Genomic DNA, 288,358 nt, shown 5'->3' on the forward strand with positions numbered 1-288,358 from the left:
TTGCTTTTCTTATGCAGCTGCTAACGCAAGCAGAGTTAAAGCACTGAAGCATCCCTGAACTGGGTTAGGACACAGGGTCAGATAGGAAGATATTTTGTCAACAGCAGCTTTTAGAAGTTGACTACAGGGGGTGTAATACCAGGGCAGCTGTGCACTGATACCTCCCTTGTTGTATGCTGACATGTTTTTACTGCTTCTCATAACCTTCTCTTGACCCAAGTTTCTTTCCAATTTGACTGCTTCTTCTCTACTTCCTTCCTCACCTGTCTTGTGGTATGCCCATCTTGTCCTCCTATTTTCCTCTGTTCTCCACTCCTCTTGGTTGAGGAGTAGGAGAGGTTGGATGCAAGAAGTTCAAAGGGCTCAAAGGAGTGAGAAAAACCTGTGGATAGATGAGAAGAGGGAGAGAAGGGGAGAGTGTGGAGAAAGGTAGTGGGTAAAGTATGGGAGGCACAGATGCAGAAATAGGATCTGGATCCAGAGGGCAAGAAGTGCTGAGAATGGGAAAGGTGGAGGAATGAGTTGAGTAGGAGGCACAGGGAAATGGATACTTTGAGGGGCAGTAGGAAATGGGGCTGCAGCAAATGGGGAGGGGGCAGATGCCTGCACAGTCCTGTAGGTCAGCAGCATGGCTTCTGTGAACTGTCTTGAGAGGCGCTTTTAAAACCAGGAGCTGGGAATCTCTTGGAACACAATTGACCTTGTTTGCCTTTTCTTATCTCAAACAAGATCTCGGTGTTTTGCCTCTTCACAGCCAAAGCTCTGAACTCTGCTTGGCTGTCTGTGTCAGCCAGAGGGTGAGTTGGCCCTTCCTCCAGCCCTGCCTCCCCTGAGGTGAGGTGGCCGCAGCTCCTGCTGTGGCTCCCTGCGGGACTCTCCGGGCGCTGCTGACGCAGAGGAGGGCGGCTCCTCCTTCTTGTGTGGCTTTGGTGGTGACAGAGGTCTGGCCTCGTGATGGAGGCACCAGTGGGATGCAGAAGAGGATGTAGCCCCTCTGGCTGGTATCTCTCCCCTTCTGGAAAGCCTTGTGGAAGGGGACAAAAAGTGCTAAAATACTGTTTTGTTTTGCACTGCCTTGCTGCATTTTAAAAACATTGAAATTTTGCCAGTCTCCTTTTTTTCTGGGAGTTTTTAATAGTTTGGCATCCATGCTGCATAAAGGTAGCTGGTACTAACTTTTTAATGTGAATGACAACAATAATTTCTCTATTATCAAAGTCCCCTGGGCTCTCTCATAGGTTTTTATTATGCAAGTAGTAAAGTACTTAGGAAAGTTGTATTGCATTTGTTTTGCTAGCTGTATGTTTATACTGTGTTTATAATCCCAAGCTATTAGTTTAGAATTCTATTAAAAAGAGTAGATCAGCTGTTGTTCTGCAAAAGCTGCATCTATTTCATTTAAAGAAAACTGATATATTTTCTTCAAAGAATTACATAAGATTTATTTTTTTCTATCAGAAGAAACTAAGTATGAACAAAGAAAGACCATTTTCACTTGGTAGTTCTAAACTTACTGTACTTTACTGATTTCTGAATTCTACTAAAAGCACTACACAACTGCATAAATAAAATAATTTTTTTAATTATTTTTAGCAGATGTTGTTTTTAGGAGTTAGTTTCATGTTACATTTTAGGAGTGAAAAACAAGTCTGAAGCAAACACAGAAATGAGGTTCATGACTCTTTAATAAACTTTGGATATTTTCTGCACTGCTGATTTTTCACCTGTGCTTTTTTTTTCTTCTGGTAATAAATGCCTTTCTTGTGGTAAAGGAGCCATGTGAAACAGGGGTATTTGCTTGCCTTTTCAGACAGACAAAACTGTGCATACATAACACAGGTCCTGAAATAATCTTCCCTGTTGTGAAAATTTGTAGTCTGGCTTTGTCTAATAAAAATATTTGGTTTATATAAAATATTTGTTTAAAAACACCCAAGCCCCCAAAACCATGGTCAGTGCTGAGAAGAGCAGAAGTAAATTGAAGAAATATGTTTTGGCAGCTGTTTCATTATTTTACAGATTTTCTTGGAGAGCGTTTGAATTCCACTGACAGCTTGGTATAGCCTTAACTGAGCAGACGAAAGACATGATAAAAAATTCTTTAAGTAGTTTTTTACTTAAAATGATATGATTATATATTATAAATAATATACTCCCAGTGTCAGGGAAATTGTGGCTTGCCTTGCCTTTCTCCCAGTGGTGACATTCAGAGCTGTTCCATCACTTCCTGTCATAACTTTGGTTTTTAATGCTTCCTGCATGCATGTGCTATTGTAGCTCTGTAGCTGTAATTGTGCTGCAGGAGCTTGTGATCACTGCTCCAACTTCCTCAAAAGCTGTAAATTAAGCTTTCTCATGCAGATTTTCAGTAGAGAGGGTTTTTTAGATTTTTCCTGTTTTCAGAGCTGGAGATCTGTGACTCAGCCAGAGGGAGTGATGTGTTTTGAAAGTGAGAGGTCTTCTGCTTTTTGCAAAGAATGCTGGTGTTTTTTTGGAATATAGGTCATCAAATATAACCACAGTTAGAAACTTTTGTTTTGCTTCTTTATTTGTTGATGAGAGCCATCCCTTTTAAATACTTGTGAAAGGTGGTAATGTTATAATTTTAATTAATCACATGAACCTAAAGAATTGATCAGGACCCTTAAAAATATGATGGGTTTAGGACTCATTATAGTGCTGCAAAAGATGTCTTTTAGAATGAACTATGTACCCTAAGTAGTGCCTGATGCATTTTAATGTTCAAGTAACACTGAAACTGTTCACACAGAGAAAATTTGAAAGCTCACTTCAGTGACCTTTCCTATAAGTCACAAGACCTGCATGGATATTACATTAGTGAAGCTCCTGCGGCTCTTTATTTCCCCCCCTCACAGCCAGGATAATAAAAGGAAGAAACCTTGCACTTAGTGTCCTGCTTAGCAAATGCACTAAGCAGTATTTAATGGAGCTGCCAATCCTTGCTGCACGGTTGCTTCTTGATACTCTGTTGAGGCAAAGCAAAATGCCTCTGTGCTTCTTAAAAAGAAGAGTTTCATGCACCATTGGGTGGTGTGAGTAAGTACTGTCAAGGTAACAACAGAACACCTTGCCTGGCAGATATGTGTAAGAGGGATTGGTTTTGCTCTCTGTTGCCACAGGTAAGGCTCTGTAGTTAGTGGTGTGTTAACTGAGCCTGCTGTGCAACTGGGAGTCCTTGAAAGGAGTGGAGAGAGAAAAGAAAGTGCTTCCCTCCCCTTGTGTGATGCTGTAAGTGCTTCAGTTGTTGGTGTTCATTCAGGAGAGTTAGAGCAAAGGCTTCTTGTGTACTTTCTCTCAGCTTGTTAGTGACATCCTTTCTTTGGCTTCAGAGTTAGTGAGGAGCTTTAGCCCCCAACTGCATTATTGGACGTTTTTGTTAATTGCTCTGTGTGTCTCTCTATGTACACACTAGCACGTGCCATTATGTAGATTTAATTTTATCAAATTGCAAAGATGGATTCAATGATTCACCTGAATTTTCATGTTTTATTAGCTACTGGTGTTGAGAGTAGAAAGCAGCTACCTATGGTGAGAGAAGAAAGAATAATTCATATAAGTGTGTGTTAATGTCACAGATTTGGGAAGTACTTCAATAGCTATTTTTTGTTGTATCCCAGCACTGCAATCAGCTCAGGTGAAGAGAAAACCTGATTTAACAGACTTTCTAATGCTAACTGTGAGACTTGCTCCTGCTTCCCTATGTTCATAGCCTGAATAAACCAGGCAGAGGGCAGGGGAAAGAGAGAAAGAGGAAGCAGAAGGGAAGTGGCCTGCCCAATTTCATATGACACGTTGAGAGATGCAGGTCCTGCTCCCCCAGGCCAGTGCTCTTCTCTCAGAGATGCTCTGCAAGCATTAGGGAGAGGTTCATTGCACTTGGATTAGTTGCAGATAAAAGGGATGCTTTCTGCAGTAAAATCTGTAATAACAATAATTGGCTAAAATAATTGGTCTCCTTTGAAACCAAGAAACATATTATTAAAGAATAGGAGATATTCGAATAAAGGTTCTAAAACTGATTCTAAAATCGTCATTTTGATCTTCAGGCAAATACCATTCAGCTCAGCACTTTGTTTATCTGTTCAGGCAAAATGTCAGCCTCTGGATTGCTGAATAGAATTTACAGCATTTGTATAAACTTGCAATGCAGATTTCTAATTTACATATTTTTCCTTTTTTTCCCATTGTTGATGTTCAACTGTTAGGATGCTTCAAAATCCTTCACTGCCATGTGGAAGGAAGCTTCATTACTTGTAAGCTACCTTTCTACTTTGTGTGTATATCCAAAAGCTTGGATTAAGCCTGTTTAGTTCTTAAAACCAGGACTTTTTTATTTACAGTACCAGACTTTTAAATCGCTGCACAAACATTGAAATATTGCTTTGTATTTACATATGTAGTGTGTCACCAACCGTGATTAAATCTGTGGTAGTGGAGCCAACTCTCTAAAGAATTTGCATCATTAAGTCTGTAATAACTAAATGTAGAGGAGTAGAGAGCAGGAGAATTAAGTGATACTTTCCTTGACGTATTTTTGGAGATTGATTATGTGCTTGCCTAATATGCTGGGATAATGTTAAAAGCAGTATAGGTCCACTGTTCACATGGACTTGGCTACATCCATGCAAATGAGATAAAAGCACCCTGCAGCTCTTGACGTGGTTGTTTTAGCTTGTTGTTCTTTCTAACAGGTGCAATCAAGTTCTTATATCTAGAGTAAACAGAAAAATAAGGACTTCAATATGCTTTAGTGAATGTTGGGGAGGGATCTATGTGGAGAATAACTTAAAAACAGGAACAGTATTTACAATACAAACCAGAAGCGAACTGTGCGATTTGACTGTGTACTGGAGTGTCTTGGTTTCCTTACAGTTGGGATGCACATTAAAAAAAGATGCAGCAGCTCAGGAATTGCAGAGTGGTTGTGTCATTGTTGTAATAACTCTCAATTGCATTCTGTTTAGTTTTGTTTCTCACAATTATGTTCTGTCAGCTTCCATATCTGTTCTAGTGGTTATATGTGCTCAGTTATCTCCCTCATGATGAGTGTCTTCTCTGTGAAATACTTGACAGGCTAAATTTTGTGCTTTGAGTCTCTGAGCTGTATTGTGGGTTTTTTTACAAAATTCTTAACTAATCTCAGAATTTGGGAGGGATAGCCTCTTTACAAGGATGCACATGAGGATGTTTATGCAGAGTGCATGTTCTTCATCTGAGAGGTACCCTGGAAAAAAGAAAGCATGTGTATTGGCCCTCACGCTTTCAGTTTGCACACAGCCTTGCTAGGTCTGTCCAACAAGTGCGAGCAGCAGAGATGACTTTATCTTTGGGTCAGATCTGGTTGTTGGCACCCACCTGTCTTCTTGATTTGGCAGGGACTTCCCTGTGGGTTCCCCCCATCAGTGGTGATGACACTTCTGGGATTTTGGCTCTACTGAAATTTTTACCCTGATGAGAAAGTTTGTCCAAATCACAGGAACTATTTTACTTCAACTTGTTGTGTTTGTGTACAGAGTTTGCTTTCTCAAATCTAAATCTTGCAAGTAAATCTATATAGAAATGTCAAACTCCTGCTGATAGCCTTGCTGTTAACTGGGCAGCAGTTGCTGACAGATTCTGTTGCAACAGCTGTAAGATACTATAAAGAGAAATTGCCCCTCTGAAGATCATTACCTCCTACGTCTACATTTCAAGAAATTTCTAGTACATATTTCATATGAGTATCTCAGTCTGCCAACTGTTTGTCAGACAGAAATTGGAGCAGTGTCAGGGGGAATCTGCCTGCAATCCTCCACTGAAAGGTGGAACTGGACTGTGTTGTGGATTAGTACAAAAAAAGATCTTCTTGTGCCCTAGACTGAGGGTTGAAATGTAGCTCTGGGTTTCATTTATTTCAGATAGGTTCTGTATGATAGAGCTTGGTTCTTACATTTTGATGCCAGAAAGATGCTGTCACCTGTCTTGAAGAATGTTTAAATTGAGTTACTTTCATTTTCAGTCAGAAAAAAAAAAAAAAGTACTCAGCTCCTAAATCTTTCCAGTTGAAATTGGGATGCTGTCTTGGCAGTGCCACATAAATCCAGGGAAATGAATGGAAGCACTTGGCTTCAGCTTATTTTAAAAACAGAGGTCTGAAGTGGGGCAATAACAGAAGCATCAGCATCAAGTACTCGGGGAGAAAGGGAGGTCCAGGTTGTGCTTAATAGCACCCAATGAGAGAAGCAGCAGTGAATAGCACCAATGATACCTTGGCCATCAAGCCAGGACTAGAGCATGCTGTAAATGGTGCTGATGACACCATGGTGCTGGGCTCCATCACTGTATGGGCCATTCATTTAAGAGCTGGACTCAGTCCTTGTGGGTCCCTTCCACCTCAGAATTATCTGTGTCTGTCATTTTAGATTAGCTACATAAGACCTGGTAGTTGTTCTCTCTTGCATGCAGTGTTTGTATTTGGTTCCCACTTTTTATTGATGCTGTTCTTGAGAATGTATTTATTTTCCATTCAGTTTCCAAACACAATTTATGCCACTCTGCAATCAAGTGCCTTTGTGGAATCCGAGGCAGGCCCAATATACTGACTTGTCAAGTTTATTTCATGTGTTAGCAGAAAGACTGGGACCACATCTCAGCTATGAAGTATTTTTACATCAGTGAAAAGGTTCTTTTCTTTTGAAAATTGTATTGCTTGATGCAAGGATGCCTCTTCTGAAAGAGGATTGCCACTTATCCTCCTTAATGGCTGTAGTCAATTTGGCAAAGAGCAGGCACAATGCAAGTTTTATTCACTGTGTTTAGTAGAAAGCAAATTTTTTTGGTATTTTAATCATGGAAAAGATAATTGATGTTATGAGAGTAAATGTTGCAGCTATTAGTATAATTCTGCTAGAATTACATTAAAAATCCAAAGATTTCTGGAGGATGGCATGTGTGTGCAGTGCTTTCAGGTTTCCCTGACACAGGGAGCTGTTTAATTAAACATTTTTTAAATTATAGCTAAATGTATAGGGATATATTAAGAAGGGAGAAAAGCCATCATATGAAACAGAGAATTGGTATCTAGCAAAGAAACTCATTTAAAAATAATGCTTGAGCAATAAGGAGGACATTTAAACAAGATATAAAACCAATTCCAAGTCCAGAGAAAAATTGTGGAAGACTTGAAGCTCAATACTTTACTTACTGAACCTAAATGTAAAAGTTGTTTTTTATAGGTTAATTTCATAGAAGGAAACATGCAGGAACTGTGGTTTGTTTTGTAAAGAAGGGCAAAACAATAACTTCTGTTAATTTGCTTTAAATTGTGAGGAAAAGTGCTATTTAACAGTGAATTGTTGAAACAGCTAATGCAATTGGTGAGTTTTAAATTTCCTGGTGTGTTTGGACCAAGACAGACTTTTACATTCTATTTTATCTTAGCTAGACATGTTTTAGTCAAAATTATGGGGAAGTCAAACAAATGCTCTCAGTTCAGTGTCAGAAGGAACAATTTGCACGTTCAGCCTGGTCTTTAAAAACTGAAAAAGTGCAGGAGGATGATATCACTTGTTTCTACTCAGAGCCTTGCTGTACTTGGTACTTGTGAGAACTGATTTTAGTATCTGCAGGGGAAGTTAGGAAGCTCCTCAAATGTTACTGCATGTAAGAGCAGGGGGTGTGGGCTGTATGAGGGAAATCACTGCTGCCATGCCAGGGGAAGGGCTGAATCCTGCAGCCTTTCCTCTGGCCAAACTTCTATTTAAAAAAAGGAGAAAGGTGAAAACTTTTCTGTTCTGCCCATCCAACTGGGATTTCCCCTAGGATGAATGCTTCATTGTAGGGGAGAAACCAAACTCAAATGGTGTGTGCCATGTGTGTGATGCTCTGAGCTGGAAGAGGCTGCTTGCAGTGCTCTGTACCAGTAGTGGGGAACTGAGGGAGCTGCTGTGCTGGGCTCAGGTGGAGGATGTTTAGGAACGCGTTAATCACATTCTCCTGGTGAATGACAAACTAATGAATAAATTGTTGGAATGAGGACAACAGCATTGTTTGTTAAGTTTCTTATTAAACTGGGTATAATAATTCACTCACTGGGTTACAAGTTAGTGTGGGGCATGGGGGGAATGCTTTTTCTTTTCATATACTTTGAAAAGCATCTTGAAAGTAAGGCATGCTGGAGGAGTTGTGGGGGATGAGCACCCACGTCCTGGATGCTCTTGCTTGATGCTCTTGCTGTGAGGGAGCTGAAGAGCAGCTGGGTGCCACTGACAGCTGCTGCCCCCACGTTCCAGCATGGTGGGGTTCTGCTTCTGCTCTGTGCTGGGCTGTGGGTGGTGGGGGATTGTGGCTTGAGACTTTGTTAAGTCTGTAGTAGTGACCAGAATTTGGATTCAGTTGTTTTAAAAAGAAATATGAAACAGCAAATGCAGCATTGACTGCTGAAGTCATAAAGCAGATGGTGTTATGAGCCACAGGAGGGTTAAACAGTTGAACAATATCGACTGTTGCACTCATAAATGATAATTAAAACATCCTTTTTATTACTGATTCAATTTCTGCTGCTAGCTTGGACTTTTGTGTTGCTGCAGTGAAGTTTGTCTGTTCTGAAAAAGGCCATAGTTTGCTCAAGAGCCACTGCCACCAGAAAACTCCTGCAAGAAGAGGATGGGAAGGAGCAGCTGAGGAGACAAGGTGTAAAGAACACAAACCTTCAGCCATTGGCAGAAAATCCCCCTCCAGCCATGTTTCAGAAACCTCTGATAGAAAGGAATAGAAACAGAATGATGGATTTTAAGAAGCTGTACCCGCCTCCCTCCCTCCAATTACTGCTTGCATTTACAGAGTAGAATTAATGAAGTTAATTACATCTACACAAAATATCTTGGTTGAGTGAATTACTTAGATCTTTTAAAGTAGAGACATAATATTCTGCAAGGTTCACAGGCTGTTTTTCAAGCTTGGTTGGTTACTTTGGTTTATAGTCCCCATGATGCATGGTTGCTATCTTAAGCACTCTGGGGTGCACCTTTTAGAGTAATACAAGATGTCAAATTCAATGTAACAACAACTGCAGCATTCAAAACAAAAATACTGAAATAAATAAAAAGACTGGTTTCTATCAAAGATGAAAAAGTTAAACTATAAAGCAAAATAACAGGGTGAGGTGCTTAAAGGGTGAAACCATATTGTGTAATTAGCAAAGAAAATGTCTAATATGCTGCTTGTCTGACAGTCTTTTGTTCACTTTGGTGTCATAATTTTCAACATGCAGCATTAACCAAATGAGTTTTCAGGGGTGTGTTTACATGTTAAGGTGGAAAAAGAAAAAAAGGGCAAAGAATAAACTGGGCTATCAAAACATTTTAAAGGTATACCTTACAGTAAATAGTGATCAAGATTAGTACTTCAAAGAATGAAGAGATCAGGTGTATATGATTGTGAAGCTTTAACAGATAATTTTGCTTTAAAATTATCAGGCATATGTGATTGACATTAAAGATACGCCTGAATTTAAAGCTGGAGGCAAACTTCAGCTTCTAATTAATTTTTACCAAATTGCATGTTAGGGTTTTTTTAAGGAAAATTTTGTGCACGCAATTTAAAACTTTCTTCATTTGTATATATTTTGGTTTAGGGATTTTCTTAAAAATTAGAAATCAAGTAGGAGTTTTTCCTATGGAAACACTCATTTTTATGTCTTGTGATGATTTAAATTTACATTTTTGTTTCTCATTTACAGCTGTGTCCTGGGCTTGCCCCTGGCTTGCACTTCAAGCAGGGCCCCATGAGCAGCACCCTCCATGCTGTCCTTGTCCTTGTGTCTCTTGAAAGGCAGAACGCACCATGTTTTGTGAAATGTAGTTCAAGAGGAGCCTAGTTTACATAGAAAATAAGGTGGTGTGTACACCACTAGAGCTTCCCTGTAAAATTTCTATAGCATTTCCTAATGGAAAGCTTCAGATTTTTCAGATAAAAGATTTGTATTTCAATTTTCCATCAATAAAATTCCTTGTTGTATAGAAATTTTCATTATACACAAAAGCAGTGCTAAAAAAGATTAATTTCCAAGAAGAAAAGGCAGAAGCACCATGTATGCAATGCAGATACACATAATTGCCCCAGCACAGCACAGGCAGTATGGCAGTGGGGAGTTAAATGTCGCATGAAGACTCGTGGTGGCCCAGCAAACACAGGAACGTGAAGGTTTTAAACAGCCTTATTAAAGGGGCATTTATTTAGGGCTCTCTGAACACACTTGAAAAACCAGTTTAACAGCAGCATTTGCTGGTTGAGCATAGTCAAGCAACTAAGTTATGGGAGGCATTGGGAAATCCTACCAGGAAAGAAATATTTTTGGTTGATGATGCTTCTTCAGGGCATCAGGGATGTGAAGTGTCCTTTGGAGTCACATCACTGCAGGCGGCATTCCTTGTGTTAACGACTGGGCCTTACCAAAGGAAGTCTCACTTCCATTTCAGAAAACCTGCAACTTAACTTACTGACTTAGTTTTGCTTGGGTTGTCTTGGGCTATGCTGGTTGATAGAGAAACTTGTCTTTGGTTTGGTTTGTGCAGTGTCCAGCACCAGGAGCTGCATACCCATGAGTGAGGTTCATTAAGAACTGTCACAACATGAACAAAATTATGTCACACCCAGTAAAATCACGTTTTAGTAAAATACATGGAGACAAAATATTTAATGCAACTCTTGCTTGAATTGTACTGATTACAGGAGTCACTAACAGAGGGAACACTGTTCTGAAGATGGGTAGCTTTAGAAATAATCAAAGTAGTTTTTTTGATAGGTGACTTATCATAGGACAGGTTCTTTTGCCATCTGTACTTTGGGTAATTACTAGTTTTACCTAAATGTTAGAGGTATCACATGTTTTTCATCATTAATAATTTTTATTATATTCTACTAAGAACATAGAAGCCGTTTATTTTCTATTTGTTGCTGTGAAATTGTTTTGAAATTTACAACTTCACCGATGCAGACTCTCTCTGTGGTTTTTAATTGTGAGTATTTATGACTTTGGTGTTTTGCAAGATTCTGGAGTTTAAACCCCTCAGCTGTCACTGTTCTCTGCTGCTGATGGAAACACCTTAACAGCAGCAAACAAACTGCTGGCAAAAGGAATTGCAGCAAGAAGATAAGGTTGTTCCTAATCTAAGCACTTCTCGGTTGAAAATCACGCGAGGAAAAAACATATTCAAGGAATCAGTCAATTATGGCTTTTTTCTAATGTACGATATTTACAACCTCTGACAATTGGAGCTGAGAGCAGCAAAAATCTGCCCTAATTGCAAGGACTGCAAAAAAATACTTGCACTTTTTTTCCCCTGAATAAATGGTTGTTTCTTTGGGATGAAATGCATATCTGCATTATGAAAGAAAACAATAACAGTGCTCTGTCTGTGCTCGTTAAATTGTTGGAGAAGAATGAACAAGTCCAGATTTTTCTTTGCGTCTGCCTAGATTTCAGATAACACTGTAGAGCATGTTCCCCAACGCCTCTAATTCCAAAGGGAATATTGTACATTTTGATGATACTTTTATTATTACTTTTCACTTTCAAGAATGTCTGTAAAGATTTTGGATACACTCCTGTGTGTTACTATGCCAAGAGTAAGCATTTGTAATTCTGGAGTGTAAGCGTAGAAAATAACTCAGGATTTCAAAATGTGTCTGGAATTTATATCAGCACCAAAGTGCTTATGATTTGAAAGAAATGTGTTATTTCTGTGAAACTGCATGTAAATATATATATAAAAGCAATGTTTCTTTTGCAACATTACTGGTTTAACTTGTAAAATACTGTTATTTTTTAATCTTAGGTCTGAGGGTAACAGTGTTACTGACATCATCCCTCATGGTATTGGGAGCTGGCCTGAGATGTGTTCCAGTTTCAGACCTAGAAATTAGGAAGAAGTAAGTGAATTAATTATTTATAATATACGTATTTTATTCTTTCTGCTAATATACTTTTTGCTGCTACTACAAAGAAATGTTAGTACAAATTTTCTGTATGAAGTTGATATACCAAGTGTTTGTTGTGTAGCTATGGGTTTACATGCTTCCTTGCTTCTTAAATGGATTTTTCTAGTCCTTCTTCTCCATAGTATCTGAAGATCAGAAAACCCTTTACAAGCTTGAGTTAATTTAATCTCACCCCATCCTGCATAACTAATATTAATCTGCTTTTCAAATAAGGAACTAGAGATTTAGCTAGGTTCAGAAACTGGCCCAAGATCACACAGGGAGCCATGCCTCAACCCCTAAAAAGAAGTAGTTTGTATGCAAATGTTAAATAATTAGTAATTTTCTCATAGTGAATGTATGGGATCATGAGACAGATGAATTTGTGCAAAATGGCTTTTTTTACGTAGTCTCTTCTAGCCCATGTTTCAAAGTAGCTTTATACTTTTTGCTGCAGTGAAGTGATTTTCTGCTGTACACATGCCCTTTACGAATTTGTGATAGAAACAGATTTCTTCTTAAAAATCCCACAAACCAAACAATTTAATTGTTCCATCAACATATCCTGAGTCTAGGAATCATTAGTAAGTACAGCAGCACTGCTTATTTTGTACAGCCAGGGAACATGGATCACTTGTTCACTTAATTTTCTTTTGCCTCTTAGTGTAAAGGAGGTGAGAGTATGCAGGCACTACTACTCTTTCCTGCTACTTTGAAAAAGCAGCAGCACTGGTTCTTTGCTCGTTATGCTTGCATAATATGTAAACACTAAGGAAAGATCTTACAAATAAAATGTTTTATGTGGGTTGGGTTTTTTTCCCCTTGAATTCTAGTCAGCTTGAATTCTACCACGCAGTCTTGGTATTACTTCATAGTCAGCTTGAATTCTGCCATGCAGTCTTGGTATTACTTCAGCAAGTTATTTGGGTTTGGGGTTTTTTGGTTTGGTTTTTTGTTTTTGGTTTTTTTTTTTTTTCCCCTTAGTATTGTTTAACCTGAAAATCAGCTTGGGCACATTTTTAGCTGAGAAGGAAAATGTTCCGTGTGAAGTTGACAGCTGATGTCTGGGTACCATGGATAAAACAAAGAAGGAGGTTCAGAGAGAGAACTGAGAATGTAAAAATCACATGAATTGTAAAACTAGCTGTGATAAGTACACTAAGAGCAGAGTGTTAGGTGAGGGGATGCACTTTCAGTTCTTAGGTGCTTAGTGAGCATATAAGGAAGCTCTCAAGGTGCTCCTGATGTTGGTTGTCTAGTGTTGCCCATTTTGACAGGGTCTTCAAGGATTCTGTGAGCAGGGCAGGCTGAACTAACCACATTGTGCTACCCTTCACAGTCACCCTGTTGAGGAAAATGTACTGTTTGGGTGGCCAGGAGGAACTGTCCATATTTTACCCTTGGTTTACATTTTCTTAAAATGTCAAGGAGTGCTCGACATTCATCAGTCTTGGCTTAAATATCAATAGCTTTTAAATGGGACACATGGCTTAAATGCAATGAAATATGGTGTTTTATGTAACTTTTCGTTTATGATGTATGCCAGAAAACATGTGCTGCCCTAGGCTTTACCAAAACAAGGATGGAGACTGTAAATACCTGAGAAGATGAAAATTCCCAGGTGAGATTTAGATGTAGATATCAGCTGGGGAGTGGGAAGGAGAGTTTCCACCTTTAAATAAGGCTTTGCAGTGTAGCTGCAGAAAGCAAGCCTAGGAAAACAATTAAATACATAACTAAGGAGAAATATTCAAGGAACAAAGAAAGGCTTTGGACTCTATAGAGTTTGATGAGTGAGATGTATAAAATGTGATGTTAAAATTTATTGAAAACTATATAGGGGAAAAAAAGAGTATGAGCAGAATACTGATGGAAAAGGTTAACAATTTCATATATTCATGCTGTGAAAATATGTATCATCTCCAGCTGAAACTGATACATTTGCCTACTTATCCTACTCCCAAAAAAGAAATTTTCCAGAATTGTAGCTCTACATGAGGAAGTAACTTGATCTTTCATAGTTTGATTTAAAAATCTACCAAGAATTAATTATGGCCAACTGTGGGAAGCAAAAGAATGGTTTTCAGTGAAGTTTCTTGAGACTTTGTAAGCAATTGTACAGACTGTGTGATGCTATACTATGTAACTTCTGTTGTTTTGTGGTTTAAGGCTTAAGGCCAGTTTTCATCCATTATTTGAAGTGTGATACCAAATAAAATAATTTTTTTTTGAGATGAGCATTATTGCTTGATGCATTAGCCACAACTGGCTGAGCACCAAATTATGAATTTATTCTGAATGTGTATGTGGATTAATACAACAATTTGAATGTTACAGAGCCTGTCAGAGGGACAAGATCACATGCAAGCTAATTGGAAGCGTTTCAGAAGCCAGTGTAACCGGAATTTCTTTAAGTGCTTGTGTGTGTTTTGCAGTGTGTTCCTTCAGTCTGAGAGTAATCTGTGAGAATATGCTGAAGATTTCCATGGGACAATTCTGTCTGAGTTAATATACATAAAATTATAAGAATGTTCATGAGGTTTGTAAGGCTTAGATTGGGGGTTTTGTACTTTGTAGCAGTCTCTGCTCCCTAAGCTCTTGTGATTAACATTAAGGAGAGCTACTAAAGCCCACCACCTATCAGAGCAGTCATAGACGTAAGGAAATCACTGTTAAGATTGGCATTTAATCCTGGCTGCTTTATGCTCCTTATCTCAAACAGACCTGTAATATCCAAGTGTATTCTTAATCCCTTTTCTAGTCCATAATTATTCTTTTGGTTGTAGTGTGTAATATCAGACTAAGACCATGCCCAGTCCTCTGAGTCGTGTTTTAAGTCTTGTTTTAACCTCTCTTTTCAGTACATATGATGCCTATGAGTATGAGGGAAAATTCAAGTTGCACATTTCATTGTGTCTCTTGAAGCAGCTGTGAATTTTCTATGGTGAATTTTTGTTCTCTGCCAGTGTGTGACCTAAAATTGTACTGGAAATCCATGCCAGAACTGTATAAATTCAGTGCAGGCAAAGTGGGAGTGAATGGTGAAAATGTTAAAGTGTGAACTTGCGTGTCAGATGGAGGATCCATCCTTTACATGGACTAATAAAGTCCCTCTCATGTACTTTTACCTGTTTTCCTCCCCAGTCTAGTAACCTGTGAGGTTAATGAGTCTATCAAACAAGCACATTAAAAAGAATTTTTCTTATGTACCTTGTGCTTCTGGGTTTGTCAAATGTGCCAGACATATGACAGTAAATTTGATCCCAAATTTATTATTCCTTTTTAAATGTTACCAAAACTTTGTTTTCACACCTGTTTATTTAGTTCACAGTTAATATACATTATATAGAACATTAAGGAAAAAAAGATGTTACCAAATTGTACCTTTACTGAATCTTCTTCCCTTCCCTGGAGGTTACCAGAACATCACTAATGCTTTTTTGCCTGCTTTTTGTCCAGTCCTTTCCTTTCTGACACCTGCTTGTCACTGAATAAATGTTTTCATTGGACTCTTTTAGGATTTGATTATTTTATCCTGAACATTAACATTACTCAGAGGCCATTTTTTTATAGACTAAATCAGAGTTGTTTTTTCCCCTCCACACAGCACTTCACATTACCTTGTATTCTGTGTTTAGGAATAGATTTACATACATCTTAGGTCTTAAATCTAGGCAAAAAGCTGTATGAGCTGAAACGTGTAAAAGAAGGAAATAAAATTAAGAAATCAGCTCACAGCCATAAAACTTTGGCTTTTAACACTGATTGTGTGATGTAAGACTTCTTAAAATGTTTTGAAAGGCAGGATAATTAAAGACATGGAAGCAAAGGGTGTAACATAATTTGTCATTTGTATTGAACACATTAATTAAGCAATTTATTAGAACTTCTTATGCTGTGGGCTGGTAGTGTTTGTCCTTCACATTAGATTTCACAACAGAGAAGTAGTTATTGAGGACCTTGAATCATGGCAGTGAGAGAATGCTCCTTGGCAGTAAGAACTATTAAAATGTTTTTTGGGAATCCAGCAAAATAGCACGGAAAATTACAGTGGAAACAGAGTGGTTGTTTACACAGTCATTTATAGGAGACACACCAACACCTGGTAAATCCTGTAAACAGGTCTTTTTGTTAATATTACCAGTTCTTAGGATTTTGAATAGTTCTCTTTTATATATATTGTTGTGAACTCTTTCCTTTACTATATTTGAAGAATTTGAAGAATATTCATCTTTGGTATGTTTTGGTTCTATTACCTAGTTGCAACCTAGTTTGTATTTTACTCTTGTTAGACTGACCCTTTAATAATTCCACATTTTCCCCTTTTCTGTTGCTTAAAGCCTAAAGAATTAATGGGATCATCTAATTATTCTAATCCTAAGGCTGCCATAAGCCACCATTCTTATGCATGAAAAATGCAAAGAAGCATCTCAGAAGAGGTTATTTCAGTAAAGGAAAGACATACTAGGATTGCTGTATTCTCTGGTAATACTGAAAACACTTGTGTGCTCAAAAAACCCCAAACAATCCAAATTGGAGCATATGTGGAGAAGAGGAATTAAAGTGTTCTAGGGAATGAGAAGAGCCTGTTAGGGGAGGAAGGTAGACAAATCAGCCTGTGAGGACTAAAGACAGAATGTGCTGAGTGTTTTGTGCTCCCTACCTCACTGGGGAAGAGAAATGAAAAAAGGATTTAATCTAAAGTGAGGGTCTGGGAGTAGGAAGATGAATAAACATACCTGTTTGTGTGCTGTAGCTCAGTAAGCGGAGGGGGAAAACATTAAAATTGAGCACTTGCCTGTTGCTTGTGGTGCTGGTTTGTGCTGCAGTGCTGGGGGAAGGCTGAGCTGGGTTAATCCATGGCATCAGAAAAATAGGAAAGGGGGGAATAAAGGAAACAGGTCATTCATGAGTAGGTTCACATGGGGGATACTTATTTTTTATGCCTCTGTAATGTAACAGTTTATCTTGTTTTTATTACTTCTACCAGCTTCATCTTGTACACAGGGTTTATTTTTTAACCTCTGTTCCTAAGCATTTGTTTTAGATTAGAGGTCCTGTGTTAAGTGGTTATGATTTTTTCCAGCTTTGCTTATCTGTTGATGGTAGTGGGGGGCTGATTTAGTGTCCCTCTGGCTGCCCAGTGGTCCTGCCTGCCACTGCTTGACCACGTGTCCTGTGATGCTCCAGCAGCTCCTGATCAGCTTGGGAGGCATTGGGAGCCAAATTGGCTTCTCCTTAAGCTGGATCAGCCCTAGTGGAAAAATGAGATGACTTGACAGCCCTGGTCATAAATGCTCTTTTTCTTTTGCTCCTCTCCTGGACTTTGGCCATGGCACTCTGGGTGTCATCCACCTGCAACCAACGTGCCTGCTGAATTAGCAATTTACAGACCCTGTGTAAATTCTTGGAGTACCTTAAAAGAAACTCAGAAAGGGCTTGGTACTGCAGCAGTATTTAATGGGCAGCACTTCTACAAGGCCTCAGTTAGTGCAAGCCTGTCCTGGAAGGGAAGAGAATTTATATTCTCTCTGGGATATTTAGCTTCATCTCATATAATTGCAGGTGGTATCCTTAACTGTAGAATGCTTTTAATTTTTTAATCATACTGAGCTCTTTGCCTTAGTTTGTGACTCATATTATGGTGGCTAATTTCTGTCCTTAAAGAATTCATATTAATCAAATTTATATTGAAGTTGCTGCATTGTAATCAAAACACCCTCTTGCTCTTTCACTCGCTTAAGAAAAATTATTCAGGAATATTTAAATAGGTCTTGTTTATCCCATTCCTTAATTTGCTGCTGTATACTCCTACTCTTTTACTAAAAAATCCTACTTAGGACCTCTTTTGTACTAAGTAATCTTAATCAGGTTTTTCCCACAGCAGCCAAAATAGCAGCCAGTCCTGGTGCACTTCCTTGATAATTTTTTTCAGTCGGTTTTGCCTCATTAGCCCATAATATAATTGCCTACTTCGTGTTTACAATGTTGTGTACTTTGGGTCTGTTCGTATTTGATGAGCATGTCCTCTATTAGTGTTGCTTTAAATATTTCTTCTTTTAGTAATAGGTTTGTGGACTTGGTTAGTTTTAAAAGAAAAACAAGAAAACAGAACTTAATAAAAAACCCCTCAGCTTTGACTTTATGTGCCCTTATCTTTCAAACCTGGATAAAGTGAAGAACCACCCCCCCACAGGTGTGTGGCAGGTTTGATGGCTGCACAATAACAAAGTCTGAGGATGCAAGGGCATTTGTCACCACAGTGCCAGGGGGTCTCACTGTACACCCACCTCATCCCTTTCCTCTGTCAGGATGTGTGATGGACACCTCAGGCTCTTTGCCTGAGATTGCTGCTTCCTCTCTTTGCAAATACTTGTCTCTCTCAGCAGGCTCTCAGTTATAAGTTTTGGAGTAACTCTGGTTTTCTGGTCTTTTAAACTGAATCCCAAAACTCACTAGCTTTTAGACCATTGTAGATGTTTGCTATTTTCTTTAAGTGTGGGAGAAGAGACATGAGGCTGGGATGCCTGGGATGGAGATGCTGTGGTCCCTTCCAAGTCCACTCCCATAATGGTCTGACTGACTGTGCTGAGGCCATGGCTCATTCAGGGGTAAAACATGAGCCTAATTCCTGATGAAAATGGCTAAATGTGCATTTCTAAGTTTTTGTCTTTTCTTTTTCATTCTATTTCTGGAGATAATGTACCCAACAATGACTCAGGCTTTTTGCTTGTAATAATATTTCTTACTGATGGGGAAAAAACAGCTTTAAATTATTCCACATATCAATGGTCGTATGAATCAAAAAAAAGCTAAAAATGCTAATGGCCTCAATCCATGAATATCCAGAAGGCAGAAAGCTTTTGTAGTATAAATGTATCATTTAATGAAAATATCGAAAGGAAGTGCATTTCCATGAAATTCATCTGTAGAATGTTATTTTTAAAAGATTAATTCATTGCTTTACCCAGAGGTATTTTTCTTTCCAGTCTTTTTCCAGACATAGAGCCTTGCTGTTCTCTCTTTGGGGTATAAACAAAACATCATTTGCATTTGCCATACTCTGTAGCAGTGAATTGCAGCAAAGCATGAATTTGACCTCCCTAATTCTCTTTGCCCTAAAAGTGCCTGAAAAAGTTCTCTTATTAGGGGGTTCTTTTGTTATATTTACTTTTTTGAGTTTAAAGGAAAAGCTCTGTCCACTTCTAGTAGCTTGATTGTGAAAAATCAGAAGGTTCTTGACAAAACTAATGTTGGTTCCCTCTGAGGTATAATCAGTCTCCTAATATATAATGTGGCTAAGTCCATGGCTTTTCATGTGCCTTTTTCTGGGCAAGCAGTTTGCATCACACGTCAGTTTAGGCACTCTAGAGTAGGAGGTATTTGCTTGCATTGTTGCCATGTAGTGACACTAAGTTCAATAGCACTTCAAAAGTTCTCTGAAGTCCTCCAGTGGAAGGGTCTCTTTCATTTGCTTCCAGGAGCTCCCACAATGAGCTAATCACTACATAAACCTATTTGTCTTCTAGATTAGCAGGAGCTGAACAATCCACTTGTTTCAGTGAATGAAATTGTCAGGCATGTGAAAGAAATATTAGCCATCCATTTCTATAAAACATCAACTTCTTTATCCAGAATTGCTTTTTGTGTTGTTAGAATCGGCAGTTCATGTACTAACCTTTTCCATAGCAAGTGGCACACTGTAGCCCTGTCTTCCTGCAGAATAAGCACTCTCCATGACTTCATTGCTCCTCACTCTTTGTCCAACAGTGGCAAATCTGAATTGCAATTTATTTCTGTTGTATTTGCATAGAACTTTCAAAAGTGACTAAGTGGTCAATTCTCATGGCAGCGAGTGGGAAAAGCATGGTAGAAGTTTCACAAACAAAACCTGCACCAGAATCTCCTCTTCTCAGGGCTCTTGAAACAAGCTCTACTTCCTCCTAGGATGCAAAGGAGCTGAATTTTCCAGTCGGGCTAGGATCATTTGTTTAGAGAGTCAGAGCAACACCCTGGGGTTGGCAGCCCTGCTCGACACTGTGTTTGTTGTCTGCCAAAGAAAAGGTGAAAATGCTTTTTCCACACTGTGAATCAGTTAAAATACTGATCCAACTTCTCCAGTCTTAGCCTTTCCAGAAAAAGTTCACTTAATATATCTTAGAACTAAACTTTGGATACGTATTTTAGTGTTGTGGGTTTTAAATCCATCGTATCAAAAGTAATTTTTTTGAGTAAGTAGTTCTCCTTCCAGTGTTGCCTTTTTTCCCCATCTGAGAACAGAAACTAAAGAGATTTTCTTTCATTTAAAATTCCCCTAATTCCAGGCATTAGACACACAGTGGTAGGAACACTAAATGTCTGGATTTTTTACCTAGAAAAACCACTTATGTAACACACAGCTTTTAAATAGCTTAACAAATCCAGTACCTGATGTGACTGTGACCATGCATGTAAAGTTTCAACTTGTACTAGGAGAAAAAGAAAAATAAAGCTGACTGTAAATGGAAGTGCTTTCCCATCTTAACTGTATGGTATTTTCATCAGTCACTAGAACCTTTTTCCAGTGTAATCTCACTTTTTTCATACCCAGTTTGCTCAGATATATTGTAATTCCAGCATTTATAGCCTTACCTGATTTTCTTTGTTGCTGCCTGTTAGGATATTTCAACAGTGACTGCAAGAAGTGAATAAGGCAGGTACAGCCAGGTTAGGCCCTGATACTAGTATTAAGTCTTCTCAGGGAAGTGGTGAAAACTGCATAATTAAAGTTATTTATAATGTGACTTGATAAAAAAATTAGAAAAGAGGTGACAGTATAGTTTTTCTTCTCTAATTTCTATTGATGTATTTGAGCTGTCCTTTGTACTATATTTTTGCAGTTCAGAGGTCAGTTAGGAACAGAAGTGATCTTTATTTTGTGCAAAAGTGTTTGTGTGTGTCCATATGTGTATTTTCTTAGATAGATACATAATGTAAATATGTAAGTTACTCATTACTGTGATGTTCTGCCATGTGATATTTCACACTATCATTTACCATCAGTCCTCAACTATGTATTTTTTTTTCTTAAAAGAGCTCATAAAGGGCTTATGTTCAATTGCAAATTACAAGTTTGGCAGAGCACATCAATTCATTAGCAGGGAGGTCGGATGTGCAAAAACCTTGACATATCAAAATGAGTCCTGACCTGGTCACTGAGACAGTCGGAAACAAAGTATCTTAGATAGATGTTTACTTCCCCAATTTTGCTTTAAGCTACAGTCATCAATTATTTTGTAAGTCGAGAATGAATTTCTGGTGTAACTTTTTTCCAATTTTCTCTTTCATGATTGTGATTAAAAAGCCTTCTGCTCATGTTATTTTCTGTCATTTGACCTCAATAGCTTTCTACTTTTTGATACATGAAAATAATTAAATGATGATTGGATAAATAACACATCTGAAAACAGCACTGGGAAAATAACAGATGAACATTACACTTGATAGTGCAATGAGACTGAGAAATGTTTTTCCATCTGGGTAAGATCCTGAGCTAAAGTTATCTTTTCATCCCTTTCCTCAGGAAAGAGAAAACTTGTTGTGCAGAATGAAATTGGAATAGTGATGGGGAAAGGGCAGTTCCTTTTTGCACCTTTTCAGTAGCAGAAACAAGAAGAAAATCAGGGGATAACAGAAACAAACCTCTCTTGGTCTTGGAGCAATTTTTAGCACTGATGGTGTGCGAGAGGAGACTCACAGGCTGTGAGACCAAAATCTAGTGCAGTGCTGATAAGATGTTGTAACAAACAGCAAAAAGCCACCAATACTGTTATGTTCATATTTCTCTGTCAGGTGGAGCAGCTGCTACATACATCTCCCAGAGCAGGAGCTTAGTAAATGCACTGAATTGCATTTTGAATCTCTCACCCCTGCCTCTCTGGGGAAATGAGTTAAAGATGTGCCAAAGAACCATGCAAATAATCTTTTTCTCAGGAAAAAGTAGCTTAATTCAAGTCAGTATTGAAAAAGAGATAAAATAGGGTTTAAGCTGTTATCATATGCAGAGATATTTGAGGTAGTAGTCTGTATATGGCAATTTAGTCTGATGGCAATTTAGTCTGAAAATAGTGTTTATTAACTCAAATATGTTGGACTTGAGAAATTAAACAATATGAAGATAAGAGATGCTCTACTCTGGATGATAATGTCAGGCTTTGTAAATGCCAAAAATGCAAATCTGTGAACAGAGCACACCAGCCAGGACAAGGCTGGAGAGAGTGCAGCCAGGAAAACACCAACAGAAGACACCTTGAGAGAGGCAAAATTGGCTCACACTGTGAAAAAAAAAAACAAAAAAACAAACCAACAAACCCAAAACAATAAAGACAAAAAGCTAATATAGAATTTAAATTCTGCATTAAGTTGCTACTTTCTCCCTTGGATCTTCAAAGTAAAATTAACATTTGTTGCTCCCTTTGAGTATAAAATTGGTTACAGAGCATTATTCAGATGATTGAGTTTGACAGACATAATCTAAATCTGAAATACATGGTAAGAATATGAGTGTGTAATCTTCATAATATATAATTTGGGGGGTTTTGTTTTATGGTTTATTTAGGGTTTTTTTACAAAACTTTTCTTCTTCTGTCAGATGAAGTGCCTACATGGCCACAGATGCTGCAGAACTATTGTACTCTTTTCTGATTTTCCTGAGTTTTATTTGCCTTTAGGATGACTACAGAGGAGGCATATTTGAATTAAAACAATAATAACAGAGTGGTGTCAGTGAACAGAAGTGGTAGTACACCTAAAGCTATAAAGGTTATTTTGTGGTAGCACATTTTTCCAAACATAGAGTAACAAGAACATAATTTAAGCATTAAATTCACTTCGGAGCAGGAGGAAATACTAAAATAAAATCATTATATGTTGCAGTACTTGCCTCACTTGCTACTGAAATGCCGTTTTTTCTGGAAATGTGCCGTAGCTCTGCAAATACCCTGGAACATTTTAGAAGTTTGAGAATAACTGCAGTGAGATAAGTAGAGTGAAAATACTAAAGTGCACAAGGATACTTTGGTTTATCCCAAGTATACTGGAGAGTAACCATAGGGGATTGATGTAATGTGTCCTTCGGAAAAATACCAGAACATTGTTTATATAGTACTTTTTCTTTATTTAAAACTGTTTCATCTTGGTTTAGCATGTGTGAGAGTTTAACAAGCATTGACAAGGCTTGACCATGCCTTGGTGATGTCCATCTGAAGCACAATATCAACACCAGTAATGAAATCTGTCATTTCTCTGTGAGGATTAAAAAACCTCCAAAACCAGTAAATTGCTTATAAATAAGAGTGGATATTATTTCTGTCCCAGCTCAGAAAGAGTTTCCTTCGGATGATATATAACAGTGCTTCTTTTTTTGTATATTTTTTATAGATTTTGTTTAAAAATTTAATTTCCAATCCACTGAGAATCGGTAGCGTAGATTCCTTTCCATTGCAATCTATCTTGTTAATTCTATAAAGAGTCTGTAGGCATTTCTTTTGCATATTGTGTTCCTTTGAGTGCTTAAAAAAACTCCTGCTACCCTGTATATTATTCAGCCATTTGTGGCTTGAAACACTGCCTAAATGCTGGCTTATGTTTCCCCATTTTCAAGCCGTAGCTTTTTATGTCTCACAACTCAAGTCTTGCAGCAATAACACTGAGTTCCTGCTATGGTTAAGAAAACACCACCCATTTGAAAATATCATCTGCCACCACTTTATTGCACAATGAATAGATTTACTTTAGAGGGTTGCAATATCTCATGTGACTCTCTAGCTGTTTTTTAGAAATGAAGTTTTTATATAAATTCTGAAATAAGTTTTGCATTCTATGGCTGATTACTTTTTGGAAAAGTCGAAGTGGAAGATTTCTGACTGAATTCCACGTGTAGGAGAGCCTTCAAAAAGTCCTTTCTGTATTTGTTCATTGTACTAATATTAAGCCAAACTTTGCAGAGACTTCACTGCTTGGAAGTACTATCTCTGTTCTGTCACCAGCCTTATCTGTTAAATCCCAATGAGTGTGAAAAACGAGAAAAATCTGGGTTTACTTGGCTGTTTCAGCAGTATGTTGAGAATGGCCAGATTGCTGGAGAAGACGACTCTCTTGGAAACCCTAACAGCCCGGCCTTCTCATCTGTAGGCACATAGAGCTCATCTGAGTGTGTAAATAAAAATAAATAATGCAGTGAAAAAATATGCAGAGTATTTTGCTGAAGTGTTTCAAATTTTGGATTTGCCGTAACTTAATTTAAATCTTCGGTTGGGATTTATGCAGGCAGGAGGGTCAGGTTTCCAATGCTGGATGTATGCAGGCAGGAGGGTCAGGTTTCCAATGCTGGGATGTATGCAGGCAGGAGGGTCAGGTTTCCAACGCTGGGATGTATGCAGGCAGGAGGGTCAGGTTTCCAATACTGGATGTATGCAGGCAGGAGGGTCAGGTTTCCAATGCTGGATGTATGCAGGCAGGAGGGTCAGGTTTCCAACGCTGGGATGTATGCAGGCAGGAGGGTCAGGTTTCCAATGCTGGATGTATGCAGGCAGGAGGGTCAGGTTTCCAACGCTGGGATGTATGCAGGCAGGAGGGTCAGGTTTCCAATACTGGATGTATGCAGGCAGGAGGGTCAGGTTTCCAATGCTGGATGTATGCAGGCAGGAGGGTCAGGTTTCCAGTGTTGGGATGTATGCAGGCAGGAGGGTCAGGTTTCCAGTGTTGGGATGTATGCAGGCAGGAGGGTCAGGTTTCCAGTGTTGGGATGTATGCAGGCAGGAGGGTCAGGTTTCCAATGCTGGATGTATGCAGGCAGGAGGGTCAGGTTTCCAATGCTGGGATGTATGCAGGCAGGAGGGTCAGATTTCCAGTGTTGTAATTTAACGCTTTTCTGCTACTACACCTTTTCTACTTTTATATCCTGTCACGATATCTTTTTGCTGCGTAGAAAGTCCCTTTTATTCCCTTTTCCTTTTCTGCTTTGAAGAGAACATTTGCTTCTCCTTTTATACGAGGTAATGAGATCAGAGTAGCTCCGTATTCTTTAAATCAATCTAATTTGGCTTCTTTTGGTGTATAGAATATCCTTCTTTTGCGCAGTGCTTTCATTTCTTTGTGCAGCAGCTCCATCTCCATCCCTCGCTACCTCACGTGCCTTTTAAATTAACAAAACGCAGCGGGCAGTTCTCACCCAAAGGGCCGCGCTCTGTTCTGTCTTGCAGGCTGATCCACGGCGGGCAGCTGCTGAACGGGCTGGCGGGGCCCACGGTGATGAACGCGGCTCCCTTCCTCTCCACCACCTGGTTCTCCCCGGACGAGCGCGCCACGGCCACGGCCATCGCCTCGCTGCTCAACTACCTGGGCTCGGCCGCCGCCTTCCTGGTGGGGCCGCTGGTGGTGCCGCCGCCCAACGGCACGGCGCAGCTGGCGGCGCCCGGCAGCGCCCCGCGCATCAAGGACCGCATCGAGGCCGTGCTCTACGCAGGTGCGGGCAGCGCCTGCAGCCGCGGAATGGTCCCGCTCTCCCCCCCGTGCTTGGTGCTTGAGAGCCGCCACCCTCTAGTGGTTGGTTTGCACGGGGTCTGGTCTGTGGCTGGGGGAAAAATTAGTCATGAGGATTTATTTTTTTAATAGCCTTTCGTACTGACTTGAAGTGGTGCAGTTGTTTGTGTCGGCTGATCTTGGGAGGAGTGTCTTCTTAGAGCTTCCCCGAGCTTCAAAACTGGGTTTTGCTTATTGAATTTTCATTAAAAATATGTTTCCGTGACAAGTTGGGTTTTTTCTGCTGTTTCTGTAGGAATGGAAATTCAATAGTCTTTTAGCATGAAATTCTATTCTGCATTAACTGAGCCTTAATTTATGACCTGCATGTGCCTTTCAAATGTGATTAGATAATTAGTATTTCAGAATCTACAGAATCAGAAACATTGAAATTAAAATGCGATAGATTTTGTTTTTAGCTAAAACCACATAATTCTTACTGGTGAGCAATTTCAATAAAGTGACAACAGTTTAGTGGAAAAAATCACTGATACAAAACTCACTTGATAAAACTTGGATTTTATATCCTTGCTCTTTTTATTGCAGTAGCTTCTATGCCTCTTCCTGTCTTAGAAAAATTAGCAACAAACTTTAAGGAAACAGAATTGGTTAAGTGGTTAAAGTGTCTACATTCTACTTTTTAGTGAATATAAATTGGTACAGCATTAGGAGTTGCACATCTGATAGGGGTTTTCCCCTCTTATAATTGCATCCTCTGAAATCCAGCCAGGAGTAAGTGTTCCAGAAGTCCTAACATGTATATACTGTGTAGTTTATGTGGAGTTTTAGTGGATTGAGTTAGCTGTGATCATTTATTCCTGGACGTTATCCTTATGGAAATTTGTCAAGTTAATATTCCTGTTGGGTGAGGGCCACTTTAATGTTTGTTTTAAGAAAGTGTAATAGAATTTGGATCATGACTTCAGCAAGTATTTTTGAGTAAGCTGCTTTTTACTGGACTCAAATGGAACAATAAGGAAATTCAGGTTTGTCTAAGCCTTTTTCACATGTAGATATGGTGTTAGGCTCTGAAAATCTCGTGGCAGATGAACATGTCTGGTATGAAAGAAGGAAAAACGAAAGCAAGTCAGGTTTTGTCCTGAGGAGCAGTAGATAAGGGGAGGAGAACCCTAGCAATTTGAAAAGTGCTTTAGCTCTCCCTTCGCAGATTTTCCATGGAGAGGGAAGAATTCATCTGCCTAAGGAAATACTGTGTTGTGCTTGAAACCGCTGTTTTGACTCTGGTAGCAGTAGAAATGTCTTCAGCAGTGCATTAGATTCCCTTTCTCTTCTGTTCTCTTTTGGGAGGTTTTCCTAAGTGTTTTCCTCAGAAACAAGGATGGATTGTTGCCACCAAGGTTCAGGTCTTGCCTGGCTCACATCTCAGCATGGCTCTTTCTGTCTTTCTGAGCTGGCAAGGGTGAGGGAACACTCTTGTAGACCTGTTTGGGATCACTGGTCCCAGCAAGCAGTGATCCTACAGCAGCTCTTCAGCTTCCTAGGAATTGTGTTTTGTGGGGCATCTGTATTTCTCACTTAGTATTTGAAAGTGCTTTGAACAGAGATAGTTTCTTTGTGCTGGTGTTTGTGTCCTATAGGATGTATATTTTCAGGAGCTGCAAACTCTATAGCTGTTCAGACAATGACAGAGAGCTGCTTTGTGAACATTGCTGGCCTGCAGTGAATCACAGTAGTGATGGAAAACCTCCAACTGGTCTAAAATTGCAAAGAACTGTCAAAGAGGAGTTTGCTTTGAATCGCTCATAGGATTTGCTCTATCTCAGCTTAGCCCTGTTTCCCTGGAGAGCTGAAGGCACAAGGTTCCTTCTGACTGCTTCACTGTGCTCTCTTGTGTCCTGTGGGATCCAGAGGTGGAAGGACAGCTGCTTCATGGTGGGTAATAGTGAACAGACAGCTCTGTTCACCTGTGAGACAAAAATACCTGGTAGGTGTGGTAGGGTACTATTTGTCCCCTTAAACAGCTGCGCAGAAAACTAGACTCCAATTGACTTCACAGATTAGTAGTAAAGGTTTTGCAGAATGTAGAAGAAAAAGAAGCTGGACCCAAATGTCCCACTTGCCCACTTCTTCAGCAAGTGTGGTCAGGTTTGCTATGACTTGTTCTTTCAGATACTATGGGAAAGCCAGTTTCACAGGGTAAGCACTCTGCATTTCTAATGAGCTTGTTGCTTTTGTGTGAGCTAGCATTAAATAAGCAGCCTCCAAAAGTTAGATATGTCTTTTAAAAGACAGTAACGATGTGAATTGTTAACTTGGAATCAGTAGTGTGCCAACAGTGTACAAATTTTCCAAGGACTTAAGCTCAAACATGATTACGAAGCAATTGCTTATAAACCCATTCTGAAATTGCTCTGTTAGCTCCAGTCTCTTCTGTGTTTTAATAAATTGCTGTTCCTTTATCTCAAACACTGACTCAGAGCTCAGCTGAATTGCCACAGCCTCTTTCTGTGTCTGTGTTGCTGCACATTCTGGTTCACAGCTCAAGTAGTACTGATGTAGCAAATCAGGATTGAATTGTATTACCTGAATAGTGTAAAGAAACACAAATTATTCTGGACTGCAGCCAGAGCTTTTAGCCTTGTGCTTTCCTAAATATCAATATAAAATTATTATTTGTTAAAAAAAAAAACAAACAAACAAACAAACAAAAAAAAAAACCACAAAAAAAAACCCCCACGTGTGTGTAAGGGGCCCTCATGCGCCCTGGAATATTCCCACTGAACAAGGTGGGAAGGAGGGGGGTTTCTGGGATTGAAAAAGTTTTTGTGTTGTGAGTAGCCTGTCTGAAGGAAAAATACTTGCTTATCAAGGAGGCTTGTGGCTCTGTGAATCTGCTTTCTTTCTTTTTTTTTGGCCTGTTTGCACAAGCATCAGGGTGCCTGCTTCCTAGGCTAAGATGTGGGCATCTCTCACGGCACAAGTCACTATGGTACCCAGCTTTTGTGAAGCATTCCTGTTTCACTCCTCAACAAGTACACAGATATGTACATGTCTGTGTGTCTGCACACCGATTTATGAGTTGCCCCATGTCATGTGCTTTGCTCTGTTTGAGAGCATCCATTGCATTTTTGAGAAGCTGGCAGCTTCTAAAGGAGAGCCTCTCCTGTGACTGCAGCTCCCTCACTCTCAGCATTGACCTATTTCTTGCCGTCTCGATTTTGCTTACTTTCACTCACTACTTACTTACCTGACCAGGAAAAATTTTAGATTGTATTCCTCTTCCTCTACTCTGGTAAATTAAATTATGGAAATAAGAGTGTGGGTTTCCTACTGAGGAAGGATTTCAATATGTAAAAAATCAGATGTGTTTGGCAGTACCTGGACTTTTGATAGAGGTGTAAGTATTGCATACTAAGCTAAGCTAAGATGGCACTAAAAACTCATATTCTTCAACAGAGGGAGGTGCTTTTGTTTCCACAGTGAATTCGTCACTTTTCATTTGTGCATAGAGCAGAGCTATCTAGGCAAATTTGTTAGCCTGCAAAGTATAATACTGGGAGACATTAAAGAGTTGCAAGAAGGTACTACAAGGACAGCATGCTGAACTTAGTAGTTTTTGTTTTTTTTTAAATAAAGGGGGTTACTGTACTGCTCCTACTACAGCAATTTGACTGGTAGAAATCTTGAGGCAGTGCACAGATGAGACCCCAGAAGGGCACCTGTTAGGAAATATATCTGTTATTTAAATATTTCTGTGATTCTGCAGAATAAAACATGGCCTTTCCCCTTATAGCATTGCAGTATAACGAAGTTAAATAATGAGTACCTTGGACAAAATTTATGGGGTTGTGTGATTACATTCTTGGTTGGCTATACCTGTCTGCAGTCTTAAATCTGCCTTTAATGTGTGATTAAAATGTGTGTAATATGTATGTCTGTAAACCTATATGTAGAATAGAGGCAGGAGGCAGGGGGATAAACAGCTTTGACTAAAGAGCTGTGTAGAATCATCCTGTAGTGACAGAGCATCTCATCCTTTCTTAGGTCTGGGATGATCAGTTACTGCCAGTTCTTTATTCACCACTCATGGTCTCCAAAACAATGTGCACAAAGATAGAAATTAATCTATTTTCTGAAGAGCAGAGGAGTGAGAGGGTCTAGTTTAAGTGTCCTTGGCCCTTGAAACGTGCAGTTACACCACAGCAGGAAAAGGGACACCACGTAATTCAAAATAAGTCCTTTAGTATTTGATGATGAAAAATGGCATTGTCACACTCCCGATATGCCTTTTCTCCCATATGCCAAATAGAAGCATTCATTTCCCTTCTCCATCTCCAGCTGATCCATTTAGACTCTGAGTGTTATTTACTTTTCAGTTTCCTGAATTTATTTTCTTCTAGTTTAGCAGAAGACCTGGTGAAGTGCCATGTTCATATTGATTTATTAAAAAAGAGAAGAAAAAAAAGAAAATTCAGGCAATTGAGTATCCAGCTCTGCTGGAATTTATTTGTGCTGTCAGTGAACATTTCTTTGTTACAAGATCACAAGTTCTTTTAAGATAACACACTTCAGCTATACATTTTTCTCTCTATCAGAAAAGAATCTTGTTTTCAAAGGCAATAGGAGAAATGCTGGGATTGAGGACTGTGGAGAACATGATATACATTGTAAAAGGCCTGTAAAACAAATTAATTAGAGTGACTGTGGGTAGAGTTGTTTCTCTTCAGAGTGTCTGCTCATGGGACTTACTGGTTTCTGTGAAGTGCTCATCACTTTTCAAGCTCAGGTCCAAACTTCTGCTATAAAATTTTTCAAATATTTGGAATTCCTGCTGCTAAACAAGCAGAGCATCCACAAACAGCTGTATTCTTTCTTTTTCCCCCTCTTACCTGTAGTTTTTCTATCATGAGCCATGGCTGCTTCTGCACTTTGCTCTTTATATTCTGTTGCCATGTAGTACTGTTTGTGTTGGAACTGCTGCCTTGTCTTACCTTTTGTTTGCCTTCATCATCTTGTGCAATGAATAATTGTTATTCCATGCCCTGGGGCTTCCCCAGTCCCATCTGTTTCAAGTCTCTAGCATGCTGTTACCTGCACTGAGTTGCTTCCATCGAAAGGAAACGTGGCCAAATCCTCATATTGCAGTTCTCTCTGAAGAGAAAAAGCAAAAGCTTTCCTTTTGCTTCATTGAGTTCCCTGTGTGTGAGCCTTGTTCTCTGCAGCACCTATTATTGGAATGGACTGCCAGTCTCATTGATTCTCTATCTCAATTTGAAATCTTGTTTGGGGAAGGAGAAAGAAATTCCTCCTTCAAGTTACGGAATTCTGTTGTCAGGAGCAGTCGAGCACTTGTGATGAGAGTTAGGTCTCAGAGGCTGGCTGATAACAGCACTGCAGTGAAATAAGTCTTTCAATGCTAACACCTGTTCTTGGTTTTGTTTTTCTTTGCCCTCTTGTTTAGAATTTGGAATGGTTTCCCTGATATTTTCTGCAGCGTTGGCCTACTTCCCCTCGCGCCCTCCATTCCCCCCCAGCGTGGCTGCAGCGAGCCAGCGGCTCAGCTACAGGAGAAGTTTTTGCAGACTCTTAAGGTAGGACCTCATTGGGTTTCCACTTCAAAGCAGATCAGTGCCTAAGTAAATAAAAACAAGTGTGCTTTAATCTTCTCATTGAGCAAACAAGTTGGTTTGTAGTACTTTTAAACAAAATAAAATTAAATATTAATGTCAAGACATAAAAGGATGCTAACTGCTAAAGAGCAGACATTAAATTTTAAACCACTGTGTATATTTCCACTCTTCATGCCAGTCCTTCAGCACCAGCAGTGCTTAAGTCATCCTGTTAGCATGGCTTTTCTTATGCAATGCTTCTGTTACATCGGGTTTTACAAGATTGTTAAAAGTGAGCCATGAGAAAAAAGTGAAAACCACTGGGCAAAACTAACTTCTAAGTCGGTTTTTTCTATGCTTATTGGAATGAATTTGGGGTTTACTTTGCTTTTGGAGGATTATTCAGCTGCTTTCATTCAGCCATAGAAGCAATGAATGAACTATCTAGAACTGTTATATGATCTATTAAATCTCATTAGTTGTATGTTAAAGTACGAAGTGGGAATAGGAAAAATGTCTCCAGGTGTGTTTCTGGATAGGCTCAAAGGTGAGCTAGCTTGCTTTGAATTTTCAGGTTAAATAAAAAGAGGTTATAAAGAAAGTGATGGTATTGCAACTCCTCCCTCTTGGTTTCTTCTGGTAAGACACAGTTCCACTTCCCCCAGTGTTTGTTCAGTGTCTTGTGTAATGCAGATATGATCTCAGAGGAGCAGCTAAAGCAACTGTAATATTAAGGGTGAATAATTGTGAAAGCCCATGCCCTGTAGATGATACTGCACAGAGGAACTTTCTGGGGCAAAGAAGAGCTGCTCCCCTGGTACAGAATATGACTGACTTCACTGGGAAGCTTCTGACTCTTGCTGTAGTTGTTTGCTGAGTGATGTAGGAGCTGAATCTGCATATAAAGGGTTGCTTCAAGCTCGATAATTGTGCAGCTTTAGACATTTAGTTAGTACAGACCTAATGTGGGCTGTACTTTCAATAATTGTATTTAGAGGCAGCTGAAACAATTCATCCCTTGTCACTGGGTTTTCTTCTCTTTTGTTTTTAAAGGCTTTTTTTTTTTCTTTTGGGTGAGTAAATAGTTGGCAAGATGCTTAATCCTGTGTGTTCATCCTGGAGCAGGCTGGCACCCAGGAGGTGTGAGTACAGCTGGGTGGTTAGTCTGCTAAGTGACCTATTCAGGGTATTAAAAAATAGCAGTTCTCTTAAGGACAGTTATCATACACAAGAATGCTGTTCTGCACCCAAGCTGATGTGCTGTTAGACCCTGCCTGAGGGCTGTGTTGTAAAAATGTTGCTGTTGAACGGAAATCCAAACAGCCACTGGCTTTGCAGGTAAAATATAAAATTTTAGTTGACAGTGCTTCATTTGGGACTTTTATAACCATTAGATTCCGTGTGCAAAGTGTTGTAAACAGTGTACCTGAGATACTGGTAAGGTCTGGATGTAAATAGCAAAGCTGGCTTACTGTTAACAATAACCAATGAAACTTAAGAAAACAAACTGGACTTTTCAATAATGAGTATAGTTTACAGTGTCTCCAAGAACCAAAAGGGCTTTTTTAAAATGTGGACAGGTAGATAATTATATCTCTCTTCCCTTGGGTTTTGCATTCTTCCATGCTACCCTTTATCAAAGGCACTTCTTCATTCCTCTGTACATGAAATAATCAACAGTTCATCATTAAACCCACTTATCTCGGGGAGCTGTTCAGTAACAATCTGTCATGCAAGGGAGTTTTATAAAAGAAAATGGTATCTGCCATGCTTCAAGAGAAATCCATCATCTGGTTCATTAGGCTTCTAAGTTCTGTTGCCTACCTAATCTAGGCTTCATCTTGGCTTAGAGAGCCTTTCATGAGACTTGGTGGTGTAGACTGAAGGTTACCAGCAGATGAGTAGCAGGAAATCATGATTTCCTTTTGTTGTGTGTGAGGCATTCAGGATGTGTGTGAGCTGGTGGGCTGACCCAGCAGTGCACCAGATACACTCATGAGAACTGAGATGTTCATAATTTCTCTGTCTTCTCCACCAGGCTGCAGTTTTATTAATTTGAAATAATGCAACATAGCATAACTTTACCATTTAAGTTACTGACCTTTTCTCCTTGGACACAAGGGGATCTATCATATCCTTGCAACTCCCACACTCCTTTGAGCCTTCTGGTCCTTTGGCAGTCTTCTGCATGAGCTGCTTCTTGCAGAGTTATTACACCATCAACAGAGGTCAGCCATCCCCTGTGGGCCCTTTTTGGGGGATGTTCTTAGGAACTTGATTCTTCCTTCTGATTTGGAGGGTTCCTCCTGACAGATTGTACCAATTAGTTGATGTCTGATTATCTCCTGATACCAGCTTTCTCAGCCTGTAGTGGGAGACAACAGATTGGTCATGGTTTGGGAGCTAAGCCCAAATCTTTCAACAGTCTATCACACACTGTGACAAGTGCAGTTTGAATTTCTATTAGAAAATGTGTGGTGCCCTATCTCAGTTTCTTGGGTGAAGCAAATATGACTTGTTTTTATTTCCCCAGTTCAGGATATTCCACAAACTTCAATGGAAAAAAAAAATTCTGATACAAGTAAATGGTTAGTGAGTCTGAAAAGCTGCATTAAAAAAAATGTGTTGTGATTTTTGTTTTGAAGTAATAAGATGCTTTTAGCCAGTTACATGGCTTTTATATTTTCTAGGGACTATGTAAGCAATTTTGAAATTTTGTATCAGGGGTTTTATGCATCATTGTTGCTTTAATGACACTTTCATCAATAACACCATCCAGTAATGGAAGCTGCTCAGAATGTGCCTGATGTTAATAGGCACTGTCAAAGTTACTCTGAAAACGATGACTGACTTTGATGGGGCTCCCCTCTGAACCAGCCTGTCTTACAGATTCTAGTGGCGTTTGGTTTCTGAAAAAAAACAGAGGAAAAATCAATTCATATTCCAGCAGAATGGCTTAACAGGGAGGCTAATTCTGATATCCTGTCATTGCTGATAGGATGGAAAACAGTGTGGGTTCAACAGCTGATGGTGTGACAGACAGCACATTTTTTTACTTTCAGTGGAGCAATTGCAAAATTGCAAAAGCTGTGCACAAGTGACTGGAGCCATGAAAAGTGGAGCTGCTACTGAAGATGTGTGTTTGGAATGGCTTTAGCCAGCATGAGGTATTGCTGGGCAAGGGGGCAGAATGACACCTGGTGATCAGTATCTCTGTCACTGCCAGGCTCCCTTTCTCCTGGTCATCTTCCTTGTTGTGGAGACTAGGCAGGGGAGCAGGCTCTGTCCCTGGAGATGGTCATCATGCAGAGCTGTTACTGTAGGATTGGTACTAGGGGTTGGATGTGGCACAGAGCAGCTATCCACATCACAGTCTGTATTGTTGCTTGAGTTATAGAACAAATACAGCACAGAAACACTGATCAAGTAAAGGACATAGTTCTCCCTCAAAAGTAGCTCTTTAATGAAGTTGAGGTCCAGGTAGCCAAAGATTTGGAATATTCAGCAAGTGTTATTTCAGAACACTGCATTCAGACTTGTTTCCTCTTAGCAATATGGCTCTATAAGGTCCATGCAAAATTCCCTTTTATTTTATTTGACAAATGTTGAAATGTTTTTCACATGGATAGTATTAAATAGCATCAAATGCCAAGGTGATACAAGATAAGCTAGGATAAGAGTATGGCATTTTTAAAAAAGGAAAAAAGTTGTCAGGAAGACAGTAGCATTCAGAGCTACTAATGTATAGAAGAGCTGAAAGTTTGAGTGTTGTTTTTCTTTGCATTAAAAGATAAATCTGACACAAATGATATTGAAAGCGGAGGATATGTTCATGGGATAGAAACATGTTATTCAAGAAGAGGATGTGTGAAAAAGAACAGTGCAAAAAGCACTGGCTGCTGCGTTGTGTGTGGAGCATCCAAGGGAGTAAAACAGCATAAGCTGCAAACTTACAAATGTTTTGGAGAGTAATTGAATCTCTCTCTCCCTCTTGGCTTTTGTAACTGTGTGCTATCAAATTGCCACTGCTTGCCAAGGTACTGGTACTGATCAGGATCAATTTTATGTAAATTGTTTGAGACCATAGGGAGCCATGTTTCGGGTTACGCAGATATCCCATGGGATAACTGACCTTGGAATCACCATAAAATCTCTTCAGTTTAAAATATCGCAGTTTCAGATTCCAAAGTGTATTTTCTTTCCCATTTGAAACATTTTTGATGAAAACTTGGATGTCTTAGCAAGGATTTCACATTTGCTTTCAGTTATGGTGAGTGGGGGAAATTGTTGGTTAAATTCCTGTTTAGCTCTGTACATTGAAGATGATGATACAGCTTGGCTGTTTCACCTTCACTGAATACTAAAGGTTGAGTAATTGGGTAAAGCAAATATGTTGACTATTTAGAGTATTATATCTGTCTCTGGTTTTTGCCAGTTCAAATTGTCAAAATTTTTCACTCTTGGAACTGTATCTGTCTCATTCCCAGAGCTTTCCTTGCCTTTCACCAAAATAAAGAGAATTAAAACAGGCTTGGTGGTTTTTTTTTGATCTTTTAAGTGCAGTTCAAGAGGGATGAATCTCTGATTTTATTTTTGAAATAAGCTTTTAATCTTTTATAATAATAAATAATAAGCACAAGGCTTATTATTCCTAACATACACTTAGGCTAAGTAGGTTGCCCATGCCAATGCATGGAAGAATTGCTTGCAGAAATGAGAAACATATGAGCCCAGCATGTTACAAAGATCTTTGAACTATGTGGAGAGAGTGGCTTTTCCTATTATCACTGTGCTAAGGTGGCAACATATCAGCCACTAGGAATTCACTGGCATGGCTGGATACCTTTCTTGATTTCCCTGGCTCACTCCTCCTTCAGACCATTGCTGATTTTCTTGATAGGCAGAATATAGAATCAAGGGTGTGATTTACTCTCCTGGCTAATCTTGGTGCAATTTCTAATAGAAGCTGAGGCTAATGGCATTCTTTTATCTTCACAGCAATTTCCGATTCTTGATGATTGCTTTGGCCTATGCGATACCACTGGGTGTTTTCTCTGGCTGGTCTGGTGTTCTGGATTTGATATTAACACCCATTCATGTAAGCCAGGTAAGTATCTCTTGACTGATAATCAGCAGCTATTTTATAAGTGGTATGTTTTTATTTTTCACTAGCATGCAGTTTTATCAGATTTTTATGTTTAACATGCTGTTAATACATATGGACCACTTTACTCCCTGAAATTTTAAACAAAATGAGCTGTAGCTTTGGCATCCCAAACTGTCAAAACTCTCCCTGCAGACTCTCCATCAGTGGTGAGTGTTTTCAGAACTGTACATGCCTTTTAACAAAAAGGAAGAAGTAGGTAAAAAAGTGGGAGTATTGTTAGCTGCTGCATCTCTAGTGAAAAAAATACTGCATGCGTGGTGAAAAAGATGAAGTGCGGAGAGGATGATTTCTAAGCTTTTGATAGAGTATTATAGAAAAACAGAGGACATTACTCAGATTCCATAAAGAGAGGTCACATTTAGGGCATAGACTACTTAGTCATACTTTCTTCTGGTGAATTTATTTCCTTTCCCAGAAAAAGCCTTGCACTTCAGATTATTGTAGAGAACTGTTGTTAGCAGTTTGGAGCTCCTGCACAGCATTTGTTTTGAAAGTAACATCATCTTATTTTCTGCGCTTTAACACATTTCTTTATGTTTTTGTTTTGTTTTGTTTTTTTCCCTGTCAGGTGGATGCAGGCTGGATTGGATTTTGGTCTATAGTTGGAGGTTGTGTTGTTGGCATAGCAATGGCAAGGTAGGAATAATTACAGGTCCTTCTCCATTTCTTCAATTGTGATTGTCATTTAGTTTATCCTCTTAAGAACAGAACTTGTTTTCTCTCATCTTTCAGAAACTTGAAGTGGAGAATTCCTTTTGGGGTTATAATGTGTTTCTAGTAAAGCCATAATTTGTACCACGTTGGTGTTGCCGGGGATTGAGAACTCCACATGCATGTACCTGAATTTGGAAGTCAGATTCTTGTTCCTGACAATGGCTTCCTGTATGCTGCTTTTAAAGACAGCTCTGGTGAATTCAGCTGCCTGGTATGAGGGACAACCTCATTGTAGCACATTTGGAAAGCATTGAAGAAATTATTTTCTGTCTCCTTCCATTAACACTTTTGGGCATATTGTTTCCCAGAGGGATATAGGGAATGTAGCACAGGCAGCCTACCCACAATAACATTATGTTCTTCCACAGAGAAAACAGCCTGGGCCCATTTTGGGCAGGTTGCTGGATTCCTGCATAGCCTAACTATTTTCTGCTGTATCCTATGGGCTACGGTATGGGTATCTGTATGCTTTTTGTAATTCCAGACACAGCTGTCTCTGGCCATCATGAGCTGATGACATGGGGAGTAGAACAGCAAGAAATGGATTGCCCTTCCAAAAGGCTGCTGTTTCTCATTCATTGAGGTCCCCTTTAGGAAAAGGGATGGTGGGAGGGAGAAAATATCTTTTAGGATGTACCTGAGCAGTGAGTTTATTGTGTGATTAAAATCAATCACATGTTCCCCTTGCTTTGGGATATCTGAGCTTCTCTGTGTCCACTCTTTAGACTCTGTGTCCAGGTATCTGCAATTGTTTCATCATCATGGTGTTGTGGATGGAGAGAGTGATCTTTTCAGTACTCTGTTTTTGAAACTCTCTTTTTTTCACTTGCTGTGCTTCATCAGAGTACACAATGCATAAAGAAATGTGAGGTTTCACATCCTGACATTTTGCAGGCTGCCTAGCAACTGCAACAGGGAGAGGAAAAAACTCCTGACCTAGGGAAAAGAAACAAGTGCTTCTCTCCCATCCACTCCAGATGCAGGCCAAAGGACTTCATCTAGCCAAACAAAGTTCATGCCCTGATTTCTTCTAAAAAGAGTTGCTTTTGATTAGCCAAGCTGAGATACAATGTTTTCTCTGTAAGAGAATAGATGGTTAAAAGCAACTGGTGCAAATGACACAGATGCCACAGGTTGCATGTTGAAGCAAGTAGACTGCCGTTTTTCATCATGAGTTAATCTCTAGTATGTTTGCAACATTTCAATAGTGGAGCTTAGAAGCTCACTTAACTTTACTAGGAGAGAATCTGCAAACTCTATGTCAACATGCAAATCTCAGTCTTTATGGTAGATTAATTTATTTAATATACTGCTTGGGTTTAGCTTCAGGAAATGCAAGCAGTCTCTTTAACTGCTTCAAAATTGATTTCAAGCCTTGTTGAATACCTGTATTTTGTAGCATTTAGTAAATTTAAGAAATACCAACAGTCTGTCTCCAAATATGTCTTTCTAACTTGGGTGATGCACAGTTCAGATGGGAGGGTTTGCATACAGAAAGGGAGGGAGAAGGTGATTTGTCACTTCTGATGGATGGCTCTCCCTCCTAGGCCTATTCAGCATTTATCTGTGTAGGGTTGAATCAATGATGAGTCTGACTGTAATCTGCTGAAAGTTGTAATTAGGAAAATTAAGTAATGATTCTTGTCAAAGCTGACAAGTTGATATATTTCAGTGTCAGAACTGTGATTTGCCAAGCAAGCAGCTCTCTCCCTTAACCACCTCTCAAGAAGCTGTTAGTTTTGGGGTGGGTTTTTTTTTCCTTTTTTTCTTCTGCTAATTTGTTAAAGCAAAATTAGTGCATCTCAAGAATTTGCTGCTTCCATTTTTGTCAATGCAGATTCTATAATTTAGAATTTTTAACAACCTGAGCCTTGCCCTGGAGCATTAGGTCCTGTACATCACAGTAGGTGTTAAATCATCTGATTTTAAAGTAATGCCCAGTTTGGAAATTTGTTTATCTATCTAGTTTTCAAAATGCTGCAAGTTTCTCTCAGCATTATACATAAATCCTTCTACTCTCCACCCACTGCTGTCCTGATAGCCATGAACTTACATGTTTAGCTAATGTGTTTGATGCATTTTTATCATTGAAAAGCCTGGCCTATTTTGGGCAGCTGGTAGGTGCTGTACTCTTTGCTGGCAGCTTTCAAATGCTACTAGTTTGAAGAAAAGCAGTGTCAAAGAGCAGCATTCATATAATTGCATGGAAACATGAATCTATTCCCTTTTCTCAGATTTTTAATTTTTTTTCCCACATTTGCCAAGGATCAGAGATATTTCTGAGGTTTCGTCCTCTGCAGCTCAGTTTCAGTTCCTGCTTCTAACCTGCAATCTAGTCAAAATGCTGAAACTTTGTGGCATGGTGGTAATTTCCTTAGCAACAGACAGTGTTGTCAGCAGTGCAGGTTTGTGATTTTAACTGCAGGATACAACCTAGGGCTGGATCTGCTGGGAGGCTGGAGACTCTACCCACAGCAGGCTCAGAGGTGTGTGTCTGGCAAAGTATACACCTTCTCTGCTGTTGTGCCTAGTTTTTTAGCAGTTGCAGGCAATTCCTTACATGCTAGATGACATAGAAGGATTTATGCAGAACAGAGGTTTGAAATCAGGTACAGGGTCTGAGGATAAAAGTAATTTCTCATATTTTTTGATTGAAGCAAGTATTATGAAGAGTAGACTAGGTTTAGAGTCTTCTTTATTCTCCTGTAACCAGACAAGAAACAGAAGTCCTTCAATTACTAAGTTCAGGCTAGGTTATTATGTAATTTTTTTTCTATTATTTCTATTGCTGGCTGAATCCAATAGCTGAATAAACCTTTACTTTGGGATACATTTGACCCTTTCGAAGTTCTGTGATATCTGAGAGCTCTTTGGAGCACACTGCTACCCAAACTGGGATCTTTGTGTCAGGAAGAGTTGCAGCTGCTTGGTAAAGGTAGGTATTTTCTCCACTTAGCTGTCATGAATGGATTAGATGCATACCAGCCTCCCATCCCCACATATCTTTGGTGGTGGGATAGACACCAAGGATCCTCTAGACATCACCCCCAGACCTGTAGTCCCTCCTAGAAGGCTGATATTTCTCACATTGTTTCATTAGACAGGATCTACATTGCTGCCCTTGCCTGTAAGGACAGTGATGTTGTCTGCCTGCAGGCAAAGCTGGAGTCTCTGTGGAATAAGCTGGAAGTTTACACTTCGAGATCCTTCTGCAAAGCTTTTAAAATTGCTGATTTTGACCCTAGTGATCCCAAAGAATAATTAAAGAAACTCACTGGCAAACCAGTGAGGCGATCCTGACTCCTGGATCGGATTGTTAGAAAAAAATCCACCAGCAGCAGCTGACCTCTGGCTATTGGAGATGAATGCATAAGCCACTTGAACACTGCAGTCATAAACTTCTCAGATTATATGCAGCATTGATCTCCCACTACTGCTTATTGAATTCCTCACTGCTAAATTCAATGTGGAATTCAGGCATGGGGAGAATCAAAATACCAGGAAAGAGGTTGGTTTGGGGGAGCAGAGAGTGTTTGAGTGCACTACTCCTACATCTCTTACGCTGTATTTGGAAATTCTCAAAATTTTGGCAGCATTTCATGTTTTATCAAGTAAACTATAAGGTATCTGCTTATAGAGTAATCTTTGTCAGGGCAGAGAAGGCAGTAAGCTGGTAGACAGGCAAATTTCATCTTGGATGAATCTGGGTGGATTATGCTGCCATTGGCCTAATCAAGGTAGGAGCCTGTCAAGGGGGCAGAAGATATGCTTTAGAAATACATACCTAACCTGTCCATTCCAAAATTAAATTTCCTAAGCAGGAGATTATAGAAAATTACTCATGAATAAATAACATTGCCTTTTCCAGTATATCTTTCCCAGTAGTTAGGTTGCCATCCCCTTTGAAAAGAGCAGTTGCACTGATAATTATGCCACATGAGCACTGCTCATTCTGTCTCCTTGAAAGAAAAAGGGGAAAAAAAAGACGAAAAAAGCAGTTGTACCATCAGGTGGTATAAATACCATAATTCCCTCTATATAACAGCCAGACTGCCCAAGGACTTGTGGGGCTATCCTCTCCCAGTCTGTCAGCAGGGTCTGTGTAGAAGAGGAGTAGCACCAAGCTTGTGGTTTCTGGAACTTTTCAACCCAAAACAGCCTCTGGCAGAGTTGACCCCATGTGTAAGGAGTTCCTTCCTTGCCTAAGCCACCACGAGCTTCTTCACCAATGCATCCAAGGGTTCAGAAGCTGTTCCTTGTCATCTTCAACTAGGGATTCTTTGGACTCTTTTGGAGTTTTTCCATTTCCCACAGGAATGAATCTTGACACTTAACTATGTCTTGAATGAAACGCGGCAGCCTCCTCTTATGCTAATGGAGCTCTGTGTCTGCCAAGGGAGGCTGGCAAATGCTGACAAAACAGCGATGGAAGTAGTGGTGAGATGCTGTGTCCAACAAATGCAGAAGAGAAAAAACCTCTCCTCCAGTGTTTTCATTTGATGCCTTGAGAATTGCTTGAGAATTGTTCTGGTTTGGTTGTTTGTGACAGCTAAAAAATCCATGGCTCTTCAGCTTGACAGCTAGAAATATCACTATTCTATAAAAATACCTTTTTTCTATTTCTGAAAATTAGAAATTACTTTTAAATTGTTTCTATAGTCTCCAGAATGTTTAATGACAATATACTGAATTAATTGTCAAGTATCCCATTTAAATAATATGAAAATCAGCATTTGTACTGCTCTGTTTTTATTTTAGATTTGCAGATTTTATCAGGGGCATGCTGAAGTTCATACTGCTGCTGCTTTTATCTGGAGCAACGTTAGCATCAACCTGGTTCACTCTCACCTGTCTAACTACTGTCACTCATCTGCCTTTAACCACAGGTACTGACAATGATTTTAATTCCTGTTTTTTATAATTGATATTGCAGTCAAATATTTGCAGTCTTCAATATCTTATAACATGGTTTGGTATCTTCAGTAATATAGTAGTTTTACTGAGAAGAAAAAAAAAACAAACAAAAACCAAACGTTTAGAAAGTCTGTTGAACCTGAAATATCTTCACTGCTTTGAGTAACTCAATAAAAAGATTAAAAACTTGAAAAATCCAATAACAGGAACCCTGAATACACATTTAAATTTTATTTGGGGACTAAGTGTTTTTCTGTTTTGAGTCCTTTGGAATAACTGAAGTGAGAAATAAATCAAGAAAAATCAGATGAATGAGAGTAGTGTTGCATATAAGAAACAGTGACATGTCTGGGTATTTAGGGGTTTGAAACTTGCATTAGTTATTAGAATCTCATGGTGCATTTCAAACCAAGGTGACCCATAGTGTTTTCAGCCATCTAAATCTGTCCCTGCACGGTGCTGTCCTCTTTTTTTGCACCTGCATGCAGGTTCAGGGAACTCTTCCAGCCCAAAATTAACTCAGCCTCTGCCTCAAAAAGACAGGAAAAAAAGCTGTTGGCAGGAGTGGGGGAAAAGCTCAGAGGTCTAGTTGGGCTGCCAGCGAGCTGTACCCTTCGTTGAAAGCTAGTGCTGCTTAGTTCTTAAAAATCTGTCCTTCACTTTATTATATGCACCAAAGGACTGATCCACCTGTGATTCCAAGACATTCAACAGACTAGCAAGTTACAGTACAACCTAAGTCATCAATATTAAAAAATATGTTTATTTAGTAAAGAATTCCATAAATCCATTTTAAATGAAGGGCCATCTCTGTTATAAGCAGTTTATGCATTCTAGGAGATATGAAAACTTTTTTGCCCATTTTTAATAAAAGAGTTTGGTGGGGAGAGTAGTATATAGAGTAGTGTTTTACTCAAATTAAGTTTGAGTTTCAGTAAGTGTCCTTGGTGCAGTGCAAATGTCACAACTATAAACTAAAGTGGGTACAGCAAATTGAAATACATGATCAATTCAGGAGCAACACCATCTGGATGGATAGGTCAAATTTGTGCTTTATCTTGAAATTTCAATGCTTTCAAAAATTCTGCTTAAATAAAACATAATTTAATCAATAAACAAATCAAATTTCATGATGGCTGTTGTCATACTAAATGACTACACATTTCCATCAAATCTAAAATAAAAGCAATAAAAGCTTTTTTTCTCATGCTTGCCTGCTTCATCACTACAAGCCTGCAGTAATGTAAATTTTTACAGTAACTCTATCCTCTGAATTGATGCAACAAACCAAACACATAAATGACCCTTCAAGTCTATGCATAAGAATGAAGGAGAAACCTTTCAAGAGGGGAAAGTCATTATGTATGTACTCACCAGTGTTCCAAAACAAAACTGATGGAGCTCTCTCTGACTTTATTTTATTGGCTTTTTGGTAAAGAATTCGGCATGCAGCATAGGTTCTATAAGAATTCTTATTTTTATGGCATGTAGTTGCATTGTGCTGGGTTTTTTTTTGAAAGGTCATCCAATGTCAGGACATAAAAGTAGGGTAGGGTATTTGAGGTTTGATATATAGTGTCCTAAACTAGCATCCCTTGCTTCAAATGCAGGGATTGGGTTGTACTTCTCATGCAATTACCATTTCTCTTAAAATGGATGATTCCTTAGGTTAAGTTGTAATTATAGATGAGATTTTTCTGTCAGTGCTTTTCTTACATATGCCACTGTAAATACTGAACCCTTTTCTTTAAAACAGAAGGTTGTTTTGGATAGAAGTGTCAGGAATGTGGTGCATTCCTCAAAAAAAAAAAAAAAAAAAGGCAGTCTAAAGCTTCAGACTCTAACGTGCAGCCAGAAAATAAGATCTCTTTTTTCTTCTGTTTAAATTTCATAGATATGCGGTGGGGGAAGGTTCTTATCAGGCTTTTCTCATTAAAGTTCTTAAAAAAATAGATGTAATGTGCCTGTTCAATTTAGTTCCTTGTACACAGAAAAGCAGTGCTATATCTTTATGAAATATGCTGTTATGGATGAAAACACACAAGCTATTTAAGCTAATTTATAGGACTTCATGCTAGATTATTCCTCAGTGTAATGATGCAACATGATGATGACCTCTGCATTCACAGTAATTGGGAGAAACGGTACATTTGAATTGATTTGGATGAACTTCTTTTTATTCTTCTCCTTTTAATTAAAAGTTTCAGATGTAGAGAGTATTGGAGTACAAATCGAGGAGGTCAAATGCAGGCTGTGGGCTGGCAGCTTTTGGAAGTGATTAGTTGTAGCTGGTACAGGTGGAAGTCACTCTGCATATCAGTGGGCAGGTGTTGACAGTGGACTGCCAAGTAGTTATTCTCTATGTGTTTTGTAGAGCTTGAAGATGTGCAGAACAAAAGCAGATATCATTGTGGGCCTTTTCCCTCATTCATAGTTTTTTAAATTTTTTGGTTGATTTGTTTTTTTCATCTAGTGTTCTCTTTTTTTCCTTCTTTTCTTTTCTTTTCTTTTCTTTTCTTTTCTTTTCTTTTCTTTTCTTTTCTTTTCTTTTCTTTTCTTTTCTTTTCTCTTTTCTTTCTCTTTTCTTTCTCTTTTTTATTTTCTTTTCTTTTTTTTTTTCCAGGAAAGGTCCATAAAATACTTTTCATTCTAGAGTCACTTTGCAGGTGACACTGGACACTGCTGTAAAGGAGAGGTTGTGTTATTCAAGGCAGGTTTTGATGTTGACCGAAGGTTCTCAGGCTCCTCCACTTCCTCCTGTCCTGTGGCAGAGAGCACAGGTGTTGGGCTTGGCAGTGCTACAGAGCCAGTGATGGATCTCAGTCCACACTTTCAGCTTTATTCAAGTACTGAGGCAGAGCAAGCGGGGTTCAAAACTGACATGGAAGTTTGTGGGGGTGTACATTTGATCTCCCAAAGAGGTTTTTCCTTCCAACCATGTAGCTCCCGTTTTGGGAGGGACTTCCCCCTCCTCTCTTGGCCTGCCTCCAGTGTTGTTCTCTTGAACAAGTCAGGCTTTGCCCTACAAAGCCACAAGTGTTCAGCAATACCTGGGAACTGCTGAAATATCCACATGATCTGAAGGATTGCTGGTACAGTTAAAAGGCAGCTCTTCCACAGGAGGACAGGACTGTCATTTTGGGGAGGAGACAAGACACCTTGTGGGAGCCTTTGTACTGGCCCAGGTGTTGAGGCAGGCTTCACCACAGAGATGAAGGCTGCTTAGATGGCATCATCATTGGCTGCTGTATCTCACCTAACAGCTGCTTGATCCATTAATAAAGTTTGCATCTACAGGCAGACCCTGACAGTGGTTTCCCCAGGTCCAAACCCAGTCTTTTCCTTTAGCATGTGGATAAGCTCACCTCCCTCTTCTGAAAACCCTCTGCTTGTCTCCCACCTGGGCTCAGAGCAAGCAGTAGGTGGATGTGTTTTTATGGAAGCATAAAAAAAGATAAGAGAGTTTGGCCCATTATTCACCCTAAAAGAAAAGGAAAAAAATCTCTAAATATTTGTTTTTAAAATACAAGCAAACCAAACCCCTCTTTTAATTGGTGTTCTTTGTGGCAGTTTTAGTTATGTCTGGTTTAAATATTGGGCAGGGAAGGTATTTGAAAAAATGGTCACAGCAAAATATATTTTCCTCACCTTGTTTGTATAATATTCTCCTAATTCCTTTTAAATAGGAACAACATCATTTAAAGATATTTCCTACAAGACGTAATTACGTAAAATGGAGACCTTTAATGCAGTTATTAAAAATCAATGACTGCATTTGTGGTTTTAAATTATACTGTTTAGGATTGTTTTTATTGAGTAATGGCTGCATTGCTTCATATTTGCATAATACGCTCCATTTTTCCTCCTCCCATGGAGGAAGACAAGTTTTGTGTCATTTGCTGACTTCTTAATGTAACTCCAAAAGACTTTATAAAAAGTGTATTTAGAGTTGTATATAGGAACTATAACAGCCAGTGTGGGCAAAAAAGAAAGCAAGGCAATAGTGATACAGTGCCAGCTACTATATCATCTGTCTAAAACACCTCTCATCAGCTAATCACAGCTCTCCAAAAACCTTGATTCTGGAATTGGTTTATATTTTAAGCAAGCTTGAATTTTATTTTAAGAAATTTTGATGTATATTGTTTGCATTTCAGTTTCAAAGACAATTTTATGTACACATTGAGCATTAAAATAGTTTTCTCCATTGAATTCTCAGTGCAGCTGCTGATCTATTTCTCTTTGCCAAGTTCATTGTTAGTTTGCTTTGTACTGAACTTCATTATGTGAATTTATGTACAATGGGATACTTCGACCCAAAATAATTGCGTAAGGCATTGTATTGCCAGTTTCAGTATCTTGCCACTTTGTATTGCTGGTAGGATCTCTGGATACAAATACTAGCATTTTCCAAAAATTGATATGCAACACTAGTTGCTTGCAGCTCAGATTTAATGTTTTCAGTGTAGCATATCAATAATATTCTAATATTTATGAGCACATTCGGCAGAAGTTTGCTTTACAAAATCTTTTCTAGTACTGCATGGCAGACACTGAATATGGTGGCAACTCCATAAGCTGATGACTATATTTAGGTTAAGCAGCCCACACTTTTATTTTCAGGTTCAACAGATTGAACATTGTAAACACATCTGTCTCTCTGTCCTCATCTACAAAGCACAGAAGAAGAGAGGTTTTAATAATATAATACTGATTGGTTTATTGTTTCAGTTTAGTTTCTGAGATGTGCTTGGTAAATGTAAGGCAGGGGAACCCAGAGGATAAAACAGTGGCCTGAAAACATTAACCTCCTTAGGGCTTTGGGCAAATCATTACCCCAAATCCTGCTGTGCTTTTCCCACTCATAAGATGGGAATAATGAACTTTGTTTTGCTGGCAGCTTCTTTAACTTCACAAATAGAAGAGTGCTTAAAGAAGTAATTTAGGGGGTTATTTTCTTTCAAAAAACACTGTTTAATTGTATACAGTGCTTGAAATTTGGGAAGAGCCTTTCAGGGATCAATATCTATGAATCTGGGCACTTTAAATATCCATCAATAGTAAAACTCAAATATTGTGTAATTTCCAGCCCTCTCCTCTTTAATTTCTTGAGGCTTACTCAGTAATTTTTCCACTTCTTAGTTCTCAAAACTGAATGCTCTGCTTTCTAAGCAAGTTCCACTTGCTTTTCTCATGAGAAGAATGTAGAACAAATAAAATTTGATCAGATTTTTGGTTACTTTCAAAACTATATCATGAGATAGCAATTTGCTCAGTGCATGCTGGAATGGAAATGCAGGCAATGGAACATATTGATGTTATAAATGTGCACTACAGAGACATCTTTCTTCTATTGTGTTTTTTCATTCCCATAAGTGAATTACAGTAAAATTTATTGTTTTACCTTAAGGGAGTCACATTTCTCATTGAAAAATTAAGGGTTACTTCTTCCATGACTTTTCTTACTATGGCCAGTAGCAAGAGTTAGATTATAGGGAGGTTTCATTCTACTTTAATGGACTTTAGATTTTGGCAGGAACTAACTTGAATTGTTCAGATTGGTCATGGGGATACTGAAGCACTGAAGTCAACAAAGCCTGCATCCACATGAGGCATTATCCTTTCACTTTGATGTTTGGAATACAGTTATAATGGGCACTGACAAAGTGCCCTAGATCTCCATAGGTTTTGCTTTAAATTGTGTGCTGCTTCCCAGAAAATATCTTCCATTGTATTTACTCTCCTGTTTATCTCTATAAAATTTGTGTGAGTTTTGGCTGAGTGTGTCTCAGAAGAGAACTGTTACAAAATGCACAGAATTCAAGAGATTTTGGCAGAGGACTTTGGAAGGAGATACTGTACCACTTGCTTGCACGTGATACAGCATTTCCTGTGTAAATTTATCTGAAAGCTTTTTTTTTTTTTTTTAAGAAATGGTAATATTTCATATTCTTTGTTAAAAATCAGCCAAGATATGTGTGCCAGTGGCTGATAAGAACTAGTCACATCAATTGAGGTCCTTCCATCAATTTCATTTGGTTTTGGATCAGGCTCTGTAGTTATACATTCAGTGATGGAATAATGAAACATGTTGCAGAATGTCCTGGAAAATTCTGGGAAATTGTTTGTATGTCAGAGATAGTTGAGTCTGCTTCTGCTGGATTGCAAGCTCATCTGAGGAAACCAAGTGAAGGCTGTAATTTAAATCACTTCCCTGTTTGAATTCCTAGCTTCCCCCCCACCATTTTATTTTAATTGGTAGAAAGCTTTTGCCACAGCTTGTGGCTGGGAGAAGAGAAAGTCTTTTTCTGGGATGTGGGCATGTATTTGCCATCCAGTAGCTCAAGGCCTGTAGGAGATAAGCCAGTCAGGAACCTTCCTTCTTGCCACTTTCTCTCCTCTTTCTGCTAAGCTACTGTATCACCATCAGTCCCAAGTCATCTAACTGGTAACATCTCTAGTGCTATTATCAAGGCACATTTTATTCCTTGCTTCCTTCCTGGCCAGCAGAATGAGGGCTGAGGGAATAGCAAGGGTTAGCTCATACCTCAAGCATGAATATGACATGATGAAACATGGCTCGAGCCTCCTGCTGCAGCAGCTCCTGCCAGTTCTCTGAAACAGCTGTGCTGTGGATGGGTTTTCTGCTTTTGCTGATCTTTTTGCAGTGGTCAACCTGAGAAATAGCTGCTTAATGCACACAAACATCTTTTAAACTATTTCAATTAATATCATGTTTTAAGAAACCTAGTCCAGTTCCATTGTTGATGTCCATAGCTGCTGTTGTCTTGGATATAAACTTTGCACATAACTTCATAGGCAAGTAATTAATTCCTTTTCCTGAGAAAAAGTGATTTTTTTAATAGTAGCAGCATGACACACTTCTCCAGTATATGCCTATCCAAGTTAGTTGTTATTGTTTAGGACATAATGTTAGCTTCTTGGTGAATCATCTCTTTTTTTTTCTTTTGTCAGTGCTTTCAGATCCTTATATTCATTTCCAAGGACTGTCATTAAGATTGTCTTAATTGAAAGAACATTTGCTGTAACTTGAGCAGCTGTTCCTCTGCAGTATAAAATCGTGGTAATTGTTTGTGTTCGTTCAGCACAAGGTCTCTGTGATGGAAAGGAAATGGTCCCTGTTAATAGGTGGTATCTCCCTGCTGTCCTGTCACCCACGACTTGGAATATGAGATACACTGTTTAGTGTGTGAAATAAAAAACAAAAACCACTTCTGAACTCTGATTTTACTTGTTTCTGGAACTTACTTTTCTAGAACTGTGTATCTTATCTTCAAGTTCCTGTCTAGTTGACCGATTGGATTTGTGACTCAGTTGCACAGTTGTGGTCTCTTCATCTTAATACCTTGCAGTGAGTGGTCAGCAATGATGTAATTCAACTGGCATATTTTAAACTAGAAAATCTAGTTTGAAGGTTTCTTCTCATTTTATGGAAACCTTGGCACCTACTGTATGAAACAAAATCTGAAGTCTTTAAATGGCTGCTAATTCTTGCTTTCATCTCAGTGACTCTATGTTTCTGGAAATTATATGTCTAGACATTGTCTCTGTTCAGAGGTATGATTTTCCTTTCCTGGCTGCTGCTCCTTCTGGAAGATGTTTCAGCCCTCTTGCCGAGGTGTTGCTTCTGACAGCCTTCTCAATGCTCCACTTTCAATGGCGCTGTTGTGGCTTTCAGCAGCTTCTCAACTATTTCTGCTCTTTGAGTTTCTGATACAGAATTACAGCTGGGTGCCACCTTCTCTTCTTTGGGGGAGGTTCTGAAAATGTTCTCTAGAAGTTACAAGTCTATCTATGGACATCTTCAACTGAGTGTAGTAATAAGGGGCAAATGTTCATTTGTCTTAAGAAATTTTTCTATTTCATTTATGTGTTGGTCTCCCAAGCCAATACAAAAATTGCAAACCACTGAGCGTGATTGGATATTCTGGCTACACCTGACAGCAGTTAGAGAGATTTAGAGCAATATGCAGCAGTGTTTGAGGTAAAAGGGAGTTCAAAGAGTGGCTCATGAAACTTTAAATACTGGTGAGAACTTGCAGCAAAAATCTATGGATCTTGTAACTAGGGAATCAGGTCTTCAGTGTTAGCTAGAGGAGCGCATTAGGAAGAACATCCTAACACGGTATGGGGTTTTTTCTTTCCTCTCTGACAACTCCTGGACATATCTTGCATCAATTTCTTTGATTTATTCTGCAGTTTATGACAGGAGAATTCAAGAATAGGAAAAGCTACCATGGTTTTTTTGAGGGGGTTGCTTTTGTTTGGTGTTGCATGTGTTTGTTTTTCTTAACAGCTCAGAGTACTGGGGTATGCTCAAAAAAGTGGGGCCAGCTCTCCCTCCTTTTTCCTGTCTCAACAAGTCCTCTTTTGAAAAAGAAATGTCCTTGTGCCTTGGAAGCAAACCACATGAAATAGAGGATGTAATAGATAGCCCTTTCTGCTTCTCAATCTGTTTATTTGATTTCCCTGATTTTTTTATATTTTAAAAAGCTAATTTTAAATTTTTTTAAGCTGAATATTTACTGCTTCCCAGCAGTTTCTCAGTTGAAAGCTTGAGCAGTGCTTAACAAAAGATGAAGCAGAGCTGTTTCTGTTCTCCTCTTTCTAAGACAAAAGAGTGTAAATTAAACTGAAATATGTACACATATATATATTTCTATGAATTTCTAAACAGATACTAAATGTTTGTGAAGTTTTGTGGTTTGGTTGTTTGGGGTTTCTTTTTTGTTTGTTTGGTTGGTTTTTTTAGTCCAGAAATAGCTATAATAAGTTTATTAAATGATAATATAAGTATATTAAGCTTCTGTATTAAGTACTGTGAAGTATTTGGCAGAAATCATAGAACAAAATAGCTGAGGTTGCTGAAGAAATGTCACATTTTTCTGTTGGTTTGTACAAGAAAAACAATTTGTTGTACAGCAGCAAATAATCTGCATTATCAAATCTGTCCCATTCCTGTCAGGAGCTGGGTGCCCTTCATTTCCTTTTGAAGCCAGAAGGGATTCAACATGTTGCAGCTCAGGCTGTGCTGAATACTAATGTCTTGATAGCTGGTAGATCATTAGTATTTATTTGTAAAATGGAAGCAAAATTAGTTTTGACCTTTAGATCTAAGTCAAAAGGTTAATCTATGTCCATTTCCAATTTGGTGCATTAATTGCTCCCTGTCCTAATTGTTTGTAGGACAATATTTTCTGTTTGTTTCAGAGGTAAATTAAACTGTAGGTGATGCTTTGCATTCACAATTTTGTTGTTTGTTTTACTTACAAGTGAAGTCCAAATCACTGAATGTATCTTCATGGATTCTGTTTAAATAAATAGATAAATAAATCAATCATTATTTCTGACTTTTTTTTTCACAAATCAATGCATGCATTCTTCCTAAAGCTAGTGGGATGTGATGTTCTTTTTGCTACACAGAGGATAAAAATAAGATTATGCATTTTTTGGTTATTCAAATATTAGTATTCTTGGCAGCTCTGAATAGGAGGGGAAAACACCAGCATGAAATTAATAACTGTTTTTGTTTCTGTCATAGCTACACTGTACACATCCTGCATTTTGCTGGGCATATTCCTCAACAGCAGTGTACCAATATTCTTTGAGCTCTTTGTGGAGACAGTCTACCCTGTTCCAGAAGGAATCAGCTGTGGAGTTGTCACCTTTTTGAGTAATGTGTTCATGGGAGTGCTTTTGTTTTTCCTCACATTTTACCATACAGGTAAGTAATATAAGCCACTTGAAAAATTGAGTACTCCTTAAGGACATACCTTTGTCAGTAAAAGGAAGGATTTGCACGTACAATTTCTGTTAATAACCAAATGTTTGAATCCAATCAAGGGCAGCAAGGAAGGAGAATTTTAATTATTCTTTTCTATATGCACGCTTATAAAAATGAAATTTCTTAGATGAAAGACAATTCTACTTGAATCTGCTGTAGCCAGAAACCACCAAGGTGTACACACTGTCATCATATTTTATAAAGGCCAGGGTAATGTGACCATTAATAATGTTTGTACCTGTGGGTGTTGAGAACCACAGTAAAGCTGACCCAATCTCCTGCTCCTGGGTGGGCTGTATTGCCCAGGAGGGGCAGAGCAGAAATGCCCCATTTAAAGCCAGCTCTGTTCAGTGGGTCAGAGGTGTCCCGCTGCCTAAAGACGGAGCAGGCATTCCTTTGGGTAATCCCATGGTCTGTTCCAGCTCAACAGGATTTCACTTCAGGCTTTTGCAATTCATTCAGACTTTCTCGTCTCTCAAGTATTATTTGCTTCCTCCTAACTCATAATCATAACTTAAAACTTGCTGTTTAGTAGACTATAGTACATATTATTACTCTAAGCTGTAAAATAAGAACCCAGCTTGCTTTCAGAGGGAAGTGGTCTTTATTAATGGTATTCAAAGACGCAGATTTTTTCTTTGTATTTTGTCATTATGGTAAACATTTGCTTCACGGTGTAGTATTTGTAAACCATTAGAAAATGTGAGCTTTTATGTATTATTATTATTACTTAAGATGTTGTATTTTATAACTAAGAGAAGAGTGACAAATTTCAGATTGAATTCTGCTATAAATTATCAAGGTTTCAACCTGGGGCAAATTTTCAGCATGGTTTGTCTTTCTGCCAGGAAATTGCAAGCAGGATGACAACCTTGTTCCAAATTGTGGTCTGTGAACAGGAACGGAGAGAAATTATTTAATTTTTTAATACTGATGCTGAACTGTATCATTGTAAAATCTGAATGCCATCTGGACTAGCCTTGGGTGGTGTCAGAGCTAGTCTTTACATTTTAAAGTATACTTTTGATATTAATTGGTGTGAACTCTGTTCACACATACTACTGTTTCTGACATCTGTACCTGAGCTGGAAAGATAATAGAATGTTCAGAGAATTTTTTCAGTGTTTGGAATTACATAATAAATGAGGAGGGGGATATGGTGTCTCACTTCTGATGTAAGGATTACAGTAAAATGGACTCATTCCCCCATAAATGGGGTATTAGGGACCATTTTTTGTCTCTCATATTTCTTTCCCTATGAGATACCAGTAAATGCAGGTTAGGATAAACCTGAAATTGGTATACCCATACACTTAAAATATTTTCCCTATTTCTTCAAAAGGAAAGAAAAGAAAGTAATTTGTGCTTAGGACAATCCATTCTTTGATGAAAAGTATGAGAGAGTGTGTGGTCACTGGGGGAGATCAGTGCCGGGGTGCTATTGGCTCCTCTGATTAAAAAAATCCGTTAGAAGGTAGATAATGATCTTAATAATTTGCTTTCATTTGGTTCAAATACATCCTGTAATGGCATTTAAGAAGCTTACAGATAAACCAGAACTCAGTCAAATTCATCTTGTTCCCTTGGTCTTTCGTTTTAGGCCAAACAATCTTTCTGTAGTTTTCATTCAAATTTCTCTTTTTCTCCTTGTACTGATATTGCAAATGCTGTCAAGGACCCAAACCCTGGAAGCTTTCCAGTGCACTGAAGATTTTGGTTCAGCTAGCAGAGTGGGGATGTAAACCTTCCTAAAGCTCAGCCTTGCTGCTGGTGCTGTGCCCCAAAGCTGCAGCCTCTGGATGAGGTTTTACCTTTTCTGCAGGGATTTCCAAGGGAAAAACAAAAGGAAAATGACCTTTGGCTTCACATGATTGATGTGTTCCCTGCTTTGCCAGTGCTGGCACAAATTCTAGATCAAAAAAGACACAAAGAATTCCCAAGTTAAATTTTGTCTTTTGGGATATTTGAGTTAAAATCTGTTTAATCCAATTAAGGCGGAATGTTGTAAGGAAAATAATAGCAAAGCATTTGCCTGTTGACTCCTGGCATCACATAAGTCTTCTCCAAGCCTAGGAAATTTTTTCTATGGTTTTAATAATAATACTGCCTAAACAAATCCATAAGGGTGTTTGGTGGATCAGGGAGAATGTTGTTGAAAGTTACTGGTTTTGGAAAGTTGATTTTTCATGCTTTCTGACTGTTGTCCTTCGCCTTGTTTAAAATAAATCATGCTTTTTCTTTCAGCAATACAAATTGCAGATTTAAGAAAGTAGCAGTGATGAAGTCTTGGTTTTGATTAACTCAGATCTGGAGGGAGAGTCTAGATTCTGTAAAATTAAGTAATAATAATAGTAATAATAATAATGAAAAATGATAAAAATGAGTAAAACACTATCCAGTTAAATGAATGTTTCTTTAGTAAATTGACACATGTAGGAAAAAAAATTGTTCTACTTGTTTGAAAAAAATGTTAATCAAGCTGCTAATTATTAGTCAAATATCAGATGGTAGGATTTCTTGAGTACAGAACACAGACTTTTAAGAGCAGTACGTTATGTCGAACAGCTGAAAAGAGGCTTCCAAGGACCCGCTTTCTGCAATGACTTTTAAATTGAATTGATCTCATTATGCTCAAGTTTCTTCTGAGGAATTGGTTTTCCCTCCTTGCACAATGGGGTTTGATTCAAAATCAAACCCAGTTTCTTCCTATGCTTTTAATTTTAGTTCTCGATCCATAGAAATCAAGGGACTAATGAGCAGAGTCTTTGGAAGTGGTTTCTTCTCCATTAGCAATGATAGATTTTTTATTTTTTTCCCTCATTCTCTTCATTGGCAGGTTGAATAAGGAGGATTTACGTTAGCTGAAGGTATTGGTTATAAATATATATAACTTAAGGTGTCCATGGAGAAGGCTCACAGACAAGTTAAGATCAGGAGCCGTCAGGATTTTGTCAGAACACAGTGATTTCCTTCAGACCTGCCATCAATCCAAGTTTTGGTCACTTCAAACACAGAAAATATTTGATAACTGAGGCTGGGTCTCTGTTCTGCTTTGCAGAGTTTTCCTGGTTCAACTGGTGCCTGCCAGGGTCGTGTCTGCTCAGCCTGCTCCTCATCCTGTGCTTCCGCGAGTCCTACGACAGACTCTATCTCGACGTCGTCGTCTCCGTGTGATCACCCCACACTGGTGAGGGCTTGGAAGAGACTGGAAGTCGGCTTTGCAGTCTGCACATCTGCCTGGATTTGCACAGCTGAACAGCAGAAAAACAAAGAAATTTCAAGACTTAATCGTGGCTTTATTTAGAGAGGGTGAGGGATGGGTCGTTCTTACGTTCAAGCCCATCTTGATTTGCCATAAATGTGGAACTGGAGCGGTGATGGTGACACCCAAATGCACAAAGAGAATCTCTCTGCTGTCCAGGTCCCTGTGCAGGGCTGGGGCTCTCTGTTGAAGAGGCTGTTGATGTAGCAGTGAGGTGTATGTTGTGTGTGTGCCTGTGTGCTGACTCACGGTTATACGCACCAGGGTACCAGTAATCTTCAGTCTTTTATCAGAATGAAAATAGGGAATAATCTTAACAAAAGGAAAAAAAAATTAAATTAAGAAAAGAAAACAAAAATCTTTTCAAGATCTCTTTAAAATCACTAGTCATTTATATATTGAATGTTCATTAAACATTTAAGCTAAAATTATTTGGTGCTTGTACACTACATTTACATTCTAATAAAGTGGGTTCTGATATAAGACGCTGGTACCAGGGTTTTTAGCCATACTAAATATCCCAAATAATCCTTGCAGTGTTATTAGAGGCGTTTGTTACCACCCTGGAGCACAAGTAAACAATAGCTTTAGCTGCCACTGAATCCCATCCTGCACCCACAGCCATCTCTGAAATGCCACCACGGTTCCGAATCTCCTGAATATGGAGCATCTGTGGTGTACTGGAGTGTCACTCTAGGTAAATGTTGCTGTTCTAAAGGCCACCACTGTGTCACCTTTCCATCCTCCATCTCCAGTACTGCCTTTTTTACTGTTTGTGCCACTGAATACTGTGGGTGTGGATGTCTAAATCCTGCTAGTTCTCTCCTGATACTCTAAGGTGTGTGTGGTTTTTAGGATTAGTTTATGACTGAGGGTGCCTAAACAATATTGCTTGTAACCCAAGTCTGGAAAAATCACTGTTTCCTAAAAAAACCTTTCTAGTTGAGGAGGTGCATTGATGGCGAAGTGACAATGAGTTTGACAATGAGTAACTCACGAGTTCTGGCATAATATGGGAAATTAATGCCAGCTCTTTTTATCAGTACTAATCTGTGGTCGTTCTGGCCCTTACTTGAACATAAATATTAAAGACACTTTGAATAGTTTTTTAACTCAATTTTTAAACCTGCTAATTTCTTAATTATATTCTTAGATTTCAGTTCAGCATCATTTAAAATATTTCTGTATGTGTGTGTGCGTGTGTTCTGTGCTTTGTGTTACAGGGGTGTGTTTGTGTGTATGGGGGCGTGCATATTTATATCAATGTATACACAAATAAAACTTATATATATAAGAGATACCTATATATATATATATATAAGTTGTGCAAGGGTGTGTGTTTCCCTAGGTTTACTCCAGGTGATCCTGTCTGGGGAAGGTGATGTGCCCTTGTGGTAACCAAGCCAGTCACTGCCGTGAGTGGGGCTGCGTTGTGCCCCGTCTGCCACAGGGATTCTTTTCAGGGGTGAACGATTCCCTGTCGTGGCACTTCTGTGGCAGGGGGTGGGTGCACGTGTTGGAGGAGCCTCTGCATCTCTAGAAGTGAATCAAGCACCCTCTGCTCCTGTGTGGGGCTCTTCTTTGCCCCTGGGGCAACACCAACGTGGTAAGCTCACTCAAATAAACCCAAAACTACCTTTCAGACATGGATCTGTTCCTTCTGCCTGCTCTCCTTTTGCAGAGAGAATACACCTCTAAGACTTAACTCAGGAGTGTATCTGTGCAGTAAAATAAAACAAGCTGTTCCCTGCTTTTATGTTTTCAGAGCAATTGATGTATTTACTGTAGTAACTGAAAATGGATTTACATACATTGCCTGTATCAGCTCTAAATGGTCTTTCCTGTCTTGAAGCAGGTTCTTTGTGGTAGAGGAGCTAACCTGCACAGAGAAAATGAAATCAGTCCAACCAGCACATTCAGATCCACTGGCATCATCCCTTACTTTTTAGATAAGTGGTGTTAACTGTCCATCTTCTTTTTACTACGTTTTAGTGCCTGGCTTGGTTTCAGTATCCAGTAGCTGCTGCTACCTATTGTCTTCTGAAACCAGGGATCGTTTGCCAAGAGTCTGGAGTTGCATTGTCATGGCAGAACTGCAAGCTGGGATGGCTCTTCAGAGCTCTGGTACTGCAATTTACTGTAGCTATATAAAGATTAAAATTGCTCAGCTCAGGCACTGTCCTGAGTGACAGAGATTGCTAGTCTTTTCACTGTCATGAAGAAGCATTTTACACAATATTCAGACTATAATCTATTCTTCTTCTCTTCCAGAAGGCATCAAACAATTCAAAATATTTGTCAGTGCTTCCAGATGCAGGCTCTCTGTAGTCAGGGGAGAAGAGTGAACCTCTTGTTTTAAACCCTGTTGATTGTTTTTCTGAGTCAGTGTGAATGGCTCACTGTGACTCTGATGCTTTGGTAGCTGTTTCTGTGTGATGGGTTGATTGTGGGTGGACACCACGTGCCCACCAAAGCCACTCCTGTCATTGCCCTCCTCAGCTGGGCAGGGGAGAGAAAATAGAATGGAAAGCTCATGAGCTGAGGTTAAGAACAGGGAGAGGTCACTCACCAGTGACCATCATGGGCAAGACAGACTCAACTTGGGGAAACTAGTTTAGTTTACTAGCAATCATATCACAGTAGGATAAAGAGAAATAAAACCTAATATTGAAAACACCTTCCCCCCATCCCTCCCTTCTTTCCAAGATTAACTTTAACTTTTCTCTCCCCGCTCCCCTCAGCAGCACAGGGGTACAGGGAATGGGGCTGTGGTCAGACCATCACATCTCATCCCCTGAGGACTCCTCACATTCTTCCCCTGCTCCAGCATGGGGTCCCTCCCAGGGGAGACAATTCTCCACGAATTTCTCCAGTGTGGGCAGAGACCTTTGGGAACAATCCTGCTCCAGCCTGGGCTCCTCTCTCCATCGTGCACAGGTCCTGCCGTGAGTGTGCTCCAGCAGGCTGCCCACAGCCTCCTTTGGGTGTGCACTGTGTGGCAGGGGGCTCTCCACAGGCTGCGGGGGAATCTCTGCTCTGGTGCCTGGAGCAGCACCTGGCTCTCCCCCTGCACTGACCTGGGTACCTGCAGAGCTACTCCTCTCTCCAGCTGTGCAGTGACTTCCTTTCCCTTGATCTGCTATCCAGAGGTGTTGCCACCATGGTAACACCTCATGGGTTCAGCCTTGGCCAGTGCCAGAGCTCCCTTTGGAGCCTGGCTGGTGTTGGCTCTGGCCCTCCTGGGGAAGCTCCCAGCTGCTTCTCACGGACACCACCCCTGCAGCCAGCGCTGCCGGAGCCTTGCCTTGCAGAGCCCTGCCCTGTGCCTGCCTGGCCCTGCAGCATGGTCTGAGTTACAGCCAGCAGTGCCTCTGCACTACAGCAGGAGCCTTCTCCAGGGCTGGAAACCTGCATGGGGTTCACAGGCACCGCTGCAGTCACGGCTCAGCCCGAGTTCCCAGCAGCTCTGATGGAAATCTGCCCATGTGAAAGTCAAAGGATTGCTCCCAAATTACTTGAAGTTGTGCAGGACATGGCTGCGTTCCACACAGACAGTGTTCAAGTTTAGGATTTTATTAGATTAGCAAGTCTGGCTTAGGATGGAAGTGAGGATTTTAAATGTGCTTGCTGAGATCTCTGAAAAATACTTTATCCCCATCTGTACTCCACAGCAGCATCCTTCTGTGGGGGAACAGTCCATTTCATGTCAGTAACACAACTCAACCCATAGAAATATTTTTTGGATAAGCATTACCACTTGGTCCACACTTGTTTGGATCTAGCAAGAGTCCAAGCTGCCAGGCTACCTGCACTTCTTTGGAAGTTTGAGTCTGAAGCACAGGGAGAGCCCTTAGAGTGCAGATGCAATTAGCAGCAGTGCAGAATAGGCTCAATCCAGTTAATGCTTTTCTTAATAATGAAAGTTTGAAGTCTCTCTAACTGGGACCAGGCACAGCATTGGCTGCTGCGTGGCCTGTGACTTGCCAGCAGAGGAAGGTGCCCTGAGAAGCCCTGGAATATTCTCATTGTGGCCTGTAAGTTCACAGCCCTGCAGAACCTCTTCCCCAGCAGTGCTGAGCCCCTTAACACAGGTAATGGTGTTGTGGTTTGTATTGGGAATGCTGGGAAGGGTTCTCCATGGTGACCACTCTCTCCTAGTGGTTCATTGTAGACATTTGCTTGGCTCAGTGACACTCTTGGTTCAGCTTGCAGTGCTGCTGGCTCTCCTTCTCCTGAGCTCTGGGGCTGTGCAAGCTCCCCTGCTGATCACAGGGAGGCTCAGGATTACAAAATGCAGGCTGCACTTGCAGCTCTGGTTCCTGTCTCTGGTCACTGCTGTTACCCATTAACTTGCCCTCCCTTGGGGCTGCCTGCTCCCCTGAGCTGGAGGTGTGGAGAAGAGCTTCCTTGCTTCCAGAGCAATTTTACAAGGAAAGGAGGTTGGCTGACCATGTACTTAATGTATATAAAAATAGGGATTTTTTTTTTTTTTTTTTTTTTTTTTTTTTTTAGAAAATCATGCCAGTTGGAATAAAGTGCAGACCCAAAGGATTCTGCACATATTATGAACAGATAATCTGTTACAAACAGACTGTAATTTACCTGAAAACTATGATTTTAGCTCCCACACCTGGAGAGGCCGAGCAGATGGATACTGTGTGTGTCAGGTATTCAGGCTCACAGCACCACAGTCATTCCCAACCATCTGACAGAGCTGAAAGGAGTGGGAGTGGGATGTCTTGAATCTTGGAGTGGGTTGGAAGACCCCAGACTCTGTCAGTGTTTGTAGTGGTAACCTGGGGAAAGCAACAGGTTGGATTGAGTAACAAGAAGTGCCCAGTTCCAAGGGGCATTTCAGCACCAAAATATTCCCTTGGACTGATGAAGTCCATGTGCAATTTGAAATTTTGTGGTGACAGGGATGTTAATGCTGGGCTTGTTCTACAGTAAACTGAGCAAGTGACTGCGTGGCCTTGCACTGCAGCATAAACAAGCTGCACTGATTGATGTGCATGTATTGGCTGTTACAAGAAAGGGAAATGTGATTTAATTGTCAGGAGTGACTGAAATATGAATAGGAATTACACAGTTTGCACAGTGGATATAACTGCTCTGTAATGGTGTGACAGCAGGGCTCTAATTGTTCATTTCTTTTGTTGGGTCACTTGCAAATTAAGTAAGTATCTCTGACAAAGGCATTTTTCTGTTTCATTAATTTTGAGGAGGTTCCTTTTATACTAAGTACAGACCATTGTAATAACTTGGCAAGACAACTGCTACGCTGTGTGGAAACCTACACCAGTTCTGGGTATTGATTTGGTATTGGATGTTTGTGCTGCCATTCTCAGGGTTGTTAAAGCACCACGTGGGAAGGGCAGGGATGTGGGGTGTGCAAGGAGCTGTGTGTGTGGATGCACAGTTGAGCAAGGACAGATGCCAACTCTGCCAAAACACACGATAACTTTGTCACCTCCCAGGGTGTGGGGGGAAGAGATGCTGCCTTGTGGCTGCTGCCTCCTTTCCATCAGAGAGAGCCAGGCAGCCTCCAGGCTCCCTGCTTCACGTGAGGGGATCATCACCATCAGCACAGAGTCCATCTCACTTCCCTGCAGCCGTGACTGTGGTTGTGGGTGGCACAGGAATTCCTGCCTTGCTTCCTCCAGGAGTGTCACTTCAGCTGGCAGAGAATTGCCCCAGAGCAGGCACAGCCACAGTGAAGATAGAAGAAGATGACAATCTGCTCACAATTTTTGCAGTTTGCGTTTCAAGACAGATGAAACTAATAAATAAAGGAAGAAATGTAACTCTGTCCAAAGTTTTGACAAGCAAAAGCAAATATTTGCACAGATGTGCTGGCTGCTGCCAATTACTTGGGGTTGCAATGCTTTTGGATCAATTCATGCCCCCCACAGCCCCAGCACTGCTTCTTCACTGCTCAGGCCCAGCAGCACCGTGGGAAGCTTCAAGCCCTGGAGGAGGGCAGGGACTGCAGCACAGAGGGAGAAGGGAAGGGCCGAGCCAGGATGCCCAGGAGGGGGGATGCTGGGCACCTGGCTTATCTGCACAGGAGGGATGTCTGCTTCAGCCCAGTTGTTTCAGAGCCTCATTTTGTCCTTCCTCAAGGATGAGTTTTTGACTTTAATTTTCTGTTTATGATGGGAATTGTGTGACAGGAGCAGGGACAGCTCCGGTGGAGGCACACGATGTAGAGGTGCTGGTTTTCCAAGGTGCAGCAGGGAGGGCAGGTGGGGCTTGCTCTCTGCAATAGCTGCTTTTCTCTGCACGCTCTCTCTCCCCAGTGGCTTCCTCCATGTGATTTATCCTCCTGTTGCATCTGGACAGACTCACTGCACTCACTTTGCATTGCTACATGAAGACAATACCAGCAGCAAAACCTCTTTTCTTTGTGGGAAGATTTTCCCTCCAGCCATAGTCCACGTGTTTGTCAAAGCCACAAGAAGCCCAAGCTCGTGTTTTTCTTCACAGGGGGCGTGTGCAGGTTTGTGTGGGGCAAGCCTGGCTTTGGGGAAGGGCTGCCTGGGGCTTGGGGTGCCCCATGCCAGGGGAGGGGGATGCTCCGTGTCCCTCCCCAGCAGGGACACCCTGAATGTGCAGTGTAAGCTAGGGCTTTGTTCCCTGCCCACAGCTCCTCTGTGTGCTCTGACCTTTCTGCTTCACCCGGGCTGAGCCAGCCCAGCGGAGCTGCAGGGTGTCCCCACGGGCAGCCTGCCATCGCTCCTGCTCCCGTGGGACAATGGCACATTTTCCAGACAGATCTCTTTTCTCTGCCTATGATATCTGCTAGATTAAAATCTATTTTTCCCCTACCATGTTTAATGTCTTCCACTGTGCATTTTAGAAAGAAGTACTTGAAAAAGTCATAAAAACAGCTTTTAATTATGGGACACACCTAACAGTTGGGGTTTTTTGAACTGCATGAACATACGGAGAAGGAAGAGGGTTTTACATGTTGGAGAGCATCTTTGTAACTATCCTCGACTTGTAAGACTGTTCAGTTTTACTGGAGTTTGTATGCGTTTTACTTTTGTAATTTTTTAAGTGATTTGATAGAATTTTATTTTAGGGCAAATTCTACATTTTGTATGCGATATTCCGATGTGGTGTATTTTTATTTTTGGGAAAATGATGTTGAAACCACTATATACTTGTCAATGTAACATATCCACTGTGTAATTTCTATTTAAAACTGGATTCTGACCATGAAGTGCGTGTTATTTTGCGTACTGGCTGTTGCACATTAAAGAGGTTGCTCACTTTGCTGCCATCACTGTTCATCACTTCCAAGAAAGCACAAGGGAGTAGTTTATTTCTGCCATAATGCTGCCAAAACCCACTGCAGATACTGCTACGAAATGGGGCTTGTTTAGTCTAAATGAATGTAGCCTCATCCAATCTCCCAGGCCAGCCAATGAAAGGTTTCCATGGCTTTTCCTGAGGTTTTGGGGGGCAGTCTGGCACTGCAGGGAGGGGACTGAGGGAGGGGAAGGGCTGGCAGGGGTGGCAGCCTTCACCACATCACCACATCCCTGATTTCACATCCTGATTCCGCAGGGCTCAGGATGCTGCAGGCCAGTTCATTCTGCTGGCTGCCATCATCACTGTCTCTGTTGGGGCTTTTAGAAAGGAGACCCTTCATAGGAACCTTCCTTGTGTTTATCCTGCGTTTAATTGAAGTGGACCCAACCCAGCATCTCTTGATCCATGTTTATTTTCTAGGACCAGCTCTTCAAGAATGGCCTGACTACTTATCAGGGCAAATTTAAAATAGCCTCACATCCTATTAGTGCTGGGAAGAAATCTGTCAACTCTCATGTCGTGGAATATCTGGGCCCCACTATTCTTAGCAACAGTCTCTTTCCAGGCTATATATGGGAGCCTAAAGCGCCTCTAATGATACAGTTCCCAGTTGTATTTATCTTTACAGTGTTACAGAAATCTCCATCCTGAGGGGTCTGAGAACTGAGGATCTGTCTCAGAGCCCTGATGTAGTTCTGTGTGTTGGTGAAGTCCCTGTGCTCCTTCTTTCTCAGGTTTTATTCCTATTTTCTGTTTTATCTTAGCTGTTGTTGAAGTCTGCTCTTTCCCTGGCACATAAATTACATTTATTCTGTCTTTCCTGAGGGAGTGCTGGGTGCTGGCACCTCCCTCTCTGACTGTGCTGCAGTTGCACACGGGGGAGCAGCTGGGCTGGGGCCAGCTGGTTGAAAGCTCTTGGTGCTGTGCCCAGATGTGCCCAGATGTGGGTGGGCTCTCACAGATACCTTGTGTCTAATGGCCGTGGGACCAGCAGAGGCTGGGGGAAAGGTTGGGGCTGCTTGTAAATGCTGGGTCTGTGTGTTCTGGCATCTTTGGGCTGCAGCCAAACACCCAGGATGCTGATACTGGGAAACATGAGCAGCATGCAAGGGAACCTGCCTTCACCCTCCAGTTGTGGGTCAGAGCTGAGCAGCTGCAGGGCTTTACCTGCTCCAGGAGCATGATTTGGGCTCACATCAGGGACTTGGGACCCACGGCATTCACCTTTACCCTGCACACACCGCTGATGCTACTCTGCACCCACCACCATGTGAACACAAATTTGCAACCAGAGATTTTATTTAATCTTATTTTTTTTAACAGAACTTGAGTTGAGCCGACAGAGGGGAATGTCCAGAGTGTGCACCATGCCAGGATTCCTCATGCCAGCTGCCAGGAGCAGCACATTCTCCCAGTGCAGGTCAGCGACCCACTGAAGTCATCCTCAGCTAGAGGCTGCAAAAAACCCCGTAACTCCTCAGGAGTCAAACAAGCATGGGAGCAGCCCCACAGCCCGGGAGGCTTTGCAGGTCCCATGGCCACAGTGAGGTTTCTCTTTGGGAGCTTTCTTGCTTTGCTCCATTTCTTTGCTCTGTATCTGCAGGCAGGTCCCAGGGCTGGGGAAGCTCTGCCAGTGGCACAGGATGGGCTGGACACCTTCCATCCCTCTGTCTGTCCATCCATCTGCTCAGCCAACAGAGCGACAGCCACGGTAAGCCCCGGGCTCGGGCACTACAAGGAGTGGGCAGGGGACGCAGGACACAACCTCCCCATGGGAGCACAGTGGGGTGGGGCTCAGGCCAGCACGGGCAGAGGAAATGCCAGCAGCCAAGGAACTGCCCCTGCCGTGCTCTGAACCTGGAACTCCTCCTGGGGCTCCCCTAAACCTGCCCTTGATTGCAGAGCCGAGGGTCAGGATTGTGGCTGCGGCTTCACAGCTGAGTTTTGGTGCTGGAAGAGCAAAGGGTGATGGTGGGCAAGGAAAAGGTGGCTCTGAAGGGTTTGTGGTGAGTGGATGAGCAGCAGAAGTGTGAACTACATCAGCACAGCTCACACAGAAATGCCTTCACTGCCTCTGATGTGCAGAAAAAACTGTTTTGAGAGAGATTTACAGCATAGGCCTGAGCCTATGGCCAGCACTGCAGCTTGTCCCACCTTGCACTCAGTGTGTTAGAGATGGCTTGGGCTGGGCTGGGCGCTGGGGGTCTGGCTGGCGTGCAGCAGTGATGCTCAGAGTACAAGTTTGTACCTGTACACTCCAGACCCTCCTGGGCTCCAGCAGCTCCTGGCACGGTGGGACCTGCCAGGGACTGAGCTGCTCCCCAGGACAGGCAGCTCTGCCAGGCAGGAGGTTCATCTCCTCCAGCGCCAAAGGAGTGATGGATCAGCAGAAGGCAGCAGTAATTGCCAGGAGGCTTTCAGGCAGAAAGCAAGGCTCTCGCTCGAGGACAGGCTGATGTAAGTCAGCATGTAAATTGGGGACAACATGAAAATAATTCCAGCCAAGCTCCTAGGAAGAAACCTATGAACGAAAAAATGTTGTTGCTAAGAAATGTGAAAACAGAAAACAATAATGTGGCTGCTGGCAGGGTAATAAAAGTGTATCAGCGTTGTGCCTGCTCTCCCGTACAGATCGCTTGCTCGTGACAGTAAATTAAGTACTGCCAAAATGGGAACGGTTTTCTCTGTGGCCATTGATGCTTCACATCATGGAAATATCAAATGTTTCTGATGGCTGTTCATTACCCTGTGCTTGAGAGGGGAGCAATCCTTTGCTGGCTCCATTATTTCCATGACAGCAAGGAAATGACTACGGGAGGTTTGAAAACGAAGGAATGCAGCAAGGTTAGATGGATGGAACCTCAACAGCCTGTTGCTGTTCACTGTGCTTGATGCTCACCCTGACTCTGGGAGACACCTCACTGTCTCCAGAGTGATGGAAAGCCAGGACTGCTTTTCGCTTCCAGCTAGTTGCCAGTTCACAAACTGTGAAGTTTGACCTTGAAAATCTTCAGAGATGTTATTTTGAAGGGTGACAGTGCTGCAGCCCAGCTGCTCGCCCAGAAGACACTTTCCACAGCTCCCCCACAGCCAGGAGGAGCTTTAAGTGGTTGCTGGATTCCAGATCTGCCTCAGCTGGTACGAGGGCCCAGAGAGTTGCACCTTCCATACTCTGTAGACATCCACACCATGGAGCTGACAGATGGATGTGGCTGGTGTGCAGCACAACAACATTTCCTTGTCATCTTAGTAGTTTTAAAATGAAAACCAGCTGACCTTACACACGTTTGAGTTGCTGTGAGGGGTCAACATAAGGCCAGCTGTAACAAAAAAAGGATGATAAAACTGCTGGGTCACAAAATAAACCTGGACTGTGATCACACCGGGGCAAGCAGCAAAAGGTGAGAGTCTACCCAGCTGCCAAGAGCCAGCTTTACATTTCTGTCACAGCACCAAATCACCTTCACCCAGTTCAGTCCTTACCCTAGAGGAGAATGATTTGGTTTGGAGATATTGTCAGCAGATTGAAGGGTTGAAATCTCACCAAAGACAGGGGATGCGTGCATGTGGTTGGGTTTTTTCCTTTTGGAACAGCTGAACTCTGTCACCTTCTTGATTAATTTGAATCTCAGGTTTTTTTTTTAAACAGAAAGTGCAATGATGACTCTGTCAGAGGTTGGTTTTTGTTTTTTTGTTTTTTTTTGTTTTTTTTTTTTTTTTTTTTTTTTTTTTTTTTCCTCAGGTTTTTTTTTAACCAGAAAGTGCAATGATGACTCTGTCAGTGGTTGGTTTTGGTTTTTTTTTTTTGGTTTTTTTTTTTTTTTTTTTATGAATGGACAAAACAAACCATGTAAAAATGCATTTCAGCTGTTAGCAAAACAGTTTGTGATGAGTCACCAAAGCTTTTGGTAACTGAGTGTGTGGTCCCTTGGCTGTACCCTCGAGGGGAAGCACACACGGGGTACCATGGGGAGCAGAGCTTTTGCAGCTGAGGGTTGACTCTCACACGCTGGGGTGCTTGCTCTGTGCTGATTCACAGGGAATGTTGCTGAGCTTGGGGACTGTCCCCCTGCCTGGTCACAGCAGCTCTGAGCACGTGGGCTCTCAGAGAGGAGGGAAATGATTGTGTGGGCAGAGGGAAATTCAGGAGTGAGAGCCAGGCCATGTGATCACATTGTGACGGGGGGACTGGGGGCACTGGTGCCTATGGGGGCACTGGTGGGGGTGCTGGGCACCCAGAAGTGCTGGGTGTGGAAGTAGGGGATTCACTTGAGACCTTTTTTACTGCTGCAGCCTGCCTACTTTCCAAGGAGTGTGTCTGCACTGTGTTCTGCCTAGCCACTGCTCCTGGCAGCATATGAGGCTGAGGTATGAGAGAGTCAGCAGCCTTGCTAAAATCAGGCTGCAGGATATTTCTTATTTCCAAGCTATGTGCACGATGTGGTGCCTGTTCAGAGGAGGAAATTAACTCGCTCTGGATCATGCCTGGGTGCCCAAACACATCTGCTCAGCTGCTCTGTGGTGGTTACAGCTCGTTCATCCGAGTCCCTGCTCCAGCGTTTTCAGGAGCACGGGTGTTACCTGGGCTGGGCTGCAGTTCCCTGCCCCTCCTCACCTCCACAGCACCGAGTGTTGGCAGTGCCCTTGCCCAGGCAAGTGCCCCACCAGCCATGGATATTGCCATCCCTTACTAGAGAAGAAAACACCAGCAAATGGGCTTCATGTGGAGGGACAGGGCTGGGACTGGTTTGTCACCGCAGCATCTGGCTCAGCACGTCCCCAAAGCCCCTCTTGCAGGGAGCTGGGAGGAAACAGAGAGACCAGACTCGAGCCATGAGGAAACTTCTGCTTTTTTCTTGTCCTGCATTTTTCACACTGAACCTCCAAGCACTACCAAAGGCAGGTTGGAGGGGTCTGTGGGGCTGCAGCTGTTGCTGTGGTTCCCCCAGACAGCTCCACAGCCTGGCCTGGGTCCCTGCTTTGCCCAGGCTGCTGGAGGTGCTCCCACAGGTCATGGGGAACCCATAATATAATGAAACTTTTTCTGTTTTCCACACAATTAAGAATTAAAGAGAGAAAAGGGAACAGTCGGGATGCACAGTGAAGGTGAGAGAACAAAATTTACTGACGCTACAAGTGAAGCTGTTATGTTAATGAGTCAAATTAGCAACTAGAAAAAAAATGTGGTGGTAGACAGGTTTAAGGGAAATTGGAAATTTGTTCCAATGTAATACTTTGCTCTAATTCTATGCAGAGGGGTCTTGACGCAAAACAAAACTGTTCAAAAATGACCTCCCTGTGTTATAGTGCAAACTAACTGGGAAAAAAAAAATCCATCTTATTCACAGCAAGTTTGTTTTTACTGTTCTTGTGCCTCTCAATTACTTTTTAATGGTCTGCATTGAAAAGAAATTCCTGTATGCACACTTGAGAATATGAAAACACCCAAATGATAGCTTATGATTTAGTAGGATTAAAGTATTATGTATGCAGGTGTAGCACGTTTCAGGTTATTAGCAATCCAATCTATTTTTTATGACATTATGGTGTAATTTTCTGTATGGAACTTCAATATAAGTCTTAAGCTGTATCGGAACATAAACTAAAATGTTCCTGACTCTGTCACTTTTCATGGTCTTTACTTTGATTAATAAATGCAACAAGAGCTATAACGTTCTTCAACACGAGGCTACGATCATCCTTCAATCAAAATATGTCCCTCAGCTTTTCATAACTTTTTGCATCAATATGTAGGGCTTGAGCAGCAGCAGCAGCGACAGGATTTCATTGCAGCTGAGCACACACAGCTGAAAGGCTCTGCAGAGGGTGAATGGTTTTTTGCTGGCTTGTCTCAGAGAGCAGTTGTGCCCTTGGGGGCTCGGTGTCACCTGCAGAGAGCTGAGGAGCACAAGGGAGATGCTTACTGCAGATCCGGACAAGGATTTGGCACCCTGAATTTCGTATTCAATCTTACCTCAGTGGGCACCCCACTCTGAAATACCTTTTTTGAAAGGTACCCCATGTTTGGTGCGGAGCTTTTGATGGGGGGAAGGGAGCCTTACATCCAGTAACACAACTTAGTGTCCACAGAGACTACAACTCACGACAAATATAATCCAGACCTGGGCCTCAGGATGCGGCCAAAGTGCAGACAGGGAGGAAGGATGGCAGCTGCAATTCCCCATCCTCACTCAGGCAGCTGAGTGGATGTTGCATGGCCATTGGCCACAAAGGTCAGGAGGAAACTCCTCCTCATTCCTGCCGGCCCATCCTGCCAGCGCTGTCAGGAGCCCCAGATCCGCCGCGCGTTGGCCATGCAGGAGGAATAACTCACAGGCTTGTCAGGTTGGTCTGTTTTATTTCTGAATTATTCTTTACATTGTACAATATATAAAAATACAGAGTACCCAAAAAAAATTCACAGTGTCTAAAGGCAGTGATAATAGTCTAGGTCACCTTTATGCTAAAGTACCATCAAGTTCGATTGCATAGGAAAGGTGATGTGCCTTCACAACAGAGTCCAATAATACTCTCCAGGTTTTATTGTTTTGGGGCAAGCATTCTGTGTTCACATAATTGTTTCCCATGTATCCAAGATCCAATATTTCATCTGTCACTCTCCCACCTCAACCACAAGCTAAAGCCTATCATTTCCATCTCACATGCTATGCATCCTCCCTAAAGCTTCCTCTGTGGGAATGCTCCTAATTAAGCGCATGGCTTTTAGGTATGGGCAGGTCTGGATGCTGTCTAAGGAGGGGTGTGGAAAGAAAGCACACTGCTGTGCAGCTGGCTGGCTTTTACATTGTTTGACATTTTGGTACTAATAACATTTTTGCTCCAGTTATTAATGGCCCATCCACGCCGACCTCTGCTTGACTCCGTGGCCTGAGAATCAGCAGCGTCCTGCTGACAGAGGCATCAGAACCAGAGTGCAGTGTTAATACTTTTCATGACCAGATTTGTTTAAAACCAAATCATGGCTGGGGCCTGCAGAAAGCCCAATGCTGCTCGTATAGCACTGAATCCTCTTGGATAGCAGGGGTGAGTCTGCAGCTGAGGCTGGAGGCAGAATGGAAAAAGTAACAGGTTCAAGACCCAAACTTACACTTAGTGCTATTGAGCACTTATGTTTGTGGCTATGTAAATAGTGGGTAGCTGGTTTTGCTCCTCCAGCCAGGATTAATGCATTAATTTTGCTCAAAGGTTCTAAAGAAGGAATTTCCAGGCAGAACAGCTGAGACTGGGTAAGTACCACAAGGACCCAGCTCCAGAGGGGTTTCTGCCCAGCTTTGAAGGCTCTGGCAACCAAGAAAAACAAAGTTGGACAGAAAGCTCTCTCACCTACCCCCAAACTGCTCTTGAAGCCACCTGAAGCTTCCTTCTAAAAAGCTTAAGGGAAAAGATTCATCTGTTGGGAGTTTAGGCTTTGGTCATGAGGGCATTTAAGGGATTTGTTGGAGAAGAATGAATCCCTCCGACCTGATTGACTGGGTATTTTTCTACCATGACAGACAGCTCGGAGGGTGCCGTGCCCTGCCGTGTGTGGGGCTGCCTCAGGGGCAGGGGGAGGCGTGGGGCAGAGCCTTGGCCACTGACACAGAAAGCTCCAGAGACACCCATGGCACCAGGTGCCTCCATGGCCTGGTGGGTTTTTTGGACCCTTCTGAAAAACAAAAGCCATGGGACCACAGGGCTTCTTTTCCTACGTTTCAGATAAAACCTCCTGGTGAGACTGTAAGGCAAAGTTTGCAAAGATGATCAATAACTCAGAAGGCAGTTATTGACTTCTTTAACATGGAAAACGACATTTTCCCCATTCTAAGAGATGATGTCTTTTGCTCTAATGGTATAAGACTTGTTACTCCTACCTGCTATTTTAATTTTCTTTGCACAATTACTCCCTACTTATAATTACAAGAACAATAGCGTGATACACACGAGAAATTTAGGAGGCTTATTATGAAAATATAAACAGTATCAAGTATCTCTTTCTTAATAATTCTTAACCAGAACGATTTGGGGGAGAATCAGCATTTCTAACTAGAAAAATCAATTTATTTTTCAATTAAAAAATTATATTTCATTTACCTCAAAAGTGTGTTCTTAAACCTAACGGAAAGGGTAGTGGATTTTTATAGGGTTTTTTTCTTCAGTTTGTCCCTGTGGAATTTGAATACCAGCACTGCCTTTCTTATTCTAAGTTTCCTCTGCAGGCATTTTGCTAAATATATATATTGCATGTGTATATATTATAAATATATACCATATCTATCCACTGATAGATGTATACACTGTTACAAAAAGAAGAGTAAGTTGTTACAGAAACTTTACATTTACATTTTTATATATATATTTATAGATATTTATATATATATATATAAAACTCTCCCCCGCTACATTTGGTACAAAGAATAAATCAATCTCAATGGACAGCAGTTTTCTCTCCAGGTGGGCTGAACAGCAGATTATCACCGGAGGCATCAAATTGTCTGCGCGAGACACGGGCTCCATTCCTGCTCTCTGTTGATTTCAAAGCAAACACTGCATTTTCTGAACATAAGGCAGTAGGAACAGTGGTGGTTAGACAATAAATGTTATTCTCCTATAGTATCTGTGCAGGTCATACATTTAAGAACAGCCCTGGCTCATATGCTGAACATTCAAGTGCACCTTTACAGCAACAGCACGTCTTACATAAGGGTTTGATCCTCAAGTGGTTTGTCTGTCAGTGAGCTGTGGGTTACTGGCAATGCTCAAGGAAAACCTGACAGCAAGGGCACAACATCCCTGGATAACAGCAGCAGGCACATCCCCTCAGCTGGGAGAAAGGCAGCCATTTCCATGGAAAAAGAGAGAATGGCCTAATTACAGATGTTTCCACTACATACTTGGCTGTAAGATTTCCATCATATTTCACGTCCTGTACACCTGAATCCTATCCAAAGGGTTTGCAGAGACACAGTGTCTCCAGACCTACAGAGGAACCACCCAGGGTTCCTTTTCTCTGCCTTAGAAGTAAAGGAAAAAAAAAATATATATATATATAGCATAATGAACTTTCTGGAAAGCAATGCTCCCAAAGGAAAAGCATTTCCACTCCAGTTAAAGATGGTGTTAGGAATAGGAAATTTTAGCAAGTTTAACATTCAGCTGCAGGAGCAACTCAGACTTCTACAGATATTACAGACCTGATGCTCAAGGTGCCAAATTACCTGGACTGCAAGAACATCCCTGCACATCACGTTGTTAACCTGACACACATTGGAGAGCTCATAAAAAATGCAACTCTCACACAGCATTAGCATCGTCCTTACAGAACTGCACTCCCCTGCAAACATTAATTGAGTAATACAGTGTTCTGATTTCTTTTTTTCACTCTCTCCTGGATTCTGCTTTCTGCTCGAATGGAGACTACAGCCCCTTGCTGTGATTGCCAATTATATGAAAAAGGGCTGAATCCATTTGGATGGCTGATAAGGAATGTCTTGATGAAACTATAACCACATGCACCACCCTCATAGCATCTGCCCTCCAATAGCCTACAAAATATCCACCTCCTGAGCACAATGGCAATAATCACCCATCTTGGTGACTTGAACATTTAAATGATTTCATATGGTACTCTGCAAAAAAGAAATCAGTTTACATCATGTTATTCTGTGAAGCCAAAAATGGAAAAAAAATTAAAGCGGGAGAGGGGAAAAGAGAAAGGAAAAAAAGGAAAAATAGAAGATTGGAGATAATTGCAAGGTTTGACTTGCTTGCATTCCCTCAAACTCCAGCTGCAATCTTGCCACGTGCATGGTAATTGCAGAGTGTGTTAATACAGGGAATCTTCTGATGGGGAAGCTCAGAGATGGCTTTGATTTTACAGTGGCTGAAATGATCTTCGGAGCCAGTGTTTTCTCCTGAATCACATAAATTAAAGCTGGGAAATCCCATCCTGATAGTCTAATGTAATAATTTCCAACCCTTGGGCTACATACTTGTTAGAACTACATTAAGTCAGGATTTTAAATATTGCTGAGGGGCATGTGAAAATTCAGTGAGACAGGGTGAACTCGTTATGGCATGAGGCACAAAGTCATCACTCCTCAAATGGGATTGAGGGCCTGGGAAGAACCTCCCTGAAGGCTGCCTGCCACCAGGGCTATCCTGCTTCCCTGGTGATCCTGCTCCAGCTGCTCCTGCCTGGCTGTGCTGCTGAGGGTTCAGGGCTGCTGTGCCAACTTGGAGAGTTGCAGCAGGTGCTTTAGACAGTCTTCTAGCTCTGCATCGCTCCTGACTCCACTGCTTAAAATCTGTTTAAGGGCATCTCTCTCTCCCTCTGCCCCATCTATTTCACCTGAGCAGAAACAGGGTGGGCTGCTAAATAAGAAAAGCAGCTGCTGAAAATGGTGGGCACCACTGAGCCCAGGGTGTCCTTGTGGCAGTGCTAATAACTCCACTTTATTACAAATATCCCTACAGCTTTCAATCACTGCAAACTGAAGTCAAACAAAGTAATTTAAAAATGGGAGGCTATTGTATACTTGCCCTCTGGTCAAACCACCATAACACACAGGCTTGCAGAGTCACGTTAGCTTTTCCTCGCAGGAAAAGCAATATAATTGTCACAAGTAGCACAGGCTTTCTTCATTTCCTACCAGCTGCCTACGTGAAAGAGCTGAGTACACGGCCCACGCTGGGCTTCCAAACAAGCAACTGCAAAGGAACAGCACTGAGAAACAACCGATGTCGGCTCACAGCGAAATCCGAAACCAAGCGGGCACAGACGGGACTGCTGGGAACGGAGCGAGCCCGGGCACTGGCACGGCACTGCTCGGGGAAGGTGCAGACAACAAAGCCAAGCTCAGGACCACGTGGAGCTCATGCGTATTTCGGGGTGTACTTTTATCTCATGCTCAGTATTGCGACATTCTAAAATACTTAGCATCAGGAGTTCGTCATAAATATTTAGAAACACTGAATGGTAACAGCGGTGAACTTGTTCACGTTGCTAACACACTGGATGTAGTTGTACATTAAGCACCAGCAATAAGTTTCCTTTTTGCCAAACAATTATGTCAGACAAACATCTGGTTGTAGACAACATGGCTTCTGCATCAGACTAATACAGTTCTTATAGACACAGTCACACACATACACAAAATTACATTTCAAGGCTGGATATACTGTTTAATAATGCTACCACTCCAATTTACTTCAATAGCTGCAGCAGCATTTGTTTGTTGGGTTGTTTTTTCTCAGAAAAATTAAAGAGATAGTGGCAAACAACGCACTTTACTCAGTTGTGTTATTATTTCGTAGAGTACTGAGTGGAAGATGCTGTAAGAATGTGCAGCAGACTTTCTGGGTTGTGTCAGACTATGGGAACATTCCTTAAAAAAATACCTTCCCCCTGCAAAGTCAGAATAACTCATTTTTTGAAAGTATATGAACTAAAACCCAGTAATAAAACAAGAGGAAATATTAGCCCAAAGCATGGTGATTTCCCACAAGAAGAGCATGGCCTCTAAGATTGCCTTTCCTGGCAGACACAATCAGGATCAAAGCTAGAACAAAAAGAGTTAATACTGTCTCGGAAAAAAAGAAAAAGGAAGAAAGAAAAAAAGCCCATGGCTCTCGTGCGGCAATCATCACATCTCTTTTTCCAGTGATATAAACATCTTTGTTTGTTAGGCACTCCAAGTTCATGTCTCCAATGTTATTCCAACATTTACTTTTCTCAGTGTCTCACTGCCTGTATAATTTTCTTTTAATTAAGACTGGAAACATTCTGGAAAGCTTCTTTGGATAATGCACTTCATTTGTGTGTTGTTTCTCATCAGCTGAACTGCATATTACCAAAGAAGGCTGCAGAGAGTATTTCCTGTAATATGAAAAGATTCTGTTGAAGATATAGGGAGCACTGCCCTAGAAAGTTACTACTTTTTTTTTTTTCCCCCAGAAAAATAAAAAAAAAAAAAAAAAAAAAAAAAAAAAAAAAAAGAAAAGGAAAAAGAAAATGTTCTTCAAGCTGTTGGCGTGATGAGTCCTGTTTGGCCTGTTCCATGAGCTGTATGTCATCCAGCACACCATTGTTGTCCTGGCTCAGGAATGATGCATCCAGCCCTGCTCCAGGAGGCCACCTCTTGCCTTCCTGGAGTGCTCCCACGTGTTGTGTGTGGCTGCTCAAGCCCAGCACACAGCCCCTTCCTCAACAACCTCAGCCTTGGACAGCACGCTGACCTTCCAGCCATAAACAGTTGTAGTAGAAGAGCTATCTCCAGACAAATATCCACAGAAGCTCTGCAGAATGGTCCATTTGAATTCTTGTCCTTGTAAGGAGATGTGCTGTTTACAAGAAACACAATTAATCAAAGGAAAAAAAAAAAGACCCTACTGTACAATATTTACATCTAGAAGCTGGCCCAGTATTTGGTCCATAAAATCAATTTTAAAAAAAATCATATAGGAAGTTATCCAGTCCCATAGGATCTGTCCATCATCAGCTGTTGGTAAAGGTCCTTCCAGGGGAGGCCTCAGGCCTGTAATCATATTTATTCAGTGTACTGGGATAATAGGTTGTTGTGTACACATTGGTTTGCTGCAGCGGATAGAAGTTGGTTCTGTCGTCCGGTATCAAGTTGTTCTTGTTAAGTGTCTGTAAAAGAGAAGAGGAGATGACAGGCATGGCCACAGTGCCCCACAATTACTCTTTTCTACCTGCAGGCACCTCCCTCTCACCTGCCTTCTCCAGCACGGACTCTGCTGCGGCCACCACCACCTTCCCTCCGGCTGGGAGAGCCAGCTGGCACCTCGCGCTCGCTACGGCTGGGCTTGGGGACCACAGCTCCTGCCAGGTCTCCCTCAGTGGCCCTGCGCTCAGCTACTGCTGGGGATGGACCAGAGCCTTCTCCAGGGACACGGAGTCTCCTGGTGGATGGCGTGTTGTCTGAACACCATTGTCACACAAAGCCATGCTGGGCCTACATGAAGGCTGGCGATTAACGGCAGCGCTCAGCTCTAACCTCATCCAAAATGCTCATGGTGCAGCCTGTGGCTCCCTCTCAAACCAGGTGCCAAACGGCAGCTTTTCCTCTTTGGAAGAGCAGGTGTGCATTTACCTGATCTCCATCTCCATTGGTAGATATCCAGGTTTGGACCCCCCGATATTAAGTGTGTCACTTCTGTAAGCTACAGTATAAGTAACAAATCATGGTCACTTTTGGAAAATCTAAAATTACTTTAAAAAATTTAACAACCACGTAACAATTGTCGGAAACAATAACATAAAAAATTAGAACAACAAATGCCCGTTTTACCAGAGAAATTTAGAAATGTTTTTTTTTGTCCCTCCCCTCTTCCCACCAACAAGCAGATGTCCCCCTCTTCCCAGATTAAAGACCACTGCTATGCCAGCTGTTACCTATGAACAAGGATAAAATTACACCTTGTGTGTATGTGTGCAGTAATTCTATGGAACTTTCTCCTTCCTCACAGTCATCTAATTTCTGTGAATTTGTCTGAGATACTTTTATCACAGTTTTTTCACCTAAACCCTGGCTTAAATTTCTTATGCCTATCTCTGGTCTATGTCACTCCAAAGTGCACCTTTAATGGCTGTTGTGCAGGGAACTCACGCCTTTGATCTGGGAGTCAACACTAGGCATGCTGCTACAGCATCCTTATCTTCAGGGAACATTTAATTAACAGCACATTTAAAGAGAGCATGAGCATCTCTCCCATCAGGAGCAGAGATGGAGAGGTCTAATGAGCCAGCTAGTCCTGGGCCCTAATGGTTGTTCTGGCATGATCTGATGCTGCTTTAGTGAGGAACCACTTCACCTCAGTTCCCCCTTGAGACAAACCCCTCATGCCAGACCCAGCTCAGGGCAAGGTGAGAACTGATTAACTATGCTCGAGTCCACGAACTACCCAGCTCCTTCAGCTTTACTTGACCTACTGAACTCCAGGCAAAGTGGCTCCCTCAGCAAGGTGAGAAATCTTTGCCCTGCCTGAGGGCAGGTGCAGATGGAAGTTTCTGGGGAAGGCTCTGTCCCCCCCAGCAGCAGCAGGGTGACCTGACAGCAGTGGGCTCCCTAGAGATGGGGAGCAGGGTCTCACCCTGTGCATGTGCCCACTGCACAGTCAGGGTTCATCCACATCCCAGCTGTGACCACTGAAAGGATCAGCTACCCTGGGCTCAAAGGGTACATTTATCTCCCTATTTCTTTGTAATCAAATAATTTTACTGCATGGGGAGCGGGAGAGGAGGAGGAAGAAAAGAAAATGTTTTCTTCTAATCAGCAGACTGACAGCTACAGCTACCCTGGGAGTTGTAAGCTCATACAATTTCATACAAGATGTTAGAAAGAAAAGCTTTCCTGTGCCAAAGCTACCCTGGCAAAGAAATATCCCAATTGCTGAACCACCAAATAAGTTTTTCAGAAATAAGCACTGCCTGAAACATCTCATACATGAAAACTGGAGGAGACCCAGCCCCCTCCTGGTCTGACTGCAATCTCCCCCTGCCTGGAGTCCCTAAATTGATCCCATAGCCCAACACTTGTAGGAGCCAAGGACAAATATTTTCAAGAAATGAGAATTTGTGCCCTTCAATATGTAAAAAAGGAAGTGTCATGCTTGCTCCCAGTCACCCAAAGAAATACTAAAGTAGTGAGGCCAACAGTCTGCTGCTTTGTGCTGGAGGCTGGGAAACAAGGAAGCCAGCCTCAGTCCTCCAGTGCTTGCTATGCTTCCTTGGGAAATCCAATTAACTGCTCTGCGCTTCTGTGTCTTCTGGCCCAGCTTGAGAAAAACAAAGTTTGAAATTCCCTGTAAAAAGGCACTTTTCTAAGTACTACCACCAAGTATTTGGGGGAGTTGCTGTCTGGTGAGACCCACATGTGTTCACACTGGCTGTACATGATGGCTGCTGTTTCCTACTGATGTTCCTAGTTGGGATACCCACTGCTGGCACCGTAACTCCATGGCCACAGCAGGAAGGAAGATGAAGAGGCTGAGTCCCACTGCCACAGTTTCTCTGGACTCTCTTGAAGCTGGTCCAGCATTCAGGCCATGTCTGGGTTGGTTAAGATTCATCACATGACAGGATTACCACCTCTGAAACTTAGTGAGATGAAAATCCTGACCTGAAATAGCTCAGGACCATCTTGATATGAGAACAAAGACCTCAGGACTCAAGTTCTTTGGCTTTGAGATGGAAAATCTGTATGAGTTTTAACATATTTCACAGTATTAAAAACTAGCCCATCACAACAGACTTAGCAATTAACATGATTTGCATTTTTCCTTCTCTCTTTTCTTATGTTCATATAATATTTACTTAAGAAAAACCCCACAACTGGTCATTTGGTCTTTTTGATTTTATTTTTGATGGAGGGCTTATATCTTAGGGAAATGCCTCATAAAATGGTTTAGTGGAATTTATAATGCAATTAGCCACAAAGAATTTGTCTCTGGAAATGCTGCAATGGCAGTACTGTTCTAAATCAGCATGATCAATGTGCACTGCCTTAACATTTCCCCCCACAAACTTATTGTCTGTCTCATTTTAATAAACAGATGATTAGGTTTCTTGGCACTAGAAATTGGTTGATATTTTGTAGAAGTGAAATTAGGCAGCAGTGAAATTTAGAGATGTACACAGACACACTCATGCATTCACTGCAGGAGAAGAGGCTGCAGTTAAATTTCTCTGGGTTGATTCCTGTGCTGCTTTACTCAGAGTTTTAACCCCTGCTCTCATCCCGCAGCTCTTCACAGTGACAGCACAGAGATGGCCAACCACGTTCCCTTTGGAAGGCATTTCCCATCACTGTGTGGGTTATGCCATTGAGGCCAGAGCCTCGTGACAGCCTGAACTCACTGCAGTTCCTGTGGGATGGGAACAGCCTGCTGCACCCACGGATGCCCCCAGCAATACTGATCAGTCCCAACAGGAAAGGCGAGAGTTGTCACCAAAGTTGTCACCAGCCCATCACAAAAACCAACACTGACCAGACCCTGGCTCCCAGCCCAACTCCTGCCAGTGTCTCATCCCCTCAGCCCCCCTAAGCCAGGTCCCCAGTACGACCAGGGCCAAGAAGTGTTTCCTGAAGACAACACCCAGCAAGTCCTCCTAGGAGGGACAGTCCTTTGGTGCTTTTGCAGGGGCTTGTCAGTGGCTGCAGCAGCTAAGCTGACTGAAGCAGCCCAGCCAGCACTAGAGCTCACCAGAGGTTTCAGGGAAGGAAAAGAGACTTGCCTTTGCAACCTGAGCCCTCCTGCACCACTGTCCTGCACCCTCCAGGGCAGTAGACATGTCAGTCATCTGAGCACCTCCAGACCCTTCCAATGACACTTTTCCTGACACTCAACCAGTACCTTCCTCTTATTGTCTACTTCCTCCCATATCAAACACTACTGACTGCCCTGGCCAGCAACTACAACCTTTTACAACTCTATGCACAGTAAGCAGAAAGAACCAAAACCCTGATCAATGCTTACTGCTGCAAATTAGTTGTGGCAAAATCTCCATGCCATACACATGATGTATTCCAAACACCAAGGAAAATGCATTTCAGGTCATCATTTTGGTCCTATCCTGCCTTGAGAAGAAAGAAGCTTCTGGTATTTATGCAAGCATAATATTCCACATAAAAAGTGAGGCCAGACTGAGCTAATATGAAAACCTGTGGAATGCACTTAGGAAAAGTACTCCATTCCACTAACAATTATTTTTTTTACCTGCTTCCTCCCTTACAGTATGAGCCATGACATCCTGACATAGCTGATATAATTTGTTTCTTTTGGTCTGTTCACCACAGTTGAAGGGCCTGTTAGCAGAAGGAAAGCCACCAGCATGTTCTAACACAGCCAAGTGGATCACACAAAAGTAAGCCCAACTTCAACTGCTTTCTTTAAATGACACCTTACACAGTCTTTAGGCTGCATTGGCAAATGACTAATATAGTTTGAAAAAATCTCTGACCCAGGAACTGTGCTTTGTCAAGCAGGAATGTTTTCAGATGGACTACGATGGTTATGGCTTTAATAGACTGTAAAAGAGCAGCAGCTTGCTGCCTTATATGTGATCTCTCAACTAACCAAGAGATCCGATCTCGTTGTCGGTGCATTGCATGTCCATGCCAAGCACAACAGAATCCTGAGTATTTCAATATTTATGGGATTATATGAACAATCTGATCACTCATGCAAGTGTGCAGTTAGAAATGGAGGAGTCAGAGGAAGGGTCACATCGCAGGCAGAGCACTCACATGCACTCACAGGCTGCTTCTCCCAGTTACAGCCCAGTGCTGGGTGTGTTAAACATGACTCTATTGTACCATATGCACACATTTAACTTTGTTCAGCTTTCTCCATTGATATTTTTAGCCTAAGTCATCATTCAGATTTTCCATTTGTTCATTTTTCTCTAGCAAGACCTTGCTACTACTTCCCCAAATTCTGCCTCTGATCCAAATCATTAAGTCATTATCCACTGACCTACTTGCTTACATTCTCCCAGATGTATCAAAACATCTTTACATATAACAGTATGGGACTTCCAGTACTACTCCAAACTCATTCCACAGCTGCAAGTATAAGCTGTGTAAACATTTCTTACACACATAAACAGATCAAATGTTTCAATTTCCAATATGCAGTCATGAAAATTTCAAAACTTGTTTTAAGAAGTAGATGGGCATTTCCCCACTCCCAATTAAAAAGAAGTCCATATATTTTTGAGAAGCAATGATACTTCTAAAAGCATGTGATACTTGTACAACTAATACCAAAATTAGGGCCATAATGTAGTTCCCACAGGGTAACATATGATGGCAAGATTTCCTTAATCTGCTCGTGTAGAAAGCACTCAGGCTTTTCAGAGCTCAGCAATCTCTCTAAGCTCCAGATATTTCTATTTTGGGGGTTGTGGAGGAAGAGTCAGCAAGTTTCCCAGGCGTTTTGTAGGTTAATCTTCACCAGCTATGCAGCACCAGAATCCCAGTGAAGTCAGTGAGCAAGGACAATATCCCCCAGCCTCACAGCTCTTCCACTATTTCTCTGTGAACAGGTATAATTTCACTTCTTCTACCTCCTACCCATGACACTTTCCTCTTTAGAAAGGTAAAAAACAAAAAAGTTCCTGGGCAGCTTCAAACAATTTTTTTCAGTGTTTATGGTTACCACCACTTCAGCTTCTGAAGAAGCTGAACAATGCAGTGCACACGTTTCCATGGCTCATCAGAGACATGCTGCACGTGCCAGGGCTGCACAGCTTTAGGTTTCCACCTTGCAATTTTGTTTGTAATGTTGAATATCCCAGTGTACTGCAAAGAAAAACTTCCCCTTTCCTTCACCAGAGGATGAGTGCAGGCATGAAGGAACCAGGGGTAACAACTTCAATCATTGCTAACCCTGGTCATCCACTGTGAGCACAGCAGAAGGTCTAAAATCAGGGTCCAGGGAGCAGACAGCAACTTTGTAGCCAACCCATTCCTATTAGTAAATCCAAATGAAGCCCATGTGCATCCCTCATCCTTCCGCTGCAGAAATCAAGGACAACACTCCTGCTGAACTCAGTCACACAAATATTCCTAAAAGAATTGAGGCAGCCTTTCCAACTTTCCTTGTAACAGCATCCAACAGACCTCCTGTAGCAACAGTGGGATGGCCATTACGCCCCCTCATTCCCCAGGAAAATGGAGGGATAAGGGAATTGTGCAATGATGTAATGAAACCAAGATCCAACATTTAGCTTCTTTTGTGCTCCTTTTAAACCATTTGCTTCTTGCAATGAAATCAGATTGAGCAAAATGCCTTTTTGATGCAGATCAGCTGTTTCATGGAGCTAGACATGCCTTCTTGTTAAAGGATGTTACTTTTTGCTTTGTTGGAACATTAGCCAAATGACTCAGGGCTGTGGAAATATATTAATATTATGAAACATTTCCCAAAACTTGTACATCTCTGCAAGTACCAGGGCAGAGATCTCGGAATTATAATTAATCAGTAAATTTGGGAATAATTAGCATAATAATTATATTTCAACAAAATAAACCATACAACTAAAATAACCTCTTTTGGCAATAACTGACACCGAGAAAATACATGACGTCTGGCCCACCCACATGCTCCCTTTCTCCTGATCAACTGGATGCCACAACACTGCTGTGCCTCTTGAGCTAAGAATTACAAATAACCCTGGAAAGATGGAAAGTTGCCAGAAAGACCTTATGAGACCCATGTATTTACTCTAAGCTAGGAGTGATTTTTAAGACTTGAATGATTCCTCTTTCTGTTTTTTCTTTAAAATTTGCTTAGTGTCTTATGCCAAGCAAACTATCTCACCTGATGCTTTTATAAAACCTCTTAAGCTCTGCCTACATGGAGTCAAAGGAAGCAGTGGCCAGGGTTTATGTATTGAGCTTTTTCGTGATGAATTCAATAAGGCTGTTTGCAGGATTTACAGTGAAGTGTAGATGTACAGATGAGGAACCTATTTTCTATATAAGAAGGTTATACATCTCAAAAAGAGATACAAAAAAATCCCACTGGGACACTAAACTTATGATTGCATTTTCTTTTTGGATGGAAGCTTACCATATTTTTAGACTGGAGATTCTTTATTCACTGTTATTGGTAAATAAATTAAACAACCCCCAAATGATGGCAGCATCTGTAGATGTGCTCAGGTTGACAATAGAACTAACATCCAATTATCAGAAAATGAATAGCTAAAGTTATTTATAGCTGTTTGAAAATGGCTATTTTATCCTTGCACTTAGGAGGGAGTGAAGTTATATTACTGCCATTGTAAACTTATAAAACCCTTCAGAACTGGCAACATAAAGGACCATTGTCAGAAGGATGCTTTGGCACATCTCTGACTTCAAGCACATGAGTAAGATGGCAAAACAAACTGCATGTAATAGTAAGGCAAACTGAAGTGTTTTTCTGAACTGGAAACTGAAGTCTGAGGAGGTCATGGAAATCTTCCCACTGGCAAGTGCAGGTGTCTAGCTTAAAGCTTGCAATTTAGCCCCAGCTTGCCTATGATTTGAGGGTGGCAACACCCATGACGTGGTGTCCAGACACAAAAGAGGAATTCAAGGCTGCCCCAACTGCTTCCCAATATAGCTGGTGCACAGGATATAGCAGACATGATCTCAGCTGTGTGGGAAGGTGTAAACTGTCTCCTCGCTGCACTCCTGTGCCTTGGTGAATGCCCTTCCTGGGTGCCCCACGCACACAAGAGTGTTACTAGAGAGGCTCAGCAGGCTCCAGTACTCAGACAAATTCACCAGAGGCATAATCACGGCCCTTTAAAACTGACATTAATCGCTCTGCGTGCAGATGATGGTTTGGAGCACTGGGCTGTACAGGGCTGATGGTAATTAGTCTGGGGCTGTCTGGGGGCACAGCTCTCACTGCCCCACTGCTCTCATACTGGAGCAAACAGCCTTGAGGTTTTGGATGGCCTCAGAGCTCCTTGTTCCGATGAATTGCCAGCACAAGTCATGCAGCCTCGTGCCAGCCCACAGTGCTGCATTTAAACTGAGAATTGCAAAGGTGTAACTGCAGTGGTGAAAAAAGAAGTAATAAAAATAAAAGTAAAAACTGGGCCCAATTTGCCATCTGCTAACTCCATTCAGTGTCTTACAGTCTTTCTGCTTTCCAAATTCTCCCACCCTCTAAATAGCTGCTTTTTGATTATTTTCCTCAGGATTGCTTTATTTTCTCCCCATGTTGCCTCTCACCTTGTTATTTCCTCTCTACATTTGTAACCTCCTCAGGTCATTTTACATTAGCCCTATACCAGTGGCTGTTTTTTTGACACACCTCCCAGTTTAATATCTTCTGCTCATTTAATTAACACACTGACTGCACTCTCTCCAAGGTCATTAATGAAGATATTAAATAAAGCCAAACCTTGCATTACTGCTTGCAGTGTCCCAAACAACTCCTCCCCATAGCCCTGTTTGTTCCCATCAACAATTGCCTGATGTTCACAGTCCATTAGCCAGGTTTCAATCTCTACAGCAGCCTTCCTGTCCAAGCCAATTTCTATTTACACATCACAAGATTATTTAAGACACCAATACCACCCTCTTTTCTTTAGATGTAGGGACGAGTGAAGCTGCATTTTTAACCAGCTAAGAATCTGCAGCTTGAACTCTGTGCAAAAAGTGATTATGTTTGATTTCTCCCTGCTCAGCATTAGGTCTTGGCTCAGCTGTCAGCTCAGCTGAACTACCTTTCATTTCATCAGGGTATGTGATATGCTGCCTCTCAAATATTAATTCAGATCTTCCTACATATTAATACTGACACAGATTTGTTTCAATGAGTTTCCATTGCTGTAACTGAAAGCACAGTCGAGTCAATCCCATTTGTTTCTCCGGGTTTCACTCTCTAGCAGGGCCCTGACTGCCAAATTTTACAGACAGAGCAGGATTTAACACCCCATTGATGTGCTTGGTTGAATGGGGAAGGTCCAGGCGTTCTCCAGCGACTGTGGGCCTGTATGCTCACAGATGTTCTGTCTTATCCCCAAATCCAACTGACGTTTCCCACACAGATTTATTCAAGCTACTTGTGTGACTTCAGTGCATTGGACTTATGTAGCTTAACAGTGACTCAATTAGGAGGGCAGAAATGAGCCTGCTTTCTCACTAACACTTTTGTATTACCTTTGCAATTCATGGCATTGGGGGTTTGCCTAAGGTCCCTGATATTTATAAAGGTAATTGGAGTTGTTCATCAGCTGGTTCTCAGAGACTATGGGATACAGTCCATCTAGATTCCTTCACCCACAGATTTTCAGTTCTTTCCTTTATTCACATGCTTTGTGCTAAATCTCAGGATGATATTAGAGCTGACTTAATGAGGATTCCCCCAGCTCTATGGGAGTGCAGGCAGAGTTACTCCTGCTTCCCCTATGCCAAACCTCTCCTGTATATATAAATGATGCACCAGGGAAAGTGGCTGTGGTTGTAGTGTTGCCCCAACCTGTGCAGCTCATGCTGTGGCAGCAGCCAGTGCATCCTGAGCAGCCCTGAGCTCTCAATGATTCTTCAGGACTGAATGGTCATGGTCCAGAAAAAAAAAGCTCAAGTATTCATCTGTCCTCACTCAGAGCTGCCAAACACTCTGGAAACTGAGCTCTAGTCCTGAATACTGACACAGATATATTTATTTTATATGCATGTAGCTCAATTTCTTTATAACTCTACTTAAGAATCCATTAATTGCAAGTGGCACTGTTCAAGAAGAACAACAAGGCAGCTCATCTCCAAGTGTAGCACAAAGGTTATATGTTTTCTGATATTAATTATTTGTCTAATATTAGCCTCTTTGCTTTAGCTCCCTGCCTCTTTCATGGCTCCCTTTAAAGTCTTCTGCAAACACATAATTAATTCCTCCCGCACATACTGGTGGCACTGAGGATTTCCTGGTCCAGCTAATACACATAATACTTCTAGCCAGAGATTCGAGGTGGCAAAGAGGAGAGAATCACCCCAAGCTTTTGGACCAAGGGAGAACCATTAACTTCTAGCTAATGAGGAAAGGGCATATTTGAAATATTCCGCTGCTGACCGGTAGGGGGAAGTCATGTAAGTAAGAGCAGCAAGTCCAGTGCAATTTTGTTGTGCCCATTCCTGTAGTTCTTCAATTAATTATTCTTCCAGCACAGCTGGGTGGGTGCAGGCTTGTACATGTCAACCTCAGAGAAATTAGGAAAGGGGAAAATTGCAAGAAAAAGGTAATATCAGTCATTAGATAAATTAGTGTAGCCGGAAAAATCAGATAAGCTTTAGAACACATCTGTCTGTCTTCAGCTCTGACACAGCAGCTCACATGTTCAAAAACCTGCCAGATTTTCCAGCTACACTCATTGATCTAATTAAAAACAAACCAAAACTTGTCTGCCTACAAATAGATTATCACAGCTGCAGTAATACTACTCCAAAGAAAGGCTTATGTGAGCATCCATGATGATCTAGCCTGTGAGAAGGCAGAGCATGGACCATATCTCTAACCTGGCTGTAGAGGAGATATACCTGGTTGTAAAGAGGGAGCAGAGAACACCGAGTTAATAAACAGGAAGATGTGACAGGATACTATGAAGCATCTACCCACAGTGTCAAAACTTAATATGGCTTAAAAACAGAAAATCATCTCGAAAGCCAGACTCTCTTAAAAATGGTAGGGAAAAGGGACCAGTGAGGATTCCCACCCTATAGGGAGCAGCAACACCCTGTGAAGCAGCAAGGGTTTGCATGAAAAACAGATGGAGCAGGGACTCAATTCCCATCGGGGGACTGCTGTGAGCAGCTGCTTAGTATCCCAGAGGGAGCAGAAGCAAGGTAACACTCCGATCTGAAGTGGCAGTCTCCCCTACTCTTAAATACTTTATCTACACGAGTGCGCTATCTGTGACTCACACACAGCAACCCGCTGAGCCCCTGCCGCCAGGGGGTGGGGGCAGCGCCAGGAGAGGCACATCCCTCCCTGGGCACAATCATCCCAGGACAGCCACACCTCCAGGCATGCTTGACTGCTCAATTTGACTCGAGCCAATGATATAAAGGGAGAAAAGACACTAATAGATTTTGACTGAGACGCACCACTTAATCCCTTTTTCCCCATCAGTAAGCTCTCTTGCTTTCCCTTCATAGTAGGCATTATGCAAATCAGGAGTCCCCTGAAGTGATATTTGCAACTGCAGGATCATACAAGAAAGGGCACAATGCTTCTTTGCCAATTCAACCCCCTGCCCCTACTATTCTATTTCAAATAATACTATACTCACGGTGAGTACTAAAAATATGTACTCTACCATTCAAGCACTTAATGTTCTTAAATGCCACTTTGTTCAAGGGAAATGGCCTTTGTTAAACATGCAATTCACTGGGAACAGAATTTATATTTCAATCTGATTTACTATATCTAAACATATATATATGGCTTTTTTCCCCCAGCTGATTACATCAGCTAACACCATGCAGCTAAAGCAAATACTTCAGGGACACTGTTGATAACTTCTTGAGAACACTGGGTATCATCAACTACTGCTTTATATGTGAACTTTACAGCCACTTCCTGTGGCTTGAACGATGCAGTGAAAGGGTCACTGGGAAAAGAAAAAAGCTTATATCACAGTGCTATCAATGTATGTGCTGTGATCACCAAAAATAAATGGGTTAGCCAATTTTAGTTGAAGTAACAACACATCAAATTAAGTGGCAGGACACTGAAACACAAAGTTTTCCACGGAGAAGCAAACATCCTCAGAGACCAAGGCTGACTTTGACAAATATTCTTCTAGGGCACTTGACAGCAGTTTAAATAGCTTTAACTTAAACCACTGGCTGCCTCGTCTCTATAAAAAAGGTGTGATTTTCAGCAGCAATGAAAATGACCATCACCAAGAAAGAGACATTTAAAATCCATACAGAGATTCTCTTTCCTATATCCTGAATGCTACTTTTTTTCCCACAGAATAAAATCACTGAATTGGAAGAGACCCACAAGGATCATCCTGTCCATCTCTCAAGAGAATGGCCCATACAGAATAACCTTGGCATTATTAGCACCATGCTCGAACTCATTGAACTAATCTTCTTTTTGCTAATTTTTGCACACCAAACACCCAGCATGTTATTTTATTCAGAAGGATTCATCTTCCCAAGACAGAATTGGTTTCTGTGTCTCAGCTCTCCATGTTAGTATTTTATTGCCATGAATTATTTGGGATTAGTAATGAAGTGTGGATCACAGGGCCCGGAGTCCTTCGCAGGGGGTGTCTGCTTTGCACTCTGTCATTTGTTTCCCAACAGCATTGTTCTCACTTCATTAGAAAATATTCGTTGCAGCTTCTAATTTATACAGTCCAAGTGATCTACTGATTATTCACCCCATTTTCTGGTAACTGCATCTATATTTGCTGTATAATTTTAGGCAAGTGCAGGACTCACAGTGCTACTAAAGTTAATGTGTATTGTTCTAATGCCCTAGAAAATTCAGTTACCAAGCAATACATCAAACACTTAGTTTCCCTCTTTCATTGCCATATCCTGCAATCTCACCTCATCTTTTCCCACAATAAATTTAATCCTTGACATAAATGACTGTTTTGTTTCAGTGTTTGGCCCTTAGGTCCTGCAGCAGCAGTGCTGATGCCAGAGAAGATGCAATGCTCAGGTGCTTCCTCAGCTTATTTGAGGCATCAGTACAGAGAGTTTTACTGTGTGACTCATGACTAAAGCTCTGTGGAAGGAAGGAAGGACAGAGGGAGGTCTGTCCAGCACAATCGCAAAGAAAATCTGCAGAATCATCATCAAAACCATCCTGCAACTTACATTTCTCACTGATCCCATCTGGCCTGATCCAAAGGCCATTGGATTTTGGACTTGGACCAATATGCAGACGCCTTTGTCCAAATCCCTTGTAGAATAAAATGTTGGCTCTCTTTATTGGCAGAGGATTTAGCAATAGGAAGAAGTTCAGTCCAAACCCTTTCTCCATGTGTGGCTGTTCCAAGAGATCCTAATTCACAAGGGCTCAATCTTGACCCTACATCCTCCTGCTTCTACTGCAGGATCATCTGGCTTTCCATCAGCACAGCTGTGGTAAGTAACTCACACAAGGCATGGAGCAGCTGAAGCAAGATGTTAAAAAGAGGATCTCCTCACTGCTTTGATAGTCAGTTATTATTTAATTGGCGTGGCAGTACTGGGAAGGTTGTAGGTGGTTCTGTAACCCGTCATGCCAAAATGTGAAGAGCAGATAATTTTTATTTCATTATGCTTTTGTTCTGCACAGTCTTCAATATTGTCAGAGTGTTGTTTGAACTTCAAGCAATTAATGAAACATGAACTGCTTATTAGGTGACCCAAAAGGTCTCTCCCCTACGATCTGTGAATACCAAATCAAAATCAACGTGTTGCTGGTAAATGCATATGCATGAAATCTTTCAAGACATCCTGGCTAAAATAGCTAATAATAAACCTCACATCATTCTTGAGAAAGCAGAACAGAAAGGGAAAAGGAGCCAACAAAAATAAAACATGCTTCTGCAAAACACTGCCTATGCAAGTTAGCATCAGCTACATGATCAATAGGTCAACCATTATGTATGGTATTTACATCTGATCTGCATTACTGCACTGCTGTGCTGAAATGACCAACAAGGCTCATATCAGCTAGCACTTCCTTCATTAAAATTTGCCTTCATATAAAATTTACCTTGATTTATGAGTTTGCATTCAGTGCTGTACATTTGAATGTAATACTGCCAAAATTTCTACAGGGTTCACCTGCTGGTTGTAGAGCAGAGATATTTCAAGATGAAAACAAACTAAAAATGGTTGCAGAAGGCTTATTATTATCAAAGAATGGAAAATAATAAACTTGTGCATATGGGCAGCCTTCTGCTACCACCATGTCACTGTGTATTATCATTTCTTGTTACTGAAAAGTAGTCTCCACACCCTCTATTTCCTTAATCCTGGATTTATTAACTCTTTCACACAGATATATACACACACATACAAACCTACAATTATTCTTTTGCTTTCATTAAAAAATATTGAGGGTGGTTTCCTTGGTATCTGCTGAAGAGAAACTTATTTGGGTTTAGAATATGGAATCTCAGGTGCTTCCACTTTCTTTCACATGTACACATTTTAAATTCAGATAGGCCCATATCCAAGCTCAGTCCAACCCTCCTCATCAGGAAGGCGAATTTTAGCTTCTCCATCATTTTAATGTTTATTCTGTGGCATCACAATAAAAACACACGTGCTCTTTGAGGGCATGAAAAATCTCCCTCCTAACCCTTAAAAAAATCTGTCAGTTATTCCTAAATATAAACCTGGCTAATAACAAGTTCCATAAGTAATTACACAGCACAGAGCACACAGAGCCTTTCCTCTTACTTCATTAATGCTATATGCTTCAAGGGAACACTGAGGAGTGACAGATTTGTAGTATGAAATTAGAAATTTTCAGCCAAGAGCTTAGGAAAGGAAGTGCAATAGAGAAGGTGAGCAGAAGGAAATACTCAACAGGAATGGAGAAAAGGGGGCTTCACTTGACAAATAGATTTTACCCTTTCTGTAAATCTCTTTGCCTCATTCACCACTCTGAAGTGTATGACTCTGAGTCCTTCTCAGCAAGTAGCCCCTTGCTCCTAAACATTTAGCTTTGGTCTGTCCAATGACTGCAGATTTATGCACTTGAACTATTTCACTTCCTAACATTCTGTAAATAAGCCCCATCTGGTCTATCTCTCCTTGAGTCCAAGTCCCTTCTCCCCGAACGTAAGTCATACAGTCTCAGTTAGCTAATGCCTTCCTTTAAATAAATCAGACTTTTCAAACCTTGATCTAATGCCTAAGCTCTTTTTGTCCCTCGAAAGAAGACTCTAACAGCTGCTCACTGTTACTATGCACTAGATCAAGTATTCAGAGATGGATCTATCAAAGAGGTCAACTCCCTCCTGACACCACATTAACTAATCTGCTGCTATTTTAAACTTTGCTTAGCTTTGTTATTACTTCTACTTCACTGCACCACTTGACATAGACATAGTGCATTTCATAACCCATTTACCCAATTGATCAAGATCGTTCTGTGAACAACCTCATCCTTCTAAATTTTAACCATTCTGCCTGTTTTAGCAGCATCTGATAACACATGATAGCACAGTATAAATAATGAAGAAAATGTTAACACAAACCCAGCCCTCTAACAACCTGCTTTTGGCCACAAAAATAAATTTGTCTCTTTTCTATATTGCTGCTATATAAGAAACAAGGGAACACTCTTGCTCATTTCTTTATTTCTGCAAGCCTTTTAAATCTGGGTCTTCCTATTGACTTTACCACAGCAACTCCCATAACTGAAAGGATTACTTGGAAGTTTGATGCTTCCAAGATCAAGTCCCTGCTCTTTACTGTCTTAATAATTTATTACTGAACCTGTATATGCAGAGTGTGTAGAATAATGCATCCCGTGAAACTTTGTTAAAAGTCTCTGAAAATCCCGATATGTCTGCTGCTTTCCTCCTATCTAGATCAATATTTATTTAATTTAAAAAAGGAATCCAATTTGCCTGACATGATTTACTTTCCACAAATCTATGCTGACTTGCATTATGATGCCGGACTCTTATTAAACTTTATGCAACTGTAGCCTTAAGCTTGCTAGCAAATGTGTTTTTGAGACTGCATTTATAAGAGAGGCTGTAATGCCCAAGAAGCATTTCACCACATTCTTATTACCACACAGGTCAGTTATTTTCCAGCTCAAACTGTTTTCTTTAAAACAGCAAAACAACACTGACCCTTCTCAAATTATTTGATGCAAACTCTTATTTCTGATGTGCATTCACACTGCAAATCATAGCCATGTATCAGGAGTCATATTGTGCCCAGCATTACACAATTCCCACTTAGAAACAGTCCTCAACACCCAGGGAGTTTAGACTGTGGCAACAGTCCCACCACTGATCTTATTGTTGGGTCTCAGTGAGAAGCTGGGCCAGACCAGCAGAGGCAGACAATCAAAATGTCAACAGCACGTAGCTGTACGAAGGAACAAGCAGCTGCAGGGCTTCCTTCTGGCTTGTGTTCCTGTCCCAAATAATGCTCCACACTGTTCAAGTGACCCTAGGTAGGCTGTTCCTCCTGTGGTGACATGAAGCCCCTCCACCCTTGCCACTGCTCAGTGCTCTGATCCCACGCTTCACCAGGAGGCTGATGCTCAAATCCAGTCTCAGGGTATTGTCTGCAGCACCCTGGGTCCTATCTGCTCTGATAATGGGCCACGCTCACTTTAGCAAGCGACATGCCAACAACACATGCCACTTCAGCACTCATCTCCTACAGGCTTCAGCTCCCCACTCTGCCACTATCACTGAATTCTGCACAGCTGCCTGGGGTAAGTTTCTGTCCAGTACTGATAGAGAGGGGCAAAACCCTCTCTGCTTTCTCATTCACTCCAATTTGGCAGTCACCAAAGAATTTCCAAAATCTCATCCTACCAATGCACATTTTCCCAGCTATTTGTGCAATGAAGTTTCCATTTTTATTCTTCCTCCCCTCCATTTCCTCTTACCATGCACTAACAATGCACTGAACTGAGCTCTTACTGATTTTTTCAGAGGACAATTTGTATACATTCAATAGTCAGAATGGGCTGGAGTATCTTGGTATGTACTTGCCAGACTGGCATTCATCAGGACTGTGAAACAGAACAAAATCCCACTGCAGTAATGAGGCTTTTTAACCCCTTTGTGACAGCACAGCTAAATGCCCTTTCAACCCCATGTATAATGCCATCAGCTGGGCACAGAAACACAGACCTACCCAGTTCCAAACGTGACATGAATACAGAATTTATTCAGGCAGTATCAAGCTGTTTGTGGTATTTCTTCTCAAGTACCCTACCTTGAACTCCATAGGGGTGTACTTCTCATTCTTGGGGGTTGTGTTGCCCTTGTAATGGAGATGGTTGGGAGTGGTTGGGTGGATAACAGTGGACTCCTGGGACTGCCTCTGGCAGCGCTGGCAATACACGTAAATCACAAACGTTAACAGGCTGGAGCCGAAGAAACAGGAGACCCCAGTGGCAATCAGATGGATGAGACTAAAACCTGCAAGGGAAATGACAAGAGATGCTATTTTTAAAGAACAGTCCTTTTCCCTACCCTGACAAGACCACAGGTGCAAATCAGAGCAGTGACATCTCGGGATCAACATTAATAAGCTGTTGAAGCCAGAGTCTTACGTTCTAACATAAACTGACATAATCTCCCTGCAAATCGGTCTCCCCATTGCAGCTCTGCCTTGTGCAGTTTAACAGGTTCATGCATTGTTTTCTCAAAGCTCCCTCCCTGTCTCTCTTCTCTCCCCTCTATTGATATTGAAACTAAACATTATGTTAAGCTGACAGCTAAAGAAATGAGCCATACAAACAATGCACATTAATGGATTCCAAAGCATGTGCGTGTCATGGAAATAAGGGGATAAAAATGCTCAGTGTTTCTCTGAAGGGGAAGGAAGGGAGGGAAAAGCACTTTTTGTCGGCTGTCCAAAATGCCTATGGGACTGTGTGGGGTGGAGGAGATACACATTCCTCCCCCTTGTAATCCAAGTGTGCTCAGCATTCTTGCTTATTCATGGGATGGCACTGCCTTGGTTGTGTCTGGGCTACCTCTGAGGTGTATTTGTAGTGCTAACAGTGAAATAGGGCTCCTCTGGAGAACAGGAAAGATAAAGTGGACAAAGGAAAGGGGGACAGTGCTTGAAAAACACTTCTTTGTTGGCTTTCTTGGCAAATTGCAGAGATAGGAAATCAGTTGCAGGCAGGTGCCGGCAGGGTAGCTACAGTGCAAATACTTGAAAAGCTCTTGGACTATAAAAGTCTCCTGCAGAGATCTCTCCATGTGGGATTGCAACAGCACCCTTCAAGGCCAGCACTGACCTCTGGAAGGAGCTGTAGCTGGGCATCCCACATACTGGCAAGTACCTGACTCACAGCTCTGACTGGTGGGGGAAGTCAAACTCATTCCCCCCTCACCTCACTGAGTCTCACACCCCACAGTAAAACCCACCACCACCACCACATCTCTGACAACAGAACCAACAGTAACGACCATTAGAGCCCCCAAGTTATCAAAGCAACCAGAGGCATTATGGGATGGCAAAACCTTATGACCCTGTTGTATTTTGCTATGTGCAGGGGGGACTATACAGAAAAGAATCAGCTATTTGACTCCAAATGCTTCTGCCTTTCCTCTGCCATCTTTCAAACAGGAATGACAGAGGCCCTAGAGCCCGAGGGGACCCCCTGACTGCTGGCCCCAGGGCAGCTGTCCCCGGGGTCAGTCACATCGCCTCAGTGGCGACTGCAGTGGTAAATTTCCTGTAACACTTAAAAAGCCAATTCATTTGGACAGACTGCTGTGTTGACTTGACTGTGTGCAGAGAAATGGGGCTGCTCAGAGAGTGGCTTTAAATGAGGCTCATTCTTAGTCTGATCACGGTGTGCAGATTTTTTGGTGCCATCTTACATTTTAAGTGTAAATGCTTTTCAAATAGCAGATTCTGCCATTAGTCAGTGGCTCTTGTCTAATCTCTAGTTAAAAAATATCCTTCTGATTTTAAAAAGAACAAAACCAATAGAGTTCTACAGCAAAGTAATGCACTTCAATCATAATTACAATACGGACCATACAGAATTTATTAGACTGATGAGCTACATTTATTTTTCAAACCATATTATAAAATTCCATTGCAAGATTACCATTTTCTATTGTTTTGTATGATGGTCCAAAAAACCCCAGCAGAAATATAATTTCCTACTAAATGTCACAAGACTTTTTCAAAAATAAATTTTCTTTCTAAAAACCGCTGCCTGTTTTGCATCACTCACGAGACCTAAAACATAGAATATGCAACTGTGTTCAGTAAAGCCACATGACATGCTGCCACATTCTCCTCCTGCCCAGCTTTGCTTATATTGCAGCGAATGTTTCATTTCACTGCCACATTTGCAAGTCACAACATAAAGCTCTCTCCTATTTCACTCTCACCTTTGAAACACCCGTCTGATTTTTCAAATGAGTTTTGGCTGTATCTTAGGGGGAAAAAAATAATATTATTTTGTTTGCAGCATGTGAGTCCCCAGGGGAAAGCTTTCTGGTTCATCACTTTGAAAATATAGATTTTCTGAAATGCATCAACAGAATTTCTATTGATTGGCTTCTTTGCCAAATATTGTAGAACACTACATTAATAAATAATATTAACTATGGCAAAATGTAGATAGCAACAGCAAATACAGTGGTGGTGGAAAAAGAAGGAAATGTGGGTACAGTGCATAACAGTAGAGTGCAAGCTATAGCAAGGGGTCCTGGAATCAAAGCAGAACCATTGCACCCTCTGAGGGAGAAGGCGTGATCCAGGAAGCCAAATGTTACATTGCAGGGGCTTAAATCTGAATTCCATTGATTGCCCTCAGCTGCAAACTGAGAAGCCACATTTCCATGCCACAGGTGGCGTGCCTGTTTTTGCCATGATCTCTACAGGGAGAAGAGATTTTGGCAGCCTGGAGATCATCTAGATTTCAGGAAAGCAGGGATGTGACACTAGCAGGAATTGGCATAGCCATTAGTGTGAAACCAGCATTTTAAAATGTTAAAGGAACCTGCCATTTTCTTCAGTCTGCATTTTTATCATAGGGGCTCCCAGGGCAGTGAGTGACACTAATGGCTGGACCTTTCCAAGTTACATGCAGAAAGGAGACACAGTTTCTGTGAGAGGTGAGAACTTGAATGAAAAGAAGTGCTTGGAGGACAAGTATAAACCTCTAATCTCATCCTCTATCAGCAAAGGATCTCTCTAAGAGACCCTTTCACTGAAATCTTTATAGGTTATTTAAAAACACCTGCCTCCAAACAGCTGGAGGCTTACAGTGGTGAATAGGGAATAACCCTTTCTTCCACCCAAACCATTTACCCTGGAGGTAGAGAGACACAAGCAATTGCTCTCTGGTAATTAATGACCCTCAGTGGCCAACCCAAACTTCCAAATAAATAAAAGTCTTGGACCTGACAAGTGGACATGAGATACATTCCTCCAGTCTGACTCAGACAGCAAGACTCCAGTGGAATTAAGGCTATCAGTGGGATATGAGCTGAATAGATTAATGGTTTGGTTGATACTGCACAGGGAGAAAAGAAGTCAGGTTAAGATAAAAATAAGATATATAGTTAGTGGTAACCTACCTCCACAGTTCGTGCTCTCGACCATGCTGGAGGCTGGCAGGATCACTAAACAAAAAGAAGATTGGAGAAAGTTATCATTTTGCCATCCCTTTACTTCTTCAAGTAATTAAACCCTTTGTGTTTCAGACACAAGAAGGTGCTCTGCAGCAATATGGTCTGCAGCAAGATGAGAGTCTCTCTAAATTGAATTATAAGCTCATGGTTTGAAACACATGCAGCAAAACCTCTCCAAAGATCTTATAATTTCAGTACTGTTACCTGATCACTCCTTAGCTTCTTCAATTTAGGGAAAAGATGTTAGCTGAAAAAACCATGAAAAAGAATACCATTGCCTAGAGATCTCAGATTTTTAAGTCAGTGTGCTGTAATCCAAAAAGAAGAACACATGGAAAGGCATTATTCAGTCTAGACCCATATCAGATATTTACCTGAGAGATTCAATTTCCAGAAAGCACAGGGTGGAATATGCTGATGACCATCTGTCCATCAACAGTGTTTCTCTGTTAGACCCTGGATTAATCTCCCACCTTCATACCCCAATTTTCTGCATCTGCCTCACCTTAATTCTTATCTCTTTTGGGATGCTTTTTGGATACCTGATGTCAACCACCTTCTGTTGCCCATATGCATATTGAGAACACAGACAATTTTTATAGCCCAGCATAAGACAAACCATACAAGTTTAAAAGCTTCAGCTGAGGTGAAGCAATACTAGTTATTCGTTACAGATCAAGGTAATTCTGTTTAAAAGAAACGTTAAGCTGCTTAAGGGAAAGCCATTTATCCTGTGCCTGCCACAAGGGAATTTATAACGTTTATCTATTTCCTTGTTTTTCTAGAAGCATCCAAGCCCAATTTTTAATAGAGAAAATCTCAGCCTAATTTGACAGTCCGGGCATGAGCTGCTTTCCCGAACTGGCCCACCCTGTCCTCCTGGATGACACGGTACATACCAGGAATTTCATTGTACAGGCACTCCTGGTACTGAGTGCTGTTTCCGACGCACTGGGAAGAGTCCGGGCTGTGCACCTCGCAGTAGCGGCTGCGGTACTGGATGCCCTCTTCATTGCACAGGCTCCACTCTGACCACTCTGACCAGCCACCTGAAATCCAGGGTCAGGAAAACACACACACAGCGTCACCAAGAAGGAAAAGGATGCTTTGTAGATACCAGACTTCTCCCATGCTGAAGGATCCTAGATCCTGGCCTGAGCCTCTCTCACACATCTATTCCATAGGTCCTTAGTAGATTTAATTTTCTCAGTGCAAGCATCACAGCCTACTTGTCAGGCTGTAGTTCTCTTAATGTGGACTAAACTAACCCTTGGTGGAGCATTGCACAGAACAAAGTTGTCTTAAAAGCATATCAGTTCTCTGATATATATCCTTGTATGTCTTTGAGTGGGGTGGGGCAACGTTGCACCCAGACCTCCAAGCTTTGATGTGTCCTCTCAAAGATACCTCAAGCAGCCAGCACAAAGTGGAGCACTCACAGAGTTTTGCTGAGGTTCCTAAGGACAGGAGTCAGCCTACACTGGATCAGAAATACACAACGGTAGTTCAAAACCAGCACAAATCTAAACCCTGTCCTCTGAGTTGTAGCACATGCTGATCTATTGCCTGTGAAACAAAAAGGAAAGATTGTCCTTCAGCAGCTGTACAGATTGCTGCCTCATGACACCTTTTGTTTGTCAGGTCAACTTCCACATTGAAGAACCAAGCGTCTGCTTTTTCTGTTACTTGAAAGGGATCAACCATTAGCAAAATTCTGCTTGACCTGCACCAGAATACCTGAGCAAGAGCCAGTGAACATGCAAAGAGGAAGGGGTTTCACTGCAGTTAATGCTGGGATGTCTCCTTATCCCCTGGCTCAACAGACATCGAATACATGACAAAAAAACTTGTAACTGGTGGTGTTTCTGATTTGTATTGTAAACATTTTGCAGCTGTGCCTTGCTCCCACCAGCCTGGAAGCCAGCTGGAGCGGGGATGAGGAGCAGCTACCTTGGCAGGGGTGCGTGTTGCAGAGGGCCTCCTCCGTGTGCAGCCCGATGCAGATGTCCTCCCCGCTGGACGGAGCTGGGTTGGTGCAGGTCCGTGTGCGCTGGTAGTGCCCACCCCCACAGGTGGCTGAGCAGTGAGACCAGGGAGTCCAGCAAGACCATGAGCCTTTCACTGGAGGATATTGAAAAGCAAGCACAGACAGGTAGAGGCCATTGGTTACTCCTCTTACTGTGACAAAGCTGGAGATCCCCAGTGTCTCACCTCGCACATCCACCCTGCCCACACTAGCTAGCAGTTTCCTGCACCCCAGGACATTTGGGCCTGACAACAAGAACTTCACATCAAGAGAGGGTACAAATCCACTACACTCTGTGGATGCAGAATGAAATCTATGCAGAAAAAGACTCTGCATCATAAAGTGCCAAAACTAGAAACTATTCTTTGTTGTAGTCATTAATATTCACTGAAATATTCTACTCCATTCTATTGCTTTCCTTTTTATAAAACAGCATTGTTGCTATTATTATTGTTATTATTATTATTACTACTACTACTATTACTACTACTACTGCTCCCTCTACTACTACAGTGACTGCTACATTGTCTCCTGAAACTTCATAGCAACAGCTGATTTACTTGGGAAAAAAGCGCTGTAGCACCGAAGTTGAGCTTATATGGCACCTTTCTGTGGGAGGCCCAAGTCCTCTAGTTCCAGCCTTCAGGAAACAGCGGCTCAGAGGTTTTATTTATTTACCCCGCTCATTGCAGGGACATTGAACTAGGTGACCTTTAAAGGTCCCTTCCAACCCAAACTACTCTATGATCTAAGCATAACCCCATAAGGGGTTAATAATAGAACTAGGGAGGGACGTAAGATCCTTGACTCCCCCACCCCCCACCCACTAAACTGCCTGGTTTGCAGGTCCACATGCCATTAATTCAGAAGATAATAACCTGATGACTTAGAGCAAAATAAACCCAGGATTTGTGTATACACATTGAGTGAGGCAGGGAAGGAGGGAGACACAGAGAAATAGTAATCATGCACTCAGAACAGATTGTAAAACATCAGAGTGTCCAAGGGGAGAAAACAGCACAGAAAAAAGGCACAAACATTAGTGAAAAAGCCACTGAGAGCTTCCAAAATAGTACTAATAGCTGCCTTTATAGTGCTAGAGTTATTTCCTTTTTATAGGCCATAGAGTGCAATATTTGACACTCCTGTTGTACTCTTGCTGCACATTCTGATCATATCTGCATTTGAATTTTATCTTTGTATTGAATTTTAGAATCATAATAGTACTACTATAATAGAGCATTTTCAAGTGTAGGCCACAAACTATATTGCCAGAGGTAGATAATTGCTGGAGCTGCAAAGAGGCAAGGTAATTTGTGTAAGATCACTTAAATTTACTTTAGAAAGTTATTACAGAGCAAGGAAAATGATAAGTGAGAGAGAATACAGTAGTCAATGGTCTATTACTACTATTCTGGACCAGGAGTGCAACATAAACATGAGGACAAACTCGAAAACCAGGAAACCAGGCAAGAATACTCCCTGCTGGCTGTGCAGGAAATGGTAACTGATGTCAAGAGTAGATGCCCATCGCAAGAACAATACGAAAGCAGGAGAGGGGGAAGAAATAAGTGTTCACAAGTAGAACCGCCACATCAAGCATCTCTATACAGTATTAAGCCACATTTATTAAGCCTGCCTTCTCTTCATGGAGCAGATGCACCATGATGCCCTCCACTGGATGGAGCATCAAACCTTCCTGAAGCAAAGGATTGCTACAAGCCACCATACTACTTCCTCTAGAGGATGTGGCTGTGTTACCCTCTGAGCCGAGGTGAAACCTAAGTCAGCACTAAAGATAACATACGTGGGTCATTAAATAGCTTTAAAAAACATAAGGCAAAATCCCCCAAATTAAAAAAAAAAAAAGGAAAAGAAAAAAAAGGCAGCTTAGAAATACTGATTTTGTGGTTGTGGTTGTTGCTCTACCATTAAGATTTAGGAAAACACCTCTGAATTTCATGCAGGAAGATGATCATGTTTACCTGGGCAGGGGTGAGGATTGCAGTCTTGGTACTCCATCGCTGACCCCACACAGGGCAAGCCACCATTTTTAGGTTCAGGGTTTGTGCATGTTCTCTTCCTGATCCTAAAGCCCAGCTCACAATCCCTGGAGCAGGAAGACCAGGCCCCCCAAAAGGACCAGCCCCCATTGATAATCCGTGCAGAGGTCTTACCAGTCTTGAGGAGGTCATCAACAAGAGCTTCAAGGAAAACAAACAAAATGCCATAAGATCACAAATTAATCATTTGTTGGGTGTTTAAAAAGGTGTTCAGCTCATGAATAAAATCAGGATCTATATGCCCTGCAGAACAGTTTCTGCTGAAAGCCCTTGGCAAGAGTTTTTTTTTTTTTCCCAGAGCGACAGCTAAACTAGACAGAAAAAGAAATTTGTACACATACAAACTGAGTCTGCTGGTAACCTTGACAAATCACCTCCCTGGGCAGCACATTGTGGCAGTCCAGGCTGTGCCCTCAAGATGCTGCCTTGCATCACAGCAGTCCTGCAGGGAACAACCTGAGAGACAGCGCGCAAGGGCAGAAAGAAAAGACACACTGTCCTGAGAACAGCTCTTCTCTTCTTTAGACCCCCATTACTCGCCTGCTATCTTTGGGGCAGCCTAGCAGGAGCAATAACACATCTATACACTGCCATAAGCACAGAGCTCACGACTGTGTATCTGTGTCATGGGGCTCTCCCCATCCCTGCCACTCAGCAGTGACACCAGCCGTACATGTTGCCACTACTGCAGCCACAGTCAAGGGCTTGTTCCGAGACATCCCCCTTCCACCACCCCACCTAGGCCTGCCCCAGGGTCCCTCCGAGCTGGCAGGACGTACAGTCAGTGTCACACACTGCGGAGCCATCGTTGGGGCAGAAGCGACTCTCAGTTTTCTTCCTCCCGAACTGCAGCTCGTGGGGGTCTGACAGCTGGGCCCGGCACGTGTAGCGGAAGCGCTGCTCCTGGCGCGCGCCGTTCTGGGTGATGTTGACAGGCATCCACGGGGTCCAGGGTGTGTTCCTGCGCACCTCTGGGCAGCTCTCTGGGTTGCATGTCTTGTATTCCTGCCACGAAGGAAAACCACTCCCTCCTTACTTATTAAACAGCAGCAGCCTAACTGGCAGAGGCTTACTTACACTTCAGAAAACAACGAGAGTACTCTCTAGATCTCAAACAACCCCCACCCACCTTATCTGACCTCACAGGAACAAGTCAGTGCTGGGCACAGCACAAAATGTGGTGATTATACAGGCAGTGTGCTACATAGGTGGACCTCAAGGGTAAACTGTGCTTGCTATTTTTATGTCTCCCTCAGGTTTGCGTTTCTTTGCTGACTCAAAGTCCTGTGGGGCTTCAACAGCTTGGTTCATTATCGGCAGGAGAATAATTCAGGCAAGAGATAATAATAACAACAAACAAGTTTTCTGCTCTGACCCTGAGATACTCTTCTCAGGTCAGTCTAGAGAAGCCTCAAGAGGACAAAATGTCAGCAAGGTTCATTCCTTGAAAGTTTATAATTTCATTTTTAATAGTAGGGTTTAGAGTAGATCTTTTTACAGCTATTTTTGTTTGGTTGGCTTTTCAAACTCTCTCGTGAAGGTTATGAACCATTTGCCATCCTTGGTCTAGAGCAGCCATTGAGCATAGACAGTATTCTGGCTGGCTGGGAATGGGGGGATTTGAGGGTTTTACAATTCTCATCACTAATGGGAGTAATTCCAGTGACAAACATTTGTGTTCTTGATTTAAATAAACTAAATAAAAAACTCTCTTCTGGCAGAGGGGAAGAAATGTAATGCTTCAGGACTTCATGATTCTAGTGTAAATGCCAAATATCTTGGTAAGAAATCTGAGGTTCCAGAGCAAATCTGCTTACACTGAAATGAAGCCCCACACAACCAATTAAAATGGTTGCAGGAAACAGCTGCTGGAACAGCAGTGGGAAAGTAAAGAGAGCAAATGGGGTGCTGGACCTTTTGTTTACTCAAGTGTGACAGTGCAACTCATTTTTGATGTGTGTGGCCTCCTTGACTCAACAGGATCATCCCTGGGAGTGGGACAGAAGAAGAGAACATGTCCAGAGCTTTCAGGTAAAGGACTTGATATCAGCCTACAGAGGCCTAAGGAAGAACTCTGTACACCAGTCTGTCCCTAAATCTGTCACCCCTCTGTTTCCGAGTTCATTTCAGCATCCTCTGCAGCAAAAACTGAGGATAGCATTTTCTTCTTGCTTGAGAAATAAAACCACAATGGAGAGAGAAGCTAAATACCCCATTCCTCAATGCTACTGTCAATAGGTACCCCTCATGCAATGTCAATAAATAATACATACCACAGCACAGCCTGGACATGTGTTTCCATTTTCACAGGACCTCTGCCTTGAATGAATCCCTCCACCACAATTCACGCTACATTTATTCCAGGGTCCCCATGAAGACCAAAAAATCGGTAATGGACATGGACTGTTCTCATTACAGAACCTGAAAGAAGAAAGTGCTTAAAAAACTCCATGTCAGCACATCCAAGGGAGGAAACGGTGTGGGACGCAAGACTGCACACTGCATTTGGGCACAACTGATGCATGCACAGAGAGTCAGCAGTGGCTGACACAACATCAGATTAGCAATATTCCTGTCCATGGAGAGAAATGTAGCCTTCGTACCAAATGGGTGTGATTAATCAGGCTGAGCTCAGTGACATGGTTGGAGTAAATTGTCAGGATCAGGTTTTCTGAAGTGCTCTGTCTCAGAACTTTTCCACAAACACTGAGTCCACAAAAGAGCTCATAAACTGATGCCCAAATGTCACAAAGAAAGAGTGGATAGCAAATATTCTAAATGGGATGACTGGTGGGAGGACAACTCAACACTGATCTGTCACTACCGGCAGGTACTAAATACCTCACAATGTTCTTTTCACACAATCTGGCTTTTACTGCTGCCTCAGCCCTAAAAAGCTAGAGTTTGCAACTGGATCCTATATACATCTAAAAGCAGGGGAATGCTATTTCATGTTGTGTGTCAAAAGTAACTGTGATTTTGTTCATCTTTTAAATCAATATTGTTCTCAAATTTAATCACACAGAACTACAACTGACTCAGAGGTAGTCTTTAAACCCAAAAAGGAACATTGTGAATGGACACAAATCCAACCAAACATTAAAATGTCTTGAAATATGGAAGTTAAATGACTTGCTCTTTTTATTCTGAGAAATGCAGAGACATATATCTTAGTGACCACTCAAGGGACAAGCAACAGTCTATTGCCAAGTAGAGGTGGCCTTTAATGAAATGTCAGGCCTGGAAGGAAGTTGGGGTGCCTTGAAGCATGTATTTCATGAGGGGCCAAGCTTGAAGAAGGGCTATAGTTCAGATGGCTCTGTAGGTTCAGAAAGCATTAGGTTTTTAGTAATTTTGTGTGAAATTTTCATAGTTTAGAGGGAGGAAAAGGTGTTTTTCTGATAACATACCCTGCAAAAACTCAAGCCTGAATCTGTGAGTTAAGCTGTATTTTGCCTTGAACTGCTTTTGGAGCATCAGCACAAGTAATAGAGACTTGGAAATGGTGCAACTGGCAGTGAAAGCTGCACATATTCAGCTGCCACTCTAGGGATGAATCAGAAAGGAGTAACTGTGTCCATAAACTCTACAGTGCCAACAACAGGCACAGCTTCTCCCTTCGGGGAGGAGGTCAGCCCTCTGTGTGGGACAAGAATACTTGCAGAGGTCTGAAGGGTCCTGCTTGGGAGTGAGGGCAGCTGTGAAGTGTCTGATGTTCACAGGCTCACTGAAAGAGGGTGTCCATGCACAAACACAGCCGCATCCCTCCCAGGCTCCAGGACTGCTTCCGCTCTGCACGTTGAGCCCACAGCCTCAATCTGCCTTCCCAGCCACCACTTCCAGCTGCCAACACTGCAGCCACAGGAATGAGCACACACCATCATGAACTCTTACCTTTCCTCCCTGCTCTGTCCAACGCAGACCCTGCCCCCATACCGTGGCGCGGGATTGCTGCAGGAGCGCTGCCGGACCTGGAAGCCGATCCCACAGGAGGTGCTGCATGGGGCCCAGGAAGACCACGGTGTCCAAGCACCATTTCTAGCAAAAAGGGTGAGAGAGAACAGAGTATGGGAGAAGTGTTGAACTCAGGGGAGAATAGATCATTCATTTCAACCAGTCTTTGTATTGGGGGAGTTTTTTAAAAGGGAGTTTCAAAAGTGCTTAGCAGTGGCCTAACTGTCTTCCCTTTGAAGTCTCTAAGAATTGAAAAGGAAGACAACTAAGGCAATGCTGAATGATTTTGAAAATGTCTCCTAGAATTTACTAGGCAATAGTGTGGTTAGTGTAATTTTCAGTGACTATTCTCCATCATCTTCCCCATGTATCATAACCCTGCTCTTCTGACCCAATGGCTGATCCCAAAATTGTATGTCCTGAACTCTTCTGCACAGGAGTTCTGGTTTTGAGGATCATGAATGTCAGTTGTGCTGAAGGATGTAAAAAAACCTACCCTCTGCTAATTCAGTAGATACTTATGCTTTGAATCTTTTACAGCAACACCACTGCCAGCTCCCATGTTTTCATCACAAACCTCATAATATTTTGTGCTTTCCTAAAGCCTTCAGCATTGAATCATATTAAATGGAAATCTCAAATTTCATTAAAAATAACAATAATTGCTTATAGCTTTCATGGCCGCTTGCAGACGTCACTGCAGTGTGACCTTAAATCTGTAGAAACCAGAGGCAATTAAGAGCTCAGAGGCAGGATCGAGTTTCATGGTTTAATGAGTGATCACATCTCTGCTGAACAGTGGTAACACAGCCTGAAGCCAGTGTGATGTAAAACTGCCTAGTTCACACCTCAGCGCTGGAAACACTGGCAAAGCTCCTGTGAGAGGCTGAGCATGTGCAGGTGCCTAAACATGTGCTTACACAGAAGCCAACATTTTAATCTTTAAAATCTTGCATCTATTAAAGCTCACCTTCCTCTGATTTGGCAGCACTGGACCTTGAAGCAGGAGAGGAGGAACCATATCTCATCCTTTCTGTGCTGCAGGTTTCATTTCATATGGAGCCAGTGGTAATGCTCTGTCTTATAAAACTGCCTAATCTTGACATTTCAGTGCCTTAAGCCAAAAAATATCTTTCCTGGGGTGTGTTTTTTCAAAAAAGAAAAACCTTTCTAAAAAGTATAGTCAAAAAACAACTCAGGTGCTCTCTGACTCTTGAAAGCTAAGCTTGAAAACAGATGTTAATTTTCAAAGCATTTACTGAACTAATAACACTGCTGGCAAGAAGTATTTTCTGGCATAGCACCAATCAGGGCAGAGGATGAAAGTTAAAACCCACATTGCCCTTCACAGTTTTTGTATTTTTTATCAACTCTTGCCTGTTCTTGGCAGCTTTATTTCAGAACCCTGTTAGATCTTTCCCCCCTCTTCTTGTTCTCTTATCCTTCTCCCTCTCCCTCTCTTCCTTCCCTTCTCCCACCCCAAACAAGGTCAAAGAACAAGAAATCCACTCATATAAAAAAACCTACTATTCCATATTATTCTGCTATGTTTTAAACTACCTACTACCTCCCTTCTTTAACTTAAAAGAATAATAATATGTAAAATCATAAAAAAAAAATCAAATGGAAGGTTGCTGTTACTGCTGCAAAAAGGGCAAGTAATTTCTACTAAAGAAATCCTCAAAACCCCAACAATTCTCGACATCTATTTGTGTTTCAGGATTTTTAACAAAAATAAAGACAACTTCCACTTTCAGATCTCCAGCTTTTTAATAGAACTCATCTTTAAACATCCTACTCCCTCTTTGCAGAAAGAAATCTCAGTGCCATATGAAGTCAATTAAAGGAAATTTGAGGGCTGAAGCGGATGTAAGATGACCAGATGTCCCTATTTTTCAAACCATGCTGTTTTCGTATGTCTTAAGATTGAATAATCTGTTTTTCATCCCTTTCTTAGAAGCTGTTCCTGCCTCTTTTGCCATCAGAGCAGTGCTGAGAAATCCATCCCACTGGCATGTTTTCCATTTGTCACTGACAGAAAAAGCCTGCCTGGGAAAGGCTTTTGCTCAGCCCATGGTGGCAGCACAGGGGCAGGAATGACTGCACACCTTTTGGGCAACACGACCCATAACTGGAAGGAGAGATGCCAATTAAAACATGAGTATTGCTGAATTTTTGGTGCCAAGGCCAGCACTGATCTCCAGGGATGAGTCAAGAGGCAGCTGTCCTTAATGGAATGAATGTTTATGGAGAAGATAAAGTACATAAAAACTATATTGACCCAATATTTACCAAAATCCTGGCTGCCCCCACCCTGATTAAATAGTGCTTACACTACTGCATCATCTTCCCTTGAGTCATGACATGATGTGGTCTGAGGTGGTGGGGCACCACGGACACAAACACCATGGCTATGTTTGGGCACCCTACAGGAGGACATTTAGCTTCCATACTGCCAAAGCTGAGCTTCAGGCTCCCGTGGGCAGGCAGTGCTTTGGCCCCAGCTGAGCTCTGTGTGTTGTTCCAGCGCCGTCCCGGCAGCCGCCTCCCGCACCCTCCTGCTGGCTGCCAGAGGATGAGCCTGAGGATGACGAGCTGCTCTCACCTGTGCAGCAGACAGGCTGTGCTGCAGACAGGTCACAGACTCCAGAACAAGGCAAACAAGCCTTGCCTGGAGCTAGGCTCAGCCCTGTCCTTACAAGTGTTGCTCTGAAGGAGCTCTGCTTGGTTTTGGCAAAGTGGCCTTGGAACCCAAGCCCTGAAAAATTATGAGCTTATTGATTTTTTTAGTCTGCTGTTCAGCTGGCTGACAACTACCTCTGCCTTACTCACCTCCTCCTGGTGGGTGACTACTCACTGTACAGCTGAGGGAAACCAAGGCACAGTTTGGTGTACAGTAATTTGGGGTGCTCATCTTCCAAGAGCCTTGGCTGAGGGCCCTTTGCTCAGAGCCTTAGGTTTCTTCATTTTACACAGACTTCAAGCTGAACCTCACACACCTCACATTGGCTGGGATACAATGACATGCTCACAAGGAAGGAGCTAAGCTGTCGACACACACAACTCTTGCTCCCTTGAGAAGCACAAAGACGCTGAGGTACCTTGAACAATTTGCAACTTCAATCCTGGCCCCTTCACAGCTGCGACCTCCACAGCGAGGACGAGGGCTGTCACATGAACGTGACCTACACATACAGGAGCCTGTGCTGTCCCCATCTGAATGCTCACACAGTTGCCATGGGGACCAAGGCCCCAATCTTCCATTTGTCGTCAGGTTTTTCACCTAATTTTATGAGGAAAAAAAAAAGTCATTAATAGCAAGTTTACATTTCTGGAGACAGGCCCACAATAGAAATGCCAAAGAAAGCTGCCGGGGGGATTAGGATGCATCTTAGATGGGAGCTGTCTGTGCTTGCGAGCAAGATTCAAAACAGAGGGTTGTTTTCAGACAATGCCACATCAATATTTACCCTCCAAATTCCACGCTGCATACCTAACATGTGCACACAGGCACTGAGCCGACCCAGCCAGCACCACACCAGGAGCAACAACCATCTGCCACACCACACAACCACCATGCTCCCTGTTCCACACTGCACAGATTCAGCCTTTCAAGCAACACCATGGCCAGTACTGACTGACCCCACTCCATCATATTCCAGCCTCTGCAGGGCTTCCTGCAGAGTATTTTCCAAGTTAGTGTTCATATAACCATAGTGACCAGTTGAGGCTGGGGACTCACTGAGTTTGGCCCTGCCCAAACCTGCAGTAAAAATTATTTCCCTTTCTAAACTGAGGTGTAGCCTAAATGGTCATGTGGATGAAGAACAAAAAGTGACGAACATGACGGTGACTAGCATTAATGTTGAGGATCACATAGTCACCTAAAGAGTAAGGATTCATCTCAAGACAATTTATAGACCAGACCACACTGCTATCTGTTCCCTCTGCCCTTTGCTTCATGCCTGCACAGCCTTGAACAGGCTGGGACTTGACAGCTTCCTGCATACTGTAGTGAAGGAAAAATACAGTAGTCCTGGCAGACCAAGAGCATGAGAAACAGAACTGTTTCAGGGCTGGTGACAACCCTCCAGTAGACAGAGTGTCAGAGCTTGCTCTCCTGTGCCCTGTTTTAACCAGTGCTTCTAGAGGAGCCCTAAGCCGTGGGCTGGGAGACAAGGCTGCTAGGGCCCTTGCCCCCAAAGGCTGTCTGGAGAGGATGTGCTACTTGCTTCTCCTGGAATCGCTCCTGGCCACTACTGCCTTCTTGTGCCCACTCCACCACTACTGCAAAGTCCTGCAGACCAAGACTAGGTCTTGAAAGCTTCCCTGAACACCCCTGTCCTGGCATCCCTTCTGCTATTGGCTTGAGAAACGCCATGCAGAAAGGGATTGGTGCTGGCCCTGCCTGCGTACAGCTACTCCCCTGTAAAAGCACAGCACCATGATGAACTTCTGCTCCCCGCCCCATGCCCCCATCCCGAAGTGCCAGGCCTTGCAGGCAGATGGCACAGATGGCGGCTGCCTGCAAGCAGCTCATGCCTGTGGGGTGACCCATGTGGTGGTGGGGTGCTCAGCAGCTTTGGTAAAGCTGCTGGCAAAGGCAACACTGCATTTGGCCTCAGTGATGCACACAACCAAGGGTGAAGGCAGGAGGAGGCTGGGCCCCTGGCAAGCAGCCCTGGCCCCAGATCTGAGCCAGCTACCCTGACAAACCCCACAGTGCCATGCTCCAGTGAGCTCTGCTGCCAGCAGGATCCGTCCCCTGGGCTGCCCCAGAGGGGGAATGATTGTCCCTGCTTTACAGACAAGTAAACCGAGGCACGGAGGGGCTGTGAGCCTGCTCAGCAGTCATGCAAGAGCCAACCACAGCCTTGGGAAGAGTGCTTTCCAGCATTCATCCTCTGAAACATGCTGCTCTGTGCTTATTCTCCAAGACTGGCACTACGTTAAACACTCTGAATGTACCTCTGGTGGGTTGTCATCTTCCCCTCTCAACCATCTAGAGCAGCATCAAAAATATGCAGCAGTGGCATGGAAGCAATTTAGATCTGATACTCAACTCCTCAGGCTGCAGCTGGGGGTTTCAGGCATCTGCTGTAAGCCTTTGTTTGCAATAGATTATCATGTAGTTGTAAAAATTTGCTCTGGGCGGAAGGTTACAAGGCAAGATGCCCACAGAGGAGATCATTGAGCTTTGTTGTTGTTGTTGAATTTGCTGTTTTAAACACTGTTTAAAAATCAATACAGTTGGGTTTCTAGAAGTTGGAAGGGGGGAATCAAAATAAGTACTTTGAGATATTTAACACTAGATTTTTATCTCATTTTTCCTCTTGCCTTAGAAGTATTGGATCATTTCTATTCATTTTTGAGCCAGAAAGCCTTGCTGATTCCAGCAGGGAGTTCTGTTCTGAAATCAATGGGATGATATGGCCCGTGGCATCAATTAAAAAAAATAAAAAACTAGCAAATAATCATTGGCTCGTAAGTGATACTGGGAAACAACCCAAAAATTAAACAAATAAGCAACTATAACCAAATGCTGAGATTTATAAACATGTCACACTGTGAGTGTGGGAAGATTTATACTTAAGAAATTTCATATGGATTATCATTCCATCTTTAAATCCACAAAAATATCTTCAAAAGAGTAAACTTAGGAAGTGGGATAAAAACACATATGCACTGATCTTTTTCAGGAATACCTTTACAAGGCAAATCCTTTGAAGCCTACACAGTGCCTATCAGACAGAGAGGACATCTTTAAAAACACATCTGATCAAATGCCCTTCTCTCACCTGCCAGTATTGCCATTTCTGGAATTCTTGCCTTTTATAAACTGCCATACTCACACCAAAGGCCTCATTTTTTTTCTTCCATGTAGAATCTAAAAAGCTCAAGTGCAGCATCTAAAAATTCAGACTGACCACTTCTAATCTCTGCTACCAGGATATTTTCCATGTTTATTCTGATATTACAGGTAAGATTGGAAGCATTCCTTGTTCTTTCAATTAATCTGTTCTTTATCTTGGGATTCAGATATGAACTGCTTATAATTTTGCCAAGCTTTAATTACTTAATCTGGAAGTTTCCATGTTAGCTGTTTGATGAAAGCTGAAAGTTCTTGCAAAGTTTCAGTCAAACTACTTAAACCGTTCATAAAATCAAATCTAGAGGAAAAGACTCTCCATAAGTAGCAATATTTTCCTTGAAACAAACTAGTGTTCAGAGCAAAGAGGTGAACTTTATGTCCTTGTAACACATTTTGCAATTCCCGTGAAACCATTCAAAACTGTCCAGCGTATAAAATCACTGGGACATCAGAAAAATTAAGTTTTCAGAGATTCATAGATTTTAATCCCATCACCCAAAGACTCTTCTGTGCACTGGAGATGCTTCAGTGTGGGCCAGAGCAGGATCACCCTGGGCACTGCAGCTCTGAGCAGCTGAGTCCACACGAATTGATAGCAGGGTACAAGACACCCAAAAACAGAGTGGGGAAACTGCCACGGTAGCATGGAACAGATGCAATATGAGTAAGATAGTGAGGGGTTTGTTGGAAACACAAAGTAGGACTGGGTTGAACACCTGGAAGGAAGATCATTGTTTGGCTCAGGATAAGGAGGACAGTACACTTTACTGGGAATACTCAATTCCTGACTTGCCCACCATCCTCAACAGTGACAACATGAGCTTGGCTAATAGTTTATTAGTTAAAGCTAAAGTTCCTTTCCTACTGGTGGCTCATGTTGGCATCAGTAAGATACCACAAAATAGGATGCATCTGTTTTTCTAAAATCAAAGGGCACCTCACTCCCTTCTCCCAAGAAAGCTCGTGCAATCTGTATCAGAGCTCCCTGGTAAAGTAAGGGCACATACATGGAAGAGCAGCTTAGTTTGTGGAATTTGTGTGCTACCATTTCTTAATGTTACAATGGTTGAGAATGCAACCTCAGTAGCCCCTAGGAAATTCTGCATGTTATCTAGTAATACTATATACTGACCATTACACCATGTATTATGTTTACACTGCATGATTAAGCCTCTATCTAAAGTCCCTTCATATTAAAGCTGGAGAGTGGGGATCTGTGGCACAATGTAGTGCTGTACAAAGATGTTCAGACTAGCTCTGAACAAGCCTGTTTGCACAAGAGCAGCAGTCGTGTTAGTGTTGTGGTTGACTCACACAAATGCCTGGCCCATGTAGGATATAATTCAATAATATGCCAGTTCTGGCTTTAAAAGTTGCTGAATGCCAGTCTCTCAGCTGTGCCAGGACATCTGTTTGTGGGCTAGGCTGCAGAAGAACTCACTGACATTAGCTGGGTTAGGAAAAGTTTATTTGGGAGGGGTGCTTTTAATCTACACCATTTTACACTTGACTGTGATCTCACATACAGCTGTACCAGCACAGCTGAGTGCCTGGTGCTCAGCCCAGAAAAGCAGGGTGGGAAAAGCCAGGACTTCTTATGAGAGTAACTCATCCAGCTAAACTCACAGACAGGTCTTTTGCAGGAATGAAGTTTGGCATTGGGTCATTACATTCCCCTTCCCTTTCAGTGCTCATCTGCACATGCTGTTCTAGACTCTTGCTTCTGTTGACCATGACTTTTGTCCTGCACTGAATACAAGGAAATACTTGGATATTGCTGATGCAGGTGTTTAAATGAGCCATCCCACTCCATGTCAGTATGAATTTGTTCCAGTGAGTGGCAGGGGTTAAAGAAAAAGGAAGTACTTGCATGTGGATTTTAAACAGCTTGGCAGCCTGTCAGTCAAAGAGCACAAGGCTGACATATGTAACAGAATAGAGCATCTACACAGAAAATAATCTACAATGGAATGTTAAAACAAATGTAAAATGTACCCAAGAACAGCCAAAACTCCTGAATATTCTGTGCTGGATTTTTATGACCTTGAAACAATGACCTGGAGTAGTTTGTTCCCTAGCATGCACCACAGCAGACATGCTCAAACTAGAGGATTAACACCTCACACACCTATCAACAGACACAGGCATTAAGCAGGATGAGATAACAGCATGGGCAATCAAGAAGGACTGCATCCCAGTTCAGCACAGGAGGGTTATAAACACACAAGCCTCTGAATCCAGCAGTGAAAAACTCAAGCCTGCCAAGCTGAGGATGGATTGAAGTAATGACTAATATTTCCTGGGAAAATATCTTTGGAGTAAGGAAGATAAGGGGAATAAACACCCCAGCACCTCCAGACAGAAATAACGTACTGAAGATATAACCCATCCAGTCCTCTCTCCCTATCTACTGGACTTAACAGTATTACCATGCTAATTGACATTAGATAATAACAATGAGCATTAATGACAATTTCTCCTCCACCCTCAATTTATTTAACAAGACTGCTTTTTCATTCCCAGCCATCTTGGAGGTACAGTTCAAGCGGCAGGAATTATAGTCAGCCAGCCAGCTTCTGGGGATCACAGCCAGGAACTGGATATTGTCATCAGAGAAGGGTGGGTGGCTGGCAAGGGAGCTGGAGAGTCAGTCTGATTCAAGAAGAGACACTTATTTTCTATATGCATCTCTTGGTGACCAGAACCAGGAAAAAAGACCATCTCTTTGCAATATCATATAAATTTGGTCTCAGGTCTGCTGGAGTCAGATTAGAACAGCCAGACCTCTTCAGGCTGCCATACACCCTGCTTCCCTTCTCCCTTTACACATACACACATCAATCAGTATATATAAAACGTTTCCACTGCTTCCACTTACTGGGCACTCAGTAATATTTTGGGTCCAGAGGCTCATGTTGGAGCTGTCCTCAATGGTAGTGCATCGCTTCTGTTTGCTATCCCAGCCACAGTAAGGGTCTCTGGCTCCCAGGCACTCCCTGCATGTGTAAAGACAAAAGATTAAAGCCCTTTAAGACTGTCTAGCTCTAAAGACACGTATTCAAGTATAGTCCTTGTGTGTGACAGCTGTCAGCCGCACCAAGGCTCAGCAGAAGAAACAATTTCTTTAAGCGGAGGTTTACCTGCTTGGAAGGGGGAAAAAATGAATAGGAGGGTGATAGGACACAAAGCAAATATCACTCATAGAAACTGTAGATTAAAAATCACTTCACTCTTCTCCAAGGCCTAGGGAAAGAAAATGACTTTACAAATTTTAGTCAAAGAGCACTTGTCATTGAGATATCTTTGAGCCCCCATGTAATCACACAGCAGGCCAAATCTCACACAAAGCGACCTCTGTGACTATGTTTTCTGACACTGTGTCCATCCGAAGGGGTTAGACAAGCAGAATTAGCCAATGGACTTCTAATAAAGGCTTTCTATTAGTCTTGGTCTTTGCTGGAACAATGGTTTCATTTATAATCCCAGCATCAAGATGTCAGTTTGGAAAAGTCACAGCAGAACATTATTTCTAAGCTTTTGGCTGCTTTGAACACTGCTGTATTCATTTTCCTTCTGAATCCATATTTACAGGCTAAGTGTGTGTTCCCAACATGTGAGCTGCTAAACAAAAATATCTAGGGCTATTACTGCCACTAAACAGTGAAGATCAGTCACAGAAGTAGTCTGTACTAATAAAATTCAGCTGTATTGGTTGTTCCCATGAGTTGCTTTCAAATTGCTAATTTTCATTAAGAAAATATAGAGGTACAAGCCACATCATGCATGTAAAGACAAAGAGAGGACTAAACCTAAAATGAGTCACAACACTATTTTTAATCCCTATGATCCATTCTCATCTATCACACAAAAGGCTGATAAGATCTTTCAAAAAATCTCAAATGACTTGAAAACTGCCAATTAGCAGCAAGGGACCGAGGGGAAAGATTCAGTTCCAGAAGCTAAACAGGAGAGTAATAAAATGTATTCTAAGGCAAAGTATCAGTATGATTAATGAAACATCAAACCCCCCCACAAATGCAATGAGATGTGAACTGTTCCCTCCAAGAAATCTTTGAAATCCTATTAGCCTGTAATCAGCTGCAAATGAAAAAGCAAGTCCCTCACACACAGCTGAGAACACTCTATTAGTCTGTACTGACTCCACAGTGATTGGTCCCAAAGCAAACCCCAGATTGCTTTGATGTCTGGTACCCATTGCTTATATATATATCTATACACAGACACATTTATATTTTAATGACGTTTCCAGTTTGCTACACTCCTGCATTTCCTCTGCTAAAGATTTCATGCACAAAGTTGTACGGAACAAAACTTCTTTTTCATGCTTTAGAAAGGTAGTTACAATGGCTGTCTCTACTGTATTTTTCCTTCAATTGCTTCAGCACACCCAAGGAAAAGGCAAAGATGATTTTACCCCAGCCCCAGGCAACAGAACATCAAATATTTACCCAGAAAATGACTTGGGATCCTCAGTCCAAGGACACAGAAGGGACATGTGCTGCTTTGCTCATTACTTTGGCTAAAGACCCCTGTCCTGCTGTTTTGGCAACCTGCACCACCCTCACCCATGAAGTGGGGCTGCTGCCACATCCAGAGCTGCCTTTGCTTGCAGCAGCCCCTCAGCAAGGGCAGCGCCCAGTTCAGTACAGAGCAGACCCTTGGCACCTCAGGAGGAAACTGGACAGTTTCTAAAAGGTAGAAAAAGAGAAGAAGTGGAGAGGGGGGTGGGGGGGGGAAGGCCATGCTTTTCTTCAGAGAGCCTTTTGGTCAGGCTTTCAGACCCTGACACCACATACACTATTGTTTCCAATTGCATGAAGCCATTTCACTGGGCACTTAGTGAGTTAAAAGAGGTCATTGTAATTCATAACGGGGAAGGCTGTTGTGAGCATCACCCTATTATGATACACATTTTCTCTGAATTTAATTTATAGGAAAACACGTGCTGCATAAATTCAGGAAATAATCTCCATATGTTATGTGCTGCAGCCCTCAGCCACTCCGCAGGCTGCAGCATAGCCCAGCTAGGCACTGACCACTCTGCTGGCACTGCCATAATGTATGTCATGGAGCTAATGGGCTGCTCCTGGCTGGGAGCAGCCGGCTCTGGATCCCTCACAGAGCACTCACTGAATCACAGCCCACGCTCCCCTGCCACTGCTGTGACCCCCAGCTGACGGGCCATCAGCAATCGAGCTGCATGGATGCCAGGGGCCCTGGGGATGGGCACTGGGAAATGCTGCCAGGGGCCCTGGGGATGGGGGGCACTGGGAAATGCTGGCATGGCGGGCCCTGGGGATGGGCACTGGGAAACGCCTGGCACAGCAGCTGTTGTCTGGGCGCTGCAGCCAGCCTTGCACACTGCATGCCGGGTGTAAGGAGCTCCTACCCAGCCCGGGCTCTGCCAGGCTGTCAGAACACGCGCTCTGTAATTTAGCAACCATCACAGCCCAGGACTTCTCATCTCATGGCAAGCCCTCAAAACCATTTGAAATCTAAAAAACAAAATAGCTATGCTGTCTGCCTCCCTTCAGGACTCAGAGCAACTCATCTGCCTCAACTCTGGTGAGAAATCTGTTATATCAGCTGACAGCGATACACTTAGGGGTGAGGAGAAACATATTTACTTACACAAAATTTAGCCTATTTTTCCTTTTTTTTAAGCAGGAAAAGCATTACAATGTACATAACGCGAGAAAATGACATTTCTGGCAAATAATTCCAGTGTACACTTCAAAAGTCAGCCTAATTTATATCCTTACAGTATCTTTAGAATATATTTTTCCCTGTTTATGTCATTAAAAGATAAAACCACATCAGCAAATATATACCAAAAGACAAATACATGCAAGCACACGTGCATACCCAAATCAAAATGTTTCAGAAGTACACTGTCATTCTTAGTAGATCAGGCACCATGGTGTGGAAAACGCAAAGATATCACAGTATTTCCCTGTGCTTGTAACACAAAATAAATTGAAATGTTTACATGTAAATATTATTTTGTATTATGATACTGCTGAAAAACCTCATGGAGGCCACAGGGCCTGCAGTCTTGCAGGGCAGTATGTAAATACTGTGAAATAAGATACAAGGAGTTTACATACAACAATGAAATTCTGGTGTTTCAAAGGCAATAGGATTTCTGCCACTGGCTCAGTTGCCCAGGTTTTATATTGTACATAAAGGGAACATTTCACTTAAATCTCCTCAGCAGCAGGCTGGGAATGACTCAAGGAACTAATGAGACATTATTCTGTTGTCTCCCACCACAATTCCCAGGGGTAGAGGGAACCCATTATCCCAGAAGACTACCTGAGCATAGCAGGTTAACACTGACTCTCTTACTGCTAATGACTTAGTTAATGAAATCCTACAAAGTGGGATGCTTGTGAAAGTAAGATGATGATGACACCACATGGCCCATGCCCTGCTTCCCTCTGACCAAGTCCTCACATTCAGTGAGGACCTGGACCCTCCTGACAGATATCTAAGAGGTTGGATTTATTTTGATAGGGCATTACTATCAATAGTGATTCATTTTAATTCATTGCCTCACAATAAATGCCTTGTGTGAGGCATAAAGGCATACACTGAAAAGTTCAATTGAAAAACAATTCCATTTGTGTCTCCTATTCATAGTGTTTTTTTTCCTCCAGTTCCTCATTCTCACTTACAAAGGTCATTTGCATGAAAATAAGATCTTGCTGGTAAGAGCTCACCTGCTGCCTGCTGTTTGGGAGCTATAAGCCTCCCTGTTGTTGGCTGTTGCAATCATTTCTACAGCAGTGATCTGGGATAACGCAAGGATTAAGGCTCTGCAAGAGGGACACTATCCACAGCCCACTAAAGTCACTGGATACTCTTACCTATGACTCAAAAGAGTTTTTATATGGTCTTTGATACCCAGTGTGCTGAGCCTTCACTAATGGTAGGTGCTGTAAAAAGGCTTGTGCTTCCAGTATGCTGATGCTGCCCAAGATCCATTTTTTTGTAATGTCCTGAATGACATCTTCTTTCAGAATCTTCATTAAAGCTTAAGTATCTGTATTTAAAAAGTTTTTCATTCCCACTTTAATTTGCTCTGGGTCTAGACAACCTCATCTTTTGGTCATTTTTCCTTGAAAGTTAAAACTTTAGACTGAAAATGAATCATCAAATCAATGGAACCAGACTCAAGAGGTTAGGCTTAGACAGACCAAAGGAAAGAAAGAATTACTATAGCTTCTTCCCATTCTTACTACCAGACAGAAGACATATAAAAATGCCATTTTTTACCAAGAGCCACAAAACTCATTCAAAATGTTCACAACTAACAACTCTGCTCCTTTCATCTGCCAGGTTGTGCTTACTCCCCCAGTTTTCATCTCCTCTCTTTCATTTAACTTTTTATCACTCCTTTTTTATGACTAATAGCAAACAGGAATGGAATGGCAGGACATGATGATGTGCAGAGGCAGGACTCTAGACCCAAAGGCTGAGAAGTTCCTTCCCAAACTGCTCACAAAACCATCACTGCACCAGGAGATAGTTCTGTGTTTTCGCTCATGAGCTTGGAACTTGCAATGAAGGTTCCGTTTGTCAGGGAGACACAAGAACTGTCTCTGTGCCTGGCTCTTTAGACTCCATGGACAACACCAGTCAGTCCATCAGAGGCACATCCACTGATGCAGTGCAAACATTTATAACTCTGATCCTGCAAGGCACTGAGCAAGCTTCATCCATGCTCAGCATCTCAGGAGCACGGGCAGCACAGGAGTGCCCCTTGCTCTTTTGGGGAATAAGACCTCAGAATTCCAATTCTGCACTGGTTTGTTGCACTCTTGGAATGGTTACCTGTGAGGGAACAGCCCTTTGCAAGCAATAAAGGGGTTGTAGCTGAGTTGGTTGTAAGCATGAGGCTGTGTTTGGCAGACAGGCATTTCCTGACAAGGTTAGCTTACTGTCCCATTACTAGCAACCTGCAGAGGGGATGAATGAAACAAATAACCATATTAGCTTCCAGCCAACTGAATCATTATTTCTGACAACCTCAATAGCCTGTGCAAGGGGACAGGCTATTGAGTGGACCTCTGTCTTCCCTAAAGCCAGATGGCATGAAAATAGAAGAACGAGAATCAAAAGGATGATTGTGGTTCAAGAAAATAAGATTATAAAGGGAAAAAAAAGCACCAGACATTCTAACAATCCCTCTAATTTTGATACCTTTAAAAATTCAAACTGCAGAAATGAGTTAGTGACCTGTACAAATTCATTATCTTTCCCCATGAGAAAAGAAGCCAATTGGAACTGAGCTGCTTTAGTCAGATGTTGGTCTAGTAGCAGCTTCATTTCTCAGTCGGTGAATATAACATATTCCATGCCAGATGCTACGGCCCTTTCCTCAAGACCAGTAGCCACATACTACATAAGGAATTCACAGGACTATTTGTGGAGCAGGGCCCTGCTTGGGAAGAGCATACTTCAGCTCACAGGTACCACCACTGTGAGGGGTGCAATTGATGTTAATCTGGACAGACAAGGTTTGGTATTTTGGCATGTGATACTGGATGCAGAGGCAGAGAAGCTGAAATGTGTCTGTGTCATTTATCACCCACAAATGCTTAGCATCACTGATTGCTGCTCTGCACATGATTTGTTTTGAATGCATAAATTAAAGCCACGGTGTAAAGCAACCTCCAAAACTGAAGTCCATTTATAAGTCAAACACGTTATTTATTAAAAAAAAAACCCAGTGCACATACAGAGGATTTTCAGGCAGTTTCATCTCATTTTCTTTTCTACATCAGGGAAACTCTTGCTAGAGTTCACCTTCTGGCCTACCATTTTCAATATCACTTTAATCGATTGAGGTTTATAGATTATGGCCTCGCACAAGCTACACAACTATTCAATTTCTTACTTTCTGACATCCCATTCCATCATCTTCTAGCAACAGTGACTTCTTTATTGGATAGGAATTTATTTTTATTTTTAAAGCTGTGAAATAAAACAACATTCCATTTATTCAAACATGAAGATTAATGCCATCTCTGATTAAATCTGGATTTATGTTTACATTAGTAAAGCAGATTAGTAAAAAAATAAAAAGGAGTGTTCCTTCACGAACACTTTTAGAAACTCTTGTCACTGTGCCAAGCAAAACTGACCTCTAATAAAAACAAAAGTACAGAGGGTCTCTGACTACCAGTGACAGGATCATTCATCCACAAGAAAACTCAGATACTATTGAAGTCCTAATGAAAGGAATAGCCAGAAGGAATTCCTGAATGCAGGCCATGTTTGTCGGGGGTGCAGAGCACCACCGTTTCCAAGCCTCAGCAGGCTTTTGAGCCTTAAGAAAACATGCTCTCCAGGGCTGCCATATGGGAAGAGGCAGAGGGGACCAGGCATCCTTTTGGAAAGGCAGCTTGGGCAGATCAGTGCACTCAAGTGTTACTCCCTGTCTGCCCTGTGTCAGTCAGTGTCTGGAGGCAGCTGTCACATTGAGACGTGCTCGGCTCCTGTGCTTCTGTTCTGTGGCTGCAGATCCGAGACCCCTGTGTGCAAATTGCTGTAGTTTGGTGGTGTGGGTGGAGACAGGCAAAGGGTGGCTTAGGCAAGAGCAAATCCACTGCATGAGACGCAGACAGTGCTTTATGTAGCCTCTGCAAGACGCTGCTGATTTAAGAACACAAGTTACACTAAAATGGGAACTTAGGATGGGAAAGAAAAATGCAAAGGCAGAAAACTTAGAAAGCAGTGTGAACGATGATAAAGAGACCTGAAAATAGCTTACAGTTGTCACCTAGGCTGCACAAAGCAATCCATATTCAAGCAGCTCCTTGTGAAAGTTGGATTTTGTTAAGATCTGGGTAATTATTTTCTGCTCAACAAGATGCAGATTAAACTGGATAGAGCCTTTGTAGATTAATGTATCTTGGGAAAGTCAAATAAATATTAGACCATCCATTACAGCCTGAGGATCAAACATATCTCCTTTCTAATGCAGGGATATTTTAACACTGTGTAAGGGGCAAAATGGTCCTGCTACATATTCTCCAGTGCTTCTTCCCATGTAATTATAATAACACCATCAAACAATGTTCATTCCTCTTTTTAACAAGAGAACATCACTTAAGTAAATGGATATTCTTGAAATCCAGCTTTATCTCTTGCAGACTGAAGTGTTCCCATAGCACTACAGTACTTGGTATTTTGATAGAAGATACCAGACTGTACAATATTACATTTTTCTATAACCCATACATATTTTATGTATTTATATGTACTTCAATTTGAAACTTGAACCAGCAAAACCCAATTTGCTCTGACTCCAGATACTTTCCCTTCCCCAAACAGGTAAAACAGCACATCTCCTGATAAAAAGTTAATGATGCATCTGTAGCAACATATTAATTCAGTATTAACATTGGACACATTTGTGTTTTACCCAGCAAATTCTGTCTGAATCTTGAGACAAGAAGAAAACCAGCCACAGCAGCAGTAAGACTGCAGACCCTTTCATCAGGAGCCACATTACTGAATGTGACCATTGCCTAGAATACAAATCTTATGACATAATAGTAGCAAATGGCAAGAATCGACAGATGCAATGGATATCTGCCCTGGGGCTTGCTGGTAGCTTTAGTTATTAATCTTGTTTGTATAACAATAGCATTGATGTCATCCTAACATAACATATTCCAAGAAAACGACATGCTTTCCTGTCAGTTGCCACTGTGTTGAAAGTAATTTCACACAGCCCACCTAGCAGGCATCAGATGGTAATGACTTTTAGACAGCATTGATCTGAGCTGGCCTGCAGCCAACCTCCTAGAGGTAAAAGGATCCATACACTCAACTGTTCCTAAGTCCTGTAGGCAGGATGCTTTAAAAATAGGGAGCAAACAAAATCCTTGGCATGTTCAACCTGTGTCCTCCCTCCTGGCAAACCCAAAACGAATTGGCAACCTAGTCATGATAGGAAGGAGACAAAAGGAAGTGAGTCCTGAAATCAGCTGATTTTGTTTTGCTTCTTCTGAAGTGACCTTTGTCTAATTCAGCAATTGTATTACTCTGGACTCCAGCTTCTGCTAAATTCCCCTTCTGTTCACTCAGGGTTATTTCCAGACTTCAGAACTAAAAGTGGGAGCCTAAAAGTATAAAGGTTGCTTAATATTAATATATTACATGCCATTGGTTTGAGCATTTAATAGAAATGAGAAAAACTGTAAGATGAATTAGCGCCTTCCTATTTTGTATACTGTCTCTTTTTCAGCAACACATGCATCAGAAATCTCAGCACAGGCTTATTCCTCAAACTCAGCCTCTTGCTGCTTTCCCTGCTGGCCCTGCACTGCATTTCTCTCCTCACTGTTATTTGTGATTCCTTCATAGTTAAATGCCATCTACAAAGTATGCTATTTTCTTTCTTCCATGCCATTAAAGATAATGTCAAATAAGATGAAACTGAAAACCAATCTCTCTGGCATCTTACAGGAAACATGCCCCAGCTCACTACCTCACTGCTTATCCTTGTCTGCTTTTTATTTCCAATTTCAGACACATCCCTTTCCCAGACCATTCAAGTGAAGCTCTTTGACTGCTATTCTGAAAGCCACGTTCCTTAGACCTTACCATCCCTTCAAACCTTAGAGGTCCATATCCTGCAAATAGAATGGATGCACTTAATTTTACATATATAAACAGCTACATTAAAGAAAATGGGAGTAATTGCCTGCTACAGCAGATGCAAATATGTTGTCAGGATAGAGAAAATGCTATAATTTTGTACTTCTATTTAAAGAACACAGATCCATTTCATCTACAAACTTCATTCTTTCCAAGAGCTTTAGTGATCATGGTTCTGTTTGATGTCTTCCTTCTCTGTCAGTGGGAGTCTCGCTATTTTCTTAAATGCAACCAGAATGTCAAACCAGATGTTTAGTGATTTATTCTGATGTATTATTGGATACTGTGGATGACAAAACATTGGGCTGAGCACTCTCCTTTCTGCCTATGAAGTCTTCCAAAGCTTTTCAGCATTATTGGTGATACAATAATTAGCTAATTCCCTTAATTGTGGAGAGGCCATATCAGCCAGAACAGATGGAAATTAATGATTAAGCTTTATCACAACATTTTTATAGTCTGTTACCTTTCCTTTTGCCTCTATTTTTAAATGGATATTCAATGTGCTGAATATTTTTTTATACTCTCAGGCAGAAGATCTTCAAAACAAAATCTGGGCCAGATTTTCAACAGCTTTAGCTAAGAAAAAGGTGTTGGATTTTCAAGAACTTTGATGAACAATCTGGCTGTCAGTGTCACCTCAGCGATCTGCTGGATGCTGGGCTCCACTGAACAAGTGTCCCTGTTGTTCTCTCCCCTACCTTTTTAAACATTTTTCTTGTTACGCAACAATAGTTCATTGTTTGTCCTTCAAGGAACTATCATCATTCAGATGAAGAAATCAGAGGATTTCCAGCCTGTATTCAATTAAATCCTTCCCCCAAACAGGAAAATTTTTATTCCTCTTCCCAGACTATATTATTTCTCCAAACAAATTCCCCAATAGCTTTAGTCCTGAAATATGGTAATCCTGTAATTCAGGTTTTAGAATCCTACATTTAAGTGCTTCACTCCTTTGTTACAGAGGATTTTGCATCATATAAGGCTTAAAAAAAAAAAAAACAACAAAAAACCAAAAAAACCATAACATTAAACTCCAAAGCAATCCTCCATGTGATATCTCAAACCCCTCAAAGGTGGAAGTGGTACAGTGATTGTGCTTGGAGCTACAGTTCCACTTTCGAGAGAGTCAGAGGGCAGAAAACTCTCTGCTTCTTTAGTGTAGCTGCTGACCCTTTTCTTCCAAAAACTCCCTGGAGCCATTTCAGGAGTTACTCACCTATATGTACTTAGTTTGTCTGATTACTGGCCCAGAGCTATTTAGAGGTGTGCCATGCTTCTCTCACAGATATCATGTCAGCAAATAAGAGTCCTTGTCAGCTGAGTCATTTCTGCCAGCTTTGCATTAAGTACCATAGCTGGAGGGGATGTTCAGAAGAATTTAGGCCAAGTAAGAGGGCAAAACCTCATCATCACTCAAGAGCAAATTCCTGCAATCAGGTCAAAAAGCAGGCAAGGGTTCAGGTAAGAGCATGTCATAGCTGCATGCAATAGGACCTGGCTCTGGAAGCAGGAGGTTCCACACTGGCATGAAGGTAACCTGAGGTGGCACTGACACAACCTGGGACATGCCCACAGCATGGCAGGGAGAGCACAGGCAAGCCAAACTATCCCCAGAACCACACTGTACATCCAAGACTGCAACCTGCATCATGTTAACTGCAAGCTTTATGCAGAAAAAAATTACGGAAGGAGAAAGAAGAAGGAATAAATATCAAAATAAAGTGCATTAAAATAAACTGTTCAGGACAGGGAGAGGAGAAGGGGTGGGTATTCAAGAGACTGTCTGGTCTTATTTCCAAACATTTTCTTTTCCTCATTTAAATGTGCAATCAAAATCCTTGGCCCACCTCAAGGTTTCCGTGTGCTCAGAGGCCCATGGTTCTGATGGTGCAAAGAGTCAACAGAAAGATCATAAACTACTCCTTGTAACAACCAGCTTCATTTTCCTGTTTGATTGCAATTCTAAAAATGCATAACTGCACCTCAGCCTTTGAAAAAATTACTAAACTATGCCTTACAGATACATCCCACCTGAAAAAACTGCTGCAGATCTGAGGTCCTCAGCTCTGAAATTCAGATTTGGGATTTTGTTCAGGCACATTCTAAAGATATAGTGGTGTCAGTGATAAGGTTGCAGTACTGGTTCTTCAAATATTCCTCACCAAAGCTTGGGGGCAACTTGAAGTAAAAAAAATTGAAGCTCATTTGAAAATTGCAGGGAAATTACAAAGATTCAAAGCCATGCAAAATTCAACAGCAAGCACAGCCAAACTACCACCCAGCAAATCAACCTTCAAAACATTCTGCATATACAAGTGCTTGTACGTTTTGCTCATGTTGGACATCTTCCTAAGAGTCTCCAGTGAGTTGGGAACGGCAGCACTCAAGAGAGCAGGAAAGACAAACACCAGGAACACACAGGCACAAGGGAAGGTCCCTGCAGCCAAGTCCAGCCTGTAAATTTGGGCAGCTGACATTACAGATGTCTTCCCCTTGCCCTGTTGCTAAGAGTGGCTGTTCTGAAAAGACAGACTGAGATGGGTCAGTGGGCACGCACAAAACACTGCTCAGACACCCACCACCACATCAAGACATGTGGCTGAGTTACTGGTCACCATTTAAGAGATTAAATTGGTGCCGTGTCAATAAACAAACAGTAAAGGAGATGGCAGAAATCCTTATCCCTTTCCATCTCTTCCGTTTGCTGCTGTTTTTCCTCTGCCCCAATTCTGAGCCTCGATAGCAAGCCCCGAGGTTTTAAAGCAGCAGAGCAGCAAAGATCACTGGCCGGGATCAATGCTAGGGTCCATTTTCTCTCGATACAGTTGCCTGTTCCAGGGAGGAGGAGGAGGAGGAGGAAGGCAGATTGAAGGCAACAGCTCTGTATCAGCAATCATAAACCCACATCAGCCCCCAGGGTCTAAAAGGCTGAAAAGTTTCCTGATAAGAGAAGGCAGAGCCTACAACAAACAATGTGGTATTCCTGCCTGGGAGGCACAAATTCTCTCCATCACCTCAGAGCTTCCAGAGCCGCCCCACCAAAACAATTACATTATAAAAGCTGCTGAAACCAGAGCTTTTCAAGGAGGCCAGTCACGAAATCAGAGCACAACAAAAAAGTAAGCAGGGAGTGTTGTAGGGGCGGGAGCCCTTCTTCCCATAGTGGCTGAATATTGGCATGTATTAAATATAGACACAACAATAAGCAATAAATCACAGCCCAGGAGAAGTGCCAGGTGGAATGCACTGGAGGAAATTAAAATATCCTTCTTGATACTGTTCAGGATTGAAAGAAATACAAAGAAGGTCAAATTGACTTATCACCTACATAGCCAGGATGCTAAGGGGAGGAAGGGTTCCAATACTTGCAGCTGAAAAAATTGCAGTTGAAAATTTCTAGACAAAAAAAAAAACAAACAAACAAAAAAAAACAAACAACAAAAAAAAAACCCACACAAAAAACCAGACCCAAAAACAAAAAAACCCACCACATCTCAGTCTAAAATGTAATAATAATACTGCAAACATTCTCTCAAATAAATAAATAATGGAATTTCTTGGCTTTCCTACATTTGCTTATTTTTTTCTTCCTTTTTCCAAATGCACAATCCTTCCACAAGACTCACCAACAAAGCAAAGGATGGTTTGCAACGTACATAGGAACACTAAATGGTCAGCACCAAATTCAGCAAATTCTGGCCTCCCACATCACACCTCACCATGCCATCACGAGACCCTATCTCATGTACCTTGCTATTGCCCAGTGGCTGAGTTTGGCTGATTTCTATCATGAAACTAGTCACTGGAGGCAAAATTTGAGTCTCCCAACCCTGAAGAACTGGTCTGTTTTCTCATTTCTCTCAAAATTGCCTCCAGGAAGTTTGTTTTAGGAAAAAACAAAAAAAAAAAACCAACCAAAAACAGCACTGGTACACAAACTTCCCAGTAATTTCAGCCAGGACTCAGTGTCATACAGTGCATAAAACTGAGACTGCTTTTGGTCACCAGCAGGCAAGGGAGCTCAGTGAGGACAGGTTTTTGTTTTGCTGGGATAAGCTTATACAAAGCTGCTCTGCAGCCTCCAGGACCTAAATATGGTGGTCCTTGAGATAGCCCACCTGTCTGCTCTCCAGTCACTTCTTTTCTCTTGCTTGCCCCATTTCAAGGCAATTCAGCAAACCTCCAACATTTGAATTTTAATGGAAGTGTCATACAAAGTACTTGGGCAGGCTGAAAATAGGACAGCATCTATAAATTACTGGAAAGCTGAACTCAAGATTAGGAAAGGAAAGGAAGAACCATTTCTCTTGAAACTGGATCGTATATATGTATACACACATAAATATTCTCCGACTGAGACTACAGGACAGCCTGAAAAGGACAGCTATTATGTTCTACCTTTCAAAATCTCTGCTTTTAAGGGCTGAGGACAGGATGGCTTTTTCCAGTTGTGGTTTTCTCTTACTAAACACTTTTTTGTCCGTCTGTTTTAGACACGTGGATTTAGACAAGCTGATAGATAAACTCTACTTGTTGAAAATAAAGTTATGGTGACATTTTCTATATCAGTTTTTTTGGCAGGAGAACAGGGACATCTTGCAGTAGGCCATGGAAGAGGGAATCTGTTTAAATGTTGCTAACAAAATCCTTCCTCCTGTCTAGCACAGAGGACATCAGTTTCACACAAAACTCTCACAGAGAGAAGCAAGGCTGAAGCATGAGAGGAGAAGGAAAAGTATTTTCAAGAGATGTAAACAAGTAAATGCCCACAGCACCCAGTGAGATTATTTGAGCATCTGTTTCAAACAGCTGCTATCACATTTTCACCTGCTTAAATGGAGAGGCACTATTTGCATTCTACAGTCCTGTGTGGAAGACTGCTCTGGAGCCAAGGCAGACAATTAGAAAAAGTCATTTTTCCTACTCCCTTTATAAGGTACAATCAAGGCACAGAATCTGTCCAGGTGTAAGAGGTATCACACATAGTTGAGATGAACTATTGATTTCCAGAAGCAATAACAAGTAGCCACACAGCCCAGCCCTGCCTAATCCTGTGTTTGAGAGGTGATCACTCCGATAAGCAAGGAAAGGCTGGCTGCAACCCAAATTCAAAAACCCTCAGCCATACTGCCAATAAGAACCACCAGGAAAACACATGGACTTAATAAAAGCAACACTATAATATGATGTTTAAAAAACCCCCAAAAAACAAAAAACAAAACCAGAAGTAAATATTGTAAACCCTTACTTGGTAAACATATGATTAATTTCTGAAGAGGACTAATTAACATTTAAAAAAAAAAAATAAATTGCTTATCCTCATTGCTCCGGTTATGCATGTATCTGTCAAGAGAAGCACTCCAGCAGGGATATATTAGAGCTGTAAATTTACTTACCCTTCTGTTCTGTACATGGAGCATCTCTCCAAAGGAATCTTTAGCACTCCATTATTTAGACCCACAAAGAGTGACCTGTCACTGTGTAGGATTTGGAGACTCTTGATTGCTTCTTGTTGTCCATCAGGGAGGATCTGCATTTCCTCTAAATAACAACTCCTCAGACTCCTGTTAGTGGTAGAAAGGGCCTTCAAGATGGTGCCATACTCTAATAGAACAAGAAACAAGGCACAAGTAAATCTTGGAGGCAGCGACTTCATTTCATACCTGCCTAAAGAGGGAAATACTAATGTCATCTTTACAGAGCTGGTTTAACCTAGTTCTGGGTCACCTGCTGCCCATGGTAGAGAGCTCCAGCTACATCATTACAATCCTCAGCAGAGACCACCTGAGAATGTACTTAAATGGGAATTCAGAAAGATGAGAACCATCTGGACAGTGAGTACCTGGCAGTTTTTCCCAGTAGGAGCACTGAGGCAGAGGAGTCTGGTCCATTACCAGAGAGTTACAGAGCAAGGTGACCCAGGATGGCAAGAATCATTTCTGGTGCCTTGAGTCTGTATTTCTATTGGTTTATGGAGCAGATCAGTGTGATTTCGTGTCATGACAAATGACAAGAGATGCAGCAGCCCTGCTGGAAATCTCTGAGGCCTCCATAATGACTGCATGGGTCACAGACCTAATTGATTCTCTTCCTGGAAGAAGCCAGCTTGACAAGGGATTGTTATGGCAGGAGGAGTACATACACAGAAACATACATGTTTGTGCTCAGAGAGCTCTTACCTAAACAATTTAAAGATCTGCTAAGCTGTGGGAGATTAATGCACACCACTTTTCATTGAAACCCCCAAGAGGTCTGTCAGCTGGATGGTTCATGAAACTTAATCTTTCTGTTCCAGTAACTTCTGCACTGGTGCCAGAGCTCAGCAATTTATAATGTTGGGGTTGGCCACCATGTGAAGTTTCCCACATGTGGAACAAGACGGAAGTTTGGGCTCAGTCTCAGGACTGAGTTTGTGCTCAGGGCTGCCTCTACTGAAGAATTTCACAGGTTTAAACATTTTCAGCAGATCTTACTCTTCAGCCACCACTAACCAGGGCAAACATGAGTAAGTAGTTAAGGTTATGGCATTGGATCTTTCCACACTAATGATACAAGGAAGGAAGTATTCCAACTTTCTGTAAGGCTTTGTAGCTTGGACTCCTCACTTTAAATATCAAGATATCATATTGGCAGAACCATGTTGTATTTCCATTTAAGTAAAATCTTCTCATCATAATCAATGTTCATGGAGTTCCCATACTGGGAGTGTTGCTACAACATATAAATAATAAACCAAGATGATCACTTTTGAAATAAGTGGTGGTAAAAGTTAGATAAATTAGGACAGAGTCCTGAAGGTCCCTTCTCCTAAACATGAGAATAAGGCAATGACTCTGCATTCAGATGTGAGATTAAACGAACACTTATGGAAGCAATCCATCTTATTCTAAAGTCAAAGCTTCTGCTATAGAGGATAACAACATTATACCCATGAGGCTGGCCATATGCTCTGATTAATCAAACTGTTTAATTTAACCTCTATCATTAGTATTACTATGGGCTAAGACAACCATTTGTAACACTTTGTCCTTCTTCAGCATTTTCACTTATCCAATATACCTGTGCTTTTCAGAAGAGGCAACATGTTCTGCTAATTACTGGTTGGAAGTCAAACTGGCTTGCTATACTCCCACAAAACAAGCACTCAGCTTCCCTATCTGCCTTAACCTTCAGTGCATGCCCATTCCCAAAAGCACTGGGAGCCATACACCAGTAGGACCATGAAAGTGCAAAGAAAGACACAATTAAATCCCTGGGCAAGCCTGCAGGTTATGCATTATTACTGCTTATTCAGAGACAGGTCTGTCACAGCACTGAGAGGGAACTGACATGCATGAAACCACATGAGCATTCCAGCCACCTCTGCTCGTCCCCACTGTTATTTATTAGCCTGATTAGTTGAAAAATGTTTTTATAAGAGGGAGAAAAATGTTATTGTTCTTTTTAAGCACAATGGAGATTTATAGTCTGATCACTTGGGACTCTGCCTCAAGTCCTCCATCCTGCTTTTAATTTACTCAGGCAAACAACTTCCATGTGGTTTTGTACCAAAATCATATTGAATGACAACTGTGTAAGGACTTCACAACTGGGCTCCCAGGGCTGCTAGGTCTACAAGCAAGCAGGAGGAATTGTTTGAAGCCCTCACACTCTTACCTGTTCCAATATACATGACATGGTAAAGAGTATCCTTCCCCTGAACAATGTCAACCACCAGTTTGGAAAATCGAATGCTGTCCTGAGTCACATAGGGATCCACAGTCACTGGCTGCACCACGTCATTCATCAGGAAGAGGCGCTGTGCATCCTGCAGGACTCTCTCTGTCAGGTTCTCATTAGGGCTGTCATCATTCAGTGTCCCACACTAAATACAGAAGATTAATTTCAGAAAGTGTATCTTCTACCCAGCCCAGCATGGAAACTCATGTTCTGTTGATTTCCTGGGGAGGTGGGTCTGTATGAACGTCACAGGATCAGGCATGTAGCCTGATCATAGGTCTTTAGCCTGGATTTGGCCTGTAGCCCACTCTGTGGAAACTTTTCTCCTGGGGGGTCCAATAACCAGCAATGTGGAGTTTCATTCCTTTGTGATACCCTCAACCAGTACAGCAGAAGGGCAAAAGCCTTCAACAAACCATGGAGAAAAAGAAAGAAATAAAACAAACTGTAGAAATATTTAGAGGTAGTGGAGAGAAAGTTTTTGTGGTGATAAATCCTTGAAACATTTCAGACAATCTTCGGACACTACCTAGCATCTCAGTCTAACAAAACCTGGAGTTTAAAAAACCTAAAAATGGACTGGTTTTCCATCAAAGAACCAAACTTGCCACATTGCTTTTCTTTGATGTGCTCCCCTCTGGACAAGGGATGAGCTTCCCCTTCTGCCATCTGAAGCAAGGCAGATTAACGACAAGCTCCCCCCCCATACCCTTCTCGCCTGACAGCAAATGGCAGACCAAGCCATGACTACCCATCCTCCAGCACCCAGGGAGGCACTGAAACAGGACTCAAGTCCCTTGTACAGCAAGAACCGGGGAGAAAAAGAGCTCATCTTGTGTCTTTTAAACAGCGTAAATCCTACCAGGTGGATAATGCATTTTAAGGCCCGAGTTTCCATCTTAGATTAATTTCTAGAACTTAGTATTTTCAAAAGCCAGTGCTAGTTTTTTTGGTCCAGGTCAGTTGCTGGGGCTGGATGTCACTCCTCCCCACAACATCATGCATGGAGGGCAGAAAATGTATCACTCCAAAAGGCAGCAGGGTGACTGGTTATTTATGTACCCAAGACCGTGGAAGACAGTGGTACAACTGAATCCTGCCAAGTCCTATACTCAGTCTATGAACAACTTCACTAGTCACTAAATGAAACTCACACCTGAGCAATTTCACTAGAAATAAAATCCCACACATTTCTTTTTCTTCATTTTGGATCCACGTGTTCAGGCTTTCCTTGAAGAAAAGACAGAATACTGAGAATGATGATGCTGATTTACAGCAGTTGAGCTGCAGTGTACAAATTTCCCATGTGCACACTCTTCATACACATCACAGCAACTCTTGGTGGTATCGCTGCCATTCCTGGGTGCACCACACAGCCCTTCTCCTACTACGTGCTAAATGAGTTGTCAAGGATTTAACACACATTCACACAGTAAATATGGATTCCAACGGCTGGTGTACTAAGCTTGACAATAATATAGATGTTGTGTAAACTAGGAGAACAGTTATGTTAATTCTCATAACCTATTAACACGGTCTCTTTCTAATCAATTTGAACATCTTCCTCAATAGCTGGACTAAGGAAACATCAGTGGGTTTTTTATGTGCCCTCAGGTGGGTTTTAATGCTTTTTTCTATTGCAATGGTATTTTTTTAGTTCATGACTCATCTCACATTCTAAAGAGTTCTTAGATCTCTCTCTTTTGTTGTATCCTATGCTCCTTCTGGTTCACACCACTGTCTTTCTTTGGACACTTTTCTCCCCATTCATTTTCCCTTTTAGAGCATCACCTAAAAGGAGTCCCAGTGGAGGAATGTCATTGTTGGTTTTGTTTTCTGTTCTCAGCAAGTCACAGATAATTCTTTTGGTCTATTGGCAGCTCATGTGCTGACACAGCATCCTTCTGGTTTGGTTTAATGTTGTTTTGTTCTAATTTCCTGATTATCTGTACTGTCCTGGTCCTCTGCATCCTTCAGTATTTCTCCTTCCTCTCTGCAAGAAAAAAAATTCTGGCATGCTTCCCTCATCTTTCTTTGTGAACACTGAGGCACAAAAATTAATTTAATGTTTTTGCAATATCTGCCTCTTCTGTCACTAAATTACCCTTGTCATCTCCTTAAGGCTCCTCACTGACCTCTTGTTCCTTCTGTACTTGAAAAACATCTTAATCTCTTCTTGCAATCTTCCTTTTGTCTACCACATACCTCTTTTTCCTTTCCTTATTTTCCTTTGACTCTTTTCTTTCATCTTGCCGCTGCAATCTTTACACTCCACATTTTATCTGATACTTCTCTCAAGGGACAGAAAGTTCTCGATTCTCACCTTGCCTTAATATTCCTTTTAAATAATAAAAAAAAAAAAAAAAAAAAACAAAAAAAAAAACAAGCCAAAACCAAGAACACCAACAAATCAATGGCTATGTTTGGCATGGCTGGACCTTCAGCAGGGCTTTGTTTCTTGGTTTTGAGTGCACCAAGCTGAGAGGGTGATCAAGAGGCCAGGCCTGTCCCACCTCGTATGGGCAGGAGCCTTCAGTCAGGTGCCAAGAGGGAATTTAGGAGAAGAAATCAGGTTTCTCAGCAGGACGACAAGGCTGTCCCTGCCTGCAGCAGAGACCTGTCTCCCATCTGCTCTTGCTGTGATTTCAGGCGACTGTAGAGTTCTTTTTGGAAGGTCCTTGACACACCAGTTTGAAGGCAGATGGCACTTGCAGGCAGCCTCAGCACATTTGCCATAATAAAGGAGAGCCAGATTCAGAAAATCGGGCTGAAAGGATTTGCCATGGGGAAGCAAGGACATGAAGACAAGTCCATCCTCCCCAGGATTCCCCTGCTGGGAAGGAGCTGAGCTGTAGAATGGGCTCATGCTCCAGAAGACTCAGGGTTGTCAGGGCTGTCATACTCTGCCTCACACTGACTGGATCTGCTGAAAAAGCAACTGAAGCTGGTTTATAATTCTCAAAATTGCTATAACCGATAATCCTGGAAAGTTGCTCATTCATAAACTCAAAGGTTTTTAAAAAGAGAAGGAACCCCTGTGACAATTCTCATGTGTCCCCTTCCACCAGTTACTGTGGCAACATGTCCATAGCTTCTGGCTGAGCTACCATGTGTTAGAAAGTCATTCATCTTCCACTGAAGCACTGGTAGCCTTAGGGGCCCTATCAAGTGATGGAAAATTCATCACTTCCTTGCAGAGTCACAGTGGTTAATTACCTTTCTTGTTTAAAAAATATAGATTGTCTCCATTCTAGTTTGACTTTGTCCAGCTTCAGCTTTCAGTCCTTCCCAGTTCTAGTAGGGACATGCCTTATGTCCTCTTGTGAGAATCACATCCTCAGAGCATACGTGTCAGTGACAAGTGCAACACAGATTTAAATCATTCATTATTATAAAAACCCCAGAACATTCTTATTATTCCTTAAGCCATTCAATTTTTGCCATGAATTCTGTGGCAAGGAGTTCCACAGATTAAAACACTCATAAATATGGAGAAATATAATTTATCTGTACTGTGGGTCTACCTGGAAAAATGAGTCAGGCAAAAAAAAAAAAAAAATCATCAACCCACTGAAGTGACAGAACATCAAAGGGACTGCAGCAAACTGCAGGGCAACAGCAGTACCTGGAAATTTGGGATGGGGTTTAACGTTGGCAGCCAGGCTGATCTTGGGTTTTCTTGGTAGCGGAAGGGGCCATTAAATGCCTGAGTAATGGCACTCAGATTGAAGGCACACACTGCTGAGGCAGCTATGCTGTTTCTGGAAAAGGGGAGGGGGAAAAAAAATCAATTTAATCATTAGAACATTGACATTTTCATCATAACAGACATCAAACTCTACTCAAATAAAATACATGTAAATTGCTAGGTAGATGTACAGCGATGCCAATCTCACAGGGAGTAAAAATAAATAAATAAACTGTAAAATGTAGATGACTTGCATGACAATTTTGAGAATGAATTTCAAGTTTGGTTTTAAAATGTCAGATATTAAGGACCATGGAAGCAGTTCTGGCAAGAAAGGTGAATACAGTTTAATTTGCATGGATTATTTTTGTCTGGTTTTACTTCTATTTTTTTTTAACAACCCATCTACCTTTACTGATTACAAACAAGCATATTTTTAATCTCTTGTTTCTCAAGGTGAAATTCTGTTTCTACAGGTTCCTGAAATCTTCAGCTATAAAATATATCACCTAGTATTATATGTATATATATGCAGTGGAAGGGAAAAGGTGACAGTGACAAACCAGCTGGTTATGACAGCAGCTCAGCATGGAGAAAGGTCTTGCTAATTCTTGAAAACCTCTGTTTTCAATGAGCACAGTTCTCTCCTGTGTGTTCCCAGCTGGGAACAGGATCTGACTGTTCAAGCACACTCAGCCAGGGAGGCACAGCACGGGAGGGAAATGCTGCTGTGGGAAGGACTCTTTGGAAAGGAGTGTATTTTAGGGATTCTGGGCTGCCCAGTCACACTGCACACAGATCAGTTGGCCTTTGCTGTTCCACTTCAGTCCAGGAGGACTCATTTCTGCAGGGTCCTGAGCCAGCTCATCTCCTCCTGCCACAAGAGGGTTGGAGGGCACTTCCTAGATGGTGATCTCAACAAAACTGACTCAGAGGGACATTTGATAAGTGATGACCTGAAATTCAAACCTGCTCCAGTTCTTCCCTCCTCCCCCTCCTTTTTTTTTTTTTTAAGGAAAACTACAAGGTTTAAAGAAAAACTATCAAAATAAAACTAAAAATAGGGCCAGCATGAGAGACTGATTCATCACAGTGCCTTTTAAATAACCCAAGCCCTGCTGTATGAATCTTTTTGCTAATTAAGGCAATTTGAATTCTCTGAAAAGAGCCCTTTTTTGTGGGTTTTTTTTGGTTGTTTTTTTTTTTTTTTTTTTTAACTAAACCAATATTTACACTCTCTTGCACACACAAAAAAAAGCCTTTCTTCACCATTCCAGGCTGGAAAGCAGAAGAACAGATTCTTTCACAGCATATTTCTTCCTAGCAATACAACATCAGGAAGAACTTCCTGCTTTGCCTTCCCATTCTCTGCTCCCCCCTACCCCTTGCATCCCCAGAATGATGGAGTAGCTCACTTTGAACATGTCAAAGCAATGCCAGCCAAACCTTTCTCCACTTTTGTCTGAACACTGCTGATGCAGTGCATGCTCACAGACAGCAGCTTTTAAGACAAACCTAATGATGGATGACAAGTAAATGCCTTGAGGCGCACACAGGAAAAAAAAGACAATGAGGGAGAAAATGAAAAAGGAAAAGAAAGAATAAAATTCCACTAGTCTAATGAAAATACTTAAAAGAAAGGAAAGAAAAAGAATATTTTTAGGGCCCTGCTAAGGACTTTATCGTTTAGCCTTTTCTCTTTGCTGGAAAGGAGAAAGGAAAGAGGTTTCCCATTAAATCTGTGGACCATTTTCTTTTCCATCTGTGGCCTGGCATATTTCCCATCCCTCGTTATGAAAAGTTTGAGCCCAGTCTCAAGCCAGTGACATCAACTGGTGCAGCTGGCCCCTGTGTTTTGGTGTGAAGTGCAACTTCCTTTATTCCCACCTCCTACCTCCTGTGACTAACTAGCTGGTTTAAAGAATGGGTTAAGTTCAAAGAGGTTTTAACATTGTCTCTATTACCTCCCAGAAAATTTTAATAAAAAACATCTTAAATATTTCAGCAGCAGCTTTCCCCAAAGCTCTCTTTCCCACTGATTCAGCTGGGTATAACATGAAGCAATAAATCTATATGTGGGCGTTGCCACAACCACTAATTCACCTTTGTTATAAGATGACCCTAAATTCATTAAACATGAACCTTCCAAAGTAAAAAATACCTGTAAACAACAACAACAACAAAAAAAATAATAGTTTTGTGTTGCATTGGCATTTTATCACAAAGAAACTCAGACTGGTGCATAAATTAACCCTCTTTTGTATGCAGAGCTCATGTAGCATGATATAAGTCCCAGTGAAAGTTAAAAGAATAATTACCATTATTTCTCTAGCTGGATGACAAATTGGAACATTTTCTCTTTGAACTTTTAAAAGAACACTATGTTGTAGACCCAAAATGCTATTTGATCTAACTTCAGCTGTTATCAATTACTAATTTCTTCAATTACACAAATGTTGCATATTATATTCAGAAGATAAAAGAGAGATCCTCTATCCCTGATGTACAAAGAATGCTCAAGTGTACCCTGAGGAGACAGGTAACACTCATCACACCTCATGTTAAACTTGGGAGATGGACACAGCAGAAGAGAACTGTCCCAGCCAAAGCTAGTCTATGTCGCCCCATGATTGTCCAAAAACATCAACAATTTGATAAATAAAATACAGTTATTAATAGTTTTCTCATTTCCAACTTCCATTCTTGGCTGGATGAATGGACAAATGGATAGATAAAAAATTATCACTATGAGCACAGAAGTCCTCTCCAACTGAAAAAAAAAAAGGGGGGGGGGGGGGGGAGGGTCAGCTCAAGTGCCCAAAGAAGTAGCCAGATTTCCTTTTTAATGTTCAGGAAGTTTGGCAAATATTCTCTAAATGTTTTTAAAGAATGACTCATCTGCCTTTCAGTCTGAGGACAGATCTTCCCCTAGCCTACAGTCAAGGTGCAGTGCTCAGTCATGTTTATTTTTTCTAGTTGCTTCTCTGCTGGCCCACTTTTGACTGACACTGGCAATGGTGGAACAGAAACAGAACATGGAAGACGGATGAGGGTGGCCAAACACTTACCTATTTCTTGGAATTTACAGAGGGGCAGGCTCTGTTGACTCACAGTGAGGCTCCCAACAGCGCTTTAGCTCAAGAAGTTGGGGCTGATGCTTTGTGACTTCAAGGACTGAAGTTCAAGCCCTGTCACATCAGCATGTGACACATTAAAAGAGGAGGGTTTGTACTTCAGCAGGGCTTCACTGCTTTGGTTTTCTGTGGGTTCCCTGGGAATGGGCCCTTATTCATATTGGACAGCACTGCACACAAAAACCCCAAGCAAGTTGGCTGCCCAGCACAAGGAAGGCACTTTGAGCATTTGCCATATGGAGTAGCTACTCAGATTTTCATTCTCTAGTTTACACGTCAGGCTAACACCCCCCTGGAGAACACCTATTATTGAAACTCAATACCATGCAGACTGGTTATAGCTTGAAACTTATCATCCTAGCCTTAGGCATCAGAGAAAAAGTTATTTGAGTTTTCCTGACTTAAAAATATACATTATGAGTTTTTTAATATATTTTTTAATTAACTTCTCTTCTCCTTTCTGCTTTCACAGCTACACTAAATCATTTCAATTACAAGTTTTTTCAATATCAAGCCAAGAAGAGGTGATTATGAAGTATCAGAAATCATACCTTCCTCTCAGAGTTCCATGGCTGCTTTTGATTTGTGGACCTCAAACAGTCTGGCAGCGGTAAAGCCCCCCCTATCCTGCCTTGGAAATGCTAAATGCCTTGTGGCCCTCATGACCTTGCTGTTACAGTGTTGTTCAACTGCAAGAGATGTTTTCAGTCTAGGCTGTTGTGATCCCATGTGCCTCATTCTTCTCCTTCCAGCCCTTCTCTCCCAAGTGTGTGCACCTGTCCATCTCACGGGCCGGCTCCAGTGTTCACACAAATATGTCAGATTGTCCAGGCAATTAGCCTGGCTGGAAATTAATGTGTTTCTGTTGGGTCATTTTTAGATCATCTCTCTAAACTACACAAGTTGGACTGTCCCTACAAAAAGTCTGAAGTCCGTCAATGACCAGTTTTGTATCAAATTAAGTTACCCTAAAACTGCACAGTCACCTTTTATGGACTCTGGGAATCTGTGAACCATGGATTAAAAACACTGTCCTAAGGCTGTGTTGTCATGATGGATAACACAGATCTATCTATTCTTTCACGTTTACCAAACGATCTTTCAAAAATGATTGCTCAGACTGCCTGAAAAATCAATACATTGTCAGACTCAGACTGCTGGGGATAGAGGAAGGGCAGTAAAGCCAGTGCAACTTACACATTAGTAGTGAAGACACCATAGATCAGATCTTGCTCAGGAAGGTAGAAGGTGCTTTGCAATTCATTGTAATAGAAAGGGATTTCTCCAGCACGCGAGCAGTTCAGCCTGGCCTTCATGAAAGTTGTCCATGTATCCTCCAGCAGAAACCTCCCTCCGATGTCATTTTTGCACACCCTTGCCACCCGAGAGTACACTGTTTTCCCACAGTCATGTTCCACCGCGTTCTCACGGAAGAAGAAGTAGGTGAACAAGCCGATGTCATAGGCAGCAATAAAGTTAGGCTCTGAAAAACAAACATTTGAAGAGATTTATATAGGTTAGAAATCAATCCATGCTCACTGAGTTGCTCAATGCATTGCACTGCCAGCTCCATTTATGCAGCCTGTCAAAGCTGTGACCACAGGGAGTTTGGAGTCAGCAGAGGACATAAAAACAGTAGATGGGAATAATGATATATGAGGATATAGCTCTAGTACCTTTTTTCAGATCTTGGAAAGGCCCCATTGTTTCTCCACTTTATTGGCAAAGCTGCTACTGATTTCAGTGAAAGCAGAGTTCAATACTTTGCATATGCATGACTATTCTCTGTACCTATACTCATTTTACAAGATAAAGCCTTCCCACTGGGCTGCTTCACCTATTCACTTTTGAAGTGGACCTTATGATGTGTTAAATATGCTGTGTGCATCCGCCCGATTCCCCAGACAGCTGCACTGAAACATTCAAGCTACTCTCCCAGCACTGTCACATCTGGCTTTTATCATCAAACCTTTCCAGTTTCTAGGCACAAAAGATTATCTTATGTCCATAAAACAAAACCATGCTAGAGACTGACAGTAGTGAAATGTGCTCCCCCTAATGCTTTTTCTCCTAAAATTTTCAGTATTATTTTCACAAGAATTGAAAAGAACTTTGAATTTAGTAGGTTTAGTAATAAATATTTCAATTGGGGATATAACAAAGCTTTAAAGTGTAAAGTCTTTTATCCTGAAAGTTTCTTTGGTAAAAGGAAAAGTTTGGCCAATGAATAATATTTGACCACACAAACAAACCTTCCCCAAACCTGTTGGTTTAATAGGGTGTTTTTACAATATTCATTTCTGAGTAGTGCTCAAAGGAAGAAGAATAAAGGAAAGGACAGGATTCCTTTAAAGCTGCAGCCCAGGACTGAAAGGAGAACAGAGAAAGGCAGCCCACTGCTGCTGCAAGGTAAGTTTGGGAGGCAGATGATGGTCCAGAGGGGAGGGCATTGCAAATCATCTCCTGTCAAACTTTCTCCTTCAAACTAACCATGAACCTTAAAGGGACCATTGTGATCCCCAATCTGACCTTCTGTCTAACACAAGCCAGAGGATTTCACCCTGTAATTCCACCATCAGATCCTGTAACTAACAGGAGAATTAGACCACATCTTTCGAAGGAGATCTGATATTAGTGGACAATGTCACCTGGCTTTACATCCATCACTTTCCTCAGTGACTTGTTCAAATCACTAAAGACTGACCCAGCTGCAACCTGTACTTCTTTTCCCATTTGACATTATCTGGTTTCAGCTTCCAATCACAGGTTCTTGTCATGGCTTGTCTGCTAGATTAGAGAACTTTATCCTTTCCAAAATCTTCTCTTGATGTAAGTACTTCCATATCATGAACAAAACACCTTTTATCTCTTTTCAGAAAGATAAATAAATTGAGCTCCTTAAGGCTCTTACTGTGAGGCAGGCTTTCCAAGTTTCAAATCACTGAATGGCTCTTCTCTGAATCACCTTCAGGTTTTCTGTTTCTTGTTGAAAAGTGGCCAGAACAGGAGAAAATTACTCCAATGTCACCAATGCTGCACAATGTTATAAATCCAAGAGTCACATTAGTTTTTCCAGTCACATACTAGAACTCCAGTTACTGTTTGTCTTCCTTAAACTCCCCAATTCCAATGTGGCTTCCTTCTGAATCTTGCATTCATGCACAGACAAGAGGAACGTGTTTCCAATGAGTGTATATGGGCTATGATGCTTGTTGGTCCTAATTCATAGTCTTTCCTGATGACATCCTTTTTCTTGCACTCCAGGTCTCCATACTGACTTTAGGATGTCTGCAGAAGCCTAGTTCAATCTTATTAAGCTCCAGAGAGTCCCACTGCTCTTATCTTGAATTGAAAGGTCCTGAAATCTAATAGAAATATTTCAAGTATCTGGTCAGTTTACCTGAGTAAAAGGAGATAAGGGGAATATTGGGGTCTCCATCACTACAGTCTGCTCAGACTAAAGTGCTTTGCCCCAGCTGGAAGGTGTGGACTCAAAGCAGGTACTGATGGTTGAAATTCTATAGCTTGTTTGATGCAGGGTATTATCACACTAGGGTAAGAGCTGCTTTTAATAACTATAAATCCACATCAGCATGGACTCACATGGAACATAACGTGCTGTGAAATTTCTCATTTTTGGAGTGATCTTGCACTGAAACCAGGCATCTTCAGCTGAGTCAGGGGAATTAAAGAGTGCCTATCACTCTGCAGAACTGGGTCAACAATATGATGCTTAAAGTTGATTTTGATCTTCAAATCTTTGAGTGGTTTTCTTGTTAAAATGATGTATTTGGTCATCTCACAAGATAGAGACCCATATATATGTTAAATAGTCTATAAGACCCACTTTCTATATTCTAAATCAACTTTTCTGAAATAATTCCAGGCTCTTTTAAAATGTCTTCTAAGCTGCACTGATTATTGCTCCGGAAGCCCTTCCCCATCATAACTCTGGATCTCAATATGAAAAGAGAGAGAAAGATTTACAAGCCTGTCAAGCTGACTTTAATACATCTCTTGCTCAGATGTGACCCACATGACTTTACCATTGAGCCATTTGGAGTTGTATTGTGCTGTCCTAAGTGGAGGAACATTTCCAAGGCTGCGGTAAATAGCAGGATCCCGTCCAGAAAAATCAATCACAGTTGCAGCATAGAGTTCTCCTCGTGATGTAATCACAGCTGTCGAGTTATGCCGAGGGTCATATGGGCACCGAGCCACTCCATTAATTCTGTCAATGATTTTGCTGAGATTTCCTACCTGTATTTAAAAGGAGAGAGAAGAAAATTTAAAGAGCATCTGACTTTCTTAATGGTATAAAGAATTTGGTTTGCCCATGAGTACCTATGAGTAAATCCCTGATTTTTAAAAATCAGGTAGCTAGGAGAATGTAATCCTAGTGATGACTGAAAATTGATCTTTACAACCAACATTTGCTAATGTAAGAAGTTGTGTCTGAATCTCACTGATCCTATTGCTTTGTACAAAGGGTTATTCCCCAGTCAACAGAGCCCAAACCCACTTGGTGTAATCAGGTGCTCCTCGTGCAAGTGCAGGTTTTTAATCTTCCATTGACACCTCCTGAATACATATTGGCCTTAAACAAACATACAAATAAACATTTCTCTGGACCTGCTCCTGCCTCCTGTGAACCCAAAGGGAGTTTTGCCCTTTATTTTAAAGAAACTTTAAAGTGTTTAGCTCAGAAGGTACTCACAGTTAAGCCTGTCTATATTGCCCATTTTCAGTGCCATACCCAAGGTTTACATGAGCAGCACTTTCTCCAGAACAAACTCACCCATAACAGGAATGTTTTGTTCCCCAACTGCAGATACAGTCATTGCCCCAAAGCAGCCCAAAGAAGAAAACCAACATAATTTCAGTCAGCTACATTTAGAATATATTTTGTGCAGCCATGATAACCTGCCCAATGACTGTCCTTCCCCAGAGCATGTATCCAACCCTCTCCATCACTGCAAAAGAGGCAGAACAGACCTGTCGACTGGAACACACTGGTGAAAAGGCGTTGGTACCACAAGTAAAGACCTTCTTGCCATAAACAATCAGCACTCGGACATAGTTCTGGCACTCTTCCTATAAGAACACAAGACAGAGACAAAGGATTTTTGAAAATATTATTACATTAAAAATACCTGTATTGCAGCAGGAATGCACCTTCCTTAGCTCTAACTTGGGCTGAGGTTTGTTGCCTCAAGCAGCGCACAGCTGTAGGGAGCCAGCAGTCTAGGAGAGCAAGCCCAATTTGCTGGTTATTTCTCTAACCATAGCCCTGCACAGTCCTGGGGTAGGATGTTAGCCATCAGGTCAATTTTGTCACAGCTACAAGTGCCTCTTTCTGTGCTCTGCTCAGATTGGAGGAGAAATTTTCCCTCTTTCCACGATGATACTTCTGACCTATTTTCCCAGTAATGCTGCAGCTTTGAAAACATTACCCAGACACCAACTCCACTGAAGGACAGCAGGTCTGTCTGCACTATAATTCAAACCAGTGCCAGCAGGAAAACAGCAGGAACTTCTCTTTAATAGACCAGGCTGGTCAAAGAATCTTGTGCTTGAACAGGCTGTTACTTCCTGCCTCCCAGAGGATTGTGTGCTCAGGATTTTCCGTGGTAGAAGGAGTTTCTCTTTCAGGCCAGGCCAGTGAGAAATAGCAAGTTCCCAGTCTCAGTTGCTTGACCACTTGCTGGTACCAATAGGCAACTCCCTCCACATGCCAGTCCCCAAGGGTGTGGGGGTCCTGCTGTGGGGGTGGCAGCACAAGGCTGCAGTTGCCTTTTTGTTCAGAAAATCACCTTCATGTTGTTAGAGAGAGCCATGGTCTTTCTTTCTACCTACAGCCAGAGACCTGTGGAGTGCAAATGAGGCTAACTGAGCATCTCCTGGAGTTAAGATGTGGGGGTGGAGGAGGCCACATAACGCAGGAACTTCCTAACAATACACACAGGAAAAGTGAGGTAAAAGCTAGCATGCAATTCCCAGAGGCAGTGCAAGAGGCTGCAGAGCCACTTGCCCCAAGGATCACCCAAAGAGCCCCAGTGAGCCATGTGCACCAGCCTGCCTGCCCCATGCCCCCAGAGGAGAGGATATGAGCAATGACTGGCACACACTGGGCTCCAGGGGAAGAAAGTCTATTATGTTATACCATAGACAGAAAAGGAAACTTGTTAAAAAATAGCAACCTCAGCTGGGTTACCCGGGCTGCTTTGCTTTCTTCTCACCAATAGATCATCATTTGCCACTAAGTTGAGCCTACAGCTGCAGACACCACTTCTCCCTCCTGTAAGCAGCAATCATTCAGCAAGCTCCCGTCTCACAGCACTCCATGCTGTTGATCATTTCCCTGAAGACTTCATTTGCAAGACTCAGCAGTGTAAAAACACTCCCTATCATCTGGAAAGGAAGGGGCTTGCTTAGCTGGATTACACACTATCTTATTTCATTTGCTGTACAGAAAGGATCCAACAGGAAAGCTACCAGTGTTAGCCACAGATGGCAACTGCATGGACATGATCCTTGCTTTTGAATGGCACAGACTCCACTCCAGAGCCAGCCCAGGAGCACTTGCTCAGTCTGGAAAGAGGCTACTGAGTGCCACAGAGCACATGCTGCCAGTCTTGAGGGGCAGCAGGAATTAGATACCCAATGCCCGTCACCCAAAAATGAGAGCTTAGATTCATAGCTCAGTCAACTCTTTTTATTTCAGAAGCAGATCAGTCATGGTGACTGTGCATCAGTCTATCAAACAGGACCTTGAGAAGCTTTGTCCCACCAGCTGCGTGTTGAGAATAGTCGTCTCATTGCTTCTTTTAACAAGACAAAGGGCTTGCCATCTTCTCTGCCCTCTCTTGTCATTGCTGCATGGTGCTGGGAGCCCTGTCAGTTCCTTCCTGCCCTAGAGATGTCTGCATTTCATGACTGGGTTAAGTAATTCCTCTTTCTGTAGAGTACAGTTATTCAATCCCACATAATTTCAGGACCACTATATATTTGACTGCAAAGTACTAAAAAATCTTGAACAAACGCTGTTAAAAAAAAGTATTAGGTCATCTCCCAACAGAGTGTTGTTTTCAGAATATGATTGATTTGCCATCTAACCTAGAATGCAGTTCTGTACTCAAATTTCACACAAGAGAGTACCCACCTGCCCCCCCTCCACTGCCACCATTCTCTGCTTTGTGCAAGGTCTGAGCAGAGCTTCTGACCTAAAACAGCTAAGACCAGTTATGTTGCTGGACCCTTTCTTGCCTAGATACTACAATGTATTCCTAACTAAAGCCCTGCCCAGCAAAAATATAAAATCCTAAAAATATAAAATATAAATTTGCAGAATTCCCTTTACTTGCACAGAGCTGAATTACAGATTAACAAACTTCAATTTCTAGAAAAACTTTCCAGCTGAGAAGATAGCACACAAAAAGAATTTCTGTGAAACATCATGTGCTGCAGACTTCTGGCAGTGATTAATCTGTTGCACACTTTTACTCCATTTTTACTGCTTAAAAACAATGCTGCTAGATGTGGGCCATCTGTAGTTGTTTCTCTGAGTTAACCAAGCAGGCATTTTCCCTAGACCTGCCTTACTGATGATGGTAGCAGCACTCTGTGCTCCTGGAGGAAGAGCAGTGATAATATGCTCATTTCATGCACTGGTCTCAAAGCAATTTAGACACTTAAGGTAATGTTCTGAAACAGATGCACATTGTCTGCCCTGCTCTCTCAGCTGGGGGAATGGAAACAATGCAGGTGCTAACCTCGCTGTGGTGACACACTGGGTTAGGTGACACACACAAAGGTCCAACTACCAGACCACATCTCCCCAGCCTGCCTGGCCCAAAGCAGAACACAGTGCTCACCTCGTGTTTCTTATTGCTGTGCCCATGGCCAGTCACATCAGTCTATGAGGCCTCCAACAAAAGCAAAGAAACAAAACCACTTAAATGTTCCAGCTTGCAGGATTTTTCTCAATACAGTGTCTATGAGATTTAATTCCATCCTCCTGCTTCCCCATTCTCAAAATAAATAGCAAGGAACAGCCTCCTCTCTGTGTTCTTTAAACCAGCCTCGATTTGCTCTGAAAAGTCATTCAATAAAGTGCTCTCTGCAACAAGTCATAGCTGAGGCAACTGGTTAGTAAAATGATCTCACAAACCCCTACAGAAAATAGGAGCTATTTAATGCAGTTTCTTCTATGTGGTTGGAAAACTCTAGGCACACAGGAAGCAAAAATCAGATGGGCTGTAATATAAGCAGAAAATTTGGCAAGTTTGAACCCACCTCTGTCCAGACAAGACAATATTTGGATCCTGCTCTCACATTATGGAGCAGACAGTTAAATCTGTGTACGATCAGTCTGCAAATCTCATCACCAGAAGATATTACAGGGATCAAGAGATTAAGGTTTTAAATAAAGGGGGAAGACTGCATATTTATATGGTTAATAAGAATAACTTAGTTATATTAGTTAGGATTATTATTAAATATATGGCAGAGCTGATAAAAACCTGTGGCTCACTGCCAAAGAATTAAGCATATTTCTGATTTTCTTATGAATTGCATATTACATACTTTGAAGTTCTTGCTTCTTCCCCAAAATTACCTGGTACTCCTCCCTTCATTGAGATAGGGCCATAAATTCAGAAGGTATCACTTTTCTCCAGCCTAATGACCCTTGTTTTCCTAGAAAGGAAGAGGTCATGATTGCTAATGCTCAACACTACAGGCCACAGGATCTCAGAACAAACTGCCCTGAAGCCCCTTCCTGCTACCTCCTCAGTTTAGGTCTACTCTCATTTATTTAATCTTTTTCTAGTATTTAGAATTACTGTTCATGCACTGTCTGTGAATGCTGTATGTCCATGACTGTGGACAGGACCAGGTCTCTTTCTAGCTCACAGAGACATCAGGTTGCTTTGAGAGCACAATTCACACCTGAGAAGAAAGAGTGGTGCCCTGTTACTGCCTTCACTCACGTGGACAGTTCAGCAAATGGAGGGGCTGACCTCCTGCAGCTTCCATTTGAGGTAAAACTCAACAAGTTTCAGGTTGCTGCAAATAAATCAGCTGTAGATGCTTCTTAGTTGTTTATTCTGTCATCTCTTAACACTAGAGTTCTAAAATGTTATAAACCCTGATCTCATTGTACAGATGCATTTTTCTTTGTAAGCATAGCTATTTATAGGCATTACTTTAATGGCTTTCAAGTTTAAATTAACTACCCAAGCCCTGTTGTCAGAGATCTCCTTTTTAATTATTGGTTAACACTATTTCATCACATACTGATATATTTTACAGTTATACACTGTATGAGAAAAATAGCTGTTGCAGACAGTCTGCCATGCTCAGTAGAGACACACAGACTCCTGGAGCACAACCTGGAGTTCAGAGAATCAGCCAGATTGATTAGAACTCCAAGTTACCCCTTCAGTGACATTTTAGAGTGCAGCAAACATTTAATTTATCTGCTGCAGTTTATCCCAATTTATTAAAAAATAATCAAGACCCAACTTGGTTCTTGAGCCCTGCTATTGGTACACTCTCAGATATCTGTATTTACTTCTTTGGACAAGCAAGTCTGTTACCCAGTTTAAGCCAAAGCCCCAGCCAAACTACCCTTCTCCTCTGAATGGAACAGACAGCAAAGAGAATTTCTAATGATTTTTCTAGCCAAATGTTCTTTAATAGATTTCCTAATCAAATTTATTTGGGGGCTGATTCTGCACTGACAGCAGAAGTAATAGAAATGTAGGTTCAGGTCTCTAGGAACAGTTACAAAGGGGATAAAAATAGTTGATGGCCTCCCAGCTATTTCTGTTTCCCCTGGGATTTCTATGGTGCCTCTCCTACCTGGATGCCTATTATTCTTAAATGGTGTGGAGTTTCCCAGTTCCACCAGATAAGCAGATAAGCATCCTCTATGTGACACATAGCCACTGGAAGCCCTGAAATAGCTCAATCCTCCTTTAGCTCAGCAATTTCTATGCACCAATCCCATTCCACTGGGCTGAAGCCTTGGCTAGGATTTCCCTGCAACCTTGTGCATCCACAGCACAAGAAAAAGGAAGAAGCTGGATGTCCCACAGGCAATGCAGTGGGACAACCCAGCTGGATGCCTATCAGATATTAATCTCACTTCTTTCTTGCTCCAGAAATGTTATTAGTGCATCATGGCTACACAAAGCTCTTAGGGCAGAATGTAAGAGCTGCCATTTTTCACTGTTGTTTTCACAAATGGTTTCTTTACACAGTTTAAGATGATGGTGTGCTGCTTTTGGAACATTAACAAATAATTTGGTGCTTAGACAAAAGAAAGACCAAAGTTCTAATGTTGAAAAAGCCACAATTTTCCATGTTAGGCAAAATTCCTTAGATGTGGTGGATGGTGACTGTTTATGCAGAGACAAACCAATTACAAACTAGGAACTGAGCAACTCCTAATGAAATTAAATACATCTCTTCCCCTTCTGCTCTATCCATCACTCATTTTAACTACAACCTCTGGATGATTTCATTTGGAAGACACAAAGAAAGGCAACATAACACTGACTTTGTTCTCTGCACTGTCTCAGTAATGTGGATGTTTTCCAGGGGACAGTTTAAAGTGATTGATCATGCTACACTTTATAAATGCTGCAAAAAAAGAGAATGATTACTTGTGGAAGCCAGCATGGCTCTCCAGAGACATGGCAAGCCAAGCATGTACACTTCTTAGAGGAAACCACAAGTTTTAGTTGATAAAAATAACATCAATGAAAGAGACTTTTCTGAGGTGTTTGCTTTAGTACTGCATGATATATTGCAGAGAGTTAATTTTAAAATCGCGTTCAGGAACTTATACATTAAGTGATTAAAATCTGATAAATTACTGTGATTAAAAAAAATCCTCAAAGTGAAATCACTCATAAACTTGCTGTCCTAGTGGAGCCCCAGCTGGGGTGGTACCAGCTCAGTATCAACATTTTTCTTAACAAACATTTAACCTAAAGATGGCAAAAGCTGCAACTATCAGTGAGGCAAACGCCCCATTTTATAAAGATACTATGCATTAAAGAAAGAGGAACAAAAGGGCTTTATGTATAAACATGGAGATTTCATCCCAAGAGTAGTAACTGTGAAAGGACTTAGTGGCCACAGTGGCCAGGCAATTCTGCATGATCTCCTGTGGCAGAGGAGCTTACAAAACTGCCATGTATATGAACTGAGGAGGGTGGAAGGCTGTTTTAATCACATTTAGGCATTAGAGAGATTGACAAGGGAATACAGGTGAAAAATTGGAGTGTGCAGAGAACAAACAAAAAGCATTCAAGGGCAGTAAAAAAATGACTTAGAGAAAAAGACTTGGAGAACTTATCTTTTTACTTTATCAAAAAGCCAAAGTACTGCACTGAAAAGAGCATATAAGTGCCTCTGTAAAAAATAAATACTGATAACTAAAGGGCTCTTTAATCTAGCAGAGAAGGGCAAAATGAAACCAGATCCAAATTAAAAAAAAAAGCATGCATTACCAGGGAAGGTAATCTGCCATTAGAACAATCCAGCACATTTGCTTCAGGCCCTCAATGCAACACTTTGCATCTTTTTCAAAAAGGTACAGCAGACAGACATGGGCACTGAGCTCAGTTTAGGAATAAGCAAGTGAAATTCATGGCCAGAGGTGTCAGAAAAAAGGGACCTTCTAACCTTTTATCTGAGACCCAGATTTTTCATCTGCCTCTTCTCTAGACAATAGGTGCTCAAATGGGAAGTAACTATTATATCATAATAATTACACTTCTGTGATATGCATTTTGTAGCTCTTATGCTTCTTATTTTTCTTAGGGTACAGCTCTGTGCATTTTAGGAAGAGAATTTCTAAGCAGCATGAAGAATCTTATTATCTTATACTTATCAGGCACAATAAAAAAGGCATTTTAATACATGAGCCAGTTTTGAAAGCTTCACCTAAAATACATACATTATTAAATGGGCAAGGAAAATGTACCAGTCATATAACTTAGACAAACCACAATGTGAATTAATGTATAATCCAAAGGTTCTCCTTATTTCTGGCCTCTATCACCACATATCTAAGTGTCTAACAATCCATAACACATTTATCATCAAATCATCTGTACTGGGTAGAAACCTGCCATTAGTCAAGTTTTGACAAAGCAGAGCTGAGGCAGATAGAGCTCTGCACCTCGTACCATCATTGCACAGCAGAACCAGAAGTGTTCACAATGGTGCTGCCCTCACCTGCTGCATTTACCCAGCCAAGGGCAGAGATCCTGGGTCAGATCTGGACTTAGCTGGAGTAGAGCACTTCATCAGCTGCTTAGACTGAACTTGGTCTTTTTCAGCTGGTGCTGAGTCATTTCTCTGCAGTATAACTAACAATGAATGTATAGGGGACTCAGCTGTGGACACACAGGGTAGTGCAGATACAGACCTGGGAGATCAGTGTTTACTTAGCTACTGCAGAATCCTTCTGCCTCTGTAGTTTCCTGTCTTCTTGTCAGAGTCTTAGTCAACACCTTTGTTTGCCATTAATTGTATGTCAAGGAGTGCCTAACAACCTGCTTGACTACCATTCCTCCAAGCTTCACTCACGATCACTGCATCCACCAAATGATTTCAAACTCTGTGTCACAATCAACATAAACTCAGCAGTTCAGAGCATTATGCTCATGACATTTTTTTGCAAATCCTTTGCAGTGTGAGAAGGCAGCAGTGAAGATACTCAGACTGTTGCTTACTTTTGGCATAACAGTAGCAAAGAGAGATTGAAATTACCCTAGAATTGTTCAGTCACATGTATGGCTTTATCCAGGGGTTGACAAAATATTTCTAGGTTATAAATAGAAATTCTTCATAAACAGCAGGACACAACTGAAATCTCACAGACTTTACAACAGAAGAAATGAGGAAAACCTTTCTTTGCACATCTAAAGTGCAAATACCACAAATTTCAAAATTCTTCATGTCTTGGATTTTGGTGTTTTTCAATTCTGTCCTAATCCTCATTGCTGGCCATGTTTGCCCATCCCAACCCATTTTGCCTCTGTGTTGATTTCCTGCATAATGTAGTTTCTACTTGAAACTCTAACAGATGTTCTAGGATTCCCATTCTCCTGTTCTCCACAGCTATATGAAGCAAATTGTTGCCCATCTGGCAAAACTCAAGCTTTTTTTTTTTTGTGTGTACATACAAGTTTATACAGTAATCACATTAACTTTATTATATAAAAATAAAATTGTCAATGGATCAGGTAATCCTGTGTTTAAAGCAGCAAACTGGAATGTGGCAGATTCCAGCATTTTGGGCCAGCCATACAGTCTCTGCTTGATTGCCTGTATCTAAGCAAAGATTGTGCTTATTCTGTCTTATCTTTTGCCCAGCTCCTCTGGTTTGGACTGAAAGCTCTTTGCAGAGTTGTATTAAAGACAATGGACACCCTCTCAGCTGAGGAGTGAAGATTTTTGAAGTGCATGAGTATCACATTTGAAAAATAAAACAATTTCCTGCTTTTACATAGATGCCTTCATTTTTGCTTCTCAGAAGAAGGGTGGAAAGGCCCTGTGGCTGGATCAGAAATGCCTGCAAAGTCTGAACTTCTGGGACAGCATGTGCAAGTTCAAGCAATTCCTACTTTAAAATGCAGTTTAACAGAGTGCACCTGCCTCCCAAGCAGCTCTGTGATATTCAACCTGAACAGATTGCAGTGTGTGAGCAGATTCAATTCTCACTTTCCAGGGAATTATACAACTACGAACTCCAACTGCAAGCAAACATTGGAATCCCACGTGGCTGAACACCAGTGGCTCGTTGCTGAGGACCTGAGCTAAGCCAGCCTGCCTGGCTTCACACCCCTCCGCAGGATGCTACCCCTGGCTTGCCACCACTCCACTCCCTGATGTGTCACAAATTGTGTCCTCTCCAGCAGTGAAATCACCTTTAAATTTCATGCAGAGCAAGTGTAATAACTGGGACAGGGGGCCTTTGAAGTGGCTTGCTTGGTGGTGCTTTTACCCATGTGGCAATACAGCTAAACTGCTGCAAATTTGCAAGCTCGAACTGGTGTCAGACATCCTCTGTGTGGATTTCACATGTTGCAAATGTATTTACCCATAACATCATTGTAACAAAGCAAAACTTACCTCTGTTTTCCCTTTACTTTGACAGGACCTCCTGGTGTCTTCATCTGAACCCCATGCTGTTGCCTGAAAAACCAAAGTGCACAAGTCACACAAGAATGCCACCAACCACCATGTCTAGAGACTCCCAAAACAAAAGCAAGCATCTCCAGCCAATTTACACAGCCCAATTTAAAAGCAGCATTGTGACAGTAAACATGTATCTAACTCCCACTGTGCTCACAGTGCACACAAATGATAAATAGATGAGAAGTTCAGAGGCGGTGGCAACTGGAATGTTCACAGAGGACAAACTTTAATTTACATGTAAATATAACTTCTGATCATCATTCAGCTGGAAGGTCCAAGGCATAAGCCCCACACACCAAGTCATCACATTCTTTTATCCTCTTTTAAAGAGGATAGCACTGTATAAACCCCCAGCTTCCATTGCCAAAAAGAAAAATTCCCTACAGTGAAGTCCAGCAGTTCTGCACAAATCTGTTGGTCTTCTTAAATTTACCCCCAAGATTATCACCTTCTAAATAACCCTGCAGTGAATCAAGCTGGATCAAAACTGGGAGCTGACAGGTAAAACCCAGAGAGATGGGAAGAAGGGAGAAAGACTGATGGTGATTTGTGATGCCAGACAAGTGGGGTCAGGTCCTGAGGTAGAGTAAAACACATTAGGACTGAGGGCACTATTGACTGGAGGCTGAGAGCATGTGGGGTCCCCAGTGACCTCTGACTGCTTCAGAATGAAGAGGCCCCTTCCTCCACAAGAAAAGTCAAGAAAAGCTGCATTAGAGAGAACTTTTAAATGTAAAATATTTAGCAACATATGCAACTATTCAGTACCCTCCCCAATTTTCCTCCCTTCAGCACTTTTTAAAAATAGTCCTAACAAATTCAAGCAGGTATTGTTAGCTGGAGGTGAAAATACATATAAATATCCATACTATACATAATACATCATTCTGAGTACCAGAAAAACAGCTCTGCTACATAGGGAAAGGTCAGGCTCACAAAGTACAGATAAAGATCCAGAGCTCCCTTAACAGAGCCAAATTTTCTTTATTTTTATTTTCCTCAGTCCATTACCAACATAGGAAATAACTTCAAAGTTCGGTCCGGATCTGAACTCTTCTTGAACTTCTCACTGCAGCCAATATGTTTTTTAAAACCTAGGCTGCCATAGAAATTGTCCTCTTGACACATGATAAATCCATTTTTTTTCAGGAGAAAGTTGGGAAACCACTAAAAAGAGAAGATGAATTTTCCAACTCCCAGCTCAGGTCCATGAAGACACTCATTCACATCTACAAGAAATGCAACCAGCCAGGAAATGCATTTATATACAACATTAGTGGAAGGGATAGTTCTAGCTCATACAAAACCTAAAAAAATCAAAAAACCAACGAACCAACCAACCAAAAAAAACCCCCAAAAAACCTCCCACCCCATCTCTCCATTGGCTGAGCAGTCCATTCAATTTGACTTGAAATAAAAACTTCATGAGCACAGGCAAAGATCTGATGAGAGAAGGGAAGAGCACAGGTGTTTCCTTGGAAGCCACTTGGGAAATATCTCCCATATACTGCAGTCCAATGCAGGGTGGAGGCCAAAACCTTGTGCCTCAGAAGTGTTTTTGTGAGAGCTGGGATAAGTCCTTGCTGAAAAGGATCATTCAGTCATATCCTGAGAGGGAATGACACTGAATGACAGAGCTTACATTGTAAGCCATCACAGGAGAGCAAGGAATTTTGCCTGCTGACTACCAGCAGCCATTGACATCAGCAAAGCAACTGCACAGTAGGATTATGATCTGTAATCCCTCTAGAGCATGGCTCTAGCCCATGCTCATTAAAACACAGTGTCTTTGCACCTTCAAGTTTTGACAATTTTAATTTTAAAAAAAGAAAAAGAAAAAAGATACTCAGAAAAGAGATCACATTTTGTGAGGCCATTCTTCCCATTTTAAAACCAGAGACAGAGAACTTTCCATTATACAGCTCAGTTTACTTTAACAGTGCTTGACAGGAGAAAATGAAAACAAAAATTGTTGGTTGCTTCAGCAATCGATGCTGCTTCTCTGCAAATACTCTGGGTCATCTGGGATTGCAGCAGTGCAACACAGAAGAATTTGGCCTCCCAGGGGTCACCCAACTCTTCCTGCCAAACACCTGCACCACAGAACTTCAAGGCATGTTGCACACATAGCTCTAGTCAGAGCACTGCTCTCCTCCAGCGATGTTCTAATGTGCCAAAATGTTTTCTTTTATTAGGCACATTGCCCTTCAGCCTTCTGAAGCACTACCTTGATGAGTAGTGATAAAAAAGATCTTAGTGATGACCCAAATTATAGCAACATGTTGTTTGTGACTACACCATTAGTCAGGGTGCATCTCATTAGAGCTAAGAGGATAATTAAGCAATATGGCAAGCCAGAGCGTGTTTTACAAGTCCCACACATGTCTTTGGCAGCACAGGGGGGAGCTAGCTTGAGGGCTGAGTAACTCCAATGACCTCTGGTGACTCAAAGAAAATATTCATGACCCTGCAAAACAGAACATCCTGAAAATAATAAAACTATAATTGCAAAGCCAAGCAGCTAATGTGCACTTAAATATTTGTACTGCAAGGTCCACTGACCTGCAGACTAGACCAGGCCTTGTGCTGGACTTCCAGGAGCCCACACACATCTGTGGTCATGGCCTGTGGCTTGGACCTGGCTAGGCTCAGACCTCTGAGTCTGGGGCTTTCACATGAGCTCTCCAGCACTGTTCAGTTTCTTTACTTGACTGATCAGCTGTCTTTTCAAGTCAAAATGTCCCATCCCTGTCACCTTTGTTGCCTTGGGCTACTCTGTACAAACTCCCTGTGGGATGCTGGTGTTCTCTGTCCTCTCACTGGTGTATCCAACCCAAGCCCTTCCTCCACAGATGAACATAAATTCTTCCTCTGCCTTAGATCCATTTTGCCCCAGGTTCAAACTACTGGACATTTGACAGAGCAATTTTCAGAAAGATCTCTCTCTCTGGGGGGCATCTGTGCGTACCCATGTATTTATCCGAGAGGCACAGACCTACTTAACACTTGCATAACACCACAGCACTGTAAGAGATGCTTTGTACTTCAGCTTCCTTACCTGATCATAATGCTTCTCAAAAGCCAGGTTCTTGAACAATGGCTTAGGTGCCTCCCCTCCCTTTCCTCATATCCCTCAATAAAAGAAATTATTATTTTTTGGGGTTTTTTTACTGCTTTAACTTACTCTGCACACTTGGATGAGATACAAACTGTATCCACCAGATGTTTTCGGTCACTCTGTTGGGATATCATCCTGAATTTATGATTAATTTTCTCACTTGTTTGAGACATTTCAGTTTCCCAGCCCCAGAAAACACATCTGGGATTATTTTTATACCTCCTGCTACATGTGTCAGTCAAAAGCAGTACACATCTCTGACCCATATGCAATAAAACAATTTTCATGGCATGGGTTGTGGAAGACAGTCTGGATGAAGACGTGACAAACCTGGGAGCAGGGCTATATGCAAATACAGGACAGTATGTACTAGCCATGAGCTTAAGCAACCAAGCAAACAGCTTTTTAGGCTGTCAGGGTGTCAGCAATTCCTCCCATGACATCCTTATAGAGAGCACTCCAGCTTCTCATGCTACCCCCTTACAAACTTGTATTTCTTCCCTCAAGCATTTCCAGAATAAATGCAATTTCTAACAGGGTTTCCAGCCACTTTGAGGACCTCCTCTATAACCACATGGCCTGTTTGCAGGATGGGGGTACCCAGATCCATGTGCCATGTGAAGGGAACAGCTCAGCGCTGCAGCTGCTCTGCAAGAAGGGCCATGCAGACCATGGGCAGGACTGCCCAGCCACCCGTGCAAACAGACACCAGAGGACAAGCAACTTTGTCCCTGAACTGAAAATGCAAATAAATGTGCCCTGCTTCAGAAGATTTACAAAGACAGCTGGTCCTTCACATCTCTGTTTCTTGAGTTCTATGCAAGCATACTTTCTCAAATTTTTTTTTTTTTAAAATTGCATGTTTGTGTATTATTTCTGTATTTTTAGAAGTCCCATGAAGGAGACAATCACAGAGAAGCATTTGTGTGTACAACCACATGCACCCAGTGTGACATTGCCCAAAAAGAAATTAACAGAAGGGGCCACAATAGCTAAACCTATTCAGTGCATATCTGAATATTCAGAGGTCACATCCGGACACAGAAAGAAAGAGTTAATGTCTCTGCCAATAAATTATAAGCATCCCAGTTTGCTACCAGCTCTGACTGCAGATCAGCAGTGCTCTAGAATTCTAGCTCATCATGTGCTGTCACATCAGTTATTCAGCACGCACTGCTGAGAGAAGCTTTCTAGATACATTTATTTAATTACCTGCACATCCCAGCATTGGCTTCCAAAGTACCTGCCTGTCACTAGCAAGTCCTGTTATCACTAGTTATGTGCATCCTCAACTGTTAATGTTAGACTTCTATGGACCAGCTTTTACACTCAGGTCAGCAATTTATACTTCAACACCACAATATGAATTTATAGATTAAGTATACACTAGTCCCTGCAGTTTACTTGCACAATAGAGGCTGCAGATTTTCATGCAAAACCAAAACACTGCTTTAAAACTGGAAAGTTAAGATTGGAGGAGAATATGTTACATCCATATTTATCACTCAAACACATTGTTAAACACATCTAAGGTGTTCTATTACAAACCTATCCATCTGTTACCAACCTCACTTCCATGAAACAACTGCTGCATGCAAACCACTTACATGCCTGAAGACAGACCCACAACCATGTTGTTCTGCCCTATTAGGGGAAAAATATGTAATACCAGAATGCACATTGTATATGTCTGAAAGGAAACAAAAAATCCCTCAAGTACAAGCTTACTAGAAAAAAATAACAAACTCAACAAACAAAACCACCATGAAACAAACAAGCAAGAGCCCCTCAGATCAGGTATTGATTCTGTGGATGCCAGCTTTTTCTAGAAGGTGCTGTGTTCCTCAGGTTTCTGCTACTGTCAGCAGATGCAGAAGCAAAAGCAGCACCTTGCGTCCCAGGCTCGGGTGTGCAGGGATTGCTGACACAGGAGTTTCCATTTCCATCAACCCTCTGCAGTGCCCACAGGAGATTTCTCCGCCTGCCCACGGAATGTGAGGTGATTTTGGTTCTCTGCTTGTGCTGCGAGGGCACCCCGAGCAGAGCCTGCCAGTCACATCACCTTTTTGCTGAGTTATGCATGAGGAAGGAGGGCAGGAGGTGCTGTGCTGTGACAGCTACTGTGCACCAGAGACCTGAGCTGGCAGACTTATTCCTTTCCCAGTGTATTTATTTACATCTTCTTTTCCAGTAATTGTACAAGGCACTAGTATGTTCAGAAAAATGTACCTCTTGAAAAAAACCCAAAAACTTGCTTCCTAGATTCCATATACAGGCCAAAAATATCTTTATCTCTTATTTACATTGATAAATTGTTTTTGGATCAGCTCATTTTACAGTATGGTATGGAAGATTTTCTTCAAGTCTTTGGAGAGAATAACATGGAGGGACTATGTTTCCACCCTGCATTTAGAATCTGCCAACTTCAGTGTAAATAAAGCACATATTTACACACCCTACTGGGCCAGTTTAGCTTAATCACATTCTTAGGGACTTTGCTAAATTGGGATGCAGAGTCATTCCCTCAGTTGCTCAGAGGCTGGTTCATTCCCTTACAAGATGCCAGCCTCAATATTCCCATCCATACTGATGAACAGATTTCTGACCTCTAAAATATCACCCATAGATTCTTGCTGATAATGAAAAATCAATTTCACAAGTGTTTCCCTCTGTTTGGATATACTTTGTAGTGTCTACATAACATAGCAGCAGTGTAGATCTACTCTTCTCTGGGCAAATGCTGCAGCATTTAAAAGGAATTTATAAATGCTGGGTCTTACAACACTTAGAAGAAAGAAAAATCTTTCAAAGAAGTCCTATAGCCTGAATGCAGAAAATCCATGAAGAGGTTCTTCCATTTCTATGATGTTTACAGTGAAAACATTCATACAACACTTCAGCTATTTCTTCCCTATTTAATCCTCCAGAACTTCTCCATAAATATTTGGTGTTTTAGTCTAAAAGTGGAAAGTTAAATTCCCTTTTTGAAGCACTGCTTTTTGTCTCTTGAGGACAAGGAACATTTACAGTGCTCCATAAATAATAACTTTTTTTAAATCTAACTCACTTATAATAAGCACAGTAGCTTAATGCCCTAGAGGCCGTTTCTGAAGTTTCAACACTGGTAATTTATTAAAACTGTGATAAGCATGTCTGATAAAAGGATAACTAATACCAAAAGAACAGAATGCCAAACTTCAGTAATTAGTTCTGCTCCACACTGCAGTATACGAATTGCAGATCACTGCTGCGTGCAATGACAGGTATGAGGAATGATCATGAAATTCAGTCAATTCATTGCAGGGAGAGGAGGGGGTTTGGATGAAGGGAATTGCATTGTGTGTTATCAGATTATTAATTGATTTCCCTTAAGTGATCTCAGATCCTTCAAGATGTGGTAAATTCAAGCTGTTTGCTCCATTTAAACCCATACTGCCTAACAACAGACCGGCCCAGACACGGCTCTTCTGGAGTGGCTGGACAGTAACTCAATTATAACACTTAGAAGATGGAGGTTCACAAACAAACAAACAAGTGAAAAAATCCATTACTGGGTTTCAGTTCCTGTAACCTTAATCTCTGAATCAGACCCTCTTTCTACAAACAAATGTCAGCATCTCACTGTACAGGGACCACTCTTGGCCTGGCATTTATTGGCTGCTAAACACAACTGCTCACTCTGTTCATGCCAGAGAAGTGGATGCTTCATACTGGCATAGTAAGGATGGAATAATCCATCAAAAGAAGGACATACTCATTTTAAGAATGGATATTTCACTTAGTTCTGAATAATACCATCTTTGGATATTCATGATTCTCATGGACTGTTACCACATCCTTGCAAAGGGAAATGCAACATTCTGAAGTGCATTCCTCTGCCCTGGTTCACCTATTGCACAAATCAGCATTTGATCAGTAAACAGGGAGGAGCATTTTCAGAAGACTGACTTTGGGTTTTTTTTTGTTTAATTCTTAAGCCTTTTTGATTTAGAGAGTCTATCCCCTCACTTTATGTTTCCAGGCACAACTGGACAGACACCTCTCTAACACCTGGCAGAACAGGGCACCAGACTCCAGATAAGGGAGCTCTTGCTTTTTGGATCAAGTTATCTCAGCCCAAATGAGGTCCTGTACCTCAGCTGAGCCATGGTCACTCACCCTGTTCATGTCCTCCTGTATCTCACATGCAAGGTAAAATGCTTCACAGTTTTCCTCCTGTGCACAGCGCTGCAGCAACCGGGTAAGCTCCTGTACCACAGCTGGTGTCTGTGCCTAAAGGCACAATCTGCTCTCAACAGCAAATGTTATTCTTTCAGAGAGTTCTTAGCTGCTGTGAATTCTTCTTTGGTGGTCAATGCTACTGATTTTCTCTCTTTCACAGCTTCAAAATCCCTTGTTATTTACTTATATTATAGAAGCACGTAGAGGAGTGAACTGAGATTGTGACCCCATATTTCTAGGCAATATACAAACATGCTGTGGGAGAGAATTTCTGCCTGAGAGCACTTACAACCTAAACAGAAAACACAGGCACATGGGAGGAAGGGAAAACCAGATGCACAGAGAGGTCAACTGACTAGGAAAAGCCACCGAGCATGTCAGAGGCAGAGATGAGCACTGACCTTTGCTCTCTTGTGGACTAAAAACTTTCCTGTCTAGCACAAATGAGTTCTTAGACAGCCTCTTTTTTTTGTTAGTGTCACAAAATACATCCACTGAATCAGTGGTGTGTGAGGGAGTGGGGTTAGAGATTAGAACAAGACTCCATGCATCCTGTCCTCCTCTTTCTGACATCTTGGGGCTTGGCCACAGTCTCATCTACAAAAAGAAATTTGAGGTTTTGTGCCTTCAACTTCCATTTGTCCTGCAGGAGATTCCATTAAACAACATAAGGCCTGTAAATCTGGTACTCCCCCTTCTCTGCAGTGTCAGGTAGGAATTTACAACTCCAGACTATGCATTCCCTTATCTGAAAGGAGCATTGTGTGAGGCTTAACAGATCATGGTTTCTACAGTGTACCCAAATGGAAGCACTGTACAAATCCAAGGTCTTATTTTTAAAGACGATTGTCTAAAGATTTAGTAAAGAATATCTGATACCAAATACTAAAACTAAAATGGTGTTTTCTAAGATAAACAACAGTCATGTACAGGTTACAGCTTTTTCCAGCTCTTCAGGAATTTTAGTGTACAAAGAACATGTTACAATGAAGCAGCCGGCTCAGTCTTAGGTGCTGTCAAATTAAAATTCATATCTGAAGCAAGCAGATTGTCTTGCCACTGCTTTAAGTGTATTTTCAGTAACTCTTCTGTAGAGCATTTGTAACTTGATGCTGAATCCCATACAGAGGAGAATTTGAGCTTTTTAACATAATGGAATTTTGTCATCCCAATTTGCAGCTTTCAAAGGACCTGTGAGCCTCCACTGCAGTCCAGGACTCCCCGTGCAAGCCTGTGTAGGTACGGCCTTGTCAAAATGCATTATAAGTGCAATAATAAATGGGGCATCAGGTAGCAGTGGACAGCAGAGTGCTGAGAGACAACAGAGCACAACCATACAAAAGGGAAAGGTCACAGCTCACCAGCCACATAACTCATTGTGAGGTTTTCATAACCAGAAGTGTTGTATTATATCAGCAATGGGATTCTTCTGGGACCCAAAGGGGACACGTGGGAAAAAGCAATAGGAGAATGCACATTAACTAAAGGCAAGAGAGGTGCCAGATTAATGGGCTGATTCAGAGTGGGTTAAACTTCTCACTGTCACTGATAAGAAGGTTTGTGGAAGACCCTTACAGTTAACACAAGCACTAACACAGTGCCACAAGGATAGGTCCAAAGAGAGGGGAATCAGTGTAGGGGTACAAAGATGCTGGGATGCAGAGCTGTCCATAATGATAAAGAAAGGAGGGCACACTCTGCTCTCCTGTGTGCTGAGCTTTGACAGTTCCAAAGTTACACAGCAATGTTAGATGAACACATCAACATGAAGCTTTGGAAGGAAGATACAGTTCTGAAGAAGAGAGATAAAGATGGCACTGCATTTCTGTTTCCACTATCTAGTGTTTGTATTTTTATCATTCTATGTAAAGAAAAATGTCAGTCTGTGCCAATTATTTCATTTAGCTGGTGATCTACTTCCTTTTGCTTGAAAGTGCTTAACAGTGCAATGATTTAGTTGCAAGTTCTATATGGGAATGCTTATCTTTTTTTGAAAGCTATTGCTTTTAAGCATGAAAAAGCATGGACGGGGCCAAATATAAATTGACAGACTCAGTAAACTGGGATGATAGTGAAAAAAGACCTTGAAGGTCTCACCTATAGCCAGTTTAGAGTGAATGACAACATCTGGAACTGGAAAATAGCAGAGGGGATGTTGGGGAAAGATGACAATGTTTTTCCTATTAGTGAAGATTGAAAGCATACAGAAACTGAGATGAGACTTTCAGCACGCTGGGTAATTAACTGCCACAGTAGAATTTGGTTTCTTGCCATGTCACATTCAGTTTACAGCTTAGGATAACAAACATTTACAAAATGTACTGGAGATTACAGAGACATAAGATTATATGTTAAATCAATAAAATCACTAAATAAAGAGGTTAAAATATACTGAGGGGAAAATAATTAAAGAAAAAATTCATTGCAGTCAAGCACAGGTCAGAAATATAAGTACAGCTGATGCACAGGCAGGTGCAGCTGTCACTGGCCAGGTGGGTATCACATAGAACTATTTCTCATAGCACCAGCACTGTTTATTCTGTAAAGAGCAGGCTTTGTTTTGGGGTTTCTTTTCTTCAGTTGATACAAACAAGGTACAACAAGCTATTTCTAAGAAGAGAGCCAACAAATGTAGGCACAGCAATGGTTTCCCTTGATATAGTGGAGGCAATTCTTCTTTCAAGGCTCCTCTACCGCCAAAAGATGTCCATCTCCACCCCTTTATGTTCTTTGGCAGAGTCGCCATTCAGAACCAAATCCCTCCTCCTTCTTTGTGGCCTCTGCTGACAGATGTGACAAGACTTCTAAGCAGCCTCCTCTTACTGTTTTGCACAATGATTTCTGGAGTAGGAGGTTCAAAACCCCATCCAATGGACCAGCCCATATTCAGTACAAAATCAATTTACCATGGCTATAGTGTCCTTTGTATTTCTGCTTCAAGCAAAGCGATTTTGTTCTCCTTCACTTTTCTGCTCTGGATTTCCTTGCCATTGTAACTCTTTGAAGCTCACTGCTTATGGAGACATGTTAAGGGTTCTCCACTATACATTTTTTGCATTCCCTCCCCCTCTGCTTATGGGCAAATCCTACACAGTCAACTGAGTGCAATTTTGTGCACCTGCATTAAGGGTTCAGCTATAAAATGCAATCTTTCCATATAAGCTTAAAACCAACAATGTAATCACTGAAGCACATGTGAAATGCCTGTGTATTTCCAGCTTTCTGAAGGGGGGAAGTCTTGCATTCTTTATTCCTCTCCAGGTTGCACCATTGAATATACTTGTTCAGCATTTATTTGTTTGTTTTGAGAAGAAGCTAAAATAAGTTTGAGGAACTGTCCAATTTGGATTTGATTCTTACAACAATTAGGCTAAGATTCAGGAATCAAAATCAGCACTTCCTGCAGTATTAAAGAGACTAATGTAGAACTAAGATGACATTTTCACTGTTCTGTGCCTCCTGTTTTTCTTTAGGGAAATCACATCTATTGCATTTGGGGGGTGCTAATACTCTTTCAGATGACAAACACTGCAATATATTCTCATTAAAATTGTGCAAGAGGTTGAACATGGTTTGAGTCTTGTCTTGAAAAAAATAAAGAGGGCAGTGAACAATTAAATAAATAAATGTGCATGTGATTTATTTTATCCTACCAAAATTCTTTTCTGGTTGTGCACTTATGCTTGGTGTAGTACAACCAAAAGGGGGAAAAAAAGGCACTGGAAATCTTTAATTAAGTGAAAGCTGCATTATTGAGACCAAACGAAAGGTCTGAGACTCCTTTAATGAGCCAAGGCTAGCATTGTGCAAGCCAGAGAGATTGAGAAAGTTTTGCAAGGCAGGCTGAAAACAGAGATCCTTCCTGAACCACAGGAACTTAAGTGAAACCAGACTCTCCCACTTGCTCTTCCCCAATTTAAAGTAATTGTTTTTGAGCTTCAATAATATGGGTAGAAAATTCTAAACCCTAAACTAAAAAGAAGTCTTTGTACTTTCCCCATTCAGTTCAGCAGATGTATGTGAGAATTTCCATTTGTTTTCTAGCACACCTAGGAAAAAGATCCAGACCCTGTTCCTACTATGATTTTGACATGAACTGCAGAAGCACATGGACTACTCAACTGCATACTTCTCGGCATTTCTGTTGGAAATAAAAAGGCAATTCTGCTCAGTGGGCCTAAATCAGAGGTAGAGGTGAAACCCAACATATGGCTGGAAAAACAGGCAGAAAGTAGGAGAAGGACCAGTGAGACAACAGATATTCGCCATCAGAGAGTTCACATGGTGCACAGGCAAGTGTGGTGTAAGCTTCCCAGGATGGTTTGTTGACAATACACATAGATTTTGACCTTTAGACTCTTTGGTTTCTGTGGGGTTTGGTGCTCAGCATCATAAACTGTCAAGAAAATGCAAATTTTTATAAATCACTAGTAACCAAGAATAAGTAGGACCTTCCAGAAATTACCAGGCAGGGCTGGAAGAGAAAGTCAGCAATGAAAAGTCCTCAATGTTTCATTAAAGAGATTTCAGTATTTTTTATTGTTCTATAGCTACATTGTGCATTACATCTCTGCTTTCCTCCACCAGGTGCCTAACGCTCTTGATAAGCTAATTGCAGCCTTCTGCTTATTTCATGTCAAGCTTAACTCCCAGTCTGAGCCTAGCCTGCAGTTCTGGCATGTATTCTCCTTAATCTAAGACCATCTGTGCTCCATCAGAAAGGAACACTTAAATACAGAGAAAGTGAAGAACCAAAAGTGCAGAATTCCCTGTATCCTGCCTCCACCTCCTCTCCCCAGCATTTCCAATGAAGTGTGAAGCCAACATCCATCCAGTCCTAAATACTCTGGAAGGCTCTGATGCAGCAATACTTTTCAGCGGTCAGGGGGGAAATGACAAGCCAAAAAGGACCTGAATCTCTCAGTTTCTTCATATCAAGAGCTTAATAATTCAAATACCACCACGTCCCCAGCAACATATGCAGTGGTTGAGTCCAGCACTTGATTAGTGTAAATCAAATACTTGTCTCGAGAAGAACAAGGAGTTGGTTTGGGGGAAAAAAGCAATGGGGTTGAGTTATCAAGAATCCAACTGATATTTCTCAAGTCTATTTTTTATTGGAAATGCACTATGATTTAAATCAAAACCGAACTGCAGTGTTAGGGACAATGGCTCTCTGCCACTCCTGTCCCACCACCAAAATTTCAAGTGTTTCTAAGCCCTACTGTTCCCTTGCTGCCCAGCCGGACACAGCCCCCGCCTGCTGCTACTGCCAGAACCTGACCAGTGTGCACAGCATTGATCCACCCCTCTTCCTCCCAAGGCTGGGAAACAGATGCCTTCAGACTCCCTGCTTGGTCTGTCACAGTTTGCCTTGCTTCTGCCTCCTCTTTTCCAACACCAGACGTCAGCACCTGATGCTGTAGTAAGCTCTGCCAAGCTTCATCTCAACAAGGAATGTATTTGCTCCTTCTCCTGCAAAGATGGCTCTGGTGCAGTGTCTTTTACTCCTTCCTCCCAGATCCTCCGTTCTGTTCTCCACTCTGCACTCTCCTGCCAACCCAGGATTTATTTTTCAATTTCCTTCAGTTTGAGTCCTGCCCTTACCTTCCCACTTCCACCTGGCTCTTCCCTCACCTCCCTTCCAGCACATTTGCATTTGACCTCTATGAAGGTCAAAGATTCCATAACTGAGTTCTGAGAATATGCCTTATAATTGAGATGAAGGAATACAAAATGATTCTACAACAGGATTAATGCAGCATACTTCTTTGTGTTTCTTCCTAACTCATTTCTGGTGGTTTTCAAAGCTTTCACATTTATCTTCTATCAAAAAAAAAATTTCTTTTTTTGCCTTGTTATTAAATCCTCAATAACTGATCTCACAGCAAAAGCTACTAAATTTGTAACAATTATATTAGCCACATACATTTTTTTTCTCCTGTCACTGTGTTTACCACTATTATATTTATGAACCATTGATCATTCCTTTCTACCCTATGCATCAAAATTCTCTCCTCTTAGGCAATTGCAGTTTGTCTCTTAATATTCCCAGGCTAAGTTAGGATTTTTTTTTTCCCACATTCTTAATAAAGCTTAAATCACTTCTCTCTGGGCAACCTTGCAGCCTATTCAAATGGCTGCAGTCCTGTTAACTCCTTTTCCTTACTTATAAGGAAGTAAAATACTTTTTTCTAAAACCTCAAAACCTTGCTTTGTCTCCTGTCTGAGGTAAATAATCAATAATTAGTGTATAGAATTCTTGACAGAAAAGTGTTTCTGATTAAAACATATTTTTATTAACCCTCCCCCACATTCCTTCCAAGCTGTTCTTTTTTTTACATAAATTTGCAGGTTTATTATATTCTAAGTATTTTTATCTGAAGGGATACATTTGTATAGCATTCTTCCCCTAGCAGACCCCAACTATTCTATTTTTACATTCAAAGGTTTTCATTCAAAATGTTTAGAAAACAAGTAGTGAAAAAGGGGGTCCATTTTAAACACATGGACATGCTGGAATTGCCTAATTGCTTACCTAAAAAGAAGAGGTGAAGATAACAACTGCTTAATACTACATCTACTATGAATCAGAACATGACAATGTTGTAGGCTCACAGTTATGGCAAATTTCCTGTATTTACAAGTGCATGTAATCACATATAACATTTAGATCTTAAACAAAATGCCACATATTTCAGAGCACTTCAAAAGGACAAAGTGTCATTATTTCAGCTTCACATCTGGAGAAAGGAAAGCTCAGACTGGGGATAGCTAGAAACCAACTTACCTCTTCACGGCTGTCTGCAAGTGAAGCAGCCAGCCCATGCTATCCAAACTCTCCTTACAGAGAATTGAGAAAGAATATTCATTTTTCTGCACGTGCCCTTCCCCCAAGTCACCACTCTTGGTCTCTGCAGCCTCAGAATAGTCTCTTACTTGGTCATGTTAGTGATAAAAATGTAATAGCTACAACCATGGTGTGGTATCTTCTAGATGAAAGAAGCATTTCAGTGACAGTAGAATAACTTAAGATTGTTCCTATTAACTGCTCAAGCTGCAGTGGCACCCAGCAACTCATTTATGCCACATTCCCTCACCCTCCTCCAGCAACCTAACCCACCCTTCCTGTCCCATTGCTCACCCAGCAGCAGGCAACCCACAGCAGCTATTGCCTGATCTCCAGCTGAAGGTTTGCTGCTGATCCTCCTCCAGCACTGAAGAAAGGTTTCTGAGGATGCAAACTTCCCATCCTTCTCAAGTCAGGGTGGCTGGAGATGCCACAGGCATAGTCAAGGTTGTGCCTGTTCACCCATCTGTCCTCTCAGAGTGTGGGTTGGGTTCTCCTTGAGCTCAGCCTGGGGAAAACAGGTGAAACCTTGGAGGCCAAAGCTCTTTGAGGTTTTCAAATGATTCAGGGATTCAGCTGCACCTGCCATGCTGAGACAGGATCAATATCCTGTGGGAGTGATGGGCAAACTGTTCCCATCCCAGCTCCCCAGCTCTGGGTGTCTGGTAACAGCTGTGCAGGCCACGTCTGTGGCTGCTCCATAGCTCCAATAATCCCCTCCTATTAGTCATTCCGAACTGCTGCGCTTAAAAGAAGCTGTAAAACACACATCAGCTAAACTGTTACTAACAGAGAAAAGCAGGATTATTTACCTAGGGAAAAAATACACACAGTAATATTAAATGTGTTTACTATAAAATATTTTTTTTCTTTTTTGCAAAGAGCTCAATAGTTGGTTTTAGTGGAAACGTGAGGTCATTTGTGGGCCCTTGAGAGATGCAAATCAATAAATGGTGATTTTTTTAATGCTCTCATTATAAATGACTGGATGCTAACAGGGTTAAACTTAATCCTGTGCAGAGAGCCAGTGCAAGGGACAAGAATCATTTAGATCTTGCTTAAGCTCTGCTTTGATAACAAAATGTAGATACTCCTCTGTATTCTCAGTCTTTAAAAAGCGCCAACCTGCTGCTCCTTTTTTTTTTGCAGTAACTGGCCCACGTAGTCCATTGTTCATCTTGCAAGATGCCCAATGTGCTTCTTTGTGTTTTCAAGGACTCCTCTTGCTCCTGACTTAGCAGCATGCGCGGCGCAGCCCCCGCGCCAGGGATGGGTCCCGGGCAGGAGGAGCCTTGGCCGAGCAGGGCAGCCCCAGCGCCGGCCCAGCAGCGTGCGGACTCCGCCGGGATCCACGGGCAGCTCCCCGCCACAGTCCCGGGCTTGCAGAGCGGGGACACCGCGGAGGCATCCCCTGCTCCGCAGGACAGGGGCAGCAGGAGCTGGCTGTGCTCGCGTGTGGAACTCAGTAGGTCACTGCTCCTACATCGACCGCTCCCAGCCAAGGTGCGCATTAAACCCACCCTGTGCCGAGCCCCCGCCAGCGATCGTGTCACAGAGCCTTAACTGGGGCAGGAGCGGCTGGGAAACGCGTTCTGTGCCTGGCAGAACCCCCGCCTGTACAGCTAGCAAATAAACCACTCCAGTGCCTAAAAAATATCCCACATACCTAAATAATAAGAATTTTAAAAGTACATTTTTGTATAAATCTCATTTTGTGTAAATGTTGGCTTAGGTAAGGTGTTGCCTACAGCAAGAGGCTGATTTGCCTCTCAGAACGACTGCAGGGTTTGCTGACAGCAGCCATAGATGAGTGAGTTTGTCAGAGCAGGGGACAGCCATAAGCACATTGAGATCCCCCAAAGCCTGCTGGAGTGGGAAGCAGCCCTCAGAGAACAAGGACTAAACATGCAAACCAAAATATATTTTGCAATGATAAAGAAGCAACATTGGTGTCAGGAAATGAGAAGTCCAAGGAATTTATTTTTCTTTTGATTTTCATTTTTTTTTCTCTTCCCTTTTTAAAGTATGTCTAATGGTCCTGACTGTAAGTTGCAAGGAATAAGAGCATTAGTCTTCATTCCCTACATATAAAATGCCTGACAGGGTTTTATCAAATAAAGAGTCCAATATGCTGCTGTTATCAGTAAGTGACTTCAGCAGCTAATTAAATTCTCAGTTTCTAAATCCTGCTCATAATGTCTGCTGACAAAGACCAAAACCCCTGTAGTAATTTTGGCTTCCAGGTGAGGTGAGGCTGGGAAGGAGAGAATGCCAACTAACAAATTACCCAGGGAAGCAGGCTGGAAATCCACAGCTGACATCCATCATGTAAACCTCACTTTACTGTGTGGGCAGAACAGGGTAGCTCCCCTCTGGATGCAAATCAGCTCTGTGGCCTTCACTGACTCCAGGAGGGCTGCCCTGCTTAAAGTACAAATCCAAACAGGTGCAGCTCCTGGACCCCCTCTGTAGGGATGCTATACCCTATGTATATGACCCTCTTGTCTATGGGCACAGATATAAAATAGATATGTATATATATATATGTATATGTATAAGAACTTCCTATACTATGCCTAAATACTCACTTTAGAGAGCAATTAAATTGATCATGACTAGACAGTAGACTCTGAGCCAGTTTAGCAGACTTATGAATGTGCATATTGAAACATTTTTACTCACTAGAGCATGCAGTATGTTCTTAACTCAGAGAATTCTCAAAAGAAAACTGGTATTTATTTAAAGCTAAACCTGGGCTTAAAAGCTTTGCTGGTTATAAATGGACTCATGAGCTGGGTTCTCTCAGACAGAGGGGATGTTGTGTTCAGAAATCACTCAACACTATGGACTGTGAGAAGAGATTTCCTTTCTCTGCTCTCTGAATTTCAGCTGATGAGTAACATCAGCAGAACTTTGGTTCCCAAAGCAGATGCTGGAGCCCATCACACAGTACAGTCCCCTGCAGTGAGGAGCTGGAGAATTGTGTCCTTGAAGGACGAGGTGTGGCCTTCAGACACTGTCACCTCCAGCCTGACATGCATTATTTTCATCCCTCATCTCTCATTCCACATAGAAACTTCTCTCTTACATAAATCTTGGGAAGGATGACTTGCACCTGAAAGCTGCAATCGAGCTCCTGACCAGTCATTTTAAGGAAGGGAATATTCAGGGAGTAGATTTTATTTGGGGACCCTGAACCATAAGAATAAATAGCTGAATTTACCAGAAAGTTTTTTCAGCCAATATAAGCTTTATTATGGAATAGATTTAAGCCTCTAGGCTGAGAGTGAGAGGTTTTAGGTGCAGCTTTGGAAGGTGATTTATGAATAGATTTATATGTTAATCTGTTAATAAAAAATGTTTCATACTGATAAAATATGTGACAACCAGGACTCAGCTATGATCCACATATTAAAGACTGCATCTGCTCTAGTAGAGGTCTCTTGATTATGTTTTTAAATGAGGGAACTGCACTGGCCTGAAAATAAAGAAATAAATGTTGTATCTAGAAATATGTGCCGCATAATTCAAACACGCATCTGGGAATCTGCAAGAAACAAATAATAAACTGCTTCTGGAAAGTGAAGCTTATTCCTGAACATTTCAGAATAGAGTTCCTGTCAGACAACTCAATGGTACATAACGATAGGCAAAGTATTCTTACTCTTTCCCAAAATTACTTCCCAAGCTGGATTTTAAATTGGATGATGATCTTCACATTCCAACTAGATTGAAGAAATAAATACCTTCAGCAAAGCTGGGCCAGCCCAGCCCTGGGCTTGCACTGCATTATCAATGCCTAATTTTCTCATGATCTTTGAAAGGATATTTTGAAAAATAGGAACAACTCTGGCTCAAGGATGTTTCTGCAAGGAAATCTGAAATGCAGTACTTTTACCTCTCTTCTACTGGCAAACCTCACTTTATAGAGGAGTGCTGCATCCCTATTTCACATTAAACACTAGGCAGACAAACTGGGCAGATTAACTTTACCTCAGGCATCCATGGGCAGAGCCAGCAGCAAGAATTTGGTCTTCCACGCCTGATCTGGTGCCTATCCAGCAACTCTTGTGGATAGAAGATTTTTTTTTTTTGCAAGTTTTCTGATAAGTGCCAGGCCTTTATGAACATATTGTGGATCCTTAATATTTCTCAGTGAAGTATTTTCATCAGGAAAGATTACTTGAGTGACAATTTGTGCTGTAAACTATATTACTCACTGTTCCCTGTTGATTTTGTTTATCATATTTTATTCAACTATACAGAGAAAAACCAAGCTAAACTCTGCCACCTCTCCTCACACTTCTATAAACTTACAGAACGTGTTTCTCATCAGCAGACATGTGTGGTACTCCTGAGCCCTAAATAAGTAGAAAATAATGCATTTAATGCTTGCATTCAAAGTGCAAAAGACAAAACCTGTTCCATTTGTTGCTATGTGACATACTGAGGACTGATAGGCAAGTTTTATTATTATTAACCAGTTTGTTGATATATGCTTTTGATTTACCAGTGATTATGCCATAAAGATCACTTCAGGGAGTAGCAGGGAGGGAAGTGTGTTTTCAGGAGCAGCTGTGCAGCTTAGGAGCTTCATCTCTGTAGCAGGGATGTTGCTGCATCTTAGACCAAGTGAAGAAAAACTGGAGTAAAACCATCCTTATCAGAAATGCACTGGGTAGGTGGCTGCAGTTTATCTGCCACAGGACACTATGGAAATGTTTTATCTCTATTGCAGCTTTGAAAAAATGCTTATTCTAAAACCCCAACAATATCAACAGAAAGAAATTTATTTCAGTAAGGTTCAGATCATGATTTAAGAGCCGATACTGCCTCAGTATATTGATAAATTACTTTAAGCTTGGTTTTAAGTCTTATGCCTCAGTGGGATTGAGAAGTACATCAGGTTTTGCCTTGGTGACTGGGCATCACTTTCCAAACTATGCCACCATGAATATAGGGGATCTTATTTAGAAATGTAAAGCCAAATTTCAGAAGCAAATGAAATTGTGTGTTCTGTAGCATTTTTGTGTTTTGCAGTGGGGTACAGACCTACAGCAGATCTGTAATTGTAGACCTAGGTGGTACTGGACAGTGTGGAACTCCACAGGCAATCCTTCCTAAGTCAGGTTTATGACTACTGGGGAACTCACACACTCTCTCTCTGCACTTAATCCACACTTCTATTTTTGTCCTTAGGAAAAAAAATATTAAATTGTCAACTAAAGCATATTTTGATCTCAATATTTTTGTTTTTCTCAGGTGAAATAACTTATGTCTTCCAAATAGTTTTGCAATGGAATAGAATATTTATTCTTTCAGAGTCTGTTAAAATACAGTACAAACTCTTGAAGTATTTTAAATACTTGAAACACTACTAGCCTGACATACCAGCACACAAACTTCACAGGCCTGCTTAAAAACTTCTTAATAAGAGATCTTCCATTAAAAGAAACAATTGAAACCAAAATATTTTATGAAATTCTAACATTTTCTATTACACTCACCAGATGAAAGTCCAGAAGGACACCTTAGATCCAGAGAGAAGGGAAAAGGAAAGGAAAAGAAGAAAGAGGAAAGGAAAATGAAAATGAAAAGGAAAGGGAAACAGGAAGAGGAAGGGAAAGGGGAAGAGGAAAAAGGATGCCCCAAACAAACAAGGACAATTGAGACGAAAGAAATGCACATGTAAATGTTCTCTTCTGATGCTTCAGAAAATAACTTGACCCAGAGTATTTGCATGCCAATTAACCAAATTTCTATCTCATTCTCCTTCAGATTTTAGAAAAATGTCAGAGGCTTGTTTTCATCCAAGTGCAAAAAGATTGGAAGTCTTTGTATCTCAAAAAGGTTGAAAAAACAATTTAATACTCAGTTAAATTGAGAACTAAGAATCCAGGTAAAATCACAGTGAGCAGGGGGTAGGCACTGTACTGTGATTTATGAAATGCCAGCCAAATAGCCTGCTTTTAACACACACCCCAGAATAGCATTTCTTGCTAAGAAATCCCAATCAGTACTGCGAATTTTAAAAGTTTTGCTTAAAGGCTTATGTTTTTAAAATGACCCTTCCACCTACTCTATTAATTATCAACTCCAGTATAAAACTGACTTCTCTATGGCCTCACCGTGAAAGCTGCAGATTAGGAGCTAGCCTTATTTCAGATCCATGCATAAATTAACCAGCATGCTCTCCAAGTGCACATGATTTAAAAGAAGTGTTCTATAAAATGTCTAGTAACAAGAGTTTACAATACATATAAGACAATCATTTAAAGACAGATATGCAACAGAGATTTTGTTTAAAAGAGATGCTGAAGATTTAGGGAAGAGTATCCATTTTAAAACTCTGCTTTTTGACTGCTGCAAGAATTTGAATGCCACATGCCAAAGTTTCTAATATTAACAGGTGCTTTTGGATACCCCACCTCAAGATGCTGATTTTCAGTAATTCTTTAACAAGGTTCTTCAATTTTGGCAAGTGAAAGAGGTAGACAAAATCACAAATGATCCCCAAAATACCTGGGCCATAACTTCCTTATGGATATTGAAGTTCAGCCAAAAATGTTTTTCGCTAAAGTATTAACCACCACAAAATTCTCATGCAACTAAAACTCATTTGATGAAAAGCTTCACAGGTTCCAAATGACATTTCTGGAACACATGTCAGAAACAAAGAGAGGAGGAGGAAAAACTTCTGAAAAGTTGGGACATTTGGTTCTGTGGAGCAGGAAATGAGCTTGTTCTGTTTCAGTTTTTTTCCTCCTCTCCACCTCCTAATTCCCATGTAAAAGATTAGTGCCTTGGAGAAACAATCTCAGCAGAACCAAAAGAAAATTCTAAGTGAGGAGGAAACATCAACACATGGTAGAGCAGATGAGAGATAAGAAAGAAAAAGAATTGACCCCTTACTATAAAGGGGCCCAAGAGTTGACACATCCCAAAATCGACCTCTCTTCCTTCACTCCCCTGAAATCAAAATCCTTCTATAAGGAAATGCTGTCTTTTTTACAAAATTTTTAATCAACAACTTCCCAGTTAATACTAAATTTTGTCTTTTGGTTTACTGCAATTCTAAGTAACTTCCTATCTAAAGCACATGGCATGCCTCTTTCCCACAGGAACTGTGCAGCCTCAGGATACAGCACAAGAGCACTTAGGAAAAAACAGCTTTATACTTCATCGAACCATGCTTAGAAGGGTACATTCCTCTCACTGCCAGGCTTTGTCCCACAGCCAACACATCCTGATGTCTCTCTCCATAGACCATGCTCCTCAATGTTTCTGCCCTCACTTTGTGGAAGTACAAATGCAAGGAAGCAGATATCTGTCAGCACAAACCTGCACTGTGAAGCAGTTTTAGCACCACTGGCAGGATGACAATGAGGTTTCATGAGCAGAAATAAATCAGAATACAATCTCGAGATGAAAAATTATCCCAATTCAGGCCTGGAAAGATCCACAATGTATTTTATTTACAAGCAAAGAGGAGATACAAAATGCAAATTGACATTATGATTATTTCTTGAAGTGCACTCTCACCCCTATAGAACTAATTGTAAGTTCCTTGCATTTCTTGTCTCACTTTCAGATCTGACCTTTAAAATGATGCATGGTGAAGGGAAGGTGGTGCCTTTAAAAAGCATCATGAGCTTTATGGAGTCAAGCCAAGCAGCTACTTAGGCAACCATTAGGTTGGGAAACAATCACTTCCATCATTCCCAACACGTGTGTCAACATAATTCCATGCTCTCTTTGTCATGCAAAAAGTATTGGCAAAGTAACCGGATACACCCAGAAAGCAGGAGCAAACTAAGCTCATTATGTTAACCGGAGATCCCACAGCAGCCTCCAGTGCCATAGAAGGAGACTTCCCATGTTTTGCAGTGTAGAAAAGGAAACTCACTGCACTGAAGAGGGCCAAGCCTGGCTTCAGAAGTGTGTGAGGGAGATTCACAATTGGGTTTTGTGGAAGGGGATCCCTGACAAGCAGCAGAGGCTGTGTCAAGCAGTGTGATAACAGGCGCTGCAGAAGGTATGACACCTCTCATGACTACGAACTTCCTTCTCCTGTGTGCTCACTGGAAACCTTCCAGCCATGCTAATACAGCTCTGCAAAAGGGAAGGCACTGCCAAATGGGAGTAGCAGCTTCTCTAACTGTTTATTGTTGTCATTGGTAACTCTGGACTTTGTTTTCCTTTTAAAGGAAGATTCAATGCATTTTACAACCATTAAACAGCTTTTCTTCTCTCCAGCTATACTTGTAACTCTTACTAACAGCAAAAGGCTTGTGCACGTCAGAATGGCTGGCAATACTACTCTAATGGCTTCTTTGTGTGGTCAGGTACAGGAGCAAGGCCTCTCAGCCTGTCTGAAAAAATGCTGAATGCTTTTTGGTGATCCAGCAGCTATAGAAGATGGTAAGTATCCCAGAGCATAAGTGTTAATTTATTTAAAGATAAGCAGCTGGTGTTTTTATTAACAATTTTTGCTGCATCTTTCAATTCCAGATTCAGTGCTGTGAGAGTAAAGTCCTAATAGTGCTGGATATTTCCGAGTGCTTTAAAACTTCAGCTGCTTTACCTTGGTAAAGGCAATGGTAACACACACTTTTCAACCCCTTTTGCCTCTTGAATGCTTGCAAGTCCAATCATGGTCTTAGTAATGCATTCAGCAAAACACAGCTCCTCAACAATCCATGTTCACAAAGGCCTGCAAGGGCTAAAATGAAGATGGATGAGAATAGTAAAACCTTCTCCAGCATGTTACTGACATCTCTAAAGAAAGCCAAAGACTTCTACTGATTGTTGTGTTTAAGTCTGTATCAGTCACACTGTATACATGCTTTCTTCCTTAAGATGCCAGATTTTTGGCAGATGCCATTACCACCTAAATACTTGAGAATCAAAACCAAACAGCACCGTCCAAGTGGGCAAGTGTAGCAAAACCCTTCCCCCAGCATTATCACTGGAGTGGGAATAAGCATTTGGTTCTGACTCTGTCTTCTCCCTGCTCCAACACTTTGGACAAATTTACACTATATAGGCTTCTGAAAATGTACATCAAATATTACAGAACTTTCATTAACAAGTCAAATAAAATAAGAGAGTAAAAAGTGAACATACCTGAATAAGAGAAACGTTGTGTAGACTAAGTCTGAAGAGGTAGTTCCTGCATGAACAAGCAGAAAAATTACAAACTATTAGGCTACCAAGGAAGGAAGGGAAAAGTTATTAAAGCAAGTAATAGTTTTTGGCCATTCATGTCTACAAACAAAAGGTTTTCCCGGACTCCTCTCCACAGAATACAAAAGCAGTTATATGCCTGTTCACTCACTTGTTCATCAGTATCTTAGTGAACCTGGTAATAAAGTTCTGAGCAGGTCCTAGCATTAAATATTCCAGAATCCATACTGAAGAACCACAATGAAATCTCAGCCACAAAGGGCCATTTGCAAACTCTCAGCAGGCTTTCGTTGAGGTCCGTATGGGCTGCAGTCATGTTTTTCACTGAATTCTGAGAAAACTGGGATTGGACAGAAGCCAGCTGGAGCAGAGCTGACTTCCTACTATGCTCCCCCCCAAGCCTGTTCTTGTGGGAATTCCCATTCAGGACTTTGTGGAAGAGAAGAGAGCAGATACTTCTCAGTGGAATCTCTCTGCACAGCAAATCAGCAGGGAAATCAAGGCAGTGACTGCAGATATTCCCAGTCCTCCTGTCATTGTCTCTTCACAGGCAAAGCAAGGGAATTCCTGACAGAAGTCACTGTAGCATGAGATACCACATATCAGCTGAGCTCCTGTCACCCTTCTGATTGTTCATATCCCATCACAAATAGGAAGCAACACATATTTGCATAAACATCTGTAGATAAGGCTTAGTTAACAGGATTTAGCTCACATTTTTGCGTGCTAAGACAATGCAGTTACCAGGAATCAGCTGACATATTAAGCCATACGGACTGGATTGTGTGCTTGAGGCTTTTGGCCACATCTAACCTCATATTTTTGCATACCATCTGTCACAAGGTCTAAAGAGCTGTAATCCTTTTCCAGCATCACTGACACCACAATCTTCCAGAGAACACACATTTATATCACACAAGGTAAATTGAACCATACTTCTGGAAGTGGCTCTGTTTAAATGGTAGAAAATGCAGCTTTGATGATATAGGTTCATCTGCTCTAGAAATGCCAGTATACAGACATTCCCCCACCTAGTGAAAATGCAAGTCCTAGGTCAGTTACCCCAGAAGAAAGATCCTGTAGTGATGAAAAAGTCCTAAAAGGACCTAAGAAGGTCCTAAGGACTCTTCTGAAGAGCCTTCTGTGGTACAGCAGCACACCCTGACCAGGGTAAAAAAAGTAATTCAAATTTCGATAGTGAGAGATTCATATTGGGTCACAATGGCCGCAACAAGGCTTGAGCAATTTTTCCTTCTTCTGTTTTGTATCACTTGTGTACTCTCTAAGTCATAAGCATAGAATTGCCTGTGTACTTGTCCCAGTTCTATAAATAAATCAAAAGCTCTCAAACACTGCTGACTGTTAATAAAGAAGGATGGGGATAAGGATGATGGGGAGCTTGGGAAGTTGAACTCCTGATACCAAATCTTCAGCTGATATAGCTCTGACTTGCTCTTCACTTGCACCATTGTATTCTGTACTGGGACTGGTTACCCAGAGAAGAATGAGACCCAATAGCAATATCTGAAGAAAATGTATCATTGATTATCATACCTCCTGTAAGTACACAGAGAAGTATACAGACACAGAGACAAAGGAAATCTCCATCCTTCCTCCTAGTTCTGTCACTGAAGATCCAGCAGTTCTTTTGTACAGTCAGAAACCCTATTCTGTCTCAAAGGGCTGCATACTTTCCCCCAAAAAAATTGTTAACTCTTTAGCATCAGCATCAGACTTAGATGACGGTGCATGCAGAAGACCAGAAGGACTAAGCTACACACAGCTAAAATTTCAAAATGAAGCTAAATTCTCATCCAGTGACAGACATGACCGCTCCCTTGGAACACCACATACCTACTCACACCAAAATATTAAAGCAACTCCAGGACATGAGACATCATGGAATAAGCCTTCTGCTGGGAAAGGCCTCCAATCTCACAATACCCTCAGGAAAAAAAGTTCTCATAACTAGGGACTTGAAGTTTCTCTCCTGTTGTTAAGCATGCTATTTAAATGCATTGATTTTGGAAGTCTTATAATGCAGATTTCAGCTTCTTGTTCTAGGCTTGCAAAAAGCTGGACAGTTTGACTAGGTAATAAGTTTTAATATTAGGGGTTTTTTTTTTCTTCCCTGAAAGCACTGCAGAGCAAATTCAACCAAAATATCTTTAATGAAAGAGACATATCCAAAGGACACAATTTTCATTCCACTCAGCCAAAACAGATGCAGACAGGGATAGTGTCCATTTCAATAAAGCCAGTCTGTTCTCTCAGTGACTGCTGTGCAGCACCTGGACAAAGCCACTTGGGTGGCTGAGACCTGAACCAGGCAGGAGCACAGTGCTAATGTGAATAGCACAATGATCTTCCAAAAGCTTTATACTAACCTTAGCTCTCTAAGTCTGACCTTGGGGCTTTCTTACAGAAAGGAGGGCTTCCCCATGTTTTTTATCAGCTTGCCTCACCTGGTGTCTGTACAGGCACTGGCAGTTTCTTTTTGTTTGTTTGATCCTTCTCACATCTTACCAGCAGCAATACAAACATCTGTAGGCAAACCAGGCTATCAGACACCTCCTGACTCCAGCTGACCTGCCCAGCTAAAACTGACTAATCCTTAATTAATAACATGCTCTTTTAACTATACTTGCTCTGTAAAGCAGTACCAGGAGCAAAATGCCAAAGGAAAACATCTGCTGAATCAGGCAGTGCCATTTTTATGAATTGCATTTTAACTGCAATTTCAGTCCAAGAATGAGCAAGATCTCTGAATGACAGGCATGGTTTAGTGTAGCTAGAATTGCCCCACTAGTGTCCTTTTTTTCTTCTTGTGTTTGAAGTTATGTCTGTTTAATACTTTGCTGAACTATAATTTAGAGCAGCTGAAGGAGTATGATTAAGCAGTATATAAGAACACTGAGATCTCCACATGAATGTGTGAGGTACCTTCTTGGTCTTTTTTTCTGTCTTTTTTTTTCCCTCCTATCTTCTCTTGTAAGTGAATGCTGGTTAATTCCTTTCTCTCCTAAATTAAACCCACTGGACTAGGCCAGAAGAGCAATTGCCTGGTGCAGCCAGGATATTCTAATATCCTCCTGCTTCTGTAAGAAAAGCTGGTGCACAAATTTGGAGGGATAGGACAACCTTCTTAATTGCTGTCCTAAAAGGTCACACAACTTCAAAGTATTAAACCCAAGCTTTGTTTTATCCCAAATTTGGCTGCATTTTAGCCATCTCCAGAGCAAGTGACTACACTCCTCTGAGTACTCTGCTACAAATGCATTATGCCTCAAACTACTAATTATTATTACAACTAACCTTATTTTTCATAAACATCAGTGCCTTTCTGAAAATGCCCATGTTAAACAGTAATGCCCTGAAGTTTCAGGCAAGGCTGTGTTTTTGTTGCAGTAAGACACAGAATGGGTTGATGATGGATCCTCTGGAGATTGATTCCCAGCCAATGCCAATTCAAACAACCTGAGGGCAGATCCTCTCTGTCATCTCTGATTGCTGTAGGTTATTATTCCCCAGCTCAGATATACAGAGTCAGCTTCTGTAAAGACTGTCCTGCTCTATAAAACCTAGGCTTAAAGAATTTGCCATCTGGATCTATAGAGAAGATAGAAAAAGATACATCACTCTCATTTAAATTCAAAGCACAGATTGAGCAATTTAGCCAACATCACAGAACATATCTGCAGCACAACCAGGAGAAGATCTCCTGGACTATTAGTTTATGCCCTAGTTAGGAGAATAACTTGCACCCAAAGTTGGGGCACAGCATGTAAACCTGTGCTGTAGTGCCATTTACACTCATGAGTAGAGGTTGAATTACTGTCTTAACTGGGAGCTCTAGCCTGTGTGCATATGAACAGAGTCAAGCTGCAGCAGAAATCCTTTAAATGAAAGTATTTGTTAATTGGCTTAGTAATTTGTATTTGGCTGCTTGTAAAATGATTAAGTGCTCACTGTGCCTGGTACCACAAAACACACTTAGCAGAGCAGCAAGAGAGCAGCTGAGATGTGATTCAGGAAAGGGTGTGGAAGAATATACCCACTTAAATTTGTTTGCAATGACATTTCCAAGTCAAATCTGCTTATTAAGTATTTATTTCATGTAGCCAATAGCACCTTGGGTGAACTTTGTAACATGGTGCCCATGCACTTGTTCAAACATTGCCTGGCCTTGAAACAATTTACTTTGAAGGCAGAGCACTTTGGCTATAATGCCACTGAGCAATAGAGATGGAAGACACATTTAAGCCTTTCTATTGGGAAGCCACATAATAACAGTGCCTGAACAATAACAGACACCCTTCCTCTTAGGAGCTCTGAAACCATCAGCATTGCAGCATGCTTCAGTCACTCATTCAGGCCTCCTTCTCAGTGCCTCTCTTCAGGCACCACATCTGTCAGAACTGTACTGGCTGATTAAAAGGTGCTTCCTCCTAATTAAAAGAGAGCAGCTTTTCAGTTCTGCTGTGGTAGATCAAGAGGAACATCCCTGCAGTTGATGGACTGATAATTTATAAATAAAAGGCTATCCTAACTTCAGATTTTTTTGCTATTTAAATGAGTGAGGCTTGTTCACATTTTCTAATTCCTCACACACCAAGTAGGTAAGAAAACCTCTCTATATTTCAGAATAACCCCTGCTATCAAATTTGGAGCCATGACAGCCCACATGTTGACCACCACCTCTCAAGACTTGGACATGCACACAGAAACCAACAATATGCTGCCTTAATTCAGCTGGTCTCTATCACTACATGTAAGCTCATTTGTTGCTACTTCCTGCACCTTATAGTATGTGTGAGAAGTTCCCCTCTTCTTCCTTAGAGGGTAGGCTGTCTTAAGCTCCCTCTCTTTCTAGGCAATTACTCTGCAAGTAGAAACAAAGCCAACAGAAGCTGATAATAATGTTTGATCAGGCATAAAAAATACACGTTGAGAGAATGTTGTGGTTTAACCCCAGCCAGCAACTAAGTACCATGCAACCACTCACTCACTCCCACCCTCCTCAGTGGGACTGGGAGGAGAATTGGGAAAAGGTAAAACCCACAGGCTGAGATAAGAACTATTTAGTAATTGAAAAAAAGTCAATTGTTGTTGTTGTTGTTCTTGTTGCTACAATAATAATAATGAGAAAGAGCAATAAAGCCCAAGAAACACAGGTGCTGCACAACAAAATTGCTCACTCTGCCCTGCCCGATGCCCAGCCCATCCCCCAGCAGCAATTGGCCCCTCCTGGCCAGCTGCCCCCAGTTAATATACTCAAGCATGATGTTCCAGGGTATGGGATATCCTTCTGGCTAGTTCAGGCCAGCTATCCTGGCCACCCTCCTGGCTTCTTGTGCATCTGCTCCCTGGCAGAGCATGGAAACTGGAAAGTCCTTGACCTAGCATAAGCACTGCTTAGCAAAAACTAAAACATCATTGTCTTACCAAAGTTATTCTTATACAGAATCCAAACCACAGCCCTGTATCAGCTATAAAAAAGAAAACCAACTCTATTCCACCCAAAACCAGGACAGGGAAAGTTGAAGAGAACCGAGTGAAGAGTTACTGTCCCTTTTGCGAACTAATATTGCACTGCTCCTGTCATACAACACAGCCTGGATAAGGAACTGGAGCCTCAGATAGGCTCATGGTGCTCTGGGAAGAGATTCCTTGTGTAAATAAAATAAAACAAAATAAAATAGACTATTTCAGTAGAGAAATACTTCCTAATGTGCTAACCTTCTCTGTCACACTTTTGAACCATCCCAGTGCATCCTATCACTGGATGCCAGGAAGAAGAGATCTGCATTTCCCTCTCACTTCCCCTCCTTAGGGTGGGATTGTGCTGCAGTCAGGATTCAGGTCTGCAAGAGGGTCTCACAACTGTCACAAAGTAGATAATAAGAAAAATAATTAACAGAGCAGGGTCCTTTGGGTGATATGAAACAAGACACAGAATTATGCATATGACAGCTAATGCTCCCTTCTGGCGCTCCTGGAAGCCACGTGCTGGGGCTGAGCCTCAGGCTAGGAGCCAGCAGCTCCTGTCAGCTCTTCCTATCTTTGCTCCTGGAGGCCTTAGATATACTTTGTACTTCCACACTACATGACAAACACAGTTCAGTCATGCTTCACGACTCCCAAGGAGCTGGTTAGTATCATTCCCCCCCTTATACTAATGGAGAAAATGAGCCAGAGAAAGGTTAAATGACCTTCTCCAAAGCACACAGCAAGCCGGTGATGGAATTGAGATCAGACCCCAGGGCTCTTGGCTACCAAATCTCATGCTAGATTAACGCACAGTGCCTGTATGCAGGTCCAGCTGCGGCTGAACTTTTCAGATGGTTATCCACATTTTGGAACTAGCCAACCATACCAAGAAACCCAGCTCCTGAAGGATGATTCTGGCCTTTGCTTTCAGAAGGAGGTCATTACATGCCTGGTTCAGAGTGTGATGTGACAATCTGTTTGCAAATGTTACTCCAGTGGTTCATTTGAAGCTCCTGGCAAACACTTGCTGGAGAAAAGGTGGAGGACCAGCAGCTACCCTGCAAGCTGGATCCTTATTCACCAGTAATTTTGTTTCTATTGAAGAAAAACTTGTCCAATACATCATTCCTCCTCAAAAATCAATAGATGTACAACAGAGAACCATACTAAATGGCAGAGAGTAATATGATGCAGTTGCTGTATGAAACATTGCTTTTCCCAATGCAACTTTTCTCGGTTATAAATTCAGCTGGAGCTACAGAAACAACCTCTTAGAAGAGGATCCTTATGCAGGCAGCATATCATTTGTATTAAACAGCTTCCAAATCAAGCCAGTGTCTCAGCTACTGTTTCTGTGTTGCACTGAAGCCCAGTTAGTACTTCTCTGTGGAAACAAGGATGAAATCCCTCTATATTGCATTCAGTGGAGAACTACCATCAGCTTTAATGGCACAGGGCACATGGCACAGCTATGCTCCCCTAGATGCTGTATATTCAGGGCCAACTCTAGAAAGAGTCAAGAGGCAGACACAGCTGCAAAGCAGGCAGGACAACATCAAAGCTGAGGCGCACTTGGGCTATGCCAATATGCAGAAATCCACATGGATGGATGCTGCTGGGGAAGGGAGAAGCAGAAAGGGGATTGGCCTTTGGATTTACAGCCTTGACCCCTCTTCCATCAGCTTGCAAAGGGAACAGCAACCTGATGTCTCTGGCCTTCTCTTTCCCCAGAGCAGGAGAGGCAAAGCCCCCCTGCAAAGTGATTCCACATCCTTGGGGGTTATAGTATTTGCTATGCTCCTTGAGACACTTCAAAGAATGGGGAATGGGATTTTTTTTTGTACTATTGTTTGAATATATTTATCAAATGAGGATCAATTTCCTTTTTTTGTTTTGTTTTGCTATATTTTCTTACCTCTTTTTCACTACATGAGTTTCTTTAAAAGCTCAGAGAACTGAGAGAAATTTTCAAAGCTCTTGTGTGGGTTTGTTCTTATTTTCCTGGAAGAGTGACTCTATCTCTCAGACCATCACATACTATCCCATATGCCACCTCAAGCCTTTTCTGACATGTGGCTGACAGCTCCTCTCTTTCTCTCTCATCCAGCTGCAGTCAGAGAGCACTTACAGCACCTTGATATGGTCCCAAGACACATAGAAACCTTTGCTCTCCTATTTGCCCATCATTTCAGTAAACCACAACATAAAATTCCTCTTCTTCTGATGCACTGATTATTGTTCAAATCTCCCCTGGCAGCCTCCCCTCCTGGCTATTTAGGCTGATAAATATCCTCAGTTATCTGGATGTATTCAACATGACTTGTATGTAAATACTGATAGACTTGGCTGGTGAGATTAAGTTATTGCCCAACAATCTCTTCTCTTTGCTGGGTTTTATACCTTTGCAATGGCACAGAACAGTAGGCTTAGCACCTAAACATCTGGATGTAAAGTGGTATGCAAACCACTGCAGTGAGCCATGCCGTATAAAACTGACATATTTCTACCTTAACCAGAGAAAGAGAAAGTATTCTCAGCAATGCAGAGGAAAATTGCTCTGCAGCCCCATTCTGTGATGCTGTAAAACACATTCTGTCCAAGTCTCCAAGGCTTTTGCCAAAGCATCCTGACCTTGTGTTTGCACCCATCCCACTCTCAGAAATACAATCTTCAAACTTAATTATTCTCAGTGCTTTACTAAAGCAAGTGAGCCTCTCATGGGTGGCTGCTTTCATGATAGGGTATCACCAATTTTCATTTTATCTGGAATATGAGACATTTTTCTAGTGAGGCCTGCAATTTGCTGTGTAAAGATGCTTCCTATCAGTCTGTGCTGCATGAAGATTGCCTTTCACACAGAACTGGCTGTGCAGGCACTGGCTGTGAAAGTGCTCAGCCTCACAGCAGTGCTGAGGTCACTTGCAGAGGGGTGGGTGATGCTGCCTTGCAGGCAATTTGAAGGATCAGATGTTTTCCCTGCTGACAAAGATGACAGACCAGAGACTGCCACTGCCTCACCCTCCTCTGCACATACAACATTAATGTGCAAAACTGCCCCTTTGCCCTGCTACAGCTGCAGCTTCTTCTGCACATTGATCCCTTCCAACAACCTGACAGTGCTGCAGTATAGCATTTTATTTGATTCATTTACTCTGAGTTAACTAAAATTCATATTCTTTGCTTGAAAAAATTGCACAAATTTAAACTAAGAAAAAAACAAAAAACACTTAGAAAAAAAAAATTGGGCCAGGCTTTAAACCTCCCAGAATCCCATAATTACAAAAACTGTCCTTCATCCTTTCCACACCTTTTCCCCTCCTCCCCAAGGGGTATAAGTCAGGGACAGCATAGATTTAGGGTATGTCAAATTCACACTGGTTGCAGACCAGCAGAGAAAAGCAAACCCTATAGGTAAAAAAAAGACACCCCAGTGAGGCTTCTCCCTCCACACTTTATACAAGGGCTGAGCTGACCTCACCTGGCAGAGTATCAGAGAGGAAAATCTCCCTTTGAACTATCTCAGGCTCAACCAGAGAGGTTAAAACCTGCACTTTAAATCACATTTTTGTTCCCTTTGTAAAGAAACTGTGCACCCCAATTATGGATTTAACTAGCTGCAGTGTCTAATCATAGCTTTCTCACCTTCACCACATTCTTTACCTCACAGGTCAAGCAATGTCTTCAAAAAAAAGTGGTCCTTTGAAAGTTTCTGTTAATTTCAGAGACTGATTTGGGTTTTTTTTTCCCTCACATCACCATGTTGTCTGCTCCTCTCCAGTCTATGATACAAGGATGCAACTTTAATTAGAGCATTCTTTTGTCTGATAGGAAAAATCATAGTGAGAAGGAAGGCATTTGTTTCTCTCCATTTCTGTGCACTCCATTTCAGCTGCCCACCTATGATCTGGATATAATCAAAAACATTATCATGCTCTTTGCTTTCTCATATCCTCATTAATACCTCTACTGGCAAGGTAATTTCTCAGCCCAATGTGACTTAGCAGGGGGTAAAGCTGACGTAAGACTATGCAAAAATAGCGCAAAGCCACCAGAAATGGTTCAGTCCATTTGTTTCAGAAAAGTATTGAGAAAAATCCTGTAGTCAGATCCTAACAGGGACAAATGGCACACCACTCCTGGCTGTTTCAGGGCAAGCCTGTGGACTACATAGCCTGTTGGCTATGCCCTCGTGGTTGTGCCCAATGCTGACTTGTTTGCATGTTAGTCTCTCTGTGCTATATGAGACTTGACTTTTCTGGCCCTGCTGAAGCCACACTTTCCCAGTGTAAGTGCATGGGACTCACAGGCTTCCATGAACATTTTGCATCTTCTTTGGAGAAGCAAGGCTGAGAGCAAGTAGAAATACAGGAGTAAAGGATCCAAATTACACCTCTGCCATGGATTTTCTAAGCCCAGAGAACATTACTCCACATTAGTCAAGTGCAGACTGAGGTTGTGCAGTAGTTGACCTTGACTGGTACCTTCCGAAAGTGCAGGAGTAGCCGTGTTAGGCGCTGTACTGCGCTACTTTTCAGATATGCTACATATTCACGTGCCACAACATCACAGCCTTTTCACAGGGCTGGGTGGCTCTTAATCCCTCTTGGCTTCGGATTCCCATCTATAGTGTGAAATTATTAGTGCTTTTTTGCCTCACTGAAGCCCTGTGAGAATAAATGTTGGTTAGGGGCCCTGATCATTTAGCAATAGAAAGTATTGCTGACAGATTTTATACTCTGTGGATCTGTGGTACTGCTCTGACCCAACTGCTGCCACTGAATTTCCTGGTTTGCAAAATATTTTTTGCCCAGACATTATCTATGAAGACTTAAGGGTTTTGTGGCAGCCCAGATGTGGGCAGGATTGATTGTGCCCAAGGGTAAGAAGAGTGATATTTTCTGACAAGCACAGGTTTTGAGCATTTTACTGCAGTGCTCTGGAGCATTCTGCCAAACAGGCAGGAAAGGGCCTATGTTCAGCCACAAATCTGCATGTAACCTGGTGCCAATCACACACCAGAGACTTTCAATAAACTCAGGGTGCCAAACCTTCTGGCTGAGGGTCCTAGAATATATTTACAATTTGCCATATTTCTGCAAGCTGCGACTTGAAGGAACTCTTTTGGGACATCAGTCATTCCACACAGCCTTCAGCTCCTAAGCCTGCATGATCCAGACCTTTTTTAATGCTTTTATACAGCCAGAAGCGTAATAGTCAGAAAAGGGTGTGTCTAGGCTGCTTCCCCTAAAACAACACTTGAAAATTCATACAGCACCTTCCCTGCTCCCCAAACTAACCATATTGATGCTCCATCCCTGGAAGTGTTCAAGGCCAGGTTTAGTGGGGCCCTGAGAAACCTGATCTAGTGGGTGCCATATTTGTGCATGGTGGGAAGGCTGGAACTAGATGATCTTTAAGGCCCCTACCAACCCAAGGCTTTCTATGACTCTGTGATATCTCCTCCCTTGCACCTATCTACTTGGCAGTAACAGGCACATTCAGATCAGCTCTAAATCAAGTGTGAAAATTACCTCTGTCCAGCATCAAGACTTGCATCACCTGCAGCTAAGTAGTTTTACATGTATTGCTGAGAAGTCTGGCAGTCCATAATGATGTGCACTTTACATGCCAGTTCTGAGTCCCTGATGCAGCTTTTGCTCCCTACTCTCTACCTCTGGGGTCTTGTTGGTAACAGCCAGTTGTGACAAGGGCTCCTGAGCTGCATTTCCCTGTGTGACAGCCATGGGGAATGATCCTTTCCCATCTCCTGATGGAGCTGACAGCCCTCTTGGCAGGCAGAACAGTGAGGGCTTCTGGCCATGATGCTTTCTGGCTGGTTTTCCTCAGTAACCTCCACTCACTGTGAATGGCTGACCCTTGTAGCCATGCCTCTCACAACCACAGCCTCATCAGGCTACGGCCCTGAGCTCACACCCCTGTAGTTTCCTTCTGGGAAAAGTCAAATGTTTCCCTTAGGACTTCCCAGCCACTCTCTGTACAGTCATTTGTTTGGGTGCCGTCCTCCTGTTCAAGCTGTTTCCCTTCAGCTTACTGTTGTGCCAGATTGTCACATGGTGTCCCAACCACCTTCCTTCACACCTTTTATGTTGTCCTCACCAGGGAGCTCTTGTGAAGTATGATTTTTGGCCTGCTTCCAAGCAGGGTCTTTCACTTCTTTATTGGCTTCTGTCTGTGCCCAGCCAGCAATGAGACAGTCTCAAGGAGTAATGCTCCTTGAGGAGGTGGAATGTCACAGCTATACCATGTCCCTCCTCCACAGAACTCACACTCCCTGGGGCCTGAGAACCCTGCCTATGGCACAGGGGACACAGCAGAGCACTGCTTCTCCAACAGACAGGTGAAATCATTGTGACCATATTTTCAAATTTTTTTCTCACTAATAAAAAGGTCTAGATTATAGTTTTTCCTCCCATTAAAGTAAGCTCAAATGGCGATCACTTTTGCTCAGGAGCTGAAAAAAGCAGCAAATATTTCAAAACAATCACTCATTCACAGCAGAAAAACAGCACATTAAAACACTAGCACTATATCCAAAACAAAAACAAAACATGCAAACTGTGAGTCAAAATGAAGGTTATGAATTTTTGAAATGTGTGTTTTTATACTTAATGAAATGTGACTCATAATATGGGTAGTGTAGATTTACAATGTTCTAAACTATTCATATCCTTTCTCTCAAGCGTTTGGATTTTACAAATGATGTGACAAGTAAATACGTTGCTTAGAAACCATGGTGGGCTTTTGAAACTAATTCTTTTGTTTCTGGGTTTTTAACTTGGCAGGTGTTTGGTGCAGTGGAGTTATCAAACTCCTCTGGTTTACTCTCAGACAGCACCAGTCATTTAAGGAGGGCTCTTAGATAAGGATAAAGCTTAGAAATCCAAGTCTCATGTTATTCCAGCTCCCTGTCTGCATGGCATGCCCTCAATACCTCTTACAGTTTCAGTCACACTGTGTCCAATTCCTGAAACCAAAAACTCTTGTGAACCCACGGGTTTTCTAGGAAGTATTTTCTATGAAGCTTTGAAACCCAGGACAAACTAAGCCAAAGAGATGCTGTGGTGAGGTCATACTGCTTTTAAATAGAGACAGACAGAAGCAGTCTGAAATAATTTATAACTCTTTCATCTAAGAGAATTATGTTAACCAGGAAATTGAGAAGTGGGAGTACTTATAAACGCCACCCTGATCCCAAACTCCTTCCACAACCCCAGAATAGCTGGCATTACTACTAATATGATCTACAGCAGCACATTTAAACATGGTTAACATTTAAATTTAGGTTTCATAAATTACATCCTGCAAAGATGGATAAAGACAGCTCCTATCTCTTTGAGGTATTGTTTAATTTGCAAATTCAAGCAGATGGTGTACGAGCAACTAATGACTCAAAAAATCACCCCTAAAAATAGTCCAGAACAAGGTGTAGATTTATCAGTGAAGGAGGGAATAGAAAAGGCTTTACTTCCCCTTCCCATTTCTCAGGCACAGCTCCAGCAGGAGCTCAGTGCACCCAGAGCCATACAGCAGCAAGGACCCCATCCACACCCCATTTTCAAGAATCTCTCCCCATCACCTTCCACAGGGTGGAGTTGAGATGAGGAAATGGGTTCAGCACTCCCCACTTTCTCCACACCAAGCATGTGTATCCAACAAAAAAAAAAAAAAAAAAAAACCACACTGGAAAATGACATCTTCATTAAATGTACCCTGCACTGCTCAGCACAACCGTGCAGCACCACTGAAACTTTCAGTCTCCCAGTCAGGTGGGTAGTGCTTCATGAAAACTGACATTTCCAAGCAAATTCTATAAATACTTGTCACAGCTTCCTCATGAGGCCGTACCCTGCAATATAGTGTGCCTCCGCCGGGAAGCCAGCTTTGCTGTCACTCCCCTGTTTGTGATGATGTTGTACCCCTGTCTAACCACACTCGTACAGACTCTCAGGGAAGCAGAGAGTCCCTTCAGGATGTGCTGTGGGGTTTGAGGAGGGGTGAGGGACTGTGTGGGGGAAACTTGCCGTGCAGCCCAATTATATAAACCACAAATTCCTCAGAGCACCGTGCCTGAGCAATGCCTGGCAGAAGGCACTGTTCACAGCCATCCCCAAAGCAATGCTGTTCTGAAGTAATAAATATTAATAATTTCTGGTTAAAGATCCCAGCACAAGTAAAGCCTCAGCTTGAAAAGTAAAATGTTTCTGTATGAAAAGCAGGAGGGCCTCTGGCAATTTGAACAGCTACAGGTAAGTGTTATTATTTACTGCACATATACAGGCAGAAAATGTATATTAAATCACACTTCACTTGTTTCTGTGAAGCATAAAACTCTCCTTCTGCTACATATTTTGCTCTTTTCTCTTGCTCTTACCATGAGTTCTTCCACCTCTGTTCCTCACATCTCTGTCCTCTACTGCTGAATACATTGGGAAGGAAGCACTCTCCCTCCATTTTTGTTAAAAGCAGCGACTGATACCAAAATGTTCTAAGTGTTATACTTCAACTGATTTTTTAGCCCATGCTTAGTATTTTTTTTTTTTTTTTTTTTTTTTTTTTTTTTTTTTTTTTTTTTTTTTTTTTTTGGCTTGTCTTATCTTTTTACTGTGCAACAAAAATTAGTTGCTGTTAGGACTCATGACTGAACCACTTCTGACATATATTATTTCACTGGAGCATAGCTCTTTTCCCCATTACAAATGCAGCTCTAAATTTGTAAGACCTTGCCTGTGCTTATCTTATGTGTTTCCCCCCTCCTCTTGTGACATCCTAAATAAAAATAATATTTAAAAATAAAGGAAAATATATGCTAATTATATACATCAGGCCAGAAGAAAGAGTTGCACCAGAACACATTGGGTGAGGATTTGACTGCATCAGCCAGATGAAGCTAAGAGATTCTGAAATGGATTCTAAGAGAGAAGAAAGCAACCACTCGCCTTGGCTCTATCACTTACTCAAAGGTGTGTAGATGAGCCTGGTTCTGAGTGAAAGTCTTGCCATGGCAAATAAACCATAAAGTCAAATTCTGTGCTGGCAGAGGCACGATGCAGAATGATTTACTGTAGCTGTTCTAACATTCACAATAGTGAGTGAGATGCCAGCATTCTGCTTCATTAACCAGTCATTTTGATAGCATCTTTTTTTTTTTCTTTTTAATTCTAGTAATTTTCTCTTCTTTGCAATTATACTGGATGTCTAAATCCCTCTACATAAATTATAGCTTTCTTTTTGAGGGGGAAACTGGCCACATAAGCTGGAAACACACTCTCCTCTGAAGCCAGAACCTGAAGGGAAGGAGCTTGAGCAGCAACCCTAGACTCATCAAAAGATTATCTTTACCTTGCTCCCACAATGAGCTGGTTCCTGTTGGCATCCAGTGCAAGCTGAGAAAAGTCATGCACACCTGGATAGGTGAAATTCGACACCCAGGGCTTCAGATCTGCAATGGAAACGAGAAAGCAGAAAACAGTAAAGCTGCTCCAGAAGCAGTGAGTTCACCTAGACATTTACTAATGGATTTCCTACTGAGTTATCTGTCAGGGGAAGGCTAATTAATAACCTCTTTAAAGGGTTTCTATTTTTTCTGATTCTCGGCAGAATGTGCAAAAAACCCACACATAAACACAAGGCCGTCTCAGCAGTTATTTTCACATCCATGATGGAGTGTCAGTATTGGTTTCAGAGACAAACAGCAGCTCAATTTTACTAAGTTAAAACTGAGGAAACATCTTCAGTGTCAGGATTAAGTGGTGTAAAGGGATGAGGCTGCCTGCCATAACACTTCCCCAGCCTTGCCTTCTGTGCTAATCAAAGGGAAACTGCTGCCTGCCAGAAAGAGAAGGCTGTACCACCTGATGAAGAGCCAAGTTAGAGATACTAGTGATCTGCACTTAAGACCTACCTGCTTGAATGACAGATTTTGCCTTCTCTTTCAGGTCTTAGGTTGTCTTCTACGTTTCATTTTACCTAGCATTTCACAGCCTATCAGCTAAAGCCTTCCTTCATTTTTAAATGGTGGGATGTTGGGTGTCATCACAGCATCTTTGTGGCTGAGCAATTGCAAGGGCTTGAGACTGGCATTATCAGCTGCCTTGGACTTGCCCATCTAGGCAACTGTCCAAAATGCAATCATATAGGTTAAATGCAAAGCAATAGATTTGGCTGTGCTTTGCTCAAAGAGACAAAGCTCTTCCAGAAGTTACATCTGTTAACATTAACTGAGCAATCTAGGGCAGAAAGTTCTGCTGTAAAAAAACCAAAACAAAAGAAAAGAAAAAAGGTAAATTACTATTTTTAAAAGAAAAAAGGCAAATTACTATTTTTAGGGTACCCTCAGGCATGAGGCTAGGGCATTCACAGCATCCCATCATTCAATACCACCATCAACTTTGTGTATATTTACAGATCACAGAATTTCAGTCTCTCACCTTACACCTTAATTGCACAAAATAACTGGGAATAGATTTAAATATGTTTTCAGAAAGTCATCCAGCTTTCCTGTGAGGACTTCTCTTGAGAGTTTATTTTGTTAACTACTCTGGCTGTAAAATACATGGAGAATACCAAATACCTCAGGGGGCAAGGCACAGACGAGACCGAATCAGTATGACTGTAATCCCTTTGTGACTTGTTGACAAGTAGCCCTGCCTCATTCAAGGACTGGTTGTTGAAGATCCAGGAGGCTAAGCATGGAAGGTAACATCTTCTGGTCTCACGCCAACAGGATACCACTACACAGGCCAATGACCTGATGACTCATAACAATAATGATGCAGTTCAGACCAGTTCAAAAGAGGTCTGAAAAAACATGTTCCACTGTCATTTCATATCCTCAAAGATGAATTGAGAAGCCTTGCTGAAGGCAGTCAGGTTCGAACACTTTGTTGCATGCATTAGTTTCCCTTTCCACAGGGGCAAGAGAACAATGCTGATGAGGAATAATCTCACCGAGGCCTGTGGTGTCTTGGCATGCTTCACAGGATTACAGATGTGCAATGGTTTGAAACCTTTGACGTAGGGATATTTGTTGAGCAATTTCAAGTCCTTTCTCCCTCCAGGGATGGATGAACCTTAATCAAGCCCTTAAGTTTTTGAAACCTTAAGAAAACACATATAAAAAGTCCCTGAAGTCTACATGGCCTGCCTCTCTTTCCACAGCAGGACCTTGTCATGGAGCTTCTGCCCCAGCCCTGAACACCACCATGTCTCAAAAGAGCACCTATAGTCCCTCACCACAGAGCTGGACACCATCTGGCCTGGCCCCATGCCCTGCCTAACTGGACACTGCCAGGGTCCCTCCAACAGTGAGACCTCCATCCTCACAATAATAAAATGCTGCTGGGGCTGGAGGCTTTCAGCCCTTCTCAGCATTCCTGTCACACTGTGTAACCACACACAACACATGTACCTCCTCTGCTCTTCAATGAAAAGGCATGAGTTAAGGAATAACTCCTCTAACCTTCAAGCATCCTCCTACACTCCTCTGGGACCCTTAATGATGTACTAGCACCAGGGAGGCACTGCAGTTTCACCTCTGGCATTCTCCTAATGGGACTCTGACTTCTTTTTCTGTAGCTCTTTAGCTGCAGAGACATTTCTGAGCCAAGCAGCAGAACCAGCAACAATAACACCTTTCAGGCAGGTTAGCTGGCTGACATGCTGCAGATCTTCTGGCATTTCTCTTGGTGATGGGGGTAGGATTAGAGAATTGCTATATAATGATGATACCTTTTAAGGATCCTGCTTTTAGGCCATAATTTCTCTTGTCATTTTACCTCCTCTTTTACTGACTCTTTCCTACTAACTAACCCACTATTAGAGTGCAGCAGCAGGAAGAATATTTCTTCATCTGCTGCTCTAAGCAAAAGCTCATCACTTCAGAGAGGCACACTCATCAGTGCTTCCTTTTAATGGCAAGCTTTGACAAACTACAGGTAAAAATAATTTTTTAAAAATTAAAGGCAGTAGTTTGCTTGAATCTTTCCAAGTTGGCTCAAATGTCAATCAAGCCCAAGAAATAACAGGCAGTGTCTTGATTTCTGTTAGTACTGCAGGTGGTACAACGTATAAAGAAACCCTTCCCAGTTATTAAATTAAATGCTGAAAGGCATGCATCCTCATAGCAAAATTAAGCTTTTATAGGCATGTAGTTGGAGATTATTAAACCCAGCATGGTCCCACATAACAATGTATAAATGCAAGTCATCAGAATTAATGCCAAATGGCACATATTCCTTCCCAAACTTTTTTCTTCCTGTTAAGAGGGAATGCAACTGCAACCAAGAATCAGGACATGGGTCTTTTTTCATTCAACACATTCAAACCTACTGCTCAGACCACAGGCATCCCTAGAAACATTTTCAGCTTCACTCTGAAACTAACTCAGTGCTTCAAGGTAAATGCTGCCCTAGGTCCACCCCATATTAGCTGAAGTTTACACATATGGACCCAATGAGCTCCAGAGATTGCTTGTATTTGACCTTCTTCTGAAGGTTGATTTTTCCAGTGCTGACTCTTTAATTTGGCTGGAAACCTTCAGTGCTGGGGTATGTTTACATTTGCAAAAGTATCTGTTTAAAAACAGTATGAAAAATTAAAAACCAAGGCTCTGGCTTTGCATGTCAGCAGCAGGAGATTGAAAACTTGGAACCACATGGCTTAGGGGCAAAATGTTCATCAAGGCCTCCTTTGTGCTTCTCGTCTCTAATCATTTCCAGGGGGTTAAAGATCCGTGCTCTCACTTCCTCCACATGAAAACCAATGAAAAAGTTTAATAGTTTCCAACACCATCCCTCTCCAGATATCTGATTCAGAACCTCTAGAGCTCTGCGAGTCCCTCTACAGCTCAAGGTGGCTCAGGTATCCAGCTGCAAAGACAAAGTTTTGAAGGAAATGTAAGTCTGCAGGCACAGCAGTGCTCAGCTATTGTGCAAGCCAAAGGCAAGGTGAAAAGAGGCCCTCTGCCATTTCAGAGGGTGGTCCCCACAGCCTCCAGCACACTGCTCTGCTCTGACTTCCTGAGAGCACAGGGCTGGGACCAGGATTCCTCAGCTGCACAAATGACAGCAAGCCAATTTGCAGGAGCTGAGTTTAAGAGCATGATCCAAAAGCTTTGCAAATCATTGACAGTTTTCCCCTGAGTTTGATAGTTTTTGGATCACCTCCTAAAGATATGGTAAACCTGGTAATACTTGAGTCTTCATCTCCTCAAAAGCAACTGCTCCCCACCTCACCCTTACTCTGCATGTTTTGGAGGAATGAAATATGCGAAGACTGAGCTGAGGCTTCCCTGTTTGAAGGACAGCATTCACTGCTTCATCTCACTTAAGCCCTTTGTCACTCCCATCCCCAGCAGGCTGTAACAGCTTTGAGTGTCCAGCACACATCACACAAGAGCAGACAGGTTAAATGCCCATGCCTTGAAATTGCAAAGCCATTGTAGGTGCATGGAGCATGGCTACCCACAGTGCTATTCAACAACAGCTCTTGCAAAATAATTCTCAGCAAGGATTGCCTACTTGAAGCAAAAGAAATGAAACTGAACAGGACCAAGGATTCTTTGTGTAAAATGAGGGTATACCCATGAGCACAGACTAACCATGCTCCTATCCTAGGACTGCACAGAAAAGCTTCAAAGAGATCATAAAAAGACCTTATGAGAGATAAATTCAGAGGGTCCCCATTCCAGAAAAGATAACCCGAATCCCATACCTTATGTAAGGCTCTGTAAAACAGGCTGATTCAGTAGTAAAAGTTTTGCAATGAAGTAGAGCATACACAGCACTTTGGACCTGTCAGACTCAATGGCAATAAAGAAGTACCTGTTCTGCAGATACTCAGACCTACTTTTGTGCAGTGCTAACTTGATCACACATCGAATGCTTCCCTTACTGCCTCAGCATGGTCTCTTCTAAGTTCTCTTAACTCAGCTTACTAGTTCAGGACATGCTGAATTACTGTGTGTGAGTATTGGAGCACTCCTGGCAAGGCTCAGATGACAGCCATGACTCCTGTAACTTGTACAATATCCCCTCTTGGTTTGCTTCAGCCTTGGCACAGGGCAGATGATGTATAGTGATTAAACCACTCAGTTTTATTTCAGACCACCCACTAGGCTGGAGGACTCTCAGTATTGGATTTGAACCATGACCAAAAGATGCAAATCATATTGTAAAACAAGGAAAGACCTCAGGCTCTCTTCTTGGTACAGACTGATGAAATGTCCCCTTTTCAGAATCAGACCTACCATCTCAGACCATCCTCTCCTTCAATTATCCTCAGTATTCAGAGCTTTTCCATGAAGTAGACAGTTGCCTGCTAAGACTGAGGCCACAGTTTCCATTGTGTGTGGGCCCCTGATCAGACCCATCAGAGACAAGGAAAACAAGGCTGTAACCAAAGCTGAGAAAACTAATGATTACCTAGCTATCACCTGTCTTCTCAAATGCTGCAAGTGTGGACATTTCCAAGAATGCATAGACGTTACAATGAAATTACAGCATTATCTTTATTGGGCTGACCATGAATCATATTTTAATATCAGCTTCATTTTAATTTTTAGCTCTCAGTCGTAGGTCACACCACAGGTTAGTGCAATAGACTTTGGACATTAACTTTTACTCCAACTCCATGCTGAGTTTTAAGAGTAGCCTTCACAATGCAAAACCACTCCACAATTTAGCAAGTTTATCAGGGGAGGGAGAAATCTTTTACTGCACGGGCAGAGTTGAGCAAACAAATGTGTCAGCACTCAGAGCTCAACTTTACTTATGAGGCCAAAAACTCAATCTGGCTTTACCCCAGAAGGCCTCCTACACATACATGTCACCCTGCTGTCTTGTCTTCCCATCACCACCTCCACCTCATTGCTGGTATTCTTTCTTTCTTTCTTTCTTTAAAAACCTGATCCATCAAAATCTTTAATTGTACATTAAATATGTCCTCATCCCAACTGCTGCAATTTCCAGTGTCATTGTCTTCTCAAATCTCTGATCTCCACTCAGAGCTCTGAGGATTTAGAAGGTGGTTGACAGAATACATGCCCTCCTACAAAATGGGCCAAACCTTCTCTCTCTCCTCAATACCTAAACCCAACTCACATGTTCTTCCAGCTGTCTCAGTTTCATGGTTTCATTCAGTTTACCCTTCTGACCCCATATTCACCTCGCCTCCCATTCCTGCTTTCTTTCCTAGCAGTCTTCACCTTCTAGATATTTTTCTACCTAATTTCCTGCCCACTCAAACAATTTTTCCTGTCTTGACCAACTACAAAGCCCCTTCTCAAATGAAAGAGCAATGATCTAACCCATGAGTGGCCTGTGAGTCACTGTGATAACAGCTTGCAGTGAGCTATTCCTTTTCCATGAGATCCGAGAAGCAAGAGTTGCTAATGTCCCTCTACAAACTGTGCCAGAATATGTGGATAGGAGACAATGGGAAAAATAAAGAATAAGATTTTTTCTCTTGGTCTTGTAAAAGAAGGAATGGTCCTATCCCTCAGCTACCAAGGAATAGAACAGCACTGAAGAAAAGGCTCTTTTTATCATCCTGAAGGGAAAAAAATCTCCAAACCAAAGATTTGCCTCCACAAAGCCATAGGAATCACAATAAACATAGTAACATTTAAAGACCTGGATGATTTTATTCCTCTTCCCTTAATGTCTACAGCTTCTCTCTGAACTGATCTTGCTGAGCTCCTTCCACCCCAAGAGAGAAATGACAGCTAGAGATGTAGGCATGGTCCCAAGAGCCCAACAGCACTGACACAGGAGTTCTCTGTCTTGAGCAAATCATGAAACTATTTAATGTCTCAGTGGTTCCAATTGTTAAGTGGGTTTAGGGATACTGGCTGGTGCATCAAGGCACAATTATCAGTAATGCATGTGATGTACAGGAGACACTAAGTATTGCATATTGCATACCAAGCATTTTGAGTTTGTTTCCTAAATTTTAATAGTGTCTTCAAAACAAATGTTGCTAAACTGTTTCAATATGAAGAATAAAGAACTTAGTCAAAACCCAATTTTTTCAAAAGTACAATTACAACTGCTTGTTTATTTACTTTTTTTATTATTAATATGGAACAGCTGGCAAAACACACCAATATATGAGGAAGAACCCAGGGATTCAATCCCAGACAAAGCAAACACTAAATAATAAGCATGAAGTAGTGCTCAGTTCCAGTATGGGACAGTATGCTGGTAAGTTATCCTGGGGCCACCTCAAGGAAGGATTTTGAAGGACTGCAATTCTTTATGGAAAGAATAGATTTGGCTTTTCTCACCTGGCTGTCAGCTGGGACAAACACCATCCTGACACTTCCTCCCCTCCTCAAGAACTTTGCCTGCAGCCCCACAGAGCACTGCACAGTGTAATGTGGACACGGCCCTGTGCCCCACCACCAGCTGGTGAAACTTGGCTGAGCAGTGCCACACACAGCCCCACTGTGAGCAAACCCAAAGACTTCTTGTTCTCCTGAGGATGTTGCAGAGTGTTTCAGCATTGTGATCTGTTGTTTACTGAGACAAGCTCTGCAGCTGTCACACAATCTCCCTCACTGAGAAAGACAAAGTGAGTGCTCATGCACCACTTGCAGCTTCCTATGACATTCTGATCAGTATAATCCCTCTCTTCAGTCAAGAAAGTAAGCTGCATGCTGGCCTCTACAACCACTGCAATTTGATTGGGGGAAAAAAAAACCAACACCCCTTTGTCATCATTCAAGGATCCTTCAGTCTGTCTCCTCCACACTTGGAGGCAAATTTTTTTCACCATCCTTACAGTTACATGCCTAAATCAGCCACTTGTGCCAGCAGAGGCCGTGCTCAGGACAACCATTTTCACTAGTGAGAAGGTAGGAGAAGGCAGAGAAAGCAGGGCTAAACTCTCCTTGAATTTTTCCTGCAGGTAACCAGATCTGCCACAGAAGCAGAAGCGTCTGATTGTGGTGAACATCTGAAGCAGAAGGTGATCCTCTTTGCTGGCTAACCAAAGACTGAACTGAAGATGCCCAGTTTAATGCACAGTTCGAGGACTCCTGTCTTCTGCAGACAAAATTCCCACCATGAGGCAGTTAGAGCAAGGAAGGAGAGCACAGGCTGTAAATTCCTGAAAGAGTTTTGAAATTAGGCTGTTCTTATAAGGATCAGTGTTTTAAATTAGAAACTGGTTTATAATAAACAACGCCACTGACTTCAAGAAAAGTACATATTCAGAACCTGACTGAGCTGAGACTATCTGTGGGCTTTTCAGGGTGAACCCTGTATGATAAAACAAGAATATTTCTTATGAGATTGCTAGTACTAAAGTGAACTTCATCAAAGCATAATGCCATCCTTGAATGAAAGGTTTTAGGAGAATGTGCTACATTAACACTCACCAGAAGCAGATGTGCTAAATAAATGAGGTCTGCTCTACCACTGCTGCATCACAAACTTGTTCAGTTAGGGAACTATATTAAGTAAGATTTGAAATTGAAAACGAGGACTCTCCAAGGGATGTCTTTGTTTGCACTGAACCACAGAAAAAGAAGATAAGCACTTCACTTTAGATTTCCACCCTGTTCCCTTTCTCTGATGTATGCCCGAGATCAAAAAAAAAGGCTGCCCATCTCTATGTCCTAGATCCAGCCCCTGTGCCAAAGACAGGACCATGTACATGCTGCTGTTAGCCCCAGTTACACCAGTGGTACCTCTGGAAAATATCAATCAGCTACTCTGGTGCTCACATGAGTTTTTCATGGCCTTGGTCCATGCAGAATGGTGATCTGAGAGCCTGTTCCTCCACACTGTGAGTCTGCCTCACTCAGTCCTGCTGCTGAGGATGCCTCCCTCTCATCAACACCACCATTCATGGTCACAGGCTGCTCCTTCACTTGAGCTGTTGTACCTCTTTAAAGTTTTACCTTCCCTCACTCCCATAAGTTACTTGATCACTTCACTTCCCGAATCTTCACTGCAAAGTCTTCCTTTTCTCTCCTGCTTCTCAGGATTCATTCTATCCAAAGCATTTTGTGAATGAAGAGCATTTTTCCAACCCTCCCTTCCTCCTGAGGTCCTAAGAAACAACACACTGAGTAAGTTTTTCAATCAATCTCATTGCTATTATTTGTGAAGTGCTTTGGACATCATTAATGAGGAAGTCTTAAAGAACTAGCATAATTACTATTACAATTATTATTTTGGAAATAAAAATATATTGAGAGCGGTTGGGTGTAATTTTCTTAAGTTTTGCCTGAGAGCAGTTATTTCCTAAACTACTGTATGTTTATGGCTTTATCAGTCATAATTTTCAACCAAATTCTAAATCTAATCTAAAGAAGAAAAATCTAGTTTTCATTTGCCACAGTTCTGTTTTTCAAGATTAAAAGGAAAATTGCCACAAGCCTTGCTTAATGGAAACAAAATCCATGCTGAAATGCACTGAAGGTCAAATATTCTGAAGCACCCACAGGATGCCACCAGTTTCCAGTCGAAACTCCATCATTAGTTAATGTTTGGACTCCCTGCATGGAGAACCAAGAGCAGCAAGGCTATGAGCTAGAAGACAATTCTCTCATAATGTATTGTGCCTTGCCTTAATGCTTACATGCAGCTCTAATACTTCATCTCACGATCTTCATCCTTCTTTAACTAAAATTTTGTTTTGGATTGTCAAAATCTCACTTGCTCAAGAAAAGTGTATATCTTGACCAGAATTTCCTATGGGGCTTTCCCAGCTGGCCTTTGGAGTTGATGAATGCTAATGTGCTTTTTTCCCTTCAGTATACAGTAAAGGGAATAATGTACTAGTGACCAATTCAACAATAGTGGGAGTGTATGGTGAAATGTCAAGAACTTTCAACACAAATAAATCATACCTTATTATCCTTCAGCCCACAAAGTTAAAATAGCTTTTGCTTTCAATACAAGAAAATATTTAGCTGCTCCCCATAGGTTTCAGTGTTTGAAGCTGGGCACATTTCAAGAAAATGTTGTTTAAAGAAACAAAATATTGAGAAAATGCGTAGCAAGCTACATTCAAGTCACCTGAATCACATTTATCTGGTAGGAGGTAATAATTACAGACAGTCTGAAGTAAACCCCCACATTTAAACACTCCCAAACTAAATCACTTTGAAAACCTGAGGCAACAGACAGAGCAACTTGTCTGCATCTAGGAGAGATTGAGGATTAGACAATGGATCACACGCCATACATTGAGAACTCACACTGGCCATGATGATACAGTCTGCAAAGTTGAGATTTGCAGTCCTGAGGAGATCTAAGCTATTTAACCAAGTCCCCCTCTCTCCTGTGCCTCAATATGGGATATCAGCTGAAGTGTTTTATGGATGAAGACAAGCTGCAATTATTACAGCAGGGAGAAAGGATGTTTCCAGCTTATCCTAACTGCCATGACCCAGGGGAAAAAGTCCTGAGAGACAGACCAGAGAAAAATCTATGAAGTTATGATACTTTTTCCTGAGCATACTGATTTAATGGATTAAATTAATGAGAAATAAATAATGGAAGGAACTGCAAGTGGAAACCTGTCTACAACTCATTTCCAGTGAAGTTGTGAACATCCAAATGATTCACATAACACAGATGAGTTTGCAAAGTTTTAAGCACTTGGTAAACAAGATGAAGCCAAACACTCTGCAGCCATTACAAACATGAGTGCACGTCCCTCATTGGCTCTGGCTCTTGAAATAACAAACCTTATATAGTATTGACATGAAAGATGTTTCTGGTTTTTCCAAAAGGCATGTTACAAAGGAGCTCCAAATGTCTTTAAGGAATAGCAAAGGTATTTTATATCCAAGAAAGGGCTGTACAATAATGAAGTATGCTGCTGGCAACCAGGACAGTAGGACACAGGCACAGCCCAATTGCAAATGCAGGCACTGATCTATCAGCAGTAAAACCCATACAGAAAAAATGAGAAATATGAATATGATTGACAAGAAGTAGAAACAAATTCTCTGGTGTTTGGCTTACCAGGGTGGACCACAGGGGAGCTGTGCTGGGATGACAAACTGTTTTGTGAAATGGAACTTGGAAGCATGCGTACATGCATGTATAAATAAAAAGGGACGCACTAAGAATACACTTGACTTGTTTCACTAAATTCTCAACTCGCTGAAAAACAAACAAGCATGCAACATCCCTAATGTAGCTACCCACTAACAGTCAAATAGATAGTAAGACAGCAGAAACAGCCTCCTGGGAAGTAGAAGATAATTTTCTTATTGATCTAACAAGGGAAATCAAACTTTAACTGTATTTCCTATAAGCACAGAGTAGAACAATCTAATTATGAAAAGCCCAAAATGGGTATGTTATTATTGCTGGTGAACTGTACAATGAGCACCATTTATAAGCCCCAGGGAAACTGGGGCGCCGTTGTGATAGTTTGGTACTGTGCAAACACACAGGACAATGCTTGCAGCACAAAATTCCTGTTGTGTCCCTCAGGAACTCCACGCAGGCTGTAAGGATAAACCATTCAGCTCATGGCCCCTCCCCAGCTCAAATCTCTCCTGGCAGAGCAAATGTTATCTTTAGCATTTAATATATATCTAGAACCAGAATGTATGCCCCTTGACTTGTCTAGGCCATTTTCTCTATGTCGTATGTAATGGCACAAATAATTTTGGGAATGGAGTCTGTAAACAGGCATTTCTTCAGGTCTGAATACAGCTAAAGTAAAAGCATTTTAGACACATAATCTCCTTTCTGCTTAAATGAGTAGGACATGGGTTATATCTTTCTTACCCACTCTCATAGCAAGACAAAGAGATACAAAGCCAATCAAACAGATGATTGGCTAGTGTGGATGAGATACAATAAGAACATAAAAATAAAAAATTTCTCAGGAAATAAGGGGAAAATAGACAGAAAGAAATTTTACTTGGATTTTTCTACAACAAGGACATTATCCAGTCAACTGGATGTTAAGAATATAATCTAGGGGTAAAGTATAATAACAAGAGACTGAGCACAAGTGAAGTGGGAACTGAAGACTAGAGAACACAAAACACGGTATGGCATCCCATTTGTCTGGTGATGGGGAAGCCTGGTTAGCAAGGCTGTGAAAAATAAGTTATTGAACCCCTTTGTAACATAAACTGTTTTGTTAGCCTATTCATTCTGGCAGTAAATTAATGTACCCTGTATGACTGAATGGTCAGAGGCCTTATTATTATTGTGGCCCATCCACAGAAAATTGCTGGTGTAACATAATCCTTTCCCCTGGCAGCAGGAGCATCAGAAGGGCTCTGCTGGGGTCACTCTTTCAATCATTACACTCTCCCATTGTGTACCAGCTTGTGATTCATGAGTCGATGCATCTGGAGAGCCACAGAAAGCCCCTGAGGCACACTGTTAAGCACAGACATCCTCAGAGCAATCTGGGAACACCACATAAAATTTAGATTCCCCTACTTGTCTACCACTGTAGCCTAAACCTGCCTGTGCTGGCATCAGATCAGGGTATAGCTTTAAGAGAAATCAGATTATGAACTGAGATGTGGTTTTGGACATGTGAGCCCTCTTCACCAGACCATATGTGCAGTGGACAAAAGGTGCCGTTAATTTAATTCCTACAGTGTATTTTCCAGCTGAGCTTTGCAGCAGAAAATACAAGATTAAACTGTGTCATGAACAATCACAAGGAAACAGGTGCTGTGAAAAAACATAACTCTGAATCTAACTCAGGTTTAAGAATCTGAAATTGTAATCTGGGTTATTTTCTTGATGCATCTCCAATTTCAATCTTTCTTTCTTCTGCACAATTGTCAGGTTCTAATTGCCCTCTATCATTGAAAAAAGGAAGGGAACAAGAACAGTGAAAGGAGAAGACAGATTTTTTTTTTCTGTGAAATATTCATGCCTTATTAAAACAAAGCAAACTGGCAGATTATGAGTGTGTTTACACAGCCATCAATTCTGCAGAGTAGCGCTCATATTGAGTGCCAAGAAATGCCCACCAATTCCTCAACTTCAGGAATTGGGGCTTTTAATATTCCCTGCAGAATGATTTACCTCAGTGCAGGATTGCACAGACACATCCTCTGTAAACTCAAAGTTTGGTGCTCCTGGTTAATAGAGAGAGCAACACTCTTTCTCTTTTCTGTACCTATAATATTCTCATTATTTTTTTATTTAATGAATTGAATTTCACTGTTTTTTAACAGCAAGGGCTTCTCCTTTTGGCCCTCCCCAGTTAAAACAGATGGTTAGATTTATTTAGCAAATTAAAATAAAAGTTTATTTACCAGTCCAAGGTTAGAGCCAGTACTGTATCATGTAGGCTTAAAGATTCTGCTAATTTATTTTAATCCACTTAAACCTTAAGGCATGGATAATGGAAAACATTAAACTTTCCAAATTAAGAGACAAGAGTTTCCTCCTCTGTGAAGACTAGTAAAGCTCTCTAGAAGAACCCTGAAAGGTCAGCAAGGAAGCCTTTGACTACTTTCTTCCTGGAAACCCTATCTCAAAGGTCACAAAACCACAACTGAATTGCCTTTAGCAAAGAACCTAACTAGAGACACATTGCAAGGTACTCAATTGCCTTTAGCAAAGACTGTAACTGGAGATGCATTGCAAAGTCTTAAATGGGAACCAAAATCGATATTCCAACATTTCGGAGGAAACCATTTTTAGCTGCTGATGCTGGCACACTGAGTTGAACACACTAGTCTGGAGTGAATTTTCAAATAATAGTGGTACCAATATAAAGACCTAGCTGTTGTGTGGATAAGTGGACAGATTATCCAGGCAACAATTGAGGAGTACATGACATATAATTTCATGGAAAATCTGAGCAGATAAGGACAAGAGAAATCCCAGGCTTTGAAAGAAGGCAAAAGAATTGGCCATTGCAACACAAAGGCCCCCTCTCACATTCAAGTTAAATGCCCACATGAAGGACAGAAAAACTACTAGCCCAGGTGACAAAAACATAACAAAACCAAACCAAACCAGGAATGCTACAAACAAAAGCAAAGCCACTCCCTGCAATTTTAAATCAACTCATTTCTCTTGCATTCAAGCGTGTCCAAATTCTCTATCACATTTCACTTATTAAGTGTCTGGCTCCAGCAAGCCAGGTGAGGCATTACTGAAACCAGTTAGAGAAAAGGAAACTGAAACACAGTCTCAGCACAGCACAAGATTACAGGGAGCCTGTAACAGAGTAGAAAATTGAGATTCTTAGACCTGTAGTCCCAAAACGGCCTGGATTAAGTGACTGCTGTGAAACCTCAGAATTAAAACACTGTAAAGCATCAAAGGGAAAATGATTCCTCAGGCCACTTCCCTAGGCCTGTGGATCAGAGTTGTAAGGAAAAACAGCACAGACTAAACCTAAATGGATCATCCAATTGGAACTGGAACAGGAATAGAAGCTCTTACCTTCAAAAGCAATTGTGGGGTGTTCTTTCCTAACACATTGCTGATGTTCAGCTTCAGTGTATTCAGGTACATTCTGTGATGCTGAGAGATGAAAAGCAAGAAGAAAAAGGCTTGGCACTGACAGGGAAATGGCCTTTAATCTTGAAACAATCATGACTGAAGGGCAGCTGCAGATCTAGCTTCCAAGATAGGCCCACGGAGGATACCTGAAATACAAATAATTCTACTTTCAGAAAGGTTCCACTTTCACAAAGGCAAATGCTTATCCAGAGCATGTAACATGGAGAAGGGTGGAGTTCCCCTTTCCTACCAACCCCATTTGTGCTTAAGTACGTAAGGTAATATTCCACAAACAGCACAAAAAAGCCAAACCAAACAAAAATAACAAAAACAACAAAAATAACAACCCAAACAAACAAACAAACAAACACAAAAATCAAAAAGACCACCACAATTTGCAGCCATAAAGCAGGGAAGTGCACAGTTCCCTAGCACGTATCTCTGTGTACCCTTGGGGTGTGTGTCTTATAAAGCACCTGGTGTGCAATGGCTGGCACTGACAACATGAAATTTCAAATATCCCAGGTGTAAATGTTTCCCCCAGTGTAGACACCTGCCTCCTCAATTTCAAAATGTGTCCATAGTAAATTTCATGTGTCCATAAATTCAAGAGATTGCTAAGGAAAGGCAAACATCAGTCACCATGAAAACTCTGTTTTAACATGTGATTCATACATCTGACCACCGATGCTTTAAATGTCTTGAAACAAAACAAGCCAGTATAAAGGTCTTGCCAGGAAAGTGCTAATTGAGGTAACATAAAAGTTAGAATAATCTAAAGGGGAAAATGGTGAGAAGTGAGTCGATTGCCTTCATTATTATGGGATGCTATAGCTTCCAGTCACAAGAGCTGAGGCACAGCTAAATAGGAGGAGCATTCACTCAGGCGAGGAGAGAGGAAAGTCATGTCTTTTCTACGTGAGCATTTTTAACAACAGTAGCAGTAAAGGCACAGCTCTAAAAATTCCCAGGCCTACCAGGCCTGAGGCAGAGGATGGAGGATTAATTAGCCTATGCCACAAGCTCCCCAAGATGATGCTGCAGCTTAAGAAAATCTGTATTGCCAAATTTAATCTTATTGATGTGCATAGTATATTTTCCTATGTAACTTTGTTCAATTACTGCAAGCACATGTTTTCAAACAAATAGAGTCTCCTACCTTTAAATCTTATCTAGTGATAAAGCTAATTCTGATCAAATTCACACATTATGAGATTTTCAAATCCTACAGATGTCATTCATAAAGTTAGTGCAACAGTCAACACCTGCAGTGTCTGATACCTCTATATTTTTGTTTGGAGTCTCTAAAACACTTTCAGTGACCTGAAATGAGCAGGCTGATGGCAGGTAACATGAGGCACTGATGCACAATGACAGGATTGTGGCAGGGAGCAAACTCCAATATAGAGGACAATATTGTGACATCAAGGAGTTGGAAGAAACTTTTAAAGGTCTTCAGGCATCACAAGAGCAATAAGGAACTGCTTACACCAGAAATGGGAGACAGTTGGTTTGAAAAATGGATCCTGTGTTTTATTCTTAACTGTCTTTCTCTGTGATTTTAAACATGCATAACGATGAGTTGTCAGTGCATCCATTCTGCACGTCCTCAGCAGCAGCTCCATACCTCTGACTGAAAATAGCATTGGCATTCAGGGCTCAGGGTAATTCTAGGGACTTGGTTTCCCAACCAGTGTGAGTGAGACATTACAACATTTCACATTTTTTCCATCCCCATATACATGCAGATTTTATGCAGCGATATATAAAATCCCTTTCCAGCTCTCCAAAAAAGGTTCTACAGCACTTTATTATGGGGGGTGACTGTTTTGAAAAGCACAGCAAATATAATGTTAAATTAAGAAATGGGACTGGCAGAAGGAAGAGATGTGAAATCATTTAAAGCTAAGGCCAGCACAGCATTAAGCACAAGCATACTGCAGGGTGTACACCACTGAGTACTGTGGCACCTCACAAGATGGACATATTGTATGAGCCACACTGTAATAAAAATTATTGATGATGAAGGTTCACATTATATTTTCAGCCACTGGATTAAATGATCCTTTTTTTCCAGTAAAGATCCAGAAATTAAACACAGCACAGAGATGTGAAGGCCAGGGTGATGCATTTTGTATAGCTTTCGGATACACTTAAAGTCAAAGCCAAACTTTCCTTAGATAGGAGGTGGTTGTTGTGGGAAAAGCACAAAAGGCAAAAAGGACTTTTTCACTGTCAGATATCCTTGCTGGAAACTGGAAAAGACAGTCATAGAAATCTCACTTTATGCACACTCTACTACTCCCAGTGCAGCCATCACTGGCCAATCCTAGAAAGAAGGTCCTAAACTAGACAGACTTCTAGTCTGAGCCATTATGACCATTTTCATGTACTAATCATCCAAACAATGATCTCAAGCTAGGTGAAAAAAAAACTTAAAACAAAGACACATTATAGGGTCCTGTGCTCCTCTACCCTGTGTGGTGTGCAATGAGCAGATGAGTAAATTCAAGTTTCACACTCATTATGGTCATGAAATGATAAAAAGTTGCATACAGAGAAGATTCATAACATCCCACAGCCTATTCTGTGCCAAAGCAGAGTACATTTACTAGTGTTTTGTCTGGACTAGTTGTAATATGTGCCAAGTATCTGGATTTCTGCCACTTTCCCTGGGAGATTTTACCACAGTCCAAGAGACTTCAGTGTTCCTTAGAAAGCTGTAACCAGTATTTGGGGTAAATTTCCATCTTCTTTTCCTTATTGTCATAGGGAAATCCAAAGTGTGCATGAAAATAATGGTTTCAAACTTGAAGTGGAAAATAATAAATGACCAAACTCGAGGTTTCAAATGAGGTGAAAAAGGAACATTATAAAAAACTTGTATCCTTCACTGTGTTCTCTACCTCCTACATCCAATTGCATTCATCAAATGTGTAGAGCATTTGTGTGCTGGAAAGTTGAGGAAAATCAGTGTCATGTGCAGTTCAGAGCTGGTGTCTTATTGGAGTCAGAGTCAGTGGGTAAATGCCAGCTTGATCAAGGGCAAGAGAAGTCAGAGCCCTAGAGCTGAACAATATTGAGACAGTGGATAACACTGAAAAATCTTAGTCCTTCAACCTGTCCTTTCCCAGGCTTCCTTGTTTACTTTTTCTCAGTATTTTAAGACTCTAACTTAGTAATTCCCAGCTGCTGCAAGTTAATTTCCAAAGAGAACCCCACACTCCTAATATGAAGCAGTGCCATGTGCAAGCGCAGGTCAGCTGCATTGCCAAGAGCAAGCTCGTAACTGCCTGGGAGAGTCCAGAAGTTATTAAGTGTTTTAATGAAATGAAATGTTTTAATTTTACTGGAGGTGGCCAAATCCAAGCCTCCCATTTTGCCCAAGCTGCAGGTTTTCACTGTGAAGCCTGGAGTATGATCAGTGCTTAGGGCCAGTCCCCACCCAGACTGCTAAAACACTGCACGTCCCAAGCACAGTCCAGAGTAGTGGTGCTTTGCAGTATTGGAACTTGCCCTGGCCTGAAGCCATTTAGATACAGTTAAATGCTATAAAAAGAGCTGTTCTTATTAGACTGTCTGCTCAGAATGGCTTAGGGCTCAAGAAATCAGTTGTCAAGGTTTCAGTGCAGATGAGAGACAAGAGCTCAAATCCCTGGTTAAACTGAAATCTCAGACAGGACACATCATTTCAACTCTTTATTTGCTCATCCTGATGCATCTTTACCACCTTAGCTATTCTTCTCCCTGGCCCAATGCAGACACATTAAAAAGAGATTAAAATGTCCAAAAATATTATCTGTCCAAGTTTATCTGTCTTGTCCCTCATGAAAGCCTGTCCTCTGAGCCTCTGCGAAGCCCCAAGGGCCAGTGATGGGGCATCTTTCTCCCCTTTTCTACTCAACCCAGTGAATCCCTACAGCCCTCTGACAGAAAAGGTCAATAAATTAAGGCTACACTGGATTTGGTGACATTTGCTCCACAGTCAGGTATTTTATAGGCACCACTTCTGCCACCATCCTCTTGTCTCTTAAATCAGGCTTTCTCAGCTCATAGCCCTCCCTGCCTGTAGTGGCAGCAGCAGGGGATGTGCAAAGCGCTGCTCCATCTGGGAAAGGCAGGAGGTCTGCACACTCAGAGCATCTCCAAAGCTGAGATTTGCAACCTCAGTGCCCGGGTCAGCACAAACCCACTCTGCCTGCCCAACTCCCAGCCAGGACATTCCATGGCAGCCCGAGAGGGACAGGGTGTAATTCTGCTTTGCCTCGTGGCTTCACCCCGGCGCAAGGGCAGCGCTCAGGGGATCGCCCACAGTCCCTCCCTTATTTATTGTCAAGCCATGAGTCTTTTCCAACTCACCCCATATTGTATCATTGCAACTCCATTGATTTCACAGGAACTAATCCTGATTTACAGAGGGTAACTCAGATCAGGCCCCTTTTGACTAAAGCTTTGTGTCTAAAAGAAAAATACCTTCAATCAATCTTCAGGGCTTTAAAACAAAGCGCACTTTAAAAATGGCTGTACCAGGAATTCATATCCTGCTTTCCTCTGACTGTAACTATCATTTTGACTTAATAAAATGTGACAGTAAAGTTAAAGGATAAAAGAAAATGCTTCATCTTTCATTTTAAAGGAAAGACATGCCTTTAAAAAAGACTAAAAAAGGAACCTTCTGCAAAAGCTTTATTTCTTCTGTTCAGGATCTTTTGTGATTGCCACAGTTATGGTTTTATTAGAGGATAGCAGAGGGAAGAGGTGCAATGGAAAGATGTGGACATTAAAGTATTCAAAAAGTACTGGAAGAATAAGGGAAATAAATATAAACATTGTAAAGAAAGACAGCTCAGAAATGTGGCTATGACAGGCTGGCACAGGCAGCTCTGCCCTAGAAAACAGAGCTCCAAGACCAACAAAACTATGGTCCTTTATTCATCTGATGTTCCTCTCGCTTCCCTCCCTCTCCAGCTGGAATCCATCCCACCCAACTGGCTCCAAGGGCCATTCCACACTATCGAAGAAAAAGCACAGCTTTTCCCTCTGCCTCTGGCCACATGCACACACTCAGCCCTCAGCTGTGCCCATGGATCTCTCTTACAGACAGAACATGCCATGCTGCACTTGCATGTCCAGAGGTCAAATCTCACATGCACTATTAGACTGGGCTTGTGGATACTGAGCTTCTCTCACTTACTTTGTAAGGCAAATCTATGGAAATGGTCAAACTCTGGCTGAGATGAGAATGTGTGAAGAGACCTTGTTTTGCTTTAATTTAATCATCCTACAGTCTTCAGAAGATTTGGTGAGCTCACTTTGGATTTCATGGCAGTTTATATGCCAAAGGTCTTGCTCTGGCTGTCACCAGGCTTGTGTGTACCCACATTGTTCAGGGCTTCCCATGGCCTCAACTGCAACATCATTGATGAGTCTCACACTGAACTCACTCTCACAACACCCCAGGAAGACAAACCCACATTTTCATATATAAATCCAAGGGTTATCTTCAAACCCCCATGCAATTCAGCAGCAGGGTGCATCTCTGTGCAGACAACATGCTGTCTTGTGGCAGAGCAGAAGCTTGAGCTCCATGCTGACCCCTCACAGAGTCTGCAGGATACCACTGGCAGTATTGTAGTAGGTTTTGTATCAGGAACAAAACAATCAAGATTTTGCAACCCAGGTCAATTCATTGAAACCCTTCTGTTATCTAGATCTGTATAAATAATTCAGGTAACTCTTTGCAAGGGAGAAATCAGCTTTTCCTAATATACTCTTTGGTTCATGGCTTGTGAAATCTGTAGTGGAGCTGAACAGTAATAGTCTATACTTTGATGTTCTTAGGACTACATCCCACAAAAAACTGACAGTGTGCTTGGGGGTACTTTATCTCTAGGGCTCTTCCTGATTGCTGATCAAAGCCACCCAGGACTGGTCAAGGTCCGAAACCACGCCCGCACAATGCAATGGGATATTTTCATTTAGAACAGGTAACAGACACAAAACTCTTAATAATGGTTTAGCACAAAATGAATTGGTTGTTGTCAGGCCACTTCTCTATGGACTGGTGTGGGCCCTCAGTAAACCATCAGCCAACACTTGGTTACTGGGCCTTAGTAGGGCAGTCCGCTGCCACAACATCCTGGAAACAGAACTGTTTCCACACCTGTAGAGGAAGCCCTCCAAAACAGGACCCTATTATAGAGAGCTTCCATTAAATAAAGCTGATTCAACAATAAAAGTCTGTGTAACAACACAAAATATACTGTACCTCTGGGCTCCTGCCAAATCCAGTGGGCATAAATAAATACCTGCTCTGCTGACACTCAGACTTGCTTCTGAGTAGTGCTAACCTGACCACACATTGAGTATGTCCCCAAGTGCTTCAAGAGGCTCCCCAGAGAGCTCTAGATCTTTTTTTTTTTACTGGCTACATTTAATATAAAGACACGAGAAGCTTTGTTAGCATTTGTTTGGGGTATGAATTTAGCACTTGAGAAAAGGTGCCTTGGAGTCTGAAGTCTTCTGTTTATTCAAAGATTGTATTTGGCAATGAAGGCTCACACTCATTTATCTCCCTGGTGGTATGCTGCCACTGTTTTCTAGGAAAATGCCTCTACAGGGGGGATAGAAATATCTGCTATTTACTGTTCACAGAATGGCCTCTCTGAGAGATGTCAAAGTTTTGTCAAAGAATTACTAAATTCTTGGTAATTCCCGGAGCTGAACTGGCTATGGAATTATTTTTATGTGTTCCATCTGTGAAACACAGAGATGAAGGTAAAGCCTAACACAACACCAGAATGTAACGATACTTAGCACAACTGCAGCTCAGACTCGACATGGGAGTGTCTGGAGTTTAGCTTTAGAATCAGGAGGTCCTCACTCCCAGTCAGTCTCCGGATGCTCAGCCAACAAGAGTAAGAGTGTACACAGCCCAAGGGAGGAGCCATCCCAAGGCTCATGGAACAGCAGCAACAACAGGAATCACTATTCCAGAGGTCCTGCCTGCAGCAGGGGAGCGTGCACAGGGCTCAGCACCCCTTGCAGTGCAGTCACCTTTCTCACTGAACATGTGGGGGCTATAAATCCAAGGCACCAGACATGCTGTTTACATAGTGCAAGTATCACACTTACTGCAAATCGTCACCTGGCTGCAAGAGTTCTTTCTGGCTTGAGGTTTGGTACCCAACCCATAGCCTGATGTCTTAAGCCTGTAGCTGTTACAGAAACACCAACACAGCAGCTTTTCTTTAAGTTGCTCCCCTGCACAATGCAGTTGGTTTGTAAATGTGCAAATTAGCAGAACCACAGTCCCCAGGACCACACTGCACAGCCACTGTCATTCCAAAACACTCTTGTGCTTGACAGTCTGGAGACAATCCTCTATTTGCAGTGACTTCCAGACATGTGGTGCTCCTGCTCACAGACCTCCCCACTGCAGCTGTGATGCTACAATGCTGGAAACTGAGGCAGGACACAGATTTGTCACTCCATCACTAGTATCTGCAGATGGTTTTAGACAGAGACAGAAAGAGGAATTAATTCCTCCTGACTTTTCAAAATGCCTTTTGTATGGGCTTATCTTTTGTCTCACAGTTTAATATGAAAACCTCATTATTGATTTTTTTTGCTTACTAAAGTATTAACAATTGTTTTACTGACACTATTTTTTTATTCAGCTCTAATTATAGGGTCTATTGCAGACATCCCTTGGGATGTTTAGTAAGGAAGTTGATGACAATAGTTCCAAATTATATTAGACCTAATACAGGTTGGTAACTCACAAAGTTTCTCTCTTCAACACTGTGACAGCGATCTGGGGACAAGTGCAGTCCCCAGATTGTGCCATGCAGATAAGCAATGCTAATAAACTATGTAGCAGTCACTGTGGTGCCCCTGTGTCCACAGAGCTGGGAAAACAACAGAAAGCAGAAATTTAAAAAAAAAAAAAAAAAAAAAAAAAAAAACACCAAAAAAACAAAACCCAAACCATTTAATTTTCCTCTGACCTAAAGCAATCCCACAATTTAAGTGTCCAGAAGACAAACACCAATCCAGGAAATCATCACACCAATGAACCTCCTGCCTGAGAGTCAGCTATAACATATGGGCTGCCCTTTTCCAGAGTCTTGTTTTTCCTGTTAAAACCTCTGACACTACCTCCAGCTTCTGCTACCCACTTCCTTCTACTCCATCCAACAAATCCCCTTGCATCACTGACACAGCCCCACATGCCAGAGTCAAAGGCAGTTGTTGCACACTGCAAACCCAACTCATCCCTCCCTGCAGCTCCTTCCTCCACTGCTATGTTGGAAAAACAGGATAAGAAGAACTTTTCTCTTTTAATCCTTGCCCATGCAGGAGAGAGAAACCAGAGCTTGTTTGTTTTGTCAAAGATTTGTGATTACCCGGTGCCACATAACACATACTCATGGTTTAATTTTAACTCCAGGAGAAGAAGTATAAAGCATCCCTGTAGCACAACTCCAAGTTTCAGCCTGTTTGGAAACAAGAATATATTTTTCTGCATTGTCTTCTTGGCACAGCACAGCATCATTTATCATACAGAAACCTGTGTCTAGAAAGCATTCAGCCAGCCTCTATATGCCCCAAATGTGAACAGACAAAACAATAATTGTCAGCTGGACTCTTTTTTTTCTCCTGCTGTGCTCAGCTTTTCTCATACTTCTTGTAACAGCAGATACCAGTTGAGCTCTGTTAACTGTTCCCCTCATTGGAGCAGCAGGACTTTGGTCTGCCCCAACTCTTGCACTGTACTTGGGACTTTGAAAAGCAGGGCTGCTCTTCCCAGACCCTCAGAGAAGCACTGAAGAACATACACAGCTCACAAATGACAGGTTATTACTGACTGCTGTGTATACACAAAATGGGACTGACTCCTCGTCTGCTGAAAACAACAGTTACATCAATTTTCCCACGCAAAATACATGGTGATCAACAGTTTCTGAAAAGACAGAGCTGAATTTCCCCCTCCTTCCACACATGTCATGCAACTTCTCTGATACCAGGAGCATTGTACTGCTAACTGAAACTCACCAGCCTCAGAACCCAGGCATTACTGTGCTGGGTCACAGAGACATCCTTTCAGAGCTTTTCTCAAAAAGAGTATTTAGGCAAAGGCAAAGTCAAGCAGGACAGCTGACCTTCAAAAAGGCCTTGGCTGCTTTCCTTTAATGAACTGAACAGTTGTAATTTTCTCTGTCTGTAGATTTACTTTAACTAAACAGTACAGAGTCCCCATCCTGCAGCGGAACTCCCTAAATTCCCAAAGACATCACAGTGATCCAGGATTTAATACAAATCCAATGATCTACAACTTAGCTAAGAAATTCCATTCTGGAATTGAAGGGAAGAATACCGAAGACTGAAAGCTGGGATCCTCCTCTGCACTTATGTTTTTGACCATCAGATGTCCAGCCAAGATTGAGTATCTGAATATTTTCTCACCAGGCAGGAGAGGCAGCCTTCCACAGGACACCCCAGCCCTGGGGTGTCAGCTCTTTGCCTCAGAAATGATTTAAAATACCCAAACAATCCCTCAGACAGAAACTTCATCATCATCTTCCAGAGGCAGGGTCTGAGCAAGCATTTGGGAGCTGATATAATTTTAATACACTCTGAGCCCAGCCTTCCTAGAGAAGATGAATTATTTGTAATGAATTCCAATCACATGGTGCTCCAGCCCCCACACCTTCATCCTGCATATATAACCAAATTAGTTTAGGAGATGTAAGTTATTCAGGGACTTAGCTGTTCAGTCTGGCCTTGGAGGAGTTGCTCTCATTATGGCTTTTATGCAAATTCTGTCCTCCAAATCTCTTCTGAATCAATTATTACTAGATTAATTTAAACATGTCCACCTGGGGTGCCTGTATATCATGTGCCTCATGTTAAAAAGTAAAAAGGATGATAATGAATTCAGGAGGTGACTGAAACAGATTCCTGCTTTGTGGAAATGTGACCTTTTTGCATAATGTCATAAAAGAAAGAAGTTCCTTCAAGAAACATGGCAGATAGGGTCGTTCGTTGGATCAGCTGGGCTTTCAATCACTCTTTGTAAATTAGCATGATACAATAAAAAATTAATAAGAAATTTAAAAAAATATCACTTTAATGCTCCAGACTATTAAAGTCTTTGATGGACTACTAATTGAAATGTAATGCTTAATTTTAAGCAATGCCATTTTATTAATGGTAAAAACTTGAATTAATGTCATTAACCAATGTTAATATTACAAATCCCCTGAGGGATAACAAAGCAATTATGTTATTCACAGAACTGAAAGGGGGAAAAAGATGTAATCTGTACATGACTGCACTAAGGCAGGAGAGACTACTTCCATCTGCATTTCCTCTGCTGAGAAAGGGGGTTTGTTTATTTTTTTGAGCAAAGAGGAGGGAGAGGAAGAGAAGAACTTAAGAAGAACTTAACTGCTAAATTAATTACTGCTGATTTTCAGGCACTTAATAGCAAGGAAATTATTCTGTTACTCAAACACCATACTGTGGAGACCCTGGAAAAATAATTTGGGAATGAGAAATTGATTACAAACCCTCCTTCTTGGAGGTCTCCCCTGTGTGTGCTTGGCTCCTAACACATGAACTAACAGCCTTCACCTGATGGAAAAGCTTGATGCAAATATGCAGCCCCACACCTGGCAGCAAATGGCTTTATGAAGCTGTGCTGGATTGTATCTGCCAGGGATCACCAAGGAGAACACCTCCTGCACTACTGAGTGCCCTCAATTTCATGTGAGGGCAGGTGCTTTTATTTCATATAGTTTAGCAAGTTCAGCATCTTGTCAGATCCACTGCTCATACAGCAGGGGAGATGGGGTTAGACTTAATTAAAGAATCAAAACCAATGCTCTTGCTAACTGGCAGAAGTCACATTGCCCAGAGGGAGTAAGAACTTTGTATGGTGCTACTATAATACTGCATTTACTCCAGAATAACCATGTTTGACATAAACCCTGGATTAACGATTTTTTTATTGTCTGTCTGATAATTCAGAGACAACGGGGAGATTCAGCAAGCCAGACCATGAAGAATTCCCCAACGAGCTACAAACCTCTTTATTACTAAGAATCCCAAAGGCATTTGTTTTTTTATTTACAAAAAGTGAAAGTACTGCAATGCACCCAACACACCATTGTCAAAATCCAAATGCCTCTTTCAGTGTGCACTTTTCAATGCAACTAGTCAAATGTGTCACAAATTCACAAACAGCATTAACCCATGGGAAGAGATACAATAATTAATTTCCTCTGTTGCATGTAACATGACAATGCTCTGGTGTAAACCAGCACTGAGGATGCTTAGGAGATTCTTCTGAGACTGTCCTGCCAAGCACTTTTTAAAAATTAGGTTTCTTCGCAAAAAAAACAAAAGCATGGACACTAATTACTACCAGACTTTCTATTTATGTTGCACAGGATGTAAAACCTCAATACCAACTCAAAATAAATCAACTGAAAAAAAATAAACTAAGGCTATCAAGGGACTGAGAATCTATGTCTAAACCTGGCTGGATGTAATAACAGGGATTCATAGTTGGTAGTTGGGACCAGGGTGTCTTTCTTTGTAGCCCAAGCACAGAACACCCAGCTGCCTCTTTATGTTTCTGTTCAGGATATAAATACAGCTGTAAAACACAAGGAGATTTGAGGATTTTACTTAAATTGATATATCACTTAGCAATCATATTATAAATGGCAGAACAAACAGGGGAAGAATTACTGCAAGGTTTCCACTCTGCTTACCAATGAGGTCTTGCATGTGGCAGGCTTCAGTCTGTGGAGCAGGTTATGCTCGACAGCATGATAGCTTTTCTCCTGCAAATTTGCAAATCATTGCATTTTCGTCTCCCAGCAATGCTTCCTCCTACCTCTTGTCTCCCCCATCTTCTCAAAGAACATCAAACCTCCTTTGTAGTATCTTGACTCTGTCACTCTTCCATTTTCTCTTCCAACTCCCCACTCCCAATTTGAAAACAAGAGAGGGGAAGCCACTGAAGACACCAAGGTCAAGGCGGAGCGAGACAAAGTCAAATTCATGCAATCATTTAACACCACACGCCATCAGACCATTACAGAGACATGAGACGTTATGGATTGCAGCTTAATAGATCTCAATAGAGGATGATGGGGGAGAGGAGAAGAGAAAAATGTTCCTTCTGGGCTGAGACTTGCTGATTAAAGTGCACGAGTGGGCAGGGGACAGCATTTGTGTTCATAAAGCTGAGTCTTACCTCTCGATATTAATGGACACACCATTGTCGCCAGACGCAATGTTTTGTTATTGCGTGATTAATTGAGAGTCACACGCAATGACATATTACAGGCAGGATAAAGCTGTCACTGGAAAGCAATTCTTCACAGTAATTCCTGCCAGTCTCTACAGTCTGAAATTGCATACCTCGTTACAGACGACCCCTCAAGCACAAATGCATTACATATCTTTATATAAATAACAGTGACTAACAACGGCAGCCTGAGGTAATCTCTGTGGGATGTGAAATAGGGAAAAAGGTAAGGCAGAGAAATTGCCTTCAAATATTAGTAAGCTTGTCTGTGCTAATCCCCATCAAATGAACCATTTCTCTTTTCCTTTAAAATAAAAACTGCTCCTGCTGGAGACACAGAAAGTATGATAAAAGGACATGTTGTGACATAAATGACAACTAGAAGCCTTACTTTTTCAAAAGGGCACTAGTTCTAAATCTTAAAAACCTATCTTGATCAAGACTAATTAAACTTCGACACAGTCACTTTATCACTGACTTAGGTCAGTAAGTACCAGTAACTGGTCCAGCTCACTTTTTTAAAGCCACCAGATCAAAGACTCTTTTACATTTCTTTTGGCAGCAGCAAGAAGATATCAAATCATTAATTTTCTCCATGCATTTTATTTCAGTCAGAATCACTGCATTCAAAATACAATGCAGGAAAAAAAATCTACATTGGTCAAGGGAAAGGACACAGCCCAGGGGAATACAGGTGCCCAGGAAAACCAGTTCGTGTCACTTATGCTCTGTGTATGACAAATTCCTGGCTGTACTGCCAGGAGTGGCACACAGTTGCCTAATTTCCATCTGGCATTCAGCATTTCCCATACCATTGTCTAATGGTCAGATCTGCTACAGTGCTCTTTTCTTCCTGTCTGATTGGAGCCAATACCCCACAACTCGAGTGAGCAATATTTTAAAGACTCACCATCAGATAGGGTGGCATCAACCAAAACCAACAGAACCTTCTCTTTGACAAGCTCTCCATTGAAGAGTTCCATTTCACACCACCACTGAGACACTGTTCTAAGCCATTTCAAGCTCAATCACTTGGACTTTCTGTTGCCAATCACTTGTAAACTAAGGAAAAGTCATGCAAAGGTCTTTACCTGCTGAGAAGATGTTCTCTACCTCCTCAGAAGACAGGCTCTTGCAGTCTCTCTTAAATCTGCCACTGACAGGAGCAAAGAGAAATGGGGACAGGAAAGCACAAAGCCTGGGCTGTCCTGTGGCCTGGAGGCAAATAGCAATCTGTCTTCACCTAACCCAACCAGAGCCCTGCAAGAGAGTAAATCTGTGTCCACTGGCCTTTTTAACAGCCCCTTAATGACCGTTAACTTTTTTCAGCCAGCCATTGATTCTAATGGCATGTGCATTCACACACAATAATACCTCAGACGGCCTTCATTAATTTACCATGCATAATTTCTCTGAAAGCTTTTGCCAATAGAATACCCCTAAACTGACTCACTAACTCATGAAGATAAAGCACTTTCTGTGTGAAACCATTATGCAGATGCACAGCATTCTACTCAAATAAGTTAAAAAGTAGGTATTGTTCGGTGTCTACCCATTTTTTGGACACAGCAAAGTACCAGGGCTTGAAAATGTAAAGCTGCTGCTGGAGTATCCGGTGTGACAATGAATATGTAAGATACTCCAGGCTGAAGAAAGAACAACAAGAAAAAAGGCAAATTATATGAAAAAGCCTTTCTGCTGTGAAGTTCCTGAAATCTTTTACAAATTTCAACAATGGGAAGTCCAAAAAGTGAAAGGCTGTTAAAATACTAAAGGAAAATGCAGCAATATAGATATTCACAGGCCCAGGTCCATTCATCCAGAGAGAGGGTGGGGGAAGATCCAGCAAAGGGAGTGTATTAGAAACAAACCATCCCACAGAACAAGGGTTTAGAGCTGTCAGGAGCTACAGTGCTGCCATTAGCCTTGCAGTAAATTATGGAGCTGTCAGCATTTTCCCATTATAAATCTCTCAAGCCTTCTCTTATGTACACTGATGTAAGATTCAGACCTCAGTCCCATGGTGGCAATGATATTGCAGACAAAAGCATCACAGACCCCCTTTGGAAATATAAGACCCATAAATATAACCTGTGGTCTTATAAACTCTAGAATATATTGGTTGTAGGGAATAAAAAAAGGCCATTGTTTCTTTATTTTTTTAATTACAATTAGTTTGTCTTTAAACAAAGTCAGAGGATGAGAAGTGAAGAGCTGATTGAAAAGGTGATCAGGAATTGGATCCTCTTTTGCATTACATGCAAGTCTTTTACCAACTTGCAAGTTTTTCATCCCTTTCTGGAGGATTGATCACAGAGCCCATGAACACTGAGACTCCACTTCCAAGGTTATAGGTGCTGTCCTGACTCATGTAAAAAAACCACCTTCCATAGACAGTCACTTGTGAGGCCCTGTAATATTAAATTTCGAGGTAAAATAAAGATTAAAATAAAATTAGATCTGAAAATTTAATCTGTCTCAAATTCATGAGTTGTGGGACTCAGGGTTTTGGGTTCTCATCAGTGAGCAGTGAACCACTTACAGGGAATTCAGAAACCACAGAGCAGGTGGATTAGGAACAGAGCTCTTTAAAAATTCTACATTAAGAGCAAACCTCATTTTTAAGAAATTGGATTTTTTTGTTGTTATTTCAGGATATAGACTGCAAAAGAGGCTCCATGTACTTCCGTGGGAAAAAAAAAAAAAAAAAGGAAAGGAAAAAAAACTAATGAAGACTGACAGTGTATGTGGAAGGAATATGCTCACATAGAGATACTTTTTTAAGTGACAACCACCAGGAGGATTTTGGCAACATTGATTTAGTACAAAGGATATAAGCCATTATCAGCATAAAGATAATGAAAACCAAGGGAAAACACCTCTGCCTGGAGTTAGTATCATTAAATACCATTAATATTGCCACTAATTACACACCCTTAACTACAGCTCTGCTTGGAACTGTAACACCACAACATGCCAATAAACTGTCTAGGGAGTAACAGACTGCTTCAAAAGTCCCTAAATATGTGTTTACAGATGATAAGGGGAAAAGTGATTTATCACACTTAAAGAGGAGCATCTTCCCTCTTCCCTCTTTATTTTTTTCTGTATTTACCTTGCTCCAAACAGCAAGCTCTTCCTCCATGCTCCTGAGGCCAGCCTGGGATGCTGAGCCTGGCCTGTCAAACTGGGCAGACTTGGGCAGGGGCTAACAGCTCTCCACTTGCTCAGGAGCCAGCAGTAAATCTCAGCAGCACATACATGCCTGTAGCAGGCATCAAGCAGTGCATGTGCTGGAGGATTTGGGACTGCAAGCAGTCTGTCTGCTCCAGATAAAGTAATGACTCAAGCACAAGGCAGGAGACACTCGAGGCTCCCAGTGCGTGCGACAGCCCAGAGTTACAGCCGCCCCCAGCCCTCCATTCAGCAGGAATAGCAAATCACTCCTCACGTTTTGCTAACCCTTTAGCAGGGTTTCCATACGGTACCATCCTTTGCTCCTGGCTTGTGTATTATAGGGGAAAAAAGTAGGACAATGATTCCCTTCTTAATTCCTGATTTTTACTTTTTTTTTTAACTGTATAGTGTTTCTTACTGAAATCTTGCAGTGTATCTGCTTATGAAGTAACCGGCATAGCACTCTGTTTCAGAGAGAATATATAACAGCAGAATAAAATTCTATCCATATGTCCAAAATACAAGGGGTTCACAGTAGAGCTGGCAAATGGTGTAATTAATCCTGACTGCATTTCAGCAAAGACAAATCTAGAAATAATGTACAATTTCTCTCTTTGTGAATTACCACTTGAGAAAACTCCCTGCCTGTATCATATGTACCCAAAGCAATTTTTGCGGATTGTTTGCAATAAATCAAATTTGGGACAGTATTTGACTGATAAAATTTCAAACACCATCTCTTTATTCTTTGGGTGCTCCTTTTATAATGTCAAGTTAACAGAAAAAACACAGCGGATACACAGACGCCAGACACATTCAAAGGTTTCCATCTGGGCTTTAATTACTATCACAGTTGCCTCACTAAATTGAATACGTTCCTCCTCCTCCTAAGGGCTTTGCCTTGTATCTGATTCAGCTTACTTTGCCTTGATGAACAAAATCTGGTATAATCATTTTCTATGATGCCCCAGAGGAGCATCATCCCATGTATAAACTTGTTGCCCTGTAAGTCAGTTTTTTACATTTCTCTCTTCAGACATTATCCTGAACTGTACTGATATTTTTTTTTTTCCTTCAGGAAATTATTTAAGATAAGTTCTAAAGCAGATTTTCTCCAAAAGCCACATTTAGATTACATTAAGTCACTGTTGTTATTGTAAAATTAAAAAAGAGGCAACATGTCCAAACCACTTCTTCCAAATGCAGAAGACAAACAAACCCCCCTTTCTCCCTCCCCACACAGCATCACCTGTTCCTGACCCCACTGACCAGTTCATTATTGCTTTCAGATGGTAATTAGTGAGGCCAGACAGCCTGAGTTTTGCCATTTCTCCTGACTTGTTAGGCTTGGCCCCCCTCAGTTATTATCAGTGTCTTACTCTAGGTGTTCTCAGAGAGCAGGAGAGTGTGTGCCATCTGTTTAAGCTCTCCTGATTTGAACGGTTAAATAAAAACACATAACATCATCCACAAAAATGCCATTGTTAGGGTTCTGCAGCAGGCTCTGAACCCTTTATAATTAACTGCAGACCTACTTGTTGGTTTCCAATAAGGTCATTCTTTCAGTAATCAGAGGTGGTCCCAGGAGGTAGTACATAAATAGCCTATACTGAAGCCTAAATTAGGCTAACTCAGAACTTCCTGTACTCTTCACTGCAAATAAAGCAAATATTTATAGACTTTACAATCTTTGAGGTTCCTACCTAAGAATCATCATCAGAGCAGCTCTTCTTGCTCATGGTAAATCAGAATCCTAGCAAACGTCCCAAAGCTCAGATTCCTCACTGTATTATTTTTATTTGAAACTCCCCTCACTACCCTCTAGATATAGCAATAAAATAAAATAAAATAAAATAAAATAAAATAAAATAAATTAAAATAAAATAAAATAAAATATTCAAAAGGAAGATGAAAACAGGCTTTGAAGGAAGCCTGTTAAAATCTGGCTAAGTCATATTATTACAGGCTTGGAACATCTGGCTTCTATTCTGGGTTCTGCCACTGACTCTCTCTGTAGCCCCAGGCAAGTCCTTTCAGCTCTAAGTCTCCATTTTTCTTTCTTTTCAAGCAAGTAGGAGTTTTCCTTAATTCTCTCCTTTACTTTCTGTCTTGACCATCCAGACCCATGCACAATTTTAAAGAAGGCAAGTAACACTTCTCACTGGATGCACCAAATAAGTAGACACTTCTGTGAAGGATGGAGGCTCTGGACTGTAAACACCTCGGGGTAAAGACCATCTCTTAACATTTGTGAACTCCTCTGTTTTTTAGAGTATTAGAGAAGGCTAATGTTATTCTGTAAGAGTTTCTGGAAGCAGCTGGCTGAGTTTCTGCTGGAATCATCACTTTAAACATTGTTGGGATGTCATTGTTTTATTCAGAGGTGTCAGAACGCCTAGAGCTTTGGCCAGCCATCTTCTCTCATTAGTAATTTTCACACAAGTCTAAATAAATGTGTTTGTACTGTGCCCAACGTAATGCAGCTCCTGTGTGCCACATTAACACAGCTAATAAATAAAAAATCCTATTCATGTTATTCTTACACCAAGCCAGCAGTAGAAAATGGCCACTCATCAGGGAAGTGGGAAGCATTAGTGCCTGGGGTGGATGGTGTCAGCAAACAGGCTCCAGCTGGAACAGCAAGCAACTTTATCAATTATTTTCAATAGCAAACTGCATTTCCTTGCCCCTCCACTCCCTCACAGAGAAGGTCTGGTGAAAAGCATGGTCCCATTTATCCTTAGCAAGCTCTTGAGCCAGCAAGGCCCTTTGTTACATTCTGGCCTGGAAACTGAGACCTGAATGATCAATGCTGTTCGGCTGCTGCCTCTGCACAGTGCAGGAAGAATGATACCAATGGGCAGTGAAGAATACTCCTTCCTCAGTAGCTGCCACCAACATGCTAGATGCTTTCCAAATACACAACATCCAGCCTAAAAGTGCTGTCAAAGAGCTCCCAGGCACCACTGGAGCACAAAACTAGCACACAGGAGGACCTCTCTGTGAATACATCAATGGAAGTCCATGCCTCATGTCTGGACTGCACCCAGCTGGGGTGCAGCTTCCTTACATCTCCTTATCACTATCAATCCATCTTACCTAGAATGATAAAATGATCTAATTTCACAAGAAAGTGTTTTAAGAACAGAGACTTGACTTTAGAGACAAACATAGTTAATTATCATAGCATATATATACACTTTCCCCCAGAAAAATAGAATTTAAGACTAATCAGATTATGTATTTCTTCCAGGTAGCATGATTAATGGTTTTCCCATTTTACAGAATAAACATATTTGAACAAGCATTCCAGAACCACGGTATCATACTGAACTCCCCCCAGCCTGTGGGTTTTCAGAGCAAAGGCTCCCATCTCTTTCAGCCAGGAAATGAGCTCCTGTCCTTTTAGGACTGGGTACTACCAATACAAATAACCCCATATCATCTTACTCAGCTGCACTGAGTCTTTGATAGAAGCAATTTCACTAACAGTCTGCAGAAACTCCCCCTCTCTGCAGCCCCAGTTCAGAGCTCTGTATTTCTCTGCCTTTTTCTTCACCTCTCTTTTTCCTCAGATGAGCCCAGCTCCCAGGCTCAGACAGTTACATTTTTTTTCCAGAGCAATGGAGCTAATGTTATTCCCAACAAAGTTCAAGAGAGTTACAACAATATTCATGGCCAACAATATTTATAGGCCCCTGGCCTATGAAGACACTTGACAGAGGAGAAAGATGGTGCCTTCCTAACCACCAGGCTTGCAAAAATCCAAAACAAGAAATCATTTGCCTGTGTCATAGAAAACAATACTTTACTGGGATTTTGAAAAGAGAGCTACTAAAATCTAGGAATGCTAAAGGCAAAGCAGACTTCTATGAGTCCTGGGTGGTTCACTATGAATATGACAGTTGCCCTAGAAACCTCATAAACTGGAGTGGCAGATAACTGAAGTAGATGAGATCTGTCAGAAAAAGTTTGGCACCATCAAACCAATGCTTTGAAAGCATAAAAATGACTAATTGTCTGTGTTTTCTTTGCCACATCAGACAAAAGGCTTTCCTGGCAGTGAGGGACAGATTTCTGAGCTGTGTTTTGCTATTCACTCATCTGCTTAAATTTTGAGTGTAGAATTGAAAGCTTGTTTTAAAAAAATTAAAAGCTTCTTTTATTCAAATGAAAGCTAAGTAAGTAATGGGTTTGTGTTCTTTTCCCTTCTCTTCCAAAGGCCTGAATTCAGTTAACTTTCTGAAAAAAACTGGTGTCCTGCTGTTTCTAGACCTTACTCAACCCCCCCATAAAGACACCACCTAACTCAGCCCAGGTCTTATTTTATGAACAGGAGATTATCAAGAGAAAAAAAAAAAAATTGGAGGTCTGATCTGTGATGCATTGATGCACCAATCTTACTTTGAACAGATTCTGAGTTGTCATATCAAATTTACAGAATCATAGAATCATCTGGGTTGGAAAGGACCTCAAAGATCATCAAGTCCAACCATTAACCCAGCACTGTCAAGGCCACCACTAAACCATGTCCCCAGGTGCCACATCTACACGTCTTTTAGACACCTCTAGGGATAATGACTCAACTACTTTCCTGGGCAGCATGTTCCAGTGCTTCCAGAGAAGCAGACAACCCTTCCAGAGAAGAAATGTTTCCCAATACCCAATCTAAACCTCCCCTGGCACAAATTCAGGCTCTTGCCTCTTGTCCTATCTCTTACAGCTCGGAAGAAGACATCCACTCTCACCTTACCACAGCTTTCTTTCAGGTTGTATATAGAGAGCAACAAGGTCCCCCCCGAAGCCTCCTTTTATCCAGCCTAAAGAACCTGAGTTTGCTCAACCACTCCTGATAAAGACTTGTTCTCTAGATTAACTACTCAAGGTAGTGACTTTTGTCAAGAACACTAATCCTGATTTCTCCTTTACAGCAAATACACAACAAAACTGAAAAAGAGAATGTTGAGTTCAAAAAGAAAAAACCCTAAAGTATTTAGACTTGTGTTTCCTTATTTGGCCTCTTTGTTTCTCTTTCCTTTACTCTCCCTTTAACTGGCCAGTTGCCAATAGAGAAGAAGAGATAAGCAACAAAAATTGATTATAAGCAATAAAAGGAATTTTAAACTTTCTTAAGGATTGAGCCAGAGCAGGATGGAAAACTGAGGAACTCTGGACTTGCTACACTCCTTCATGGATCCCGAGCGATGCCAGTGTATCTGTGCAAGCAGCACACAAGCAAACAGCACAGCTGTTGGCATTCTCTCCGAGCACAGGGAAGCAATTTTCCCCTTTCATTTATTATTCAAAACTTGCTGCATCCATTCTGCAAATTCAGTGTATCTCCTTTAATGCAACAATGAGATTGAGATGCAGATTCTTTCCCTTGTGTTGTTTGTGGTTTTGGTTTTTTTCCTTGAATACTGAGAGTGCTGGATATGGGTTTTCTTTCTACTTAAATTTCTCTTTTCAATTTGGAGATGATTTGAACTATGCAGAATACAGATAGGCAACAAGTAAGAATTTCTTGCTCTGATCCATGCCTTCTCCTCCAGTCAAGCCTGCAAAAATAACCCTTGAATGCTCAACATGAACACATCACTTAGAATTTAAAGAAGAGGTAGTCCAAACTCTCCCAAAAATGGTTTGGGAATTGAATGGCTTCAGAGGAAATGCTGTCTCCTTTTCCTCTCTAAACTAATTAGTACAAACCACAGTCAACTCCTTTGCAAAAAAGCAAACATTTAACACTAATAGCCATTATCATTAGTAACTCCCTGCTTATGAAAAAAGCCCTTGACTGCAACCCCCAATATTTATTCTCACTTGATGTTAAGATGACAGATTTGCCAGCCAGCTTGGGAGGTGAAATAGCATCAGTGGGCCACCTGCTCCCTTTTGAAGTTCAGCTTTAATAATGCAATGCAATATCATAAGATGAAATCATCTGATGCAATTGATGCAGGAGGAAAATCTAGATTTTCTCACCCTCTGAAAGTTTTGATTTAGGCACCAAAATAATCTGTATTGTTGTGCTCCTACAGATCCAAACTAAACAGAACAAAGTTAGAGCCATCCCTGGCGTGAGCCTTGGCTTGGCATGGGGCCAAAATAAAAGAGCATAGATTTCTTCCCACAGTGCAGGGTTGGCAGCCACCCTGCATTTCTTCTCCAGATAAAGTGGAATATCTTTGTTTTGCTTTGAGAAGTTAATAATTTTATCACTGAGGCTTCATAACACTGCATAGGAGTGTCTCTGGACAACATCCATCCTGTGGCTCAGCATGGTTGGTTACCTGTTCACTCACTACAGCATCACTGCAGTTTCTGCACTGTCAGGGCTGTGTGACACAAATCGGATTTCATTTCAATATTGCATTGATGCCATACCCTGAACACGAAACACCAATTTGCACACAACATGCTAGGAGCCAGATTGCACAGATGTCACTCACTCCAAGAACACTGATAAGAGCAGAAATGCATCATCCACATCAGCAGATCACCTGGTCTAGGTCTGATGTTCAGGGGCAGGACTGCCCAGCAAAAACTCTGGATTTGAATCAAACACAATCTGAGCAGTTCTTCTGACCTTTGTGAACACTAACTTGCTTTTTGATGATGTGGTGCTTAGACTGCCTGCTCATCTTATCAAAATATCTTAGTTACTTAAATTTGTGAAATGCATTGAGATTTTAGGACAAAACAGGCTGTGGGGAGTCAGAACATTGCTGCAGATGTGATCAAATGTGCTGTACATTGTGAGGAATGTTACAGTTCTGCCAAAATAGGAATGCTAGCTTCTGTCCTTTGTACCTTGATATGATTGGCATGATATGAAGGACTAAGTTTCAGAGGAAAATTTAGTAGTATAAGCCCTATCATCCCAACCTGGCTATCTGCATTACTTCTGTGGGTTATTGCACCCACCTCCAACATTCACTCACAGTTCTAGTGAAGATTATCACTCCTGTTTAAGAGATACCAAGTCCCTTGTTCCCATGGGTGGGAAATCCTTCAGCAAAAATGTGAAGCTTTAGACTGTCTGCATTCTAATCTAGAAAACAGGGGACCCTGCTAAATAAATGTGTAAGCCTGGGTTCTTCACCATCAGTTAGGCTGGGATGGAAGCCCTGCTTTTCATACACAGACTGATATATTAAATGTGAGGGTCTTAACAGTGAAATCAGCTCCAGGTTTAAATCAGAAAGCAGAAAATCCCTGTGTAATTTCAGCAGTGCTACTTCACTGAATAAATGCTTACACCAAATTCAGCTCAACTCAATGCTACCTGCATTGGCTGGTATGACATGCGATGGGTAAGGATTTCTCTGCCAGGAGCAGGTACCTGCAGAGCTTCTTTTCTGCCTTTGCAGGGGAACAGGAACTGATCATTTACAGAGTTGCAAATACACCTGAGTGTCATCTAAGGCAGAGCCCCCATCAGAACAGAGCATTACCAGTTACAGGGGCTTGTGTTGTTCTTCCTTCCCCGCTGAATAGGCTGCTAAATGAACAAAATCAATTTGAAATCACACATCTAACTAGCATATTAGAAAAAATTTCAAGAGCAGCTGCTGCCTACCTACAACTCTCTAATTCCAGCCCAAACAATCTGTTTCCCAGTTGTGGGAGAGCAATCCACAAAAGGACCCAACAATCAGAGTCAACAGAGAGGCGACGTTGTGCCTCCATCTCTGGCATGCAGCTAATTACAAAGGACAATTATTATAATTAATGCCAGTGGATGTGGCCAAGTCTCCCTGCAACTGCTGTGGGGAATTTCTACCCCTACTTCAACCAAAAACCATCTGTCAGACAGGAAAAGCACAAAATAAAACCCCTCCTTGCCAAAGATTCTCAGTAAAATGTTTTATTGCTACTAACCTGGCAGTAACAGGGAGATCACAGAAGTTTCAAATAGGAACCATACTGAGAAGTGAAAATCCCTGACTTCATATTCCCTGCCCCATCATGTAAACAGTCCATTGATTTATGCAGCAAGAGGCTGTTGCTGGAGAGGTTCAAGGATGGATAAGTTACACACTCCTGTTTGTTGTGAGATGGTTTGTTTTGTACAGAAGCAGAGATCAGCTAGAGAAAATGGACTGGAAATGCTGCTGCTGCAGAGCTCTGTGAAGGTAGTGGCTTACGCAAATGCCACTCGATACTGACCATTCACACATTTAAATTTTCTCATCCTTGTACCTCAGTGACCACTTGAAAGGCAATACGAAGAAGGACTAATTATGAAAGTAGATATATCATGCTCCTGACTGATCCATGAACATACTGTTCAGAGGAAAATTTGGCTCTGCAGGAAATTTGTTGACTATGTCAGGCTTCTTTCTGTGCAACACATGAAGTCTGTCACGGTGATATGATTTTCTCTGAGCAGATCTCTTCTTGCTGCAGTGCTGCCAGTAAGCTCTCATCAAAAAATACCCCACCCAGTGATCTCTTTATCACTTGCTTCAGGCAAGGTATTGGCACTCAGGCCACTGTAAGAAATCCAGTGATGGTACTCAGGCATACCTGACCATATGAGACTGTCACAGACTCAAGCACTTGTTCTCCACTAGAGAAAAAAGAAAATGGCCACGACAAAAGTGTTGCAAACCAGGAGTGTTTTCAAAATAGTTACATAGTGAATAATATTGGGGCTTTTTTCTTCCCAAAGGGCAATTCTTACTAGCATACAAAACTAATAGCTTATAAAGTTTCAATACTACCTTCTTCTGGACAGTGCAATCATGTTCTACAGTCTCACCAGCTCAAGTGAGAAGCCCCTCACATTTTAGGGCTGATCTACCCTGGGATCCCTAAGCCAGGTGCAGATGCATTCACACCATCTTCCAAACGTGTACTACAGGTATCATCAGCAATTTAGGCACAGCAGGATGGAGCACAGCTACACGTCTTGCCTGGGAATATCTGAGCCATAATACTGCTGGAAAGACTCAAACTCACAGCACACAGCTGCACATTAACACTGCTTGGTAGGCAGCTCCAAGGAGTTGAAAAGGCAGAACTAGAGTCTGCTGAAGAAAGAGATACCTGCAGATGAATCCACAGCCATTCACTCTCACCAAGTTATTACAAGATCAAAGAGGATGGGAACTGGGGCTACCATGGCGGGAACACCTGGTTCAGCTCCTAGCTCTGCAAGAGGTAACTTACCCAATTTAATGTAGGCAGATGGATATGGACTTACTAGTATGTGCAAAAGCATCTGAGGATGTATTTCTATTCATCCCTGTTACTGAAATAATTATTGAAATAGACTTCTGCTGTCTGCAGCACCTCATGGGTCAGAGTTAAGGTGTCTTTGCAGGATATTTCCGTACAGGTGCGCTGAATTACATACATGTATTGATCTGAGCTGAATGAAGATTTGTTCTTCTAAGTTCTTGTTGATGTACCACTATGCAACATTCGACATAAGTTAATTAAAAACTGCTTAGCAGTCTTCACACATAGGCTAATGGTGAATACATCTGTAAAACCAAAACCATTACACAGGACAGTTGTTTTGAGCTGGAATGTACACGTGTAAGTTTGTGAAATACTAAAGAAAGATGAAATATTACTATTTAATTTAAATACTTTCAGAGTCATGGCAATTATGTATTTTTCAGCCCCTTTAAAATATTTGCCTTATCAATCAATATTTAATTCTTCTCTTATTACTGGTTAGCTCTAAAAGAGAATAAAAGGCTCCAAAGGAATAAGGAAAGCAATTCATAACTTTCAAGAAAAATCATCTACGGCTTCCAGCTAAGTAAACCAAGCTCTTTTATTATATAATGTGGGTAAGACAATGTTTATTTTAAGGATTTAAAGGTAAAAGTGTTCCCAAAAATCTAACTTGTCCTTTTACATTTGAAATAACTCTTGCTCAGACTAGTCAGAGAAAATAATCTTCTTAGCTTTTAAAAGAAAACATCTGAAGCAGTTTTCTCACCATGCTAGGGGTTCAAATGTTGGTATATGCTTTTTTAATATCTAAAATTACTTCTGTTTTCATATCGATTTCTGGAACATCAATGAGGAAACAATCTTTGCATCAGTGGTGGGAATCCCCTGAATTACCTGAGCCTGGTGAGAGGAGAAAAATAGAGATGTACAAGTCAAAGAAAGTAGTTTAATGTAATAACTAAGCATGTGGTGCAGCAACTGTTTTTAAACCCACCTTCTTGTCAGATAACGTACTCATAAATCCATCAGCAACAGGTCAGCTGCATCCCTCTGGGGTGCAAATGTAATTGGAACCTCACAGCCACTTAAGAGCTGTTGTTTTTCTGTGTTTAAGAGGCTACAGAGGTTAGACTCAACTGCACTAATAGATCATATCAGGCTGGCATTTATACCACCACTGTTTAACTGAAGCTCCTTGTAACTGAAAAGCTCCTTGTAAGTCTGTGGACAAATGTTTTGCTTTTGATTTGCACCAACTTGCTGTACACACACCCCAACCGCTCGGCTGTGAGAGTCAGGGAAGATGAGCCTTTGGAAGAATATATAAAGAATCAGTTAAAGGTGCCTGATATCTCTTACTTTACTACATTATGTCTCATCAGTCAGATTTGATTCTACTTCCCATTGGTGTTTTCTTCATCCCTCTATCCTCTTTCCATTGTTTTTGTTCAAAGGAGTAAAGACAGTAGATGAAATGTTAAAAATATTTAGGATTTTCAGCTGTAAGAAGAGTGCATAAGCAACACTAAGAGTCTGATTTCCATGTAAGATAGGATATTTGGATAAATCAAATATCCCAGAGCAATTCAGCAGCTTGGAATTCCTGAGTAAAGAAAGATCTGCTATACTCTCCCTAGAATGGTGAAATACTGTTCATGCAGCTGACCTAGGTATGTTCTTTTAATTTTTTTCTCTGTTTTTTTTTTTTCATGTAATTTTTTATCCCTAGAATGGTGAAATGGTTCATGCAGCTGACCTAGGTATGTTCTTTTAATTTTTTCTCTGTTATTTTTTTTCATATAATTTTTTGAAAGTTCCCTTTTTAATTTTTTAAGCATAGTTTTGTACCAGGTGCTGCAGACTCTAATGGAACTGCAATTCTGCAGCACAGTGTAGACAAACGTGCACCAGGTCTCATTTAGCTACATCTGGAAGGGAAGGCAGCTGAGCTGGGACATACAAACATCAGCACATGTTAGCCACCAAATTCAGGCCCTTCAGCACAGGCTGACTTTTGCATTACTGCTGCCATATTGATGCGGATTCTCTGAACGGCAAAGTTCTCAGAAGACCAGAATAAAAGAGTTCAGTGTTGAGGGCAGCAGGCATTGTATTGTCCCTGTGCTGATGGAGTTTTCTACAGGGTACTATTTTATATTCAGAAACTGGAGATGTGCTGAAGCTTTAAAACACGAGAAAAACCCAAACCCACAAAGTCAAGTTGATTTCTACCTGAGAAGACAAGAGGAGGAAGGTGGTGCCTGTGAGCCTGCCTTCTCTGTTTTTTTTTTTTCATGTAATTTTTTGAAAGTTCCCTTTTTAATTTTTTAAGCATAGTTTTGTACCAGGTGCTGCAGACTCTAATGGAACTGCAATTCTGCAGCACAGTGTAGACAAACGTGGGCCAGGTCTCATTTAGCTACATCTGGAAGGGAAGGCAGCTGAGCTGGGACATACAAACATCAGCACATGTTAGCCACCAAATTCAGGCCCTTCAGCACAGGCTGACTTTTGCATTACTGCTGCCATATTGATGCGGATTCTCTGAACGGCAAAGTTCTCAGAAGACCAGAATAAAAGAGTTCAGTGTTGAGGGCAGCAGGCATTGTATTGTCCCTGTGCTGATGGAGTTTTCTACAGGGTACTATTTTATATTCAGAAACTGGAGATGTGCTGAAGCTTTAAAACACGAGAAAAACCCAAGCCCACAAAGTCAAGTTGATTTCTACCTGAGAAGACAAGAGGAGGAAGGTGGTGCCTGTGAGCCTGCCTGGGCAGCAAGGTCTGCCTGTCCCTGAGGACAGAAGTGGGAAATTGCTGTTACACCATGGGCCAATGTACTCCACAATTTGCTGTCCTACTCAGTTTCACTCTGCTGATAGAGTTGGATGAAAATGGATTTGCCCACCTAACAACGGCTAAATCTGCTGCAATTCTGCAGATTGTGTGGGCATTTCTCCAACAAATGCCTCCTTAAAATTGCAGGAGTTCAGTCTCATCACCACACTGTGTTTGTGCCTCCCACACCTACAGAATCAGCCAGCAGTGCCTGGCACCCTGACGTTGCACAGCCAGAGAGCAAGAAACACACTAACCTTATTTAGATGTTCTTTTTAATAATGTTTTACACAGCTGAGTAGAATTTTTGGGATATTTAATCTCCCTTTGTTACCAGGAACCACCTGCTAGAATGATATGGCACAGAGTCCCAAGGCAAGTTGATGTCAGGGTTGGCAATGCTCAGGTCTGAGTTGCAGGAAGGATATTTCAGGCTGATGTTGACATCCTATACATTGAGATGTTATAGCCAAGTTGTCTGTATCAATTCTGTCTTAATTCTCTCTTCGATAAGTGGGAATTAAGAAATTACAGGAAATGGCCCCGATCTCCTACATAGTTATTATATCAAAACTGAGTGATCGATCTGCTGACTCAAACACATGAGGAAAGAGCAAAATCACAGTCACTCAAATATAAAAAAGCACCTAAAAGTGAAAGCAGACTGTGGTTAATTAAGTATTGAGGAAAAAAGCACACCTATTTTTCATTTGAGTTCTATGTAATTCAGATGCTCGCAAGTCTTCACTGCTTCATGACAGACCTTAAGAACTCATTAACAAAGCTTATTTTAATTCTGAGAAAAATTATTGTAATATTTGCCTATAGACTTGCATAAGTGATTTACCTAAGTTATCCAGTTGAAATAAAGGACTAAACTGTATGGACTGTAAGTGATAAATGTAATGAAAATTGAGCATTTCCACTGCACTATTTAAATTTACCATGACCCTCCCTGGCTGCAGACTTGGCCAAGCCATACTAGTCCAGTTACCTTTGCTTCCATTACTGCTCCCCTCTGTAACATCAGCATCTCCCTCCTAACATCCCTGTATGCACAACATCAACATGCTTCAGGACTCCAGCCAGTTCTGATGGCTGTGAGTCAGAGGAAACTCCTTTATGACACTGTGTACTTCTCACATCTTCCCTAAAGCATGTGACATTGGATACTGCCACTGGCAGCACACTAGTGAGGGAATGACTGCCAGTTTTATCTGCATCTGTCAAAAAGCACTGCTTGAAATATGCACCCTTAATTGTTGTGCCAGTAGACTTCTGGAGTCCTGTAGGAACGTACCACCCACAAGAACAATATGGTATGTCAAATAACCAACATCCTGCTGAATGAAAGTTATCTTCAGGAAGGTATTAAAAAATAATGCTCAATAGCAGACACAGCAACATTCACTTTTTCATCTGCACAGTATTTGCATCATTCACAAGCAAGGGCCTGGTGCTACACAACCAAAGTAACTCCAAAGACTTTGTCTTATTCTGCCCTGTGTATAATATGCAAAATTACCAGCCAGCTTCCTAACCCAGCCTTCTCAGTGCTATGGCATCCCTTTAAAAAGCAGGAGGAAAAATTGTTTTCTCCTCTACATAAAAGGAATAGTTTGCAATGGTCAGAAACAAAGAAAAAAAAATGTTCTAACCTGGAAAATGGCTGGGTTTAGTGTGAACATTAATCACAAATAAATAAGAAGTATCAAGGTATGTATTGCACTGTTGGCCTGGACCATGCTCCAATGTTCATTAATGCCAAACCTACTCACTGAAGTAGGAAATACCCCAAAGAGGAGGATCTCAGTGCCAAAAAAGAAGTTAAGGCAACAAGGGTAAAAACAAGAATAAAGAGAATTCAAGAGTTTGAAAAAATTAGTTATTTACTCCTGGGAATATGGGGAGAATGAAGCAGAGCATGTTCAGGGTCTGTGAAGAAAGAGCTTCCCCTTCCTTTCCAGTCATTCAGTCCTGACAGGCAGGGACAAATTGAATAAAAATCAAAACCACCGAAGTATAAGGGGAAACAACACTTTTCATCAGCTTTCATATCTGACACTGTGGTGGGAATCCCTGGAGAAGTGCTGCAGCCTGCGATAGCCTGGACACAAAGCTGCAGCCCGTGCCCACAGGCTGGGTGAAAGTCACTTGGAGGCGGGACAGAGCAGGTAACCAGCCAAAACCCACAGATCAAACAAATAGCAAGTCCTAGAATCTTAAAAATCAACCAGCTGCTTTATTGGGAATCAATCTTGCTTCCTTAGGAAAGAAATAAGATAATGGAAAGACTTAGATTCAGTATAGAGCCCTTCCTACAGAAGGGCAGCAGTGACTTAGAAAAAAAGTGGCCAAATCCAGGCTAGAATAAAACCCAGACAGAATAAAAGCAGACAGCACATTTCTCTGCTACCACTGAAATGAATAGTATTAATTCATGTGATCAATTTGTCTGCCTCTCAGACACAGAATTTCTCTTTAATATCATCCTCTGTTTCAAATCAGATAAATTTCCTCCTTTCTTTCCAAAAATCCAGGTTCTACCTTTCTACTGCTTTGATCAAGCCTTGTGCCATCACTTTTCTAGGTCAATTCCTCCATATCACCACTCATCCTGATTTTCTCACAGCTTTCCATCCAACAGCAATATTGAACCAATGCTCCTTTGGAATTCAGCATTAAACAACACAGCAAGCAAAACGGTGACTTCCAGGTATCTGAAGATGCATCCTTCCTCTTTCCTTGCCTGCTTCCACACTCTCTCCTATCTGCTGGATCTCTACCACATGTCCACTTGGTCCATCTCTTTTTCAGGTTGGAAGGTTCTGGTCTGTTTTACTCATTTACAGACAGACCTGGTGATAAACTTCATTTGTTTTCTTACAATTGAGGTCAGTAATTTCCCTCCTCAAGATCAAGTCTGAAATGCAACTGAAGGCTGAAAAAATACTCCCGAGCCTCCCTGATTAGGGTTTGTGCATGAGTAGGCAAGACTTCACTGTACCTGATGACCTACAAACACCCCCAGCCCAGCTCAGCTCCAGGAGCAACAGCATCCACCAGAAATACATCAAAACTACTGGAATGTCCTGAAAGGGTCAAAGCAAAGATGATAAAGGGTTTATATGCTCAAGATTCTCACGTATTATTCTGGCTCTCCTCGCAGCAGGCACAAGTCAGGAGAGATCTCCTTCCAAGGCCTGATCTCATTAAACTGCAACAGAATTTCACTGAACATTCACTCAGTTTTCTGTGCTTTTTGCCCTTTTTGGCAGGAAAAGGTGCTTTTGATAGCTCGTCTGTTTAACAAGGAAATTCCTCAGAGGGCCTTTGCTGAGAGCATACAAAAATCCACTGACAGCTGCTGTGATGGTTGCTCGTTTCTGGGTTAACACACAGTATTTAGACAGGAAGCAGTTGAGGAAAGGTACAATTTATTAAAAACAGGCTTGGTTCCAAAATTCACATTATGGTACAACACATGGCACAGAGACAACACACTCCCACTACAGCTACCTGCATGGACAGGCAACCCCAGATTCCCATGTTTGTGTGAGCCTGGTAGGGGAGCTGCAGTTACACCCAGGGAGAAGAGGACCCACACCACTTGCAGTCCTTCAGAACCAGAACACTGCCATAAATTCCTTTCTTGAAAGACACGTCCTGCTTTTCCACATGGTGCAAAGTAAAGCCAAATTTTTGCATTTCGTTTTACATCTTTAAAGCAGCTGTCAGATAGAAAGCTCCCTCTCTGAAGGACTCACATGGTCCCTCACACCACAGCATCACTGTAATCCTAATTATCTTTGCCGCATCTTTGGGAAATATCTACTCCAACGTACAGGAGGGGAAACTGAGTCAGAAAGCCACTCAGTGATTTTGCTTGGTGCTCCCCACTGCAGAGCAGGATGATGGTCACTCTGGCTCTTACAGAATCACCCCAGCACTCATCTCTCTGAAAAGGAGTGAGATAAGTCCACAATATCTCATCCCCTCCAGCATTGAGGCAGAGGTGGGGTTTTGCCCCCCTCCTCCAGCAGCCTCTCCCCTTCATCTCTTCTTCTACCCCCAGAGGCTGCATGGCTTTGGTGGGATAATTTCTGCATGTTCCAATCGATGAACCCCATGGGAACTCACGCTATGTTGAGTATTTACAACACGCTGAGAGTGTTGTAAATACTCATCTCCCTTCCGGCAGCAGAAAGACCTGGTGTGCCCTGCCAGGCACCAGCTCAGACCAGCACAAGGTTTGTGCTCCTTTGTGCTCCAGACACAGACTCCCATTCTCCTCAAGTACCCAGCAAAGAAAACCTCTGAAGAGGGTTCACAAAGCACCTGATGTCAGCCTACACAATGCAGCAACAAAATGGTCAATTCCAAAAAATGGTTGCTATAAAAAAAATATGAGATTTTGCCATCCACTTCAGAAATGCCCACTACCAGGTGGTGACTATTTTACTCTCTTTGCAAAAGCACGGAAACTCCCACCTCCCCCTCTCCCTGCCCGTGTCAGCAGGCTCGCTGGGATGTTTTCATGAACACCCACATTTGTCTTTCCTCACATGCTATTACAGAAACATTTCAGTTTGCTCTTTTCATATGCTACATTCCAAAGTATTTCTGTCAACAGGGAGCTGCATCCCCACCATAAACTCATGTGTGTAGTCAGCTGGTAGGTAGCCATCAAATCCCACATACAGCCGGAGCCTGTTGGTAAAGACAAGGATCAGCACAAAGCAATGACACGCTGCAAGGGCACAGACACACATGTGCCTCTCCTGCCCTCACTGCAAAGGCTTTTTGCAGTCCCACATAAGTACCTAATATGTAAAATAAAGTATCAATGAAATTTCATTAAGGTTTATGCACAGGTGTCTCCCCCAGCAGCTCAGTGGTGCAGATATTGGAGTAGCTGGCTGCTGTACCAGGAGTGCCATGGGCACTGGTAATTACCATTAACGTCTAGATGGAGGATCTGGGCATGGCTGACATGATAGTCAGAGTTTCTGAGCATTTAGGAACTGAGTCCTGGCTTTTGCACAAGAACTTCAGCAGGGGCTCTGAACCATGCATAGGGGGAAGAGAAGCAGTGCCTGCCTGGAAGTGGTGGTACTTTGCATTTTTTCACAATTAGAAAATTCAGCAGTGGCTGGAGGGATTTATATCTGAAGTAACAAAAAGAATATTTTTTCTGCCTCTAGAGAAAATAGCATCCCAAGCTCTAATTTTTATTAAAGCAACTGTAGAGAGCAGTCTAGAATGAAATTGCCATCTGAATCTTAATTACACCTTCACATTGAAACACTGTAGCGAATTACATGTAAGATTAAAAAAAAGGAGTGATATTAACATATAATGAGCCTCATCAATTACTATGGATCAGGAAAAGTAGCCCTCATATTATTGAAATGGTTTAATTTGCATGACTGGATGATTCAGATTCCTCTTGGCCATTCATTCAAATCTCCCCAGAAGACATAGCCACAGAGAAATGTCCCCTCGCAGTCTTGGCCTCAAATAACTAAATTAAATACACTGTTACCCTCTCATTTTGCAGCAGGGAAATTGAAGAGCTCTCCTATAGTAAGTCCAGGGAGGAACACAGATCTTTAGCCATTACTGTGCTAACTGTATATGTATATAAAATTAGTATGATTTTTATAGCGGAGCAGTATGCAAAAAGGTCTTGCATATTTGAGTTTCACTTCTCATGGACAGAGGCTCAGTCTCATGCTGGAAACAGGAAATATATTTTAACAGTAAAGCAAGGAATGGACTTAAGGATAAAGATCAGTGTTCCCATTTGAAGAGAAGCCCAAAAATTAATAAAACACCCAGACAACAAACAAACTATACTCAGAACTAAGGTTGTGTGTGCACTTGGGTTTAGTCACAATGTAGCCACTGGAGACAAGTAGTTGAGAGATATGGGAATACAATAGCCCATACAGGGGAGCCACATTGAGATGTTTCCTTCAATTTTGTCAGTCTTGGATTTTCTTGGCCATCCTTGGGAGTTTTCCACAGTTATAACTGCATTGGTTTATGACAATAAACAGCTGGATGATGGGCACAAAGACACAAGTCAGGAGCTGCTTGACAATATTTTGGACAACACATTTATCCTCTCTACTTTAATATTCCTGCTCAAGAGTTAACATTATTTCCCTGCTTTGCAAGGACATTGGGACAATCCATTTAATACTGTTGAGCAGATAGATATGTTGAATGAATATTGATCACTAAGCTTATTCTGACTTTAGCACCATATACATACACAGACCAATCTTCAAGACACTTCTGATGATCAGCACTGACCATATATATTTAATGAAATCTAGTTTAGAAACACATTCGAGGTATCATTCATTCATTTCCAGATTCAATCAGCAAAGGAAAGGGGAAAAGTTTGTTTCCCTTTCTACAGGTTAAAGGCTGTGTCTGCTTTGAAAATTAATCACTTTCTGCTGTCATAAAGTCCTCCAAGAAGCAAACTGATGGATTGGCATCAGGTTACTCACAATAAACAGATATCCACATGCCTGCAAGCTTGTAAAGATTAAGGATGGAAAAGGATTTTTTGAGGTACACAGAGATACCATCATGAGTAATGACTTGAGGAAAACAAAGGCAAAATCTTAATTTGAAAATGCACTGTGGAGTGTTTATTACAGAATGGAGCAGAGATAAACTTCCAAAGGAAGTTCTGAAAATTTCATCACTTGCAACTGGATAGAAATGAACCAGACGAAGTACCTGAGAACGTACTATCAGGAGCACTCATGTTTTGGCAGGCAGATCATTTAGGTAACTTAAAAGGCTCCTTTCCCATCTAATATTTCAGGAACATCCATGGATTTTATTATAAACCCCTGGTCCATCGAGGCCCTCAGTGAGCCTGGGCTGTTAGCAGGGAAGAGAAGAGGGGAGGAAGGACCAACATGTCCTTGGGACACCGACATTTTTCAGGAGCACAACCCAGTCATGCACCCTGCCCCCCTCTTCTCCCAAACCCCCCCTCTCCTCAGTCACCAAGTACAGAAAAGAGCCTGCAGGCATTTATTGCCTTTAGAAACTATCTATCTGACGAGTGGCTACCTGGCCGTGTCCTGACTTTAAATCAGAGGATAGCACATTCAAAACATCCCTTGTGGTCCACAGGCATCCTTGTGCCCCCACCAAGTCACTGGTGTCCCAGCCATGCCCTTGTTGTGGGCAGCACGATAACAAAGAATGGATAATTACTCCAATTAGGAGGTGTGAATGTCATTCCACTGCCCCTGCTCTCTTCCAGGTCACCATGAATGTGTTTGAAAACTACTGGCACAGCAATTTAACGATAATTCAGATTTAATTTGCACTCTGTCATCTCTGTTTTTTCGATAGGCTTTAATAGTTCAATTTAACAGTCTTAAACACTGTCTATATTACTGAGACATAATGTGTATTTGAGATTTGAGCAGCTGATGGCACAAAATAATATTTCACATTTATATTGTGCCTTTCATGCCAAAGATGCTGAAAAATGCCTTGATTACTATATCCACAGAAGAATCAACTCATCCATCACTGAAATGTAGTCACTTCGAGGTTGGAAACCTCATCAGTCTTTAATAATTTAGGCAAAATAGAGCAGCATATTCCACTCCATGAGGAGGCAAGTTGAGCAGATAAAATTAAGTTATCCAAAACTGCAGTTGGGCAGGGCTGTCTCATGTGCTCACCCTCATGACAGGAAGTTTTTTATGACTATCAGATCTCTAATCAAAGGGCTGTACCTGCAGGAGCAGTTTCCCTTACACCAGCATGGTTTATTATCGGCCAAGGGAAGGAAGGCTCTATTGTCTGCTGCCTGCCTCCGGCTCTGCCTCTCCCTCTGCCACCTCCCCTCTGGGTGATTAAATCCCAATCTAATGCCAGTCAGAACAGACCCTTGAAAACAAAAAGAAACAGTGACATGATTGCTAAAGTTCCTCACTCAGGCACTGCTGAGGCCAGACCCTTCAAGCCAGTGAGAAAGCACCCACTGATGTTACTGTGCTCTGAATCAGGCCCTAATGAAGCCCAGCCCTGCTCTGCCCTTCAGCCCCATGCCTGCTCCCATCACCAGCTGCCAAATTCCCAACTGAACAGGAACCCAGGGAGAGCGACTTTCATGTCTCAGTGAGTGCTCTAATCAATCTTTCAAAATTGGCAGAGGAGAGCTCTCTTACACAAGTGGATGGAAACCATCTGGTGATTAATTTGGCTTCCACCTCCTTTAGCTGCACCACAACCCCTCCTCTGACCATAGCAAATCCATGGTGTTGCAGCCTCCTCCCAAGATGTCACGTTCTCCAGGCCCTGGCCACCAAGGAAGGTGGTGCTTTCCCATGTAGAGGTGCTTTCCCAACTCAAGCTTTGTCCCACTTGTGATTTTTGTGACAGTGATCCAGGGACAAAGTAAAGCAACAGTGAAGTGGGTGGGTGGAGAACAAATGTGTCAAGCTTAAAAAAGATTCTGTCTATTTCCAAGAGCATTATTGTCCATGTTCCTAATTTATTAAAAGGCTTTCATTTATGAAGCATTTAAAGCCCAGTTTAATAACCTGCAATCATTACTTGAATCACAAAATTTGATTTTTATTATATTGTGTAAATTAAACACTGTAGCATTTAATGTAAATTATGTTTTCCTCTTCCTCTTTTATCAATGTTTTTAAAACCATTATGATCAGGTGTTCTTCTCAACATCCCCTAAAATTGCACTGCAGAATACCTGTGGACCCAAAGTAACACTGTTCCTGGAATTTGAGTACAGCAATGAAAGAACAAGGATAATAAACCAGCCTTTCCTGTGTGCTTGCTGCCTCTGTGATTTTTAACTGGATTGCTCAGACCACTCTCTCTCCCTAGGGAGAGGCTTGAGGTCCCCTTATATCCAGGAGACATAAAAAAGAATCTGTTCATTATTAATATATTCTCTCCAGGAGGCTTTTTTTTTTTTTAATCAGAGTTTAAGTTCATAATGGAATTTATATATGTGCAGACTGAGAACACGGCACTGTCAATGGGGTGGTCAGGAGTTATGGGTGAAGGCATGGCAACAAGCCAGCAGTAAGATTCTGCAGCTGGGGACTTCTCACGAGCCATGGCCATTTCAGGCCAGTGTAGAAAGACATTTGCCATTTAGGACTTCCCAGGAGCTGTGCCTTACTGAGCTACCAGGACAGCAGCAGGGGCAGCCACCTGCCTGCCGCAATGACACAGAACGCTTCTCAACCCCAAATCTAGTGTGAGCCCTCCCAGCATGTACAGGCACATCCTGAAACCAAATTATTTCTCTGCACCCCAGTGGGACTTACAGCAGCACGTCTCGTGTCCTTCATGAGGCCAGTCTTTCATGGAGACAAAATGAAAACATTAAAAAACCTGGAGTAAAACCAGAAGGAAAAATAGAACAGGAAGAAAATGAAACACTGGAAACTGGTCAAAACTGCAAAGCTGAGAGATGTGGATCCAAAATTTGGAGCAATTCTAATCAGGGGTTGGTTGTGGCTCATCTGTAATTGAAATGAAGTGAAAATCTGCCTGAGACAGTCAACAATCTCAGCTGTTTCCGAGATCTGGCTTTCATTAATTTCATTAACATCTAAAATGCATTCTTATTGCTTGTTCTTATGCTGAAGAGTAAGCGAAAGAACAACACACCAGGAACCAGTTTATCTTTGTCTTCGCAGAGGAGCAGATGCAGTATCAGTCTCAGGGGCACGCAGACCCCTTGCACAGAAAATGACAGCAAAGAGCTGTGCAAGTGTGGAAATCTTTAGCCTGAAAAATAAATAAATTGGAACTAGTACTTCAATCAGTCCCTCATGCACTTTGGGGAGCTGCACCAATATTATTAGTATTAATCAGTGTGACAATCTCAAGCTACACTTCGCCAACCTTGTTCCAGAGAAACAGTCAAAAATTCAGAACTCACACGGAGCCCTCCCAAGAACCTGTGCTTTGTGAAGCCTGATCTGGGGATCCTGCAGAAGGCTCACACCCTTCCTGATTCTCATGGAAGGATAAATATCACACACCAAGGTCCTGGGCAGAGGGATGGATTAAACATGCTCTAGTTGCGTGTGTGTAAATGACATTTCCAGGGTAAAATGGCATTTCCACCCTTCCCTTCAAAATAGATATTTAAGAACAGGGTGAAAATGGGAACTGGGAGGCTGGCTCCTCGTGCCTCTGAAACAAAGCTGCAGCAGCTGATGAGATGGATTTCCCGTGTGCTCCCCACTGCTGTGCAGGTGTCAATACCCCAGCCCGTGTGGCGTTAGGGGCAGGGTGTGTCCGCAGCCCAGGCGATCGCAGGGAGGGCTGTGCCCACCCAGGGAGGGCTGTGCCCACTCAGTGAGGGCTGTGCCCAGCCGCCAGCCCCACCGAACCTCACACTCACAGAAGCAGCAGCACTCCAGGGCACACACTGCTGCTTGGAGGGGCAGGAGGCCACTTTCAGCCTATGTAGGACATCAGGGCACAGAAACCCTGGACAAACTTTTAGTCAAATTTCCCTTGATCGAAACCATTTTGCCAGCGTGACGCAAGTCACCACAGGGCGACTAGAGGGTGCTACAACATATACGGGCCTCAGATTCCATCCGCTGGCACTTAGGAATTCATGGCATAAATTAACTGTTCAGCTCTGTGATGATGCTGATTTGCTTCACTTGGCATAAGCAGATATTTTGCTACAAGAGAAATGATACTTTCTGAGACCTGTCATCCTTGGGTTTTCAAATCCACTGGCATGTTTAATAGCAAAAAATATGAAAGGCAAAAATAGTCTTGTGCAGATAAAGACCTCCGTGTCACAAATGACAATTCAGTTTAATTAAGCCAATTCACATATATTATATTCCACCCATAAAACTTAATATCAGCTAAAAATTCCCATCAAATGCAAATTTTCTTTAGTGATTTATTTATGCAATTGTGAGACAGAGAAAGCACACAAAGCAGTGGGAGCTGCAGGCTGAAGTAAACAGTGCTGTCAGAATATGCAAAACAAGGGAAGAACACAAAAAAAAGAGAGGGAGAAGGAAGGGACTAACATTCTCTGGCTGGAAAGTTATTGAGTGTTTGGAGCCAAAGGGGAGTGGAAAGCTTGGAAAGGAATTTCTACATGTAACCTACAGACTCTACCCTATTTCCACGCCCAGCATCTCTCCTATTTAGCTAACAAATGAAAAAATCTTTTTGTTGCTAGACAGAGGGTTAGATTTGTGGTTTTAAAGGTCATTGCCTAAAACCAGCCCCACACCAGGCAGAAAGGAGCTGTGCAGTTGGTCGGCTTCTGCGTATCCCACACTTTGAGGAGCGCTGGCAGTGAGGTAATCCCTTAGGAATGTGTGTGCGGTTGGATGGCTGTGAAAAGAGAGCGGTCAGCTACCAAAGCTCTGTGCTGAATATTCACGTCACACACACACAATCATTTTTCTTGTTAAGTATTGAGAAGAATGGGAACATTATAAATGCAGTATCTTCTCTGGTTACAAGTTTAGCCGCTTTAAAAAAGACCTCAGTCCCTGCTCCTCCACTCCACCAGCTGCGCTCCACCTCCATTCCCGAACCAAATCTGCACACACTGAACTTTATAAGACATAAAAAAAAAGGGGGGAAAAATTAAATACAACTGAACTAAAGCTGAACAGTAAGAAGTGTAAAAGGTGATGATGCAGAAAATTGTTAAAAGCGTTCCAAGGTCACTTGTCTATCTAAAAAATGACTCTTTATTGAGCATATGGGGTTCCATGCCAAATGACTGGGTTATATCCATATCCATATTCAAAGCAAGTGCTTTCCTGTCTACATGTTGAGGAGTCATTTTAGCCAACAACAGATGTGTTTGCTTTGACAGTGCCGAGTAGTATTGATAGTGCCGGTTGTTGACAGTATCTTTATTTGCTAGAGGCACTTAGCAATTTATTGCAGGGAGACAGAGTGAGTGTTGATCAGGCATCCCAGCCCAAAATCAAGACCATCATGGAAAGTTTCCCACTTATTTTAGTGAGTTTTTAATCACACTCTAAGCAGGAAAAAATGCAATATAATGCTTTCAGTCACTTTTCTGATCATTTGCCAATAAGGCTAGACAGATAATCTTCCCTTTTATCTTTTTTTTCCCTCCTTTTTTTCCTGTTTCAAATGGGCCTGCATTGGCATTTTTCTGTCCATTTTCATATGTACTTGGTCACCCTCTGCTTAATTCAGGGGGCTAGGCCTCACAGTTTGCCTGCACAGAAGCAAGATAACTGCTCATCACAGAAGTAATTTTCAAATTAATGGTATCTACAAAAAAATGAGAATTAGACCAATGACATGCCTCATTTGAAAATAATATTTTTTTCTGTTTTCTAAAAAAAAAGTTCCAGATACTTGAACTCACAAGACTAGATTAAGTTTCTAGGTCAGTAAACTCCTGGTTACAAGATAATTAGCTTGAATGGCACATTTAAATCCCAATCTCTTTTCTTGAAGGAAACAAACAGTTTAAGCATGCAATTCTTGACCTACTCTAGTACCTTTAAACTTACTATTTAACAAAACAAAAGAAAAAAGGGTGGTGAAAAGTTGCCAATTCACTTCAAAGCTTCTTCTATATTTGTGGGTAAGCTAAGTCCAAAAAGGATTAATGAATGTACTCAGATGAAAACTCACTGGGAACAAACTTTCTAGAACTAAGCAGTGAAAGCATCAAACAGATGCTCTGTACCAGGGGCCAGAATGCAAATTTACTTCAAATGTATTACAAATGTTAGCCTTCAACTTCTAAGCATGCACACAGAAATGTCTTTACAGCTGTAACTGATTTCAGCACAGAGGTCTTCAACAACGTGGCACTGGGGAGGGTGCTGGATGGTGTCTGGTACTGTTTATTTCCAGCTGAGGATTGCCCCACAGTGTAACTCCTCTCCCTCAGGAGACACTAACTCTCCACAGACACTAAATGACCAAGCCTTAAAATCCAGCTGTTTCCATTAGCTCAAAGCCCTCAGCTTTACCAGTGGGAAAACTGAGATACAGTGCTCCCAAGGGACCCTAAGGTACAATTCCCTTGTCTGCTGAGGAATTGAAGTCCCCTAAGAGACCACATCTTAACACTATCCCCAAGCACCTCACAACAGGATGTGAAATGCCCACTTCATACAAGGAGGACCACTTTTTCACTCTCCATTAATGAAGTTCATTAACTCACACAGACAAAGAGTGCTTTCTGGGTTTCTATCTCTACCACCATGACTACAGCAAAGTCTGCTCATGATTCACTTACAGAATAGTTGTCCCCACTGGAATTTCTGCAAACAGTGCATCTCCCATGCAACATATCCAGGAAGCTGATTGTCTGCATGAAATGATTTCCATAATTTTGAAACCGTCCCAGTTCCACATGTTTGGAAGGAGAGAACCAGGGGCAATGGTTAAAAAAATTACACTACTAAAAAGTTATTTTCCTTTCAACTATTGTATCAAGTTCATTAATACCTTCTGCTGTTGGTGAAATGATCTCCCATTAACATTTTAATTTATTATTGCTGCTCCATTAATGAGACCACAAGAAATGGAAATGAGGCCTATAAATATGCCGAGAGTTAAAGTCACGAATCAGAACAGCGTGCGCACTTTATGAGGAATGTTTTGGTACCACTGGCATTCAAAACACCGCGGAAGGATGGCTCTGCCTCATGAGCATCTGGCTTAACAAACAACACCCCAAAAGGTCCAAACAGAAAACCACAATTCCTGAGACTACAGGTTAAAGTATCAGCAGAGTCAAATCAGCCTTAACCCCAGCTGCTGAGCTCCATGCGGTTCATTGTCAAAATGCTTTCTCAGCGAAGGCCACTGGGACTGTTAAACTTCAACAAGCAAATTCTCCAGGAGGACTTGTCTCCATGTCCTTTGTTTAAAGAAACCCTATTTCATATTAAATATCTGCTTACTGGCACCACATCCAATACTGGGGGATATTGATCTCTTGATAGTGCATCACATCTTCCAGGAAAAAGGGCAGGCTACAAATAGAGAATTCCAGTCTTGGGAACCACATTAGGATTCATTTGAAAAATAAATTTATTGTCAGGTAGCTTTTTAGATCCATCAGCCTCCCACAGTTCCTCTGTTGATATTTTCTCCAACAAACAGTGAATATCCTCCATGGGTCAAGAAACATCCTTATGCAAATGGCATTACTGCAACTTGCATTTTCAATTATTAATATTCCACTTCCCATCTTACAAATGTTTTCAGAAAGGAGGAAAGCAGAAGCTCGTTCCCCTGGGAACAAAAACACAAAATGTGATACCTTACTGAGTTAGGAAAGGGATGCCATATCATGCTAGCAACATTTCTGTTTATGCATTTCATTTCTCTCTACTGATTAAAAATTATCAATTCTACCCCATTTTTTTAAGCATAGCTGACAGCACTAGGCTTATGCTAAATGAAATGTGTAGCATATCACTAGCACTATTATCTGGAAGGAACAAATTTATAATTATTGCATTATTTTTTCCAATTTATTTTCCAGGAATCTCAGATTTCATGACAGGGACTGGCTTTGCTCTGAGGTCCTGCAGTGTCAGTGAGAAGAGAACACTGCAGTTCATGCTGCTTTTAAGCATTAACAGAAGAAATGGTCTAAATTAGCCAGTTTGCCACGGCAGCAATAGTTTGGAAAAAAACCCAGATACCTTCAGTAAGATTAAATAAAACAAAAACATGAAAAACAAACTATTTAATGAGAGCACAGGCTATTTCAATAAATCTAGCTATTTGATAAGCAGACTGCCACTGTCAGCCTTTTATCATCTGTGAAAATGCATGATGGATCTTTTCTGTTTGCTTACAATTTCAGAACTTCCCCTTCTGATCAACATCAGCATTTTGCTCCAGTGCTTCTAAGGACATGGATTGCTAGCAACCAGCCAGATCCCACCTTTCAGGAAGACTGACAGTACAGGTATGGCTCAGTGCTGTGTACATAAGGCACACAGACTGGGTAGTTCAAGGCTCTTCAAGTTCAACCTCTTCTGAGTTTGCCTAAAGGGAATGAAAACGGCTCCTGCTGAGAGTGTATGCACCTAAAGCTGTAACAAACATTTAATTTTATTTTCTCTGAAACAGAATTACTCTGTGCATTCTGCACTACCAGTTCCTACTGCTGCTGCTCAGATGAGGTGGGTTTGGCAGGTCATTAAATCCCATATTAATGGTCAGCCTCCCTCACAATGCTGAAATATAGGGTCTGGAGTGTGTTTTGGTCTTACTTTCTCACACTTCTTTAAATTCTTCCACAATAAGCAGATAAAGTCATTATTTGGATGAAAAGAACTTCAGGCCAATACAGGCTCACAATACTTTATCTAGCTTTGTGATTCAACTACACGTTTTACCTTCTATGTAAAATAAAACTTGCTCAAAGGAAAAAAAAAAGGTAGAAAATAATTTTAAATGTACAGCAAGTTCAAGGGAAAATGCTGAAACAGCTACATCCTGTATGCACTGTTTGTTTGTGCTGAACCAGTTACCAGGAGAGAAAGGCTCAAATAGGATTTTTAAACTAGGCTGGTGAAAAATGTTTCACTCTCCAACAGAGTTGATTTGAAAGGATTATTTCTCTGCTACACTCTGAGAGAGCAATGCTGCCAGATGTCATGAATCTAAAATGCTTTATCTAAATCATAAGGTACCACCTGAAATCATGTGTACTTTACATACCATGCAGCCTCTTTCTGTCCTTTTGCTGAAATTTAGGTAAAAAGCTCAGAGGCACTACTGAAACTACCCCAGAAAACTCTACAGAGATTGAAAGTGTTTGAACTGGAGCAAAGCAGAAGTAACTCCATCAAAGTCAGCTCTTTAGTACTGGCATTTATCTCATTTATGCTGGCTAAGGATCCAACTCTACTATCTAGAGATTGAAAGATGCTAAAAAAAAGGACTATTTCTATGCTCTACCAAATATAAAACATGTGGGTGAAATGTAGGCATCTCACCCTACTTTATTCACCTGAGCTAAGCTAGGCTGCAAGGCCTTGGCACGTCAGCAAGAGGAGATCACAGTCCCAAAGGTCACCTCTTGTCACCCATGGGAAGGCCTTTCTGGTGAGTCACCCTCTGGAGATGCTCATCTCCTTCCTCCACTACACAACAAAACTGGGTAATGACAGACTGTCCCAATCAGTTGTAACAAAACAATCTGATAGCTATGTGAAATACTGATCCTCCCTTTCTTTTCCCCCATTATTTTTGTGTCTGCATAAATCCACTGACTTCTGCAAGGTTATTTACACTCAAATCCATCCAGTCATAATACTGTCCATAAAGCCATGTTCACCTGGACTGAAAGCTGCTGAGGACGCTAATTTCAGTTGTCCTAACTTCTCTAGAAAAGGTGCCCAAAATGCAAGAGACTCAAAGATCATCCTTTATGTAAGGCCTTTCATTATTTTCATCCACGTTTTACCTCAACAAGAAATTTGGTTTGACACTGGACAACTCTACCAAAAAAACACTGGAAAATATAAAATACTGTAACAGCCCCTCACCACAAGATGAATTGTCCTGGATATGAAGCAAAAGTAGATATTGTTCACACTTCACTGCATCACTTACAGTGAATTTTGCTGAAGTTTTTGAGAGTTAATAAGCTGCCTGCTTCTCTTTCAGTGTTCAACAGTGTCAAGTCTGTATAGAGAGAGGTACAGAAACAGTATCTGATCTAAAGCTAGAAACTAAAGAGCTTATTTCCCCTCATCTGGTGAAGAATCCAGTAAGCTTCTTAGGCATGTGGTAGAAACCACAGTAAGGACAGTATAACTCCTCCTAGAATTGAAGGATCAGGAATAAAGTAAGAAACAAGAGGTAAACAAGTTGTTAGAGTATGCTTGGAGAGCACTTTAATCAAAGGTGCTGTGTAATCATTGGTAGGTCCTTCAGCAGACACCACAGCACTCACTTCATACAGGGAACAGCCTGGGACTGTGCCCAGTCTTGACTCAGCTGGGGCTAATTCCACCTTTGAGCACGTCTCTCTTCCCCATCTGCAAAATGGTGATAACTCTTTATGAATAAAAATCACTATATGGGAGCTAAGCCTTATCCTTCATGTCTTCAGGCAGGCAGCACCCTGGGGAAATCAGTGTGGGATTTTCCAGGCGAAAGGTTAGAGGACAGAGCCCAAAGCTGTGGGACAAAGCCTGCAAAAGGAGGAAGGGGTAACCCCAGTACCCTGCCCTTCACATATCTCCTGAGTGGTGCAAAGTATTTCCCCAAGTTTGTTGTTGCAAAGCAAAGCTGAGGTATATTGCTCCTCTACAGAGACATTTCATCAGAGGACATCAAAACAAGTTTTGCCTTTGTTTTGCCTTTCACAAGTTAAAAAGGCATCTCCTGGATAAACAAATTCCCTTCTTACTTCATTGTCTCCAAACATGCTGCTTCACCTGGAGCCAGCCTCTGCAGCAGCTACCATTTTGCTCCAACATGGTAAACGTCCTTTCTTCCCTTCCTCCTCCTCTCCCCATTCTTACCTGAGGAATTCAACTACTTGCAGAAAAACTTGAGAAGAGAAAAATGGAATAAAATGTTGGCTTCTATGGCCCAGAACTAAGAACTGAAAAAAAAAAAAAAAAAAAAAATAGTGAAACCTTATGCCTTGTCCCCAGTGGCTCAGGGACTTGGAGCCAAATCAAGGCCATATTGCTCTTTGTTTACTAAAAATAAATAAATAAATGACTACTCACTCCTGCCCTTTGGGATATGTTTTCTAAGGAGGAAGAAATTCCCTGTGGAGTTTATTATGTGTAGAAGGGATGTGTGCCTCCCAGGGAAAAGCAGTGGGGGTAGTTTTTCCCTTGGTGATTTCTTTCCTGCCTTTATATCACTTTTTTATTAATTTTTCCTAGTCTCGCTCCCCTCCCTACTGCAATAAGTGAAGCCACACAAAGAAACATGCAGGTAATTCAGCCACTCAAAACTACACAGCATCTCCTTTCCTATATAAACAATCAGTGTGTGGCCTGGGTTTCATTTGCAACTGTAAATGAAACAGGCCTACAACTGTGTTCATAATCCTCCTTAATTGAATTTCTGTGACAAAACCCAGACAAAATTATTACCCTCAAGTTAACAGTTTGTGCGAAGTAGCCAAGGGTTCCTGGGAAGCTTTAAAACAAATGCAGGACAAAACTGGATCCCACAAAGCAGCTATTTGGTGTTGGTACCATTTGTTTGAAGCGGGGGAGATTTCCCTGGAGGAACGAGGTCTTTTTAATATGAAGGACAGGCCAGGAATTCAACACAGGCCAAAATAAAAAGTGAGAATTAAATAAGCAGTGGACGAGCTTGGATGTAAACCAGCACATGCTGTTCGCACCACAGCTACTGGAAGGAGGTCTTGGGCTGTCCTGGCTGTTTGAAGGACAGCATCACTCATAGCTTGGTGTGGCTCATGGGACAGTTTCACAAATCCAGAAGGACTTTAAGCAACTGTTAGGTTTGTGTTGAAGTTCACACCCCATTGAAAGGGTATCTCCTTTAAAGTTCACATGTAATAATTTCCTTCAACTAGATCATTTAGTAATGATGTCAGACTGCTGGTAAAATATCTAAACTTACTTTTAAAATGTGAGAACCACTGCTAAATGAAAGCAGTGATGCAAAAAGGGCACTGTCCTGCAGGGCACTCCCACAGTTTGCAGAAGAAAAGAATTAAAGCCTTTCCTGTTACCCAAATTTAGTGTTTGTTTTTCTTTAGATGATACAGATGTTTTCTTGACAAATTGGGCAAAGCTGATGGGAACAGAGACGTCTGTTTGCAACAGCTAATTTTGTGTGTCATTGCCATGTACTTGGATAAACATTCTATATTTTACCCCAAAGTACCATGTTTAAGTCATTTCTGTATCAACTGGTAACTAAAGCAAACTAGCAAAGTTATTGAGGATCAAAGCAGGCGCTCTATGCTTCAGTTTATAGAGTTGATCAGAGCAGGGAAAACCATGTCATCCCAAGGCAGTGCCTGCCTGGGTTACTGCCCCACATGCTCATGGAAGTTAATATCCTTTACATTTTAAGCAGAAGGCAAAGCTACAAGGGAATGGGGAAGGCTGAGGTAATGGAAATAGAAATCCTGCAATTCCTCAGTATGCGCCCATGTCTTGTGTGTTACCCAGCCCTCTTTGCAGGCAGAGTTGATGGAAATTCAGGGGTAGAGGAGGCTGGCGGTGCCTCATGTTAAAATTTCCTCCAAGTAAAATATTGCTATATGTCATTAAATGAGCATTCCTGTTCAGAGACAGGCAGGCAGAGACCAGAATTCATTTCCACAGACCTCTGTGCCACTGCAGGATAGTGGGTCTCTGTCCTCACCCTCACTTGCAAGGCACAGCTGACATAATGAGGGATCTCAGAAGAGTTTCCAGGAGATGTGTCCACTCCCAGAGATCCAGATTGGTAACAATCAGGTGCTACTGCTTTCCTCAGTGCCTCTGCTGTGCCAAACATTTCAGCAGTTGCATTAATACCTGGCTTTGAGAGATTGCTCATTAGCCCTCGGGTCCTGTGCCACTTTAAGCAACCTTTTCAGAACAACTTTTTTATAGTTTGTGTGCTCTGTTTTTCCTCAGGCCTCAAGTTAAATACACTGAACAACACCAGAGAAAGAAATAAACACTGAATCAGAAACAAAAAGATGTATACGCACACGCCTAATATCCCCCCCTCAACACACACACATACACAATCAGGGCCAAAGATCAATGTTTTCAGGAAAAGGCATGAGGGAACAAATTATCACAGTGCTTTGTCAGTGATGGCAAAGGAAAGAAAAAGCATCATTCAAAAGGGTGATGAAATGTTTCAAGAAAAAGCAATATATTTTTACGTACTTGTAAAATCCATTGGCAATGACTTTTCTGGTTAATTGGTTCCATCTTATTAAGCTAAAAATGTATTTGTAAAATCCAGACATATTCAAGCATAAGTCCAATTTCTTCACCAAAAGCCAATACACCATTTCAAAAAAGAAAATTCAGCAATACAAACCATTTTCCATTAGCCTGAAATCACAGCACTCATATTGGGAAGAGAAATGGATAGAGTGCTTGACTTCTCTAAAATGCACTTTGGAAAAATCACGTAACTCATTTACCCCAAAACTGCTGTCCGCTTTCTCCCTGGCCCTGTGAAAATGGATGAATATTTTGGCCCAATTATGCAATGATTTATAAACTAACATTCTGCTATCTTTCCTTGCACTTGTCATGTTCGACTTCTTCCCCTTTATTAAACCACTCTTCTTCCCATTAAATAGTCCCTCTGTCTCACTTGCCAAAGAACTGCCAATGGGCCCCTGATTTTACAGAAGAATAGACTCAGCTTTACCAATGGAAAAGGGCCTCTAATGTACCATGGACACAGCACAGTGAAGCATGGTAATTTGCCTGTGTTAATGATGCTACTTCACAATGATCAGGAAAACAAAAATCTCTAATAGCTAAATGACATCCAGTCCTTCTGCAGCCTGTTTAATTCAAAATCAGTGGGAGCATAACCCAACATCCTTTAGGAGATGAGCTAAAAGTGGTTGCAGTGTTTCTTTTCTTTACCCCCAAATTCCTGATTGGCATTGAATCACTAAAATGGGTGATTTGGTGCTGGGAGCAGGACAAAAAAACCCAAACCAAGTGTTTCAAAATGTTTTAGCAGCTCAAAAGCAAGTGGAGAAAAATTAATGAACATTTATGTAAATATTTTTGGACATACTTTACACTGGCATGATTTTGTGCAAAATACCACTATGAAGCAGGACTAAAGTATAATTCATAATTTTCTCTTTTTTAGGTGAAAAGAGGAAGCCATTTCTGTGGGAAGGACAGAGCAGCAATCTGCATGTGCCATTGCTTACTTATGAAGATGCTCCAGCTCCACAAAGCTCTGAGCTCTTGAGTGTTAAATTAACTCCAAGAAATGTCTTCAGCCACAGCTCTCATCAGAAAGCATCTAAGAGCTGGGTTCCCTAGGTTGCCTGGCTGGGCAAAGCACTGATTGCTTTGGCCAGTCCAAGAGTCATTGCTCCAGAAGTCAATCTTCAAATACAGCACATTAAGCTACTCCTCGGAGAAACTCTGCTCTCATCTTTGGCCAAACACAACAGGCAGAACAGCACCAGCTTTGATGACATTATTTGGAGGGCACAAGAAGGGAACCAGGGATCATAAACAATCATATGTTGCATGTTTGGTAATCCTTTGGCACCACTGAAAGTTTGGAGAACAGACTCAAACACAGGTTTATGAAAAAAAAGATGAACAATATTTACAATATTGCTCAGATAAGTTTCCAAGGACAGAGGGAGTGATTTGTCATCCAGTTGCAGTTCTGTAGATTTTGTAGCTGTCTGATTGGCACACTCCACACGTTCCTTGTCCAAAACTTTCTGGTACAACCATGCAAAACAGGAGCAGGACTTGAATTCAAGAGTGGCTGAGAATATAGGACCAAGCCATTTCAATTTCATCTCCATTTCACTTCACAGACTCCCACAGAATCACTTAGGTTGAAAAAGACCTCTGACATCATCAAGTCCAACCTCTGACTGACCTCCAACTTGTCAACCAGACAATGGCACTTAGGGCCACATCCAGTCATTTCTTGAAGACCTTCAGAGATGGTGACTCCACCACCTCTGTGGGCAGCCCCTTTCAATGCAGTCCTTGTCCAGGTATTTTCCAATCCATGATGTTCATTACTTAATAAACCCTGAGGTAAGACCCTCTCCCCATTAAGATACAGCTTTTACTGTAGAATGCTGAGGGTGTGGTTTGGATAGAAGCAGGAGATGGGGGAAGTAAGATTATTTAGTGTAGAGCTCTACACTTGATTCTCCTATGCTTACCACAGGAAAAGTTTGTCAATGCAGGTTGAAAATAAGCACCTGAAGACTCTCTAAATACCTGTTTATTCAATCTGGAGTAGCACTCAAGGGGAGTACTAAAATCTTCAAGACAAATGCCACACACCACATATTAAAAGTTCCCCAAAATGTTATATTATTAATTCTTTTTTACTAACATGCCTGCTTCAACTAAAAGACATGCTCTAAAAATCCCTCAAGATGGGTATTTCAATAGCTGGCTCAATGTCTGATTTCCAGAAAATGTGTCTATAGCACTAGCAACCAGACCTTGGGAGAGACATAAGCAAAGGAGCAGTGACGTGCCTTAAACACCAAATGATTTACTGTTATTTTAAATAGTGACATTTTCTGAATGAAGAGTTTTGATATCTCTCATCTTGTGTTTTGCAGACTTTGCCAAGTTGAGACCATAATACTTATAAGCAATTTATCAGCAAAACCATGGCTGGCTCTAGAGAGGCCTGATAATTGAGAGCTGCCTAGGCAATCCCGCTGTGAAGTCAAGGGGCCAAGGAAAGACTCCCAGCTGCGGCCCAGCAGAATGCTTCTCTGTCACAGCATAGGTCACAGTTGAGACAGCTATAATACACAAAGTATCATCATACAATTTCAGAGGGCTTTAAGCATTCATCCAAACAGAGTAACATTGTATCACTTCAGAAGGCTGCAAGCATCTACTCCTTGTTCTTTAGCCCAAACTTTCACACACCTCATGTTGATGCATTGCACCCGTGTGCCCTCTGTTCCCTTTGGTGGTTGCTCAGTGCCCCTGGGCACTGCCTGGCTCATTGGTGTCAGTGCTGCTCACCTGCTTTTTGCAGCTGTACCCATTGGGATGAGGCTCGGCCACAGCCCCACTCCCAATCACCACAAACTGTGCACCTACACTTCTCCAGTGGGGCATTCAATCTCCCAACCAGCCCTTGCTCAAAGATGCTTGGCAGTGTGCAAAAGGCATGTTGTCTTCCAGGGGCTGAAAGCAATACAAACCTCACCCCTGGAGCAAAATTCACACCTCCAGCAGAAATAGCAGAGATGCTCCTTCAGATGGGCCAGGGCAGGAAACCAGAACAGCTCTCACTGCTAGCAATGAACACCATCCCCTCACCCTGCCAGCAGAGCACAGTACCACGCCCACCTTTGGGGCAGCAGAAGCCCTGCAAGCAAAGCCAGAGGCAGGGACTGAGCAGGTTCACAGGCCACAGCCGCCTTTTAGCGTGGGCAGGGACATCCCTGTGCTGCAAAGCCTTGGGTGATCACATCAAGGGAGGCTGCAGATCATCCCTCCTGTGCCCTTATCTAAAGCAACAGCAACACAATAAAAAGCCACGTGAGCAGGAAGGCTGGAGGAGCTCACACAGCACAGTTTCTTTCTTGGCATCTCTCTTGATATCAAACTGCTCATGTGAACAGTACTGCTCATCTATGGGGCTGCCAACACCTGGAGATGGTACAAAGTGCTAGTCATAGCAACTTAAGTATTATCAATGATTGTCCCTCTAGATTTTGCACGATGAGTGCACAGGCAAAATCATTACATCCATTAATTTTAAAGTAGTGATACCTCTTTTGCTTGCTACTTGCTAGGCAAGCAAAAGAGGCATTTAATAGCTGCACACCTTGGTGTGCAGCTATTAAATGCCAATCACAGTTCCTATCACCCTTTTTTTGTTCTTCACCTTCCTTTCACTGTGCATTTTCCTCAAGATCTTTCTTCCTTGATCTTCTTGAGGAAAACTGGCCTCCTTTATTGATTAAATTACAAATTCCAATGCTGGATGATTGAGTTATATTATAACACCTGATGAAAGACAATTGAAACAAATGGAAAAATTAGCACACTCTTTATTACAAAAGGTTTAGATGTTGAGTGGCTGACTGAATTAAATGGAGATTGAGCAGATCTGAGAGAAGTGATTAGGAAAAACAATGCAGAATTCAGAAAAGAGATACCAAAATTAGCATCTTACTAATTCACCTTCGAAAAAGATGGAAAAAGTTGAGAAGGAGAAGGAAACTGTATCCTTTTCATGCATTCACATTGAGGAATTGCCCAAAAGCAATACCTGTGATTGCTTATATCAATGTGAGATATCTCTGTGATAAGACTTTTAAGATACTGAACTCTGACATCAAGTTACCAAAGGCCAGCAAATACATGACCAGGTCAGCAGCCTCTAGGGTTCATTTGTTCAGTTTCTAGTCGGGTTCATTTGTTCTAGTTTCTTTTTAATTAGTATCACAAGCAAAGGAAGGTTCTGTGCCTGGGAACCAATGGCATGCCAGCTTTTGGTAATGTATCATTGCATTTTATTCATTGCTCATAGATGCTAATGAGATATTTTTAATTTTGTCTGCTTGTAACATGTCCTGCAATACTGACAGATGTCTTGGGCTTTCTTCCTGCAGATTAGGCAACCATTACTGGAGTTCTTAGATTAAACAAGAAGCTGATACAGCAAAGCATCTAAAATGGCACGATTGACTTTGAAACCATGTCTTCTCTCAGTGACTCTCCTGCAAGCTTGTTGTGAGTTAGACAGGGTCTAGCAGAGATGAGTTCTAGCAAAGCTCTGGAAAGAGTGTAAACACAGCTCTTAAACAAGTCCTGCAAGCATGATATTATTTACTTACAGCTTCTGCATTACTGAAGTGTCATATTTGAAGTCATGCTCCAGGGAGAATCTTAAGTGACCTGTGGAAACATCAGAAAATCAGTCTTCAGTGGATATTTCTTACTACATCTTCTAACAGATAGGGGAGAATTTTGACATTATTTGGAAATCAAAACGAAAATATTCCTTTTGTTTAACCACAAAGCAATGTAAAAATTTTCCTTAATGCTTAAAGCAAACTGAAGGTTGCTTCAAAACTAGCTTCAGCTGCAATTATTTGCTTTCTGCAAAAAATCCTAGCCCACAGATTAGGTAGCAGAAAATGTTTGTGGAAACAATAAATATTTTAACACAATCAATCTGACTGAGAAATTTTGCAGGCCTCTCTGAACTTTTCATAATCCTAAATGCTTCATCCTCAGAGAAGATACAAGGAATCACTCTTGCCTCAGTTTCCACGTGGGAGATTTGCACCAGTGAGAAATGTAGGCTGTGAACACATCTTACTCCTCATTGCAATGCTCTCTTTGGGAACACTCCTGTCCCCACCATCCATCACCCTGCCTCATCATTCACTCCTGCTGGAGTTCATTGCACCTTCCATTCTGCCAGTTGAACTACAGATGTGCTCAGGTTAGTCCAAAATGATTTGAACAGCTCAAGTAAATGCAGGAGTTGTACCCAGATGATGTGTGAGTGCAGTTACATGATCTGCCCCCAGTCTCACAGCAGGCGTGGCAGGGCAGAGAGCCCACACGCTGGCTGTGAGCCTTAAACCCCCTCTTTGAAACACCAAAAGCAAAGCTCAGAATGAACAAATTTGCTCAAGAAACTCTCAGCTGAAAGGTTATTCTCACTGTTTTCACCCTTGTGTCTTATCCAAGCCCCACAACAGTCTCCTGAAAGTAAAAAGGCACAAATTATGAGAAATTCTAACAAATTCTAGATTAGCTTGAACTAATTTATCCTTTAATTATGGCAACAACTCAAAGCCTACCCTGTGCCTGAACTCTTTGCACTGAGCACAGTGCAGACATTGGCTGTGGTAGTCTCTGCTACCTGGAGCTCACCAGCAAGAGATCAAAGAGCAAAAAGTGTAGGCAGGGAAAAGACAGAGACAGCAAAAATTGGAGGACACTTCTGTACAATGGCTTGTGAGCATAAATCCCACTCAGCTAGTAAGAAATGAATCACTGTGAAGAGATTCTGACCCTGCTACCCATTATGCTCAACAGACAAACTCAATGAAATAATTTATCTAGTTATTTACATGGCTTCCATTAGAGCAATGTCTGAGCATTCACAAACCAGATGGGTTTTTCCTCACTGTGCTCCTGAGAAGGAGCACATGCTGCTAACACTACATCATAGACAAGGAACAGAGATACTAAAAGGACAAAATGCTTTTTTCAGGGAAACTAGTATCTGATCTGACAAAATTCTATATAATGCCAGCGGGCTTCTGTAGGTTAAGGTGCTGCACTCAGGGACAGACCATCAGGCTTTAGCCATAGGCACACTTCTTACCACCCTGGTAATTAGTTTTTGAACAATGGCTTCTATAAAGTATGAATCAGGAAAAGTGAAAGGGAAAAAGGGAAAGGGAGGGTAAAAAGGGAAAATAGGAAAAAACATTATAAAGTAAAGTCAGGATAAATGTAGCACCAGCTGAAAAAAACCAAACTGCAGAAACAGAGGAACCAGTCACACAGTTCACTGAGAGGACTGAAACAATTGTTTCCTTCAAGAATCCTTATTCCTCACATTTCCATAACCCAGAAAAGGCTCTCACAGTCCTCTCTTTCAACATATTAAGACTAACACACATACAGACTCTTCACATTTCCTTTCTTCTCCTATCAGTCTTTTCCTCATGGAAGAAATCATAGGAAAGGGATGAAGATGTCAACATTTCTGCAGCTGTTCTGCCAGGGCTGAATCCTGGAGCTGGGACACCCAAAGGAACCCAGGGGTGACAGAGCACCCACAAAAGGACTCAGTCTTCACTGTCAAATAACTTCTGCTTCTTTAAAAATGGTGACAGTGGAAATGCTCCTTTGGTGATATCCCAGGAGGCAGATCAGAGCCTAGCACACCAGCTTGTGAGAAAACAAGATCCATCTGTTAGCTCAAACCTCCAGGACTGGCAGGTAGTCTTTCCTATACAGAAAGCCACTGGACAGCACAAACTCTAAGTTTCATCAGCAGAAGAATTCTGGTCTGCACACTGCCTCTCTAAACATAATAGCTCCCCTTTGGCTAGAGAATAGAGGATTCCCTAAATGAACCCTTTGATCTGCAAGACACTGAACCTTCTCCTGAAATTTCTTCTCAGACATTTGAATTCCCTGCCAGTTACAGCATGAAACCTTTCTCATCTCTCCATTAAAGCAGCAGATAGACAGATGGGTTAGTCTTCATCTTTCAGGACTCTTGAAGTTCATTTCCCATCAATTTTAACAAAAATGCTCAGAGCTCCTCTTAAGTTTAAGAGAACCAAAACTATAGATTGTGCTCAGTCAAAGCCAGGAGAATCCCAATCCTGGTAGTCCCTCCACAGGCTGTCATCTATTAAAAAGAAGCAACATAATATAAATAACAGTATAATGGCCAAACTTCCCCCTCCACACACGTTGCTAAATAATTTTTCAAAACTCTTTGAGCATTGCAGATAAAAAGCCCATTAAGTGCTCTTAGTGGAGGTGGAGCTGTACCAGAACCACCACTGGGTCTAAATGTCTTCTCTTTATTAATGGGTTTTATTCTCTCTTCATCGCCAGTCAAAGTCAACAAGGTGTTATTGCCCTTTTGCAAGCTATAAAAAATCCAGCACAGCAGATAGATTACACACCTCACCCAAGGTCTCTTGGGACACCCACATTTGCACAGAGAACTGATCCCAAAATGCCACATACCCAGTGCCCTGCCCTTCCCTCTGGCCCAGCCTAATTCTCTGAATTTCGTGATGATTCAAAAGTCTATTTAAAGCCCCTACAGCTATGGGTGTGTGCAAGGAATTAAGGCTGAGCCAAAACGTTTGACTGGAGCAGCTCTGGTTGAGATTCCTGGTAAGAGTGAAATTTCACACAGAGCTGGGAGTGTTTAATCTGACAGGGAAAAAAGGTGGTGTGTGTCAACTGGGTTGTGACAAGAAGATACAGCAGCAATGCCAGTATCCCCTTCCCAGTCTATCTGCCCTGTAAATACTCCAATGGTAGCCACACAGCCTAGCACAGCTTTCCCAAGCCTGCTCCTTGCTTGCATAGCAAGTGCTGCTATGAAACAGGAAAAAAGCAGGTTCAGAGGAAGGGCTACTAATACCCCTTGCAGTTTCCCAGTGTAAATGGAGTGGCCAGGCATAGTTACACATTGAAAGGAAGCAGCCAGGAGAGCTGACAAAGTTAATAGACACACAGCCATGGTTTTGTTACTCAAACCATTCTAAGCTCTTTAGGTAAGCTTTGCTATTACAGATGGTATTGCTTGCCCTAGATCTTATGTCCAAAATGGGGTTGCTCTCTGTAATCCTTCAGAGGCTGCTTATAAATCAGAGAATGCTTCACCTCTTGACACATGGCACTAATAGATGAAAATGTAAATGGTGCAGTGTTTTAACCTTAACAGGCATTTGCTTAGGTTATTTTAGACAAAAATGAGGTCAGGAATTGTGGTCATGAGCCTTAATCTCAAAGAGACTCAGTCTGGAATCATCTGGAGCCCTCTGGCTTGTGCAGCAAGCAAAAGGCTGAGGGTGCAAAGGGGGAGTGGGCTCTGCTGTCCCACTCCTGCACAGCTGCTCCCCACAGTGTCCCCTGCACCTCGCACCTCCTCCTTTGCCTATAGTAATAAACAGCAACTGCAGTATAATTGCTGTGGAAATGATTTTGAAGGCATCAACTTTGCCTATAGTAAGAAACAGCAACTGCAGTATAATAATTGCTGTGGAAATGATTTTGAAGGCATCAACCCCTAAACACAGAGAGTAAACAAAATCTGCTTCTGTATGAGCTCTTCCACTTTTCTCAGGCATCTGAGGGAAGTCCTTTATAAACCATGAGATAAGAGCAGACTTGCTGTTCAGACTGCATATCTGCCTGGTTCCCTAGATACCACCGCAAGCCCAGAGGCACAGCTTGGCATCTCATCCCCTTCTTATATACTCTTTCAGAAAGTTACAGCTGATTTTGACACAAAGATTATGAGAAATGGGGAGCTATTTGTGCTATTCTGGAGAACATGCCAAACCCTGTATTAACACCCCCAACCCTGTTAAAAACAAAATAAACCAAAAACCCAAACCAACAACCAAACCAGCAAAAAACAATCCTTCTGTTTGCTACTGATTAGGCAGCCGAATTAAAACTGATGAAGTGATTGGATAGGATCCAAAGCTGTTTATCTGCACATAAATCACAGACATGCTTTACTCAGCCAGTATGGATTTACTGAGCTGGAGGAAAGACCTCATACTCAGAATGCTGATTATTACAGCAATTAAAATATCAGTGAAGCAAACATTTTGGGTAGAAAGCTGTTAGGGGCTACTGGAGAAATCATTCCATTAAATATTAATTCAATAAAGTTTCAAATTTTAAAAAAAGGGAGTTTTAATAGAGGGTTTCTTTTTTTCTGATTAAGTATATGTTGCTAGAAAAATCAAATTCAAACAGAGGAAAGATACAAAATAGCTAGCTGGACATGGCAAAGGAGATTAGAAAGGAAGGCTGATACATATTTTATGATCACAGGGGAATAAAAAAAATAAATTGAGAGATGCGCTGTCAAACCAGACACAGTGTTAATAGCGAGAGTATATGGCAGTAAGAACTGCTGTTCCCACAGTTATTAATGTAAAACTGAAAATTAGGAGCAAGCTGCAGCAAAGAAAAATAAATCACACTTTTTTTTTCAATTTGAAAATATATATAAAATAAATCCCTATCCCCATCATTCACTCTCTGCATCCCAACCCCCCCAACACCAAGACTGTCATTTCAGCAAGCTACAGCTTCCAGGCAAGTGAGACAAGTGACAGTTTCTTTCTATTAATCATTAATAATTTATTTATGCAATTTTTCTACTTATGAGAATCATGGGCCTGGAGATTATTTCCTCTTTCCCCTTTGAGTCCTGGGAAATTATTTAACATGGGAAGTAGTTAAGGGGGGTAAAGAGAAGAGAGTGTCATGTAGCCAAGTTACGCATCCCAGCTGGAATTTGGGATGATGTCTTGCAGCTCTGGATCCTTCAGCCAAGTTTCGTACAGGAAGCACGAACGCGCCAAGGGCGCAGCGAAATCCACTGCAGCCAATAAATAGCATTGAGTCCATTAACACACTCCTGCCACGGATCCCTTCACGAAACCTCAGCCACCTTGCAACCAGTTTGCTCGTGAGATAGCTCAACAACCAGTTTGCTCATGAGATAGCTCAACAACCAGTTTGCTCATGAGGTAGCTCAACAACCAGTTTGCTCATGAGGTAGCTCAACAACCTGCACAGGAAAAAGGTTCAGGAGCCAAGGGATCCTCTGGTGAAGCCTCACAGATGTGGTGTGTGTGTGCATGTGGGGTGTGTACCCAGAGCCCTTCCAGTAGAGGCAAACACTGCTGATATATCGGGCTTATATGGAATAGTGGCCATGGAAGGTCATGGTGTCACTAGTGAGGTAAAGGGCAAATTGCTGTGAAGAATTTCACTAGGCCCTTGAAGACAACTCACTTCACTTCTTGCCCAGAAGGTCCTCTCCAAGCCTGGGATGGGTCCGGAGGTACCACAGAGGAGCAGCATCCCCATCAGTTCATGCAGTTTTTGCCCTTCCACAGCAACCTGTTTCAGCTAGGAAAAATGGCTAGGAAAACTTTTCCAAAATTTGTAGATTAAAATTTTGTAATGCATGCATTACAAATCTGATTGTTATTTCAAAGCTATCAGTAGCAAGAATAATTTCACCTACCATAGAAACACCTCTGTGATAACTTTCTGGAGTAAGAGATAACTTTTGAGGAAAGTAGCTGACAAATTACTTGACAAATCTGTCAACTACTTTGGAGCCATCAAGATAAAAGGCTTTATATGTTGTATGATTTTTTTAATGTATATATATAAAACACTTTTATTAGACGGTTGATAAAAGACTGAGCTACAAAGGAACTTTTTCCCCCAGCTGAGAAGAGGCAAGCTGCTAGACAAATCAGTTCAATCTCTGCCTTTCAAACAATATAAAGCAGTATAACTTTCAGGAGTAACACCTCATCTGTTTTTTTCTCCAGACTGCCTATCAGGAATCAAGCATTAAGTAAACATTTGAAAAGTGTTCCTCTGAGAGCAAAGGTTTAGATTTGAGTCACAGGATCCATTGAAAAGAAAAATTGCTTCTGTGCATTGGGACAGTGCCTTCCCTTCTCAAAAGTTTCTAAAAAGAGCAAATGGAGATAGTCTTTTTACAAGGTATAACCCATATGGAAATTCATTATTGTTTCCCTTTAAAAAAAGTCAAGATAGTTCAGAAAGTGAGAATGGAATCACTATTTTAAAACTATTAAAAATATGCAGAAGATTTTCTAACAACTATAGCCAGCAAAGGCATGGTTAAAGTGCTTTATCATGGTCTAAAGTGAAGCTCTGATTGATGAGAACATGAGATAAACAAAAGAGGTAAAGACATAATAGAGTCCTAAATCACTAAGAGTATTTAATCCAGAAGTGGGGGTATATATACCCAGCGATTGTTGATTAAATATTTTAAGGATCTATTCTTCTTCCAGCACAAAACACTCACTAGAGTGGCTTCAGCACTGCAGCTCCCTGAAGGCTGCATTACTGCTCGTTAGCCCCGTGCAATCACCACTGTGCATGCAGAGCTGAATGGAATCATTGTTCCTGCTGCACAAAAGCTAAACTGAGCCTCCAGAGAAGGTGAATGATTTGCAAAGGATTTTACAGCAGACCAGTGGCAAAGCTGGGGGAAGGGGGAAATCCCAATTTACCAGCTGGTGCTTCCCAGACACTATTCCTCATTGCTTGCACGAACACCCTGAAGTTAGGCATTATTTTCATTCCTGACTTTTCCATACACAGCCATGACTATTAAGACTGTCACCAAAAGCATGTACATACCCATGGAAGGTCACAGAGGCAGGGCCCGGGGTAGTGTTCAAAGACAATACTTAGCTCTAGGTTCTACTTCCAAGAGCTGTGAAAGATGAACTCTTTCCTTCAGTGTATTTAAATTGGAGATGAAAGTTTGATCCTAAAAGGCCTAAACTAGACCTACAGCTGCTTGGAAATAGTCTTCTGTCATGGCCAACATTAGTCCTGAATTCAGTCTGATTACACAGGATTAAGTATAGCAGGTACCTGAGGACAGAGCATAATCCCACACCAGAGCACACTGGATACACAGGCAAGGCAGGGTAAGTCATGGAGCCAGAGAGAGTTCCTGGATGGTCACACCAAGCTGCACACTTTTCTTTATCACTGATTAATTTAGGTGGTTAGATGAGTAAAAAATTCAGAGGGAGCTGCTGTTCATTACTTTCCCCCCCCGCCCTTTGGCTACTCCAAGAGACCTTTTAAGGGACAGGTGATCTTTTTAACATATACTTTTTGTTCTCATTAGCACTAAATCCATGAATATGAATATGAAAAGAATTCAAGGAGAGACAAGAAATGACTGCAAACATCTTTAGTTAAATAAAATTTCTATTCTTCTTCCGAAGAGTACAGCTGCACTATTCTGGTGCAGAATGTACCACTCTGGGCAAGGAAGATCAAAGAAGTAAAAGCCACTGAGCCAAGTTCACCTTTTGCATTGTTTCTTAGCCAGACCCAGGTCACTGAGATCATCTCTGCCCAGGAAATCTCCAACATGACTCTTTTATGATTAAAGCTTGATCTGTTGACATTGACACATCCAGTCTTTTAGTTTTGCCAGCCCTTTCAAAGTAGAGATGTGAGGGGACCAAGCCTGTGCTGCTGGTCCTGTTGGCTGCTCGGCTTCCCACCAGCTCACGCTGCAGGACACGGGTGAAACAGCCAACAGGGCCAGGGCTTTTACAGGCCAGTGACCCCCAGCCTGCACAGCCATGCCACAAACCAAAGTACTGGAAGTCCAAGCAAATTTTAAGATCAAACTCACAGGGCTTTTAGGATCTCTGATATGCAGTTCTCAATAAAATAACATTCCTCTGCCCCTAGACTGCCCAGGGTACAGGAAAGACTTGCTCGAGCAAGCCTCTGGAGCATAAGGAGCACATGTCTATATTTTTTTTCTAGGCACTGTGGCACTCGATCGCTCTGGATGTGTATTTTTGTCCAGCAGCAGAGTTAGGCCGTATGATCCCATTCTCCCTTGTGAGATGACCAGGTTTTGCTCAGTATAGCAATCTGCAAAAGAACAGTGTATCTGGGATTTCTGGGGCTTTCTGAACACGTCTCTGCAGACTGTTGCCTGCTAATGGCACCACTTGATTGATTGATTCCTGCAGCCTCCTTCACGTCTCCTCTCTTTCAGAGGACTCCCAGCCTGGGAGCTGTCTGCAGGACTGAAACTGACACTTCCCATGGAAAAACATTTTCTGGACCCATATGTCTTTGCCAGACAGACCAAAGGCAAATGAATCAACACGATCGGACCAGATCGGTTGTTCTGGAAAACTCTGTGTTGGGTCCATCATTCTACAAAGTCAGAGAGGAACATTTTATATTTCTGTTAAAATAAAAAAATATATATTCAATAAGGAATTAAAAAATATCTTTCCTTTTTCCAAACTGAAACTACAACCTTTCCAAAGTGGAAACTCTTCTAGTTTCAGACAGCACAAAATGAGCACAATATATAAATAGTACCTGTGGAAAATCTGCTGAGCTTTTGTGGGATATATTCTAGGACCAAACCAATCAATTTCCACTCAGCATTCCCCTGCTTATGCTACATCACATCTATCTGTCCTGAGTAACTGAGAAGTAGTAGGTTCTTGTGCAACAGTGAACTCTGGCAAAACACACCAACACTATTTTGGATCTGAAGCAGTATATAACCAGGACCTGCAGCAGTGACCCACCTTTTAATTAACTGTAATTTCCCCACCCATTATACAGCAGCTAAAAAGTTGCATCAACTCCCTACACTGCAGCAGGCACACATTTCTTTTATAACCAAATGATTAGAGGAACATACATGCTTTATAGGCAGTCTGAAATATAAGGTTCCTAACAAAGTCAAGAGAGAAGGTCCCACCGAGTCTAATGACAGCAGAGTTAAGTCATTGAGCCACTGGAAAATGCTCCATCTGATGTCTGTCATTCTTTGCCTTTTCCAGAATCACAAATAGGCTGTGGCAGCCTCAGGAACAGTGGCCAAGTCTTCCAGTTCCCAGATTTGTGCTTTAACTACTTGACATATCCTCTCATCACTGGAGCAGGAGACAGAATGATCAGAGACCAAAACCCCTCTCACTGAGCCATCTGAAAATATCATGTTTCAGCCCAACAGAGACGTGTGTCATTCCATCACTAACTCACCAGCCCAGAGGACAAGTCCAAGACAAACGTCCCGGCAGCAGTCCCAAGGTCAGAGTCCCAGAAGGTAAACCTGTCAAGAATGGGTGATGTAAACGCTCCCTCTCAGAGACAGTCCCACTGCAGTCTTCTCTGAATCCCTTGGACTCTGCAAACTTCCTTCTCTGGCATGCCTCTTAGGACTCCTTCCATCTAATTTTCACATAAGCTTGTTTGTGGATGATTTATCTATTTAAAAAAAAAACGCAAATTTTTCCTTCATTAAAAAAGAAGTGCGTCTGCATTTGGCTGACACAAATAATGGTGTTATCAAGTCCTCTTTGAGGAATGATCTCTCTACTTCACGTCCTTCCTCTTTGCTGAGTTATGTGACAAAGATCCTGGGAAAATAGCTCATAAACTTCATAGTAAGCACCACCTCCCCTTCTCCCTTTTCCCTCCTCACAAAAATTTTTGAAACAATTTAAATCATCCCATTCTGGGTCTGAGCATTGAGTCTGATATGTCGTAATTTCTGAAGGGCCTACTTTTCTTCCATCACTGACCCAGAGACAGAATCCCTATTGAGTGTAAATGTGACTCAGTTTAATTTTTCCAAAGACCATTTATTTTTACTTTCTGGTATACACAAGTGAGTAAATATTACTTGGTAGGGTAGAATTTCATGAAATCCAACTAAAATGAGGGCTCCAGATCACTAGATGCAGCATAAACATATGGTGAAAACTTTGTAATCGTCCCCAAGACTACAGAGGCATCCTGTGAGGCAGCCAGGAAAGGAACTGAAGTCAATTTTCTGAGTCCCTGTGTAGAGCCTTAAACAGAAGCCATCTTTCCTACATATCTCTGTTCTCAGAAAACATATTTTCTCAGTTTCTGCCTAGCTAGCAAATATCAAAAGCAGTTTTCTGCCTCCAGTATCAACTCAGTTGCAACAATTTTAATTGCAATTGGTTTCCTAAGTCATCATCTCCTCTCACAGTACTTTTTGCTGAAAATTTACCTCCTGTCATTGCATGGGCTCCATTCTAATCAAGCTACACTTTTCTCTCCACATTTTGGCACTGCATTTAAAAATCAAAGTGCCAAATCCCTCTGTGAACTACTCAGATGCAGCACTTATTTATGCCTATCAAATTCATAGAGAAATCAAACTTTGACCCTAAATAAGTTGATATATGAAAACATGACAGTGCTCCTTTGGCTAGAGGAAAAGAGATTACTTGTAAAGCCTTAATTCTTTGTGTCTGTATTACAAAACAAGCAATTATAAATCTCCTCAGATTGTTGTAAACAGTACAAGTAAACCTATCAAAATGAGATGCACATGCCAGCATCCCATAAATGCTTTTCCAAGCAGAAATGTTAAGCACAGTTGCAGCCCCACTTCAGTGCAGTCCTGTAGTAATTACAAGTGCTAAGAACAGAGCAAAGACCAGATTCAGAGCAGAACACATCCTTTTTCACCTATAATGAAAATAAATTTCAAAGAAAACCCAAGAAAGAGTGAAGGAAACTTCAGAAAAGTAATGAAATCCCAAGCCTGCCACTATATGCAGGGCTAATGATGGCTCTGTTAGTGAGCTGAAGAGGAATGGCACAAAGGATGGAGAATCTGCCAGACACTGACAAGCCCAGATAAAATGAAGAGTTATAAACAGTTATAAAGAAAGACTTGTTCTCCCCAGTGATGAACTACTCTGTACAACTGCAGACCCAAAGCAAACACAGAACTAGCCTATGGTATCTAACCAAAAAAATGTGACTGACACCTACTTAAAGGAGGGAAGATATTTTAATCAAGTTCCTTAATTTAACAACACAGTTAAGACTTTCCTCATTCCACAAAGCATTGCCCATTTTACACAGGGATAAAGATGGGGTCTGCTAGGGGAAGGCCACCTGGCATTTGCACCCTAAGGAGCAACTCAATGTCACAGCATAAAAGACTAAAGCTGGAATCAGTTACATAGCTGGGTCCAGTAAATGCTACACAGTAGTTGATAAACACTTATCATGTGCTATATAGGTCAAAAAATATTGTGGCAAAACACTGTGGAAGTATTATCCTTCCTATGGTCCTGGAACACTACCAGTAGAACTTTCATAGGTTATGGTTCAACTGCTTCAATGCCTCATATGAGAGGTGGATTAAATCTGTGACTACCCCCAGCCAAAAAGATTGAGTTACTGCAGCAAAATCTCTTGTGCTGACTCGTGATAATTCACATTTACTTTTCTTTACAGCTTCTTTCTTTGACATTTACTGCCAGTGCAACTGCTGCCATTGTTTCCACAGAACATCACACGCTTTTGTTACTAATTTTCACCAAAGAGCAGAGATCTGAGAGCAACTGGCATAGCAAGTCCTCCAAGCAACATACAAACTTTTGATTGCAACAGAAACCTAGAAGCAAAAACTTGAAATCTCACAACTGGAGTGAGAGTTCACAGCTAAACTGATTTATATATCCAGTAAGGGATGCTGCAGAACCCAGAGACAGGACAGATTGCAAAAATGGACTCATTTGTACTGCAGAGGAAATAATGTCCACAGCAGTACAGATGATTTCCTGCAAGTGTTTATGTTTTTGCACTGGGGAAAGAAACTTGACTAGCAACGAGGTTTCCATCTGAAACTCTCTGGTAGCTGGAAACTGCTAATTTTCCACTTCTCCAATGAAAATCTCAAAGCTCAAAGAAGATCTCCATAAAACAATGTTTTTACAGGAATAAATTAATCTTCCAGCGAGCTCTCTAACACATACATCCATAGCAGCATGTAACAACCAGTGCTAGTATTGAGGCTGACCTAGTTTCCTTGCTGAAAGCAATACTACTCTATTTCTCTTTAGGACACCTCCCATTTTCATTTCAGATAATTACAGAATAAAATCTACTGTCTTCTCCACTTCCATTGCTGTTGACAGAGATCAAGGCCTAAAGACTTATTTTCCAGTGTACAGTTAGATCTCTAGCAAGCTCTGCCCATCAGATTATCCCATTAATTTTCCAAATGACATGAGATCACAGTTTTACATTAATTTCCTGATAATTATCAAGGTTCTGGAAAAACTGCTTTAAATTTTGAGCAGCTCAAATCCTTATGAGAATTCTGTTTCTTAAATAGAATAATCATCAGCTGGTTTGGACAATAGGAGCCACTTCCACGCACTGGATGTTACCCTTTCATTTTCAGACATTGCAAAACTCATCAGCTGGCAATCATTAACTGTTATCTGGGATACCTATGCAACCTCATCAATTAGGTACTTTGTGCCTATCAAAATATTTAAAATAAAGCAAGAACTATCAACTGTATATCTGTGCTACAAAAAGATAAACAGTTTTGTTTATCATTTGTCTTTATTGTATCAGAATCACTGATTTAAATATCACTGATTTAATATATATAAGTATCAGTTCTTGCACTGCTCACCAATTCCAGTAAATTTGCACTGGAAATACATTTGGCTCACTTTTACTCAGATGTGAGGTTCTGGCAGTATGCATTTGTAGTCTCTTTTTCATGAAGCCTTCCTGGCAACACAGAGACCAGGCTGTTTTCAGACATGCTCCTAAAACGTGCTGTAAGCAGGCAGGAGCCCAAGGACCCATTTGGAGCAGCAAGCCCTGCAGGTCAGGAATTAAGATCACCCACTGTGTAACAACAGCCATGGGGTCAGCTCTGCTTCAAGGAAACAGCAGGAGCAGAATACAGGAGTAGGATTTCCAGCAGGTACCTCTGAGGTGTCCACTGTCCTCAAAACAGAGAAGACTGAAGCACCCAAGCCCCCCATAACTTGATGAAGAGTCCTGACCAGGCACAAAAGTCATGAGGCTGTAAATCTCCATCACCTGTGCAACCCCACCACACTTAAGTTTTTGTTTCATATTATGAAGACGCAAAATATCCAATTTCTTTCTTCAGTGTTAGAGAAACAAGAAGGATTCTACAATGCTACCATAGTGCCTTTATTCAAACATGAATTATTAATGCAACTAATGGTCATGATGGACAAGGCTGCCAAAACACCACTGGACTCTGATGCTGAACCCACTGTATCAGGCAGGAAAGACTGAATGTCACACTTGCTGATTTCGGAAAACAAAGTATTTCTACCTAGTTTGTCATAACTACCTCATTAAGCAAATGATTTCCCTTTCTGCCGGCCCCTAACCATCGAAAAGTTTAGCCTCATTTCCAATTTGAATTTGCCCTTTTTTAAATTGAATTCACTGTTCTTTGTGTTACTACTTGTGTTATGTATCATTTCCTTTTCCTGGTATTAAATGACCCTTAAGATGATCATCCTGCCATTAAGCATTTCTCTAGATGAAACTGGCTAAATTCATTCCTGCTTCTGTATCTCCTTCAATGGTGCAGGGTTCCTTTGGAGTCTGGTTTCTGACATTAAGAGCATGATCTTGGTACATGATGTTACAGGTGTGATCTTAGCAACAGCATAATGACACATTTATAAATTCTCTTATCCCAACAAAGCTGTTTTTCATCCTTCACTAAAATGAATGGTGTTTTGACAACTTCCATCAACAAATACTTCTTTTCCTGACTGCTTTCATTTTGTATCACTCATCTCAGGATAGATTTGCTGATTCAGAGCAGACACTTTCCTGGTGGCACCACAAACACTTATACTTGGAATTAAAAACCCATGGGGTCTCAGTACTGCCCAAGCCTTTGGAGAGAGCTGGCAATCAGGTTCACAGTGATGTGAAAGCCACTGGCTCATGATGTCAAACAGGAATGAAGTTAAGAACTCTTAAGTTTTCCAAATCTTGAGGTGTGGGGTACAGGATTTATTGTGGAATTAGGCATCCAACTCCAGTAAGGTTAACTCAGTTGTGAGTTTCAGCTGAGCTGCCTGTCCTTTCATTTACACATTCTTTTAACTCAGCTGTTTTTCATATGCATTTTACCTTCTCACACTTCAAGTGCAATTTGACACAGTTGTTTCCTCACTTGTGATCCTTTCCTGTATGTCTTTCTCTGGTCCTGGACCAAACCCCATTTTGGAAAGACATTTCTGAGCTACTTTAATAGGGAAAGTCTTCCATATTTCAAATCAGCACCCATGGACAGAAGTAATAAAACTTGTATGGTTAGTTTAAGCACAGACACCCCTCCCAGTTGCTTTCTGCATGTGTGCACATGCAGTCACACAATCACACGTGCTTCTGCACCTGTAGGATCAAACCTTGATTAACTTTGCAAATAACTTTAAGCCCAACCAGAGACCCATCTAGAAAACTGATAAAAGCACCTACATTCTTCCCGACAAAGCTGTTCACTTCTAAGGCCTTTTTTTTTTTTAACAAATATGGATATAATCTGAGCACATATATGTATCTATGTGTGTGTGTGTGTGTGTGTATGTATGTTTGCATATTTATGTATGTGTGTGTATATGTACATGTCTGCATATTTATATATGTAAGTAAAAATATATATGTATAGTTACACAGACACTTCTTTGTAATTTTGGCGTCATATGCCCCCAAAGAACAAAACACTTGAAAATTTTATTCTTCCAGCAGGGTTATGGGAGCATGGCAAAAATCTCTCTACTCTTAGTCAAAGGCTCTTGAACTCATGGAGTTATAAACTACCAGAAGTAGAAATCTATTGAATGTAAATAATGTGCTTTAGATAAGCAGCAGGGGATAAAGTAGAAGAATGGCCCAGAGTTACTTGTCTTGACAAAGTTTTACTTTCCCTGGATCAGCAGCAGAGCTTTTAGTGTTCCTTCTTTACTTTTAATGAAACTTTACCACAGAATCTCCCCTGTACCATGACCTGGAATTCAGAAAAACAATGCAACAGCCTATATATTTTTCTGATTATATTTTCCAGAGCCAATTTCACACAGACTGTTTATAAGTCACTCACCAGAAAGCAGAAAAGAAGAAAAGAACGTTTTCCATCTCTTTACTGAAAAGCAAAAAGCCTCAAACCAAACAAAATTGTACACAGCTGTGTGACACCAGCAGTGACTTTTATGATACCATATGCCCCGCTGAATGGTGTTTCACTCAGCTGATGTAGCCTTACTGAAAGGTTAATAAAGAGGCATGATCTTCGGCTAATAAAGGCCGAGTCTGTTATAAAGGAGATAGATTTCAATTTGCAAGGAGAAAGAGGGGAGGAAAAGAGACAGGGGAGAAATCTCTGCTGAGGGCACTGTTGGCACACCATGACTTGCTATGCAGGGACAAGGGGCCTTTAATGGGGTTTCACTATGACAGCACAGGGGGCAAACAGAGCCAGGACCTGCTCCAAAGCCCCCTGCAAGGTTCTTTCTCCAGAGCCACACGGTAAACCCAGAGCTTGTTTTCCAGCTTAAGGATAAGAGAAACCAACATCTCAGTTCTCATCTGCTTCTGTATTTGACACTATTTATCATTCTGATGGGCTATGTTACAATTAAAAAGATATGAGTGGGTTGGCAGCATGGGGGACGCTTTTTTCATCTAGGATGCAAAAGAAAGTCTGAGATGCAAACCACTTTATAAGCACACACATGGAATTGTGAGATGCACCATCCCTGAGAGATGGGGCTGGGCCACACACAGACACCAAAGAGCCTTTAGAGGAAAGATGGATCCTCACCTACCTTTTCTCCCACTGCTGAGAAAGTGGGAAACCAAAGTGATTTTTACTGAAGCAAGTTTTCCTGTCAAATATGCATTTCTGCAGAGCCTGCAGGCTTCTCCCAGGAAAGCATTTCCAGCACACCCTGTCCCAAGACCCTCTGTTCCCCCACACACACTCAAATCCCTTCAAGGTAAACAAGTGATAAGACTTCAGGATTAGGTCTACTGACCTCAGAAGGAATTTTGCTCAAACAAGCATTAAGCCTGGAAGGATTTTGTCCTTACTGAGAGGCTTCTAAAGGTTTCCTACATAAGAGTTTCAGGAAAATGACTTGTGGAATTTACATCCCGCTTTGCTCCCTCAGACATTTTGGCAGCTTATCCTGGAGGACACCGGAGCTGGCACTTAGACAAGACGTCAGCTCACAGCCTAACAAATTATTGATTCTCTCCTCACTTTCAAGCAAGGCAACAGCAAACTCCTAAATGCACTGCATCCTTCACTATCTCCCTCCAGAGAAACACCCATCCATAACACTGGCAGTAAGGGGGTGTTTCCATGTCAGGTGGACAGAGCTCTGTGCTTATGTATTTTGTTCTCAATGCCCAGGTGAGATTTCTGCACAGAACAACTTTCAAATCCGAACTGAGACACAGCGAGACATATATACAAATGTTTTGGTGCACATATGTAAAATAGATGGAATTTGGAGTACAGAAGGTATCCAACAGAAAATGGGGTTAAGAGTTTGTTTTCTCCAGTATTACATTATTAAGAGATAAACAGAATTTTCCATGCGTCATACACTTAATGAGCTCCAGACTGAGGACACAGAAAGATCTTGACATTGGCTTGAAGAAACAAAATGTTCAAAATGATCTTGACAAATTGAGGCACTTCATCATAAAAGTCACATCACTACATGAGCATCGTTTTTTTGTAATTTCTGTTACTTCTCTGCTACTAATACCAATGTGCCCCATGCTTTCTTGTTTTCCTCCAGCTCTCTTCACTGCTCACTCACTAGGGATGTAGATCCCTTGACCCACTGCTCTGCTGGAGCTGTGCCTTCTCCTGATGCTGGTATCCCAACTCTGCAGCCCTCAAATGCCAAAACCAGCACGCAGCCAACAAAAAGTGATTAGACTCATGTCATGAGCGGACGGAAGAGTAACATCTACTTCTACCTTTCTGGGTGTAGTTGTGGGAGCAGCCTTCCCTTGTGTGAAGGGCTAGAAATTAGGTTATTTGATAGAATCCATCATGGAATGCCTTGTTGGGATATAAAGGAGAGGCCAGCAACCAAACCCAATAGCTGCAGCTTGCAGTTGTTCGATACATCTCGTATGCGATGCCTCCAACTGCCTTGCACCAGCTCACATTAGGACTAGAAGGGATCCCTTGGGAAAATTCTGCATTCTCACAACTTAGAATACAGATAAATCCAGCAGCTCATCTATTCTGCCTTGAAATGTTTCCACTGCACCTGAAATCAATATGGTCTTCATGCAAATTTTTACTACATGTGCTGCATGGATTCTAAACATTCATTCAGTCGACACACCTAAATAGCTGGGAAAATGATATTGTAAGTCAATGATCTACAATTTTATATCTCCCTAACCACATATTTATAAACAACACGATCAACATTGTTAAGGCTACTGCGTGAAACTGTTATACCATTTCTAAATGTATTTTTTTGCAAATGCTACTTTTATCAGAAACATTAAACAGCAATTTTTTTTTTCTCTAGACACTCTTTCCTGATTAAGATTGATACAACAGAGATTTCAAATGTGCAAAATACTCTGTTACCACAAATACTTTTTATTGTCCTTGTGAATTGCAGTATGTCCCAATTTCAAGAGTCTGCTTTGCTTTAGATAACGTTGCCAAGTTACTAAAAAAACCCATCAGCAGTGGACTGTTTCCATCCCAGGGTCATAATAATGTATCCTGGTGATACTGAAACATCAAGATGGAAACAATAAAGAGACAGAAGGATGTTGACCCAAGTGGCCAAGTCTAAAAAAACCTGCATTTCTAAAGCAAAGCAGGATTTTGACCATGGGATAGCACTGGTATAGGTACCTGCAGAACTGGATGCTGATTTTAGCATTTCTCAGATAAATTTGCAAACTGAGTTCATATGTTGGGCTCACAGCAGAATAGAGACCTCTGCAGATGCAGAGGAACAGATGCATACTCCTGTACACTGAAGAGGCTGGAATAATCATTCCTAGCCCCAAGGCAGAGAAATAGGAGAACATTTGTTTTCAATATTTAAATCAACTAATGCTGCAGGATATCTTGTCATTAATACAAACACACATAACAACAGGCAGAGGATAGCACTGAGACAGACACCTATCCTGCTACATGGTTTTGCAGCCTTAAAATACCCTGGATAGAAATCAAACATGAGCCACCATTAGCTGCAGCAACATTATTTAGGAGATGGACTGATACCAAGACAAGGCAGATCGTGAATCTTTTATTGGGCTAATATATAAGCTGTAACACATGAGCCCTCAGGCCAAAGAAGTCTTCAGGGGGCTGGCAGCAGAAAACATTTCTGGCCTGAAAGAATCTCAGTGTTTCGAGCCAACACAAAGTCTCCACCTCTGCCCATTTTATCTCAAGCAGCTGAAAATATTTTTTTGCAGCCTGTTTGTGACAGTGACAATGACAACCTGCACAAACCCAGCAGGCCCAACAGAAAAGTCCTTACTGCTTAAGTGCTCTGTTTGGTCTCTCTCCACCCAGACTATTTATAGAACAATCACAGGGACACTCACAGCCCAGTCATGGTGACAGGCAAGTTTTGCAAGAAGTACAGTCACAAAATTAACAATTCTCTGTAAAAACACACAAATACTTTCCCCTATGATGGGTACTTTGGTGTCCCTGGAAGTGACCATTGCAAATCTCTTGCAATTACATTGCAACTTAAGGGAGGAGAAATAGTGTTGTCAAGGTGTTTCTCTGAGATGAAGGGACGAGGCCAGGACTGACTTCCATCTCTTTTGATAAGGTTTCCATACAAACATAAGGGCCACTTAGCAGAGATGTGAACAAGGTGTTTCCAAACTAAAAGACTGAGGGGTGTTGGCTGAGTTAAAAAGCTGGACTCTGAAATTTAGCACTGCAAATAATTCAGATCCTGCAGAGACAATCATAAGAGCCAAAAAGAAAAACAACTTTATTGTGGTTCACATAATATCACAAAATTGGTGAAGCACAGAGGGTTTAGGCAATTTGGCCACCAGGATCAGAAACTTAACTATGATGTCTTGCATCTGCAAAACACGTTTTGCAGCAGAAAATGGGGTGGATTTTTCAAGTCTCTAGGAAGCACATGAGTACTGAAACAGGGTTCCCAGCAGCAGTAAGGCTGAAGTGGTCAGAAAATCTTTGGAAACTTTTTTTCCTTGAGCCAAAACAATTTGTGGTACCTTATCAGTTCTGCTAAAATTGTGTCTGAAAGACAAAAAAGGGAAGAAAACTGGGAAAGTTATGAAAAGGGGAAAATCAGACATGGAAAAGCTTTGAAAAGCACAAAACATTCTGAAATAAGGTTTTGCTTCTGCATGTTCTTTATTATGCACCTGAAGATAAACATTTTTTAAAACAAAGCATTTTTGTGAACTCCACACAAAGCTTCCTCCCTCCCTCACCTAAGAATTTCCCTTCCAGTTTTGAAATTGTCTGTGTTTGATCCTATTCAGAATAAGTGCAAACATTAAAATCCTCCATAAAACATAGCTTTTGTCCATACCATAACTTACACCTAAAACTCCATTCTTCTTTGTAAGGACAGTGTACCTGAGCAGTTCACCAAATGTTCTATGCCTCTTTAGTAGGCATCTAAATATTTTTATTTTTAAATATAAACTCATCTGGAGAGGAAGACATGAAGCCAGATAGCACGAAGCATACACCAGACTGCATTTTCAGACAAGCTAGTTAGAAGCATAAGGCTATGAATAATCTGATCCCAACTATCCCAACAAACAGGAAAAATAATGAAAGCAAAGGGGAGAGGGAAAGAATTCAAACAAGCAGTGTATGTAAGATAACGACAGTGCCGGAGCATCACTGTAGTGTAGCCAGGCTGTGGCAGGAGATAACATTCACTCCCCAGAGAAACCTTTAGGTTTATGACAAATCAAGGATGATGCTCAACAGCCATTTGATGAGCTCTGCAACAGCTGCTGAGGTCTGCATGCCACTGCAACACAGCTGGAAATGCATGGTGCCACAGCATTAACTGGATAATGACTCAGGGTTGCCAAGCACTGAGTATCAGTAACTTTTTCTGATGAGTTATTTGTGTCCATAATCAGCTGTGAAACTCTTTAGTAAAGATGTTCTCTGAAAAGGAGGATTTTCTGCAAAGCAAGCCACTGTTGTTAATAAAGTTGTCTGGCCTCAAAGCCTCAACAAACCAGACTCAAAACCATGTTGCAGGCTTAGGGCAACAATGTTTTAGGGCAATTAAATTTATTCCCAGTGATGGAAATTTAAGGAATATTTAAAAGACAGAAGACATGGTAAACGAATGAATTGGTGGACCTCTATATATGAAATGGAAGATGTGCTGAGGGAGCAGAAGAACTACAATGCACCCATGATGGGAGGATTAAGGATGAAATATTTTACATCATTGGAGGGCCATTTTTGACTTGGAAAAAAAGTCCTAATAGTGCAATCACTTACATCTTGATTGTAAGACATCATGTGCTCTGATAAAGGCTGGCACCAGCTTTCCCAGTGAGCAGAATCCAAGGAACAAATTGTGGCACAGGCAGTTCCAGTTCCCTCAGTCTTGCCAGAGAAAAGCTGTATCCACTTCACTGCAAGAAATGTTAAGCATCAGGCTGTGCGCAGCCACCCTACAGGGAAAACAAGGGGCAGAACCAAGCTTGTTCTTCCCTTCACTCCATCATGGGGAAATGAGCCAGTGTAGGAGGAAATATTGTGGACAACAGAGTGGGGGATTAGACTCTACTCCCCTGTGCACAAGGACAGGTCAGGCCAACCAAGCTCTTCTAGTTTGGCTTCTTTTTGTGCACAGAAGAAGGAAATCCGTGTCACAGCTCTCAGCCATAGGATGTCTCCTTTCATTGAGTGATTGCTCTGGCCAGTCACAGGAGTGTCTCTCAGCTGGTGGGGGAGCAGTGCTGCAGTTGTCATCACCATTCCTAGAACCGGACTCAGCAGCAGCTGCCATGTTCTTGGTGAGCCCATGAATCACTGCCCACAACGAGATGACAAGGGAGAGGCTATGGCAGGTGGGGATGATCTGCAGAAGGAAGGCAGGGGTACATTCCTGTCTTTGCCTAAATACATGAAAAATCAGCCTCAGTCCAGACTTAAGACATGCCACACATTGCCACTGAGAGTCTTTTCCCATCACTCACAGGTCAAAGGCATCTGCCTTAAATAATGTAAATTAAACAACAATCATTGCCTTCTTTATTTTACTAATGTCTAGAGCATGGAAAGGGGGGCAGGCAGGGGGAACCTAGCAGAATCTTACTCTGATTTACATCAAATACCATTTGTACTTTTCACTGGCTGCCTGAGGGAGAGGAAAACCACAGAATGAATATGGGGGGTCTTTATCATCACCAAAAGAAGAGAAGCACAAGAAAAGAGCAGATGGGAGAGGGTGAAAAGAGGAAAAGGAAATATTTCAGAGAATTGAGTTTACAGCTGTTGTTTTTTCAGCATTTTACAGGTTCAGATTGAGCACATATGCTGAGGAAGGAGAGGAGGTTTCTACAGTCAGCAGCAGAGGGTGTGGTACTTTTCCAGGGGTTTCTACTACTCAGAAGCTCAGTCCTAGGAACTGTTCCATAATTGACTTTCAGGGAGGACAGTGATGAGAGCACCAGTTTTGCAAACATTAGCGGAAAAAGACTCATTTTCATGGATCTCAGCATGTTAAACATGGCTAGTCTTGTACTGAGGATAGGGACAGAGCCCACACAACCCACAAAGACTAAGACAGAGCATTGGCTACAGATGCCTGTTCATGTAGCTGTATCAGGGAGCAACTGAACGAGCCTGTTGGTGCAGAAGGTTCCCCAACAGGGGCTGCAATGCTGAGAAAAGTTGTTTTCCCCATATTTTCCTTGGACAACCTGGCAATGACTACACAGAGCACAAACCCCTCTTACTCTCCTCACATGACAGGTGTGTCATGCAGAGCCCTCACAGAGACCCTGGCAATCAAGGAGAACAAAACAACATCCAGCCTGGTTGGACTGTCTCCTCAAGCAGCCTCAGTGGTAATCAGGCCTTTTATTCCCTTTTGCATGATGACCCATCAGGAGAAACCATCATTGTCAATGCTCAATTTTATCCCAAATCTTGCACTGGCTGGTCACTTCTTTAAAGTACTCGTTTCTATAGTTACACAAAAATGAGTGCTGTGCTTGGTTCCTAAGGAAATGAGACCAAACGTGCAATATGACTTTCTCTTCTTCCTACTAACTTGAGAACTCATGGACCAGCTTTTATACAAAGCAGAGAAGAGTGGAGGCTCCCAGGATAAGTATGTTCTCACAAATCTCATGAACACAACCTCTGGACACAGTATAGCTCCAGGAAAGGCTGAAATGTGAACTGAGACTGAGGAAGACACAGCTCTGCCTGGCTACAGAAGCAAAACAAAGAAACAAAATTCAGCTACATTAATTTCAGATAAATTACCTTTCCGAAACATAAGGTTTAGAAACCATTTGTTTCCAAGGATCATTGAATTAATAATCATGAAAATCAATGGTTTTCCCAAAAGTTATTTTATTTCCCATCATTAATTCAGCCTCTTTGAACTGCTAAAGATATGTGCACATGAATGGCAAACTGAATGTGTCCTACAAGTGCCACATCAAGATGATGCTATCAAAAGGCACTATGATACCCTCACTAAATCTGCCCTGTGGATAAATCCAACCCATACTGATGAGATTTAGCCAAAACCCACTGCAGACCTCAGCAGAGATAAAGCTGGCATTTCTGGTATTGCCTTAACTAGGGTGGTTTAAGATGTCAGTATTTCAGGCTTCCTGAGCTAGTCTACCATTCAGCTTTCATTTACATTTTCACTGATGGAGGGGGCACCCACAGAGAATTAGAGCTCTGAAAATATCTCCATGCAGACAGGGCCAAAGAGGCCTCCTCCTCATGGTGATTTACTTCACTGCAGCAATGAAAATTCCTGTCTGGAACCAAGTGCCTGACTGCAAACTTACCACAGCTCCAGGGCTAGCAGAGTCAAAAGGTCACATTATTTATTTGTTGCTCTTCCAAGATCACTTTCCCATGAACTAGATGGATTCTCAAATGCCTTCTATTGCACAGAAGACTGTGATTAATCTAAGTCTTGGTTCAATTTGGGACTAGCAGTGTCTTCTTCAAAAAACTGTCTTAAATTCACTCCTTGGATTCTTAGAAGTTTTAAAACTGGACAATTTGTTTTAAAGTAGAATGTATAAGGTCTGCTTTTGCTAAGCAAGTCTAATGACTGCAGAAAATAAATTGATCTAATTCTTAATGTAATTCTTTGCCCAGCAGAGGAAGAATTCCATGTTCAGGATCTTCAGCTGCGCTCTTTTCCCCCTCTCTGTGTTAAGACATGGAAGAGGTCTGTTCTGCTTCCAGTCCTGCTACCCACCCTGTGTGCTGTTGCATGTAAAACTCAAATTTCATGTGTGTTTTCTCAGCTAATAAAAGTGCTTCTCTGTCTCTGAAGTATGGTGTTATTTAATTTTTATGTAATATAGTAGAGCATGATTTTATACAATCTCTCATAACTTTCTCTTCTTCAGAAACCTGCAGCTCCTGGAGCCACGTTGTTACACAAAATTCTCTTTACACCAAAATGTAAAAAAAAGGGGGAAAAAAAAAGAAGGAAAAATAATCTTTTAGTGCTCAGGGTAAGAAAGAGGAGATTGCAAAGGCAAAAATACCATAGGTTCAAAAACCAGAGGAGCCCTAGCAAATCATGTTACAGCAGTTTAAGACATCACCATTCCCAGATGGCTGCGTCAACCACTTGCTAGAGGTTTCCCTTGCTTGAGGCAATGGGCAGAGAAGAACATGTGTCTGCACTTAAGCACAACAGCTTAGAGCCAGAGATCTCAGTGCACAATCATCAGCCTCAGGTTTGAGCTAAAGGGGAGGTTTTGCAGAGAGCTGGAGGCAGCCCAGGCTTATCTGCCCTTCTGCCTATTCTGCTGTGGAAGAAGGGCCCTGACAGACAGGGCTGGGCTGACAGTGGAGCCACGTCTCTGGCTCTCCGGCCCCAGGTTCATGCACCCTCATTTTGCACCCCAGTATTTCACACAAGCTGTTTTGGAAGCAGCAATGCTCAAGCTGCCTTAGGATCCAGATAAGGTTGCCTTCCCTGCTCAGTCACCCCATAATCCCAGCTCTTCAGCATCCTCTGTAATCCCACCCTACCCTTGCAACATCATCCTCCAAATCTCCGACATCTCATCATGGCAGACTCTGCCCACAGCCCCAGCCAGAACATGATTTTCTCCCCAAACAGCCTGGCATGCAGAGCTGAACGCTGCCTGAGCTCACAGCCCAGCCCAGTCAGCCACCATGGCACTAAGGTAACTGCTTCTCCATGGAGGCATTGATTTGGCACCCTGTCCTCCACCCAACTACAGCATTTTCATTTGCCAGTCATAGGAATGCTTCTTGTCCCTTTCCAGAGGAGTATCTGTGCACCAGGTACCATCAACAGCAGTGTCCAGTGATCCAATTGCTCTGCAAAAGGAGTTTGGGGATGCAGATGTTGGCTACACGTAACCTAGCCATGGTTTAAACTCAGGGCCTTGGGGGTTTACTCTCCCAAGTACAACACTAATTCTGAGATTGCCTTTCCACCCCAAACACTCATCAAAACATTAATAAAGCATGAGGTCTTATATGCTAAAATGGGCACATTCCCACTGGGAAAACAGCCATCCCAGAAGTCTCAAGCCTGGCAGGAAACTGGCTTTCCAAGAGCCTGGAGTTATGTGGGACAAGCTAAATGATGCTACTCAGCAACTGTTTCCCAGAGAAATACAGCAAGGGCCATGACAAGGCCAACAAAGACTAAAAATATCCCAGAGTTTAGCCCAGGCTCTACATATTGTTCCATTTAATGTGCCATAATTAAGGCTTTCTGTCCACATAGAGAGATGTATGAAGTGCAACACCATCACACAACTGGGAACAGTGATGCACAGGAGACTCAAAGACAAGGGGATAGTGCTGCTGTTCAGCACAGAAGACACCAGAGTCTCACAGATAACAGCAAATCGAGGGGAATGCCTCAGAAGGAAAAGGTCTCCTCACAGGGTAATGGGAATCTGGAGTAAAAATTCAGCAGTTTAGGTGGATCCCAGCAATTTGGTGAGGGTAGCTGCCTTCAACATTTAAATTTCTCTGAGTAATGTCTACAAATTGTACTTATCTGAGACTGCAAAGCATCTGTTTAAAGCAGGCTCTAATTTGAGACATTTTTCCTTTTGATAATATGATGGCATCAAATTCCAAAGTGCTAAAAACCAGACAAAAATCAAGAGCTGAGATGCCGCAAGATGTGACATTTTTCATATAACAGCAAGCCAGTCTGACACTCTCATGGATCCCAGCATGCTGTTATTATGTGAAGCTCTACTGCCATTGATAATAGTTAAAGGATGGCAGTTATGTTTCAGGAGCCAAAAATAATTTTAAAACCTTGAAGTGCCTTTAAACAAACGTTACTGAAACCTCTCCTTGTGGTCCTTGAATTCCCATCGGGTATACACCATACCCTTCATGTAACCCCTGGCTGCTGATTAATGAAACTTGGCAAAGGGTAGCAAAGCCATGCCAAAGGCAGCACAAAATCCCAAGTTTCTTCAAATCCTAGGGGTGAAAATGCACAGACAACAACAGCACCCCCCAATCATTTCCTGACTTAGCCAGAAGTTTGAGATAAGAGTGTTCAAATAGGCAGTGCTTTTCCCTCGGTGTTCCTGACAATGGCTCCACATTCAAAGCAATCACAGCCATCTCCTGTGTACAATTACAGCCTTTTACAGTCTCACCTTGTCTAACTCCCCACCACGGACCACAGGTCCAGTCAGACACTACGTGCATTTGCAGTAAGTGTTCATGTAGTTGCCTGGATCTCTGCCTCCTGTTGGAACTCTGCTGTCTGCAAAGTTAACAGGCATGAAAAAATTGGATACAATTCTCACGTAAGCTAAAACTGAGCTTTTTGGATCATTAGTGTTCATAGCACCTAATCATGCTACTGCAGGAATAACTAACCCTTTGTGTTCTGCAGATACTGGCCTGAGCTGCAAAAGCCAAACATCCGGACTGGCTGTGTGCTCATGGTCTACACCACACCTCAGGTTTTCTGCCTTGTTTTATTTATGACTAAATAGCAATAATCCACATGCCACGTGATCAGATAATCTATACTCTGGTTTGCTCACTCTGCAGTAAGATTCAAAAGACAATATTCGGCAAGCAGCAGCATCCCAGCTTCTCGTGTACAAACCAGCAGCTTGGGACCACTGGTGCACAGATAGGTCAGAGCAACTCACTGCAGCAACCATCAGATATAGCCAAGGTGACCTAAAGCAGACTAGCCCATGTCCCGGATCTTGTCTGCAACAAGAAGAAATGCCTGTTCAGCCAGAGCACTGCAGCACTAGAGATACCCCCAGCATACCCTGAGCAGCAGAGAAGGGAGAAGAGCCGTGTTGGGGAGGGAGCGTAACTCGCTGCCTGCAGCCAAGCGCAGAGCCAGTCCTCGTTTGCTGCTGCACTGTGGGGCTGTTGCCAGAGATGCAAAGCCCAGGAAAACCCATCGAGATAAGTTTGCAGACAGCCTGACAAGTCAGTGCTAAAAATGACCCATACATATTTCCCACCCTGTGCAAAGCCGCTATTCTTCAGATCAGCAATGGGGTGTGAGGGCAAATAGCTTGCTACATTAGAGCAGTTAACTTGTATTCGGTTTGGCCATTTGTAGACAGGAATCCTTTCAAACAGGAATCTTGGATGAAAGTAATTGATTTTTTTTAGTCAACTAAGGATACATTTCACAAACTGTATCCTACATGTCAGATATCATAATATGTACCACGTGTCATCATAAATCATGCTTCTCTTGAAGCTGCACCTCAGACCTACTGCTCAAAATCTGTCAGCTGTCCATCCCTGGTGGCAGTTTCCATTGCATTTTGTAGAGAGTAGATGGTGTGCATGCACTGAAGCAACAGAAAACCTGTTGAAGACATTCCAACACGTCTGGAGGCAGCAGTGCAAAAATCCCAATCCCAGTTCTGCTTTTGATTCCCTCCTGTGACCCCATTAAGCATCTGTGTGCCAGCTTTCCCACCTGTGCAAGACCCCAGTTCCTGTGGGGTCTTGTGAAGATTACTTTCTGTAAGGCTCTTAGGATAATTAAAATAAAGTATTTCCCTTGTGGTTGCACAGATGTCCATATGGAAGAGTCCTGGGCTTCTCAACATAAATGCAACCAAGAGCTTCTGCAGTACTGCAACCATGTTCTACAGAAAGGACCAAAACCTGCATTTAAAGAAAAGAATGAAAGGCTTTTGGGAATAATTTTAGCCAGCACCTAGGATGCTGCTGCTGGGAACTTGTGCTCTGCAGAATTTTACAGGATGATTTAAGAAAGCTCAAAACTCCATTTTTCTGTATAAAAGAGTGAGACTGGGAAAGCTAAAAAAGAAGGCTGGGATGACAAAATGCAGAGAGAAAATATCAGACAGGGACTGTAAAAGAAATGAAAAGTGTTAAACGTCTAGGGAAGGCAGGGCAAGATAGGAAACAATATCCCAGCTATAAAAACCAGAAAAAGCCGGGCTTTAAGAAAGCCCTATATATCAGTGAGTGAGCGGTAGCTCCTCTGGGAAGAGGTCTGAAAGAATTAATTCAACAATGAAGTGGGAAAAGGTAAGGAAGAAAGCGCTGGTGTGACACAGACTGCTTGGAAAAGTCATGGTGAAAGTGCTAATGAAGTGCACATTGTTAATTACCACTGAGCAAGACCCCACTATGCCAAGATGCAGGATCAGAGAGCCTGAGCAGATGGGTTTGCTGACCATCCCATCACAAGCCATGGCTGAACACCAGAGAATTCACAGGAGCTCATAGAGCAAGTGATGACAAAAGGTTGGGGCTGGGTGATGGAAAGAGAAAGAGGATCTGTACATCCTCTTTTCTCCCCATGGAGCTACACACTGTCCTTGCCACAGCAGCTCCATGGCTACCAATGCACAGGGCTAAAAAGCAGTAGCACAGACCCAGATGCCACATCCAGAGCCACCGTTTTTTGGTTGTCACACACTCAGCACCTGGGCACGGAAGGAAGCTGGTCATGCAGTACCACGCAGACCCAGCTCCATGTGGCCAGATGTCAGGAAACACTGATCATTCAGGTTGCTGGATAACAATACATGGCACTGACACAATACCTGTGATTACCAAAGCACTTTGTGAGTATGAACACACCTCTGTCACTAGGAGACAAATTAATTTTTGTCCTCATTAAACGGGAAGGAATTGAGACACAGAAAGGTTACGTGATTTGTTCTACACAGCAAAAGTGAACAGCAGAGCAAGGAAGATGATGACTGACAGACAGTCACCAAATTTCCTCCACACTCCCTGGTTTTCCTCTGCTTCTGGCTGTGACAGACTGCAATACATTTGTACTGGCAGCTATGAGGAGAAAGTACAAAACACAGAGACGGGACTGGGCATTCATACTGGTAACAAGTCTATCCAGCTTTGTGATGGCAAACTGTAGACAGGGAGAGGCAAAAGCTTTTGCAAAATGCTGCCCATTTCAGAGCCAGTCCCTGGATATTAGAATCTGGGAGAAGACATTCACAAAGAACTATTTATTGCATGCACGTACCCCACAAAGCAGTCAATTTTTACCAGTGTCAGACCCAGCAGATGCACAGCTCAAGCAGGAATCCAAATCTGGGCAGATTTTCCTAAAATTCCCACCAAAATCAGAAAAGAGACGGAAGTGCAGAGTGGACTTGTTACTAGCTGATACATATGAAGAGGGAACTTGAAACAATTCAGTTCCTGGCTGACATATCCTGCTCAGGGGCTATTTTCAAACCAGAAAGAAAAAGAGAATAAAAATATTTCCTGCATGGATCTGGACTGCTCTCCCTTCCTGTAATACTTTTGCTGTGCTTGCCAGATTGGAAACTGCTTCTGGCCAAAATGTCCCCACCAGGAACAGAACAGAAACTGAGGTGTCTGGTAATAGATATCACCTAGTAACAGAGAAAAGAGTTATTTCACTTGCAGTCCATGCTGGTATCCCTGATGGACCTGGAAAGCCAAGCATTCAGAAGTTGAATTCATGTTTATGAATAGGTTTGAACTGGTTTGAACTTCTGACATCTCCCTCATTGCTGAGCATCAACCTTGCTGTGGGCTAACACTGGGTGCCTCATTCACCTTGGCTTTGTACCCTGTGAATTCACTAAGCCTGTGGTGCCCACAAGGCAGCTTCTGAATTGCACACTCAGAACTATTTCAAACCCAGCCCCCAGGCTGAGCAGGTTACACTGCCAGCAGTGCAGCAGGTATAATCATAACTCACTGCTGCAGGTGAAGTGAGCTGACTGTCACTCATTTCTCACCCTGAAACCCCTTTGCATGCCCAGTCCAGCCTCATCCCGCAGCAGAATGGTCACACCTTTGCAGATCTTGTCTCTTCTCCCATTTCTGAACTAGGCTCAGCTCCCCCTCCAGCTCCCTAAGGCATACTGTATGTATTTCATGGCCTTCAGCCACACGGAGAATTTGGACTGCCCAGAACTTGTAGAGTCAGGAATCTTGGCCATCTCTATGTTCAGCTAATGAAAAGGAAAGGAGCAATGCTAGGTCGGGACACAGCTGCACTGCTCTGGAAGGCACTACTCAGAAACACAGCTGCTCCTTCCCCACATGACAGTGGCTGCAGGCAAGGACCTGCAGCCCCCTTAGGCTGCCCATTTTGATCTGCTCACACTCCATATCTTTTTTTAATTAGTATAACTTACTGCAGAAAGCAAGAAGCAAAAGTAGATACCACCCCAAGAGAAAATAAGGATTTCAATGAAAGAAGATTGCAAATGTCAGGGTGCATATTAGGGTGCAGATAAACCCACACAGGTGGCTACTACAGTAAGAGTCAGCATTTGCAAACTCAGGGTGGCTGAGTACTTTCTTGCTGTCTCTCCTCTTCCCCACCCACACTTGATGGGAGAGCATGACAACCTATAAAATCCAAATGCCAAGAAACAGCAGGCTTGTAATTTGTATTTGTGCAAGTCAGGCTTACAGTATAGGACAGAAGGAACTCCCAGAGCACTTGAGAAGCAAGAATGTCTCAACCCTCATATCTAGAGCAAGTGCCAGAAAATTCACAGGAACTTCCCCTGCTGAAAACCAGCCTTCAGTACCAGGATCCCACAGGACAGCTGCTCCAGCCTCCAGCCCTCCTTGTGGTTCCCCCACAAAAGGGAAGGAAATCTCAGGGAAATACCAGTGGGCCAGCTCAGAGTGAGGAGGCAGCCCTGTGAAAATCAGCAGGGAAGGAGCTCTGCAGCTGCTGGTGGGGTTTTTCCCACCATGGTCCCCAGGGCAGAGGGAGAGGCTGTGGGAAGGACAACCCTAAGGGCTGGCTGGGAAGGAGAGTTCCCTGATGGTTAATGTGTCTCTAAGCAAAGCAAAATGCACCTCCTTCCATGGAGTAAAGGTGAAATGTAGGCTCCACGCAGCCCCACATGGCAGTGAGAATGCTGCCTCAGCATGGACACTTTGACCTCTCTTCCAAGCATATGAAAACTATTGTGCCTTATCGGCTCTCCTCCACTGGAAACCTCCTGCAATCCCATGCTGGGGACTTAGAAAGAGGTCAGGGAGGGAGAATTTTACATGCTGAATCATTCCCAGACAAATCGTTTCCTTATTATACATGGCAGCCTCCCACGGACAGACTGCCAGAGGGCTCTCTGAAATCGTATTAGGTGCCTTTCCCTTGCTCCTCTTTATCCCCCCGTCATCCTTCTCTCATTTGAAACGTTATAGCTTGCAGTCCCACTGGAGAGGGTCTGCGGGTCATGAGCACGCAAACAGTCCAAGGGGCCCAAGGAAGGGAACAGCACAAGGGCCTGCTGTAAACTGCTCCAGGCTCAGCCACTCCCGCACAGGGCAGCTGCACTCCCGGCTCCCGCTCCCGCTCCCAGCTCTCGCTCCCAGCCCTTTGTGGGACTGGCAGCCAGATGTCAGGATCCAGTGAGCCCAGCGGCAGAGCTGCCCTTCAGACCCACAAGGCCTTTGCTCTGGCACGCTGCCGATCGCGCCTGCAGGTCAGGTGTGCATGCTTGTACCACATCTACCCACACCCCGGGCTCCCTGGATGCAGACCAGGAGCCACAGAACTCTATTTCAAAGAGCATCAAAGGGGAGTTTGTTAATAAGTCCCGAGGAGGCACTTATATCTGTGCCATGCCGAGGCTCCGGTTGCAGCCTCCGGGCTGGAGCTGACTTGCACCCAGCCAGCCAGAAGTGTGGAGAGATGGGGGTAATTCCCCCTACGAACCGCACCACGCTGCGTGGGGGATGACTGCTGCTGGGAGCCCTTGCTGCCAGGGCTGCATGCCTGTGCCTCCCGTGCTGCGGCTGCCTGCGAGGGGAGGACGGGCAGCAGAGGAGCACAGCTGCAGCTCCAAGCCCCTCCGTGAGGCCTGGGGAGAAAAACAGGATATTCAAACTTCACACGGGCGGTTTCTGAAGTTCAGCACAGTGTCTTGATGGCATTACAGCAGCATTATTGTGCGCAGCTGGGGGTAAATTATTCCTTATGTAACTTTTATTTAACATAGCAACTGCCCTTGTAAATCACACTGCTCCAGCCCCAGTCACTGCAGGGACGTTGCGAATCGAGGCTGTGACAGAAGTAATGCCAGATCCGAATCAAACATACAAACCTTTCTGAGGTTACTCAAAACGTGCTCAAGAGCTTTTCAGCAGGGCTGGGTCTGCAGGCTCACATCATGTGCTTGGGCCACTTCTGGCTTATTACTCAGATTCCTCTGCAAAGGAGGGCTGGGGCTGTCCCACAGCATTACAAGGTTTCCATTTATTCCCACAGAATTGAATAGATGTTCTCATGCTGCCCCTCCACTCAAACGCTTTGGAGCCACAAGAATCATTAACACGTCAGGGAAAACAGAAGTCTTCTCTATATATTCACAATTTCCTAAAAATTGTATCATCAAACCTGGCCAGTAGCCATCTCTCTCTGCTGTTTGTTTTCTCCTACCCTCTGTGCTCTGCTTTGTCTTGCGGGGAGCAGCTGCCCCGCAAAGCTCTCTTCTGTTTCAGGAGGGTTCAGCAGTGAGTTACTGACAGCCCCATGATGTTGAAACACATAAAACATGTAAGGCCATTTAAAATGCAGCCATTGGGACTTGTGGCAAACTGTTTCAGGTTCCAGCTTGGAAGTGACTTGTCACCATAAGAGCTCAGTCTCTTGGTGTCGTTTCCAGCATGAGGCTGAACTCAAATGGTGTCTGTCCTACAGAGTTACAAATCCCATTTTAGCCTCTAGGTTCCTCTGAACCTTAACATATGTGCTGTGAACCTCAGGTAAGTAAAGCAAGTCCCAGGCCCGGGAAATGAAACAAAAACTGCAAGTAGAATTTTATTGCCTAGAAACTGCTTTGGAATCTGGACCCACAGGAATTTGCCCAGCACACACAAAGTTGTCCCTATCAGCAGAGCACCTCATTATCCCTTGTGGCTGACACGGCACTGCAGCGTCACAGAGTCCTCATCTCCAGCACAACACAGAGACATTCAGCACAACCGTGAGAGTTCTCCCCAGAGAGGCATTCCTGCAGACACCCATGGGGCACAGCTCTCACAAATCTGCCAAGCACCAGCTCTCCACCCTCTGATTCCATCTGTCTGAGGCCTGGATCAGCTGAATCAGGGTGGCCTGGGCTTTTGTTCTATTTTTCCTGCAATCCCATGGAGCCCTACTGTCCCACTACTGCATTAGGCAAAAGAAGCTGAGACCACAATTGCCCTGAGCAGCTTATATGCAAGACAAGGAAGGAAAAGGCTGGGAAAGGATTATCCCTACACCTGCAGTACTGAAAGGACATGGAGATTAACTAACTTGGGATCACACAAGCAGTCTGTGGCAAAGGCAAGAATTAAACCAGAATTCTCCAAGTCCTCTGCTAGTGCCCTTACCACAGGCCTTTCCTCTCTGCCTCTAATGGAGTGTCTTCAACTTTCAAGGGCAAAGCAGGGAAAGTGGCAGTGCTGCTTTGCTTCCTTCCAGCAGCACAAGCAGAAAATAAGAGTTACAGCACAGGTGGGACTGAAAACAGAGCACTTGGAGCAACAGTGTCAAGTGGGCAAACTTTTTTGACAATTAATGAAGATGTGCTACAGCCAGAGACCTCCTTTCCCCCAGCTGCAAGCTGCTTCCAGCTCCTGAAGTATTTGGATCACTTCCCCATTCCCTCTCTGTAGCGTATCTGGCAGAGTTATGGAGATGTGGACATTTGAGCAAGCAGAGCTGATTTACCTTCACTTGCTTTGCTTCTCACAGTGCCTGCATCCCCTCTGAACATCTGCTTTGTGTTTCATAGCAGCTTTAATTGGGAGCAATGCTGAATGCATAGTAACTAGCTCTTTGAGTTCCACAGTCAGGCTCCAACACTATTTTTTATTTCTAACTGGACAACTCTGCCAGGGCAAACCTGAAAGCACAACTGAGGCAAGCAACTGCTGACACTCTGCAAATATTTTGAGAGAGTGCCCACACAATCCTTTTCCTCTTGGATTCCTCCTTGAGAGGTGGGACAGAAAGAAGAAAATGCATTTATTTGATCTTCCTAAATTGTGAGGCTATGTTGATGTGTGATTACATCTCTTCTTCAGCAGAATGGGCCAACCATATTTTTAAAATCAGTCTTGAGACATCAAATTAAGAAAATCAAGTCATATAATCAGAGCAGAGACTGACCTACACATCCCTGGGTAATTTTTGTCAGGGCCAGATATTTCAGATGACCACTATTCACTCTCTCTGCTGACAGAATTTAGCTGCCATATCTGGAGGTTTCTCAAATATAAACCTCGACTCAAAATGACATTAATAAGCCAACTTTAACAGTCTGGAAATTAAACA

The 288,358-nt window shown here is 41.8% G+C and overlaps 2 protein-coding genes across 2 annotated transcripts in view; one reads left to right on the forward strand and one right to left on the reverse strand.

Annotated features, from left to right (window-relative positions):
• SLC49A4 (solute carrier family 49 member 4) overlaps positions 1-56,725 on the forward strand; it is a 65,267-nt gene extending 8,542 nt beyond the window's left edge. Inside the window, exons 2-9 of the mRNA XM_041409308.1 lie at positions 11,838-11,931; positions 25,221-25,483; positions 30,962-31,091; positions 36,108-36,216; positions 36,845-36,912; positions 41,749-41,876; positions 51,467-51,649; positions 54,768-56,725. Of these exons, the coding sequence (XP_041265242.1) occupies positions 11,838-11,931; positions 25,221-25,483; positions 30,962-31,091; positions 36,108-36,216; positions 36,845-36,912; positions 41,749-41,876; positions 51,467-51,649; positions 54,768-54,883 (1,091 nt within the window). The 3' untranslated portion in view covers positions 54,884-56,725. The remainder of the gene's footprint in view (positions 1-11,837; positions 11,932-25,220; positions 25,484-30,961; positions 31,092-36,107; positions 36,217-36,844; positions 36,913-41,748; positions 41,877-51,466; positions 51,650-54,767) is intronic.
• Positions 56,726-74,781: 18,056 nt separating this feature from the next.
• On the reverse strand, positions 74,782-201,945 carry SEMA5B (semaphorin 5B). The gene is made up of 21 exons (XM_041406501.1): positions 201,792-201,945; positions 187,732-187,831; positions 172,822-172,867; positions 149,441-149,503; positions 140,282-140,380; positions 139,333-139,546; positions 136,484-136,769; positions 132,090-132,225; positions 128,402-128,609; positions 126,142-126,349; positions 111,927-112,044; positions 106,278-106,459; positions 103,117-103,260; positions 101,496-101,643; positions 100,002-100,227; positions 99,145-99,363; positions 97,084-97,254; positions 96,033-96,182; positions 95,080-95,124; positions 91,739-91,944; positions 74,782-74,937 (listed from the first exon to the last, which is right to left on the reverse strand). Exons 1-21 carry the CDS (start codon positions 201,943-201,945, stop codon positions 74,782-74,784), a joined length of 3,279 nt encoding a protein of 1,092 aa, XP_041262435.1.
• Between the last annotated feature and the right edge of the window lie 86,413 nt (positions 201,946-288,358).

The sequence above is a fragment of the Onychostruthus taczanowskii genome, unplaced genomic scaffold (genome assembly GCF_017590055.1).
Source record: "Onychostruthus taczanowskii isolate IOZ18803 unplaced genomic scaffold, ASM1759005v1 scaffold10, whole genome shotgun sequence".
Lineage (NCBI taxonomy): Eukaryota > Metazoa > Chordata > Aves > Passeriformes > Passeridae > Onychostruthus > Onychostruthus taczanowskii.

Coding starts and splice junctions, on each gene's coding strand:
- SEMA5B (XM_041406501.1), bottom strand. CDS start 201,945: ATGATTGTTTCAAGATTAAAGGCCATTTCCCTGTCAGTGCCAAGCCTT. Junction 106,460..111,926: donor AAAATATTACTGAGTGCCCA/GTAAGTGGAAGC, acceptor TCATAAAATTAG/GTGAAAAACCTGACGACAAA. Junction 100,228..101,495: donor CATGTCCAGGCTGTGCTGTG/GTATGTATTATT, acceptor CCTTCGTGGCAG/GAATACAAGACATGCAACCC.